The following is a 280556-nucleotide window of genomic DNA, read 5'->3' as shown; positions in this document are numbered from 1 at the left end:
ATAAAGAAAAACGACTGAGTCTGGACTCTCTTTTTCCCCGTGCAGACATTTGTCCAAACTGTTTCCCATTTATGCTCTGTTATCCTTTAGACATCTGGCCTTTCACAAGCAAAGAAGAATATTTGGAAGGCGAATGGTTTTCATTACGTTGTTTATAATAGTTTCTGGGTTTATGCCTGTGTCGATTAACTTATAATCAGCAGTCACTCGGGAGACTGAGATGTCTCGGTGACCAGGTTAAATGCAAAAAACATTCACATCAAATGATCTGCGGCCAAAGCACATCAAAGAGCAAGCCAACATTTTAAGGCCACGTCTATTCATATCTGCACAAAACGGCCTCTGACTTTCTGACTTTTTAGTTCCTCGTCTGATTGTATTGTCAGCGAAGGCACTTTTGGCAAACCGTGTATGGCATCTGGATTGACGCTGTGATTTTCTTACTTCCATCACCTTGCCGCTCTTACAAAGCTCGGTAAACTGTCTGGGTGCCTTGTGCTCAGATTGACCCAAATATGTTTCTCTCAGAAGTAACTTTCTGTTTTCTAACAACAATTTCAATTTTTTTCCCCCCATTTTTTTAGGTGGCAGGTCATCTGCACTGGTGGTTAGTTGTCATTTAAGCAAATCTTCCCCCATACTAATCTCCTTGCTGTCAAATAGCACCTTTTATGTGTCTGCTCATACCTCCCATCTGTGGAAGTGGCTGAACTTTCCTTTGACAAGCTTTAGAGGATTTTTTTTAAAGGGGAAATGAGCGTGGATAAATCTAATAATATATGATTTTTACCAAATCTCACAGCATATGTGCCATTTGGGAACTATTGTCCGCCTCTATTCAAACAATAACCATGTAACTGCTTTCTGTGATCTGCCTTTGATGATTTTAAGAGAGCGGTGACACAAAAGCTGGACCCAGAGTGAGGTGGTCTGGTTCATAATTTTCCACAGAACAGTTTTTAACACATCATTAAAGCCTTGGAGGCTGCCCTGACCTTTTCCCTGTTCTTGAGGATGGAAGAGATCAACTTGATGTCAGTGGCTTGGCAAAGAAAAATCAATTTACAATTCAAATGGAAAATTTCACAGCTGCAAAGTAAAGCTGTGACTATGTGCTGTGATTACAAGATCTGCTTTGTACACGGTGGTGAACGTGACCCGCACCTTGTCCTCAAGCATTAACCCTGTCCTGAATGGTGGAATTCTCCATATAAAAAAATAGTAGAAAAACACATCTGGATGCTGTGATTAATGTGAATAACAGAATGTGAATAACATACATTTACATTACAGAGCAGCACTGGTAGAACTGAGTGCTCTGGCTGCAGGTGTGAGTTTTGAAAGTTATTGCTCCTCTGGGGCTTGTTACGCTAAGATTTGATACTCGCATGGAAACATGCGATCAAACCTGGCGCTATTCTTCAGTCCGACTGGCCTCTAACCTGAACACCCCCACCCTCAACAGGAATGGGAGAACTGAATGATGGAGAAAGAAAGAAAGAAAGAAAGCTAACTGACTATCTAACTGTCTACCCAGATTTTGTCTTTCATCTCTTTATTTTACAGATGTGAGGAGCTGAATCTGTCACAGGGACAAAACAGATAGAAAAGCAGATCAAAAATCACACTGAGCGAAAAGAGGCTATGTAAATGCAGATGGAACACATCAAATAGAAAACCAAAACAAATAAATTACATTCTTTGTTTGTGCTCAATCATACACGATCAAAGATGAAAAGCTGTTTGGTTTGAATGTGACTTTTCCACCTCATCTCGGATGTCCAGATCCTTGGGACAAATGTGGAACATGTTAATGATGCTGAAAGGTAGTCTGAAATTACGATTTTCTTTTCCTCTATCGCAGTAACTTAAACGCTCAAACGTTTTACCGTTATTTCCACTGCTGCCCTGTCTGCTAGGCATTTTTGGATTTTGGGATCAGCACGTGCCTTTGTGATTCACATGTTTTTGGTGCTCACTTTTGTAAAATAGAGCCAATCAAAATGTGGGCTGTCATCTCAATATGTGGCACTGGTCACTGGTCTGTAACAGGCTTTCTTGGTCTTGTTTTGAGTTGATATAAAATGTAAATAATTGTTGTTTCTCAGAGATAAAGGCCACGTAAAAATGCTGCCGTTAGACCTTGAGCCACATTTTTAACAATGTCGGGAAAAAATGACTCACAGAAAAATGTCTAGTGATGAAACGTGTACCTGCTATATTTGATGGCACCACTAGATGGCAGTTAGACACTATAAAATACTGACGGTTAAACTCTGTGGTGGACAAGAAATATTGGGGTCCTCTAGTAAGGTGAAAATACCACTAAAAATAATAACACCACAATAATTCTGTAGTGTTAAAAGTTTTACACTGAGCCATATATACTTAAAGAATATATCAACACACTGACATATTTTACAGCCTTGGGTAATACATACATTGCAGTGTAAACATCAACATTGCAGTGTTATAGCTGGTTGAGTTGCAGCTATAGATGCTTTGCATTTAATCTTTCAACGTGTTAATGTGTCAGCTTGCAATTAGAAGCAGTGAATAACAGTCCAGCGTTTGCCTCTGAGTTCTTATGGATATAGAGTGAAGTCATTAAGCAGTCATTGAATTATTACTATACTTGAACAGGGGGCTTACAGTGCATTCACTGCAGTGCTGAATGCAGAATGATAAATAATCTTCTCACTTACGGGGATCTCCTCAGTTAACATGAGCTTCCTAATTGCACCAGTGGGATAAACACGTTCCAGCTCATCTCCTCTGATATAGACATTCTTGTCTGCTTGGGGCCTCTGAAGTAACACAAGTCTGTGTGGTGTCCAGGACCTCCTCACCCCCCATATTCCCTACTGTGTTCTCCATGGTCGGTCACAGAGAAAGAGCAGCAAGATGGGAAAAATAGAAGAGAAACAAATACTAATATTTGCTTGGCTACAAACACAATCCGCTCTTTGTTACCGGTCTGCCACCGACATTTGCTTGTCCTAGATTAAACCTGCAAAACATACTCTCAGACAATGTGACGTGAAACGCTTCTATTTGTGTCCTTGTGCGTCTGAACCCGAGACTTCTGCCTTGTTTATTTTGTGTTGTGCGCTTTATATTTGTGGCCTCATTTCTACTAAATTATCTTAATGACCTTGAATGGACTGTAGCCATATTTGAGCTCTTCTGGCGGCATTTCAATGGTTGAGAAAAAAAAGGAAAATAAATGATAAAAATTCATAACTGAAAGGCTTGAAACCCCTCTGCTTTGAAAATGTTGGAATGAAAATTATTCACATTTTAACAGTCTCAATGCCACTCTGCACGTGCTTGAGAAGCTTTTTCCCTTGAACAAGCTGTCGCTCATCATTTGTCTGTATAAACAAAAATGCGCTGCAAATCAGGACAAAAATGCCACGTGACAAAAAATAGCAACAGGACAATAACATAGAAATGCAATTTTAGGTTTGAGGGTTTTTTTCTCCCACTTTACATTTCAAAAAGCCCTTTCATGGACAGTAACCTTGTTTTGTTTGACTGCACTGTTTTCAAAACCCCGTTTGCACATCATTCTTTGCGGTATTTCTCTGTGGCACAGGGAGCAGATTTCACAGAAATGAGCTGTAACGTTTATATCCTTGAATAGTGTAACTATTGTCCCGGTGTACTAGCTATTTATGGCTCCAATGCAACACAGTTAGGTCCATAAGTGTTTAGCCAATGATAGATTTAAGTGCAGCTTTAATTCAAGAGGTTTAACAAATGCATTGCATTAACATTTTAGGAATTACATAAATTTCTATACAGGCTCAAACGTAATAACACAAAAAAACAATTTGAAATATGAAGAGTGTTTTTGATACTTAAGATGTCTGGAAGAGACAAATATATGCACCATATATTATATATTATATTACTCTTTTTATTATTGTATATTGTATATATCTCAAGTTCAAGCAGACCTTGGCAATAAATAAAAGTGTTGTCTGCATGAAAATGACATCAACACTAAGGATTGTGGAGGTTTGCGAAATGATGGAGGCAGTAAAAGAAAATAAAGTGGAGTTTGAAAGTTTAACTTTTATCTCCCCTTTTCCTTCGCAGCAGTACGGTAGATTGGTGTGCCGTATCTACAGCACACATTAATCTGGCTACAGCTAAGAAAAAGAATCAAAATAGTGGGAAAAAATAAGAAAAATATTGAGGCAATCTACCGCACAAAGATGACAATCCAAAACAAAACATAAAAGCTGAGGGAGAAATGCAGGGATAAAACCTGCAGTATTTTCTTTGGGATCCTGGAAGTACAACCAGGATACATAGCTCACATAGCGCAGACATAGCTCCTCCCATTCCAGGAATTTAAAAAAGTATTGAATGATTGATTGATCTATTATTCAAAGACAAATAAAATAAATTAAAAGCAAATACATATATCTAGTCATATTAAGTGAAGGAATCTGATGCCAGGGTTTCCTTTTCCTTGGCACATTCTCTCAGGCATTTGGCCATAAAAGGAGCACAAAAGTGTCCAGACAGGATTGGCAGTTTCCAGGAAACTGTGACATGGTGCATGACAAATAAATAAATCAAATAGAAATAGTCAGACAGTAACATTTTTATTCAGACTTTCCTTAGAATTGCATCTAGCACAAACACATCTTGGTTAAAAGCATAGCGTGTTGCATGTTTAGGTCACTGGGCTTTCCCATGACAAGGGTGTTAAAGTAAATAGGAGAAGTGGAACCAGGATTGTACCCTGGGGGGCGAGTATTCAGGTTATTCGGGCTACTGAAGCCTTCAGTGCTCTCATTTACAAGCAGAGAGACATGAAGTGCAAAATGTAACTGTTGGGTATTTGGGTCAAAGAATGATTCATGCACTGATCTGTATTAAGTAGTGTGTCAACACACCTACAATGCTGATAAAAATAACAAAACTGCTTTCCCAGAGATCACTTAAAACTAAACCCACACAAACTATTTACGGTTTGTGTTCAGCATTATATGTAGAATCTCTTGTGTTGTTTGTGTTTCCAGAAATGACTCAAAGACTATTTTTCATCATTTTCCATGAAATAGGGAACGTTTTTCTTCTCTTGATTTCTTCAGCAAAAGCGGTCCATCACAGTTCCAGCTAATATGACTAGTGGCATCATTCATCAGTGACAACCAGTGTTGGTCAAGTTACTTGAAAAAAGTAATCAGTAACTAATTACTGATTACTTCCCCCAAAAAGTAATCCAGTTACTTTACTGATTACTTATTGTCAAAAGTAATTAATTACTTAGTTACTTGGTTACTTTTTAAAAACACGATTTACAACCTGAATAGGTAATAAAGCGATAGATCTTTTAGCCCAATTCTACTTTTTCTGCATAATCCATCATACAAAATGTAATCAAATGGAAAAGTATCTTTTTTTTTTAACTTGTTTTATCAGTTTTAATCTTTTAACTTTATGCATCAAGCAAAAAATTTAATGCCTTGAATAAATTAGTTTAACATTTAAACATATTTTCTGCACATTCTAGGACATAAAATAAATATATATTTTTTGTGTTTACACTCAGTCTTTCAAATAGATGCAAGTAAAACACAGCAGAAAATAAATAACGTCAAAGACTAGCGGCCCTTTTGCTCTACTTGAAAAAAGTAATCAGATTACATTAATAACGCGTTACTGCCCATCTCTGGTGACAACTGACCAAAATTCTGGGTAAGATCCTATCTGTTTACTCTAACTACTTCAAGTTCCTTAAAATGGCATGAAGGAAATTGTTTATGGATGTTTGTCATGCTCTTAAAAAATGCGTGCTTTGCCATCAGATAAGGGTTTGCTACAAGTAAAAGACTGTTACTCCACCCAGATGCTTGGAGTTTAACTAGGCAGCTCTAATTTTCTTACATACTGCACAATGAGCATTTTGAATTCAAGAAAATTAACAAATTTCAAACAAAACAACCAAACAAATAAACAACCCCCCTCTAAAAAGAACATATCAGATGTTGGTATACACTATGGGGACAAAAGCACTGGGAAACCTTGGACATTGAAACCCATGCCATGAAGCTCCATGCATGCAGTTATGTGTCTATCAGGCTCTGCTGAATACCTGTGACTCTGATTTCTATAGTTAAAACTTGCAACACTTATGCAACTGTGTCAACTTAGTTTTTAAGGTTGCGCAGATAAGGAGGCAGCTTGGATCTGATCAGACTGCCGGTAATGCTCTCACATCAGTGAAGTTTTGTCGTCTTCTTCACAAATCTGATTTAGAAATGATCTGATCTCAAACCGTTCCATAACTGCTCCCACTGCCTGCAGACCTTCGGTGATGCGCTGAAGATTTCTCCTCTGTTCACCTCTTCTTCTCTCCCCCTTGTTTATTCTCTCTGTTAGTTTCAGCCATGTCCTGTTTATCGTCTCCTTAAGCAGTTTTCTGGGGGGGGGGGGGGGGGGGGTGTTATTCGCAGCACAGCAGATGGATGACCTCACTAAAAGTGGATTCATGTTTCTGATCTACACTGTAGGTACACTGCAATCTGACTTGCACCTTCCTGGAAATGCAACAGCATATCATGTAGATGCAGTCCACAACCACTGTGATTTCAAGTTTGGTAGTGTCATTTTCTCCTGTGAATTCTTCCTCTCCATCCCCACATTGTGCTTGAAAATACTGTGGTTCTCTTTATAAGATTATAAGTCCTTAAACTTACAGTTTAAAGCACTTGGAGGTGGCTCTTGTGGTGAACTGGTCCTGTATAAACAAAACAGAATTGAAAGCAAGTTGAAAACTAGGTCAGGGGACAACAGAGGCAAGAGTTTATGGGTGAATGATGAAGTGAGTGTGTGCTGATGAGGGCAGCTCTGGCACCCATTAAAAGTTTGTGTACAAATGAATCAAGACTCTAAGAAATCTCAAAGTTACGCGTAAACTGTTGTGAAGAGCGGAAAGCTCTTTTTTTCATTATTGTTGCACATCAGTTCAGTTAGTGCTGGGCGACTACTTCAGCTTGGTATACTGATCAATTTAAATGTAGATTTTTAGTCCTTAATGTCTTCTGTGAGGTATATAAGGGAACGTGGACAGAAAAGGGTTCATAGTGACAGCGGTACAAGTTGTCTAGTTGGCAGATGGAAGGCCAGAAGGGTGGCAACTGGAAGTTGCTGAGGCCTGTTTTGGGAATTTTCATCAAACTACTATTATTAGAGTACTCCACCAATGAGGTTATTTTAGTCGTTTTTTTGATATAGTTGCTACCTAAAACAGCCGTGACTAAGGACTTAAAATTGCGCTGCATGGTTGCTTTCCAGTTAAGTGTAAATCAGGGTGTGCACTGCTATTTTCTGGTATTTAAGGGAAGTTGTGATATTCATTACAAAAAAGGTGTATACACAGGAAGACGGTTTGGATGAATGACGATTAAGATACAATAAAAACATGTAAGTGTAAAAGTAAAAGTAAAAGTTTGAAAGTTAAATTTAGTGTGAACAGGAAGGCCGAAAACATGATGTGATGTAAACTAGACCAAATGCTGAACAAAATACCACGAATCCCATAAAACAAACCTGTCAAAAAGCAACTTTCAAAGCGATGTTTTATCACGTCTTCTGGGAAACACAGTAATAAAAAGCTTGTGTAACAACTGCTGATCCTTTATAAAATTGCAAATTGTATCCTTGTTGTTCACAGACAGTGAAAAGAAATCTGTTGCCGCTTGCTTCCGTTACACCAACAAGCTCATTTCTTCCATTTCTGGGAAGACGTTGAAGGTCTCTCAAAATGTGCTGATAATCAAGACGCTGTCATTTGTGTGTGTGTGTGTGTGTGTGTGTGTGTGTGTCCATGTGGGTGTGTGCATCCTTTTGTTCAGCTCTCTGTAGGAGGTGAAGTGTTTCCCAGAAGTGGCCGGGATCTTTTCGTAGAATCTGTGAGAGGTATCACGTCGGAGACCTCATGCGGGGTTTCACCGGATCTTCTCTTCTAAATCTTACATCAAATTACAGGAAAAGACAAACACCCTCAGTCACCCCTTATTTTTATTTTGCCTCATAAAAAAGCCAGTCGTTTCATAACAGGAAAGTCCACAGGCAGGCTGTACGATAACACTAAAGTTTTCTTATTTATAATAGTAAAATGATGGTCACTGATGCCACAAGTTCTACAGGTTTGTTAGGAACAGGGTCACTTTGGGTGCTTATACTATCCCATTAGATCATCTATGAGTTTTCCTATTGACAGCCTTTGTGTAGTCCTAAACTGGATGTCACATAACATCTTTGCTGATGCATCCCATCTAATGGCTAAACTGATTCTGCCATCAGGTGGTTCCCTACTGAACAATATTCTTTCTTTTATTTCAAAATTTAAACAAAGAACTGTTACTTCTATTGGGCTGAAAATGCTGAATAACCAGGCCCCATCATATCTTAAAGACCTCATGGTATCACATTGTCCCAATAGAGCACTTAGCTCTCAGACTGCAGGTTTACCTGTGGTTAAAACTTTTTCTAAAAGTTACAGGGAAGACAGAATCTTTAGCTGTCAGGCTGGAACAGCTCCCAGTGAGACAGACACTTACTGTACTTTCAAATTTCAAACTTTCTTTTATAGGCCTGGATCACTGACTCTGAACTATCCCTTACTTATCCTGTTATAGGCTCAGACTGCAGGAGAACTTTATGCACTCATGTGCATGTCATGCAGCTTCTTCAGCCAGTAGGCGTGAACCATGCCTGGTGCTGTCCAACTCTTCATATTGGAGACCCTTTCTTGGATTGGATGTCTACCACTGTGATGGCTACTGGTCCCTGTTCAGGGAGGTTGCTGTGGTCTGCCCTCAGATCCATACATACATACATATATACACATACATACATACATACACACACACATCATATATATATATATATATATATATATATATATATATATATATATATATATATATATATATATATATATATATATATATATATATATATATATATATATATTTTAAGTTCATTTAGTATTTTTAGTTCATATATATATATATATATATATATATATATATATATATATATTAAACTAAAAATACTAAATGAACTTAAAAAAAAAAAAAAAATATATATATATATATATATATATATATATATATATGTGTGTGTGTGTATATATATATATATATATATATATATATATATATATATATATATATATATACACACACACACATATATATATGCATACATATACACACTTGTTTTTAGTTGTTGTTCAATTGAGAACTGTACAGAATTCAGCTTCAGGTTCTAGGTAGAGGACTAATACATCAAACTTCACGTATTTATATACAGCTTTATGTTTTTAAAATGAAATATAGCTATACAAAATGTGTATGCGTGATTCTTTTTTGCTTATCAGAGGGAACATAATCTTCTTTGGAACAGGAAGGGATTATTTCCCTCTACAAATTACATATATATCTTTGTACTATCTACATGTGACTGCTATTATATAATGAGGATTATGGACACAGGCTGCCCACAAACAAAATTATTCTAAATCATTAATCATTTCTCTTGCATGAGTAGTTCGTGTAATTTATCTGTTAGTCTGATATGCAGCGGGCTCTTCCTATGAGCATATTATATAATTATGCATAATTAAATAATTTGTGATTCACCTGTGTCCTTTGAAGCTCCGCAAAGGAGAAATGATGACGCACATACAACACAGAACAAAGGCTGCAAGAAACAATGATCAGCTTGAGTAGGTTTCAGCGTGAAAAAATAAATACTGTATCTATTTATTTAGTTTTGTTAAAGTGGATGCTTTTTAAAAGTTTTCTCTCCCTCTGTTCTGCATATTTTTGCACTGCTTCAAACAAAAAAAATCTTTGGATGAGAGCAGGTTAATAAGAAGAGGACAACATCAATCTTCAGTCTGTTTAAGCAGTAATTTTTAAAATAGCCTCACTACATGTTGGTACATCTGCTCAGTTGTTCCCTAACAAAGTATGTAATCAGCCAGTCACAACAATTCAGCACATTTAGGCATGGTCAAGACAACCTGCTGAAGTGCTGAAACTTGCTGAAACTGAGCATCAGAATGGGGAAGAAAGGGCATTTAAGTGAGTTTAAGTGAATGTGGCATGGTTGTTGGTGTTCTGAGCATTTCACAAACTGTTGATCTGTTGATTTTCCCACAAAAACATCTCTACGATTTACAGAGAATGTCCTGAAAAAGAGAAACTGACCAGTAAGTGGTAGTGAGTGGGTGAAAATGTTTTGTCTTGTTGATGGTCAGAGGAGATATTGCCAGACGGCTTCGAGCTTATAGGAAGTTAAGGGTAACTAAAATAACTGTTTGTTACAAGCAAAGTTTGCAGGAAAGTTTTAAAGAACATGTTAAACCTTGATGCAGGGCTACAGTAGCATATCACTTGGAGTGTCACAGGAAGGTGAGGCTAAAGTTCACACCAAAACTGGAGAACAGAAGATTGGAAAGATTCTGCATTATTTGGATAGAATGGTTAAAATCTGTCATGAATGGATAGAGGTGGTGTTGCAACTGTGTGGGGAATATTTTCTTGTCACACTTTTGGCTGACCATTGTTTAAATAGCACAGCCTGGCTGAATATGGTTGCTGATCACGTCCGTACCTTTATGAGCACAGTGTTCAATGCCTGACTGCAGTGGGATAACGAGTCGTGTGTCACAAACCTCAAATCATCTCCAACTGGTTTTCTACAATCAGTTCACTGTACTCAAGTGTCCTCAGCAGTCTCCAGATCTCAATCCAGAAGATCAGCTTTGGGATGTGGTGAAACGGGAATGTTTTCAGGACCTTGTTCAGTCTTTGCCACGAAGTATTAAAGCAGTTCTGAAGGTAAAAGCTCTGTACATAAAAGTGGACTGAGTATTACTCTCTGAGACGGCTTTTAAGCCCTGAAAATAACAATTTCTTACCGTGTCTCTATTTTTAAAAATAATCTTTGCTTTTTACCATCGAAATTGCTTCTTTTCAAAAGATTTCATGGTTTTAAAGGTTTTATGCTTCCACAGACAAAACCGAGAAGAAATGAAACCAGGATTGAACAGGACACATCTATGTGATTTTTTTAAAAATGGAGAAATCAATTCCTTAACATTAATCCTATGATTAATTTAAAGAATATAGATGGATAGATGGGTTCGAACATGAGTGATACTGGCTCAAAGACACTCGCTTTAAGTGCTAATTGTGCTGTTTATCACAGAGCATGCAGTGACTTTCAGTGTAAAGAGTGAGACGGCTGAAAATGTGATTTTCTGCAGTTCTCCTGTTGCTGATTTCTGTCACCTGTCAGATTTGTTTAACACATTTGCTGAGAGCTGTGACAACAAAGTAAACAGTACTGAAGCAGAGGAGGATTTTGATCACCACCTGTGAGAAGACCCTGCAGGTAATAATAGCAGGACTGCAATCTCTCCCAAAGTGTTGCAGTTTAACTTTCACTGTTTACTAAGCTTCTAGCTTTTGGCTGCTGGAGCAGAGCTGTTGAGCAACACATCAACCTCCAGACAGGAAGAGAGGGTCAACACGGTAGTCCCAGAAAGTCTGGAAAGGCTGGTTTGTTGAAGGTACGGTGGGTGGCAGGAACTACCATTAGTTTCTTAATGTCTTTTTTGGCCAGTAGATGATAGTTTCTCAGCAAATAACAACTATTAGACAGTCTTAAAAACAGAAGGCATCACTACCAAGGCAGCAGCGTGTTCTTTTATGGCTTTTGCCACCGCTTTGGAGCAACGTGGACTGTTTCAGCATTACAGGAGGAATGGTGTGGATGTGTTTGCTGTGGTGCGAGCAGGAAATCTCATTTGTCTTGCACAGATTGAGCAGCACTTTTCACTGCTTTGTCTCAGGCCATGCAGTAGGAAAGAAGCTGCAGAAAGGTGTTTGCATGGCTCCTCAGTTTCATACCCCCTTTAGTTTCTCGCGGAAAAGTCATGCAGTTACTTTGACACAAATATGAAAAGTTTCCACTTTCTGAGACAGTGTGCTAATTTGCTTTACGCCTCATTTTAAAGTCATTTACTCTCTTTCTCACTAATGCTTTCTGCGTCCAGGCTGCGTTTGTTATAAAAACACAACTGATGCCATTTTTGAAGGTTGCCAGCACATTCTGAAAAGGCCACCTACCACGCATATGACTAAAACTGATGTACGATTTGTTGAACTTCATTTCTACTGAACAAAATTTAGTAGTTTTAGAAAAGGTTCAGTGTCACCGGCTCATTATTTCCTGGCTGTTATCAACTCTCATATTTAGACTTTCAAATAGTATGTTACTAAAATTATCAGTATTTTCTGGAGATTTTCATAGCAACCTCTGGACTGGTGTAATGTATAGTGCTTCTCTGATCTAGTCTCTGATCGGGATGTCGACGCCAGAGTAGGGAAGGCAGTTGGTGTCCTGCGATGTCTCCAACCTATTTGGAACTCGACCTCCCTGAATGTTAGGGTCAAGATCAGACTACTGAACTCTATCGTCTTCCCTACTGCACTTTACGCTAGTGAAACCTGGCGCTCAACAATTGCAATTATGCAACACCTGAACGTGCTTCAACAACGTGGCCTGCGGCGAATCCTGAGAATTTCCTACCGGGACCGAATAACAAATGAGGAGGTCCTACGAAGAGCAGGCACCCGCCCATTAGCCGATGTTGTTGCAGAAAGGCGCTTCCGCTTTGCGGGCCATATTTTACGCCTACCCCCTCATCGCCCAGCTAAGATTGCCATGACATGGCGTCCACGCACTGGCAAGCGAAAGCAAGCCCGACCAAAGACCACATGGCGTCGAACATTCATGGACGATCTGAGAACTGTCGACATTGCCTGGGACGAAGCTAAAGCAGTCGCTGCTGACCGACATCGATGGAGATCACTAGCTGCCCGATGCGCCGCCCGGCGTAGGGGGAACTAAGTCAAAGTCTAAGTAAGGCCACCAAAACAGCTTTCCACAAGGTTTAAGAGGGTGTCTATGGGAATTTTTGACCATTCTTCCGGAATTCCATTTTTTAAGTCAGACACTGATGTTGGACGAGAAGGCCTGGCTAGCATTCTCCGATGTTCAATCTCCAATGTTCTCTTGGGCCAGTCAGCTTCTTCCACACTCACCTTTATGGACCTTGCTTTGTGCACTGATGTGCAGTCATGTTTGAACAGGAAAGAGACATCCCAAAAACTGTTCCCACAAAGTTGGGAGGATGAAATTGTCCAAAATGCCTTGGTATGCTAAATCATAAGAATTCCTTTCACTGGAACCGAGAGGCTGAGTTAAACTCCTGAAAAACAACCCCACACCTTAATCTTCCGTCCACAAAACTTTATACTTAGCACAATGAAATCAGACAAGTACCGTTCTCCTGGCAACCACCAAACCCAGACTCGCCACACGGAGAAGCGTGATTTAATGACTGGACTTGGTGCATCCTGAAAACAACCCATTCTTTGAAAAATGTTTGTAGAAGCCGTCTGCATGCCTAGGTGCTTTATTTTATATACCTGTGGCCATAAAAGTGATTTGGATGAGTGAGTGAATACTTTTGACAATATAGTGTAGTTTGTCTTTTAGTTCCATTCAGTTTAAGCAAACTTGTATCGATTGGTCAACCTTAACAAACTGAAGACTAGAACAGCAGGTGGGTGGAGGTGTGATGCTTGCAACCAGAGCTGTATGCATAAGATTATTGAAAAATTGTGCAAAACTGAGCATTTAAATCAGTCTGAACCCTGAGCTTTGAAGGAATACCCGTCTCTCTGTTTATCTGTCGCATTAAATGTCTGAGAACCTCAAGTCCACACCAATTCAACAGAGGTGAATACACAGTTAGCTTATTGATATCAGTGTGTCATATCAAATAAAATACAAATGTCAAACATTTTATATAAAAGTTAGGCAATTGTGACACATTAGGCTGAACAATTTAAACACAGGTAAATGCTGCAGCTGTCTCCTGTGTTTCCTCGTTGGATGCAGACTCACTGAAAGCAGGTAGGGAGGCAGAAGGAAACAAGTGGAAATATAAACAGAGAGAAGACTGTGCCAGACTGCTGACAGCAGCTGTACTTTGCCTCCCGAGGGATTAGCTGAGATTTCAGGGTGACTGAGAGGACACTGAGCTGATAGCTGGTTAGACAAGCGCACTGTCTAATTTTCAAAGAAAACCAAAACAAACAGGAAGTTTCTTTCAGACTAAGATATGATGTGGACAGAGCCGGCTACTGTAGAGGTGATGAGTGATCTACCCAGTTAGTTTTTTCTTCTGATAAATATGTGGTATACAGGCCCATTGATCTCCGGGCTTATCTCATTGTTCATACAAACTGTTATCAGTTCTGTGGTCTGATATTAAATTATCATGTAGTAACAAATTTAAAGATGATCCTAATATCTTGCTACTGATGGGTGCTCTCACTGTGAAGATAAAAAAAAAAAGATGGATAATGGCTAAATGGATTTGTAAAAACAGAAAAACATAGAAAAACATTGTTCTTTTTAAAAAAAAATAAATGCAAAAACATTGTTGAAAGTGTTATTGAAACTGTCTGCAAAAATAACACAATAATAGGTATTGTATTGCTTGTATGAATGGGTGAAGATTCAGATTCAGCTGAGCCAAATCCATGACACTATACCTTTGTTCTGGGGTAATCATAGATTTACAAGTGTGTACAGAAGTATGATATTGCTGACTGTTTTTATTTGTCCATCTTTGCAACAATACTATTGCTCTGGTGTTATATTTATCCAGTTCAAATGACCTGAACTCTTATGAAATCCATGACACTTGTAATACAATACTGTAATATTGTATAATAACTTAGTGCTCTTTTTATTTATGTTAATTCCAGACATATTTTTTTCCTGAAACAACCCACCTGAAGTGGGACTGGTGCATGGGAAATGAGAGTGGGATGTTTACTGAGATGTGACTCAGAGTGTTTATTTTGTTATCTTGGCAAACGGGGTTAAGGTTTTTGATATCGTTAGCGTGCGTAAGTGTCATTCAATGTTTTGAATCAATTCTGATAAAACTTTGTAGGAGTGTAGAGTGGGGTCATGTTAACAGTCCATTAGAAATTGCCTTACATCCAACAAGGTCTTCAAGTTTAATGTGATGATTTATTGGTCAAAGATTGTAGATTTTTGTCATAGTTTGACAAAGATCAAACTATGATCCTTACAAGTGTGGTGTGTGTTGTCAACATATAGAAATTACCATGTAAAGATTTGATTTTACATTTGACCTATCTTTAAGGGTTGATTGATTGAACTGAGTGTGAAAATGCTAGTAATGATATTTAGAAAAAAAATTAAAACTTGTTTTCTTACTTACTGCTTGTATTTATATTAAGAACATATAGGCCTACAGGGAGTGATATATGGGGATTCTAAATACAGTATTACGCAGGACCTCTGACCTCTTCTTCAAGGTCAGATAAGGTCAAACTTTTTTTAGTTCAAAATTTTATAAAATATCTTATCTTTTCTAGTGCCGTTGTCTTGTCAACATGGAAGAAATATATGTATGTGGGAACCCTAAATATCATGTCACACTGGACCTCTAATCTCAGTTTTACATTTCATATGCCTCTCTTTCAAGTTGATGAGCTGCCTATTTAGAAATATATTGTAGTGTGTTATATAATAGGCTCAAGTTATGTATGTCAAGTTATGTAAGAATTTATATTAATCATCCATTACCCAACCCTACATACTGTTAGTGTAATGAAAGTAAAGATTTTACTGCACTACAAACTTATTAAAGTACATTTTAAAAAGAACTAAGAGGACATAAATAAATACAAAATTAAATACTATTACCTTTAAAGTAAATACTGACCAAAGAGCGAGCCATCTTACAGGAAGTGTGTGCTCTCTGAGTGCTTCTTGTTATAGCCTTTATGAATGCCTTATTTCTGCCTCTGACAAATCATACAATTTAAGCATTTTCTAAAAGAAAAACCAAACCTAAATAAGCAAACATACTCAGGAAATCCAAGTAAACTTAAAAATGGAATAAAAACTGGTCAGCTGACACGTATAGTGATGATGAAAGGAGGAAGCAACAGAGGAATAAAACCAAACAATTCATAAACATTGTTGATAGCAATTTTTATTGAACAGAAGAAACTAACTCAAAGTGAGTGTGTTAGACTGTGGTTCATCATGTTAAAGCATTGAAGCTCATCATCGTCTAATAAAGTGCACTTTCAGTTAACTGCCAAACGGAGAGTCATCTCCTTCCCTCACACAAGTTCAGTCAGGTCCCACACGGTGCAGGACTCTCTGCACCTCAGCTCTTCTTGGTAGAACACCATCACAGTAAGATACATGAGACCAAGTGCAACGACTGAAAATCTCAGTAAGGGCGAGTGCATAAGTGTTAATGGAAGATCAGCACGTGAAAGAGTCTCTCTCTCATCACACCCGGGTCTGAAAAGTCTGCTATTCCAGCCACCGTTTTCTGCCCTGGCTCAGTTTAACCCAGTCGTTATCATAAAGCAGCAGATGGTGGCTTCTGCTCAGTACTCTGATTATGTAATCATGATTGTAAAACAGCACAGTATTTCTTTATTAACGCTAAGCTAAAATCTTTGCCATGAGCGTCTCTACGTTATCAGATCTCAACTTTAAAAAAATATTTAGCTATTCCCAGAAGTGTTTCTCTACATAATATATATGTACAGCTGCATCTTTACAAAGAAAATAATGTTCTGTTAAAGACTGTTGCAAGGTCAGACTCCAGTTTTGGCACGTGTTCGTCATGACTTCACCCAGAAAACAGACTACGTGGATGAGACAGCAGAAACGAGTGCATTCAACACGCCTCTCATGTACAAACACAGACACTAACCTAACATAAGTCCTATTCCTACGTCTTATTTATAACGAGATGTATTTGCAATGGTAATTCCCTCGGATGTGGAGCAAACAGGAATGTTGTTCACATGAAAACAAAGTGTTTGATGTTGCGCTAGAGAAAAAAAGCGCCAGAGAGATCATTTACAGTACTGGGGAAATCGTATCAATCACCATTAAATTTGAAGAGATTTTCAGGATTGCAGTGTGCTACATAGGACACGCACACATCATCAAAGTCAGAGACAGATTAAAAGAAAATGCCTAAGCCATAATTCACCATAGAAATGGAAAAGAAAGGACAATGCAGTCCAAGGTTGCAAAGGGACACATAACAGAGGGGTAAAAACCAAACCAAACAGCACATCTACTACTCACAATTAAATGTGCTGTATTTTAATCTCACCGGGAAACATCACACTGGATACTTTCACCTCATATTGCATCGCTTTAGATTTTTCAGTCAAAAGATTAGGCAGTAATGGGTCGTGTCTCTCTTGCGTCAAGTTAATCTCTTATTCCACATGTAAAATACAAAATTAAACCTAGCTTCTTTTTTTCTTTTTAACCTGTCCTATCAACTTGTGCGTTTCATGCACTTTATCCTTAACAGCCAGAGCTTAAACATACAGTATGAGCTCTCAAAAGAGCCTTTCACTTAATTACATTACTACTTTGTTACCAGCATTTCATATAAAAGTAATAAATATACCGAGTTCAATAAATAGGGGCGTTCCATGTGAATAACGTATAAAGATTCAGTGGATTTAAGTGAAAACAGCAGGAATTTTTTTTCCAATGTGTAGTGTTATGCGTGTAGTGTTTAAGTACTGATTGCTTCTGGTCAGACTAACAGGACAAAATAAAATCTACTACTGTCAACAGCTGACAGCTTTACATTTAGGTAGTTTAAAGCTTGTGAGTTCTCTCCAATTAGTGTTCAGATATTGCTTGAGAAATTAGAAATGCGTGAAATCTCTCAATGCGTATTATACAGTGTTTGTCTCCATCTTCATACATTTCTCATGCACCCACTAAAGACATAAATACACCAAAGCTCAGTTAAGGAAGGAGAATAGCCCTAATGGAAGGAAGTATGATTGGGTGGCACATCATGGAAGTAGATCTTATATATATATACATAAAAATGATAAAGTACAATTTCTGAAACTATCTATATGTGTACCAAATCCTTCCTGGTTGAGAACACCAAGTGGCTGCTTGATGCAATGCCTTTTCCTCCCCGATCATGCTGTTGAGCATTTTTGCTTTTCATATTAAAGTGCAGTCCAAATGCAGGTGGCTAAAAGACAAGAATCAAAATAAAGAGAGTGACAGAGAAAAGAAACAGACGAGGTAAAACCCAGAGGGTGAAACTGGGGCAGAGGATTGGCACATATTTCAGAGAGGTCTGACTTGAGGAGAGGGAGCAGGATGGGATGGAGATGAAGAGTCTGTTAGGCTGAAGGTTAAAAAAACAAAAAAATAAAGTCCTTCCTATCCTTCTCTAGCATCACTCCCTGGATTGGTAGAAGAGGATGTATCCCGACTCAGAGTTCTTCGAGATATCTGAGGTAAGACCGTAAAACTCCTCAATGGCCTGGGCATCAATTTTCTGCACAACAGAGGTAAGATGAGGTTAAATGGCAATGCAAACAGAGGAGTCAAGGAACATTGAACAAATAGGCCAACACTAACAGTCACGCACCTCCACAATGTCATCATCAAACAGCAGCCAGAAGCCATGACTCTTCACTATAGTGATGTAATGACCTCGATTTGGGCCGCTGAGGAGACAAAAGACAAACATTGAAATCGTTAACTCTGCCCACGCGTACTTCCTCCTGTCGTTTGCACAAAATTAACCCACAATTGGCCACACGTGCACTCACTGCCATTTAATAGTGATTTCTTTTGCATGTTAATCATCTTTAAATTCAGTCTAGTGAGAAAAAACAAAAACAAACACTTGAGGCACTTGGGAAATTCTGAGCAGCAACTTTATGTGGTTTGAGAGCTAATACCTTAAATCTGTGAAGATCCTGTAATAATATGAAGGAAGTGACTGCTCTTGGCCAGGTGCAACCACCACTTTTCAATTCATTTTTATTTATATAGTGCAAAATCACAACAACAGTCGCCTCAAGGCGCTTTATATTGTAAGGTAGACCCTACAATAATACATGCAGAGAAAAACCCAGCAATCATATGGCCCCCTATGAGCAAGCACTTTGGCGACAGTGGGAAGGAAAAACTCCCTTTTAACAGGAAGAAACCTCCAGCAGAACCAGGCTCAGGGAGGGGCTGGGCCATCTGCTGCGACCGGTTGGGGTGAGAGAAGGAAGACAGAATAAAAGGCATGCTAATCTTTTAGGACACATTCACGCCAAGTTTTAAAGTGTTACACTGTCCAGTTTGATCGGAGTATCAGGAATAAATTCAGTCTTTACAGACGCAACAAATTTTAAATGCACTCGACAAAGTGTGCACTTCTGCAAAGAGGAAGGAGAGAGCTGGCGACGCAAAGATTATAAAAGATGAACATAGGCACTGTGATGTGGCGATCGTGGCTCAAGAGTTGGGAGTTTGCCTTGTAATCGGAAGGTTGCCGGTTCGAGCCCCAGCTTGGACAGTCTCGGTCATTGTGTCCTTGGGCAAGACACTTCACCCATTGCCTACTGGTGGTGGTCAGAGGGCCCGGTGGCGCCAGTGTCCGGCAGCCTCGCCTCTGTCAGTGCGCCCCAGGGTGGCTGTGGCTACAATATAGCTTGCCATCACCAGTGTGTGAATGTGTGCGTGAATGGGTGGATGACTGGTTGTGTAAAGCGCTTTGGGGTCCTTAGGGACTAGTAAAGCACTATACAAATACAGGCCATTTACCATTTACCATGTAAGGAAGTCAGGTTTTATTGCCTTAGAGTTAACATTTTGGCCATCACTTAGTTTTCTGGAAAAAGAAGTGGTTCAGTTACCAGACAATCTGAACTTGGTGCGCCACAATCTGGTGGTGAAGCCCAGCAGAGAGCTCTCATTTACAGCTGCCTTCGTGGACACCCACGTGCCAGTTAAAGTAGCTACACCCACAATATTGCAAACAAGAAGACTTTACAGATTTTAAATTCGTAAATTATGTAAGGTCCTTAACAGCTGCTGAAGAGCAAATTCGTTGCAGGGTGCAAAACTGTTTCTGTACAAGACTGTAAACATGTTTACATCTGCTGTTCACTCCGGTCAGCTGAGCAGCTGTTGCTCTCGGTCCCTAAACTAGCCGAGCTTTCTCTATTGTGGTCCTGAAGCTTTGGAATGATCCTCCTCTTCACATTAGGCAATCTACTTCAGTGGTGGTCTTTAAATCCAGGTTAAAAACTCGTTTTATTTGCTGGCTTTGGACTCAGTGGATAACTGACACTGCTAATGCTTTGTTATTTTATTTATTAGTCTTATTTTACTTTTTTTTTTATTTCTCATGTACAGTTCTTTGGTTGGCCATATGTTGTTTTTAAAGTGCTATATAAATAAAATTATAGTATGTTGTGAAACTGAGGATTTGGAATGGGAGCCTATGGGACTGACTCAGTTTTAGTTTTTACTTCATATTTCACTTCTCAGCTTGTGCTGGTTGAAAATTATGGCTGGGCCATATCATACCGTTCACGGTAATACTGATATAATGTTGTACAACGATGAGAAAATGAAATATCGCGATAGAATATGGTAAAACGCGCATGCGCAGTGCCTTTGTTTTCATACGCATATGGCAGAAAAAGCATGGCGGAGAATGAGAAGGGTGAAAGCGGATCGTTGAATGAAACGGATGAACCAAAATTGCTTTGTAAAAATGCTGCAACTTCAGTGGTGTGGAACTGGTTTAGCTTTCGTCTGTCAGATACACAAAGCACTATTTTTGGTAGAGCATGCTAGCGGGCCGTCGTTATTACCGTGTTTTTTGGAAAATACCTCACACCTTAAATCAATCCTTCGACAGTGCCCCTTATAATCCCGTGTGCCTTATGTATGAATTCTGGTTGTGTTTACTGACCTCAAAACGATTTTATGTCGTACACGGTGCTCGAAAATCTGTCATATGTTTTAACACAACTTTGCTAAGCTACGAAGCTGCACCGCTTGATGGACTGTCGGAGCATTACGGCTATCGTAGGCAGGAGCCTCGCGGAGTGATACGTACTGTGCTTCAACATAATATTAACGTATTGTCTGTATAACCTCTTTAAGTTTTGTGGATATTATACATGGTTATCCTGAGGATATGTTCGCCAATTTCCACTGGAAATGCCTTTTGGTTAAACTGTCAGCAAGGAATTTGCATTTGCACTGTTAAATTTTATATAACTTTAATGCACGTAAAAAACAGCTGCTTGTTTAAATGAAAATACATTGATTTTTTTTTTTTTTTGCACTAATAAAGTTGTGGAGTTGTAAAGTATTTTGTCTAGTGTCAATTATATCGTCAGCAGACTTTTTTTTTTTTTTATAAATAAATACTTTATCTTAGAAGTATTTTATTTTAAAATGCAAAGTATGCTTTTTAAAATAAAAACCTATTAGTCTGGATTTACCCAGAGACCTGAAGCCTGAACTATAAAACAGGATGTGGGACTTAGCGAGGTAACTGCAGGTTTAACCCCTGATTTTCAGGAAGATGGTTCACTTTTTACTGAGGTACATCTCTGTGGTCATTTGTGTTGCAGATGTAACCAGCTCTGTAGCAGGTTACGCTGGCAATAAGAGATCAACAGGCATGAAATCACCTCCTACTGACCAATTGATTCACCAGAAAATAACATTATGATTCCTGGAAGATCCCTCAAACCTCTGAGCAAGAATATCAGCAGGGTCTAAAGTTTTTCAGCAGTTTCTAAAGTCTCTGTCTTTCTCTGATGACGCAGATTGGGAAAGCCTAGGTTGACTTACGAAGCTCTTTGAGTAACTGCTTAGCCTGATTGCTAACGTTGGGGCAGGTGAAGCCAGATAAGGAAAAATATCCTGGCAATGTTGAATTTGTTTCATAGTGCGGGGTTCTCGTTCCACTGCCTTTATGGGTCAGCTGAAAAACGTAAAGTCTGATCAGTGAGTTGGTAGAGGCTTAAAAAAAATTAACAGTTATTTTTTTAAATTCCAAAACATGACACAATAACAGCCTTACATATCTACTTTTACCAGATGTGACAAGATCCATCACACATACTTTTGCTATATGTATAATAATCAGTATACTATACCTTCCACAGTGCACCACCACAGCTACTAGATCATACATGCGATCCAGGTTGACTGCATCCCCAGACGTGTTAAAGAGACGGAGTTCTAATGGGAAAACCACCCGATAGGACAGCTTGGTGTAGCGGTGCAGCTGCTCCATGTACTTAAACCTCTTGAGGTGTAGCGCCAGGATCATAGGAAGTTTCTTCACACGCATCCTGCAGTGAAGAATACATGCTTAGGAAGGAGCCTTTCTGCAGGAACATAAAACTGGTGGTCAAACGGAGTGCTTTACTGACCGTTTCTGTGCTTCCTGCTTGCTGCAGCATGTCTCACAGTAGTATTTGTATTCACTGCACAAAGTCTCTGTGTTACTAAAGTCCCTGGAGGAACAAGCAGACCACAGGAGGCTCAATTACTGAGTCTCACTCACACCAAAGGGAATATGTCAGCTCTGTCTGAATGTATAATAAATCAATACTACCTGAGACAGTGTGTTATTGATGTGTTCTGCTCTACATCCACAGAAAGATCCAGAAAATCCTCATCTTTGCTGCTCACCTGTCAGACAGCAAGAGACACCGATGTAACTCATCTGTCGTTACACTGACAGAGTCACTGAGACTAAGCCTGCTGTTCTGTGACAGAACAGCCACCCACCCACACCTACACACACTCGGCCAGTCTTTGAAATGCTTATTTGACTGAATGGCTTTTGTCTCTGCACCCTGCATCGCCTTGGTGTTTTGCAGGGGTTGTTCTGGGCAACCTGTCCCACTCCTTGCCCTCAAAAAAGGTGAGGACAAAACCTCAGACGGCCCTGACGTAAACCGGGTGGTCAGAGCTCCTCAGAAGCTCTCACTGATTCTCTTTTTTTTTCTTCCCCATGTCTCTCAGCACCTTTGCAAAGAGCTAATCCCCTTTTCAGACTTATTCAGGTGAGATCTCTTGTTCGCGCACCAGCAAATCCATTACCAGATAGCACAAACTACCTCTCTAATAAACTCACGGTGTAGAAAAACCAGGAGCATACATACTGTTTCACAGTTGAGGCAGCGCGTCTCATTGGTCAGTGTGCCTTGAAAGATATCGTGGACCCACGTGGGCTCCGTCTTGTTCTCCGTCTCAGCCTCGGTGGTGACGGCGGTGCCATTGTTCTTGAGGCGCCCGTTCTGCTTTTCCTGCTTTTTCTCCTCTTGCAGAATATCAGCCACGGTGTTCAGCAGGTAGTTGAGGAATTCGTGTGCATCTTGTTGCATGTAGTTGTCAAACAGATCTGGAAGGAGACAGAGATAAATGCATACAACTTCAACTTCCTGTGGAAATAAATAGAAATACATAATATTTCTACCACGCTGGGCCTACAGGAGGCTGTTATTTAAACCCATGCATCAATTTAAACATCTGAAAGCTTAATAGATCAGTGCTACAGATAAAGGACTGGACCACAGTTATTCAATGAGCCCTCCAAAAAAGGACCAATAAGGTTGTAACTGTTACCATAAAGCAGGCGCTTGGGAGAAGCAGCCCTAATCCATCTCAAAATTTGCCCTAATCCATCTCTAAAGCTAGCTTTTTAGCAAATTAAACCTTATTTTAAAGAATAAGTTTCTGGAGCCCGTTGCTGCTAGGCTCCTAACTCCTCAAAATATATATATTTTTCTATAGAATACAGTAAAAACTAAATGAAAAGTTTTCAACAATAACAAGTGCACCAGTATAGATAAAGCAACGGTAGACCAGTATTGACTGGTTCTTTCTATGTTACATCAGGGGAAGTAGCAGCCGTTGTAGTTCTGAAAACTACAGGTGTGATTAATAACAGTAATAACTGCTGGTTCATTGGCACAAGCAGAAAACAGCTGTCATTACAGTGATTTGTTACACCTGCATTACTCCCACTGCGATGCTGCACTTTGAAAATGTCTTGACATGTTGTAAGTAAAATCAGCAGGGTTTATTTATAATAAAAACACCCATACACATTCTTTGTTTTAACAGATCTGTATATAAGGGGGGAAAATGAGAAGGGAATAGTGGCGGCTGCTGAGGGGGAAGAAAAAAAACGTCCAGAGATGAGCCAGCTGACCAAAGCTGGGTCTCAACAGAGATTGCATTGTTCATGCACATAAAGAGCTTCCTCAATATGGACAGCAGTGAACAGTCAGCCTTTCTGTCAGCTCTACTCTGAATGACCTTACCACCAACACGCACCTGCCTTTCACTTCAAATATTCAGACTGTAATGTAGCTCAAAAAGCACACAAAACTAAACCACAGCACTCAGCTCTCCATTTATGGACACGTGTGTGAAAGGATCCACATGACGGACACTTACGTCATTCTTCAACACACTGTTTTAATGTTTTGAGCATATACATTTTGACAAGAAAAATTACTCTTCGGAGAAATTATTAATGCGAGACTTTTCTTCCAGTAATCCAGCACATAACACCAGAACACTAAAACTGGGACACCTCAATGGGATTAACCCCTTTTTACTTTTGTTTTTTTAAACAGCACCAGTGGCAGGCCCATTTTACGAGCGCTCTTTAAATGACCGTAACTCAGTTACCATTTGTGCTAGAGACACAATTCAAACGGTTTCAGCAAGAAGAAAAGGTGACCTTTAAGGAGATATTTGGTGTTTCATGGCAGCACAAAGCATTCACAAGGCACTGCTGTCTGAACACAGGAAGAAAAATCAGCTATGCACAGAGATTTCTATGTGCCTTTCATATTACTGTAGCTCCTCAACCATTTTGAACTAAAGAGAAAATTTGAATGGTTCCTGAAAGAACTGAGATGAGATCCAAGTGCCCTTAACCCTTTAAGACCTACCATAGAACCAAGTCTGCTCTTTACATGTTGTAGAGCCATTTTTGGGAGCATTTCAAGTTGCTATATATCAATACAACCATTATAGCCCAAATTTTAATAATATGTATGCATTACGTGCATAGTAATTACATAAATTGCAAGAAAGTGCAATAAACTACAAAAAAATTGAAAATCGTTTTTGTTTTTTTAACATATATTTCTAGTTAGAGAAATTGAAGAGGCTTATCCCTCAAAACTGTAAATACAAAAAAGTTGCACAAACTAGTTTCCCACCACAGGAAATTTATTTTGAGTATCTTCATAGTTTTATTTTTGAAATACACCAATTTTTATATACTGCAGGAAAAACAAAAATAAATATTATAGTGCAAATTTGCAAAAAAGCAGCATATGCATCAAAAGAAACTATTTCCAGCAGTGCAATTTGAGTCCTAAGCATCCCAGAAATGACACAGAAAGTCATAAAGTCAAACATAACTTTTAAAAAAAAACAAACAGTATAGGCTCATGAGGCCCTGATGGTAAAAAACTACATTTCCGCGAAAATGACATCACTTCCGGTTTCGGGCAGGTAATGGCGGACATGCGATAGTTCACGCTGATGTCTATTCTAACGTAGGAAGTGGTATGAAAAGCTGATGGCATAAGATGTAAGTACAACTCCTCCAGTTTCATATGCAAAAAAAAAAAAAATATTGTGCTAGCTTACGTGGTTGCAGTTCTACAAGGATTCAAAAGTAGTTGCGCAAAACGGAGCGTGCCCGCTCCGACCGGTTTTAAAGGGTTAAACTCCATGTTATCAGAATATGGGGGTACTTGTTGCTTTGGGAAAGTGACAAATTACTTAGCAAATATTTAAAAGGTGCTTCTATGCAAAGTGGCCAAGTACTTTGTGACAAATAACTAAAAACCTCCAGTGAGGTTTTCATCCCAGGAACAAACTCCAACTAGGCTGACGATAGTCCTTGTTTGGGCAGGAAGGGTTGGCGAACTTTGAAAATAAGATCTTGAGCACTGTCCAATACTTGACCAACATTACTTCTGGACACGCATGTAGAAGAATAAAGTGTTCATGCAATTCTTGGCAATTGGGAAAAAAACAAAAACAAACACACACACACAAAAAACAATGTTTACATTTTTTACCACAAGGTCCATTATCCAAAATATAAGGTTCGTGTAACTTCCTGCCACTGTAGATGGAGTAGACCTCACAGTTCTTATTCTTTTTCTGTGTTCATACAATTCCAGCACATGATATAACAAAGGCCGACTGTGAAACTTTCATTATGATGTATGCTCACCATTCTCCTTCCGTAGGCGGGAGATGAATTTCTTGGGCGGTATGACGCCAACTTTTTTCTTCTGCGTGGCAATGGAGTGGAAGAGGTCAGCCAGGCACGTGAGCAGGTTCTCCTTCTTCTTCTGCTGGGCTTTGTACGCCAGCACATTCTCCCGGAAAGGCCGGCAGAAGTACAGAGCCTGGAGCACTGAGTTACAGTAACATGTGTTTCCAAACTGAGGGAGAAAACCACAGGGAGACACCGACACAAAACCGTGATGAGGAAGCGATTTAAAACAAGGATTCGAATATTTCTTTTAGTTTGTCTGTTAATAGCTCGTGGAAAAACGCCAGTGTGTTCTATTGTTGTTATCCATTCGGCAGACACAGTGTCTAGAGCGTTGAGAAACTTGTGTGTTTACATAAACGTCTCATTAAGGAAACAGAACATCCCCGTTTGGCCACGAGTCTCACAAACAATATTGTTACCTCGAATACCCGCTGACCAGCCGAGGACATGACTCACTGCGGTCCCGTGGCATTTTGTTTTGAAAAATGACACCACTGTTGTTTGGCAATGGCTTTTGTTAATGCAAGCCAGGATTTAGTGATACTCACATTGACCAATCCGAAGTAGTGTTCGTTGATTGGGAATTGCTCCGGGCCGATGTCTTTCTCCAGAGCAGAGGCATTGGTGCCCTGAGAGGACAAAACACGAGACGCTCTGTCATCGTAATCATCTCATATTCCATTTGAATCATTTCAGTAGATTTCAGTGACAGACTTATTTGCTTAGTCCGGTGTGTGAATATACAGGCAAATGAATATGGAAATGATGCATAGTCAAGGGCCAGGAGCAGCTATACATCTGCAGCCATGAGGCAAAACAAAACTGACTTTTTCTGTAATTAATAAAATGATTCTTTCTGGAAAATTTAAAGATCTCAATTTCCTGCAGAAAGCACACACTTCCGCACATCTTGCTTCCTTTCGTCAGAACAACAAGTCATGTCAATGTAGAAAACGGATATAGTCTAAATAGGTAGACCCGTATCAAAAGTCGGGACTCTTGCTGCACCCAATTGCTGAGACAGAGCACTTATCTCTTGTCAGAGCTCAAAGCTTTTTCAAATGAATCACAGCTTTGTTGAGTGAACACAGCAGACAATTTAGGTTGGGGAAGGCTTTGACTTCTAATGACTGTCATTTCTCATCTGTCAAAGCAAACAATGGATACCCGTCTGTCCGGCTTACCACTTCCAGTCTCCAATGTTTTGGGAAACATGCAGGTCCCAGGAGAGATGAATTACCAAGGAGAATCCACACATGAAATATCCATCCAACCTTTACTGACATCTGAAACCACACTTTGAAATTTGAGCTCCTCCTGATAACAGGAAGCGGGCAGTGGTATTGTTAATTTAGAAAGGAATAAATTCTTAAAGGAGACATATTATGCTCCTTTCTACATATTTTTTGATTAAGGCAGAAGCTTGAAATAACAATTATTCATCTAACACTGAAGGTGCACTGTTGCTTCACAGCAAGAAGGTTCCTAATTTGAACTTGTTGCCCTGCATGTGTGCAGTCTACATGTTCTCCTTACTCCTGCACAAGTTTTCTCCAGGTACTTCGGCTTCCTTCCACAGTCCAAAGACGTGCAATTTAGGTTAGTTGGTGTTAAGAAAAATCCATGGATACTAGTAATAATAATGATAATATAATGACTGGTGCAATACACTGCAGCATTTTATCTGCCCATATCCATCAGTGCGTCCTTAACTTGTAACATCTCGATTAGATTACTTAGTTAAGATTATTTAATAAATAGGGTTAGGGACCTACTGACTGGGGGATGTGCCGATCTGATATTTCGATCAGGATAAATTAAAAAAAAAAAAAATTCACATGATGATGGCTTCCCTGTGAACTGTTTGGTGAAACACACATGGGAGGCTTCCCATGAGTCTTTCTTCTTCACTCACCTCTTTTCACTCAGTGTATTTATACAGCACTATTTAGGCTGTGCAATATGACCAAAATCTCATATCACGATATAAATCACAAAAATGTAACATTTTCTGTAAATTCTGTGAATCTCAGGCAGCTCGACTTGCGGGAAGTGTTTCCAGCTGCGCGTCATGTAGCTGGAGTCGAGTGTTTTAACCGATGCATGAAACGATACATTTTTAGACATAAGTTGTAACGGCCGCCGTTTTCTTTGTGAGCATTTATTACACGGCGTGCTGCGGGGAAAAGCCTGTTCTAATGTTTGAGTCTAAGGTTTATTTTTTAGCATCTGGCGGCTTTTTTTACTTCTCATCTGTAAATAATCTGCTCTTTCACATGATTCAGTTTATTTTGAAAAGTCTAAACAGGATCTTGAGCTTTATTGTGAAAGGTTTGTGTGGAACATAAACAAGCGGACACACGATGCTGTTACCGTCGCTGTTGCTAACCACAACGCATAAAAACAGGCGCTTGTCCGTCTGTAGTGTGGTTATATAAAATATAAGAGAAAGAGAGAACTTTAAGAAATTAATATAGCCACTACAGTGACCTTCAAAACGATGAAAAAATATTGCCGTAAACAGTTTATTTTGCGACACCACGAAACAAACGATAGCGTAAAATGAAACGATAGATGTTTTTATATCGTCATCAGATATATATTGTTATATCGAACAGACCTAGCACTATTCATTTACCCATGTCTTATTATTAATCTCAGCTCTCTCTTTCACAATGTGCCTTTTGTCTTGTCTTCCTCCCTGAACCCCACAACAAGTTGTGGCAGAAGGCTGCCCTTCCATGAGCCTGCTCCTGCTAGAGGGTTTTTTTTCCTGTTAAAGGGGAGTTTTTCCTTCCCATTGTCACCAAGTGCTCATACTGTCTTTGCCTTACAATATAAAGTGCCTTGAGGTGTCTGTTATTGTGATTTGGTGCTCTATAAATAATACTGAACTATATATATATATAACATGTAACATGAACAACTTTTACATGCCCTCATGACTTTGAAAGTGTGAAGATTCAGTTTTGTATGGATTGCAGTGACTGATTTCCCGTTCTTCACATATGGCAGATGTGTTTTGGATTTGATCGCTTACATTATTCACCTATACATCAGCATGCTTTAAGTGTCCTATCTGCATGCTAAAATACCAGTAAAGTTATATATGTGTATGTATATGGATAGATAGATAGATACAAAATATATATAGAAACAAAAGAAAAACACCACACATCCTGATGAGATATGGATTAATATATCAGCCTGTACAATCTAAGAACTCCAGCAGCTCTGACTGACACTGCAGGCTTTTCACATTAGCATCTAGTCTAAATAAAGCAAAGGCCACTGGCATTAGGCAGAGCCGTTTAAGTCTGTTCTTACCCACTCTTCACTGCCCCTGAACACACCAGGAGCACAGATTAGTGCAGATTCCTGCTCTATGCTACCAGGATGTAACCGGTCCTTTGCTGCAGCACCACATTATGCAATCACACCAAGCTGTCAAAGGCAGCACGCTCCCCCCATCCCTCTTGTCAATCACCGGTGACAACTATACAAACTGTACATTGTGTTGTCTTGCCAGGATGCAACACACAATGCAAACACTCCAGGTGTTCTGGGAATCCATCCTACCTGACAAACCATCCTACCCATTGTTTTTGCGTATGGGCACAACACGAATTTAAGTGGCAAACCGTCCTACCTTTGTGAATGTGACCTACAAGCATACTTTAACAGCTAAAATTAAGTGGCAAATCATCCTACCTTTGTTAATAAGATCTAGAAACATACTCTGATGGGTAAAATGAAGTGCCAAACCATGCTACCTTTGTGAATGTGACCTACAAACATACTTTAATGGGTAAAATGAAGTGGCAAACCGTCCTGGCTTTATGAATATAAGCTACAAGCATACTGTGATAGGCAAAGTTAAGTGGCAAACCGTCATACCTAGTTAAATTTGTGGTGGAATTACTCTGTGACAGCAGAAATGTGCATAAACTACTTACGGTAGGACGTTTTGCCAAAGGAGGATGGTTTGTCAGAACACTGGCAAGCTTCAGCGTGCAAAGGCGCACAAAAGGGGGCCTGTCTGAGCGACAACTAACTAAAGTATGGGGCCACGATTTAAACTACTGTGTATACTCGTTTTAAAAAAAAAAAAAACCCTGCAGTGTGCACATTCTCTGGGTGCAGGTGGGAGGCGACTCATCACACATACACACACAGGTTCAGCACAGTGCCTGCAAGCGGATCGATATCAACACGGAAAAGCAGCGAGTTACTCACCATATTACAAATGGAGGCGATGTTTCTGACAGTCATTTAGTTTACAGTGTCCCCTTCACCGCCATCTTTATAAAATAAACATAGCAAGGCGACGCTGAGCAATGAAGTTAATTCGCAGTCGCGGCTGGAGGCCAGACTGCAACCTCAAGCGTCAGAAAGCAGGCAGAGAGACACGGTGCACCATGCAGCCGGCACGGAGCTGAGGGGGACTCTCAGTGTGGACACGGCTGCATCCTCGCGCACATATCGAACACCCCTCAGCTTGAAAACGACAGTGCACGAGGAGACAGTCGAAAGTTGCAGGCAGCAGGTTGTTAGCAACGTCTAGGAAACGAGCCTGCTGTGTGAGGAAGCACTACAGTCCCGCCCACCAAGGGAAACCCCCGGACCTGATTGGTCCGGATTTAACCGAATTGATTGACGTGATTGAAGAGCCATATGCAGACATGCACAGTGGAGTTTAACTGAGCCGCAACCAATCATCTGCGATGATTTTGAGCAGGGATTTGTAGTTCGTTTTGTGATTTATGAAATTTAAAAGGACTGAAGGGTTTATGCAAAAAGCCTTCTGGTGACATAAAAACATATATTAGGCTTTATAACACGTACAAGTAATTCCCCCATAGAGAAGTGGTGTGAGGCAAAAATGATGTTTTCAGGTCTAACAACACAAACAGCACAGTCTTAAACCAGCAGTTTTTTTGCTATATGACACCTTTTGCTGCTGTCAGTACTAGGGGTGCAACGATACACAAATTTCACGGTTCGGTTCGATACTTTAGTGTCACGGTTAGATATTTTTTCGATACAAAAAAATGTTCATGCCTTTTTAATTTGTCATTTATTAAAATTATAAATATATATGTTAACTCAGAAGTACAACATTAAATGTAATGTTGCTGAAACAACATAATAATAAAATGATAAATCTATCTGATCGAGAAATCACTCATCTTTGGAAAAGAGTTTATTACAGAGAAATGGCTCTTTCCAAAATAAAAACTATACTATACGCTTCTTCTGGGCTATATTCTCAGCAGCATATTAAACATATCAGGTCCCCATAAGGAGAATCATGTGCTAACGGCTGTCTAAATGACTCGGGTAAAGTTTGTAGCATGCGTGCTTGTTGTTTTTGTCTGCTTCCACTTGTCTTTGCACTAGGATGATGTCGGCGTAAATGTACAGTCATATTCGTTGTGTTCCCACTAGTGCTGTCAGCGTTAAAGCCGCCATAAAGCGGCAAATCTCCATTAACAAGTTACCGCAGATCGCCCCGTGCGTGGGGCTGGACGGCGTCAACACGTTAACGAGCTAACCCGAGCTCAGTGGATCTGCACAGTGCAACCTAGGCGGAGTAGTCGAACGCAGATCCACTGAGCGCTCAACACAGACAGCATCGTCAGAAGAAAGGTTGATAAAATAAATAAAAAAATGTTGTATTGTTCGATACATATGCGTACTGAACCGAAAGCACTGTATCGAACGGTTCAATATCGATACGAGTATTGTTGCACCCCTAGTCAGTACATATGTTTTAAGAGTAGTTGCTGTAGCTCAGAAGCTAGAGTGGTTCGCAAAAGGTGGTTTGATTCCTGCCTCATCTGGTCTGCAAGTCCAAGTATCCTTGGGCAAGATACTGAACCCTGAGTTGTCCCAGATGCATCCACCAGTGTGTGAGTTAGTTAAAAGTACTTAAGCATAGAAAGAAAATTATGAATGGGTAAAGACATTTGATTCCATTTCAATGCAATTTGACATTATAATATTAGAGAGAAAACCCAAACAATCAGATATGTATCTATAATCAAGCAACGGTGAGAAGGAAAAAGTCAGTTTTAACAGGAAGAAACCTGCAGCAGGACCAGTGTCAGGGTGGAGCAGCCATCTGCTGTGTCCTGTGGAAAGGAGCCAGAGTTCATGAATTACTAATGATTACATACAGTACTGGTGTATAAACACACGGGGAGTAAAAAATAGATGAGTAAAGAAGACATCCTCATTGCATCAAGAAAAGTACCTTAGCAGGCTAAACCTATTGCAGCGTAACTTAGTGATGGTTCTGGGTCACCTGATCTAGCCTTTACTATATACTTTATCAAAAAGGAAAGTTTTAAGTTTAATCTTAAAAGTAGACGGCATGTTTGTCATTTCCAAAGAAGAGGGACCTGATAGCTGAAGTTAGTGCAGCCTAGAAGCATGCATAAATGCATGGACAAGCTTTTCAGCATCAATTTGAGACAGGCTGTTTCTAAATATTAGAGATATTGTGCAAATGAATACGGGGAGTTCTTCATATTTGTGTAATGTAGAAGCCGTAAGAAGATCATTATGTACAACATTCACTAGTACTGTTTCTGTGCTATGATGTATTTTAAATCCTGATTAAAATGCTTCATATAAACTATTCCTTTGGAAATGATCAGTTAAAAGCAGTGTTGGGACTAACGCGTTATTAAGTAACGCGTTACAGTAACTACGTTATTATTGTGGTAACGAGCACGGTAACTAGTTATTATGCCAAAATCAGGAACGCGTTAGTCGTTACTGGGATTTAGATAGGGTCGTTACTCGTTACTTCGTGTGGTGGCTATCGCGGAGCTTCCACAGATTCTGTAACATTAGCAAGTGGTGGAGGCAGCAGGTGGATGAGGGAAAGGGGAGGCAGGAGGAAAAGAGACCCGAGGCGGCCGCCGGTCCGAGTGTGAACTGAACTTCAGGTAAGAAGTTATGACCTGCAGTCTATCTGGGTCAGATATAAACCAGGTTTAGGTGGAGTTATTTTTCGTTATTCTGACTTTTTCCGTACTGTGTACTAGCTAGCATGACGGAGTTTCTATACAGCTGGGTGGATGCTATGAAGTTAATGTTGAACTTTATTTTGTTCATAAGTTATTAGAGTTGCCAATCGTCCCGTCTGGTATTCAGAGAAAATATTACGCGTTTCTTATTGAGGTGAAAAGGAACAGTTTGTCCCGTAATTCAGCTACAATGAAAAAGGCACAAAGCTGGAGTTATTCTGTGTCTTTGCTGCACAGCTGCCTCTTCTTCTTTCATTCTCTCCCCTCCCTCTCCCGTTTCTACTTCAATCATGAAACTGATCAATGATCAGCTGATCGGCTCTCTTGTTTGTTTATCGCCCACTTTGCGCCAGAAAGAGGAAACCAGCCGATGTCGCGTTAAACAACAGCAGCACGTTTAAGCTTGATCAGCTGTTGTTAGAATTTATTTAATATTAATTTCTAGTATCAGCTGATGTTTGCTGGAGCCACAGCTGCAAAAAAGCTGCTGGTCATGATGTCGGTTTGAATATGTGGTGAGAGGGAAACATGAAAATGAAACCAGGAGATGTCCTTACTGAATCATCAGAGCTGAACAGGTGATGGAGAAACAGGTTTACCTTTTAGGTGACATGAATGAGTTAAAGTTATGAACTGTTTCTGAGAGACAGATAACACCAGGATCCTTTTTAGGTAGCTGACAGCTGGTAACTATGCAGGTCCGGATCTAGCAAAGTTTTGCCAGGGGGGCCAGGTAGGGCATTGACAGGGAGAGGTGGGCACAAAGAAATACTTTTCTTTCTTATTCTCATTTAAAATGTCTAGATTTTAAAAAATAATTATCTGAATCTTACAACAAAGGATTGATAGATTGATGCATATATACCATCAAAACAGTGAACATCACTGTCACAACAGCGTTTGTTTTCATTCAAAGACTTTATGATTTTTCCTATAATGGTGGGCCGTCTCTAGTCAAAATGCCCGGGAAGATTTTTTGTCCCCATCCAGCCCTGTATGCAGCTCATCTGCAGTCTGGTGTTACCTACATCTTCCTATTCAGAAGGCAGAATTTCCGAGTTCTGAGTACAATCAAAGCACCACGACTGCAGTTTTGGTGTTGGATGTAAAAGGCGCACATGACACTGTGACGTAGGCTAGAATCATGGTAGCAGTCAATGACGGTCCGGGCGTGGGATTTCTCTCGTGGAAATATGTATTATCTTTTCCTTTCTATTGGTAGGTGGCACAGTGCACTTGTGGCAAGTAAGCAAGCTAGAAGACTGGCAAAGTTATGGAAGCAACACATGAACAAGAGAATTCTGAGTAAAACCAAAGTTACTTTCCATAGTAACTAGTTACTTTGAAAGTAACGAGTAACTTGAAGTAACTGAGTTACTTTTGATAGAAGTAACTAGTAATGTAACTAAGTTACTATTTTAAAGTAACTTACCCAACACTGGTTAAAAGTCACAGTGATGGTCTAGAGGAAGACATTAAGTTAACTCAGAAAGATCAATTGGACAGAAAGCGTCTAAATAAAGAGTCCAATATCAGTAATTTTGAAAGTTGCTGTACTTAATGGCACATCCTTTTTCTTAAAAATTTAATTTTTAATCAAAACATTTATTGAAGTCGTTTTCCAGGCCAAATGAAGATCTTTTAAATAAGTACAGTCCTGTCACAACAACAAGAAACGCACGGTTGTGAGTTGTGCCATGGAGTCAAGGACTTCTGATTTGAGGCTTTCTTTTTAGCGAAGCCACAGTATTCAGAAACATACATACTGAGAATGTAACACTATGAATGATATGATGATCTCTGTGGAAGCAGAATTTATGTATTGAACATGATAATGAATGAATCACCTCCTTAAACTTAGAAAAAGCACTTTCAGAAAGAAACATCAGACAAAAGACAATTTTCAGAAAATATTGCGAAGTTGCACGATCATTTAAATTTTGAGAGAAGTAAATTAAGTCTAATAAAAAATAACATTTATGTCGAGACTTTCATTTTCACCATCTATATGTGTGTTAAAATCATCCAATTTCCAATCCAATTTTATTTATAAAGCACTTTAAAATACCCAGCACAGGAACAAAGTGCTGTACAGAAAATAAATTAAACAATAGAATAACAGAAAACAGCAAAATAAATAAATAAAACACATAAAACATAAAATTAAAACAGCCCTATATTAAAACAAAAACAAGATAAAACAGCATCGAATCACCTAAAAACAACTAAAATAAAAAATAAAAAACCAACATCTCACATGGTGTCAAAGGCCAGGGTAAAGAGGTGGGTTTTCAAGAGTGACTTAAAAACAGATAAAGAACTGTATAAACTGTATAAATCATGTATAATAATGATTTTATCAAAACGGAGCACTAACTCAGATAAAAAAAAAAAAAAAGGTCTGAGAAATCAGATAGAAACTATGAGGTGAATGATAGATAACAAATAAAGCTGTTTTTTTTAGTTTTCCGGGTCTTTGGTTGATTAATAACAGGGAGTGAAAGATTGCAGCCACTCCTCCTCCTTAGCCTTAGCTTTGAGGATTCTGACAGTCAGTATGACTCATTTAAGCTAACGTATTCATCCTACATCCTCTGCTTCCTGGTTCCCTTTGACTATGAAGCCCACATCATGTTTTGGACACCCAGCATTTTAAGGAGAACATGTAGCTATTAGCTAACCATGTCACTCCTGGCATGAGGCTCAATATTAATTTTAGTGACCTCCGATTGATGCAAATGGGTGTCATTACTTTCATTGTGATTTGCAATCTCACTGAATATATGCTTACTTTTAGACAGCAGTATCAAATTGTCTCCAGTGTTGTCTGCTCTGGCCCTGGGATACAATTAACTATGGTTACTGGAGTCTCTAGCTTCACATTTCTAAAAGTGCTTTGACTGCTCAAATGGAGCAGAAAAGTCAATATAAGTATGAGTTCAGTTACTAGAATTGCTGTTTTGCAATTTTTCCAGTATTGTGATTTACTGTCTGTCCTGTCTCTTATATAGAGATCTGCCAGCAGAGATTATTGTCACCAGTTCAGTATCCAAAATAAAATATGATCACAGTCTCCCTTATTTCAAGGCTGTGAAAAAGTGTTTTTGCGTAATATTACAATGCAACAATTTTGACCTCTTGGTCAAAATTGCAAATTTCTTCATCATTTTATCCTGTTTTACATTTCTGGAAAATGTTGCCATTGTCATTAATTTAGGAATTCTTGAGTTATGGTCAAAAAGACAAGGTCACAGGTCCTTACATGCAAAGCTGTTTTCACATATGCACTGCACATTCCCGGGCAGAGTTACCCATAGGAATCCAAATGTGTGACTCACTTAGTTCAGCCAGTAAATGGATTTTAACCTGCCAACTCTCTAGCATAAAGACTGTGTGATATCAAATTAAGTCCATGTGTGAACAAAGCAGGTCATTGTCTTGTAAACTTACAGTAAGCGTATGGGTGTCATGTATTCTACCTCCTGCATGTGCTGCTCAACTATTCAGCTTAAATTAGATGAAATACTTCCAGTAGTGAAAATGCATCTGAAGCAACGTGAGTGTCTTTTTCTGCGCCAAATGTCATAACATTAACAACTTGAAAACAAGTAAAAACAGCCTGGGTGAATGTGATCATATTTAAAGAATTTCTATCCAACAGATATTTGTTCAACTTGAAAACATACGAAAAAACCATCGAACAAGGTATACAAGAAAATTAATATTCAAATTTCATAAATACATGGCATTCACATTGAGTTTGTTTTATTTGTCCAGGAAGTGAAACTCTTAATAAGATTAATAACCTTATTGTAGGATCCTTCTGGGGCCAAGATATTAGCGGTGCAACAATACTCGTATCGATATTGAACCGTTCGATACAGTGCTTTCGGTTCGGTACGCATATGTATCGAACAATACAACATTTTTTATTTATTTTATCAACTTTTCTTCTGACGATGCTGTCTGTGTTGAGCGCTCAGTGGATCTGCGTTTGACTGCTCCGCCTAGGCTGCACTGTGCAGATCCACTGAGTGCAGCGCAAGCTAGCAAGACAGAAGCTAAGCTCGGTGCAACATGGCAACTGCCTCAACGCTACTCGAAATTGAACCTTCCCCACCCTCATTCAGATCTGGCGTTTGGAATTATTTTGGTTATCGTGTGAAGCATGACCCTGATGGACAAAAGTAAAACAGTATGTCGGATGTGCCACGCAATGCTCAATTACATTGGTGGGAACTAGTGCGTTAGCGCAGTTTGCTCGTTAACGTGTTGACACTGTCCAGCCCCACGCACGGGGCGATCCGCGGTAACTCGTTAACGGAGATTTGCCGCTTTATGGCGTTAATCTCATTTTAATGAGATTAACGCTCATTAATCTCTCGTTAATCTCATTTTAATGAGATTAACGAGATTAATGAGATTAATCTCATTAATCTCATTTTAATGAGATTAACGCTGACAGCACTAGTGGGAACACAATGAATATGACTGCACATTTACGCTGACATCATCCTAGTGCAAAGACAAGTGGAAGCAGACAAAAACAACAAGCACGCATGCTACAAACTTTACCCGAGTCATTTAGACAGCCGTTAGCACATGATTCTCCTTATGGGGACCTGATATGTTTAATATGCTGCTGAGAATATAGCCCAGAAGAAGCGTATAATATAGCTTTTATTTTGGAAAGAGCCATTTCTCTGTAATAAACTCTCTTTTCCAAAGATGAGTGATTTCTCGATCAGATAGATTTATTTTAATTATTTTGTTGTTTCAGCAACATTACATTTAAAAACTGTACTTCTGAGTTAAAATATATATTTATAATTTTAATAAATGACAAATTAAAAAGGCATGAACATTTTTTTGTATCGAAAAAATATCAAACCATGACACCAAAGTATCGAACCGAACCGAACCGTGAATTTTGTGTATCGTTGCACCCCTACAAGATAGATATATTCCAAGTTGGCAATACCCATTCATTTGTTTTTTTATTTAAAAAAAAGAAGAAAGCACTCCTGAATAAAGCCCAGACAAACACATATGGAACATGTAAACTCCGCATAGAAGGACCCTGCCTGAGTTTGAACAAGAATCCATGTACTGTGAGACACCAGAGCTAACCAAATTCACCAATCCAAAATCAGTTTGGAAATAGTAACATAATATATCCTGTTCTCATGATGCATCCCCTTGGGATCTTTCCTGGAACGCTGCTTGCCTTTTAAATCTCTGCTTCTTTTAAATTTCAAATGTCTTGTTTGCAATCCAGGCCAAAAAGTAGTCCTCAACCCTTGATAATATCATAAACAGATTTCTTTAGACTTCAGAGGAATCCTTTCTCAAACTGAGAGGCCTCAGAGATAATCCTTTACACTTTGAAAACGTATGTTGTGCATTCTTTTGCAAGGTGACATTCTGTAAATTATCATTTAATTTCCAGTTATTTGGTTCTCTATCTGCCAATTAGTTGACAATGAGGAAAAGAGAGAGGGCATTATGAGGTAAGGGCACCTCAGGAGTCCTGGGCCCTCGGGACTCTCTCATTTATCAGCAGCTTTGTTTGTGCTTTCAAAACATTCCCTCAGCAATTATTCCCTTAGCATTTCAATATGAACAAAAAGAAAGGAAAACAACGAATAATTACGACAGACATACTTCAAAAGGGATGGGAAAAGGAGAAAGGAATAAAAGTGTCAACAGAACAACAAATAACAGAATAACAGGGGGGCAGTTTGAGCTGTGGAGGATGGGAGGGCCACATTGTTGATCAGATGTTTTGTATGCACCATGTACTTACTCAGAATCTTGCTGACTGATGTTCTCATGGTTTATCTGTGAAAAACGTTTGATGGATGGGGAAACAATTATATGTGGTTGAAGCTCCTGGCTCTTGACACAAAACATTCCCAGACCTGCTTTCTATTTCGGTCCAGTCAGTATTAATAGGACAGAGACCACAGCGGATGCAGATGCCATGACTCATACTGCTTTTATTGTAATTTTTCCTGCTCTTTATGTTCTCAGTAAGTAACCATAAGAGCAAGAAAAATTTGGTTATTGTAAAAGCATTTACAATGAAACCCAGCTCCTGTTCTGCATCTCTGATGATCTATTCCCGGCCTTGCTGATGAGATCAAATCAGTTTTATCTCCTATCTCTGTAAGCTTTGCAGGACAGCTCATGTATCGTCAGAAGGCCTCAGGTGAACTGAAAAGGGGGGGGGGGGGGGTCAATCGGTCTGCGTTTATCTGGAGTTTTAATCTCTCTCATCTAGTGTTTTCCTCTTCATGTTTAGGTGAAGCTGACAGGACGTCTGTATTCACAACATGTGAAAATGAACCTCAAAGAACCTTCCCTGCTTGCCTCATTTGAGACCAGAAGTGGGGCTAAATGTTTGGGCAAGCGAACACACCAAAAAAAAAATTTTAATCTTGGGTTTCAGAAAAAAAAAAAAGTTTCCAGTAAAAGAGGCTGGCTCCGCCGCTAAAAGTACCGATGACCTTCCTGTTGTTTAGCTGCTACAAAGAGAGGCAAAATGAATTATGCAGCACGAGGAAATAATCCTTCCAGTTTAGGCACATTGGCATTGGCATAGGCTTCTGAAACATCAAGGTTAGGAACAGTTTATTAGGATTGTTGTAGAAAAGTTTAATCCCCTCCTCCAACCACTGTATGTGAGACACAGTGTATGTCTGTTCCTGGGGACTGACTATGTTATGATGACTGCTAATACCAGATGAATCATAAGTCAAGTTTTACAAACAAATTTTGCGTGTTCAGAATGATTCAGTTGGTGTGACATTTCTTTATTCACTTGTAGTATTTGAAGTGAAAATAAAAGTGTTTTGTGACAAACTTTTGCTCTGATCTTAACTTGTCTCATGTTTTTAGCCACAATTTCCACTTGCATCACCAAAAACTAGTAATTAAAAAAACTATCCGTGTGCATACAAACAGTTTAGATATACATGTCAAGTAAATGTTGCTCGAACAAATAAGGAGCTAGACCTTCAGCTTGTGTGACAGTGATAGTGCCACGTCATATCGATGACTATTTTATTTTGTGATGGTTTCATGTTCAGAATTGGGAGCAGAAACAAAGCAGGTTTTAGTATCTTTCTGCAGCTGCAGGGCATCTGAAATGGAGAGGCAGGTTATAGTGTTTGCTCTATTGTATGTCAGAGCTCTGGATCTTATGTCCTGTCTCAAAAAGCATGAGGAAGCCTTTTTCTTGTTAGGCTTCTCAGCACAAAGATTTCAAAGTTGGCAAATAGGAAGAAGATGTATTAGGTGGCACCGCCTTTTTATAGTAATACAAAACATGGTGGGAAAGATTATGATGTATTCAAAACATGTGCAGCAGTATTAACACTTTGACTTTAAGGTAACTGATGTTCTTCATACTGTATCCAGCAAGCAAATCCTCTGCGTGATTGAATTCTATTATGATTAATTTTTGTCCAATCAGACGTTAGAGTTTGTATCCCGGTCAAGTTACGTTCCCCGTTCCCCGTTCGGAACACTTGAACCTAACAAAATAAACCCTGCGTGTGTTATATTATGGGAGATAGGGAGAAAAAAACATTAACAACTTGGCCACGACAGAGAGAAGAGCAAAAACAAAGGGGGGTGAATTGGTAGTCGTGCACGAAAGCTTTGGCACGTTCATTGGCTTTTCATACACACTGTTCCTAACAATCTCTCGTTTATATGTACTACCCCCTCCACTATAAACAGAAGAGAAGGGCATGCTCATGCGCTCTCTGAACCACAACAGACTCGCCACTGTATTATCACACAGGCGTGTAATATATTTTCTGTGTAATGAATGTGTAGAAATACTATGAAAAAGCTGTGTAGTGGTGTAAAAGTACACTAGAGCTAATATCCTCATTATTGATTAATCTATAGTCTCTATAAAGGCTAGATCAAAAGTACTTTTACACACCTCAAACTGCATACACTCCAAAAAATATAATTTTAATTGGTTGATTATTGCCTTAAAATCACCCTGTTGACACTTTAATATTAGAGGTTGTCGGATTATGATATTATTTTATGCCATGTTAGACCCCTAATTAAAGATTGTGAATTATTATGTAGTTTTAGTTTGCATTATGCTCCTGAATTAGAAGAAGGTGATAACTATTACATTTGGTAAACTGATTTGCATTATATTAGACTGTTGATTTATTGTGAATGAATGATATTGTTTTATGATGCATTATACTGCTGAGTTATAAGAAAATATTGTTCACAGAAAGTCATCGTCTCATTTGTCTGATTAGAAGAGAACAGAGCATTCTGCCCCATCATCAGGAGCAGATAAACAGGGAGCCAAGGTTGTAGCTTAGGCGCTGTGTGAGAGAAAGAATGTGAATGTTTAGGCTTTTATGATTAGGTGGGGGCCACTAGAGGCTATAAGAGTTTGATCAAGGCTCCACCATTTCGAGATCTGATGCTGTCTGTTGTATGGTGTCCATCTCCCACGCGTGTGTTCATTAAATCATCGTTTGACTTGACCCGGCCGGACCAGTGTGGTTATTTTGGTTTTCCTCCTGTATCCATTCCCAATATTTGAATCCGTAACAGTTTTGGGGGCTCGTCCTGTGGTATTGGGATGGAAGTTTTGGAGGCTTGGACGGTCCGAGGTGGTCAGACGGGCAGACATTATCCGGCAATCGAACTGAGTGGACAGGCGCCTTTATAAAAGAGGTAGGCACAGGCCTGTTGATTTTATCCGAAGTGTGCTGAATTGGACGATGAAATTAAATGTCTATTCAGTAAAAGTTGCCGGTGAGTGTCTGTTTTGATTTTGATGAAAAATCTCATGAGTTTTGAAACTTGAAGTAAGGTTACAAGTAATAATACTGGGTTAGAGTCCCAAGATAAAGTAATAATACTGAGTTAGAGTCTCAGGTAAAGGTAATAATACTGGGTTAGAGTCCCAAGGTAAAGGAAAATAATACTGAGTTAGAGTCTCAGGTAGTTGGATAGGGAATTGGTCATTTTGTGAGTTAGAGTCTCCATTGGTTTAAAGGATTGCATCTGTGTTGGCCATGTTGAGAGTTAGAGGCTCCATTGTCCATAACGTTGCATCTGCGTCGGTCATACTCTTGTTTTAGAGGGTTGACGGCGGTTTAAAAGTATTATAAATTTTGTTAGAACGGTGGTTAGAGTCCACTAAGAGGCGCATAGCCCGGAGGTTACGCTCCCTCCTGGCCGCGGACGCGCGACCTTGACCTGTCGGCGAACAGGGTTAGTTCAGTTGGTCACTGTGGAGCTTGGGGCACTCCAGAATAACTAGGAGTTCGAGTCTCCTTATCTGCGCTTTTTTGGGCACTTTAAATTGAGGTAGGGACTTTAGAGATGAGGCCAGATACAGTTCGAGTCTGATACTGGTTAATTGATTACAAAAAAGTTGGACTTTCTTCGGTTGGACCCGTTATCTTAAATTTGTCAAAATTGTGTAGGCGCTAAAACTTTCAGGCCTGAGAGTGATTGTAAATATAAGACGTCTTTGTAATATAATAGAGAGTTGAGTGTGAAACGAGGCTGTGTGTGACGGTAGCGCGCTGCAGCGCTGCAAGCTATTTTTAGATAGTGTGTGAACATGCAAATGAGGTGGCTGCTGTGAAGCCCACAGAGGACTTCCTGTTTAGCGTGTTATTGAGTTTTATAAGTATGATTTGCAAACAATGATACATGCCTGTAATTAAAACGCTGATTTTGCTGATTACAATATTACAAATAAAGTTTTAAATCACTACGGTGAATGGTTAATGTTTGGCTGAGTTTTGATATGGGAGAGACGGCTTCGCAGCTGCTGGGGGTAAGTGACCGGAAACTTGCATGCCCATAAAAGGCAACTGCCTGACTGTGTGAACTATGCACCAAGAGAGAGAGTAAAATCTAGGTGGATGAATTAAATGGATGTTGTAAGAAAAATAGTAAATGAATGTTTTAGTCTCTTAATACAGGTGGATTTCTCTCAACCAGGAGACCTGAGTACAGCAGCAAAAGGATAGATTAACAAAATTGGGACGACAGACAGGCCAAGCTCTGGCTCAAAATTTTACAGCTTGACCTCTCACTTTGTCCCCACCCGAAAAAGAAGCTTAAAGGACATCTTCTCCTCCAGTTATCGGTTACCATCACTGGAAATTTTCAGGCAAGTTTTTCACTGAATTGTCTTTGGCACCATGTGTCCCTGAATCTCACAAGCAAGCTCTAATTCCTGGCTGAAGACATGGAATGCTGTTATTTAAGGTGGGAAATCAAAATTTGGGAAACAAAATTAAAAACACATACAATTGGAGAAATGCCTTGTTTGAAAAAAAAAGTTAAAATAACCCACCCACAAATGCACATACACGCAATGAAGAAACAGCTTACATTCATGAACACGTGAAGATTTTCCAGCAAGTTTAAAGCAGCAAAACTTAACATACACCTGATGTTAAATGATAAAGTCTATCCACTACTAACAAATAAACTCTCTGGGTTGCAGGACAACAACTTGACTTCAAAAAGACAGACACTGGTAAATCACAAACCAGTGATGAAACAACAAATTTAGTGGTTAAAAGAGTCAAATTGTGACATGTGTTCCGGTGATTGATTAATACAAGAGATTACTGAATAAAATAAAATTCCTTTTTTGAATTATTAAACATGATCTTAAGAATTTTAACGTGTACCTGTGTTGTCCTGTCAACTTGGTGGGTTATGAGTTGATTATATAGTGAGAAAAAACAAAAAAAAGGGGGGGGAGAAGGCTGACACAGGGCCTGGCCCCTCTCTGAATAACACAGCCAAAACAACATTATTTTCAAACAACATCATTTTCCTGTTCGTCTGTTTTTGTTTTGTTTTTGTTTTTTCTCTTTATGCTTAATTACAGGCTGCTTTGTCGGCCCGGAAAGCCGAGGCTGACCTGGACTCCTGCTCTCCCCTCTACCATCTTTGCTCTCCCTTCTACCATCTTTGATGTGACCCTGACCAAATGCTACAGCAGCTGGACTCACAACAACAGCCTGAGAATGTCAACAGTGCTGCAGGAAAGATCTCATGCAGCAGAGACGGAGAACGTTAAATCCAAGGCCCGTTTCACTACACGGGGGAGATTTCCAGACAGCTTCAGCTGACAGAGCTGTGACGAGACGCCTATTAAGCCCGGATGAAAGGTGAGGCCGAGCAAAAGAATGCTGACCTTAACAACTCTGCATTAAAACTGTGCAGGACAGTGATGGACCAACACGGATGATCGGGCAGCAAAAAGGGCGTGCCAGAGACACGAGGAGTAACTGAGGTCAGGAGGCACCTCAGATTGGACAAAACCAGCAGAAGAACATATGCTGAAGGCACAGGTGTCGGGGTTCAGCCAGGAGCTGACCTCTGAGAAGAGCCGAACAGCAGAGCTGCAGAAGGCCGTGGAGCAAAGCAAGGAAAACATCAATAAACTTCAATCTGACGTGTACGGAAAAGACTGAGGTTTCTGTCCTCAGTAAGAGCTCAAGACATCAGAGCAGAAACTGAGCATGGCTCAGGAGGAGCTGGCTGCTAATCGAACCCATCAGTCAGGCTTGGAGTCCCAGATACAAGACTTAAAATCAGGCCGGAGCTTGCTGGAGCAGGAGGTTGTCAAACCTGACGAGAAGCTCCAACACCAGGAGCAAACCCTGAAGGACCTACAGAAGCAAAAAGGGTCAAGTTAAGGAGGAGCTGGACAAGGAGAAGATGCAGGAAACTGGAGAAAAGGACTGCCTCAATTGGGGCCAGAACCAGTATGGAGAGAACTTTGGGCAGCAGCACCAATGGACCCAAACGGACTGAAAAGGAGGAGAGCAGGACCCCAGAGCACGCTTCAGGCCCTGGTTTACCCAGAACACCAGAACAGGAAAGTGATGAACACAAACACACACATCTACATACACTGACTCAGAATCAAGAGAAACACACATATGAACACATATGCACTCGTTGATTGACTGAGAAATGACACACACACACGCACACAAATCGAAATGCTGATTCAATTCACTGAGAAGTGATCCACACACACACACACACACACACACACACATGTTTGTGCAATGAAGAGTGATACACACATGCTGCTGCAATGAAGAATGCTTTACTAACAAATGCTATGCTGATACGCAAAATGCTGCACACAAACGTCCAAATACAGAATTTGTTACAACAACAAGAAGCCATTGATTGTTAATTGGTTAAATGCATTTCATGTCACCCAGAGGGCATTTGTGTAGATTTAGGGGACAGGGTCTGGAGCAGTTTGGTTATGAAAACAATGTCTGTGAGTGATGTCTGTTTATGGCTCAAGGCCTCGACTGAATTGTTTACTGTGCTTCACACAGCCTGATAAGGAGCAGTGGTACAGAGTGAAAATGATGAATTAACGGTGTGAGCCTTATTTTGGAGCACCACATTTTTGTGATTGAGATTTAATTGAAGGAGGAACACACTGAAAAAATAAATAAATAAATAAATAACAAAATATAAAAGAAAAAAGAAAAGGGGGCCAGCCCTTGGATTTACGTAACCATTCCACGTGTATTTAACACAATTGCCTCAGGCTTTAAAGATTTGTACAAAATTCAACAGGAAATCATAGCTTCCCTGTATTTCCTACATTGTTGGCATGCTGGTGAGTGCTGTTGCTCCACAGTAAGAAGGTCCTGGGTGCAAGTCCACAGTCTGGTTAGTTTGCAGTGGTTTCTCTCTGGGTATTCTGGTTTCCTGCCACAGTGAAAAGTCATGCAGCTGGTAGAGCTAGGTTAATTGATGATTCTAAATTATCCGTGAATGTAAGTGTAAATGGTTGTTTGTTTCTAGGTGATAGACTGGTGACCGGTTCGGGGTGCACCCTGCCTCGTAGCCTATCACTTTAGAGTTATTTCCCAGCCCTCGTGCAATCAGGATAAAGATAGGAGGATGGTAGTTGTTGTAGACCCATTCAATTTTTATGGTAATCAGAATTTAGACTTTGTTGAACCGTAGGCAATATGAAGACAACATGTAGTATTTAAGGGACCAAGTAGAATTTGGATAAAAGTTATTGAATAGTGTTGAAATAAAATGACAGAATTGTGAAGGATTAAAATATTCCAGGAGCTCAACTTACTCCATCTGAACATGTCTTAATCGTGTAATATGAACTCAAAATGCACAGGTTTACTGAATATGAAAAGGTTGTGTTGATTTAACTCAGTTGTTTAAGTTTCTACCAAAGCAAAACATTTGTGTGCAACTAGTGTCCACTATTGAATCAAATAAGTCCAACACGTTTTTGTCAGTGCAAAAAGAAGTTACGGTACCTGTATGCTTACACAATATTGTCCCGGGACGGAGAAAAACTTTCTGGTGAAGTTTTGGTTGATTTTGGGTTTTGCTTAACACTAGGTTGATTTTATCAGTGAGGTTTGGATTGTTTTCTTCCTCTAAGAGAGAGAAAGATGGTTTTATGCTTGGACATGTTTCCAACGGGCCCCAGTATTTGTTATTATATGAGTATTTTATTGGTTACGTTTGTCTTTGCTTTTGTTACAGTGCACTGAAATAAGAACATCTGAGAGGAGTGATCCACCGGTGGTAATAATTTGGTATTTTGTGAGTTCCTGATTTAACAAATCAGCTCTTTAATCCAGGCCTGAGAGATTGAACTTTAAAGCGCTATAAAACATGATTACTAGAAACAGTCGCAAAGTATTTTTCTCCATAATTATAATGGGCTCTGGAGAAATTCACTTATATGGGACATTGATCACATGAGAAGTCCTGAACCTAAAAGGATTGCAGCGAGTCAATCCAGTCCAAAAAAAAAAAAAACAAGGAACTGTTTTCCTTTAAAATGATGACGTCATCTTGCTGGTGATGGAGGCTTGATTAGGTTGCGCGTGAGACTCCATTATCAGCAATATCTGGTATGAATGTGTGTGAATGTGTGCATGTGACTGGACTGTGATGGACTGACGACTAAAAGTTTAAACTGACCTGACACTGAGACAAAAACGATACCGACTTTAGGATTAGTACATGTCTACAAACAATTCACCCAGCTTGTAAAAGAAGGGTGGATGTTTTGTCTCGCTTTGTTTTGTTTTTGCAGGAGTAGGAGGACAGAGACTAGGGGGGGAGGCTGTAGCTTCACATGAGTGTGAACTGCAGACTTTACCCTTTGGTTGCTAATTTTGAGCTACTGATGTTTCCATTAAGAAAATTGGGTTTTATTAGCTGTGTTTCGATTAATGCAGCACATTATATTGTTGGGAATGTTAAATGCTAAAGTGAAGAGAAGCTTTGATTTCACTCAAGACTGAACATGTTATTATTAACCATAGCAGGCCACTGTAAAAAGCCAATCAATTTTGATAGAAAAAGCAAGAAAAAACTCTATTGATACCTATAACAGGGGAATGATAGACTTGTCACATTCAAAATAGAGATATGTAATGACAAACCTTGGTCCACGTCATTTAGGTTCTCCATTGAAATAGTCAATAATTTAGAAAAGTAACATAGAACCGACAGGGGCATGTGGTGCTGCACAAGAACAAGAGCAAAATAAAGAAAATTATTGTGTTTAGCTTTGATAAATTAAAATTAAAATGTACCATTACACTCAGAGGATCAATATGAAATTCAATATATGCTAATTTTGTATGAAGTACGTGACTGATAACTGTTCTGTCCTGAGCTTTTGTTTTTACAGCGCCCACTTGACCACACCAACAGTTTCTCGCCACCAAAAGCGGGTACTTGCAAAGAATAGGGAGGAATATCATCAAAAGTGGGAAAGGTAAGCCCAGATGGGGGTGATAATGTAACACACCCAAAGAAAGATTTTAGGTCTGACCAACCGTCTCAGTTGTGGGCAAAACGATGACAGTCAATAAAATTCTAAAAGATAATTTAGTGACAAAAATATCAAGAGATAAAAGATAAAACAGTCCAGTGTCCCATTCAGGAATCAAATAAAAACACACAGTCCCAAGGCTAGAGTCAGCTATGCCACACGGCTAGTTGCACTCCACATGTTGCCTTTAACAGGGGTAGAAGTTGTCCTTGGAGACCCACTACCCTGAAAGCATATAGCCAGTGATCACTCCAACCTGTGCAACTATGCTGCCTTTAGGCTGTGGCATATAATAGGCCCTGGCCCGCACAGAGAGACAAAATGACACCTTCAGTATAAAATTCATAGCGCAAAACCCATACATCCCAAACATATCAGATTATCACATTACATACATGCACAGAGAGACAAAATGACACAGCAGTGTTTGTAGTGTGGGCTATAAGTAGACCAGTGTATCAGTGCAATCAAGTACACCTGCCTCTAATTAGTCCAACCCCATTCCAGCCATTGGCTAACCAAAAATGTGACACACGTACAAAAAACCACTCCCAACCCAGTGCAACTTGACACAATAATATGGAGCTGAATTAACACAGGCACACTAGTCTACCATGTTACAATAACACCATTAATTTCACGTATGGTCAAATTCTTAAAACTTGACCCCAAACATGAAAAATTCTTCAAACATTTAGAGACAGAGTGGAGTTCTAGATAAACATAATGCAGCAAACCACATAAGGATGGAGCGTTGGAATCAATAAGATGGTGAAATAACACGCAGGAAAAATGTTGATCATGTTGATTATGTTTATTCCAGTGTGCAGAGATTGGCTAATCTGACCAGGAAATGTTATAAATGGATTGTCGGAACAATCAGCGTTAAAATCACCTTTGACAGTCCAGACTAAGATGGCGTTGGACATCTTCAGGGCGGAAAAGGGTTGGTGTGACCAAGGTGTGGTTTGGCTTGTTGTATGTATATTTGATAATGATATAGCTCTGGATGGACCAGTTACCAGGGCATGGAAGGAGGACAGACTCATTAAATGAGGAGAAGGAATTTTCTGGGATTGGAGATCCTGTGGGTGAGTGGTTGACTAAAAGCATGCATAAAATAAAAGCTATTTTTTGTTATTGATTGGTAATAGATTGATAATTGGCCACATTCACAGTTGTATTAACTTGTGGTGGACGTAGTCTACTTCATGTTTAAGCACTCTAATTAACAGATTGAAAATAGTGACATTAAAGGAAGAATATGCAGCACCACCCTGTCAGATGCCAGTGCCGGTGGGGCTCAGTGATGAATCAGGTGAGCTTCATGGCTGAATTAAAACATAGAGGCCCCTGCGGTGGTCAGTAAGGGATAAAAAGGGTGTGTTTTACTGTTATTTTAGCATCAGCATTATCGCTACATCAGAATCATATAACGAGCATTGCATTGAACATTTATTGAAGCTATTGACATATTAACATTTGTATTACAGTGATTGTTATAACCTCATGTTAATCTTCTATTTACAGGTGTCAAAAGTAGTCAACAAGTTCATATTGAAGTGAAGTTCATATTAATACCGGTTTTGTTTGTAGACGATTGTGAAGACACAGGCTCTGGGCGGAGCCCGGAGTTGAACAGATCTAACATGACAATTAAATTGATTTCAGTCCCTAACACAGAATAACAAGACTGGAGCAACGACACTGGACAGGAGAAAGTCTGATACTTTCTAAGATATGAGGTCACTAACCTGTTCTTTTAATTTTCTAGCTTCATTGAATGGACACATGTTAGAATTAGAAATGGCTAATTTGTTTTTGATGTCTTTTATTAGAATGAGTGGTTTTAATCATTTATATATATATCTTGCAAATGTGCTTATAATGAGTTGGCACTCGGTCTTTTGAAGGTCATAAGCTTCGTTCGGCGATAGTCCGGACTGATAAAGTGTAAGAAATGCCTTGAGTGCAGCGGGCTAAATGCAAACACGCTTACACACACATACACTAAATTAGGATAAGTCCTTGGGACATTCTGAATATTTTAAACAAATTCTGAATCACCAAAAAATCAGTAGACAGCAACATTAGATTGTTAGAGCTAGGAAGAGAGGTGTTTTGGTTTTCTGTCTCTTACAGAGAAAGGAACAGACACCAGACGAGGTCACAGATATACGAGGATCCTTGGCAGCAGAGACAGACACGGTGACTGCGGAAACATCAACTGGGTTCAAGTGTCATGGCATTTTGGGCTCCAGTTAGTCACCTCAAAAGGATGGATCCCATAAACACAGCAATAATCATGAAGGGGTTGACGGAAATCCAGGAACACCAGACCAACGACGTTCGAGAGGCTGTTGGTCATAAGGGGGACACCTTTCTGTTCCTTTTCCTGGGGAACACAGCTGTGATCCCAGAATACACAGATCATTGTTTGAAATCGGGGCAGAATAATCCCCTGATCTGTGCAACGACTGAAGGGTTGTCTAACCCCTGATGTTGAAGGAAACAAGAGCCGAGGATCACCCGACTGGAAGACACTGGTGCCTACAGCAATAAAATAAAGGTTAAAAGCTCCTCGGACAGAGGTTCTAGTCTGAGTACGTTTGGAGGGTATAAGGTAGCACCGAAATAAAGCTGTGGGAGAACTGGGGAGTGATGGGAGTATCATCTGTATCTACTGTTGTTGTTGTAATAAAAGTTTTTCTTGCATCTGAACTGCGCAAACATAGAGGTCATCTCACATAGGGTTCACCCAACTGGGGGACAAAGGGCCTGAGGAGTAAGGAGAAATGAACCCGGCAACACTGGATTGCAGGGTGTAAGTGAGCTCTTTATGTCTAAAGAGCTCATCAGGGGGAATTGTCGGATTATGATATTATTTTATGCCATGTTAGACCCCTAATTAAAGATTGTGAATTATTATGTAGTTTTAGTTTGCATTATGCTCCTGAATTAGAAGAAGGTGATAACTATTACATTTGGTAAACTGATTTGCATTATATTAGACTGTTGATTTATTGTGAATGAATGATATTGTTTTATGATGCATTATACTGCTGAGTTATAAGAAAATATTGTTCACAGAAAGTCATCGTCTCATTTGTCTGATTAGAAGAGAACAGAGCATTCTGCCCCATCATCAGGAGCAGATAAACAGGGAGCCAAGGTTGTAGCTTAGGCGCTGTGTGAGAGAAAGAATGTGAATGTTTAGGCTTTTATGATTAGGTGGGGGCCACTAGAGGCTATAAGAGTTTGATCAAGGCTCCACCATTTCGAGATCTGATGCTGTCTGTTGTATGGTGTCCATCTCCCACGCGTGTGTTCATTAAATCATCGTTTGACTTGACCCGGCCGGACCAGTGTGGTTATTTTGGTTTTCCTCCTGTATCCATTCCCAATATTTGAATCCGTAACAAGGTGAAAAGACCTCAAATGTAAAACAAACATGTGAGCCTAATTTGATATCTGCACAATGTTCATCTCATTTAACCATCAATGAAAACCTAAATGTTTACGTGAGTTTTAACCAGTTAATTAACTTCTTGTAAAAGAAGATCATTAGATAACATGCTAGCTCATCTGTTTCATCTTATAACTGTTCTGGTTGTACTGCTGCTCTTCGTCCTGCGTTCCTTCTACATGTTTGTGGGGATTCAAACTATAATCAAATTCCTTGTGTTTCCAGGCATCGTTAACTAATAAAAAATGTTGTGCATTAAGCAGAACAGAAACTAAAACAACACATTTCATTTACGAGAATCCTGAAAATGCAAATAACAATAATGTTCTTTTAGATTATCACAAAAACATCCACAGCCTTTTACTGCTGTCACCATCAGCGAACCTAAAAATTCACCTGTTCTACTCTGCAACACTTTCTGCCAGATACAGCAAAGCGATAGCTGCACTGTTTTCATTACAAAAGGCAGGAAGCAGTTAATAGTTAACTGTAACCATGTAATTCAGGCAGCCCTGGATATGGTCTGCTTCTATACTTGTGTTTGCGCATGAGTGACTGCACATTAATGTACGGGTGAGTCATAATACAATCCAATTGATGTAGAGTTTAGAGTGGGCAAATGGAAAGGATCGCAAATATTGTTTAGGTAATATTCACTTGGCAGTTCATTTAAACACTCAGGTTTATGGCAGAAGGTCATAGTGCTAGTGGATGATTGTGGTAGTCTGACTATATAAAGGGCTGACCTAATTCTTATGGACTTTTCATCTTCTCCCACAAGGACAGTGGCATTTACAAACTTGTGTGATATCATGTGACGGGTAATCCTGGATGATCATAAAATATGTGTGACTGTCGTTTATTTGGACATTAAAAGGAAAGTGAACTAAAAGAAGGAAACACAGGGAAGACAGATCATGCCCATATAGAGCCCTAAAATGGGTAATATATCAGAAGTATCATTTGGAAGATAGCACATGCGGTCATATACCATATCGCCTGCATTTTCCCCCTACATCTCTCTGAGTGGCTCCAGATTCCTGGGCTGCCTTCCTTCTCATATGAAAGGTTAGGAGCACATTGTCCTGATCATGGTCAATAACAATAGATCTGTTTGTATAACTGGATGTCTACAGTGAGCTGAGCATGCTGCAGAAAGCACTGGAGCTTGACCCACTTTCCAGTCCTGTGAACCGCATTAAATCATTCTGCCAGGTGCTCTGAAAGCTGCAGGTCCGCTTAGTGAAAGTACTGTAGCCTTCTTCTCCATTTTCCTTATCTTTTTTTCCCCTTAAACATAAGTTTTGGATTTTGATGTAACAAGGCATAATAACACAATGAGTTTACGCATGTACAGATGTTTGGGACTTCCAGATCCCCTCCCAGGACGTTCGAAAATGTAAAAACGAAAACAAAACACACAAAAAATACAGTCAGTTAAAAGTACAGCATGTGCTATTTTTTCATGTATTTACAAGCAATGTTTGAAGGGACGGTAATACAACTTAAGAAATCAGACTTTCCTAGTCTCTCGGTTGTCTTGTGACCGATTTCTATATGAAATTCTTGAAATCTAAGCATCATTGCCTCTCTTCCATTTCCCTACAGTGCAAATGTCAACAATGAGCAAGTCCCAGTGCAACACAGACTAAATATCACAAGGAAAACTAAACAAAAACGGATCTGGCTTCAGATAACATTTTGATAGCTACTCCATTAGTGAGAGAGTAATGGTTAGCCAGATAGCTGTATTGTATTTAGCTGAGTGAACAATATGTTTTTTTCCAGTGGCCCATTATGGACCTATAAAGTCTATAGGTCTATCACAGGCTACAGAGGATGCTGCATGTGCTGTGTTCAGGTCACTGTTCGAGAGAGACACGATGCAAAACTTCCTGTGGGACATCAGTCTTTTTTGATAATATCTCAAAAGCTTTAATAGATCTGTAAAAAACACTTTTCCTACCCTGACATTGATACAAACTCACACACGTATTCTGCAATTCAGCTAATTTAGACATCAAATATCGACCTTTCCTCTATTTTGCCTCCTCTGCTTAGAGTACTGCAACCTGGATGCTTCTTTTCAGTTCACTGAGTCAGCAGGTGTCATTGCTTGGAGCATGAAGATGCCTGCAAGAGCTCTTTAGCTGTGCTTGTGTTTTTCCATTCATGTGGTGTTAAAAAATAAAAAATGATGTGTTTCAGTGTACACTTTGTGCCATGTCCTGTGTGAAAGCACCTTTGGGAGGTTGAAGGGGCGGTGATAAGCATAGATTGTAGCTTTGTCAAACAGGAAACCGTGTTTTGCACTTGTTTAGCTTTTCATTTCCATTTTCCTTTAGTTTCTTCGCTTGATTTATACTTTTACTGACTGGCATAGGCAAAAAAAATCGACATAATTGGTTTTAAGGACTATGAAATGCTCTGTTTGGGAAAATATTGTTTTTTTGGGAAAAAACACAGAAACAGTAAGCCAACAATGGCCAACCAGATATTGATGCCAAGGGACCCAACCTACCACAATGATTATCTGTTTTATTCTACTTGCAGCATGTTTTAAGACACCCCTGACTACAAAAATTCAAATCAAACCTTAGCAACTATTGATGCTCCAACAGCTGTGATGAAAGGGAAAGGAGGGATTTGACATTTTTGTGGCCTCTTTGAAAAATTGGAGAGACCCTTTAACACACATGTATATTTTTTGCAAACACATTCCTTCTCTGAGGTTTGCAGGATGTGAACACCACTCAGTTCCAGTGAATCGATTTAAGTGCGCAGGAATCTCCTTTTCTGCAGAATGCTGAGCTCCTCTCTGACGCAGCTGCAGAAAAACATCTTTTTTTTCATGCGTTGGAATGAAAACTTTCCTTAGAAAGAAATAACCGCATTCACCTTGATTTTCTCTTAAGCCTCAAACCAGAAGAAAATCTGCCACAGAAATGAGCTGCACTGCATCCACTACCCATCAGTCTGTAACATCAGGCAAGTTATTTTTTTCAAGCATGTTTATAGGAAGGCACAGCTTTTTGTGTATGAAGGCCTATTCAGTAGTTTAATAATGGGACATGATGCTGTAGTACTCCTTCCTTCAGGAAGTATCTGACGCACATCTTTTTCTTTTTTCGTTAGGCTTAGTGCCAATTTTCACGCTGAGTACAGTGTGTACCCTTCAAGAACACTGACACGTATCCTCCATTATTGCCCAGGGCTGTTTGGTCTAACTGTTTTTCCTCTTCCCATTCTGTGGCCTCCTAATGGCCCAGCTACACCACTCCTTCTATCTGAAGCAGTCACAGTGTGTTTCTAGAAGTCAGGCTGGGGTTGAAGACAGAGCGTACTAACCAGCATCCATGCAGTGTTTGTGGTGAGAGAAGCAGAAGACTCGTGGAGCCTTCATGATTAGCTGCTTGTTAGAGAGAAAATTGGTTCATCGCATGGAGGAAAACAGAATGCGATGCTAAAAATCAAAGCACGCTTGAAAACGTGTGCAGGATTTTACTGAAAGTGAAACGCAGTGCTACTATAAAAGAATCATCTTTACTCTTTACATCTGTATGATGACAAGAAGAAAGGATGTCTGAATACAGTCATCGCTAGCTGTGAGCAGAACGCTTCACCCACCATACCTTCTGTTTATGGTGGACAAGAGCTCAGAGGAAAATGTTTTCAAAAGGAAGGTGGTCTTAAAAGGAGAGAGTATATAAAATGACCTGTTTCAGAAAGAGGTTGAACTAAGGGGCCCGATATAAGATGAATAAGGATTATTGTGAACTGTGAGTCACGCAAAACAACCCAAGAACAAAATATAGAGGTGGAAAAAAGCACGCTGGATCACCTTTGAAACATAGATACCAACAAACACTTATGAAAAGTGTCCTGCCTTCATATATTTTTCATCCCATCAGTTTACTGTATACACGTGAGATGACAAAACGTGGAGAGATTCTCATGCACGTCCGAACATCAATATGCTTCCGCTAACGCACACACTAAAAACACCAGCAGCTGTTGTTTTACATGCTCCTACCGGTACATGCCCACACAAAGGAGAGCTGCTTCACACAGAGGGACCTTGAGATTCCAGGAGACCCATCTCCGCCAGCCTCTGAATCACACACGCATATTCAATTGGAAGTGTTTTCATTTTTTTGTCTACGACATCTGCGAGCGGGCTGCATAATTTCCGAGGATGCGCCGAAGCATTGGTTTCAGAGTGGGTGTGTTTGTGCTTATGAATGAGAGCGGGGCGTTGAGTCATGAGTGTATATTGTGTGAATGAACGTGCCGGAAGGTCTGTCTGCATGTGCGCGGGCTGACGGGGTTTTCCGGCAGACAGTGAAGGTAAGAAGATCAACTCATCCGGTAAACTTCACCATGAAGAAACACCATGACCTGAACACGAATGTCAAGCTTAAAATGATACAAAAGCAGCAGGTAAACCACAAACATTAGCAATTAAACGCAAATCCTAACAACAACACAAAGACACTTGTTCCCATAAGTGAGGCCAAATGCACAACTACCTCACTGACTCTATAAAGGTCTTCTGAGCACACACACTTAAGGAACAGAGACTAGATTTATTTCACTGGGGAATAATTAAGCGTGCTAAGGAAGCACCTTAGAGTTTACCTAATGAAAAAAAAAGAAACCTTTACCATGTTTATTTTGTCAACTTTCAAACTGGATAAATGACTAATAGCTTCCAGCTTAGCATGCCATCATAAAAGGCCTGCCTGCTTTAGTTTCTGTGATCATATTTAACCTAAATGAAAACAGGATAAGACTGAATTTAAAGCAAGCTGATTACCATCCAGTATTTTCCTTTGCTTTTAAGAAAGCACCGATGCTATCAGATTTGTGTTCACAGGTGTCTAATCTACCTGCATTCAAGTCCATTCTTCCTCCAAGAGTTAGGTTCAGCACATAATGTTATCAGTATTGAGTCAGTACTGATGCTGACAGAAGTTGGACACAGGTCTGCGTGACTGAGAACATAATCAAAGTAAATATTTGGGCGCTTATTTTCAACATGCAAATGGTGCATCTCTCTTGTTCGTGTTTACATTCATATAACCTACACCCGATTCAGGCTGCACGTGCAGAGTGACATCTTCTTTTCCCTATTCATCACTGAGCTCTTGTTACCTGCGAGCTGATGAGCTGAACAGGTCACTGTGTCCCACTGTGAGGAAGAGAGACGAACTGTAATAAGAGTCACATCAGAGAAGGCAGATTTTCGAGCCAGAATCACACCTGAAACACATATTTCAGTCCTTTTTGTAGCACGCGCACACACACACGCACACTCACAAATCAAGTCCACCCCTGATACATTATGAGACGGAACACACAGTACTATGCATGGACTTCTCATTGCGTTTGTGTAATTACCAGTATGTGAAGCAGAACTGGAGGCCTGGCCCTGACTCAGCCCCCAGAGAAGCTGCTTGTCTTTATTAAACCACCGCAGAGACCGATCCTCACTGCCTGGGCAGTAAACCAGGCTAGACTAGAAACAAGGCCCAGGGGGGAAGTCTGAATTTCTAACGGAGGCTCCAAACCATAAATCTCAACTAGTGAACGCTGTGTCCCGACATGATCTGTCCAGTGCTGTGTCCCCATCCCTTTGTGTGTCATACTCCTGAATAGAAAGATGAGTTTCATTTCATTGCCATTTCCCAGTTTCTACAGAAACTTACATTGTAAATAAATGAATATTTGTTCCCACGAACACTCATGATTCATGAAAAAGAGGCAAATAAATAAACCCACCTTCTCTCCTACTCTCCTCTCTGTTTATCTACAAATGTGGTCTGATTACACCATTATTTACTGTATACTTTAAATAATGGTGGAGAGGATGATGCATTAAATCTAATTACTGTGGTAAATTGTGATTTTATGGATTTATTGGTTTCCTTAAAATCCTTATTTTGGCACTGACAGCACTTTTTATTGTACAGTTGGTGTTTAAGGCCATTTGTATGTGATTAAGCCATGCACAGGTAAATCTACATCAAAACAAGCAAACACTAAACCAAACCTGCCTTTCTCAGATCAAAACTTTCCTGATGTCTTTACCTAAAATAGCAAAGAGAAACAAGACCATGTAATTTTTCTTATTTGTATTTCCTTTACAGGTTATGCAAGAATAAAATGACTTTTAACAGCTTCTAAATCAGGAGAAGCAGGATAATTCCTGAGATTAAAGTCTTTTACCTTATATACCAATATCTAACAGTCACATGCATGTCGAACTAAAACACCCCTATGCTCTGTTATTGCTGCAGCACTTACTGTTTTTTCCTCTCTCTTCTCTTCAAAACATGTTGGCACACACACCCCGTTGGTGACTGACATATGCATGAGAATCCAACCGGTGAAAGCCAGAGATGAGGCGCGGCATGAATGAGAGATGGCCACTCGAGATTTAAATATTTTACATTGTGCTTTCCAAAAGGTTGGCAATGGGCAAACTGCTAACTTCTTTTTCACAGCTAAGCGCTGTCGTTCCCTGAGTGGGAGGAGGTGCCATGTGCGTGTGCGGCGGTAGTGATGGTGCTGTTGAGGAGCTATTGTCATTTAAAGCCAATGCCATTGCAAACACAACTGCAAAAAAACCACTGCTGCCATCGCCCTACGACTGCTACCATTCAGAGGAATGCAAATGCTGAAACACGTCGGAAGGTTTACATTTCAATGAGAGAAAAACAACCTTTTTGCCACTGAGCAGCTCAGAGCTGCTTGTGCTGGCAGGCCATTTCAATTTCCATACATCAGTGGAAATGGAAATGTGTTGCTGATAAACTGAAGAGTGAAAAGATGTGTGCTTTTCAGAGATAACTCTGTTTCTGAGTTTAAATTTGAAGTAGTGAGTATTTTTTTTGTATTACACAGCTTTGAACGTATTTCTGAAACTTGTGGCACTAAATTAAATAAAGTTAATAATTACTAACCAAGCAAACAGTAGGCCAATGGACGATTTGAGTGATGAAAGTCAAATATTTTTGCAACACTTTTGGTGCTGCAAACGCAGTTCTTTTTATTGTTTGAGAGCCGCCTTAGCAGAAGCATCTTGAGGTATTTTTAACAGATGAATAACAGAAGGATTGTCTATGTGATGCATTAATTTAAGCTTTGCACATTAGTACACTGCAGCTAACAGCGCCTTCAGTTGATGATGTTTTTAACGGTTTTTAGCGTGCGAAGTGTGTTTTTTTTTTAGGGTTGTTGTCTTTTTCTAGTCTTGGAGTTACTATCCGTTCTGAATTTTATGTTTTTAGTTATTAATGAATAGTCTGTTATAGCACACAGCCCAACTTTGACCCATTTTTATGGGGCACCTAAACATGCAAAAGACTCTTTGTTCTATATGTGTTTTATATGTTTTGTACATCCACAGTTCGGGTTATGACATGACATCATAACACAGAACAAGATTAAAAGGAATTTTTTCCCTTTAGTTTACAGTCTTCTAACGGTCATAGAAGACTAAACCTTCACGATACCGATCGATACAGCTAGTGTCAAGAAATGTGCCATCAACCTCACTGTTTCAAAGACTATAACTTGACACACAATTGATAGCTGACAGAATAAACCACCATCCTCTAAACAGACATTCATTATTGTTTTATGAAATGCATTTCCCCCCTGTCTAGCCTTCAGGTATAAGCTTGCTCCCTAAGCTGTCATTCATTTAATAAAATTTGAAGAATCCCAGTTTTAAACCCTGTGTTTCAATTCACTGACATTAAAAAATGACTGTCTTATAAGATTTGGCTCTGGAAAGCCTCTTAATCTGGCCTGTGCTTCTCTAATATCCCAAATGACCCTCTTTTGTGGGCTCGTGCCCCGGGCAAAGTGAAGGCTGCCTCTTGTCAGCTTTACTGCAAAAGGCGAGGCCACCTTGGGAAATCAGTCCACGCTTCTGTGTCAACAAGGACATCCTTCTGTGAACACCACCCTCCTCCCCTCCAGATTTTGACTGCCCTCCCCTCCCAATTAACTCCACATTCCTCCGTTTGCAATGAATACCCCAAATCCTCTCTGACAATTGCCCACACCACAACTAAAGGATTAGCCCCATTCTACCCTTTATAACCATCTATTGTCACCTCTATGTGAGTGACACCCTGATCCCTATGACAGGCCCTCCACTGCTTTGCTGTAGTTATAAATATCTTTCACTTAAAGGCATTAATTTGCCTCTAAGACGCAGAAAGGAACAACAACACAGAGAGTGCACTTTACTGGAGTCACTGTGCTTTCGCGTCGGGATAAATGCTTTTCATACAGACTGAGTTATGGCACAATGTATCACTCACAAAACAGTTTAAAGTCATTGTGTTAACAACCTGCTTTGCCTACCGATGTGAGTCACTCATCATTTTTGATTGTGTCAAAAGAGTGAACCCTGGCTATCCATTAGGCTAACAAATAAAAACACCCCCACAAGCATCCTCGTTTTATTATCTGTCATCATTAGACGTCTCCCCTGATGTCGAGGAGAGAGCAACAGTGATGCTTTTAATTGTTCTGCGCTACAAATGTGCTCGTGTGTGGGCTAAAATTATGAAATTGCACCTCACTCAAAACATTCACTTAAAAAGGTCGAACCTTGGGCTTTATGTTTAACTAAAGCCCTGCACTGAGTCGTGGGGGTGAACTCCAGAAAATCCTGCATACATGCCATCAAATGTAAATACAGTATTTATGCACTATTAGCACGAAAACATGCACTTGCGTCACAGCCAGGGTGGAGTTCACCACATCGGCTGTGATGTGGTTAAAATGAACAGCTGTGTGTGTGTGTGTGTGTGTACACCTTGCAACGATGTCTGCTTGTGAATCATGGGCACTAATTTCATATTTCAGTGCAGCTGCCTGTCATCAGCACTCTTATCAAAAATACATACCAGACCGTAATCACGGCGCAGGAGAACTGGATGCCAAAATACCTCAGAGCACATGAGCATAAATGAAAGATGGGAGAAGGAGGGAGGGAGGGGTGTATGAAAGGAGGCAAAAGAAAAATGAGACAAAAAAAAGCTAAAATGGATTAAATCACGATGGAGAGCAGCTTCAAATTGAACTTGTCATGTAACTTGTGCACAAATGTGTACATTTAGTGGCACAGCTGGTACTAAAATGACTGAGATGAAGCGCATACGCTTGCATGAGTTTCTGTAAGGTATGCGTGAATGTGTATGATGTCTGGGAGGGGGTGTATTGATGCAACATCAACAGCCATTAACCCCCTGTGTGGACAAGTTTAGGGGCATGTCTTAACAAGTCACCAGCTGCAACGCAACACAACACAGGCTGGGAGGTTGAACAGCAACCGTGTGCATTCAAAAGAATAGGAAATAAAATATTATATAAAAATCGTATTTAAGACATAAATAAAAGTAGTGGTTGAATTTCAAGGATTTCTGGTAACGATGGCTCTGATACAGGCGGGGTATTTGTTGTTTATTTAGGGGAAACCTGTCACGATATTTCACCACACAGCTAAAGCTTTGTTTATGTCCTTTTCTTTCCCAAATCTGTGTAATTCATAGTGACATACCTGCAGAGGACAGACAACCTTTCCCAGTTCAAAAACAAAGGCTATTTGATCAGAACACCCAGACAGAGGTCTCACCTGTTGCAGAAGCTTTCCTGCTTGAGGATAGCTTGAACATCCACGTGTAGGCGGGGACGCACGAGGAGAGGAGAGGAGGAGGAGGAGGGATCACCGACACCCAATCAGATGTGGCCGCTTCTGGAGCGCTATAAAAACTCTGTGGTCTCCTCTGCGCCAGCGTCTACTCGCAGCTTCTCCTTCTAAAGACTGTTTTGACTTTTCCATCCGGGTTTTTACAAGAAGAAAATAATTGACCACCGAACCACTTTGCGAGGAAAACGGAATTTACTAAACTCGCTTTATTTAAAAGCTCGCTATATACTCGAAAATAGTTTCGTCTCTGCTTTGGATTGTTTTTTCGTTTTTTGACTGACCTGACGGGCAAAAACAATGCGCCTCATCCAGAACATGACGACCATAGCGGAGTATCCAGCTTCTGAATACTCGGCCCCCAACCGGGCCATTAAAATAGCCGTTATAGGAGGAAGCGGTGTGGGGAAGACAGGTAAGAGGAAACGGAAAAAAAATACGCAAGCATTGTAGGTAACGTATACCCTGGCGTATATGTTTAACGTTGTTTTCTCGCTTCTCCTCAGCACTCGTGGTGAGATTCCTAACAAAACGCTTCATCGGAGACTACGAGAGAAATGCTGGTAAGTTGAATATCTGTATTTTTATGAATGGAAAACGCTAAAATTTAGCTAATTATTTTTTGGGTGTACTAAAGGTTTTGTTGCTCCTGTGTGCAGGTAATCTCTACTCCAGAGAAGTCCAGGTGGATGGAGAGCAAGTGACCATCCAAGTACAGGACACTCCTGGTGCCGAGGTGAGCAGAAAGGGACATATTATAATCTGTCTGGGCTGACTGGAGGGTAACAGAGTGGACAAAATAACCGTCTGGTTAAAAAATATCTAAGCGTCTGCAGGCACTGCTCCAAAACCGAACATGTCTGTTTTCCTCCTGAAGTAGAGCCCTTTGTTTTGCCTGTCTAATCTTCCATTTAAGCTAATGGATGTCTGGGGCCAGAGTAAATGATACCCTGATCCACATCCAGACTTCTCAATCACCCACACCTCTCTCTTCTGGAGGAGTAATCCTATAGCTTTTGTCTGCCTCAGCTGGCATTCCAGACTTTACAAAAGCTCAGTTTCATAAAATGAGGAACATTTAATCTTTCCTGAAATTCGATTGATTTCGTGCATCAGAACAAGAATGCTGGAAATGTTTTTCAGAGGAAGTTGTGTTTTAATCATTGTCTTTTTCTTCTTCTTCTTTCTTTCCCCCCAGATGACAGATAATGGCATCAGTCTACCTGACCATGTGACCTGCTCCATTCAGTGGGCTGATGCTGTGGTGCTGGTGTACTCTGTGACTGACCGCAGCAGCTTTGATTTGATCGATCAGTTGCACCAGCTGGTTGTCCGCAGCAGCGGTGCCACTATGCCCCCGGTAATCCTGCTGGCCAATAAGGCAGACCTGTTGCACCTGAGGCGAGTCGACTCCGAGCAGGGTCCCATTCTGGCTGGAAACCTGGGCTGCTCCTTCTATGAAGTATCTGCCAGTGAGGATTACAACCAGGTACACGGGGCTTTCCACAGGCTGTGCTGCCAGCTAGCCAAGCAGCCACCCCCTGCCTCTAGCTCCCCACCCACCTCTGCTAGTGGTGTCACAGAGAAGCGGCGCTCTCTCCTCATCCCCAGACCAAAGTCTCCCAATATGCAGGATCTGAAGAGGCGCTTCAAGCAGGCGCTGTCTGCCAAAGTCCGGACTGTCACCTCAGTGTGAGGAGCGCTACAAGCTGAAAGTGGTTGAGAGTGGCCACAGAAAGTACTAAACGTTGGAAAAGAGGACAGAAGATTCACGCTTCTCCACTGAAGTCCTGCTCCAGTCCAGCTGGTGTGATACGAACAGTATAGCAGGAGACAGATGAATCTTTGCAGAGATAAATGGCGTCTTGGTGAGATGGAGTCTGTCCTGTCAGATGATGCAAAGAGCAACGGTGAAGCAGTTCAGGGGGAGAAAATTTCCCTTTGAGGACACAGAAACAGCCAATTGAAGCTGAAAGAACTAAAAACTGCATATAAAAATTTATATAAAGCCCTCCTGGCAGCAACAGCTCTGAAGGACTGCTTATTTTTAGCTGTGCTGTGCTGTGCCTGTTGTGGCTGTTCTTTATTCAGACTGCCACTTCATCAAGGCTAAACGCCGGCATTATTATACCCGCCACTTAAGCTGGGTCTCAGTGCAGCTCTCGGTGTGTTCACTCTCATATTTGAATATCTGCAGTTTATTTTTTGCAACTTACAAAAGTGTCATTGTGCATGATTGATGAGTGAGGGAAGGGTAGGGGTTGAAGTATCCTTGTGGGGTAGCAGCCACTATGTAGCATGTGTTGGTGATTATCACTGATGCACTTTATTAAAAAGAGTCCAAAGGGCCTATTGTTATTTATTTGTTACAAGTTCTTTTTCATAATAAAAAGATTATGAACTTCCAATAAAATGTTTCTGGAGCGTTATTCATTTTGCATGTGTGCATTTCACTGGGTGGGGAATAAAAAGTTTGCAAACAATAGATTATAGAACTTCTGAGTCACTGATGTCCTTGGGACTGTAACACTAATAAACCGCATTCATACTGGGAGCAGATGACGCACACAGAACAAGGTAGTCTGACCCATGAATACAGCAATTCTTAAAAAGGGCTTGGATATCAGACTAGTGATGAAAAGCATGGACACAATGGAAGCATGACTGTACAGCCACTTCACAGATCTTGTGAGCTGTATAAAACTAAAAGCCCTGTGCAGTCCTTGACCTCCCAAACAGTATTTTGACTAAAAAATAAAGCTGATGATGCGACTGCAGCCAAATCCTCATGGTTTTTTTTTCCCCCTCTTTCAGAGCTGACCTTGTTTTCATTAGCGACCCCAAAGAACTGCACCGGTCCCAAAGATGAGATGAAAATTCTATTAAAACAGTTTGCCATTAAAACATGCAATTGCATCAGTTTACTGGCAATTCAGAACCTAATCAGGGAATTCTGTTCAAGCCTGCCAGACGAGGATTTGCTGAATTACACCTGTGTTTGACAAAATGAGGGAGATTCGAGAACGGCCCCAGTTGTGGGTGAATTTCTGAGCTTTAGCTGTGATGATTCATGTTGGAGAGAACAAAGAGAGACGGGATAGTGGGAGGGATGGAAGGTGGAGGTGAGGTCTAAGTGTGAGCAATTTATCGGCCTTGGCAGGCAGCGTGAAAGGCTTTGTTAATTATCCTGGTCTTATTTGTCACCATATGATGTTTGCGAGGGGATGATGTTAACAGAGAGTGTGTATTCTTCCGGCCACAACAGCATGCTGTCCATTGTTAACACTTCTAATGGGTTCACACACAGAGACCTGCTTTAAACAGCTAACTTGACCTCTTGTGTCCTGTGTATATATGCAAATAAAAGACATCACACATGGGTGTCTGAAAAGTGACTTTATTGCTTTATATTAACATTTGATGGAATTTTACGCGTCACGCTTAGAGAGGTGGCTTTTTACAGAACAGGAATGTTGCTTCATTTGCATGTCGTCTGTTTACACGCCATTTTAATTTCTCATGCCCTTTTCACACCTCAGTGTTTAGATGTTCGAGGTGCATGTGTTCATCCGCGTGTTAACACCTGCGTTTCCGTTTTTACACACCAATATCAGGTACCAGTCTCTGGGTGCCGAAGAGCAGCTCGGGGATGTCCGTCGGTCTTAGTAACCTGGTGGAGAGAACGAGCACCTGGAGTGGGGAACAACACACTCGTCAGAGTCAAAGGATGTCAACATGTGCAAGCCGACACTTATAAATGAAGCACATGTTGAGAAATTCACAAGGTGGAAATCCAAGAGCTGCGTGAATCAGTTTCTGTTGTAGGTGGGTTATTTTGTTAAGTAGTAGTACTCAGAAGGTTGTGGTGTTTGAGGTGTCAAACAAATTATGTTTTGGTTGGTGACTCGCAAACCAAAGTTGATCTTTTCATTTTAAAGTCTTTGTAAGGGTGATGTTGAATCAAAGACAGCAGTTATCCATATATTTAGTTTGGAGAATAAATATGACTGGAATAATTCAGTAAGTTCATTCAGACATGGGGAACGAATACAATCCTGCCATAACTTTTACTTTATAAGTACGTTACTGAAAAAAAAGCTTTATAAAATCATTTTGCAGGTTTTTGTATGTAAAGAATAAAAGCACTGAAAGTTAAGCAACAGCTGAATGAGCACAGGATAGAGTTACAGCGTCGATCCAGAAACGTTATTTATTTATTTGCACGTAAACTTCGGCACAGGTTTGGATGCGAAAGATGGAAATAGAAAATGCAGGAATTATGTCAAGTGCATCCAGCTGCTGTGCAGCACGTGTGAGGCTTTACTTAAAAATCTCTCCCTGCTTTTGGGTGAATTTGGATGGATTGCCACTTGGCTGCCTGTCACATTTTTCAGTCAATAAGATTGTAAAATATGCTCAGGAAAATTGCACTTCAACAACAACACAGTATCACACTGCTTTGTGAGCCTGTGTGTTTTGTGATCTTTGATACTTTGCAGCATATCTGTTAAAAATGCAGTTGATATGAGGTGTGTGTGTGATGACTAAGATGCCTGTTGTTGTGGTTGTTGTTGTGGAGAAGCTGTTTTACAGCAGTTGAACCATGAAACACAATCTCCTCCCAGAGGCTGATAAGACGCAAATACCACTCACATGCTGGAAAGCATTGATGCGTCATTGATACGTAATCTTTAGGGGTGCAACGATACACAAAATTCACGGTTCGGTTCGGTTCGATACTTTGGTGTCACGGTTCGATATTTTTTCGATACAAAAAAAATGTTCATGCCTTTTTATTAATTTGTCATTTATTAAATTTTCACGGCACATTCTGCACCACATCTCTGTGCGTTCATCATTTGTTTGAAGCCAGCTCACCTCCTGCAACCACTTTTCAGAGAATACGCGCTTCTTTTGTGGTTCGAACTCCTTCTGACATTTCTTTGGAGGTGGAGGAACATCACAGTAACTGCTTAAAGGAGCTTCTTCGACATCTTTAAGAGTTCTAAACAAATGTCTGTCCTCCTGAAAATCTTATGTACGCAAACACGCGTTGCAACTTCTTATCTTGTGCGGGTTTTTATTTTGACAGCGAATGCGCACCTGCGGACCACTTATGTGCAGCCCTGGTTATTTAGCTCGTCATATTGCAGCCACAGAAATTCTTTTGTCCATGAAACCATAAAGCTGCACTTTCTTTTTTCCTTATAGTCTGATTTGTCATAACCTTTCCGTTTTGTGGTAAGCTTTTCTTTGGCTGTCACTTCTTCACGCTGACCTGTCTTATTTGGCTCAGCAGAACTAAAATATATATCCTGCTGCTTTTACACACGCACTAACATAACGCTCAGCGATTCTCTGCGCGATCAACCTCTCACATGTTTAAGCTGCGGGAGATTTCACTTGTCATGTTTGCATAGTAAGCTAACGATTGATAAGACGATGTCAGAGGAATTGGTGCGCAAATTATCATCACTCACCAATCAGTACTGTCGCTCTCTATACACAGTTCACGCGATTGCAAAGTGAAAGCAAAAAACAAGCGCAAATTCAAACGCGATTTCAGTATGTCACATATTGACAGTGGCCGATGCCAATGACATAATTACCCAGCTACATTTCCAAAAGAATGCAAAAGCATTGACATATATTTTTCCTTCCTAGGATAGGCCGACGGGCAGGGCAGAGATAGATTTTGGTAGCCCGACTGGAAAAAAGCCCCGTCGGGCTAGCGATTTTGCGAGCCCTGTATCTGATTGAGGAATCACTCATCTTTGGAAAAGAGAGTTTATTATGGAGAAATGTCTCTTTCCAAAATAAAAGCTATACTATACGCTTCTTCTGGGCTATATTCTCAGCAGCATATTAAACATATCAGGTCCCCATAAGGAGAATCGTGTGCTAACGGCTGTCTAAATGACTCGGGTAAAGTTTGTAGCATGCTGCTTGTTGTTTTTCTCTGCTTCCACTTGTCTTTGCACTAGGATGATGTCGGAGTAAATGTGCAGTCATATTGGTTGTGTTCCCACTAGTGCTGTCAGCGTAAATCTGAAATGACATTAACGTCACAACACGGCAAATCTCCGTTAACGAGCTACCGCGGATCACCTCATGAGTGGGGCTGGAAGACGTCAACACATTAACGAGCTAACTGCGCTAACACACTAGTTCCCACCAATTGAGCATTGCTGGCACATCCAACATACTGTTTTACTTTTGTCCATGACAGGCTTACCTTCAGGGTCATACATCACATGAAAACCAAAATAGTTCCAAACGCCAGATCTGAATGAGGGTGGGGGAGGTTCAATTTGCCATGTTGCAACTAGCCTAGCTTCTGTCTCGCTAGCTTGCCCTGCGCTCAGTGAATCTGTGTTCGACTACTCCGCCTAGGCTGCACTGTCGAGCGCAGATCCACTGAGCGCTCAACACAGACAGCATCATCAGAAGGAAAGTTGATAAAATAAATTAAAAATGTTGTATCGTTCGATACATATGCGTACCGAACCGAAAGCACTGTATCGAACGGTTCGATATCGATACGAGTATCGTTGCACCCCTAGTAATCTTGGGTGTCATTAGTTGTTGATCTTTAAAGATGATAAGAAATAAACTCGGCCTCCTGGTCTTCTTTCCTTGGGCGTTTCTCATGATAACTGCTTTAACTGAGTTTTCTATGACTGACAGCAGAACAGCTGAATACAGTTAGAGTGTGGCATCTATGCTCAGACACACATAGAAGTTAGGAATTGATGAAGCAACCCCCATCTGGGAGGATACAAGTAGATGCTAGGATGGTGGAGCAACAGGTTCTCATCCCAACACGTTAAGGGGCATGAGAGCGGGTTTGCATGAATCTATAAATGTGTTAAGGTTAGGTTTAGGGCTGGAATAGAAAGCCGCAAGCGTTTCATAAGGATGTAGAAGGTAGGGGTGCAACGATACACAAAATTCATGTTTCAGTTCGGTTCGATACTTTGGTGTCACGGTTCGACGTTTTTTCGATACAAAAAAATGTTAATGCTTTTTTAATTTGTCATTTATTAAAATTATAAATATATATTTTAACTCAAAAGTACAGTTTTTAAATTTAATGTTGCTGAAACAACAAAGTAATAAAAAATAAATCTATCTGATCAAGAAATCACTCATCTTTGGAAAAGAGAGTTTATTACAACGAAATGGCTCTTTCCAAAATAAAAACTATACTATACGCTTCTTCTGGGCTATATTCTCAGCAGCATATTAAACATATCAGGTCACCATAAGGAGAATCATGTGCTAACGGCTGTTTAAATGACTCGGGTAAAGTTTGTAGCATGCCTGCTTGTTGTTTTTGTCTGCTTCCACTTGTCTTTGCACTAGGATGATGTCGGCGTAAATGTGCAGTCATATTCGTTGTGTTCCCACTAGTGCTGTCAGCGTTAATCTGAAATGACGTTAACGCCACAACACGGCAAATCTCCGTTAATGAGCTACCGCGGATCGCCCCGTGCGTGGGGCTTGACGGCATCAACACGTTAACGAGCTAACTGCGCTAACGCACTAGTTTCCACCCATGTAATTGAGCATTGCCTGGCACATCCGACATAATGTTTTACTTTTGTCCATGACGCGCTTACCTTCAGGGTCATACTTCACATGAAGACCAAAATAGTTCCAAAGGCCAGATCTGAATGAGGGTGGGGGAGGTTCAATTTGCCATGTTGCAACGAGCTTAGCTTCTGTCTTGCTAGCTTGCGCTGCGCTCAGTGGATCTGCGCTCGACAGTGCAGCCTAGGCGGAATAGTCGAACGCAGATCCACTGAGCTCTCAACACAGACAGCATTGTCAGAAGAAAAGTTGATAAAATAAATTAAAAATTTTGTATTGTTCGATACATATGCGTACCAAACCGAAAGCACTGTATCGAACGGTTCAATATTGATATGAGTATCGTTGCACCTCTAGTAGAAGGGTCCTTTAGCGTTACTATGAGATACCTAGGGGTATGACAAATCGTTGATATGTTACGCATTGGGAATGATAATGCTCTGGCTGGACAGGTTTAAACAGGAGGTAGTGATGTAGGGCACTGAAACGTCAGAGGAAGAGGTGGGACATTTTGCAGCTTACATAGATTGCCAAATTGGGAGAGCTTATTGTGTATGACCTAATTTCTGATAAGGCTCATTGTTAAATGAAATCCATTACGGGTGACAACCCCATGAAGCGATTGCCAGTAGTGTGCAATATAAGGCATTTTAAGGTCTGTCTTTTTGCTTACTGCACTAACCCATATCTGCTTTTTGATAATTTTTACCTTGCGCCTGTCCAAATTCTTGTTTGGTAGTGTAATGGATATTGGATCAGTGGTTGTTTTCTCTTACGCAGCTCTGGATTCAGATGCCGCTTTCAAAAACGTAACTTTAAAATGACAGAAGTACATAGCTGAACGGCTTTAGCTGAAGTATGCACTCCTATAGTTCTGCAGACCTCTTCTGGTGTTGTATAACAGAGAAGCCCTGTTTCTTTGCAGCAGTGTTGACTTAACTCTGCGCCCTTAACTGCCTAGAACAGCAGTGGCTGTTTGTGGTGGCAGAGTGACTGTATTTCAGAAGAATTACATCCAAGTGCAAAAGCAAAACTTCGCAGTTTGTTTTCAGTGTAAATACTCATAAATGTCTGGTCCAAACACATCACATAAAGTGTGAGCACATCTCTGTGTAAGGGTTAGAGTGCGTGTGGCCCTGCAGGTTATTATATAAGCTGGTCTTTATTCAGTTCTTCTGATTACAGATGGGGGGCTTTGATCTTTGCCAAGCCTTTCATTGCCGCTGGCCTCCTTCTCGAAGCCTTTTATTAAGACAAGCCTCATGTACCTCACGTATTTCTTGCACTCCTCTCATCCAGAGTAAATGCATTATCTGCATGTTTTGTGTGTTAGTGTTGATTGCATATGCAATAAGCACTCAAACCACCCAAACACACAGACAGGCAGACAGACTCAACATCTTGTGTATGCAATTAGTGTATTAAAAGGTGTAAAGATCAGATGACATGCTCACCTTTATGCCTGATCAGAACCACCTGTTTATGTAGGTCAGTACTTATGTTTGCTCATGCAGTCAGTCTTTGCTTGAAAGTCAGCAGATACTACTGAGTATGGAACTTAAGGATTGCTTGATACTGTTAATGTTAATGTTAAATTTCTAATCTTTTATATCACCAGTGGCTTTTGTCACAGGAGAGGGTAACAAAGCTTGGATAATATAATATAATATAATATAATATAATATAATATAATATAATATAATATAATATATACTCACTAGCTCCTTTAACAGGCCCACCTGTTCAACTCTATGTTAACACAAATATCTAAACAGTCAATTGCATGGCAGCAACTCAAAGCATTTAGGCAAATAGAGATGGGCAAGATAACCTACTGAAGTTCAAACTAAGCATCACAATGGGGAAGAAAGGTGATTATACGGTTGCTGGTGCCAGACAGGCTGGCCTGAGTATTTCAGAAACTGCTTATCTGCTGCGATTTTCCCATACAACCATCTCTAGGGTTTACAGAGAATTATCTGGCAGGGAGAAAATATCCAGTGAACAAAAGTTCTCTTCATAAAAATGGCTGGTTGATGCCTAAAGTCAGAGGAAAATAGCCAGAGTGCAGAAGAGGATCTCTAAACGTATGACACGTCGAATGCTGAAGCAGATACGCCACAGCAGCAGAAGAACACGCCGGGTGGCACTTCTGTCAGTTAAAAACATGAAACTAGGGTTCAACATTTGGATTGTACAGTCAGAATTTTGAATAAACAACATGAAAGCATGGATCCAATGGTGTAGTGGTGTAGGGGATGTTTTCTTGGTATACTCTGTGCCCCTTAGTGCCAACTGAGAATTATTTAAATCCCGCAGACTATCTTGTTGCTGACCATGTCTATCCCTTTATAGCCACAGTGTATCCATATTCTGATGTATTTTGTTAGCTTTTCAAGTTAAAACATCTCAAACCCGTCCACTAATAAAGTGTCCATTCAGTGTATATTACTATAAACAGTTCAACATAAAGCAAAATATGGAGCTCAGGTATTGGGTTTCTGAATTAAATGAAACTATATTTTTAGTTGTAAGTTTAATCACTTTGTATGGCATCACTTTAAGTGATATGACTGCAATAAAAACAGAAAACGGTAAAAGTTATTTCAGTGCTCATTCTTGAGGTTAAAGCATGCAGGTAAAGCTTGCTAGCATGGATCTCAATTCTGCTTTAAAACATAATGTGTTTCATTTAATTTTACCAGTGAAGCCATTCGTAGTTTGAACAAAACTTTTCCCCAATTATTGAACAACATCATGTCCACACTAGCTCAATGAGACTGGAAGCAGAACTGGGAAAGAGCAACGTCACCTGACAGCAAAAGGCCACAGACTCACCTGGGTCCCCGGTCTGTGTGTGGCAACAGTCTCTTTGATGAGACGAAGTTCTGATGGTGTGACTCCACCAACCATGAAGAGGAAGAGCAGAGGGTTGTCGCCAGGATGTGGACGGCTCACCTGGAGTTAAGACGAGACATTTTGACAGGTATTTTTAGGCCACTGGAGTTGTTTATGCTACTTCCTTCCTTTCTTTAATAAACATATATTTTTGTCCACTGAACACTTTATATCAGCGGTCCCCAACCCCCGGGCCTCGGACCGGTACCGGTCCGTGAGTCGTTTGGTACCGGGCCGCGAGAGTTGAGGCTCAGGTGTGAAATGTATGGTTTTCAGGGTTTTTATCGGTTTTCAGCGTTATTTTGTTATCGTTTTTATCGTTAACTCGGTTTTCCTGGGTCTTTATGAATAAATCTTTTTTCGGTACCGGTACTAGTTTTATTTTGTTGTATTTATCCGCGACACCTTAAAGGCCGGTCCGTGAAAATATTGTCGGGCATAAACCGGTCCGTGGTGCCAAAAAGGTTGGGGACCGCTGTTTTATATCATCTCTTTTCTATATAACACCTCTGCCATCTCTTATGTATTATTGCTGAGTCACCTCTCAGCTGGATTCCTGTGATATTGTGGTGCCACTGATCACAGTGCACCTGCTAACAACACTCGGACTGAGACGTCTCCTCACACTGGTGTCATGATGGCTAACACGTGGACATGTAAGCTCTACACACACACTTACACAACACACAGACACCTAAATATCCCACATCACCTGTGTCAGGGCGCATCTCACAGACTGATATAAAAAAAATTGTGCTAGCACATTATTAACTGTCATTTAAAATGCTGTTTTAACAGCAGGTAATGTCTGGTGCTTATGGTGGTGAGCAATGGCTTTGTACTATTGGTCAGCGGGCAGCGGTCAGGACAAGCCTGTGAATGCTAACCAAGCAATCAGAGCTGCAGGGGGTGGACCTAAGGAGAGAGTGGCTATCCACGTGAAGCAGCAGCAGGCTGGGATAAAGCATGTCAGGGATGATTCAACATGTGTTCATGGCAAATTTTGGGAACTTGCTCAGCTCAAGCTGTATGTTGTACATCTAGGCAGATCTGGTGGGACTTCTAAACAATGCAGACGTGGCATCCCCATGTGTAAGTAAATCCCCACTAGTGTGTTCCCTGGATCTGAACCTCACATGGGTAGTGAGGGGCTGTGAGCTGAAATGTGGTGCAGAGTGTGTCTGAGGAAAAGAAAACATACTTTTAGACATCATCTGTGGACTTTTTCTACAATGCCACTCACCAAACTGTTTAATGTGAATTCTCAAAAAAAAAAAAAAAAAAAAAAAAAAGAAATCTCAACACAAAGATGAGCACAAAACACAGAATCATGGCAAATATCAACTGAATAATTAGAAAAAAAAATCTATAAATATATATAAAATTATTAAGCAAAAATAAAACTTTTTGGGATTATGGATATAAACTAGTGCTTTCAGCGTTAATCTCGTTAAAACGACGTTAGCGCCATAACTGCATTAATGCGCCAAATCTCCGTTAGTGAGTTAGCGCATGTGTGTCCAAGAGTGTGGGGCTGCACGGTACTAACGTGTTAGCATGGTTAGCTCGCTAACGTGGCATTAATGTCATTTTGAGAGATTAACGCTGACAGCGCTAATATAAACCCATTTTAGGTTTACATTTCTCAAGTTTCACTACTGCTTGGTTAGTAATATGTTAGCATCAAGATGGTATCATCCATCCAAACTACATGTGACTGCAGCAGTCTGCTAGCAAACAGAGAAATCACAAAGAGGTTTTTGGTGAAGCATCCTGTTTGCACCCAGTTTCATTCAGCTGCAGCGGGCAAACTCCAGCAACCACTCGGTTAATGCACATTTTTGTCTAGCAACCAGATGTTAATAAGTGGTTGCTGAGTGGTCTCCAAGCCTTTGTGACTGATGCCTTAGCTTGACTTGTCCTGCTAACTAACTAATCAACACTATGCTTAATTAGTGTAGATGGACCCTCTGGGCTAAGATTTCCCCTTTGACATCTGGTAACCATTAATAGGTAAACCAAAACAAAATAGGATCAGTTACTTTATCTATTCTACTTGTCAGAGAATTCAAGTAAAGAAGCAATCTGATGTACAGAAATAGTGGAAACCCTTTACAAACGAGCCCTGAACTTAACTGCAGAAAATCAAACGTTTACTATGTGCTTTGGATTTTCTGTTCTGATGAGTTTATTTAAATGCTTCTAATAAAGGAAAAAAAAAAAATAGTTCCCCTGCAGGGATCAATAAAGATGTCCTTATCTTTATCACAAAACATTCAGATTTCTGATAAAATGTAGCTGCAGGGTGCTCACAAACAGCAGATTTCAATCTACACAAAGTGAAGAAGTAAAGTCTTCACTACACTTGTAGCACACAGAACAACTTTATGGCTTGACCAACACGATAAGGTCATCAGGGTTATCAGATGACGACCATGATGAGGCTACAAGCTGAAACGCGCCAGTCAAGCAACAACGTTGTTCTATAAAATACAAGTGTTGTTGTTTTGACCACTCCAGACCTTCTCGTCTCCTCCATGCACTATTTGCATTTGTAAATTGTGCAAGATAAATTACTCTGTGATTCTCTGGTGTCAGTCATAGGCAAGAACTATGGTTGCATTAACATTACAAGATCGCTTGTACAACTGGGATTCTGCTTAAACAAAGACTAAATATGGTACACCAGACACACAAATAATTTGGTTACAGACAGTTTAAGATGACAGTTTGAAACAACACTGCACAGGCTTTCAGCGGGTCGTGGTCCAGACAGCAGGGTCCACTGTGTTTTAATAATATAAACTGTGTTCACAGTAAGCTCTTTAGCTGAAAATAGAAGTTTTATAGGAGGTGTTTTATGGCATAAAGGGTGTGCACTGGGCTCCTATAGACTACAAGGTCAGTTTTATAGGTTTAGGCTGTCTGACTTGGTGGTTCTTGAGCCAAGTTTCTTAATTTGAGTGAAACCGGGCCACAGTTACACAACTTGTCTAATTCCTTCCCCTCTGGGTAATCATCAGTTTAAGTGGGCCCAGATGTGGGACTCAGACTGTGGAGAGTGATCCACTCTGCAGGAAATGTACATTATGCATAGTATTAGAAAAAAAAACTCAAGTGCTAAAATAATGAAAGAATAATGAACGAATAAGCCAATTATCAATGACTTTTAACAATTAAACTTTGCAAATCCAACTGCATTACTTCTTTCTTTTCTGTTTCGGTTCCCATTAAGGTCTTGCTCTTTAAGAGCCTCAATATCATACTGTGCTGCTGTCATCTGAGGATTCTTTTCTACCTTAAAATAAATGTGATTCTTTGAAGCAGTGACCTGGCATAGCTTCTACTGTGAGCTGGATATCCATTTTGAAGGCTTTATGACCAGATCCAGGCAAAAACGTTGGGGTACGGCAGACAACAGTTTCAGTTCTCATATGTTTTTTTTCTGCAAATCTTTCTGCAAAAGTTGCAAATCCATTGCTATCCTAGATATCCTAGAAATATTACAGATATTAAAAAATAAATAAATCATATAATACATATTATGCATTTATCTTAAGGGTGGCTGTAGCTCAGGAGGTAGAGCAGGTCACCTACTGATCGGAAGGTTGGTGGTTTGATCCCTGACTCCTCTAGTCTGCATGTCAAGTATCCTTGGGCAAGATACTAACCCCACGTTGCTCTCTGATGTGCTCATTGGATTATGAAAGATGTGTGAATGTAGTTAGAAAGCACTAAGTATAGTGAAAGTGCTTGTGAGAATGGGTGTGATTGGGTGAATGTGGCATGTTGTATAGAGCGCTTTGAGTACTCCAGAAGGGTAGAAAAGCGCTAAATAAGAATCAGTTCATTTACCATCACAGTAGCATGAGTTTTTATTTGACACATCATGTTTGTTGAGTGAATAGGCATTACTTAGACTAGATTTTTTTATATTACCCATTACTGTAATCACATTACATTTTCTATATAAAGCAGTGATATTATTTGTGGTTCTTTAATTACCTGTATATTGGACTGAATTAGATAGGAAATAGTAATAATAATAATACATTTTATTTATAAAGCGCCTTTTAAGGCTCCCAATGACACTGGGAGCAGAGCAGCTAAAAGTTCTGCTTCCCATGGTGGTGAGGCAGAAAGAAGGCACAGCAAGCTGGATAGAAGAAGAGGATCGAAGTGAGTGGGGTAGTGCTTAACACATCAGAACGGTAAGAAGGAGGAAGGTTATGAAGGGCCTTGAAGGTGAGCAGAAGAAGTTTGTATATTATTTCAATGAAATCTGACCGTGCAATGAAAACTCTGTTTGCTAGCAACCAAGCTGCTCTCAGCGTCAAAAGACTTCACCTTCAACCTAAAGAAACGTCTGGAACTAAGTTCTGGAACTAAGAACTAATGTTAGCCTGATGCAGCTAACTTGTTTTAGCTGTGGTAGCTACCTGGGTTATGGGTCACTTCAGTATCTACGATGTACTGTGTGATTTATTACTATTACTGAAGGCTACTTGCCACCGAGCTAACATTATTAGCTGGCGTTAGCTGAGGTTAGTTCATAAACTGCAGAGTGTTGGACTTGATGGATAGCATTAACAACCTGCTAGCTGCAAATAATCATGTTCAGTTCAGTAGTTGTAATGAATCACACAGCAATAGTACATTCATGATACATTCAAGTTATGAAAAGCATGATAACATGTTAAGTAATCTAAAATATTCAGAATACATTACTCACACTGAGTAACTTAACGGAATACGTTACAAACTACATTTTGGGGCATGTATTCTGTAATCTGTAGTGGTATATATTTTAAAAGTAACCTTCCCAACACAGTTAAAGCGTATGAGTATGAGTTTCTGCCAACCCGATTAAACAAGTCTGATCTTCAATAGGTACAAAAGCACCGATGAGCAGCCAGGCTTGTAGCATTGTAGCATCAATTTCTACCAGTACAACTTTCTACAACGAAATCACTTAAGTGTTCTTTGGGTTGGTTTATGCCAGTGTGTTGCACTGTAGCATAACATTTATATTGTTAAGTAGTTATTACATAACAGTACATCTCGTAGAGTTAAAGAGTAACAGAAAAGCAGTAAGGAATTAAAGAAACTAATTAAGTACCCCAACACTGTCGACAAATGTAATGCTATTAGGCTGGAAACATTGTGGAGATGAGGCTAATACACATATAGATCCCAGAGATCAAAAATCACCCATAGGTGACAGGCACTGGAATATCATGAAGATATCCATCTCCACAAACTATAAGTCTTCATGCTTTTTCATCAGTAATCTCTGATTTTCTTCAAATGAGCTGCCAAAAGTGACTCATTTTTACCAGTTATACAATAAAGATGTCTTATTCTTGGGAATCAAGAAAAATAGTCAGCAAACCCTTTCTAGTGATATCTCTGGTTGATATGTATAACAGACTTGAGGTACAGCACAAACACTTTTGAAAATGTGTAAAAAAGTATTAGTTTGGCAGTTTATCCTCTAAAGGGTGGATTTTTGTCCAAAAAGTATAGTCATTTCATTCAGCTTCTATTTGTAGAAGCAGTTCATGTTTTGTGTGGGATTTCTGAAATCTGCCATATCCAAAAAATTGCGATGCAATATAAGATTTAAATGAAAATTTGTTTAAAACTATATTTGACTATAAACAAAGTACAAAACATCGTAATAAAAAGCGGAAGCTGAAAAACTGATAGTTTATTTGGAACATGATGCTAGCAACATGTTGGTAAAAACTGGCACAGGAATATGGTACGACATGTTTATCACTGTGAAGACTGACTTTTCTTTTTTATAACTGCAGTCATTTAGCAAACAAAGAAATCAATTGCTTTAGTGTGAAAGTGAATGGTAAAGGGTTGACATCAGCTTTCAGTGGCTTGACAGTTTGGCTCTACATTGGGATTTTCTGTTTCATAGTATACCAAATGTCTGGAATCCAGGTGCCGCATGCACATTTCAATATAAATGGTGCCTTCAGAGATGTGCATGTTACCAGAGCCATGTGTACTAATGTAACCCAGTTGTAAAGTTTCCATATTTAATCTTTTATGTATTCGTCCATTCATACATTTTCTTAACAGTTTATCCAATTTAAGTCTAAATAACTCAAATCGGGTAATTTCCTCTGTGACAGAGCTGACTCTGTTGCATATAAGTGTTTGTGAGGAATGTCTAACCTTCATGAACATGCTGAAGCCGGTCTTCAACAGGTCTGTAAGACCTCCAGACATGTGCTCGATGTCAGGACATTCACGTCGATCAGGGTGAAAGACTTCCTCTAGAATCTGCCGCAGGAAAGGTCGATAGGTCGCCTGTAAAGCACAAATATCAAACCACACAAATAAGCATGCTTAACATCTCCAATGACAGTGGAGGTTTTTCTTTATAACAGCCTCTATGCAAATATACAGATTGCTACAGGTGTTTAAATTGGTGGTTGAAGAACTGTTGGTGTATTTGTGGAGCCCATATTGTTCTGGGCTTTTAGCCCCTGCGTGATTATGTGAATGGCTCTGGGTGTTAGACAGTGAAGTTATAAACAGGCCTGTTCAAGCTCTGCACAGGCTGCTGACTTATGAGTCAATTCAGGAAGAGCTTTTAAAACAGCGCAGTAAAGAATTCCACATGGTTATAGGTGGCTAAAAAAAGCACTCTGGCCAACCATGTGGGTGATAAAGGGATGAATCAAATGAAGAATGTGATATTCCATTAACATGATTTCCAACTAAGATTATTCAGACAGGGATATTTAAGTTCATGCTGACTAGTTTAACTATTCTATGTCCAGTCTGAATTATTATTAGCAGCAAATGGTTGTGAATGGTTTACTGTGAACTTTGGTGAACACATCAATCCCCCCTTTCGCCTTAGACAGCATAGTGTGTGATGTAACTTGCTTCTTCAAAGTATACACTGGCCCACTTTTCCAAAGTTTCAGCAGCCTTGCTTTTATAATAACAGCAGCTTATGTTTTGTCCCACTTCACAGAAAAAAGAAGGCGTTTCAATAAAGTGTGTGTCCTTGTTGGAGGAGCTGAATTGCACAACCTCAACTAAAGCTTCATAAATGTCTTCGAGTATTTACAGTGATCCATGGAGGGAAAAAAAAAAAACTCTAACAGAGGACTTTTTCTGCCCAGTGACCCAGGACAAAATGAACCATTTATAGCCCTCAAAGCTAGCGGATCAAGAATTCAAGGCGGATTTTTTTTTTTCCAAGGGACCGAAGCTTGCTCTCTCAGAGAATAATAAAGACCCAGATAAGACTTGGCAAAGCCTTATTTGAGTACTGTGAATAGCATAAGTGTCTAAATAAACATTGTGAACATGCTCCAGAACTGGACCCACTTTTTTACATGAGGTTATATTTGGTGGGAAGGAGCGGATTATCCTTTAGATCATTGGTACATAATTAAATTTCCCTAGAGAAAAAAATTATATTGAGCAGAACAGTTCCAGTTTCTCATGTGGACCCTTGAAAAAATTACTTGCCCACCCCCGATTTAGATCTTGCAAAGAAACAAGCACTAAAAACACACACCTACACATACAATACTGTCTAAATGTTAATGCATCCAGGTGTTTCTGCCCACAGACATCCTCTCAATATGCATCATTCTTAACAGACACCTCAGAGCCTCCCACTCCTCAACAACCTGCAGGAGAATCCAGATTAGTCTTGGGGAAATCCTGCTGTCCAAATGATATAAACTAACATACACCTTCACCAAAATGACTGTGCAGCTTGGGTCACTCTGCACAAACCAACCTTGGAGTAAACACAATAATGATTCACCTCTGGCTCAAACATGATCGTGCATGCGCATACGCAACATCAAGGCATAAACAGGCATAAACAACAAATCCAACCGGCAGTCACGCACTCTCCATTATCATCTGAATTTGAAAAACCTAAAACCAATACCATTAAACCAACACCCACACGTTAAAAACAATATTAGAATTAGTCATATGATAATGTCAGTGCTTAAATATTCCCTTGCAAACACAAACATGTGAGGGCACATACACACCCCCGTCAAATGTGAGTATCAGGTTTCCCCACGGGTTTTATTGGCTTTGAGGTAGATGAACTAATTAATGTTCCAAAACAACAGGTGATAAAATGAAAAACACAAATGAAGCATGGAAAACAACAGTCTGGCATGTCCCTGGAAACAACCCAGTCCGAAAATATGATAAAGTTGTACTATGCATATCATTTAAATGCCTAAAAATGGTGTTGTTTAATTCATCAGCCTGTGGACTCTTTTCTTTTTGATCATTCCTGTCAAAATATGAAACCTTTTAGCGAGTCATGGTAAATGTTAAGTATGTAAAGGAATACACTCTCTATAGCAGGATGTAGGTAGTAGGAAAACTGATGCTGCTATAGAATATATGCGGTAATTTTTTTTATATTTACCGCCAATTGATGGCAAAACATTCTCAGACGTGGCTCTCCCCAAACCTGGGCAACACACAACCACGAGGCCATCTCCTCCCATTAATATATCAATATACTGACTAAAAATAATTAGAAAAAAATTGAATAGTAATAATTTTGAAGCAACAAGGAGTTTGCTTGACCTGTTTCCTGGCAGGAAACAGTAGCTTCCTGAACCAGAAGTCACTTATAAGGGAAGAGCTGATCAAGAAACAGAAACTGTATGTTAGCAACTTTACTTATCACCAGTGTTGGGACTAACGCGATATTAAGTAACGCGTTACAGTAACTACGTTATTATTGTGGTAACGAGCACGGTAACTAGTTATTATGCCAAAATCAGGAACGCGTTAGTCGTTACTGGGATTTAGATAGGGTCGTTACTCGTTACTTCGTGTGGTGGCTATCGCGGAGCTTCCACAGATTCTGTAACATTAGCAAGTGGTGGAGGCAGCAGGTGGAGGAGGGAAAGGGGACGCAGAAGGAAAAGAGACCCGAGGCGGCCGCCGGTCCAAGTGTGAACTGAACTTCGGGTAAGAAGTTATGACCTGCAGTCTATCTGGGTCAGATATAAACCAAGTTTAGGTGGAGTTTATTTTCGTTATTCTGACTTTTTCCGTACTGCGTACTAGCTAGCATGATGGAGTTTCTATACAGCTGGGTGGGTGCTATAAAGTTAATGATGTTGAACTTTATTTTGTTCATAAGTTATTAGAGTTGCCAACCGTCCCGTCTGGTATTCAGAGAAAATATTACGCATTTCTTATTGAGGTGAAAAGGAACAGTTTGTCCCGTAATTCAGCTACAATGAAAAAGGCACAAAGCTGGAGTTATTCTGTGTCTTTGCTGCACAGCTGCCTCTTCTTCTTTCATTCCCCTCCCTCTCCTGTTTCTACTTCAATCATGAAACTGATCAATGATCAGCTGATCGGCTCTCTTGTTTGTTTATCGCCCACTTCGCGCCAGAAAGAGGAAACCAGCCGATGTCGCGTTAAACAACAGAAGCACGTTTAAGCTTGATCAGCTGTTGTTAGAATTTATTTAATATTAATTTCTAGTATCAGCTGATGTTTGCTGGAGCCACAGCTGCAAAAAAGCTGCTGGTCATAATATCGGTTTGTTTATCTGGTGAGAGGGAAACATGAAGATGAAACCAGGAGACGTCCTTACTGAATCATCAGAGCTGAACAGGTGATGGAGAAACAGGTTTACCTTTTAGGTGACATGAATGAGTTGAAGGGAAGTTATGAACTGTTTCTGAGAGACAACTAACACCAGGATCCTTTTTAGGTAGCTGACAGCTGGTAACTGTGCAGGTGCGGATCTAGCAAAGTTTTGCCAGGGGGGCCAGGTAGGGCATTAACAGGGAGAGGTGGGCACAAAGAAATACTTTTCTTTCTTATTCTCATTTAAAATGTCTAGCTTTTAAAAAATAATTATCTGAATCTTACAACAAACGATTGATAGATTGATGCATATATACCATCAAAACAGTGAACATCACTGTCACAACAGCGTTTGTTTTCATTCAAAGGTTTTATGATTTTTCCTATAATGGCGGGCCGGTCTCTAGTCAAAATGCCCGGGCCGATTTTTTTGTCCCCGTCCAGCCCTGTATGCAGCTCATCTGCAGTCTGGTGTTACCTACATCTTCCTATTCAGAAGGCAGAATTTCCGAGTTCTGAGTACAATCAAAGCACCATGACTGCAGTTTTTGTGTTGGATGTATAAGGCGCACATGACGCTGTGACGTAGGCTAGAATCATGGCAGCAGTCAATGACGGTCCAGGCGTGGGATTTCTCTCGTGGAAATATGCACATTATCTTTTCCTTTCTATTGGTAGGTGGCACAGTGCACTTGTGGCAAGTAAGCAAGCTAGAAGACTGGCAAAGTTATGGAAGCAACACATTAACAAGAGAATTCTGAGTAAAACCAAAGTTACTTTCCCTAGTAACTAGTTACTTTGAAAGTAACGAGTAACTTAAAGTAACTGAGTTACTTTTGATAGAAGTAACTAGTAATGTAACTAAGTTACTATTCTAAAGTAACTTACCCAACACTGCTTATCACAAAGTAGGGCAGCCTTAAATAATACCCTAATTTATTATTTTTTCTATGTAATGTCTAAAATGAATATATTTGTATATTAAATAATAATTGAAATTAATGTTTAGGGTCATAGAATCAATAAGAGTCATTTTCAGTCACTGCCCTCGCTGGACATTCATTTTCGTTTTCTGAATTTCATTTTTATTTTGGATGCACTTATGCTTTAGACTGCTTCACATCTCACGTAGGTGGTAATAGATTATATCTTATTACCATGTCAATGCAATGACTGGTCATAATAGAAAGAGAAAAGATATTATATAAGACATAAAAACCTGAGTAAATACCTCCGAAAGCCTGTGCTCAAAAACCCACGCAAGAGGGAGGACAGTCTATCTAGTCATAGGTGTGTATGCTCACCCATGTGTCACAATCTGTTCAATGTAGACGCAAATGATTCATTTTCTTGTTGCTATGGTTTTTGGTTGGTTATACTACTCTCCCACCTTGTTGCTAGTCTCTGAAAGTCTTAAAACTTTTCATTATGATGCAGATGCTTGCTACTAAGAACATTTTCCACCCAATTTCAAGTGGTTCCCAGAAAAGCAATAAAATCAAGCCCTTTGTTGAACACGAATTCAGTTTTTTTTTAGCGTCTCGCTGTTACAGCTTGATCACTTATAGCCCACTGTTTTCTTTTCTCGGAATTTCAATAGTGCTCAGTTACTCACACCATGACATGCGCCTGGAAATGTGCGAGTTTTGTGTGCCTCTACAACGAGAATACACGTGACTATTCAAGGCTGTAAGTGTAGCTGTCTGCTGGTCAGAATAATTATGGTTGGAACAAAGAAAGCCTAACTGAAGCAAACAAAGGAGCTGCGGTATTTGATTTTAATTTGAAATATTTTTATGTTTAGTGTTATAATCACACAGATGTAGTTACAACACAACACAAATGACAACATGCAGCGACAGAGCTCAACCCCAAAACAACCCTACTTAAGCCACAACTTAATTCATTTGCTCTTGTTCACCGCTTTGATGAACCCCAAAACACTTGATTACTGAAGCTGATGGCACACAACACTCATTCCCTCACACTAGGATAAAAACATATGATTCCCATGAGTCCCATCACAGAGTCAGAGCAAGAGATTCTGACCCATGTCAAGCCAAAGCCACAATCATGTCTTTCCACATATTCTTTTGTTAAGGGTGGGTTATATAACATCATTACACTGGATTTACAGGTACCACACGCACACAACACACCCACAAGAAAAGGAGTAGATAACACAGAACAACTTGACTCCTCTTCAGTGGCCTTAAACATTAGAGTGAGGACCTCTTCATATTAGGCCGTAGCCTAATAAGAAAACGTCAGGTGTCGGCTTCACTGGAGGCAGGGGTGCAGCCTCAGAGAGGCTGGATGATTTCTGATGTTTCTCAAGAACAGGCAGTAGCTGGCAGATATCATACTGTCCTACTTTCAAATTAAATCATTTTTATAATAGTCCTGGAACAAGGACAGCCAGGTCTGGCCTAACACAATGCTTCTCACATGCATCCAAAATGCTTGCTCAGTCAAGAGGCTACTGGCACATTTTCACAGACACTGCGTGATTATTATTATTTTTTACAGTGTTATTCAGATGCAGAAATGAGAGACTAAGTCATAAAATGTACTCAAACTTCTGTGTTAATCAAGAACATAAGCCTGAACTGGAACAGTTACTAGATATTTAAGTTGTCTGAGAAAGAATTAGACTCCATTCTTGGGGCACACCTACGAATCTGAATTGCACATCGGCACAAAATTTGAGCACTGGGAACTTCATTGCACAGGCCACTAGGGCTGTTTGATATAACGATATATATCGGATGACGATATAAAAACGTCTATCGTTTCATTTTACGCTATAGTTTGTTTCGTGGTGTCGCAAAAATAAACTGTTTACGGCAATATTTTTTCATCGTTTTGATGGTCACTGTAGTGGCTATATTAATTTCTTAAAGTTCTCTCTTTCTCTTATGTTTTCTATAACCACACTACGGACGGACAAGCTCCTGTTTTTATGCGTTGTGGTTAGCAACAACGATGGTAACAGCATCCGCTTGTTTATGTTCCACATAAACCTTTCACAATAAAGCTCAAGATCCTGTTGAGACTTTTCAAAATAAACTGAATCACGTGAAAGAGCAGATTATTTACGGATGAGAAGTAAAAAAAGAGCCGCCAGGTGCTAAAAAATAAACCTTAGACTCAAACGTTAGAACAGGCAACCCGCAGCACACTGTGTAATAATTACTCACAAAGAAAACGGCGGCCGTTACAACTTATGTCTAAAAATGTGTAGTTTCATGCATCGGTTAAAACACTCGACTCCAGCTGCATGACACGCAGCTGGAAACACTTCCCGCAAGTTGAGCTGGATTCACAGAATTTACAGAAAATGTTACATTTTTGTGATTTATATCGTTATCGGGACGATAGAATTGTTACATCGGGATATGAGATTTTGGTCATATCGCACAGCCTTACAGGCCACCTACAGTAACATATAGATGGCCCAGTCCAAGGCTCGCAAAATTTCAAAATCTCTGGTAGCCCTTCGGGCAGGCATTCTTCAGTTTTTGGTAGCCCAAAATAAATTTAAGTAGCCCGAATAAAAAAGAAAGCTATTTTTTTATGTTTTGTTTCCGTTACAATATTATACATTAAAGTATAATATTGTAACGGAAACAAAAGTTAATCAAAAAAATTGTTAAAATACAAATCACAGCAACTGTATAAAAATTACAACCATCAACTCAAATACTTGGTTCAAATAGAATGGAAATTTCTATGAACTTGTAAGAACTGTGTAGAACATGAATCAGTCTGTGTCAGATCCTGAATCTGAAATTTCCACTGAAGTCACGGGTAAGAAGTAAGTGGAACCAAGATCTAGGCCATTTGCTTTTTGAAGTTTGCAAAGACTGATAAATTTTGCCAATGGTAGTTCACTCTTTGCAATATAGCACGCTGTTCTAAACAGCTTTTTCAGGAGTTCTTGTTGTGCTTGGTTTATTTTTAGTATGTTTTTTCCCCCCAATTGCTGTTTGTTCTGGGAAAGATACTGCAGACTGGGCAATAATGCATTTCTCATGAGTTCTGATGGGGTCTTTCTTAAACTTACTGGTCCCAGTAACAAAGGCGCTTGTTGACTCAGAAATCAAATGAAACTCACAACACACCTGGCAGAACATCATGTTATTTAGCTTGTCATATTCCAGCCACAGAAATTCTTTTGTCCATGAAACCAAAAAAGCTGCGCTTTCTTTTTGCCTCATAGTCTGATTTGTCATAACTTTTCCGTTTTGCGGAAGGCTTTTCTTTGGCTGCCCCTTCTTCACCCTGACCTGTCTTATTTGGCTGAGCAGAACTAAAATACCAGCTTAAATCCTCCTGCTTTTACACACACACTCACATAAAGCTCAGCGATTCTTTGCGCACTCAACCTCTCACATGTTTAAGCTTGCTGCCAGAGATTTCACTTGTCGTGTTTGAATAGTAAGCTAATCAGTGATAAGGCGATGTCAGAGGAATTGGTGCGCAATTAATCGTCACTCACCAATCAGTACTGCTGCTCTCTACACACCGTTTGCGCGATCGCAAAATGAAAGTGAAAGCAAAAAGCAAGCGCAAATTCAAACGCGATTTCAATATGTCACATATTGACAGTGGCTCATCGATGCCAATGACATAATTACTCAGCTACATTGGCGAAAGAATGCAAAAGCATAGACATATATTTTCCTTCCTACGATAGCCCGACGGGCAGGGCTGAGTTAGATTTTGGTAGCCCGACTGGAAAAATTGCTAGCCCGGGGACGTCGGGCTAGCGATTTTGCGAGCCCTGCAGTCCATACAGACAATTTATATAAGGTAATTCTTGTCTAGTTGGGAGGACAGAAGAGAAGAGAAGAGAGCTGCAGAAGCACAGCTGTCTGTTTTCTACTTATGGTGAAGCTTTTTATTCTTTTCTCAATTTCTATGCACTGAAGAGTGAATACAAGAAACATTGTGTAAAAATGACACATTACATTTTTTGTAGTTGTTATGTCTAGATGTAAATTGGTTGAAGATGTTTAGACTGCAAACAGGCAAGACTTCACGTCACTGATCCCAGTCTTTGAAGTTAGCTAGCTGTGGTTTGACTTTCTGTGAATATATGCAAGCCAGAGAGAAAGAGAGCTCTCATTCATGTCAAGAAACTAAAGTAAGTTATTTCACAAAGTAATTACATTTTCCTATGACTCTATAGTAACTACTTTATATTAAATGTAATATACTTTATACTGTGGCTAAAATGTTTGAAAAAGCATGTACAATGGATAAAAGATTGCAACATTCAAATGCATTTCAACCATATTATCTCATTATTCTGACGAACTTCATCTCCAAGGTTTTCTACATCATGGCTAGAAAGACTGGTTAAATTATTGATGTAAAATTTGAGAGAATCACTCAGGAAATAAACCTCAGAGGGTAGAAGGAGGAGAAGTAGACAAGAAAAGGGGCACAGAAGTATTGTTAAATGAAACTTCAGCAAAAGCTTAAGTTCCAAGAATATTTCTTTTACTTTCAATCGACTGACCTTAAAGCTCCTGGCCTATAATTCTCTGAAAAACTGCCCAATGAGAATGAATGACAACAGCAGTGAAGCCGCCACTCTAGAATGTCACTGTTTATACCAAAAGGACAAAGCTTTCAGATGCACTGAGAGGGCCTTTGGAGTTACATAAGCTCCAAGGCGAGTGTGACGAGGCTCTCGCAGTGAAGTCCCCTGTGCCTGCATGCTTGCATGACGCAAAAGGGAGAGCAACAAAAGCAGGAGAGGTCAGAGGTCCTCTGGTAAGTCTGGGCTTGCGCTACAACTAGGGCTGGGTATCGTCACTGATTTCTAGAATCGATTCGATTCGATTCAATTCGATTTGAATCTGGGAAATTTTGCCTCAGACAGTCAGAAATATTATAATTCAGATCAGTACATTTACATATTTTTGTATCTATAAAAAGGAAGCTGACACTTGTAAGTCTTTATCAAAGGTGTGAGCATCACAGCAGATGCCTTTGTGTCAAAGCAGCTGAAGATAAAACACAGAAAAACATGAAGGTGATTTTCCTGGCCTGGGATTTTATAAAAAATATTCTGCAGTACATCAAAAACGAAAGAAAACCATTAATCAACATATGAACATTACCTCTGAAGTTACAGCGGTTTTATTAGAGACACGGCGTTTTGCATTTTGCACAATTTTAAAAAGTTTAAATTTGTTCAGAATCCTATTGAACAGCAGAAATTAGGTTTTCTTTTCGGAAGTAAGTAAAAGGAAAAAAAAACGGCTGACAGCGCTGTAAATAACGGTAGACTTGTGCATAACAAGCAAGCAAATAATGCAGAAAACTGATTTTGGGGATAGACGGGAAACTGTTCTTGAAGTACAGAGAGAGAGCAAGCTGTGCATGAAGTGTGATTTTATCGTGTTGGAAGCAAAACAGCAAAAGTAAGAGGGAGTCCATGACTATGTTTATGTGAAGTTTAGTTTGGATCTTCTTTTGCTGCTGGTTCGGTCAATATTGTTTGGAGAAAGATAAAACTAACAGCTCTAGAATCAGCACAAAAAGGGCGTAAACACAAAGTGCAGACCCGCCTAAACATCGGAATCAGCGAGCTGTCGGCTTTCAGCCCCGACCGTGTCCGTGCCATCGGGTGAGAAAGGCGACATCTCACTGATTCTGATCCGCGGGTCCCGCTGTGTGTTTACGTCTTTGTGCAGAAGCCGTGTACCTGCTCTCATTTACTGTTTTAAATGTTTGGTGGTTGTTGAAATTTTGTGGCGTTTCACCTGAGATTCTGGAATTTTTGGCAAAATACATTTCTATAAAAAAAAAATCGATTCAGGATTTTAATGAATCGATATCATGTTATCCAAGCCAGAATCGATTTTAATGGATGAATCTATTATTAAAACCCACTCCTAGCTACAACCACAGCAAGAATGAAAATTACATGGAGTAGTTAAATAAAGCACAAAGTAAAAAGTTGCATGTACAGCGCAGTGAAAAAGTGTTTGCACAATCTTGATTTCTAAAAGATATTTGTAATATTTACGTTCATGATCATCAAGAAAATTTTAATATTAGACAAAGTTAACGAGAGTAAACGTGAAACCCAGTTTTTAATTAATTATTTCATTTTTTAAGGTGGAAAAAAAGCTTTCCAAACCTACCTTGGCTTATGTGAAAAAGTAAAATGTCCCCCTTGTTAAATCATGAATTAAGTGTGATTCACCACAGTTTTCAGAAAGCTGAGTTCAATTACACAGGCCAAAGCCGGGCCTCATTAATTCCTGGCCTGTTGAATCAAGAAATCGCTTAAATGGAAAGTATCTGACAAACTGAAGTAAGCTAAAAGATGTCAAAAAGCAATACATCACACCTTGATCTACAGAAACAGTTCAGAAACAGTGTCACTGATATCTATCAGGCTGGAAACGATTAGAAAGTAAACTAGTGAGCTACGGTGAGAGCCATTATCCACAAATGGAGAAAACTTGGAACAGTGGTGAATCTTCCCAGGAGTGGCCGGCCTACCAGAATTACTTCAAGAGCGCATTAATGGATCATCCAGGAGGTCAAAAAACAATCCAGAATATCATCTATAGAACTGCAGGTGTCAGTCAGAGAGTAACAACAATATGAAATAGACTGGGCAAAAAAATTCTATCCATGGGAGAGTTCCAAGGAGAAAACCACTGCTGACCAAAGGCTCATCCCACATGTGTCTAAAAACATCTTGATGATCCCAGAGACGGACAAGACACAAGTGGAACTTGTTACAGTTGGTGAAAAACTAACACAACATTTTATAAAAAGAACATCATACCAACAGTCAAACATGGTGGTGCTGGTGTGATAGTCCAGGGCTGCTTTGCTGCTTCAGGACTTGGAAAACTTGCCATAATTGATGGAACCATGAATTCTGATCTCTACCAGAAAATCCTAAAAGACAATGTCTGGCCATCAGTATATACCCTGATGCTTAAGAGCACTTGGATTAAGCAGCACAGCAATGATCCAAAACACACAAGCAGGCCCATCTCTGGCTCAAAAAACAAACAAACACAAAATGACGATTCTGGAGCGGCTTAATCAAAGTCCAGACTTAAATCTGATTGAAATGCTTTGACATGACCTTAAACACGCCGTTCATGCTGGAAAACGCTCCTAATTAAAACAATTCTGCAAAAAAGAATGGGCCAAAAATCCTCCACAGCAACGTGAAAGACTCATTACCACTAACACAAATACTTGACTGCGGTTCTTCCTGCCAAGGATGGCACAACCAATTATTAGGTTTAGAGCATAATTATATTTTCACATCAAGCCAGGTAGGTTTGGATATCTTTTATCCCTTAATAAATGAAATCATCATTTAAAAACTGCATTCTGTATTAACTTGGGATATGTTGAAGCTGTGGTAGTGTTCATACTTGATACGGGTAAAGCAAACCACCCTGTAACAGAAGGCGTGTATGTGTTTTGAGGCTGGCAGTCAGAGTTTGTGTGCCTCCAACCTGGTGAACTCCATCGCTGGCAGTGTAGATGGAGCGTAGCTGCTTGAGGTGGTTTCTGGTGCTGCTCAAACCTCGGAGGGTCTTGAACATCTTCTCCACTGCAGAATGAACTCGCTCTGCGGTCAGCTCCTCAGGATTTGTACAACCTAATAAAAAACAAGCACACAGTCTCATTAACAGAACATTAAAAACCACAGATTCATCTAAAAGTAGACACATTACATTTTGCTTCAAAACTTTGCCAGAGAGGAAAGCTAAATAGGCAAAAACAACCCATTTGATTCTGCAAAAACAATTGGCCATAAGATGTGGCATGTTCATTTTTGTGGGTAATTTTCTCAGCTGGGTGTGTACTGAAACCAATTATCAAGGTAAACGCAAGGGAGCGAGAGGACAAGAGCTCCTTTATTCCAGCGGAAAGCACTGCAGCCTAATCAAAATCTAATGTTCCCTTCTTTCTAAAGAAGTGCCTAGGGAAGCAAAGACTTGCTGTGAAATAAACCCGAAATGACAGCGTTTAAGAAGAAAGAGAAATGGCAGTGAGAAAAGGAGAGTGGGGCTTAAAAATATCAAAGACAAGTAAACCGAGTGAGAAGATAGTGGAGAAGGCTAAACGATGGCGCCTAAGACATCCGTTTAGAGCGCTTCTGGCATAGTGGGTTGAGTGGCACCTGCAGTTCCACAGCGCACAGCTCGGGGATTTGCCTGCCTTTAATTAACAAGGAGGTCAGCTGTGTTACAGAACACAGACCTGAAAACTGAATCAGCACTACAGACTCTGAGAGGCTCGTAACAAAAAGAACAATGATGACTCCACCATTTGTACAAGTAGTTTACACATAAAAGTGCTTTTCACGCAGCGGCTTGACTCCAACATTAAGCTACGGTTTCCTTACAGTCAGGAACTGGCTCATGTTTTGCTTGGACATGTTGGTCCACTCAGTGATAAAAATGCACAACCTATATCATTTAAACCTGACGTACATTTTAACCGGAATTACAACAAGATCTTATTGCACATATTAAAGCACGTATTAATGCCGTGAACATCACTTCAGAGAAAGGACAAACTAGTGCTACCACAAATTACACCAAAGTGCAGTAAAGACTAATTGAACTCAACTGAACTGAGTGCAAATAAGATAAACACATTTTAGTAATTTTCATTTTGTTTATCTCAGTTCTGTTCTGTTTTGTTATTATCTACTATATAACCAATAAATGCCAAATCATTGTGTTTATATACTCATAATATGTATTTATAAGTTACACTTTGTTTCACAGTGTTAGGAAAGCAAAGTTTAAACTGAGTTTGGTAGGAAAATGTGTATTCCTCAATCCCAGCTGCTTAGCCTTTAAAAATGTTGATTTTAATTATTAAACTGTTGCTGGAAGTCACAAGAAGGTTGCCAGCCAGGTTACAGGCTTGTGTCACTGGGGACATATTCCATGCCTCTCACTTTATTCACAGCTAGGATAGACTCTAGCATCCCTCTACCACTCCTGAATAGGATAAGTAGTTCAGAAACTGGAATGATGAATCGGTGAATCCTAAAAACAACAATAACGCAACAAGACAGTTATTCTGTTGGCTCGGTAACACTTAGCCACAATAAGGGCCAAGTCACAGTTTCTGCATGCAAATGTGCATTTCATAAATATTTTATCTGCTTAAGTATGTTCGGGTTCATGTAGCGCCCCAGGCTACGTCCACACGTACACGGGTATTTTTGAAAATGGAGATTTTCTGTTTTTCGTTTTAAAAAATAATCCCGTCCACACGTAAAGGCAGAAATGAAGGAAAACGCTGCTAGGAACATGCCAAAGCAACAGGTGGCGATATATTCCTAACCGTGTAGAAATGTTGGCCAATCAGAAGTCTAGAAGCCTCGGTGGGAAAAAGTAAACAAAGCTGGGGCATAGAAGCAGAACCGAGTCGTATGTGTGGAAGGACAGTAACTGTGTGTGTATATGTAAGCATTTAAACACTGCAGAGAGTACAATTAACAGTAACAGTATTGTAGAAATTCATTTCACCGAAACAATAACGTGGCGCACAGTGTGACGTCAAAAAAGGCGCACACCTTTGACGCTGCGTTTTCTGCGTTTTTCTCGTCCACACGTAAATGCAAAAACGGAGTTTTAGAAAATATCCACCCTGGCCGGAGTTTTTAGAAATCTCAGTTTTCAGTGACCGAAAACGCCATTTACATGTGGACGAAAGGTGCAAACGCATAGAAAAATCTGCGTTTTCAAAAATACCCGGGTACGTGTGGACGTAGCCCCAGATTTAATACTGCATGGACTGTCAAATAACAAACAGGCAGCTTCCATTCCTGCAGGTACGAGGTTTTCATCATGGTTTCTAACCCACACTCGTGGTCTATGACAGCATATGCATACTTCTGGCTACATATATTTACCACACTTACATCCTGAAGTATGACAAATGTTTACATGATTTCATAATAACAATGGAAACATTCTGATGTTTAGCAGGTATGACCCATAAGAGCAATGCTGCTGCACAGTAAAAAAAATCCCATCCATCGATCCATTCATCAGTAAAACCGGCTTGTTTTTTAATCCCTCAGTGATAGGATGATTCTTCTGGTGTATATTGTAGTCACCTGGCAAAACGTCAACATTTACACCCTTTTAACTCCATTTTTGGTATCTCCCAACTCCTGCGGGACATAAGAGGGTGTCTGCCGTTTTGGTTCTAGACATGAAGTCTACAATGAAATGAAACAAATGAAAACAGATGTCTGCTACAGACAAAAATATTGTTCCGAGCCATGTGAGTGAATCAAAACAGTTAAGTTGCACAGTGAATACAAAACACTGAGCTGAAATTAGAAGGGTTTATAAAGCTGAGAGATGAGGGAGTTTCAGGCAATTCTTTGTGGACCCTTCACTACAGAGCCTGTCACGTTGTTCTGACACAGGCATTGCCAAATGATACACAGTTATTACAAAGATATTAATCGTGGCTGCTTAACAGAACGGTTTACACCCAACTCTTGTTTAAATAATTTTTCTCTGGCCTAAAGTAGTATTTATTCATCGAGAGTTGTGCAGTTTTAGAGACATGAGCAATAGAAACAGGTGTTTTCGCTTGAACTAACGTAGCATCCGTTTGTTCTTTCACTCGTTATTTCCCGGCACACTTTACAGATATCCACTAATCGTGTTACACGCAGGCAAAAGCGGACAGCTTTAAGGATACACTCACTGAATGAGTGTGTGCATGTGACCGTGCACAGTGCACAGATTGTGGGATACAGCTTTATCAAGAACCACTCATCCAAAAAGACGAGTAAGTGATTTTAGCCATCTTTCACAGGAAATGCAAAAACAATAAAACCAAATAAATAAAAAAAAAACTAAACAAAAAAAATCATGACCAGATATCTTTTGAGCTAGATTGAGTTCTGGGCCATCAGAATGATTAAATCTTTGCAAATGTTAGAAGTTTTTTGGCCTGTTTTCGTTTTTTTTTAATCCACATCCTGTTTTGGGGTTGAATTAGGTTTAAATTGCACATTAATTTGAAAGGATAAACCTTACGGGTAAGAGGTTCAGGAATGTCAATGAATGCCCTCACAAAGATAACCAGAAAAACTCACAGGGAGGCCCAAACAGCAATCACTGTAGGAAACCGAAGAACACAAGAATCCTGGGAATTGAGAGCAATTTTAGCCAAAATACACGAACCACGCGTCCCAACTCGGGTCCGTAACAATAAACCCACCGAGTATGAATTGTTCAGATGAGCAGCTGTCAATATAAAAAATAAAAACAGCTGCATAATATATACATTTGATTTTGTGGACATCACTTTAAAGCAAAAATGATATTGTTGAATGCAGAAGATACTAAAAAACAAGATATCTCTATTTCTCTGAAACACTCACTACTGCTCTCAGCTAAACCCAACATCGGTCTAATTAAGCAGACTCAAAGGGCCATGCATGACTTCTACCACCACAGGGTTACCATTGAATCCTGCAAACTCTCTTAAAGCTCTTACCTAAATATTACACAACAAACCATGAGCTCATGTCTTACACAGACCTACTTCTGGAATGAAAGCAAAGCCAGATGTATACATTGTGTGTTAGGAACATGTGAGTTTTGAAGATAAAATCTAACATTCGCAGAACATGTGGTAAAAATCGCCCTTTATGCACAGCAAGCTAAATTGATGGAGTGTAAGAGCACCTACGCCACCTCAAATCTTATATCTTCAGGAGGATTTTCACAACACTAAAAACAGACCTGCAGAAATAGTTTGCTTTATGGTATTTGGCATGCTACATATGTAGAGCTATACATCACTTTCACCAGTTAGAGTGAACAGCTTGACTTTTTCAGCATGCTAGCTTTGGTTTTTTGATCTCTGTTAGTTCCTTTCCCCGTCCCATATAGATGATATCAAATTAAGCAAAGCGTATCTTTGTTTTGATTTGCTGTCTTCAGGAATATAAAAGTGTCTGGTCCGCTGAATTTGCTCTCCCGCGTTGCCCAGGCTGAGTGGTAAACTCCTACAAAAAACACAGCGGGTCTATTCAATTGAGCTGAGCGTGAAGCCTCAGACAGATGTGGGTCTTATCTTTCCAGACACCCGCAGAGAGGGAAAGCGTCCTAAAAACACCCTACTACAAATGTTAGTCACTGAGCATTTCTACAGTGAGAAGCAAAAGAAGAGGGGGATCGGGCAAACACGCAGTAAATTTTACTGATTTACTGAAAGCAATTAACTAAAATACTGTCTGTGCATAGTGGGTGTGTTAGTGATGGTAGTCCACTCCAATATGAGGGTGAGGTAGAGGGAGACGTGTAAATCTCTTTGAGCGCTTGCGTGTCTGCCATGAGGGAGCTGGTCGACTTGTTGCCAAAGCATACAGTACACGCCCAGAGCTAGGAGTTGGATGCAGGTCCCACCCCGAGCAGCCTGTGCTTTGGATGTTGATCTGCAGACACTGAGCAGGAGCAGGACCAGGTGCTGACCCGGGAACATCCAGTTTGGCGGCGAGACTGAACACCTGCGTCTCACGCGGCACAGTCACACCACCCACCATATCAGCAGCACACGTGTCTCACATGCAAATATGCAAGCTGAATTATCTTTATCCCCCCCCCCCCCCCCCCCCCGTTTCTTTCTCTTTTTTAAAATTAAGTGAACAACATCTGACTGCATTATGGCATTTTGCTTTTGTTGATATATATTTTTAGCTTTTGTGAATATAAGGCATGTGATGGGAAACGAGGATGGAAAATAAATGAGAGCTGTCATATGAACAGCTCTGCCATGTCCATGTATGCATGTATATCCAGAAACAACCCAGCTTAACAGACACCAACTTGTTTAGTAGATAAGAAAATATTATTCAAGTCTGACTCATCGCTACACTACACTGCTTAGAGACAAAGAGATTAGGTAAAGAGTCCAGTAAGAGTCCAGGCAGGAAACAGCTGACTGAGTGTTTCCTTAATTTGATCTAACAGAGCCGGAGGTGAGCAATAAATTACTAAGAGAGGTGCGAACATAACCTGTGACACTCACAAGGTGAAAAGAACCAACCAGAGGAGGACGTTAGATAATGCGTAGAGCTGGAAGATGATGCTGAAGACTTAAGAAACATTAAAATATTCACTGTTGAAGTAAAACTACTATCAGGTTGAAAAGATGGGATTTGATGAGTTCTCATAAAAGTAGGTCAAGCTATTTTTTTGAATGCGTAACACATTGATTCACATAAAAGCTTGAATGATTCAGATGACAAGCTTTTATACCACAGCTGTGTGGGATTGTACATAAAGAAAAGACAGGCCTTCTTTTTACCACTTTATACGACAACCTCAGAGGCTGAAAACCTAAGAAACAGGCTATGTGCCAACGACTGAAGTTTCCTCAGTGGGTAGTTGAGTCCCTTTAGATTCCTGTGTGTCAAAGCCAAACTTTAGTGCACAAAGAAACATGTTTGCAAACTGTTATGAAAAAACCCCCCCACTGTTTTGGTCTCAATAGCTAATCTCTTTGTCATTATAACTGTACAGGAAATTGATTTTATAGGATATCTCAGTAGTTTTATATGTTATTAAAGTTGTCTATTGTTGCATGATGACACAAAGGGCTGTAGCTTGTTTGATGTGTGAATTGGTATTTTCTTTACATGTTTCTGAGCACTAATTATCAGATGAGTAGATTTGTTTTTACAGATTCATCTTGGGCTAACAACGTTAGCAAGAGTTAGCTGATAATTAAACACTCGCCTATCCAAAATAAAGAGGGGGAGTGGTGACGTATGTGTATTATACAGTTAAGATCACACATTTACATGAACTCATCATTGCTGTACAGTACATTGTACATCTTTAATGACTTTAAACAACAAGAATTGGGTGCACAAGTTTGAAATGATCATATAATTTAAAATTTGTGAACCCAATTACAGATTAAAGATGTAAGCTGTACAGTCCTGGAAAAAGAACAAAAAAAAAAGAAATCATTAAAAGTACCATGATAATTCATGTCCACGATAAGTGCATATAAACCTCTGACCACAACTGTATTTAGTAGAGACTGTGATTACATAATCTCATAAAAAGAAAAACAAACTTTTAATCTAATAAAATAAAAAAGAAAAGTTCCCATTACCATTACTGAAACAGGAGGTGTATTTGCTGGGGACTCTTTTCAGCCATGATTTACCCTCTACTGAGTTATTATGGCAACAAGATAGTGTATGCAGGATTGAGTCAAAATACAGGAGAGTGCCAATTCTCATGCTAGCAAAGAAAGATGTCGCCTAGTGCAGGCAGATCGGACATATCAGGCTTTGCTTATACAGGAAATAATTGTTACAAGGATCAGCGCATTAATTACCGGAGCCTTTTTGTGTGTTTTCTCCACATTATGAAAAATTCCAAATGTACAGTTACAACTGCGGTTCAAGAAAAATCTTCTCTCGAGCATATAACAGAGCAGCTGCACCAACAAAGACTGAATGCACTGTGCACATAAACAATCAAGAAAAAAACTCATCAAACAAGAGGAAGTAAAAAATGTGGAAGCATTTGTGTTCATTACCATTGCCACACTATACATCTCACAAGAAATGCACTCTCTGCTAAAGAACACAGGGAACATTAAATTAGAAAAACACAGTCTGTTTCCTCAACAACCCTCAAAACACTGAAACTGCACTGCAACAGCTCACTGTCTATGGCTGACCCCACAATCAAACTAATCACTCTGTACTTATCAGTGGAATGTAGACAACCCGACTACTTATAAATATCACAGCTTATTTTGAAACGTGATCAAAAATTCTATTCTGGTCTGAGAAAAGAATGAGAGTACGTGATTTTGGAGCGAGGGGGAGAAGGATTCATGCTGCCGAGCACAACTTTCTAAAAAGAGTTTATATCAGACGTGGTAATCCCGTGTGGAATGCTGAGGAAGAAAATCTTTCCTGCAGAACGCCGGGATGAAAAAGGAGAGACGGAAGTAGTGGGCTTTGTGAGCTACATGCTTGTCGTGCCTCTTTTACCTTACATGATGATGCTTCCTGAAGCCAAACGACGTAATGGAAAATGAAAAACAAACACTGTATGCGGCTCGGTCAAGGTTAACCTCAGACAGATTTGCAGGTTAAAATTAACCATAACATCTTTGATCACTGAGGAGGATCTTTTGATGTACAGCGATTTGTGTACTTTCATATGCTAACACAATAATAAATATAGGAAAATCATAATGGACTTTTATGCAAATGAACAGCAAATCAAAGTTATGAGGAAGATGAAGATGATGCAAGCATGTGCATGTTCATAAAATCTGATAAAAACAGCAAATTACATACACTGTTAAGAAGAATTTCAAACATTTATAAATTAATTTTCCAAAAGCTATTTCTCTATTTCCCCTGGAGGCCAACCAAAGTCTGGCCACAGCACCACTGACTAAAGACCAACACCAGTGGAAGGACATTAAGGGAGGGTAACTGCAGCGTTTCTCAATGGGAGTTGTTCCCACACAGACAAACTTTTTAAACAATTTCATGTGAATATTTGCAATTTATTGAGTTTAAATTAATTAAAATTTAATAGGCTGATAAACTTTTGTTTTTTTTAACACAAACAAAATGTAAAAAAAATGCCAGCGGCTGCCAGCTCTACCCTTCACTCTACTAGTAGATGCACCAATTTGAAATCCCTAGGCGATCTTCTGAAAAGTTCACCTTTGGCCTTGACCTTGAGATCAGACTGAGAGTCGAACCCGACCACAATTTTTAGTTAATGCACCTATGATATGAATTTGAAAATCCGAAGTTACATCTTTCCCGAGTTACTGCGTTCACAAGATTTTCAGAAAACTTGATCTCTGGTCAAGATCACTGGGCTTCGGAGTCGCCTGAGAAATGGTAGCCCATAAATCAATAGAGGGGTGTTATGGAGGCTTTATCCACCAATTTTTCTTAACAGTTTAGCTTTTTCTTCACTTTACACTTTTAAATACCTGAATGATGTGTGTCGAACTAGTCAAAAGGACCACTATTTATTATAACTTAATGCAAAAATGGCAGATCTAAAAGGACATAAAAAAAACCCAAAATAGGACGTCCACCTTTAATCAGTGATAAACTAATTAAAGCTGAGAGCTGGTTTGCTGTGTCAGCACCCAAGTTGGAAAAAGTTGGGCATATACTTGTGTGAATTCCACTGTGAGAACATAATCCTTCTCAGAGTGGCCCACTTGACAAAAAACACAAGACCTGTTAATCTGAGCTGCTTCACTGACTCTTTAGGACAGAACAATGCTACACACCACACACACACACAACCCTTAGGCCATCAAGCACTCACTTTTAACTCCCACCTCCCTCACTGTTATAAGACCTTGCAAAACACAACTCTTAGTGTGGATCTGAGTTTCTATATTTATTTCCTCTTCTTGTCATGTTCAAAAAGGACACACACCTCCGCTACAAGAGATAGTGCGAGGCAGCTAATGTAATTAATTACACGCTGGGGAAGGTGTGGTCTCCACTCTGCCACTTATGGAGAAAACTATCATGGTTAAGCAGCCCGCAGACAGCATAACTGTGGAGAGCAAAAGGATCTGCCTTAATAACACAGAGCACTTTCATGTCGGCTTGGTGGCTATGTTAGATGACAGGAATGTGGGATGCAGTGGCGTGGCAACCCTCAGATGTTATGCTGTTTGCTAACAGGTGTGATCAAACAGTGAGCACGCAGGACTCACCCTCTGATGGAGAAAACACCCTGTCACCACTAAAGGGAGTTTCTGCCAGTATGCATGAGTATAATAAATGACTAACAAGAATAAGGGTACATGCGTCTAATGCTATCTCTGAGCTGAATGTGAGGACACCATAAATCATAGGGTAATATACCAATCTGCTAATTCAGAGAATGGCAGGCCCTAATTTCCCCATCTAACTTGAGGTCTTTAAAAGCAGATCAGTTGGGTAGGCGCGCAAACACACACGCACACTTTCACTGTGTGAACAAAGCTGCACAAACACTACAGCTTTACCATACTTTGTGAATGGCACATTACGTCTTTTCATATTAAAGTCAGTACTCAAAATCTTTTCCTTTTTTAATTTAAAACTCTTCGATTGTGCCAGACATCAGCTGACTCATGACTGCAGTGTTAAATAAGACGTAAAAACTTCACTGTAAAAAAACAGTGTTGAAACTTCTCTTTGATATTGCTCCTTATGAGTTGTGCTTTAGCGTGCCGTCATGTGCTATTAGCTGAGATGTCAGGCATGCTAAATTTGTCTTTGATCCTTTGTAATTACAGTGCTGTGTGTTTGCAAGTGTGTTTGAATGGCGGAGTGTGTTATAATCACAGCGGTTACAGTGTTTCACGGTTTTGGGGTAGAAATCTTGGAAATCTGGAGGAGAGGTACACAGAAATTACACCAATTCCAGACAAAGTCAAAATTACAACTCTGCACGCAATGCAACCCGAGTCCTCTCTTTCATATAGAGGGACGAGGGGGAGCAGGGGAAAGCAGTGTGTGTTGTATAAAGTGTTATGGTGAAGATGTTGAACAAACTTCCCATATCCACATCAGCTTAACTGTGGCTGTCTGACTGAATGCATATGCAGCATGTTAGCTCTCCTGTCTCATGGATTTCTCAGTAGTTACATAACTGCATCTGAGCGAGACTTAAGCACATGCAAAATATTCTTCTCGGAAAGAATTATTACATGCACACAAGTCTGCTGAGTAGTTGTTGAATATTTCATGAGTTTTGTAATCAGATCGAATATGTATTATGCAGTCATTTTTGTCAAAACTACATTTATCATTGTTCACCGCAATCCAGTCCAAACAGGACAAGTCAAATTTGTTAGATGTTACAGCAGGAAAATGTAAAAGCCCTGAGCTCCACATCTTTATTTTATAAAGTGCAGCAAAATGTAAAGAACAAGTTCTGTAATTAAATCCAAATCAATCGCAATCAGACTGGAGCGATCATACCAGTTTAATTCAATTCAATTTTATTTGTATAGCGCTAAATCACAACAACAGTCGCCTTCAGGCGCTTTATATTGTAAGGTAGACCCTACAATAATCAGTGTTGGGACTAACGCGTTATTAAGTAACGCGTTACAGTAACTACGTTATTATTGTGGTAACGAGCACGGTAACTAGTTATTATGCCAAAATCAGGAACGCGTTAGTCGTTACTGGGATTTAGATAGGGTCGTTACTCGTTACTTCGTGTGGTGGCTATCGCGGAGCTTCCACCACAGATTCTGTAACATTGGCAAGTGGTGGAGGCCAGCAGGTGGATGAGGGAAAGGGGACGCAGAAGGAAAAGAGACCCGAGGCGGCCGCCAGTCCAAGTGTGAACTGAACTTCAGGTAAGAAGTTGTGACCTGCAGTCTATCTGGGTCAGATATAAAAGTTTAGGTGCAGTTTATTTTCGTTATTCTGACTTTTTCCGTACTGCGTACTAGCTAGCATGACGGAGTTTCTATACAGCTGGGTGGGTGCTATGAAGTTAATGATGTTGAACTTTATTTTGTTCATAAGTTATTAGAGTTGCCAACCGTCCCGTCTGGTATTCAGAGAAAATATTACGCGTTTCTTATTGAGGCGAAAAGGAACAGTTTGTCCCGTAATTCAGCTACAATGAAAAAGACACAAAGCTGGAGTTATTCTGTCTTTACGCTGCACAGCTGCCTCTTCTTCTTTCATTCTCCCCCCTCCCTCTCCCGTTTCTACTTCAATCATAAAAACTGATCAATGATCAGCTGATCGGCTCTCTTGTTTGTTTATCGCCCACTTTGCGCCAGAAAGAGGAAACCAGCCGATGTCACGCTAAACAACAGCAGCACTTTTAAGCTTGATCAGCCGTTGTTAGAATTGATTTAATATTAATTTCTAGTATCAGCTGATGTTTGTTGGAGCCACAGCTGCAAAAAAGCTGCTGGTCATGATATCGGTTTGGTTATCTGGTGAGAGAGAAACATGAAGATGAAACCAGGAGATGTCCTTACTGAATCATCAGAGCTGAACAGGTGATGGAGAAACAGGTTTACCTTTTAGGTGACATAAATGAGTTGAAGGGAAGTTATGAACTGTTTCTGAGAGACAGATAACACCAGGATCCTTTTTAGGTAGTTGACAGCTGGTAACTGTGCAGGTGCGGATCTAGCAAAGTTTTGCCAGGGGGGCCAGGTAGGGCATTAACAGGGAGAGGGGGGCACAAAGAAATACTTTTCTTTCTTATTCTCATTTAAAATGTCTAGCTTTTAAAAAATAATTATCTCAATCTTACAACAAACGATTGATGCATATATACCATCAAAACAGTGAACATCACTGTCACAACAGCGTTTGTTTTCATTCAAAGGCTTTATGATTTTTCCTATAATGGTGGCCAGTCTCTAGTCAAAATGCCCGGGCCGATTTTTTGTCCCCGTCCAGCCCTGTATGCAGCTCATCTGCAGTCTGGTGTTACCTACATCTTCCTATTCAGAAGGCAGAATTTCCGAGTTACAGTACAGTAGGTTGAGTACAATCAAAGCATCACGACTGCAGTTTTTGTGTTGGATGTAAAAGGCGCACATGACGCTGTGACGTAGGCTAGAATCATGGCAGCAGTCAATGACGGTCCAGGCGTGGGATTTCTCTCGTGGAAATATGCACATTATCTTTTCCTTTCTATTGGTAGGTGGCACAGTGCACTTGTGGCAAGTAAGCAAGCTAGAAGACTGGCAAAGTTATGGAAGCAACACATTAACAAGAGAATTCTGAGTAAAACCAAAGTTACTTTCCCTAGTAACTAGTTACTTTGAAAGTAACGAGTAACTTGAAGTAACTGAGTTACTTTTGATAGAAGTAACTAGTAATGTAACTAAGTTACTATTTTAAAGTAACTTACCCAACACTGACAATAATACACAACGAAACCCAAAACCCAACGATCATATGCCCCCCTATGAGCAAGCACTTTGGTGACAGTGGGAAGGAAAAACTTTAACAGGAAGAAACCTACGACAGAACCAGGCTCAGGCTAAAAACATGCTGTGGAAGAGAGCCAGAGATAAGTCTCGTCTAATTACCTCGTACAGTGGAACCCCGACTTACGAATACCCCGTTTCACGAAAAATTCAAGTTACGAAGGCACTGAACGGCAATATTTTTGCCCGTGTTACGGCACGGGCTCTGACTGGCTGAGCCTACAATGCCCACAATGCCTTCCGAATCATGTGACAACCCTTTGGCTTCCGTACTTGCGCTTCGCTGTTCCACTTGAACGTTGTTCTAGTTAGCAATTAGCCCATAGCCTATCGTTCAGCATCGGCGCAGTCAAAACGCGCGATGGGCGCTTCGACTTATGAAAGACCCTCGGGAACGAATTAATTTCGTCGTGGTTCCACCGTATATGTTTTAATTTAATCTAATTGTCAATGTGCCATTAGCTTTGCCTTCATTGAATCAGCTTCCTGTGTGTGACAATGATGCTAGGAGAGCACTGGTATTGAAAAAAATAGGATAAAACATGTCCGAAAGCTGAATTATGAGAGTTTGTTTTTAGTTATGCAAGATGGAATAGAATACCTTTAAAAGCTCATATCATATTCTTTCTGAATTTAGCCTATTAATTTTAAGTTTCATAAACTTCACCTCCATATTTTTGCATAATTCTAGAAAATTTCAGGAATGTAAACTTTTTGCTACTATATCTCCACTGGTTTTAACTAAAAAATTTTACAACTATACATGGAACATGACCCATACTTATAAAATGCAACCAGTAATGTACCAAATCATAACGGATACAATGCTGTGTAGTTAAGTAGCAGGCACTTGCAAACACACTGGGAGCAAAGTTACTTACGTAATGCTATGAAAACTGTATTCACTCAATTTGGGTGTCTTGAGTTCATAAAGTGTGTCAATAGGTGCTTGCTTATCTGGCCAGTTTGCAGGATCTGAGTTTCTGCGGGTAAGTGGGAAGTTGACATAAGAAGCCCTTCAGAAATGCTTAAAAGGCTCCTTGCAATGAATAGGCACAGTATATCTCATAAAGGCTCAGGGTCTCTTTCATTTGTGCATTTGTGTGCACTAAAGCGTGTAAGTATGTGGGGTACCTGTGCATATGCAAGCATGCATGTGTGCATGAGAATGGCTTCTCTTGCCATTTGAAACAACTGAACTTTAATTAACAGTGAGCACGAGGGATTTGATTACAGGAGCCAAAGGTACATCATCATGCAGTTGGCTGGCCATTAAAGCGTTATGTAATACAGAAAAAAACAAAACACTCAACACCTCATTTAAAAAAACAAAAAACCTAATTATAAAATATTTATTTGACAATCCTAAATCTAGTTTTGACTGTAAAATGTGCACATTTGGAATCTGTAACATTACAGTCACAAAGTCACAGTGCAATCCCCTCTTGTCGGTCACATACTGAACCCAACTGAACCTGCTGTGCAATCATAGCTGCATGTGTGTGAAAGAATGTCATTAGCACTGTGATGACTGAGTGTGTGCATGTGCCAAACCTGGACAGAGAGGTTTTTTAAAAAAAAAAATTGTATTAAAATATGTTGTGGTTGTGTGCACGTACTTGGATAAGCACCGTGCACACGTCAGCAGATGGTAAGGTGCAGTTTTCATCACTCCTCAATTCCAGATCATTCTAGAGGCCGATCATCAACGGCTGCAGACATGAGGCCATTCCACAGTAAAAGTGCTCACAGTGTTTCCTTTTCTAATCCTCCAAATTGCTGACAAAGACTTTGACTGTAGGATGGGCAGTGAGATTACATATCTTGTTTAAGAAAACAAGAAACACAGACACACCATGACACAACAGCTCCCTCTTCCACAGGCAGCAGTGAGGGCAGTGAGGGCCAACCTAAACTAAGGCGTGCTGTGAGCAAAAGTTGGTTTAGTCTGTCCCCTAGAGGACGACAGCAGCAATGCAGAGAATAAATTACATGCATCTTGTTTGGGAGCCAAAAGAAAAAAAAAAAAAAGCTGAATGCATTGTGTCTATAAGGCTGCAGGGCTAAAGTTCCTTGAGGAGTCTAATCAGTATAAAACTTTATGACACTTAATGTGTAATAGGCAAAACATTTATAAAGTCAAAGGGTATTCCTATGAGGGTTGTAAACATCTTTTTCCATGAACAGAAAGCCTGTTTTTAGTCAAAACAAACATAACCGCTGTCTGATGTGCAGCTCTTAAATGAGTCTAAGTCATGAAACTGTAGTTTAGATGTCATGGCCATTAATCATACGGGCACACTCTAAAATAAGGGTAAAGATGTTTTGGAAAACAAGTTCTGCTTAATTAACATTGTGGAAAATCTTCTAATGAAGCGCAACTAAGTTTTCATAAACCTCAATTCTTTTTTTTTACTCAGCAAACATTTGCTCATTTACACATCCTGCAGTTAGGGAGCAATATTAACATTAATTTGGCATAAAATCTTTGACCAACTGGCCTGACTTGAATGTTTGTCTGATATTCACCATTTTTTTAATAATGCTTTTGGTCTCCTAATAACATGTTAGAGACAATATTTGGTAGAATATCTCCTCCCTGTTAATGTTTTTTTGCAGTCAAGAACAATTCTAGCCTTGACCTTATTGCCAAATTCACTGCAACGCTCCATTAAAATAGGAGGAGGTACAGAGTTGGGTAATAAGAAAACATCTACTACCAAACACTGCCATGTTATTTTCACATTTTATACATTATCATTAGACAAAGATTAATTAGAAAAACTTGTCTGGGAGGCAGGTAGTGCTGTTTTCTTTTTACTACAAATTTTATTTCAACTGTCACAAGTTTGAGATAAAGTTCTGTTAATAATAACAAAGTTTACTGGTGTTGTCAGGTTATACTTAAGGGAATAAAGCAAATAAAGTCAGGTCTATAAAAGTGGCATGATTTTAATTTTGAACAGTCGTGAACATTTTACTGTAGCCAGTACATGATGATATTTAGAGATAAAAGTGCACAACAGTGTAGAACACTGTATCTACACTAGCGGGATTTAAATCCGTGTTAACCTCTGATTTATAGAGATATTATGCAATCTTTAAAAAAAACTGCTGCTGAGACACCTGCGCTGATGTCATCACTTTGTGTTTCAGCGTTGGCCTGTGACTGTAGCTGTGGTTTTGGTTTGTAACAAGTAAAATTTTGTTTTAACATATCTGAGTATATAATATCAAAGTCCACCGGTTGAGTATCATTAACATGTTGTGGAGCAGTTCGGCTACCATAGCAGAACGTCCGTGGGGTCAGAATGCCTTAAAAAAAAGGGGGTGGGTGGGTCAGAAACAAGGTTAAATATGAGTAAACAAGGACTTCCTCCCCAAGGGTAAAATCTGCACCTGGACTTCTCATTACTGCTGTGCTCTGAGTCTGCTCAGCACCGCAGAGCACATGTGGCTCAGAGGAAACAAGCTCATAGCACTGCGAGTCTCCAGCATTGCATCAAACACAAACACAGAGTTCTGGGAAAGCGTGCTGGCCAATAAGGGTTCAATGGACCACCTCCTCAGTCTTGATGAGCAACCTCAGCAGCGTTACCATCTCTTAAAGCACTGACGGTGTTAAGAGTTTGCACATGCAGTTATAAAGATTAGAGTGTGTTTCCTGATGCTCGCAGAATCACTGCAATGCAACAGCCTGTCCATCTACCCACAGGGAGGGACCAGGATTTATTTACGACTCACTGACACGTTGATCCTCTTCAATTTCACAGCTCACACAGCTTGTTTTCTTCTTTCCCCTCTGCTCTGACTTTATCACACCAATCTTCTACTACTGGCACTGGCACAAAACGCAGGTCTTTTCAGTAAAAGTATATGCTCTCATTTTGTGTCTCATCATCATCATCAGTGTGAGACTGATGCATGTGTCAGGTAAAACAAAAAAAACAATGATATCATCTTTATAAAGCTGAAAGACAAATGGCTGGCCTATGACATGCAAAAAAAGAAAACAGCTAGCCCACCGTCTCATGTTTTTTCTATTTTTTTCTTTCCCTTCCATTTCTGTCTCCCCAAGGTCCTCACCTGGGGCCCTGTAAGGCCCCGGTGGAGCCTTGCCATACACTGTAGAGAGCGAGACATCAATCAAATGTGGAGGAGAAAGAGGAAGGCAGAAGGAGGAGAGGGCGCCCTGCTCTCCCACCATGACTTCTCTAATCCCCCTCCCTGGACTTTAAATCTCTCTCAGTCTGAACCATCTTCACCTTCAAAGCTTCTCCCCTGTGCGCCACAAGAAAGATGTGCAGTCCAGAAGCATGTGCAAACAAATATTTATAAAATTCAAATGTAGAAGAAACTCTTACCTAAAACTAACACATGCAAATGCAGGTCAGAGCGAGTAAGGAACCTATGAATAAGAGAGTCTCTGTTTCAGGGGAGATCCAAGGGGGGGGGAGGCTCTTATTTTGACAGTCACTCTGTCCAGGGAGAAAATGGCCTCTCTGTTTGTTTACCAAGGAGAAACATCTGAACATCTGTGGTGTTCCTCTGTGCAACATGCTGGGCTAGAGTTACAAGCTGCACTGGTGGACAAGAACGCATAAACACATGTGCGCTGTTGGACACATTAAGACGCACATACACACTGGAGAGCAACACACGAAAGTGTAAGGGCATTTTGAAGTTGATGGATTTTATCTCAGTTGTAGTATATAACTATTATATATTATATAAACTACAGTGAAGTTGTGCACAATTTAAATCTTTTTAATTAGATGAAAAGTAAATACGACAAACTTCAAAGGCAGGCTGAGGAATGCAGTCCTAATGTCCTGGCTATCGGGGCACTGTGAACGTGGCAGATACGACTCTCCAGTGAAAGCTGCACCGAAGAGCTTATTGTCTTCTGGCTGTGTCTGACGTTTTTATTGCATTACTACATATTGAACCAAGAAATCCAAGGCTAAAAAAAACAGCTCTTAAGCAAACATTGTGTAAGCGCGAACATATTTCACTTGGCAAGAATATCTGGCCTTTGTGACAGGCCTCCCTTTTTCAATAAAAAAAGGTTATGTCTCCAGGCCCATTTTACTCTGGGAAATGCTGCAGAGCTGAAGATACTCTAAAGAATTTTTGCATAAACCATGCGGGATCTTAGAGCAATACTTTGTTTTTAATCTTTTCAGTTTCTCACAATCTTGTAATGCTGCAGCTCTCAATATGGTCAAAAGGGTGCACTATTACACCACTGAACCCTGAACTCCAACACACACAGCCACACAGACAGACACACACGTTTCCAACTCTCACTGCTGCCACGAATGAACTGTTTTCTCTCGTTCTCCTGGGGGAGCTCAACGTCATTTCTTCTTTTTCTGTGACTCGAACCTCTCAGATAATACACGGACGTTGTAGCCCAGACGTGGGTGCAGTGTCTTCAAACCTGCGAAAAAAACAGAACCACTTTCCCTCCTTCTCTGGTCTCTCTGCCTCTTTCTGGTCGTTCTTTTTTGCTGTATTTTGAAGCACATTGCATATTACTAGAACCACAAAAACATTAAATTAAATTTTTGCTTTTGTGGTTCCTGCTGAGTAAAGAACAGTTAACGTGTATGATGTGGAAGAGTAGAAAAACATCCAAAAATACAATTCAAAAGTTCAAATTTTAACTGTTTTAACAGTGCATATTACAGCATGCATTTAAATTAGTTGTTTACTCTGTTTGTATGATGACCCTCACACTAAAATGCATGAAGCTGTATTTACACCCACACCTGACTTTTCTTTTAAATCACAGCCTTAAGGGACAGTTTAAGGAGCTCCAGTAGTTGGGCGTGACAGGCAGGTTGGCTACAGTACATTTCTCAAACCACATTCTAGGATGTGCAGGACCTCACACAGAAATTGTGACCTGTAACATGGTAATGATGGTTAAAATAGAGGTTTGATCTGCTTTCAAATAGCATACATAGTAGTAATACACTATCATCAACATGGACAGTTTGGTATTTCAGAGAGACACTGAGGTGAAACAGCAGTACCCAGCCCTTTGAAAATAAGATAAGGTAAATGAATTCCTAGAAAACCAAACCAATTCCAGGCTGCCATAGACATCCAAACCTAGTATTTAGGTAAAAATAAAACAACCTCTGCAATAAGACCTCCATGAGAACAACTGAGTAAAGAAAATGGGCTTTTCAATAGTGCAGAGCCCACTAAGAGGCTGGTGAAGAGTGCTGAAGTGCCAGTGAGCTAAAATTAAGCAAAAAAGATAAGGATGGTTAATCTCACACTTTACTTTTTACCACTAGTAGCTATTTGGGGTCATATTTTTATGAATGAATAGCTTATTTGGGTCTACATACTAATTTGTGGATTTGTAGTTTATGCAAAGAAGCAGCAATGCAGTGACAAGGAATATTATATTTTAATTTGTGGAAAAGATGTTTAATGATATTTTGCACTAGATTATAACAGAGAATTAGATGGAATAGTTCCTGTATTGATTCAAGGGAGCAGTTTAGTTTTGCATCAAGACAGAAAATAGGTGGAAACTGCTGGCACAGCTGCCACTTTTTAATAGGCCAGCGGAAACTTAAGTTACTGGATTGATCCCTCCAAAAAATAGCCCTTATACAGAATCCCACCTAAACCACTTTGTTTTTGTAAGAATGAATTAAAGAAATATAATGTGCCTGTCGGTAAGCCTTAAACATGCTGGTAGGTGGGTTTTGCAAACCTTGAAAGAAGCAGTATAACTAGTTTGTTCCAGTGTTTTTGCTAAGCTAAACTAAGATGTCAGTTGTAGCAAGCAAATTTTCCAAAATGAGTGTGCCAAGTGCCTCTGCATTTGGAAATGGCCAAATAAACCCCCAAGCCGACCCAGTTCTGTTTAGCACACGAATCATCAGGAGACGTCATTAAATCCTTTCTGCAAAAATCGAAAAAATTCGACATATGGTTGAGCCAGAGGAGCTGTTGTTATGGTACAGAAAAGTACACTGCATCAGTTCTAGCAGAGAAAATCAGCAGCCATCCACAGGAGAGTAGGACATGTAGCAGCCTCCAGGAGCAGCAAATGAGGGAAAACACAATTATTAACTTCTATATATAACTTTTGTCTAACTTTGTCGCGGCACTGGAGGCAGTTATATAAGCACAGCACATAAGGGCCTGTTAATGTGGAGTCGAAAATCCTAAAATAAATAATCTATTAGCTCACTAGATGTTAAAAGCTTATAGAGGTTATGAAACCATCTTTAATCTTAAAGTATAAATTTAACCCTGAAGAGTCTGGGGCGATCGTGGCTCAAGAGTTGGGAGGTTGCCTTGTAATCGGAAGGTTGCCGGTTCGAGACAGTCTTGGTCGTTGTGTCCTTGGGCAAGACACTTCACCCGTTGCCTACTGGTGGTGGTCAGAGGACCTGGTGGCGCCAGTGTCCGCAGCCTCTGTCAGTGCGCCCCTGGGTGGCTGTGGCTACAATATAGCTTGCCATCACCAGTGTGTGAATGGGTGGATGACTGGATGTGTAAAGCGCTTTGGGGTCCTTAGGGACTAGTAAAAGCGCTATACAAATACAGGCCATTTACCATTTATTAGCTGAAGAACGTATTCTGCTACTCCGTCTGCTGATTTAAAAATAATCTACATTTACATGTAGGTCGCAAAGACATCAAAAACTCTACAAGTGTGTGGCGGATCAGCGGGTAAAAGTGCTTAGAAGCCTTACGGCAAATGTTCAATCCCACACACTAGGAAGCATAATAATGTGATAATATGCATGGCAGCCTGGATTGCCCAGAGTGCAGCCTGGCTGCTCTGAAGCTCAAACCGACAACACCATGCTAATGAAGAGCTGGAGGAAAGGGACGGCTTGTGGCCAACCTCACTGATGGGGTTATCATTAATGAACTATGGAGCAAGGCTGCTTGACTTCCCAATGAAAGTCAGCCAGATGCAACAAGAAACAACAGTGATAACCGCTAGAACGCAATGTGATTTACATATGAAGTCTTAAAGGGAGACTGCACAGACACACACAGGTCTACTTTCTTCAGCTAAATAAAGAACTGTAGTTAGAAAAATAAGAAAGAAATTGGTTTGAATAATAATTGCAAACCACTTTGGACAAATTCATACAGCGCTAGGAGGAAACTGTTAACATACCAGGTTTCATAGTCTGAACGTGTTCCCAGACTCTGCATAATTTATTTCTATTTACTTTACACGCACACTGCCTTAAGTGTTGATGTTGAAACACACTCTCACAAGAATATTTCTAAATACCAGAGATAATTATGAAGTTCAAAATTATTGCCACAAGAAAAGCTTAGAAAAAAAACAACACAAAAATATCCACTTGCCAAACTCATACTCGAGCACTTATTTTGGAAGGAGGAGGAGTTCTCAAGGTTTACTGTGAATAGTGTTAAGACGTGTTGTTTTCCAAAAAAGAGAAAAGACTTGAATAAAACTTGAAGACCTCATGTCTTGAACGTTACAGTACTTTGCAGCCGTATTGAACCCCTGACCCACAAAAATTTGAGGGTGCAGAGAAAGAGGTTCTGTAAACGTACACCTCGAGAATAAGTGCACGCTTTCTGCTTTAGCCAGGACTGGGGTTCACACGGGGGGGTTAAGTGGTGAAGTACCCCACTCTCTCTCTCACTTTTTTATTTTTAACCCTGAAAGAGTTGAGAGCAGGATTTTCAGTTCACTTGCAAACTCCTAGGCATGCACTTTAAAATCTCACATACTTATCAAATTATAGAAAGGCTCTGTTACAGACTTTATTGGAGCATACGTCAAATTAATAGCCAATTTTATAACTACAAAAGAAACACCAAGTCTCCCATTAATCGCTTAATGCAAACAAAACTGTAGTTTCATAGGGGGGGAAAAAACATCCAGGAGATGGAGAAAGATAGAGGAAAACAATGGAGGAGGACAGGACTGTTCATTTACTGTGTACAAGGAAAAAAAGCCTCTCCAAAACGTCGCCTGGTGAGGACAGAAATGCTCCCACGACCACAGACAAACGTCTGCTCGTACTCATGTACACATAGCTTCACACACAAACACACAACCATTAGACAGGAGGAGGACAGATAGAGGAGAGGGTGGCGCAGCTGATGAAAAGTGATGTTTAACCTTTGATCTTCACTCTGTAGCGTGTGTTTGTGTGTGCGTGTGTGCATGCAAGCATGTTAGAGTGTGCTGGACGAAAGGGACCGAGAGTGAGTGCTGCATGATATGCGTGCAATGTGCTCGGCTGCTCCCATGGGAGACAGCCGATAGATAACGCTGACGTTGTTCAGATCCTTTGATAATGGCTGCAGGGATGGAGCAGGAAGGAGGCGGGGGGAACGAAGGCTTGTGGTGTATGTTTGTGTGCTTGTTTGATGAGTGGGTGACAGTTTGGTCAGGTGGTTGTGTAGCCTCTACCCCATGGTGGTCACTGGGTGCTGCTGGTCTGAATTACATACTGCAGATGAGGGGATGGAGGGTTGGACAGCAGATCTGTGTGACCTTTAAAAGCCAAGTGTGCCTAAGGACAAAGTATGGGAATGCTGAATACTTCTATATGTGTGTATGTTAAAACGAGTGCCGGAAAAAGTGAGCAGTAGGGTCAAAGAAGGGAGAAAATGTGTTTTTGTCTGTGGGAAAGCAGAAAAGAGAGATTAGTTTCTATATGCGCTGGAGACAGACTTGTGTATTTGTGCGAACAAGTTCTTGCATGACTGTTTATTGATTCTACAAAGCCATTACTGCATGGTCAAACTGAGGGGATACACATGCGATTGTGAGAGAGAGTTGCGGGTTTCACTGGCTTCATACCTGGAAGCCAAATAAACAACTCGGAACTGACCGATCTAAACGCAGAGCAATAAACTCACTGATATCTGAGACGCAGGGTCTGTTTACCGGCTCATCAGTCAACACAGCACAACGGTCGTACTATACCTGTTTGTATGGACTACTGCTGCGCAAAACTGGATTTTTTGCTGTGACATATTCCGAGTCATAATGAAAGAAAAAAAAGGGACAAATCCGATGTAAATTTCAATATGAAATGACTTGTTTTGAACCACAAAGACGTCTTCGGTGGTCACAAGTTTCTGTGAAGGGTACAGGAGGGGTGGGACGGAATAGAGAGCAGAGATTGAAGCCACATGTGGAGGAGTAGCACACATCACACGCGCGCACACAGACTGATTGATTAATCTGGATTTTTTTTCTTCTCTCTGAAAATTTCCACTGCAAAGCCAAAACAGACAATACTGCAGTGCACATTCAGACTAACATTTCAAGGGATTTTTTTCCAGTCAGCCACTTGCTTTACTTTAGTGTGACTTAGTCATATGATTATCTAGGTGACTCTCAGGATTTTTCTCAACATGGGAGACTGAAGAGCTGCTGCACTGGGCTTTGCTCACAAACTGGAGCTGTAGAGAACAAAGAGACTGAGGTACTCTTCATCTTTAAGTCTCAGTTCTACAAGAGCACTGTAGCATGACAGAGGAAGTAGTTGTGTTCTCCCCACAGACAACTCTTCTATGAAGAAGTTTCTGATCCTTCTCTAACTGTAGGAACAGTAGCACACAGTAGGAGGGATAGATTTAGTCTCTGTGTAAGCCTGTGGTGATGAAGAAGGTGGAGGCTACAGAGGGATCAGAAGTTCAACATGGGACCTAAAAACAAAAAAATGGGAAACTTGTGAAAATACATAGTTTTCAGATTTCTCTCATAGGAATTTTCTGCCACTTAAAACTGTTTACATGGGTGTGAGGATTTCCAAGGGTAGCTGGCATGTTGATTTTGGAATGATAGGCATTTAAACTTCAATTTCAGTTCTACTTTTCAGTGCCAGGTAACCAAAAAAAACCCAAAACAAGGAACATGTCCTTGTAAAAAATACAGATAACACACTGGAAATGTTGCATGTAGTTCAAAGTTTCAAAGTAATGGGGACTTTTAAAGCATTGAAAAGTGTTAATCAGCTTTCTGCAACATGAACATTATGGATAAAAGAAAGTCATTTTCTGGGCTAACGGATTACAGGAATCTCCTTTCTGCAGCAAGATTTCTCCTAGAGCGATTTGTTGTGTAACTGAGTTTATTAAATGCACGAAACAGGACAAAAACTTTGTTGTTGTGACAGCAGAGCTGTGGGGATGATGTAAAGTGATGCCAGCACTTTTTCACAATAATTCAAAGAATTTATAAAAGGCTAAAAGTGAGACTAAGTCATTTGTTACAGAGTTAACAGAGAATAAATACCCAGTAAGCAACCACTCGTTGGGGAAAATGCCTTGTTGATGCCAGAGGTCAGAGGAGAATCGCCAGACTGCTTTAAGTTGACAGGAAGGCAACATTAGCACTCATTGCAACCAAGGTATGCAGAAGACCATTACATGACATGCACAACATGTCAACCTCGAAGCAGATGGGCTACAGCAGCAGAAGATTACATCAGGTCGTATTCTTGTCAGCTAAAAACAGGAAACTGACACTTTAATTCACACAGACCAACCAAGATTGGAAAATAGAAGACTGGAAAGTGATGCCTGATCTGAACATTCAAAAGATTTGGTTAAAATTGGGTCTGAATTAGGTCTGCCTTGTTTCAACGACCCCATTATCCCTCCCTAAGTCTATCCCTCTTTTGATGGTTAACAAAGCTTAAATGATCTCAAACTAATTTCTTGAACATAACAATGAGTTCACTGTATTTATATGCCCCCCACAGTCACCAGATCTCAGTCCAGTCTTTTGGTTTGGTGGAAAGGAGCCTTGAATCATTGATGTGCAGCTTACAAATCTGCAGCAACTATGTGATGCTGAAGACACCCAAAACTGGTATCCAGGAAACGTAAATAGCAGCAAATCTGCTGGTGTGGCCAAAAACACCACAGCCCAGGTCATTTGGGCTGACTATCCTCTGTATGCTCCTTGTCCGGCTCCTCACCTTATGTGCCTCCACTGCTGGCCACTCCACTGAAAAGTGCTGTTCTGTTTCTGAGTCATGTCTGGAACAAGTGACGATCCTTGACATGAAAGTTGGGTCAGCTTCACACAGAAGTTAATGTTTGCTTTGTGAGCAAGTTTGGTGAAATCTCAAATGAGATTCTGCAAATGATCAGAATGGGACTTTTGTAAGGCGATCCAAACTTAGCAGGAGCACTTGAAATGGTGAAGAGGTGCATTTGACCCTAAAGAACACTGGGCCAAATTTTAATCAATTACAGTTTTTTTTTTCTTTTTATGGGAAAACATGCAACTTGTATACTGTCCAACTTCCTCCCTATCATCCTCCCCATCTTCTTTTTTATTCATATTTATGTATTCGAGGTTGTTGTTAGTGCTTTTTTAAAAACAGCATTTCTCAATGTTGTGAGTTACACATACTATATATCTTTGCACTCATTATCACTGGCTGGCTGAAACAAATTTAAATACAACTAAGATTAAGTGAAAAAAATGTTGTTGTTTTTTTAAAAAAAATTGTAAATGATGCAAATTGAACTTCATTTATAAATAAAATATGAGGCTTTAACAGGAAACATGTTTGCACAACAGTGAGCAAGAAAGGAATGAATTTCAAGAGAGTAGTCAACGCCAGATAGAGAACGGGGGGGCGAGATAAGAAGGTGAGTCCCACAGACACAGAGGAAACCTCGTATCACAGGAAGCTTCTCTTGCAAATGTCAGATCCTCCTAATCGGGGCTTCGCTTCCCTTTTCAGTCCCTGGAGCTCGACATCATATGAGCACTTACAGCGATACCCACAAACCAAAGGGAATCACATGTATACTTACCCATACAGGCAGGCATCCTACATAAACATCACATCCTGCTGGGTTTTAGGTCCACATCAAAGTGGATTATAGGGTGGACGAGCGCTACAGTGACCGCTAGCAGACATAGCACTTATTATTACTGACCTTGATATGTTGACGTCACCCTTGTTTTAAGGAAATGTTGCAATGCTTCATCTTCACAAAAAAGTGCACAAATATGTAGTCTTTTTATATACCTGTCATTTTCCATTATTTTAAGGTTCATTTTACTTTTAATCGTATACCGTGCATGCATTTTTACCCGCGTCTGAGGGCTGACAGTCTTACTTCTGCTGAAGACATGCATTATACCTCTTATAAAAGTGAGTCAGCAAAACCTAAACAACTCTGTGCACCAGTTTTATATGAACCAGTCCTGCATAAACACTCAAAAGAGAAAAACCAAACCCCCCCCCCAGCTAATCTGTACTTCCATGCTGCAACATAGAGCTGTCACGGATTAACTAAGAGTAACAGCATCACAGTCAAGTTCAAGTGAGAGAGTGAAGTGGGTGTTGTGTGTGTTGAACCACTTGACTACTGCAGCGATGCAGAGGCCTAGCAGAGGCTGGCTGCTCCCACCTGAGAGTTTGTGTATGCGTCCAAGTGCCTACGCGGGTAAAGAGACCTGCCAATGCAATGCTATTAAATGCACATTAGTGTGTCTATGACAGAGTCTCTCAAACATTTTGTGCCCAAGGCACACCTAAGGAAAAGCCAAAATTTCAAGGCACACTTATATGCACATGTGCACAAAACCACTTCTATATGATCTGACACATAATCCGTTTGTTTGATTGTACTGTAAGCCAAAGGCACTTTAAACAGCTTGTTTGCGGCCATCTGAGGTTTCTTTGTCTCTGTAATAAGCTCCACTGCAGCACTGATCTCCGCTGCCTTATCAGACACTTTCACACAGTCCAAAAAAAAGTCTTACTGCCTCTTGTTGAGATCATGACCTCTTTTGTGGTTTCTTTGAGGGGGAATGTTTGGTTTCCAAGTGTCTATTGAGCTTGGAACCATGTTAGCATTAACCACCTTGTCCCAACAGATTACACACTTGATCTGAGTAATGCAGACATCCCAGGTGCACTCATAGTCACACACAGGGAGCTTCTGCATACTCTTTAATGAGTAAGATTGTTGATTAACTGAAGTGGTAGTTAGTTTTTGGTTGCATCACCCAAAAAAGTTTATCTTCCTCTCTGTCAGTTAGGACCTCTGATAAGTCATGCTCTCATAATTCGTACCATTTGCAACAAAGTGAACAGACTGGGGTTCCTTTTCAGGAAGAACTTGTCCAGGGCATAGAGCTGAATCCAAATGCAGATTCAGTGAATTAGCAGTTCATTGCAGTTGTATGTTGCAATAACAACTGAAGTATTTGTGCTTTGAGGCAGAAATGAGCCGGCCAGTAGTGGCAAATACTGGTCTAATAGTACTTCACACACTTAGCACACATATATTTTCATTTTAAGACTATCTGAAAAGAATTCTTTTGCTATTGTGCTTTATTTCAGTCGTAATTCTGAGTCTGTTTAATACACCAACATGCTGCATTAATATCACTTTGTCAACACGTGTAGCTAAGTGAATGAGCGTTTCATTGGAGAGGAGAGGTTGCGTACAACTGTGAAACCCTGGAGAGATGCTACTAAAAGTTGTGTACGCTTCCAGCAGCAATGCAAGGAGAAAGTCTAAAGAGGGAGGAGGTGTGGAGAAGAAAACAGGAAAAGGAGAAAATTAAAACCATACTCTATATCCCTTCCCGGAAATATTACACCCCTTTCAGAGGATTTTCTTAGAATTTGCTTTTGCTACTGTATGGAGAGGAAAATTAAAGCACAGTCAGAAATAGTGAGTTCTTTCAAAGTGGAAGCAGTAGTTTGTATGTTCTGGGTCAGGGATGAGAAAGAGCTGTATTGCAGGAATAGTGTAAAATAGGAGTAGGTGGGCTGTCTTGGCTTTAACTCAAGAGTGCGACAGTTATAAAGAAGGTCAGTGTGTATATGTGTGTGTTCTAATGTGTTTATTCTGGGGGGGCGCTGAGTTTATACTGGCCTTACTGCAGCAATACTGGCTGCAGAAGGTCCTTATCGCTGTCTATACGCCTACATGACGTGGATGACCATGATTAATGGCGGTGGCAGTGCTCTCTGCCAAAACGGTACTCGCTTTGTGAAGAGACTACACAGAAAATGCTAAAAGAACCAGTTCATTTCTCCTTCCATCTCTGCCAGTAAGAATGAGACGTTTACCTGGACAGAGAGTCGGATGTGATAGCGCTGGGCTCGCAGACACAGTGCAGATGCCAAAAGGCTGTCGGCAACAGAGAAGTTAACACAAGTCCAATGTGTGTGTATGTTTAAATGTCTGCAAGCAAAACAGAATAAGAATCAGAAAGAGGGGACCAAGAAGCAGACTGAACTAAGAGAAGATTAGATTCAATGATGAAGAGGCAGACATAAGATGTGATGAAGGAATAACGCTCTACTGACAATAGGATTTAAAAGACATAAGATATCTTCCCCCAATGCCATTTACTTTACCAGACTCTGTCCCACAACAGGGACACTCATCTACCAAAGGCAAACAACTGGAACACTTCACATTTTCTGATTTGTTTTAAAACATTAAGTATGTATTGAAATGAAGTGTGAATATGAAGCAAGTGTCCAAATAAACACTCTCGATTTCAAATGGTGCTTGAATTTGTTACTGCCACCAATTGCTTGGTTTCCTAGCAACTTGCTGGCTCTTGTGTTTTTAACTACAAGTCTGAACTGGTCATGAGAACTGAATCACTTATCTGATAATACAGCTTTTTCCTAGTTTAAAAGTATACAATTTAAGCTAACTGATGCCTCTAATTTGGCTGTAGGTGAGGTACCTGCTTAAGTTGTGCTATATGAAAAACTAAATTGCTTTGAGTGATCCTTAAGGGCCGTCAGTTCTATCCCAATGATAAGGAAAAAGTAAGCGATTATTATGTGTCTAGCAAATTTAAAATTTAATTTGTTTTTCATATTTAGCTTAACTGAATTTTCTTTTACTGGATTATGTTTTTTATCTTGAATCAAAACTAGGATATGTGAGCCACACACGAGAACCATGTATCTAGGCACTTAGCGCATGTACTGTTAAATAATTTCCATGAAAAATAATCACATCTTAGATGTGTCACAAGACAAGGCACGTAGACCATTAAGCAATTGAGGAAAACATAGCAGGAATATAAGGAGAGACGGAGTTCAAATGTTCCCTAAAACTGAGGCCCCCTCTCATTTCTAAGGCCTGTGTCTGCTCAGTCGAGAGGTCAGCTGAGTAGGTGGAGCAGGAGATAAGCCTATCTGTGACTGTGTCCATCACACTCCTGAAGACACCAACAGACACAACAGAAAATGACCAGACACCAGATGGCAAGTAAAGAAAGACTCCTTTTTACTCATTCCTTACTATCTTCTTCTATCTATTGGCTGGACCTGCAGTTCTCAGTAGGGACACTTTGATAACATGGACCATGATTGAAGACCAACTAAATACACCCCGATTGTAGTATGTCATAAACTAAACAAAGCTGGGGCATAGCATGGAAGACAAAAGAACAGAAACTAAAGGGGAAAAATGGGGGAGGAGAGAGAAAAAAGTGTATTTTCAAGTCTCTCTGCGTGATGAGGGGGTGTAAGAGGAGAGGGGCTGTAAAAAAAGAAAAGGAGGAGGCGGTGGGGGCGTTCCTGTTGGCTCAGCGCTTGATTAACACCAGGCCTGACAGGAAATAACCCGGCCAGTTCAGCGCCAGGAGAGCTTCCATCTGGTATCGAGGCTGAGTCCTCCACCCAGGAGAGCCCCGAACTGAGCAAAAGTGAATGAAACCGTTTCACATCCAGGACTGCTGAGAATAATTCCACTGCTTGTACAGGACACTGCTGCAAACACTGTCATTCTGTTCCTGTTGTTTGAGGTCAAATGAGGCAAAAGCAGTGCAAGGCTGTGGTCTTTCAGTCTAGACCTCGATAATCAAGATCACCTTCTTTTATTTTATCAGTACTCGATGTGGCTATTCGGTTACTTGAACATTCAGTGACATGAATGAGGTGAAAGTTAGACTCCACTGATTCAAAAAGTTACTTAGGATGGTTGTGGAAGGGAGGAAAGGGGACAGTTTAGGGAGGAAAGCGGGTACATTAGGAGAGGTCATCTTTCACTGCTGACTGGAATTCTAAATGTAAACAAGTTCTTCCGCACCAACAGATAAAACGCAGATATGCTGTAAAACCGAGTGGGTCTGGTGAAAAACTGGTGACTCACATGCAGGCATCGTGAACCACACTTCTACACTTATTCATGAATGCTTTTTGAGCTATGACCATGAAACTGCAGAAAAATCGCACAGAGACCTCCGCAGACTCAAACAAAAACATCCTCCGAGGCCTTATTTAAATTCTTCTGCAGGCTGTAAAGCAGAAGCCCTACGTACACAAGTACAGACCCAAAGATGTGTTTGTGCAGAGAGGCATGCAGGTTTCGATCAGCCTCCTCAGCCGGCTCGCTGTCCAGGGGTCAAAGCGCAACCCACGCCTGCACTGACGCGTGCGTAGAGGCCATGGGCCACGGTCTCATTTAGAGTCCCTCAGGAGCCAGCCTCTATGCACCTCTGGTATGTATTTCTTCCTTTGCTTTATTTAGCAAGCATGTGTGTATGTATTTGCAAGTCTGTGTGGGATCTCGATAGTCTCCTTTTCATCAAGCCAAACTCCCAGCAGAGAGATAAGTGCTTACAAGCCTTTTATGATGTGCATTTCCTGTCATAAATAAGAAGCAGAGGGATTCTCTGACGAGCGCTAACACACTCCATAAACCAAACAGAGGTGTAAACTCCACACTGGGCCAGTTCTGTGAAATCCACCCAACAAACAGCAACTACTGCTGACTAAAATGATTTGCTGCCGAGTGATCAGATCATAGGTATCATTTATAGCTCATGCAGTCTCAGAAAAAAGTCTTAAAACTGTGATGCAAATATGCCTCCTCCCAAAGGACTTTTTATTGAGTCTTCTAATGTGATTAAAATAGTGGATCTTTGAGTATAATAAGTACAATAATAACAAAAAGTATAATATGCAGCAATATGCAACTGAATGTGGATCCATCCATCCGTCCATAGATAGCAGCAGCAAGTGAAACACCAAAAACAGGATTAAATACTTAATAGCTTTGAAAAGAAGGTTCACTAGTTTTGAACATAGAGACCAAAAAATCCAAGAAAAGAAAATCAAAGTAATAAATAGTTTATATGAACAGGAAAGCAGCTGATTAACCCTGAATGAAAGTTGCATGATTGTAGAAACTTTAAACATACCACAAACAAATTCTATAAAAATCCATGAAAAGGTCTACTTTTAAAATATTTCTTCTTTTTCCCATTAACAAGTATAATCACTTTCAGCTTCCTAGACTTTATGTCATCAATACGTTGTTATTTGAAACACAACATATCCTTTCCATTCAATGGACGACACGCCAAGAAAATGTTGTGAGAAACTGAAGCGAAGAAGTGCTGGGCTGATTTGATTATGAGTATTATAAGTATGTGATTCATCATCATCTACACATTTTCCCTTTAGCCCTGTCAAATGGCAGGTATATTACATAGCTAGCAGGAAATAAGAAAAGGTATAGTATCTGGAGGCAGTGCTGAGAAGCAACCGCAGTGTTGACTTGGGAACAGATTTCTTGGGTGCGAGACTCTGAGGCTCATCAAGCTCTGTGTGTGGCCCAGCCTGCTAACCAGGGCTGCCTGGCCCGGCAGTGAGGACTCTGATGAGCTTTTGCTAATTAAAGCCTGAACTCCAAATCTTGAGCTTATCTGATGAAGTGAACTAGAGAGAACAACGCCACAGGCTGCTTTGTTCACCCTGGGGCGTACGGTTTTCACCTCATATATGTATGCATATGTGTTTGTATAACAGTAGCGGAAGTTAAGAGAGACCACCAATTAAAAATAATTGGGACTAATTTCATAAACATAGCGCAACAGGGGGAATATATTTAATCAGGCGTAATCATTAGACTAACTTATGCTTTGCTTCCCCCCTGCAACCAGCTAGGTGCTTAAGGGAGGAGAAGAGAGAAAGGAGAGATGCAAGGAGGCAGAAAAGAGAGAAAAGGGGGAGAAATGGAAAAAGGAAATATAAAAACAAAGAGAAGTAAAGTTTAAAAAGTAGGCAGAGCGTGTTGGTGGCCAGAGTTATGTGAGATCCCTTTCATGTCCCTTGACTGGCCCATGCTGCTGTGCCAACCCAAACAGCAGCATTGGGGAGGTCCGAGTCTCCGACTGCTCCCCTCTTCCTTACCCTGTGCACACCCCACTGACAGGATGAATAACAAACAAAATGTGCGACTGAGAAACAGAGTGAGAGAGAAGAACATGTCGTGTAACCATTTCAGTTAAGATTTTCCCAAGAAGTTCCCTAGAATACTGTGACTTTCTTTCCTTCTTCTGTCATCGCAGTGAGTAAGTCATAAGCATCAGCACAAATTGTGGACTGCCCGCCCTGTACGCCCCCACACTGACATAAGTATAGACAAACTACGATCCATCATCCGTAGCCAGCCAGATGTCATACAAAAGGGAATTAAGAACATTTGAATCTGCCCGATTTCTTTTTTTGTCTTCTGCACCCCAATGCTGAGAGAAAAGAGGGGAAAAACAGAGGGAGTAGGTTTGATTCTGAACCAAAGAAAACCAAAATTTACCAGGGCTGACAGGAAACAAATCCATAAAGCACAAAGTAATGCAAATTTTTTGCTCTCTTACCACCATAAATGTAGTTTGTGCCACAACTGAACGAGGGATTAACAGTAAATGCTCAGAGCTATTTACAACCTACACACATCACACACACCACATCCACATACAGTACAGTCTGCCAGCAGCCAATCACATTCTAGACTTCAGGACAAACTGGGCTGCTTCTCCAATCCCATCATTTGCTCTCTGTGTGCTGCGTTGCCTACAACCAATCCAGATCGTTCCAGATGTGGTGTTGGCTGCGGAGCATTTGGTTTAAGAGCTCATTTCCCAGTCTGGAATAAGTGGAACAATTTTCTTGGATGAATACTGTTCAGCTCTTTAATCAAATCCATACCCTAATACAACAATACATGCTGCACACACACTGCAATATGTCTATAGTATATAGACACATGCTAACAATGAAAACAAAGCATCGCTCTTTGCACAAATCCAAATTCACAACTTAAAGAAGCGCTGCTACAACAAATTACTGGTGATATTCTAGCCATTATATTAATTTATATATATTAAAAGGTCTTCAAGGGCTTTAAATCATCCCCTTGCACTGGCCAACATGTTCTCTCACTACCACAAACATTAACACTGCAGTTTATTTTGAGCCAGCCCCATATTCATGGTCCAGCTGCCATAAATATTTAGTAGTGTGCCAAATCTTTTGCTTAAAATAGCTCCTCAAAATTATAGTATTTACTCTAATTTGAGTAGTTTTACTAAAAACAACACTGGCAAAATGAAATTATTATTTTCATAACCAATTATTTTTAAAGGGTTGGGACATATGAACTTGGGTCTCAGTGTCACAGACTAAATGGAAAAGTGAAAAATGATTACACATTGTTTGTAATCATTTTCTGGGATTTTTGATGTGGTAACCACAATTAAAATAATTTAAAAAAAAAATAATGTTTTTAATTTCTTTAATTTTTGGTTCGTAAGTCTTTGTGAATCCGTGACACCTTAATGGGCGTCTTGGTCAACTGTTGCAGCTGCAGTGCTCATTATTAAAATGACACATTAAAATGTGAGCATAAATAAATTTTGGGTCTGACAAGTGAAGCCAATAAGGTAACCTGCAATTCCTCAATCAAGAAAACTGTTTATACACAAGGCTTCTTTGCTCTATAACCATATTAAGCACTTCCCACAATGAGTTTATGGTTAGTACTTTTAAGACCTACTGAAGATATTCTGTTCATTTTATATGGCACCCACTAAACGATGTCCACAAATAAAGTAATTTGCTCATTGTGCATCAATTATAACTCAGAGCTGGCTGCTAAAGGACATTCCTGACTCCAGTTATGCAAGAACCCCTTGAATGTGTTGACAAACTGCTACAGTATGTCAGTAAACTGTAGTCTTGACTCCCACTGCAAGTTCGTTTGATTTCTGGCCTTAAAGTTGAGTTTAACCCATGACCTCACCTTACTGTGTCACTAACATTAAAAAAAAAAAAAAAAGATTATGTTTTGTTGACAGGACTGAAATGTTAGGGTGGTTCCTGAATAGCATTCAAACATTACTACTATGGTATAATTTAGCTTAAGCATTTACATAACATTATTAAACGTTTTAGCCAATGGAAAACAGCTGATCTCACAAGTTGAAATGCTCATCTAACTCTTACTGCCTTTCTAATCAATGAGTGTGGGGGTGGGAGCTAACGTAGCAGTACTGCCTATCACTAGCGCTGTCAGTTCACAAATAATTTTGGTACGCATAAAGAACAAGTACTGTCGTTTTTAGCATTATGGTTCTGGTTAATTGCCTATGGCCAGCTAGCTGCTTATCTGCTTAGATGACAAAAATAAGATAAACCACCTTTTTTGGAGTGCATCATTCTCAAACATATGAAGCTAAATAAAACTGATGAAACAGCCTTTTCACAGCTAGCGTGTTCTAGTTTAAAAAAATCAGTGGAAAAAAAACAAAACAAAACAAAAAAAATGTATTTCATATCCAGAAATGGGAAAAAAAGTATATTTATGCTTTTTCATGTCAAGAATGAACCTCACCTTGCAGAATCAGATGTAACATATAAACATGCCAAATCTATCATTGACAGTTTATCTATAAAATCATTGAGTATTTATCCAAGGACTAAATAAATGAGTGTGGCAAATGATAATGTATGCTGACTAATATGAGAAGATTTAACTGCAAGCTTAGAATTCCCTTTTGTTTGAAAGACGCCGAGTTTTCTCAAGGTACACATATATATGCTACTGTAGAACAGTCTCTCGCTGCCCTGCCCCCCCAAAAAAGACAAGAATAAAGTCTGGAAGCTTGTTTACTACACCGTGGACTCTCGAGCCCTCAATTTCTTCAAATGTTAACACTGTCTACAAGGCTTGATATTTGTCCCTGATGCAAATTTGTGAGTTGAAATTCACTCAAGTCATGGGGGTAAAGGTTTTACCACCCCCATTAGCATTAATAAAAAAAACCCCCCACACACCAAACATCCACCTTATCCTAACAGAAACATTACTCAAATGGGCCTTTACTAACCCTTGCCACACACATGCTGTCTGAATATATTTAAAAGTTAACAAGAGTTTCATGAAAAGTCCACGGGGGCTGGCAGCAAACATCGAACAGAAAACAATTCCACTCGAGGAACACCATTTCCTGAAGATGCTCTTTAATTAAGTTCCCAGAAGGAGGTAGTTAGAAGGGTTAGGGTGTGTTGCTGCTTACTATCACAAACTTATTTGTCCTTATTTCTTACTCCCTTTTACTGGCATTCTGGCTTGTGTATATTATTCTTGTGTTTCTGCACTATGTTTGTGCATGCACTGTGTGTTTCTGTGTATCTGCATCGTGTTAGCTAAGCTCTGGCTGTGTACTGTAGCCAAGGGGAACAAAATAAAAGAATTTGTAAAAACATTGTTCTCATGGCGACCAGGTTTCTTTGAATGTCTGGTTTTCATTTGAGTCCTTTAATTGGGGAGAATGTCACAATCAATGTTTTGCTCTGGATGCTGAAAGAGACGACCTCCCGACTCATGTTACCCCGGCCAAGCACTTCATCGACTGCCATAAAGCCTTTCTCGCAGACATTCGTGCACGCACGCACGCACGCACACACACAGACTCAAATTTAAAAGCGTGCACACACTGCCAAATTACACTGAATGGGTGAGACGTGCGCAATGTGAGCGCATACACACATTGTTTTTTTTCTGTCTAAAGCACACCTGGCACACCATGACAGGCTAATTTGCAATGAAGTGTTTATAACAGAGAGTCAGGTTTTTAACATGAGCCACATCTCACAGCCTGTGCCTGCCAAGAGGCCCCTCGCCTCTAAACTGCATTGGCCAAGTAGAACAGGAAGAGAGAGAGACCGAGCATAAAAAGGGAAAGAGAGAGAGAAAGAGTAAAAATACAAAAGACGCGTCACTAATCTTTATTACTGCTTTACATAGATTTACCAACCCTATATGTACACCATATGACCCCATGTGCCATATAAGATGAAAACCCCAATCCCAGTGTAATATTTCAGGGCGTGTGCTAAGGTACAGCCAAAACTAAAAGCAGCGCTAATTATGAACTATGTGGTAGGGGAGGAGAGGCTCAAGGTTAAAGACGCCATTACTCTGGGAGGTACAGTCGGCTGTGGTGTGGAGGAAGACTGTTAATTCATCTTATTAGCTGGCCTTGATCTTCTCTGTCACATGGTTACATGCTCAGCTAAACCAGTGAAATGTCTGGTAAAGTACAGAGAAACTCAGAAATCAATATACTCTCACGGACTCCCATAGATGCACACATTACAGGTAAATCTTAATATTGTGGAAAAGGAAGCTGTAGGAGTTAAAGGTAGAAGTAATTTCTCTCTCACACCTATCCAAATATACAAAGTTCCCACAGCCACTTGGCCAACTGACTAGAAAATGCGTGTAGGTGTGTGCGCACTATAGTGTGTGACACGAGAAAAGGATGAAGTGTCAAGACAATGATAGAATTACCCCCATTCCAAGAACTGGGGCGGCACTAAACAAACCATTTGCTCTCATTTTCCTACAGCGTGTCTGCAAAACTGAACAACCGCGATGGCAATAACTTTCTCTCACCAGTCAGTTTCTGAAGCAATGGGCTGAGTTCTGTTTCTCGACTGATGACTAGGGTGAGCGCTCCTATCAGGTCCCTCTCCAGCTTCTCCAGCTCCTCCTCCTCCTCTGTATCATGATCTGCAGGCTGGGTCTCATCAGCCAGGGAGTAGAGATAGACCAGCAGGAGGATCAGCTCATCGGGACCTAACTCGTCCTCCCTGAGCCTCGACCCTGAGGCCGAGGTGTCCTCGACTCCACGGGGCTTCATCAAAGGCAGCAGCTGCCTCAGCACAGCAGGGAAGTCGGCGTCTCCGAGAGCCTGTGACACGGCACACAAACACATAAAAAAAAGTGCTTAGTCGGTGGAATGCAGTTTTTTGAACCTTGTTGGTTTTATTATTTTTAATGACCATACCAAGAAATGACCACTGGCTTATTAAGGATGTTCGTCATAGGAATCATTGGACATGTTTGGAAAACATATTTTCTTGCTGGAAGTGAAATTAAAATATCAATACCATTTTGCATGCCATATATGAAGCCACCAATTAATCTGTTAGTTTAGCTTAGCCAAAAATCCAAGACTTCATTAAATGCTGTTTAACTCTTTAGCAGAGGCTTATATTTCCAGAATAAATAACTTCCAAACACCAAACAATTACTTCACACTTTTCAAGAAGTAGTCATTTTCTTTGTTTTAAATGAAACTAAGAAATTTTAATGTGTGGTGAACATAAAATGGCTAATGATAGGACATATAGAGTGCTTTGAAAAAGTATAATAATCAAATTTAAACATTACACAAAGAGTAAATACTAAACTAAACTCAACTAAATTCTATATCTAACTGGCAACTATAAAGCTAATAAACTTTAGCAAGAGCATAGCTGTTGCCTTCAAGGCAAGGGTCATATGCAGGGTAGCTGAGTTAGCATTACAACACCCACGCTAATCTGTAATCGTGATTACTGCAAGATGTGCTGGTTCTTACGTTTTCTTTTCTAATGAGCATTTGTGTAAACAGGAGATTTACAAAAAAGTTTAAGATATGACAGGTAACATACAGTTCAACTGTTACATTAGAATCGTTTAGTTAACTCTAAATTTCATATTATTTAAATGCATAGAAAACAAAGTCTGCTCTTTGATAAGAAACTTGCTAATATGGACAATATAATCAATATATCTATATAAATTACACAGAAATGAACATTGTAGAGCACATCATCTTAGAAATGTATTTTATTTAGAGAATAATAGAAATTTGTACTTCAAGGAGAATATTGTTTATAATAAAGTACAGATCACACTGACTATATGTTTGACAGTATTGTTTTAAGGGTAATTTTTTCCAATGGTACAATGGGAAGTAATGGATACCCCATCCCTATAATATAATATAATATTGTATAATATTTACAGTCTGTCTTACCTTTGGATTTTTTTGTTTATTTACTGCAGATTTTTATGTGGTTTTTACTAATATTTGTTTTTAGTATTTTTATCATTTTAATATAGATATGAGACAAAACTCAACAAGTTCAGGACCCCTTATGTTTATGTTGGTTATTCAGTCACCGTCACAAAGGCATCCAAGTCGTAATAAACTGCACTGAATCCTCCTTACTCTTTTAACTAAACTGGAAAATATCCAAAAGAAATACATTTCCAGAATAAAGTCTAAATTTTATTTTTGTTTCAGTTTATTACTTCCACATACAATACTATGCAAAAGTCTCGAGCCACCCACACACGAAGAAGAGGATAAAGAGGTGGTCCAGCGTGTTCCTCCTGAATCTAAGATTCGACTAACAGATGAGCGCTCCTTTCCAGGACTTTGGCACAGACCTTTTTAGGGAGGCTGAACAGTATGACCCCCCTGTAGCTGGAGCACACAATTTAAGTTTCTCCCTCTCTCAGAGTGAAAAAGCTGCCAATGTCAAAAGAAAAACTTTGAAATACGTTCAGAAAACTTGAAGAACGTTTGCTCAAAACCACTATAAAACTACAAGTCTGGCACCTTGGAAGCAAAATATAAAAGTCACTATTTTGACAGGCCCCCATTGTTCTGATGTCCCAGTTACTCATTTCTACTCCCAGTGGACATTTTACATAAACAAAAATCAAGAATAAACTGCAATGGGAGATAAACTATTTCGATCATTTGATTTAATTAAACCACAAGTATACATTCTTGATGACTGACATAAGCGTAAAAATACTGTGTTGCGTTGTAAGTGTTTAAAAATCACAGGGACAGTGTGAGTGAGCTCATCGTTCCATTTGCTAATTTTACAACTCTGGGTGGCTGATGTAACGCTTAATTTTGTTTTATTCTTTTTTTGGATTTGCTCGGGTACCGAACTACTTTTCCCCCCCTCTCTTTCTATCACAAATGCACACATACAAAGACACACACTCACAAAGCCAACATTTGGAGCAATGTTCAGGTGCAGTGACCTGTTTTTGTGAGCCTGTCTGAGCAGGTCTGAATAGTCGGGCCCTCACGATGGTTGGATGGCATTCTGATCCAACGTGCTGCAGATCACGGGACCGTTTACAGAACACTGGCTACTCTCACAACAAGGGTGAGCTCACAGACCTATAAAACAAGGGTGTGGATCTAATCTGTCCGATGAACAGCTTGAAATTCAAATGGGGAAAAAAGGGCTGAAGGCCCAAAAAGACAAAAACAGAGACAGGAAAGACTCACAACAGAGGGAAAAGTCAAAAAAGCAATGCAGAAAAAGGGCTAAGAAAGATACTAAGGTAATAAATGAGTAATTAACCTTCAGATGATAGCATAAAAGGGGGGCTGAATGTTAACAGAGGATATTATGTTTGTGTTGGCTGTAGCTACAAATGCCCACATGGATATATTTCATTTTGACAAGAGATTCTTTTGTAAAGACATTTGTGTTTCTTTCACCAAGACAAACAGGCCTTCAGAATGAGCAGCTCTCGATGTTGTGGTGGGCCCAGTGGGGGGATCCTGTATCTGACCCAGAAGATCTCCTCACTGAGCCAAAGATGCAATACAGTCCAGAAATGGTAAGCCAAAGCCACAGAGCTGACTGACTGTCCCTTGTCACACCAAACAATTATCTCAGCATAAGGTCACCTACGATGACGCCAGTGAAGTCTTTGATTTCATGCATCATAAATAAATTAATATGAATGAAAGTGGCAGGAAAAGACGTTGAAGGTGAATTAATCAGCATCGTTCACGTCCTTTAAACATGCAGGTATCACAGAAACACTCTTGTTAAGTCTCTTCACTCCAATGAAGCCCCCTTCCTGCATCAGACCCCGGCCAACCACTCGGCCCTGGGGACCGTTCAAACACAATCCCACCACACATTTTTCTTCTTACACATTGTGAAATCAAATACCTCTCCAAGCTGCTCTCATTTGAACTGCCAAACAATGCTTGGGATCTTTCCCTCGCTCGTTTCACTTGCGGACAGCAGTGAGGAAAGACAGACAAAGAACATTATGGCTTTCTTGTTGAAATGCAAACTGCTGAGCACTTTCACCCTCCTCTCTAACTTTAGAACAAATATTGATTTCTAACACTTCTGTCTATACCACGACGCTCAACCTGATCTTTTAGGTTTGAAAAGAAGCGTGTCACTGTCAGCAAATTACATTTTCATTTTGACCACAGTTGGCTTGAAAAGGTACCTGTTGTCATGTAACTTTGGCATCAGAAGCTTTCAGCATATGGTACTGCAGAGAAAGCTGAAAGGGGAGCTCTGGAGTGTTTCTGGGGCCCTACAAAAACTACCTCACTCAAACAGTGTACTACAAGTGTAGAAGATTCAGTGTTTTTAGTGTTTGCTCTTGCAGTTAAAGTTTCAATTTGACAAACTAAACAGTCTTATAATCATTACAAATGCCTGACTTATGGTATTTATAGGGATGGGTATCGTTTAGGTTTTATCCGATACCAGTACCAAACCGGTACTTTTGAAACGATGCCGGTGCTTAAACGGTGCTCGAACCGGTGCTTAAAGAATGGACAACACAAAATTGGTCCAAAAACCTCTCATGTTCAGCTGTTTTTTTGTAAAAAGATAATAATGTTAGCCTGTTCTGCAGCTATATGGGATTTATGGCATCACTCTTGGCTGGAAGCAGTGCTTAATCAATGGAAAAAACAAACGTTGTCCAAAAACCTCTCATGTTTAACTGTTTTCCACTTTTTCTTTGGTCATTTTAGCCTTTTTGGCCAGGGTGAAGGGAGTATCTGCCATCAAACAAGAAGACAGCTGCATGTAGCTATGATGATGTTTGCTAGTTCACCTTACATGCATTAATGTAATAAAGTGGTTAGCCTACTCAACGTAAATTACACACAAACAACATTAAGCTACTCATGCAGAGAAGAACGGCTGCTGCTGCTGCCATAATCATCCGTCATCATTTCTGCTACATTGGCAGGGCTAGGGGCCAGGACTCTACTCTTCGGGTTTTTGGGGGATGTTGCTAACTCCAGGTCCGATAACAGGCAACCCACCCGCAGTAGATGTGCATGGTGTGAGGTCTCGCAGCAAGCTATCAAATACAGCGCATTTCTCGGCTTTTAACAAAATGCTATACCAGGTGTTTCATCAGATTGGAGGAGTTACCGCCTTTGCACAGTATCACCTTAAAGTACTTGTTGCAGGCTGCTGAGTTTGCATCTTTTGCTGTGAAGTACAGCCAGACTTTGACCGCTTTGCCTTGGGCATTTTTAATCTGTAGCTCTGCTCTAAAAGAACGTACGTACCTGGGCCCGCCTTCTACGCTCGCAAAGGTAAAATGATTGGCTGGAATCCAAAGTGTATGACATCTCAGGGGGAAAAAAAGCACCGAAATATGCGCTGCTTTTCGGTCTGGTTACTACAGTTTATGTCAGAACCGGATACCGGTACCCATCCCTAGGTATTTACACTACAACAGAGGATGAAAGCATTTGATAATATTATATTTAGTTTTTTAAATGTATATATGGTTCCCATGTCGCACTCTTGCTTCATTTTAAATAGACTTTCTGGCTAAGGTATTTCTGTTTGGAGTTTGCGTGTCCTCCCATCTGGCTTCTTCCCACAGTCCATGAATGTCAAAGATATGAATGTTAGGTTGACTGGTGATTATGAATTTTCCATAGGTGTGAAATTGAGCAAAAATAGTTATTTGTCTCTCTGGTTTAGTCCTGTAATAGAGTGGTGACCAGGGTGTATCCTGCCTCTCATGCCATGACAGTTGGGATAGGGGCCAGAACCACCATGAGATGGAAAAGCTGAGAAAAATGGATAGACAGATGAACATGCGGTTACCAACCTTTATGGCTTGTGGCCTTTTCAAATGGAGCAATGGCCACTGTGATAGATCGTCATACGTTTTGGCCACAATGTGGGTTTGAGTTAAGAGCATTTGAAGTTAAGAATAAGGTTTTGTTTCTTACATTGATATATTTGGATGAAAAAAAATTGAAAACCCCATCCATCTTCTTCTGCTTATCCAATTTGGAGCTGTGGGTGAGGGATGTGGGAGCCTATCCCAGCTGGCATGGAGTAAGAGGCAGGGTATACCCAGGACAGATCGCCAGTCTGTCTGGGCTAACAGAGAGAGAAAGAGAGAACCATTCATACTCATACGTGAGCTTTCCCTAGAGAAAGGGCAAGGACCTCAGTCATTCAGGAGTGACTCAAAGTAAACCCGCTGGGCATCAAATGAGTCAGTTGGGGTGGTGTTACAGGTGTTTCTGGCATGTGCAACCCGGAAGTAGCTCGAATGATTGTAGCTTTTAACTGGCTTGGGAACACCTTGGTATTTCTACAGAAGTGCTGAAGGCAGGTAGGGAGGGCCGGACATTTTTACTTAGACTGCTGCCCCCTGCTGTAGAAAATGAAAGGATGTCCTGATTCCCTATTTGGATCTCTATTAGCTCACAATAATTACACATGATGATTTAGAAAGTCAAATGAAATGCACACTGTGTATTCATCCAATGAGCTTCTGATTTTTAAATACCCATTGATATCATGGACTTTTGACACATCTTATTGGCATAGATCACCTATGGACAGTAAGGGACAAAACATGTTTTGCTACATAAGCAGAACAGCAACTACGAGACATCAAAACTTGTGCCGTCTAAACCTGCCCCAATTTTCAAATTTGTACGAATCAACCAAGTATTCCTTCCCTAACCATATGTATAAACTGTGTACTGCTATGTGCATGTGTTTTCACATGCAAGACAAGTGTGCACTTCAACTGAGTCCTTTCAAGCGCTCTATAAAAGCTGCTGTCAGCTGCATACCATGGCGCCAGATAGGAAATAGAAGTCTTGGTACAGAATTGGGACTGAGCTGAGTGAAGCTGAGTGGGACCTCTGAGTAAAACTTTCTCCAAGTTAAATTCAACAATGGCCGACTCACAGCTCTGGCACACGGGATAAGTGGAAATGTGGTGGTGAACTGTACACCCCTGTGAACATGATGGAGTGGAGTAAACCATGGTTTCAGTAGAAGTTTGGGTCAGACAGAAGTGTTTCCCTCAGATTATTCCAGAAGATAATTTAACCACAAAGGTAGATTAAAATGCAAAGTAGGACTTTACAAAAAAAAAACAAGACGGTGAGCAGTGCAAGCTCCAAGTTCTGGATCTCATAATCACAGCATCAGCAATCTAACGCTCTAAAAATGACCACCTAAGCTCATTTTATGCAAAGGTGTATTTAATTTAAGTGCAATTATCCAGCATATGGGTCATGAGAGCCACTCTAAACTCAGTTAGAAAAAACCCCCAGCACCTTCCCAGGAAATCCTGCAAGATATACACCCAATGACAGAAAGATGGCTAAATCTGTGACACGCATGTCTGTGAAAGAGTGTAGATTTAGGTGCAGTCTTACTACCGTAATAGCAGGAAACTAGCATTATTATTATTATTATTATTATTATTATTAAAGACAATTACTGAATCCACGGCCTCTGCTGCCATGGTCTAATGCGACCATTATACACAATTATAGAATAACAATGGCATTACTCTGTCAAAACAAAGCTAATTTTAGGTTTTGCAATTACTCAGAGAAAGCCATTACTTTGAATTGCTCTAGTTTCTTATCATGACATAGTATTTCCCTAAGAAAAGCTGACTTTGGATAAAAATATAGAAATGGTCTTTGTTCTCCAAATGGACTCAGGACATTGGCTAATGCAAAGTTTGCCAGTGAGGCTATTGGTAGAAAGCTGAAACATCACTGGCATCTTGCTCAGACCTTTGCACCAATCATTAGCTCGCTCTTGCTTATGTTCTGGTTTAAATATGTCTGCCAGTGATTGACAGATTACTGTTTGGCAACTCCAACAATCCTGGAGTCCATAAAGGCTCAATCTCGTCCAATCACAGAGTCGGGCCAAACTCCGCCCAAGCCTAGTGCTGCCTGCACAGGAAACCAGCTCCAGATGCAGCCCCTGGAGGAAGGTGAGTGTTTCAGATGCAGTGCAGTGCACTAACCAGAACCAGGCCTCACTTGCATTGCTCCCTGCCTGCACAATGAACCTTTTTCTGGGCCTGAGGGCAGGGGGAGGGGGTGGGTGTTGGAGGTGTGGGTCCTTGTGGGAGCATGAACCAAGTTGGCTATAGGTCAGTTGTTCTAGTCGACCAAAGACTCTCTGGCCAGAACTCACCTCAAAGGGTTTTCAGACAGTTTATCATTACCATAGGAACCAGAAAAAAAAACTAATTTGAATTCTTTTGGAAAAGCACACATGTGCTTCATTTGCAAATATATAATCACAACCAATTTGCATTCACAAATAACACGCAAAGCTGGAAGGGATACAAGCAAACTTCTAAAAACAAAACACATAAATCCTCGGGGAAAGAAGACAGCAACTAAAGTTTGCCTCTAAATTATGTAATGCAAGCTTACCATTGATTTGTAATAGAACAGCTGGAAGACAAACAAAGGCTTTACCCTGGATTCTGCACATGTAAACAACACCAAAAATGAATGCAAACTCACATTCTGTTAATGAGCATGCCTTATCCAAGCCTGCTGGCACGAGTGCACGTGTGCAGTATCTCAGCAGAGACACCTGGTCATTGTAACCTGCTGTGATGACAATGACGGATCCGAGAATGGGTTTACCGTTAAAGCGGAAATTTGCCTCAAGTTAAGGAGGAATGGAAAAATATAGTTTATCTCTGGATCTCTTAACAGCCATTATTCTGTCTTGTGTGAAAGGTTGTGGACATTGTATCCGATTTTTAACCAGAACAACGGAAACAGGACTTTAAACACAAAGAAGAGCAAGTGTGCACATAAGATCATAGACATACTGAACAGTGGAAGATCAACTTAAATCACTCAGTTTTCTGCAAAATGAGGTTGAATTTTATTTATTCATCCCATCCTTGTCTTCCTAATCAGGAAACAAGCTATAAATTAGCCATAGAAATTAAGTCTGTGTTTGTTTATATACAAGACATTTAAAACCGCTTTTTACAGTAAGATTTTTATCAGCAAATATTTGCAGAGTTTATTTGTCTTTGTCCATTTTTTGTTTTCACAAAACATCATTCAGTTTGGCAAATTTTTCAGAGGTTGAGACAGGCCAAAGATGTGGATTGTGCCAACTACAACATCCGAAAGCCTGAGCGGTTCCCTACCTTCTAAAGTGTGAGGCTTCAGCTGTTCAGAAGCTGTACGAAATTACAAATACATCTTACTTTTGCTGCTGGCTGACTTTGATGCAAGTCATGACTCTGATGTACAAATGTAAATTGAAAAACAAGTAGCTTCTGAACGTTTTGTGTACTCAGGTACTACATACAACTACAGGTATTGCCACATACACCAGGGCTGAAATTTTAAGGATTACAATTATCACTTCTCTCTTCTCTAGACGTAGCATCATCATCCAGGTGACCTGGTAATGTAACAAAAATGTTTGAGGGGAAAGCAGACCGAGATTTTCTTTCGTGCAACTCCCCCTGTACAGGGTGGATTATGGAACGTACACCCTGATCGCATGCACGTTGTCTATCAGTGGGCCAACTCATGCATGTCTCTGACTGAGGGGAAAATAAATAGAAAAAAGGAGTGAAGGAGAAAGACATGAGTACTTTATTGATTGCCTGATGGGATAAATGTACAGCTGCCTGGCAGCTCAAGACGCTGGAAATTGTTTTTTGTATTACAGTTCATTCCTGTATTAGTTTAAATTTTTTCCTGAATGCTGCACCTGCAATATCAAATTGGTGCAAATGTTTTCTTAACATTTCTTGGATTCGTATGCATTTCATCAAGTTGTATGTACTGAGTTCTTAGGCCGCTGTACAGAAAGTGAGCTTAATAAGCTCTTATTTGTAAGGTCACCCCCCCAGTCTAGATCCAGCAGCTTGCCTGTAATGCTTGCTGGATGACAGACACATAAAACATTTGTTTTAAATGAGGTCTGAATTACCACAGTGTTTGAGATGTGTGTGATTCTGTTCTGCCCAGCCAAGTAGCCCGGATGCTGAAGTGCACGCTACACTGTTGGGGGAGAAATCAATGAACATCTGCACAGAGAGGGATGGATGGTCAGCTGCCTCTCTGTCTGTGCAAGTAAAAACTTTCAGTAGTTTTTACATCAGTTTTCGTCTCTTTCACCTTTTCATCCCCTTTAATCGTCTGTCTCCCCATGCAACTCTCGGTCTTTTATCTTTTCCTCTTTCGCTCCCTGTGTGTCAAAAGTTGGTTTGGCACAGAGCTTGAGGACTATAATTTAGAGGAGACATGAGACCCAATCACAGAAACAAACACAGTCCCCGCACTCCACCCTGTCACCGCCAGTCAGCCACATGCTGGTCAATGTGGCTGGATTCTGTCTGCCCGGCACACGACACCATGCCTGCTTATCTCACTTAGGCTAAGACCTGCAGTTCGTTTGCGGTGCTGGAAAAATACGGAAGACAGAAGTCGCGCAAGCTTTTAAGGTAGTATACTCTCTTATGGTTGGAAACATAAGGAAATTAACAAGGCTTCTTTTTTTTTTGCTGCACGGGCTGCAACAGATTATGGCGCAATTCTCCAGATGAGAGAACTGCAGCCACAAACCCCAGGGCCATGTAAAACCTCCCGCACTTTTCTCACACTGAGGAAAACCAAATCATACAAAGACACATGCACATGCACACAGAAACACACAAACATCCCCCTAATACTGCCAAGGATAGTACATTACATCCACTACTAATTGACTCAGGAGGCTCCAGCAGGGAGAAAACATCCTGAGGTAAACACACGGTTTCTACACGAAGCAGAATGAAACGGCCACAATTCGTCCGATGGGATTCAAAGCAAAACAACTGTGTTTGACATTTTACTGTTGCTCAGTTTCACTTTTCCGTGCATCCATTCAGAACGGACACAATATACATATTCACTTTTCTTTTCATGCATCTCCTTTTCTTTTCTTTTTTAAATCAAAGAAACATGATTAAAACAGCCCCTCTGAATCCAGAGTCTGTCTCACACATGGATGAGAAGTTGCATAGTTGGTGGGGGCAGAATAGTTGGGGGTTTGAGTATAGTTAACCAGGAGGTTATTTCAAAATAAGAGCTTGGCTTATACTAATATGGGAGGAGTAGGCAAAATTCAAATGCGTAAATTCTTACTTGCAATTAAGAATGATCCTTCAATATGTTTAAGCTTGATTTATGATAAGAAAAATACATTTTTAAGTTAATGAGTCTGTTTGTATAAGGGGAGGCTAAAGTTGCTGCCTCTGAGAGATGTTGCACTTTGATTCAGATCCAGGGCTTGAGGAAAATCACAAACATTAGGGGGCACTGCTGCACCATGACAAATCCCATCCATGAATGCACCCTGCATGGACTGAACTGTGTCTGTCTGTTTTCTTTCCCTCCAAAACTCCATTCTGGAAAAGGCTTCAAAAGACAGGAAATGTGTGACAGTTGAAATGAATATTTTTAAACTATATGCTGCATACTGCCGGTCAGAGCTGTGTGACTGTGAATACTCCATATCTGACCTTAAGTCTGTCCGTGCAGTAACTTCTAAATTCAGCAGCGTGTCATCACTAGCTTTGGCAGAACTCTGTCATCAATTAGTTTGTAGTAACATTTGAATAAAACATGGAATTCATTATGAATAAACTAAGAGCTGCATCACACACTGGTGTACTATGACGTGAGTCATTACTCTGAGGAGCAGCTAGTGTGCTCTCAGTCTCTCAATGGACGGAGCTAATGTGTGTGTGTGTGTGTGTGTTGAGGAACTATATTGTGAGCCGCATATTGGCAGTAGGCAGGGCTTCTTTTCTGACCTCACATTAACACAGAGGTCAGAGGCAACACTGTACTTACTAGAGAGGACTTCAAAATGAGAAAAAAAATGGTTATGCACACATCTGTTTTAAAGCAATGGGTTTCAAGGCTTGCCGAGGAAATGTGAGTGATGCGTGTGGGTTTTTGTGTGTGTGTGTGTAAATAAGGTCTACATCATAATCTGGACTGTCTAGCCAACCTGTGCATATCTCAGATAGACACAGACAAACACGCCTACGCGTGGCAGCTCTTCCCCAAACATTTATAGAACACTCATTACTGCAACGGGAAATGGAAAACAACTAATCTCCCTTCATCCCACTGTAAAATCACTCTCATACACACACCTGGCTGGATGTTGATGTGTACTGGAAGACTTTAACAACAAACAAAACAATCTGGAAAGAATATACAATAAGCATAAATATAGATCCAAAGACAGACAGAGGAAAAGTTTGGAATTATGGGAAGTGACTGAAGAAAGACCTCCTCTAAGAGATGCTATTAGTGAGTGAGCTAGATCCCATGATGCTCTCTGATGATCTATTTGGTGATGAGTCAATTATGATTAACCAGGCCATTTTACTGTATGAGCTGAGGCTAACTTTAGATGTCTGAGTATTTGAGTAAAAATCAGCCGATTGTGAAAGAAGACCTGAATTTCAGTGTGTGCATACAAACACTTCAATTAAAAATTTGAATGACCGCATAATAAAGAGCTACAGGCAGATTCTTCTATCCGTTTTTTATTGGAAAGCCATGGTTCACACATAAAGGAGAAGAGAAAATTGAGTTAGGAAACTGGAGCCACAGTGAGGGCTAGTGATGAAAGGAACTTTCAAAATAAAAGCTGAGAAGAGATAAAATGTTTATTTCGAACTTCCAAAATTTGAAAGCGTTACTGACAAACACATCTTTGCAAGATGTTTTTTTAAACACAGTAACTTGTCTCTCTGTGCTCAGCATGTCAGAGCAGTGGACCATAAAAAGAAAGCTTTTTCTGTGAGTAACCCAAGTCCTGTGTCCGGGTTGCATTCTGCACACACAACAGTCCTCTGTCACACACACAGACTAGCATGTCACCACTAATACAAGTTTAACTTTGTCTTACTAATGCAAACATACACCAAATTAGAGCAACAGAAGCATTTTGTGCCATGCTTATGTTAACTGACGTGTCACAGGAGAAGCTATACACAACATAACATGCAGGCAAGAGCGTGAGCACAGGCATACAGCGATTTGTTTGCAGACTACATGTCTGCACATTAACACCCATCACCCTCCATGAATTCCATCTGTTATAACACTCTGAGTATCAGAGGGCTTAACAGGATCTCTTTTTGGCAATTCATTTGAACCTGACCCACATTTCATGAAAAGTGGCAAAGACTGATAGCCACAAACAAGTACAGGGGCTGAAGGAGACAGAAGTTGGGGTCAGGATGGAGACAGGCAGGGTGATGAGTGCATGGCTGACTTCTCTTTATGTATGAATATATGTGTGCGTCTGTGTGTTTGTGTGAAAACGAAACAGTCCTGGTCTGCTGACTCTGGTTCAAAACACATTCTGAAATGGAACAATACAAACAAAATCAGCCAGGATTTCTACTGCGCAAACATTCCCAGAGCTTTAAGCTCATGGCTCAGCTAAAAACACTAACAGGAGAAGTACTGAAGCAAGCTTAAACCATTAATACTGGCTAACACCTTTTTTCCCCCCCCAAACCTGGTTTTAGACACAACACATCCTCAACCCCATTATTCTCTCCCCATTCCAACATTTATGAATCCATCACATAGTGTATCAGGGATTTTTTAAAAACAGGAACAGTCAGTAGCGCAATGAATCTGAGAATTCCCATGCCCTAATACATACTGCATAGTTAGATATTTACATTGTTCCAAATAGCATTTTTATTTTACCATTTAATCAGACAAAAATTCTCTAAAGCAATTCTTTGAGGTTCTTTTAGAAGACCTCATTAAGTGTATAAAGAAGTGTATGAATAACTCCACAACTGTGTGAAGCCTGCTGGAAATTAATTGTGTTTGTTGTGATTAATTAATAATATATTCGTATGTAGAAATTATAAATTGAGTAATTTTTAATTTACTTCCAAATGCATATAAAAAAAAATGACATGGCAACTATGCTGAGAGAAAATGAATGTACTTTAAAACTAATGAAAATAGAAATTTAATCTACAAAAGAAGTATCAAAGCTCACATTCCAATTTAACCAAACATCAAGTATTATATAAACACATCCTGCATTGGCTAGAAACCTGTGAAAAACTGGTTGAAAATTCAGCGAGTTATGATGATTTGTGGATAGATCTCGTACTTCCATAAATATGCAACTGCCAACACAAACAAGTATTATAGCATTAATCAAGTAACAGCTCCAGAGGGCTTTGGCATGAAAGTTTCGAATGACTAAGGATCAAGATGGTGTTGGACAAATGAGTCCAAGTGATTCACTAAACTTGAACACTGAACTCCCCTTCATACATTATACCCAAATCCTTATCATACTCCTCCTAGGGTTCTTATGGCTCTTCTTCACTTCCCAGAATTCTTGGGTCACGTGCTGCGCTCCCCTCACGCGTCACACATCCCTCACAACAACTTAAAGACAACAGCTTGCTGGTGTTTCTCACACATTCTATTTGGGTGGATAATTTCTCAACTAAGGAAAAGGCTTAAAATGTTTTCAGCTGTTTCAAATTCGACTACATCCCTTGCACCTCTTGGGCCCACAATCACTGACCATCTCTGGCCTTTATTCCAAGTTAAAGTTGACAATGTGTCACAGGGTGCACGACGTTTGCCTGACCTCTGTGATAACTGATAACAGTAGATGTCTGGCAGTAAATCCTCAGACACCATTCATCTCTTCATACGCTGTGAAAATAAATGTCTCTCTTTTTCATCCCTTCCCATCATCTCTGTCCTTCCTGAACAGATGGTAAACACATCACTAATGTCTTGTCTGTCTGTTTGTCTATCCTGTGACGCTGCGCAGAGCCTCGCTGTTAAACAAGAACTAAACACATCACACTGGCAAAGAGGTACATCTTCTCCAAACAACACTAAGACTGTGAGAACTATAGTGTCACTTTGTGCTTGATGACTTAAGTACTAAAGTGCACCCAAGTATACCACTCGGCTAATATTATCCAATTTGTACCATAACGACTGTATTCAGTAGTCTGTAGACTTGCGCTCACCACACACTTTTTGATATACTTTGTTAACAAATTTCCACTTCAGGACTTCATAAATCTGTAGATCAAAATATTATAAAGTTTGACTCCATTCTAATAAAATGCTGTTATACTTAGGTAATTATTTGATTTAATCTCCTAAAAAAGTTCTGCAACAATTAATAGACTGATAAAAATGTCTGATTAATGAGTATCAAAGCAATTAAAGTTAAACAATTAAACTCACACTTTTGTGCCAGTGCTACATGGCACAGTTATCTTTAGACATAAAGGACAAAAGCTAGCTGAAAGAGGACACATTGTAAAAGCCTAACTGTCCAGAAACCAAACTGCAGTTTGCTGCATTTGTATCCATGTGGTACAAACCTTAACTACTTAGGTCACAACAGTCGAGGGATTTTATTGTTGTCATTCAGATGTCTTTGGTCTCACATGATATTGGACAAAAGAGTTAATGTCGATTTCTGTGCCACTGGAGAACAAGAGTAATTATTTTTTCCTTTTTCTTTATAACACTTGCAAAACATAATATACTATGTAAATTTAATGTCAATCGGATGATTCTGACACATTAGGTTGACTTCCTGCTCCCCCCAACTAAATGCACTTCTACAGTGATTTAATACTAAAACAATGATCTGGATCTGAAATACATAAAAGTATTGCTTGACTGACCCGAAACTTTGGAGTGCCACCGAGCCATTTTGGCGCTCCAATGTCCATGAGCCATAACAAAAAAATAGTCTTTTTTCTCCTCCTTTTGAGTCAGCTTCCATCTAATTGGTTGTTCGTTGCAAATGAAAGGTTTAACCAGCAGGTCGGTTGCTTCTATGCTCATAGCCAGAGCTAAATCATACAGATCCAAGAGTAGAAAAAACCCCAGTACTTGTTTCATATGAGCATCGCGATAGCAGTATATGTATGACAGAATATCCACTTTTTTCTGGTATTCATAGTATACAACGGGTAAAATATTTAACATGTCACCAATTTTGTGAGCGCTACTGACATGACCCAGATGTCGGTAACAACCAATCCAGTCCACACATGAAAAGAAATCAAACCACAGATGTCCATAAATTTGGTGTAATAATAACACATGAAGCAAGGGAGGCGCAAAAAGGCATGGAAAGTCATGACGCCCGCTCAAATCCATCCAGTGATTAGAAAGAAATCCTGCCACTTAGTGCAAATTAATATCAGCTGGTTGAGTCCCAACTGATGGACTATAAGAAGGTGTCTCATTACCAAGGTGTCACACAAAAAAATGTCATGATGGGTAAAACAAACGAGCTCTCTCAAGACCTTTGCAACTTATTGTTGCAAAACATACTGAGGGCATTGGTTACAGAAGAAACTTTCTAAACTACTAAAGATTCCAGTGAGCATTGTTGGGGTCATAATGTAGAAGTGGAAAGAACATCATTTCACCATAAACATACCATGAATCGACTATGACCAGGTGCTCCCTGCAAAATTTCAGACAGAGGAGTAAAAAGAATTATCAGTCGAGTTGTCCAAGAGTTACAGAAAGACCTGGAAACAGCAGGTGTAATTGTTTTCAAGAAAACTATAAGTAACACACTCAACCGCCATGGCCTGTATGCACGATCGCCACGCAAGACTCCATTCCTGAAGAAAAAGCATGTTGAAGTGTGTTTAAAGTTTTCCGAACAACATTTCAGCAAGACAATGATCCCAAACACACAGCCAAGAACCTCTCGATTGGTTTCAGGGAAAGAAAATAAAGATGCTAGGATGGCACAGCCAATCATCTGACCTGAATCCAACTCAAAATCTACTCGGACTAAACTAAACTAAACTAAAGCTCAGAGTAGATAGAAAGGGCCCACAGAACTTGGGTACAGGAGGTGCCTTGAAGCCATGGTTATCATCACCAACAGGCTTTTGTAAGAAGTGTTAAATAAATTTCAGTGAGCGTGTTCATTAAGTTAACTCGCTAACGGAGATTTGCGGTTATGTGGTTATGGCATTAACGTCATTTTAACGAGATTAACGCTGACAGCACTAATATATATTTATATCTGCATTTTATACATTTTACCTCCACCTCCAACACTGGTTGAAAAAGAGTACGACACACACACACACACACACACACACACACACACACACACACACACACACACACACACACACACACACACACACACACACACACACACACACACACACACACACACACACACACACACACACACACTGCATTTTTGGTTTTCATAGTTGATGTCAAATTATTTTAAACTCACTGGGATAATATTTTGTCCACCACTGCTGACATTAATGGCAGTGGAAAAACTTCTGCAACCAACTTTACTATAATTTAATGGAGTGTCTCTCACAATAGCGTCCAATATGACCAAAGAGCTGAGTCAGAACCTCTCTGGCACAGTCTTAAGACAAACTGAATATGATAAGCTTTATAAATGAGATTTATTGCAGAGCTTCTGTGTTGGAAAAGATTATAGTTCGATAGGTGTATCTAACTGGCAACACAGCCCGGCTTAAGGACTTTGTGTTTTTCTAAACTCAGTCATGTACAAAATTGCTTTATTTCATGAATGCATTATGACATATTTCACCAAATGTGTCTAGCAAAAGTTTTGCCTGCTCAACAAAGTAAGGGAAAAAACAGAGACAGCCAACTGCAGACTGGAGTCATGCAAACTTGCAAAAATAAAAATTGGATTCTGCAGTTTAACCTCTGTACTGTTATGCTTTAGACAGGATGTGGAGAAGTGGTTAGTGCAGTGTGAACGAGGACATCTGAACTTCAGATCCTCACAGCCAGATGTGCAGTATGTGCTTAATGTGTCATTTGACTAAATGCTTTATTTTTTTTCTATGATCGTATCCTCACACTCAGAATCAGCAACTAAAAAGACAGATGCTTTTGACAATTTTAACACCAACATGACCACCTAAACAGAACACAAAATCATCAAATCATTAAAAGGTATGATTTATTATGCCGCACAAGCACAGAACATAAAACTTGTTGCTGTCAGTGGCACCCGTCGTGCAGACATCTCTGCTGTGTTACGACCCGCGGTGCTAAAAGCTCAGAGAGATCACAACTGCACACATGAAAGACACGGCATCTTAAATAACTCAGAACAAAAGCAAAACAACAAAACAGTAGGGTGGAGAAGATGGAGACTTATAGCTGGAGATTGTGAGAAGGGGGAATGTATATAAGCAGTCCTCTCCTCCTCCTCGGGCCCCTTCATCCCTCCCCCCCGCTCATAATTAGCGGTTCGGCGTCGCTGCTCGTTTTGGGTTACTTTTATTCCTTACCCCATTTCCATGAAAACAGCAGTGGGACAAACAGACCCACATGTGTCTTTAAATGCAGCGAGAACAATAGTAGACAAAAAGTGGGGTGTACGAGTTCACTCGAGATGAAAGCTAGAGTGGGAAAACACAGGAATTAGTGAGGTTTTCGCTCACATGTTTTCAAATTGAGTTCTCGTATTGGATAAAATGCAGCGTGGAGGGCTGGAACAGCTTAATTTTGGCCTTGGTTGGTATACACCATGACAGTTAGTGGAAACTTTTCAAGAACGCTCTGCAGGCATTGTGAAATGCACTGTTGTCCAATAGCCAACATGTTTTAGTTATTTCTGCAAATTCAATGTATTTATGTAATATGTAGCTCATTTAAAATACTTATACTTACCTTTGTGTCACTTGTATCTAGCAGCTATTTGGGCAGTGGTTTCTATTTGTCATAATTTTACTAAACATATCCAGTGTTTTGGCAAATGTTCTAAGGCATTTCAAACAAATTCATTTACAAATATTTCATCAGCGTGTACTTCTTCAAGTTGGCCATTCTGGTTCCAGTGTCTTACAGGCTGTTTCAGCACATGGCTACAGTTCTTTTTACTGCAGAACCAGATATCGTCAGATACATTTGTACGAATGAAGTCCAATTGTATAAAAAATTGAAAAATAAAGGGTTAGAGGTGGAAAAAGTTGGACACTTGGATGAAACAGAATATCTAAACTAAGAAAGAAAACACTAATGATATGGAATGAGGGGAAAGGAGGACATTTGACCATCACCAGATTCCACTCCAGCAGAGAGCCTGGGGGGTATTTCCCTATTCTTTGCACCCCTATGTCAATCATGTTACAAGGCAAGCAGAGAGATTGTTTCCCTCCACAGATGAGTTTCATTTCTAGCTCATACAAGATCAGTCCAAGAACAACAAAAGGCAACTTTCCTAAACACACACACACACACACACACACACACACACACACACACACACACACACAGAAGGGAAGCTGTGCAGCATGCAGTTTTTCATCTTCATAGCGCCTAACAAATGCAAATACCAGCTCAATTTGAAAGCTGAGCTCTAAACCAGATACAGCAAGTGTTGTCACAACCTATAAACACTGAACCATTTAAAGTTGGAGAGGACTGGATTCTGTACGCTCTGGTTGCTCGAATCAAACTAAATGCCCACTTCTAAAGAACAGGCTCGCACAACACTGAGATGATGCTGGACTTAATCAAATCAACAAATAAAGCCTTCCTCTAGAGTCAGAGGTCTCTGTAACATCACACAGGTCATTTGTGCTCTTATTGCTAACATGACATATCTATTTGACACACTCGTTTCCAAACACAGTCAGAGGTGGAAACCCTCTCTTGGTTCATAATAAAGACAAGTCTGACCCTGTCACAGATACACATATGAAATGAATCGGTGAACTTCACCTGACCATCCACTCAAACCATTTGGATCCAAACCTTTCAGCTTTGCATTACACATGGAGCAGTGCCTGGGGAGGTATAAGTAATTAATGACAGAGCAGGGATGGCAACAGTCTGTCTCTGATTGACCTGGTTTGACCCTCACTGCTTAGTTGCCATAGTGATTGGTCAATCTTGTTCCCTATGGGTGACTGGGCAATTCCCTGGGGCCACAAGGTAGTCCACAGAACGGGCATGAGATAACAAAGTGTTGGGGACAGAGGAAAGAAAATTGTGCAGATTGGCGTCTCAGATGGGTACAATTACACTCTGAAACAAAGAGAGGTTCTAGTCGAGAAGGTGGGCAACATCATTTCAAGGGCCACACTGGCTAAGAAAAAGTGAAGGACCACATAATGGAAATGTGAACTGAAACATGACAACCATAATGCTGAGTACTGTTAAGCTACATGAATTTCAATGCATGTTAATTTAGTGCTTTACAATGAACCCGGGTGCCTGTTTCAAAAACCAAAAACTTTAATTTTGAAAATGTTCTTTAGGTCAGGCTGGTTTATTCTTAAATAAAACAATCTGCTTAAAGGCTGAATATATATTATATATTATAATATAATAGGGCAGCAGCACTATAATAAGTTGGTGTGGTGGTTAGCACATAAATAGAAGGTCCTAAATTTGACTCCATCATCTGACGGGGGCCTTTCAGTATGGAGTCTGCATCTCCCAGTATTTGTGTGGGTTCTCTCTGGATATTCTAGCTTCCTCCTACAGTCCAAAGACACGCACTTAGTTGGATTAGGTTGTCGGTCCTTCTGTGTTAGCCCTATGTCAGATTGGCAATCTGTCCAGAGTGTGCAGGTATCAGATTTAATTGTTAAGCTAACTTAAACTCTAATATAACTGCAGTAACAGACTTGGATATGCAACAAATCTGACAAGTTCATTTTTATGCATTTATTTACAGTTTGTTATCAATAATCCCTTTAATAGAGTGAATGACATCATAGTCTTTCAATCGTGTGATACTATACAACCTGAAACATCCTAAAACTACATCACATTTGTTATTTGACTTAAGTTAATGTATCTACAGCTGATTTGTGGCTTATTAAGACATTGACATGGTTTGCAACTACAGAGCACATTAATTTGCCTTCATTCCTTTTTGCTTGTTTGAAAATTAATGTAGCCAGGGTAACATTAACCCCTGGCTAATATCCTATAATAAAGTCTCAAGATGAGTATTTATGCTGTGGCCATCTTGGTGCATTAAACACGACGTGATGGGATGATCTACACTCTTTGGTTGATGACTTGTGATTGATGAGTTATTAGCTAATGATCATATCCTGGATGATCCTCCATTATGTCTCTAATAATTACTATAATTGTTTGCTATCATACATCCTTTATACTGTCTTAATACAGTCTTTGATTCTAATAAGATATTTATTAAGCAATCTCACAAACTTGTGTCATTAAGCCTTTTGGGAGCAACTGGTCACATCTCTTTGCAAATTCATCATAATCTGGCTTAATGTCAATGTTAAAATACACAGCACAGAGCAGGCATGTTTACCCATTACCTGTGATCTGTAACACAGCATTACAGAAGAAGAATGCCAGACACTTAAGTAGATTCAGATTCAGTTATTCACCTTGAGTTTTATTAATGTCTCTGGCTTTTATTGATTTTGTTTCATGTTGTTTTCGTTTCCTTTAATGATACTGAGGGTGCGATTGAGACGCTAATGTGTAATTTACCCATGTTTGTCCTGGGCCTTGATTTTTATCACGACCAAAGTGGGAAGATTGTGTTTGTTTAATGGCTCACAAGTCAGAGCATTCACCTTTAGTGAACTTATGCACAAGCCTGCATGATTAAAGACAAGCTGAGAATGCAAGAACTAGCAGTGAGGTTTATCGTCTGATTGTTGATATGATTTTTACCATTAACTGACCAATAACAATAAATCTTCAATCTGATGAAACTCTTTCATCTACTTGTAGTTAAACAGTATCCAAAGAGGACAGTCAAAGGTCCTGGAATGTTCTTCTGTCTCTATTTCAAATAAGAGAAATTAACACAAAGACGTATGTCCTGTGGGCTCTGACCTTCCCTGGCCTGTGCTCAGCAGGTAGTGACAAATGACCTGATAGTAAATCTGTCCTGAGGTGGAGCTTTTCTACAGCGAACACAGAGCCTGTTTGTGACAACAGGAAGTTGAGACAATCTCACCAGAATAAGCACATTAAGGGATGCACACGCATGAATGGTTGCACGCACACATAGCTGTGCACACACGCACCTGCTTACGAGAACATCTGGATATAGTTTCAGATGCACAAAACCATGGGAAAAAAAATGGAATACCAACAATGAGCAGTGACACGTAAAACTGAAGGCAGAGTCTGTGTGCCAGTCTCAGGAATATAAAGGTACGATGCGGTTCGTTGCTCGGATCCATCTGGGACAGTGGGTCATTGTTGGGCCTCTTGCAAACCCCCGCCATCTTCCCTAACGGTCAGCTTTTTCTACGGTCTTCCCTGTTAACAATCCAAGGATGAATGCTGTGTATTGTGGGATTTTTCCCAGTCTGTGGTGTCTTTTTGGAGCATGCTCAAATGAAGTCTGACGCCAGAAGGCCAAGTCAGCAGACCACACTAACCTGATTCACCACGGATGGAGAGTGTTAGTGGAAGCTTTATGAGCGCCCCCCCCCCCCTTACCTTCTGATCATGTTCCCTAGACCACCTCGCCTAAACACTGCAAGATGACAGTGCACCTCAGCACAACAGATTTCGGGAATATCAAAAGTGTGCCTAAGTGGAGAGAGCAGTGCAAATGATCTTCAAGAAAGATCAACGATTTCAGTGCGATGAAAGTTGGGTCTGAGCAAGGGTGAGAAAAACGAGTTTCCTTTGGCAAACGCTGTGAAAAACATTCTGCAGAAACCTCAAAACACACACACTCGTGGGGGGAAAAAAACTCAAGGCCACATGAAAAATCCTCCTGACATGAAGGGCTTTGAGTCTGCAGTTTAACAGGCGCAGTAAACAATAGAAAACAGAACAAAAAATATCCGCAGATGTACATGTGTGACAGTGCAACTCTGCCTCGATACAGAGCGAGGGGCGCTTTAAGTAGAAGAGAAAATGTTCAGTGTATCAAAACCTTATGAGGCCATCGTATTCCCCACCTTTAAATTTTAGAGAGCTGCAGCTTTGTAATTCTACAGCTATTAACATCAAAGCAATAAAATTTCAGTTCAGTGGGCTGAGATATAGATTTAGTAGAAAGACGTAGAGCACTTAAAACGCAGCACATGCAAATGACTATTGAGCTGTGAAGTGAATGCAGCAAGGCCTAATATGAGGCAACTAGATTGAGCCTTCCTGTGTTACTTGATTTTCCAGGGGAGGCACAAACTGAACACAATTATAGCCAGCAGGATGGCGAGGCGATTAAGGATAAGTAATGCAGAAAGCCGGGTGAGTCGAGCACCTATCTGTCTGAAAGAAGAGAGGTAATGATAACAGGAAGTGAGATGAGTTGATTTTGCCCTCTGGCCTACCAACCCATCACCTCTGCTAAAAAGCCCCCCCCCCCCCCCCCCCCCCCTCTATAAACAGACCTCTCTCTGCCTATTAAACAGATAGTACATTAAGGCTGAGCTGTGCAGAACAATGTAAACACAGCCGTCTCAGGATACTGGTGCTGGGAAGGGGGGGAGGGGGTGTTGGCTTGACATGGGGGCTATTCCTGGGTCTTCCTGGGAGTGATCATCATTGCTCTTCCCCCTTACTATAATCCTTTCCAACTAAACACAGGAAGGAAGAGATAGGTAAATAACTTGATCTTCCGATAAACTAATTTCTTTCCCACTCTACATTTTTATAAAGCTTGTTATGCTTGAAAATACAGAAAAAAAAATACAGAGGCGTGGACTTTAGTGGAGTACAGGAGTTCACATGGGCCATGTGAGCTTATGCTGCAGTGAGCCATATGTTTGTGGAACGCATCACAGAGAAACAGTAATCCTGCTCAAGACATATTTAAAAGGAAGCCTGATGAAGTTATAGAAAAAATGGGTAAGGAAACAGGAGCTGAGAGACAAAGAGGCCACTTTGTAGAGAAACAGACAGGAGTTGATCCTGAACCTCCTGTGGTTTCTTCTGTGAGCAAATCTGCATTGCTCCAGGGCTAACAAACTCACAGAGAGGATAATACACGGGCTGGATGAGGGAGAATGTGGTACAAAAAGTGGATGGATGGGGAGACGGTCAGTCCAGGTCAGTACAGATGTGAGGCTGTTAAACAGTAGGGAACTAGAGGAGGTCAATGGTGGACATCTCAGGGCAGCACCCCGAAGTCATTCACACCCCTTTGTTACAATCTGGAGGAAAATAGAGCAAACAGCAGGGACACAGTGGTGACGGAACATAAGGGGGAATGTCTGGGATGTGGGGATAGTCTCCATACCCTGGGGAAAGGCCAATTACAGGCTTAAAGCCTCCTGCCTGTCTCTGGCATGCAGCTCAGATAAGATGAAAGTTACTTGGGACCAATATCAACATTTTTCCCCTCTGTCACCATAAGAAATGATGCAATCCAGATGTTGCATATGTAACTGCATGAGCATACGTATTGTGGGTGCACTTTCTTACAGCTTTATGTAAAAGGAGATGACATGGGTTTTTATTGTCAAACTACTAACATACTGCAGACCTGCAGGTTTGATTCTCTGCAGATCATTGTACATCCAAGAGTGTCAAGGGATAAAGGTTGAGGGTCACGAGTCTTTAGGGCAGAGCCCACTGACACTGTCCTGGGGGTTATTAATGGAGCGTTAGGGTCACCAGGCTCCACCCTGGCTGTATAATAATTTATAACACAGACGTCACCAAATGCATAAACAAATAATAAAAAAAACCAAAACAATTCTGGACTTATCTTGATGAATTAACCATGCTTCATGGTGAACTGTTGGTTTTCAGTCTGCTTGCAGAATAATTTGTGGACGATTATGAAAGAGGGTCTCACAGGTTGAGCATTTTTAACTAAATAGTTTCTGTGGAAATATTGCACAAAAGCCCCATTTAAACAGATTTTAGGATAAGACTGATTCAACACTCTGTCAGCTCAAAAGACCCAACTAGGGAGCAGCTGCAATCAAAAAGTAGCATTTCATGTAATTTTTCCTGAAATTTGCAGGTCAAACTCTGTCTAATCTTGATGACAGAAAAAAATTACACTTCATCCTGGTGGTTAGCACTGTTGCCTCACACCTAGACGGTCCTGAGTTCAATTCCACCATCAGGCCAGCGTCTTTCTGTGTGGAGTTTGCATGTTCTCCCCGTGTTTGCGTGGGTTCTCCCCAGGTACTCCGGCTTCCTCCCACAGTCCAAAGACATGCAGTTAGTGGGGTTAGGTTAATTGGAAACACTAAATTGCCCATAGGTGTGAATGTGGGAGTGAATGTGAGTGCGACTGGTTGTCTCCTGTCTGTGTGTTAGCCCTGTGACAGACTGGCGACCTGTCCAGGGTGGTACCCTGCCTCTTGCCCTATGGCAGCTGGGATAGGCTCCAGCGGCCCCCCACGACCCTGAAAAAGGACAAGTGGAAGCGAATGGATGGATGGATTTTTTCCAAATGATTATGATAAAGAAAATGAAGGCTGACTGAGGCACATACACTGACACTCACACCTGAGACTGAAGTCAGTATGGTGGGAATGGTGCAACTTGTGAGGGATATCTAGTATTAAGTCGGACCAATTCAGTTCATATTTGTAGTTACTCAGATCCTGCCAACAAAAACCAACAGATACTTACATTTTATCTGAACTAATGAAATAATAGGGTTTTTTTTTTTCTCATATCCTGTATATAGAAGAGGTTTTACAATGTTATCTATCTGCCATAAAGTAATGTTAAGGGTACTGGTTTTGGATTCATAGCTCAGTTTTAGTCATATAAACACCATTTCAGACTACAACACAAACATGCAGCTAAAGCAGAGACAGCGATAAGAACCAGGCGACCAGTTTGAGTTACCCTTGGGAGATGGGGACATACAGCCGAGTGCAGCTTTCTGTCTGAGCAGCGCTGTGACCAGCAATAACTCTGAGTTTGAATGTTTGCAGAGGCATGCCCTGGTAATCCCAGCAGAGTAAAGCAACAGGCCGGGGTGAAAGAGGTTAGCTCCTCTCTGTTGCACTGCTGTCATCACTTCCAAGTTCAGTGATGTGACAGACTAATCAACAGTAGGCTGGACAGCACGCTGTATAGAGACACTACGCACCTTAATAAAAATCTGTCTTTTAAAATACTGAACTTGCAAAGTCTACTCTCCGTGGGAGGGATGTACAGTAGAAGTGTGCATGTTTAGTTTGGGAAGGCTGAGGTCCAGGCTGGGATGGTGATGGGAAGGTAAAGCAGTGAGTGTTCCTGGAAGTGGTGAAAGAGTGAGTCTGTTGAGTTTTGCCTTAGCTGCCCCACCCCTTCTAGCTTGCCTAGTATTACACATTCTGTGGACTGGAGAGCAACCAAGCCTGTTCAATCTGGACCATTCAGATGAAACCCCAGTCTTATGTCAGACAGCCAGGGCCAAGAAAAGTGAGGGAGGTATAAGAGCAGGCAGGGTGGCACTGCCAGCCAAGACGATATCTGGCTCACACACGTAACAACTCTATTAAGGAAGTAATAAATCTGGTGGCAGTATAAATACTAAGTATCACACTAACCACATTTATTTCACAGTCCCACTAACATGCTGACCTCCAAAACCACATCTGTCCCCTTTTCTGATTAACCTCCAAGCAGCAAGACCCTCACAAGTACTCAAGCATGACCAGACCAGAACACTATTCTACAGCAGCTCAGGTCACATAGTGGATATTACGCGGCATTTTACACGACGTGTGTTTTTGAACCTTCATTTCACCAGAAATTGATATATTTGAGATATTAGAATCTCTTTTGTGTGCTTCTGTGTTTGTAGCCAACATTTGGGAAAGGCATGAACTAGGCTAGGCCTTGAACTCATTGGTCCTTTGCCTCAGTTCGGTCACTGCCCATCCAAAGCCCCAGTGAACCACAGAGGTGTTGGCCTGAATGAAGTCACACTGTCCACCAGCAATGGAGCGTCCAGCTCTGGTCGGTCATACCCACAGCAGCCCTCACACACTCAGGCAGAGCAAACACATCCAGACTGCCAGGCAGAGCTGAAAGGCATTTCATCCCGCCATTTTATAGAGTAATTAACTTCTCTCTGTCCATGTTGAGCAGAGGGGGGGAAAAAAAAAACGGACTCATATGGAGATTAAATAAACAGAGGGGGCACAGAGGACACACAACTCATTTCCCTTAATTCCTCAATAAAACTCAAGCCAGTTTTGATTGAAAACAACCCTCAAATCGCGCTCAAGGCCTGCTTGTGAGATTTGATTCTTGAAGAATGCAATTTTGAACTTGGGGCAAGTGCCACGTATCCTACACTGTTATTAACATAGTCACCATCAGCTTAATGAGACACAGTCACTTTAATGAAGTTAGTTCTCTACAACTAAAACTAAAAAGAAGTGTGGTGAGAAAGTCGTTTAGAATTATCCAGGTATAGCAGACAACCATGGGGCAGTGGATCAAAGTGGGTTCATGAAGTAAATGGATATTGGAACAGTAAGCCCTAAAGTCTTCTTCCTTTATTAAGTAAAACAGGGATGGCCCCAGCTGAGGATGAAGGTTTATGAGGTTGTTTTCAAATTCTAATTTGGCATGGGGCATGGCTAAGAGCTTGTTTTGTTTTTCCGTGCTTTAGTTTAATAAGTTCCTAAATACTCGGCCGTCTTACTGCTTGCTTTACAGCTTCAGGAGTATAGAGCGACTCAATGAAAATACCAAGGTAAGAGAAGCAGGAAATGGCTTTGTATTAGTGAGCTCATAGCTTGGCGCCATTAAGATTGTGTGTTAGAAAGTACAGAACGTGTACTAATCACTGCTGTGGAGGTGAATGAGTGATGACTGACTGCGCTCTCATTTTTTGATTTATTCGTTATACTCCGCCTCCTCCCCCCGACTTATCCTGCGACCTTTAAAAGCTCAAAGACACATGTACATGTGCCTCCACCATCCCCCATAAAAGACCTCCTGTAGATTCAAAGGCTCTACACGAAATCATGGCAATCTAGCGTTTTCTCCGTGTTTACTTGATCGGAATGTTTTCCCTACAAGCAAAACTAACCTTGTTTATGACAGAGAGGAATCTGTTTTTTCCTGTCGCTGTCAGTTTAACACAACATTCTTGCCGCCATCTTGCGAATCACAAACACACACCTACCTCCTGTGCGCTGGTAATAACATATTTACTAACAGGAGCGATGTTAATTAAAAATGCCAGAGAATATGCAGTTTTCCAGTTTAGTTAAAAGTATCAGTGTCGCTTTATTTCAAGTTATTATCTAACATCGATATGTGTTGTTGAAGTTATTTCAGTCACACTTCTGAAAATTACTTTCATCTGAAATAGGCTTCTGTGTTGCAGTTGAAGAGCTCAAAAATGTGTCAATCTGTCATAGGTGGTATCGCATTTTTAAGATGTTCACGTCCCATTTAAAAAGGAAAACATCAAGTTTTCATCAGCTCTAGCACATATGGATAATAGGGCCGTGTAAGATGAGCGCCCACCTGCAGCAGCAGCCTCTCAAAGGCCAGACAGGAATCCCAGCGAGGCAGGCTTGGGTGTCGGAGAGTCTGGGCCGTGGCCAGGCCCAGCTGGAGCACCCCACAGTGACTCTCTAGCGCCCCTCGACTGCTCCGGAACAGCTGGATGTAGGAGCGCAGCTGTTCGGGGGTCACACGGCCTGAAAGGAGGGAAGATGATACAGTTATCATCTAGCGAGCGATTTGGAGCCGTAAGAAATGAATCAATCAAAATCTGGCAAAGATCGTTGTATACAGTGCAATCAGAAGGTTTACAGACGCCTTGACTTTTCCCACACATTTTACAGCCTTAGGATGAAATTGTTCAAAATTAATTTCATCCAAACATAATGACAAAGTGAAAACAGAATTGTTGAAAGTTTTGCCAATTCATTAAAAAGAAAAATCTGAAATATTACATTGACATAAGTATTGAGAGCGCTTGCTGTATTTAGCTCAGGAGCCTCAGAACATGAAGTGATCAACTTTGATCGAATTCCCTCCTTCCTGATGTTTTAGGTGGAAGGAAGGAGACCTAAAGCTGGTGGTTACTCACACTGAGCTACAAAGATTTGGGTGAAGATGGGAGAAACTTTCGAAAGGGCAACCACCTTTGAAGCACTAAACTTTATGGCAGAGTGGACCCTCTACTCAGTAAAAGATGTGTCAAAGCTGGATTGTATTTTACAATAAAAAGGAATGAAAGGAATCCCACACTCTAAGCAACAAAACTTTGGAGCCCCGTGGTTATCAATTTTTAGGGCGTAAAAACCCCCAACATTCCACCATTTATAAAATCTCCTTGTCTTTATCGTGAATCTCAAACTGAGACTTTGAATTCTAGCATTAGCCCACTTTCTTCTGAGTCACAACTACTATAAATCTTTCTGATGATGATTGATGAGGATGACGATGAATTGGAGACACAATTTGTCATAAAATCATCCAAATCATTAAATACTGAGTTGAACTAAAGTTATGTCAACTAATTCCCATGAAAACATGAATGAAAACTTTAAGTTCTAGTTAAATTTAAAAAAAAAAAAAAGTAATTACTAAACATTTTACTTTTATTTTAGTCAAAAGATACATACCAAATGTAACTGAAATACTGGAGTACTGATAAGCTTCAATTTTGAAATTCATCAACTTCTAAAAACTTAAGGCAGTTGGTTACCTTAATTTGTTTAAGTTCTGCAAACTTTTTCGGGTTTGCAAACATATTCTATACATACAGCATTTTAAGAATTATATTAAGGGAAAATGATTAGACTATACAGTGGTCCCTCGCTATAACGTGGTTCACCTTTCGCGGCCTCGCCGTTTCGCTGATTTTTTTAGTGCATTTTTTGCATGCTTTTGTGTGTGTGTGTGTTCATTGTGTTCTGTGTCCTGATCGGCTGTAGACCATTGTCAATCAATCTGTTCTGTGCCATGTCTCCTGTCCAGTACAGAATGCGCTGGCCTTGTCGAATTTACATAAATCTTCGATTGCTAGCACTGTGACTCTGAAGTTGGTTTCATTCTATAATACTGGAGTTATTTTTCTACGAAGGTTTGAACTTTGAGAGTGTTTAAACAAGAGAGAAAAGTGTGAAAATGTTCATGCCTGTCTGAGAAAAGTGTATAAAGTGTATAGTGAGAAGTTTTACAGCCTTAAAACATCTATAACAATTGTAAAAAATAACGCTGACTACTTTGCAGATTTCGCCTATTGCGGGTTATTTTTAGAACGCAACTCCCACACGATTAACAAGGGAACACTGCACACACATAGAAGGGAAGAGCCAAAAGCAGAAACAACAATAGATAACCTTTTACCAAGCATAACAGCATTAAAAAAAAAAAAAAAAAAATCATACACTTATCTTGGGGCAGAGGGGAATGACTGAGACTGAAGTAGAGCATAACTTTATCTTAGGCAAAAACTCCACAGGGTGAGAGAAAGCAGGCTGCACGGCTTGCATGAGTGTTGCTGTGTGACAGTCACAAAGGAATATTCTCTATATGTGCTTGTTCCTGCGTAGAGCTTCTGTGATTGTTGTTAGTCAGTGACTCATAAATGTTGCACTATGTAAGCATGTGTGTAGGTGCTTAAGCATGTCTACATATAGCTGAAGTGCAGCAACACTGACAAGAGGCACTGAACCCGTGTTGAGTATGACTAATAACTGTAAATCAGAAGTTTTCACTGATTATTTATAGAGGTAGCAGAAAGAGTCCAGACTCCTTTTACTGTTTAGGAACCTCTGAATCTCCCCCAACTTCTCCCATTTAAAGAGACACAGGAAAAGCAGTGCAAAGGGTGTAAAGTCCAGGGGTGGTATGAAGCGCGGCTTAGAGGTATGAGAGGTTGTGTCAGGGGCTGGGATAGACAAAGGGCACACATTAACTCGCCATAAAGCCTACTTCTTTATGTTGATGTTCTGAACCAGCACCAGATGTGGGAGTATTTCCTGTTGGACTACATGGCCAGTGTTTTCTTTAGTGAAGCAAAACATATGACCAGAAGAGAAACAGACAGGCAGGATACAAACGAAACAGAAATCTAAAAGACATTAGAACTAGAAATGCAAAAAGGCACATGTTAAATGGACGATAAAATGTGTAGCTTTGTACTATTTTCAGGAGGGATACTTGGGAGAGCCGCACAAAGCTGCTACCAAAGTTATATTCACAACAGCTAATCAGTAAACACGACAGGAACATATATTTCCATATGTATGTGTTGGGAAACACCTACTGAAATGAACTGAAGGACTGAATGCACTGGGTGACATTTAAAGACAAAACAGAGCAAGCGCCTCCGAAGGCGAATCAAGTTTCTTGTTGAATTTAAAGTATTTTTAAAGAATAAGCTCCAGTCCAGACAGAATACTGAAAAGCTCTTTTGTGAGCATATCCAGCCATAAAAATCCTGGCAGTATAACTAAAGTTCACAAAGCTTCATGTGCCAACCATAATTCAGCACAGAACCAGGGAATAATTTCACCCAGAATGGTATCCTGTAGGCTAAAGGTAATCGGAATTTACAGCTACAGCACACCAGATGAGAATGAGAAAACGTAAAACATCGGAAAGAAACACGGAGAAAGTACTTTAGCCAAGAAAGCCTCACAAAAGCCTCCACTCCATTACACAATCAAACAGTCCTGGTTCAGCCTTAGCTCTTATCTGTGTCTCTAAACTTCCTTCAAAACAGTGCTATGATTCTTCAGGCATCCTGTTGCCAGATGCAAAATGAATCTGTTTTACGTTTTCTCATTGTCATCTGATCTGTCAGCTGAGCTCTCGTTTTAACTACCATAGCTGCAGCAAAACAGAAGAACTGTTTTAAAACGAAATGTTTGCATCTGTAAATTTGAACGCATTTCAAGAACCGTGCATTCCTTTCTGGTGGTGACAAGCGCCAAGTACAGAAATATTTCCATTCAGTCTTCAGTGCATTGGGTGTGCATGGAATAAGAAGCTATTCAAAATAAATATAAATAACATCAGTACTTCAGAATGTCAGTTTTGTTAAGAAGAACCCTACATACATATAAATCAGCAGTACTGCAGTTTCTGTAGCTTTTCCACACAAGATGGTAGAGAAACGTGAACCTTTTGGGCATTGCAAGAATCTTTTGGGTGCATTTATTGCAAAGTCAGCCATAAAGCAAATCACATTTTTAGTCTCTTGCTATAAACATCTGGATCTTCTGCGCATTTCAGCCTGATGTGCAGAAGTGGCGATTGAGACTTGGCTATGATCAAAGTCTTCAACAATGTAAGAAGGGGCAAGGGCCAACAATGATTTAGTCCGGTTACTGGAAGATGACTTGAGTTCTAGGTGCACAGGGTTACTCAGAGGGTAAGTGATGTCTGATGTTGGAGTGAAGCTGAGTGGTAGCCTGCCTCAGCAGCTGGACAGCCTCATAAGTAACTCTGTGTGGATGAGGACACAGGAAGGCTCAGAGATTTTTATTTATGCACTCCAAGAGGAGAAACATGTTGGAGCCTTTATCTGAGGATGTATATTAGGGACCCTTTCAAGATTTTACTGTACATTAGAGCAGAGGCTACAAGTAGGCAGCTACACTGTCGCAGCACTTAGGTGTCTTCAGTGTCTCTCCAAAAAAGCTTTTATCTCTGGCTTTTCTTTAGTTCAAACTTAAAGTCAATTTCAAACTGAATCTGTTGGGGTGGGAGACTTCATTTATTCAAATTCAAGACTGATGTTTGAAGTGCATCACTGAAAATTTTGATTGTATCGTTTCTGTGGTTAACACGACTAATAGGACAAATCTATGTTTACAAATGAAATGAGATGCTTTGAAATTTTAAAAGATCTGAGTGTCACAATATGGCTCAAGGGCCATGACAAATAATGGGAAGAAATCACTTGAAACAAAATCTACTAATTTATTAACTTAATTAAGTATAAAACTATAGTACTCAATGAGGGGTTCTAATTAGTGTGTCAGTAGTTGGATGATTGAATGTTAAGTATACATAGTGTTGTGCATTTTAAAAACCTAAAATGACAAACCCAAAACCAACCATACAAATAACATGGTGCTGGGTAAATGGAGTAAAGGGATGCAAGAGCTAAGAAAGCCAGCTCTTAAATGCCACAGGTAGACTGGCCCCGTCTATCATGAAGCTGCAAGACAACACAGCAGGCTCTGGCCAAGGGACACAAGTTAAACAGTTTGTGTGGATGTGACTGGTAGTAACATAATGCAGACCTACAAGAGCAGAAAAGAGATGATATACAGAAATTAGAGGGGCATTTCCTAGGACGAGTCATTCACAAAGGTGCAAATGTGCAATCTTGTAATTTTGAAGAAAGAGATTTCTATCTATATTTTGGCTTGTATCTGCCATGGTCCACCTCTTCACAAGATTTCACAAATACATTCAATATAAAATTCAACAATTTTTCATAGAAACAGAAGCAAATACGACTAAAAAAATGCTACGATTAGGTCTTCATTTCATTTGCTTTAAAAGGTAACATGCAATTTAAAAGGTTCCTTGTTCTGCGTGTTTAACTCTTTAAAATTCCCTTCTTAAGGTTAATTTATGAACTATGCTACGTGAGCTGGTGACACTGTTGGGATACAGACAAATCGATCAAACCAATCAAAAGCATCTACATTGGTATGGGAACCCTGGTATAAATGCAGAAAAGCAGAAAAATAAACACTGGAGAGAATCCCAAATCACTTCAAACGTTTGAAGTGATTTAACACTTGACAATTCACCTGCCAAGTCTTAAATATATCTGACGAACATTTGTTAAACAGACAAAAAAATAAATAAATTGCTCCTTTATGGTGACAGAGAATCCAATTCAACAAAAACAAAACAAGAAATGAATAGGCCTGCCTTAATTACTAGATAAAATATAAAATTTTTCCTCTTACTCACATGTATACATGTGAGTATATAAATTTAGTTTTCAAAAGGGAGAAATTACACTGCTAAACATAAACACATCTTTGCTGTTACAAAAATTTATTTTTCCCCAAATCAACTGTCCGCTTGACTCACGCTCTGTCGTTAAAAGGCCGGACTGTGCCACAGGAAGAAAGGTCCTGTCAACACATCCCATTTACCGCGCGGTGTCCGTGCACGCGGCACATACACAGAGGGTATAAACTTGTGACGCACGCACATCCACGCATATATACAAACACAAGCAGATGGATGAGATGAACGCACGTTTATGGAAGATGAAACCGAAGCTGTCCAGCTAATTCCCTGCAAAGAGCAAAAACACCAAAGATAAACACTGGACTCTGCGAAACCACATACTGTACATATCCCTACACAGATTAGGGGAATTTCATCATTCTATTGTGCTGTGAGAAACCTGATGGGTTATATCAGGCGCTGAGAAATTTATTATTTTCTCTGTTTCTCACAGGATGATCTTATCCTGCTGAGATGAAAAGAAGCCAAGTTGGGTCAGTATGTATGTGAAAATTTAGGGCCTGGAATACAGCGATATCCTCTTTTCTCCTCTGATCTGCATAACCCCACCAGAGTGAGAACACTCTTGGGTGCAGGGGGAAAATTTTCCTCTCCTTTTTTTTTTTTTTAATTTTTTTTTTTTTTTTTTTTTTTTTTTTGCCTGTCCCGTTTGGCTCTTTTGCCATCAGAATTATTGTCTAAAGGCGAAGAGAGATGCCCAACGGATTTTCTTTACCAAATTGACCATCCCAGCTTTGCCGTAATGGTCCATTTGATTCACCTTTTATTCTTTATTTTATTTTCACTTGCTGAATACGGGACAGACTTGACTGGGGGAAAGAAAAGGGAGAAAGAAAGAGGGAAAGAAAAACAGTTGAGAAGAGGGACGGGGGAGAAGGGCAAAAAACAAAAACCAACAGAATAAGCAGAAAAAAAAAAAAAAAAAAAAAATACATATATCGATCACCTGGATCACCTGTTGAGAAAGAAAAAAGAAAACAAGCAGAAGAAAACGAGAGTAATACAATAAACCACATCACAATGATATATGGGAATATGACAGTAAATACTAAATATTAAACATTATTGTGCAGCACGTAAGATCGACAGCACAGTGTGCATTGAGGTAGGAGCCAAAAAGGGTGTAGTTTGTGTGTGTGATCACCCGTGTGTACACCTGTGAGCATGGACGCGCTTGTTTTCTTAAAAGGTTCCCTCATGTAATGATCTGCTAGAGGGTGTGGGGGGCCACTGCCCTGTCCTCCAGGGCATGAAGCAGGTATGGAGGAGATCAAAACTCCAGACATCCAGAGGCCCCCAGAATACAAGAGACCAAGGAAGACCAACAGAGGGGCAGCCGTGCCACCGTCCCAGAAAGAGCTGAGGAGAGTCCCAGATGAGGGGTCACCCAGCAGCCACGGAGCAGAAGCCAGGGGGGGCTGCAGTGACGTGCCCGTGAGCTCCGCCGGCAGCCAGCTGTGCCTGAGTGACCGAGCCCCAGGCCGAGAGGCCGGGGGCACCCCACCTCCGAAGTGGCCCAAGCGAGCCCCAGGCTCCAGGCCCCGATAAGCAGCCGCCAAGGAGTGAGCCGGTGTGTACCCGGACGCCCACCCCCGGACACAAAGAACCACCAACGCACCGATGTCTGAGGGAGTCCGCCCCCGGCAGGGGAAGTGGTGGGGGGAGATAGGCCTCCAAACCTTGGAGGGCCTGAGCTGTCCTCAGAGAGGTGGCATCTGATACCCAACCTGACATATAGACACAGACATACAGGCACACACAGATACAAACATCCATTCCCACCCTCATGCTCTCATATGCACTTACTCCACACTCAACCAACGTGGAGACAGACATAAAGAGACGCTGTACACACAATCACACTCCCCAAGCGTACTCTACGAACCGGGTCTAGGTACCCTTGCCCCTGGAGGGGGGAACTGCACCCAGACCCAGGTTGTGTTACCCTTTTCCCTGCGGTGGGGAGAAGCAGACCGCCCCGACTCCGCAGCAGCAGGGGGGCCCCACATTCCGGATCCCAGTCGGACGGCCAACTCCTCCTCCTAGCCCCCCTGCTCCAGCAGAAAGCAGAGAACGAGGGTGAGAGAAGACTCCTAACCTCCCTCCACCCGCTCATTGTAGTGTTGATGTATGTGTGTTCTAAGGTGCATTTAAAACCCAGGAGGGCATGGAGCTACCTGCCAGAGAGCAGCAGGTAAGCGCATAGTCCCTCCTGCTAGCCCTCAATGTCTACGTGTATTTAAAATTGAGAGGTGGGCAACGACGCCGGGGGTGAGGTGTACACCCTGATGGTAATTGGGATTCCGTGTAGCGTGCCCACCCCCAAGATCCTATATGTATGTGTAATGAGAGTGTGAGTAATGTGAATGTCTAAGTTGCGGGATAAAATTGAGGCAGAGGCAGCCAGAAGGGGACAGAGGGGGGGGTTACCTCCTCTGCACCCTGGTGACACACCCCTATTCCAAGGCCCTGCATGTGTGGGTGGTTGTGGTGGAGCGGGAAGAGGGAGGCAGCTGGAGATGGGGAGGGAAGGAAGGGAGGGGCAAGTGACCCCTCCCTGGGGCCAGCTCCCCCGCTGACCCCAGTAGGCACCCCCATACTCCGCGACCCGCCAGGGAAGGGGGGCCCAGGCCCATTCGAACCGGGGCCCAGTGCAGCGGCGCCGCCCGGCCCCACAGAGCCCGGGGCAGTCCACCCAACCCCACAACAGAGAAAACTGCACCCACCCCATCATCCACTCATCTTCCAGACTACATAAGACAATAGACGCCCAGGCTGAGATCTTCCTCCACCTCTCCTGTATCTCCCCCTCTTGCAGAGAGAGTTCCTGAGAGAGGAAAGCTCCTGCAAGATGTGACAACCCCCCCCCCCCCACCCCCACCCCCACCAGTTGAAGAGCCCCCCAGGTGGCTCGGCGCACCGGCGGCACCCCGCGCCAGTGGCGGGCCCCCATATACCCACCGGCCCACAACCCCGGCAACACACCAACCAGGACCCAGGCCCCCGAGGCCCGGCCAGGGCCCCGAGGCCCGGCCAGGGCCCCAGGCCAGAGCCGGAGCGCCCCCAGAACCTCACGCCCGTCCCGGACCCACCCAGGGGCAGCCAGGCTACCAGGTCAGTAACCCCCGTCCGTCAGCACAGACCCTCCCCTAGCCCCGCTGCACGTAGCCACGAGGAAGTCGTCACCTAAGAGCCAACAGAGCCCCTAATTGGCCATGACCGCTACCCCGGGTTGAGCCCCCCAAGGAAGATGCTCCCGGGGAACCCCCCGACGCCCTAAGCCCGACCCTACCCCCACACCAATCACAACAGTGAAGGCGAGACCAAAATATGACCCCCCACCCCCACTAGGTGATGGAGCTGATCAGAGGAGCCCAGAGCGATTGATCTGATGTGGTGGCAGAGGCTGTATCAAGACTAATGTAATCTAATAGATAATTTCTATATTGGTTAGAATTAAGATTGTTTTTATTTTTCCAGTTCATGAGGACTGTTTTCTTGGCTATGCATAGGGCAGTGAAAACCATATGGGCTATATTCTTTTCTGAAGTGACATTATCTAAGCTGCCCAACAAACACACTAAGGGGGAAGTTGGAATGTTACATTTCAGACACTTTGATAAGTCTTCACATATCTCGCGCCAAAACTTCTGAACTGGTGGACAGAACCAAAGAGCGTGGATATAATTGTCCGGTGAATTGGTTTGGCAGTGTGAGCAGTTGTTGGTAGATGCAAAGCCCATCTTGAACATCCGATGACCTGTATAGTGCACTCTATGTAGTATTTTGTATTGAATTAATTGAAGACTGGGATTTCTGATTAGATGAAAGGTTTTTAAGCAAATCTGAGACCAGAAGTTTTGGTCTAAGTTAACTGATAAATCCGCTTCCCATTTTGCAATAGGAAGTGATATTGATTCATCTGCTTTAGAAAGCATTCTGTATATTTTGGATAGTAATTTGGGGGTTTTAAGAGTAAAAAATTGAACCACACTTGGTGGTGTTTGTAGTTCAACTTGACCCAGTTTAAATTTCTTTTTTATTATGGATTTAATTTGTTGATATTCTAAAAATCTTTTCTTGTTGATCCCATATTGTGTAACTAGTCTGTCAAATGAAATAAATTCTGTTCCTTCTAGTATATGTTCTACATATTTGATTCCTTTACCATTCCAATCTGAAAAGTTTATCATATTATTGTTTTGTAATATGTCAGGGTTGTTCCAGATAGGTGTACGTTTGCATGGGATTAATGAAGACTCTGTCAACTTCAGAAACTCCCACCATGCTGTCAGAGAAGAGCTGATGTTGATGCTTTTGAAGCATTCATGTCGTTGGATGTTTGAGCTGATAAATGGTAGATCTGAAATCTCTAGATTATTGCAAAGAGGGTATGTTTTAGCCATCCTGAGATAAACTGAAGCCTGTTGGCTAAGAAGTAGTGCTGAAAGTTAGGTAGTTCTAATCCTCCTTTATCCTTGGTCTTTTGTAGTGTTTTTAAGCTTATACGTGGGGGCTTATTTTTCCAAAGGAATTTGGACATATATGAATCTAGAGATCTGAACCAATCTTGCGGCGGTTTAGTTGGGATCATTGAGAATAAATAATTTATTTTTGGTAATACCATCATTTTTATAGCAGCAACCCTTCCCATGAGTGATATGGGTAGACATTTCCATCTAGCCAGATCACCTTCTACTTTCTTTAAAAGTGGGGTATGGTTTAATTTAGTTAGATCTGCAAGCTTGGGAGAAATATTAATACCTAAATATTTTATATTTCCCGATTGCAGTGGAGTAGAAGAGGAATTATGGAAGCAACAATTAATAGGAAGGACTGTAGATTTTGACCAGTTAATTGAGTAATCTGATATTCTTGCAAAAGAGTTTATCAATTCAATCACCCCAGAGATATTGGTTTGTGAATTTTGGAGAAAGAGTAACACATCATCAGCATAAAGGCTGATTTTATGTTCTACGTTCTTGCATTTTATGCCCTTAATTGCTGAATTCTGTCTAATTGCTGCTGCTAGTGGTTCGATAAAAATTGCAAACAGTGAAGGGGAGAGTGGGCATCCCTGCCTGGTGCCCCTCAGGAGACATAAGCTGGAGGATGTCTGGTCATTTGTTCTGATGTCTGGTCATTTGTTCTGAGAAAATTTTCCTCTCCTAGCGAGCGAGTGGGCACTGAGAGAGCAGATAGGTATTAATGCTAAGTGTTTTGTGTTACTCGGTTTAGCTTGGTCTCAGGAGCAGAGCATGATGGATTGAAAACTCTGCTGGTGGGCAGGATGGGAACTGTGGGGGGTGCTATGGGAGCTCAGGGGGTTTTGTGAATTCTGGTCCTCTGCCAGCGGGGTATAAAGGTTCAGTGTTAAGGATATTACAGTACCCCCTTCTCTCACTGCTTCTCTCGTTTTCTCTCTCTCAGCAAAAACATTAAGTCAACAGGCTGTCAGTGAACCAGCGGGAGAAGCTTCAGTGCTATACCTTCTTTATACATTTTGCTTTTAGCGTCACTTGATGTTGCGTATTTCTCTCAATAAAATCTAAAAGCCTGCACACATCTGGAATTAGAGGGACTGCCGTGCGTGAAAGGAAACAGCCATGTGTAGATTTGGACGCCAGACAGAGTGCCTTGGGTGTGAGCATATGTGTGCGACCTCCAGCACATTACAACCTGCCTGTTACGAGAGACAAGACCTTCTTTACCTTGTAGATTATAGGAGCTAAGGGACCACAGTGCCCCTCCCTTTTACACCCCCTTTTTTGCCAGATGCTAATCTGCATATTAGCCATGAACGGGAGTGTGTGCGTATGTGTGTTTGTGGGAGTGTAGTGCATCCATTACCTCTTTAAGTCAGAGGGTAGCATAAAGGTGAACGTGCACAAGGACACTCTGCACTCGTGCACGTAATGACTTTATTTTTGCGTGCCTACGCATATTTTTATCCCTCGATTCAGTCCCTTTGCTTCATTAACAAACAACAAAAGTTTTCGAAAGCAGCATGTGTGCAAGCAGCATGTGTGTGTAAGTGTGTGTCATAGAGCCAACATGTGGTTCACATTTCCTTCTGTGGCCACATGGGCAAATATACAGCAAGGCAAAGAAGCTTGATTTCAATAGGAGGCGCTTTTGTAATGTTTTTGAGAGTGCTGAAAAACAATACAGAAGTAGCACATGATTCTCTTTAAGCAAGAAAAATTCTACATACTTTATATGATACGACTGTTCTGTGTTTTGTATAAGTTAGTCTTTAATTAATGTGAAACATGATATGGGCTCTGCTCCTTCCACGGCATAGCGGTTCTTACCCATGCTCATCTTGATTGGCAGATTCTCTTTACTGGCTGCTTCCACTAGTTGCCGGCGGACCTCTATCACCCCCTCTTTGTGTTTAGTGGTCAGCATGACGTCCCACAGTGACCTTGCAGATGACCTGATAGGTAGAGCAATCAAAACAGGCAAGTTTAGTCATGAGGAAAACATAACACTGCAATAGAAAGTGAACTGTGTTTTTTAGCACTAACAAGCTGAGCAATGGTTACTTTTCTTGCTTGTTTGTTCAGAGTACACAGAACAAGATGAGCATGATTGAGCTCAACCCTCAGTGATAGAGAGCCTACTGGTTGGGGACTGGTGACTCCCTGATGGGAGCCCTCACAGGAAAAAACTGAAATCAACAGAGGGAACATTAGGAATGTTTTGCATCCACCTTAAAGATCTGTGTGCCAACATTCCTCTGGACTGATAACCACCGTCCTTACAAAAGTAAATCTGGAGACTGAGACTCGTCTTTGTGCCATCTCAGGCCCTAGTGTTTTTTTAAAATACGCTATTACGAAACACACTCTAATGGGAGACTGGCGGCAAGGCATGCGTTTAAGACCATTACCATCTGCTTGCAAGCAGAAATGGATTCAAATCTTTCCCCAAAATAATCTAAGTGTGTCACTGAGGAGCCTCATCATCATTAAATGAATAGAAAGTGACATTTTTCTTACAAAACATCCTCTATATAAGAATTTCAGACCTTGGTCTAGTTTCTTTTCTTTTTTCCCCCCCTCATGATAAGAAGACGTAAGCTTTGCTGGTTGAATAAAAGGACATAAAAAGCTTACATCATTGTCTGTGCTTTTGACAGCTATTCAGACAAGCGGTCATGATCTTCCACATACTCAGGAGTGCCCAGAAACAAAGTAGAGAAAGAGACTACACTGAGAAAATGAACAGAGGACAGAGAGAAGGTAGGAGGGACCTAGTTGACAAATCCACTCTGTTTTTCTTTTCTTTCGTCTTTTTTAAGAACTTTTTTCTTCGCTCGCTTTTTCTCCTTTCTAACTGCTGCCATGTGTTTAATATCAGATGTAATCTGTTCCAGACCTTGGGCAGGGGCTAGATGGGGAGAAGAGGGGCTCACAACGGGACAGCCGCCATCTTCACACTAGAGCTAGACACAAAGACCAGCAAGTACGACTCAGCCGACGACAAGTGTTAAATACAAAAAGACTGATACAGTAAAAACTTTGGGAAAATAAGGAAAGATGAATCAGATAGAATCATAATAATTACCTGATTTTCTGAATTCTTTGCAGATTTTTCTGGTTAATGAAGAGTCATGGCAGGGGCCCATTCCCTGAAAACTCGATGATGCATTAAAACTGCTAAGACTAATCAAATCATGTCCCACATGCTTGTCATAGCTGAAATACCAATATTGTGACTTGACCGGGCCATATGTAAGTAACCACAAGTTTGTTTGAGGGTGTGTGCATGTATATGTCTGTGCACAACCTTGCACATCTGCATGTGTTCTTGTAAGTTGGAGGGCCTCGGCAGAGTACGAATGAAATATGGTTCTCATTTGGCTTATTGCCCACCCAACCCCCCAAAAACCACAGACGTCCCACTCCCCTGATGCTTTCCTCAGGCCATTTGGTCAGACGAAGGTGGGGGTTTGAGCTAGAATAATCCCCCCGGGGGTGAAGTTTATATTGGCAGGGTGCGAGACAGAATCAGCCAGAAACCTTATTGAGTAACTAGTCTACTATGGAAAGGGGTAGGAGGTGGGGTGCTGGGAAACTGGGGTTCGCGTGTTTGGTCATCTGTTTTTTTTTTTCTGAGTGCGAAGTGCAGAGTGAAGGCTCTCTTAGTTGAAAGGCTGCTCACACAGAGACTGAAGGGGGCACTCTCGCACCTGACTTGTGTACATCACGTTGAACGCCCTGTCTAGCTTGCTTGGATATGTTGAGTGGGGGTTTAAAGTGTATGGGTGTTTGTACCCAAAGTAAATTCCATTAGTAATGAGTTTTATAACATTTAAAAATAGCTAAACATCAAATACTTGCTTGAAGAAAAATCTGTGTACTATTTTAAATAATGGCCATGTAAATGTCTGTTAATGTTCTTCCTACCACATCGAACCCATTAAAGAAAGTGGGGTGGGTGTGCGTGTGGTTGGGGGGGTTGGGTAACATTCCTGGAAGTATGATGCAGCATAATAGGACAGTTTAAACCATAGTGACTCAGGATTTCATGAGCCCCCCCCCAGCTCATTATTTTGTCAAACATGTATGTGCATGTTTGCCACAAAATTCAGTGTTTATGATTCAGAAAGGAGTCATACTACTGATACACGTGACTGATAAAGCCTGAAGGAAAAATATTAGATGGTCATTTCATTCGCCACCTGGAAAATCCCCCCACATCAAAACCAAAACACCCTTATTTCCTCACTTACCTTCACTGGTATCTAACAGTTACAGGATTACATGTAGTGAGTATGTAGTGACTTAAAACTAACGACTGACACAATAAACTCATTACGTAAGGTTTTACTGAGGTTTTAGCTAAGTGAGCAATGAGATTTTATAATCACAGACTTCTACTGAACTGGACCCCTCAGTAGCCATTAACAGAGTGCAAGTTAGGCCTCCTTCACACAGGCTTAGACCCGTTAGTGTCCATCTGGCAACTACCAAGCATACTGTGAAAAGTGTGTATTCTGGAACTGGTTGTTTTCTGGAGGTTGCTGCAGTTGCTAGTCTAAAATTGACCACAATGCATTATACATTTCTGCACCAAAATCCTTTCCGGAATTGTTGTGATTGCTAGCAGTTTCCCACAGTCACCCACAGTTTGCATGGAAGCCATCAACTTCACAATAAATACTTGCAAACTACTTGCCATGCGGTAGAAATGTTTTGCATTTGTATTTTGAAATGCTGGTTGCAGTGGTGAGGCATAATTTTTACTTTGAAAGCAACAGTTTCCACTTCTGACTCCATCTTTCATACAAAATACAGGCAACCAAAGCAATCACAACAAGAGTTCTGGTGCAGCACTCTCTTAGAGACTGATTTTAACCAAACACCAGCCAGTAAGCTCTATAGACCACTCATCAACCGCTGGAATATAGATTTTTCTCTAGTTCCCAGAGATTGTCAGGCGGGTATTAGGCCAGTCTCCAGGCTTGTGTGACTGAAGACTAAGGCAACCAAACACAGACTTCCCTCAGTCCTAAAGGGTACGCCGATCTTTTATATAAGATAAGATGAAACTACTCCATAGAGTACGCTGGCATCTCTGCAAAAAGTGACATTAACAAACTACATTACGCTCTAGTGCAAACCAACATTACTAATCCCAATGTGTTAAAGAGTATTGAAGTTTCACACTCAGCAGACTTCAAACCCAGAGAGTAATCCATTTCTCATCACACCTGATTTAGATGATCTGTGTATTTTCCAGTAGAACTGCACGTAATACACATGGACTAACAGAATTGTGCAAGGTCATACCCATTCCTTGTTGAGTTAATTTATGGAGTGTGTTTAATGGGGTAAAAAACACTGTTGGTTTTCTGTAAACATCCCCATCTAGCACAGGACATGACATGAGAGAGAAAGAGGGCGGGGAAGTAAAACCAGACCTGGCCTTGAGTGTCTGTGTGTTCTGGCGAGAGGGACAAATGACCCAGTGAATTTATGGGGAGAAAAAGAGGCAGAGGAGTTTTGCAGGAAGCGAGGAAATGATGGGAGAGGCACACCACAAACAGATAAATAAATAATAATAAAAAAAATAGTAAAATAAAACAAAACTGATGTGAATTTGAGGGTCAGTTCTATGTGTCTTAAAACTGCACTTCTTTAATAATGAGTAAAAGGTTTTTCCTTTTACTACTCCAAATAAAACAGTAAAATACGCAATCGTTAAAGGAAAGAAAGCTTAAGAAATTTTGCACAAAAGTCATCTCCCTATAGGTGTTGGCTGCACGTGAAGTCAAATAGAATGAAATGTCCTCAAGTGATGTTGCTTAAATCTGTCCTGATTGGAGCTAAAAACTAAAATGTTAATATAACCTATAGATCCTGGTCCTTGTGTTTACATAAGCCACTGCTAGTGTAAAATTTCTGAATCTGAATTGAATCAGTCATTGTGGATAATGTAGGTTCGAGGCTTTGACATAAAATAAAATGCACGGAGTAAAGAAATGTCTGAGTAATTTCATTCACAGAAATAATGTACATTCAATTTAACACGTCAAAGACAACTATAAACTGCTACAGCAAATAAATAACATGATAATAAATAAATGGGCGCTTCTGTGGCAGAGGTGTGGTCCTGGGCTCAGCTTCAGGGGAGGTGTGGTGTAGTGAACACAAAGGGGGATGCCAGGGAGGTTGGTGGGATGTGGGGGTGATTTTTAGCTAACAAGCTCATAATCATTTTCTGTGATTTGTAATTTGTGAGGCCGGAGAGTAGAGAGTGTGTGTCAGAGGTAGAAATCTGCATGCGTAGGTGGAGAGGCAAAAGTGAAAAAGAAACTATCAGTGTGTCACTGAAATAAAGGAAAATCAACATAGACAGCGTGTCCATTTGTTGTCCGTTTCACACTGTTTTATTTACTTTTGTACTGATACTTCTATTTATCTACTTTCACGTGTAATTTTTATTTGTATTCATGATTTCATTCATTTTTCGTGGTTAGTTTCCATATTTACATCTCTATTTGGTATTGCTGCTTCCTCCATTTATTTCTTTTGCAAGAAGAGAAATGCATTTATCGTATTATTTATGAATTAATTATTTAATGATGCTACAAAAGCCAAATAGAGTGGCAGTTTGAGCTTTTCATTTAACAAAAAAATAAATAAATAATCACATTAACATTAAAACATGCATAAAAGATGTCGATTAAATCTTTATGCCTAAGTGAAAGAAAGTCAAGTCTTCTGAGCAGAGTTATAGTAAAGACATGTTAAAAAGTGTCTTTTTTGCAGCACTGGCAGAATGGTAAAATGTGGGAGAAGGTGAAAAATTAAAGGATCTTGATGGGGGGAAATGGAAACGCAGGAGTCTTCCTCTCCTCCTCTGTCTTGGCTACGTTCACATTTCAAATAAAAGCCAGCAGTAGGGGCTCTTTGAAGGAATGGGCCTGGAGGAAGTAAAGTACCATTTTAGGGAGATGTTTTATCAACTCAGTTAACAAATACACACAAAGTTTCCTGAACAGCTCTTGTGTTCTGCAGCGAAAATTAAACCACAGAGTAGAAGACAGCATACAGGACTGAAAAGGTTATGTTATCTTAGTCTTGATGGGAACACAGAGTACATGTTGTTCAGGTGCACGTAATCTATTTGATTGATGTACTCTGAGTTTCAGCTTGAGATACCTTCTTCAGAAGAGTAAGCAGAATTAGGGAGTGAATGAAACAGAAACAACTTAAGAGGAGAACCACAAGACACATCAGCTTACTCCATCCTTAAATGTATTATTATGGCTAAAACTTTGCATCTCTGACACTGATATAAACTTTAGTTTCCAAATCAGCTTTACCTGTCATTAACCTTTAGGAAAAGTGAAAGTGAATAAAATCAGATTGAAAACGGGCTCAATTTTATTAAAGGATAAGAAATTATTTTAATGCAATAATCAAAAGATACAAAGCAAAACTGGTTCTCACTTTGGATTGACTATTATTTTTAAGAAATGAAAAAGTCATTTTCCCTTTTTGTGTCTTTTCCTTTGGGCACACTTTCTGTATACGAAACATTTATCATTAGTTGTAAAATCAGCCAACACTGAAACCAGTTACTATAAATGTTCATTCAAATACAAAGGCAAAAACCTCACATTTGACCAGAAGCCACATCCTATGCAGCATAGTTCAACTATGCTTGAACCTTCTTCTTGTGCGTCTACCTTATGTAGGACTGTATAGGAATTCATACTATACTGTTGGCAAGGAGCAGAATGGTTGCTAAGCTTATAAATCACTGAAAGACTCATTCAGCTGTTCATGCCGCTATTCACTGTCTAAGTATAGAATAACAAAACAATCTCAAACCTTTAAGGAGAAACCGTAGAAGAAACGTGGCGACTTTTCATACTCTACTCTTATTCTTGGTAGAGTAAAAACAGGCTTGGCTATCCTCAACTGCCTGTCATTTGCTTTATCCTCTCCACCCTTTACTATCTAGGCTGTTTTTGTTACTTTTCTCATACTGTTCGAAATCAGTGTTCATGGCTTTTATTCGTGCTCATATTTCCCAGCTGGGACAGAAATAGGTGTTTTCCCTCTTTTCTGGTGGTATGCATGAGGGATCTGCAGGCCAGATTTGTGGAGATGGCAGCCATGTAGTGTTTTCTCATGGCAGGGTGCGGTCAGTAACACTGCTTGGCTCAATCTCTACAGCTCCCAAGGCAGGCCCAGTTCACCTTGGCCACCCATACTTGCTTCTGCCCACACTGCACACACTCCCGCCACAGCATCAAGGTCCAAGGCGGCCAGATGACGGGGGTGCAGGGTTCAGTCTGAGACTGAGGAAAACTCTGTGCCTTCTGCCAATGGGGTTCAAATGTCCTACTCAGGATCAAAAGGGCTGTGAATCCAAGCACAGCAAATTATATAGACGGGACTGGTACTTGACCACAAACACACACACGCGCATATAAAACAACACTTTGACTGCCACTTTCACTCATCATATTTCTATATACACGAAGTGGCGCACCCTGGTGCCGTTTAATGGCTGAAAAAAAGGACAGTAGTAGCATAGCAATAGCAAATATACAAAAACACTGCACGAAGAGCCTAGGTTTGCATGTGCACTCACCCACACGCTGTATGCTTTCTTTCTGGCATGATTACTACAACCACAGAGTCAGGCTGTAGGATATGGAAATTCACACCAGGTTATGAAAGACAATACTAGAGTAATTGCACAGTAAGTGTGGGGTCTTGCCTGTAGAGCTAGAATCAACAGCCACCCACAGAATGTTTAAGACATAGTAATCTATAAAAATATCCTGGAATTACAGAGGGAAATATCATACAAAAGGTCTAAATTAAATCCACACCTAATATTTAAAGGGTTGAGATGGCATACATAACAAAACCAATAAAAACACTATGTTACCCATGCTAAAAATAGCTAAAAAAATCATGTGTTAATAAACATCCAGTAGGAGGGAAGAACAGTAGACCTCTAAAAACATGCATTTAGGGAACTCTGTCTTGAACATATTAGAATGATTGACATAAACACTTCCTGCAGCGAGCTGTGCATTGAGGCCAGTTAAAGAAAGTGGGAATTCTAGGCATCTCCCTTGCTCTGCTTCAGCAGCATTTCAATCTCCTACACATCTGTGATAAGGCTCAGCTGGATCATCTGCTTAGAGATAGTGTAGGGAATAACTCTCCTGCTGATCCAACTGGCCCTGATCACAGATATTCTCCACCGACACTGTCGTCATTTACTTATTACTTTCAGCAATACTTATCTGCATTTTTTAAAAAAATAAATAAAAAAATCTGAGCTCTTGGCAGAGCTTGTTCACAATATCTGAATGGATCATCTAAATGTTTTAAGATCTGGTGTTAGGCTGGGAGTCTGGTCATATTTGGTGAAAAGCTCAGGAACAGTGATTGTGGTTGGTACCTTCGTTTCTGTTACCAGTTTTCCTTGGGGTGGCCCATTTATACCATCATAAAATTAACAATGAGAGGGCAACCTTGTTGATGCTGTACTTGTAATTATCCAGATTTAATTCTGATGTGCAACCAAGCTATTCAGAGCAACTACGGTAATTTGTGGGTATACCGTAGTTATTTGGTAGATAGGAATTCAAACTTGAACCGTACATCCAACCACATGTTGGGGTAACCTTGCCTAGTTGTCCTTAAATAATTACAAGGGGAACACCAACTAGAAAGACGGGTTCTCTTACAAAAGAATCTTTACCATAGCTCAAAACAGCCCTTGCTGCATTCAGTATATGTGTGAGTCCATTCATGAAATCACCGCAGTCAGACATGCTGCATGACAGCTCAGTCCACTAAACTCTTCTTCTCAGTCAAAGTCTTTTCCTCCAGCAACCACATAAAGGGGCAAATCCAGAATGGAACACTTGATGTAGGACTAATCCTTGCCATGGATAACAGCACCACCGCAGGCGCCTAGCATGTGCATCTGCAGAGCTAAGACCAGAGGCAGGTTTCACTCAACTATTGGCACTAATGTTGATCATGTGCTACTTAGGCCACTTGATGGAGTGGGTAGCTCTGCTGGTAAGTGTGCATTTGTCCATAAGTATGCCTGGCTTGAGGAGAAATCTATTTTTAGGTTGTGTTAAAGGATGCCTTTGTACTCATTGCCAATTTATAGAAGACAGTAATGTAAAAAGAAACAATTATAATTGATCTAATCCAATTAATCTAGCCTGCATGTCTAAATTGCGGTAGGAAGCTGGAGCACCAAGAGGAAAACCACATTAGGACAGCAAGATCATGGAAACTGGAAACACAGAAAGGCCCTAAATGGTGTAGAGTTCAAATCCAAACATAGCTGTTACTCTATTTCAATTTAACTTACTCGTGGGATATCAGCTTAATTTATTTTCTTAAAAAAATGCTCTCTTAAATGAACAGTCATGCTTTCACTGTAAGAAACAGGGCCCTTTCTGTACATAGAGAAAGTACATTTTTCCCATAACATATAAAGTTAGGAAAGGAAAGCTGGCTTTGTGCGGCAAGAGAGCTGACCTGTCTAAACTCTGTTTAGACAAAAGGATTTTATCCATCCAACCATCTTCTTTCTTTTCTTTTTTTTTTTAACCACTTATCAGGGTCTGGGTTGTAGGGCTAGCAAATTCCCTCTCCCTGGCCACCAAGGTGTTCCAAAGCCAGCGGACAGACGTAATCTAGCATGTCGTGAGCCTGCACTGGGATCTCATCCCAGTTTGACATGCCTGAAACACATCACCTAGGAGGCATTCTGGTTATATCCCCAAACCACCTCAGTGGAACAACCTCTACATAAAAAGGATGTAGCAGCTCTACTGTCAACCTCTCCTCAATGACTGAGCTCCACACCCTACTACCGAGGTTGAGCACACACAGACATCAGAGGAAGCACATTTCTGCCACTTCTATCTGCCTCCTTATTTCTTTGGTCACTATACCACTGCATGTACAGAAACCAGTAAACTGACAGCTTTACCTTTGTGTACCAGTTTATTGATTTGGACTGGTACAGCAGCAGCTGTAAGTCTCCAACTCCACTTGCGAACAAAAACTTTAGATACTTAAACTCATTAACTCGGGGCAGCAACTCATTGCCAGCAAAGATTGAATAAACCACCGTCTTACGCCAGAGAACCGTGGACTCGGAATTTAAAGTGCAAACACATTGTATGAAATGCCAAAATAAAATATTTCAGATCTTCACTTGAGAAATATTGTTGCAGGTAGGTTATGGCTATGAGGGTACAGCACACGGCAATACTGCACCAATACTGACATTTATTGTTTTAACAATTGGCTGAAATTAGGTGAAATGAATGATCAAATGGTTATAATAAATCAGATAGCAAAAACAATATCAAAGTGCTACGTATATCTTCAATATGTACTAAGATGTATGTAATGTATACAAGTGATATGTGGTACTTCTGCAAGTATTGTAAATAATGGGGTCAGAGTAGCCCTGTGGCAAAAACTAACACCCCAAGCTGGTCATTGCTGTAGCAACACTTGGATGTTGCCTTTATGATGTGACGAGCTATTGCCAAGTCACCCTTATTAGATTCTACATGACGGGGAATGCTCTAAATTAATAGAGAAATTAAATACACTCACTGAATCTGTGCAAGACAGCCAGGGGCCAGGATATTCTTGGAGTGAGGGGTTTTATGCAGACTTGTGAGCTCCAGCATGTCCACCTGCACGTCTGTCACATGACCCGGTAAGAGTTTTAGCACAGTCAAAACTTTCTCTACTAGGTTGTCACCATGATGACCAACAGCCCCTGTAAATGAATAAATTGGGGATTTAAAACAAGAACAAATATGTGTTGAGTATGTAGCAACAGTCGTTGGTAACGCAACAAAAATATGTGCCTTCTATACAAGATAAAAGGTAAGCAATTAATTTTCCCAAGGAGCCACAAAGAAAACTGGGACTGTTGTGGAAGGCCAAATCAATAAGCTGAACATTCCCTGGCTACTTGGGTTACTTGGTGTAATAGGTAGCTCTGGCTGGTGAGCGTACGGTTGTACATATGTATGTTGGTCTTGGGGAGAAAAGTATGGAAAAATATATGTGCATCAGAGGACAACTTGATATAAATATTCGTTGGGAGGTGGCTAAGGTAATATCTGCAGTGCTCTGCAATAACTAATCTCATCGTGGGTGGTATTTAATTTTAATGATTGCCGAATTACAGAAGACAGGAATGTAAAAAGAGGCAACAATATAAATGTATACTCAGAAAGACAGAAAGATCATAGAAACTCGACACAGAAAGTTCCTAATTGGTGGGGATGCCCAAACCCAAGCATATCTGTTATTCGTCTTTAATTTCAGTTTATTTATAGGATATCAACCTAATTTTTGAGGCATTTTTTTTTCCCTTTTTACATTTTTAAATTACATTTTCTCTTTTACATGAAGAATCATATGCTTTCACAGTAAGAAAAAGACTGCTTCCAGTAAACAAAAGTATACCCACCAATCAGGCATAACATTATGACCACCTGTCTAATATTGTGTTGGTTCCCCTTTTCTTGCCAAAATGGCCCTGACCCATCAAGGCGTGGTCTCCACTAGACCCCAAGATATTAGCAACCGACCGTTTAAATTCTGTAAGTTTTGAGGTGGGCCTACATAAATCAAACTTGTTTGTCCAGCAGATCCAACAGATGTTTTAGTGGACTGAGCTCTGGGGAAGCCAAGTCAACATCTCAAACCTGTTGTTGTGCTCCTCAAACCATTCCTAAACCATTTTTGCTTTGTGGCAGGGCTCAATATCCTGCTGAAAGAGTCCACAGCCATCAGAGAATACAGTTTCCTTGAAAAGATGTACATGGTCTGCAACAATGCTTATTAGTGGTGCGCATCAAACTAACATCTAAATGGACGGCAGGACCCAAGGTTTCCCAGCCAAGTAAAGCATCACATTGCCTCCATTGGCTTTCCTTATTCCCAATGTGCATTCTGGTTCCAGGTGTCCTCCAGCTAAATGACTCCCACACACCAAGCCAGGCAAGTGAAGGTAAAGGTGATTCATTAGACCCATCTAAACTTTCTTTAGATGAAACCCTCTTGGGAAAATGAACTGCTTATCTTTGTGCTAGACATTTACTTGACTCTTACCACTGTCATTGTTATGATTCTGGTGTGATTGGGCTTATGCAGCATGCAGAATGATCAAACACAACATGGTCACAAATATTACCTGTAAGATCCATCGTTCGGTCTACAAAGATGATCGATGCTTTATTAGGGGCTGTCTTCCTTCGGTTTTTTGCTTGAGGAAGATTGACAAGTTCCCCTGCTATGATGCGGCTCATTGGACCCAGAGCAAAGCTCTCCTCTCTCGTACCTGTAGCCTCAAACATTGAATTTAACGCTGAAGCTAAGGATTTGACTTCAATTTGCAGTTCAGCAGGGAGACAGTGCATGTCTATATCATTCAGGCTTGCAAATCTTCTCTTCTCTGGTCGTTTTTCATTGATGGCCTCCAGGTCTGGCGAGAGAAGAGGGAACAGGTGCGCAAACGGGGGTGCAACTATCAACTGCTGTGACACAGGGGCGAAGACAACTGGAACATGCATGACCTCCGCCGTGTAGTTCATATTTCCCATCCACTCGCACAATTTCTCTTCAAACTGCTCAAACACAGGGCTTCCTTCCATTTCTGTCGTAACTTTGTTGGCGAGCAGGTGCACGGAGTGAGCAACGGTGGTAAAGACAACGCAGTACTGAAAATGACTGAGGGATATGATGTCTTTAATAATGTCAACTGTCCTCCCTTTCAACAGTGTGCTCACTACAAACACGGCTTTAGGCTCATTGACGCCGCACGCTTCGAAACTCGAAAACTGCTTTAAATTCCTGGCTCCAGCTTCCAATAAGGTGGCAGCTCCTCCACTCCAGTGGAGAGCCTCTGCACATTTGTCATCCATGAAAACAACCGATTTCTTTACCTTCGACAGCACCTTCTCCCACATCAAGAGGGGGAATCGCGTAAACTCCTCAGTCGCCAACATTTTCCTAGTTACGTGTATCAGCTAAATTCACCGAAATCAAAGACACATCAGCAATTTCAGCTAGTAGCTCCAACAAAACAAACACACGTCCCTTAAAGGTGACGTGGCGCTAGCCCGTCGCTTCATTAAAACGTCACCCAAACGTCGTTGCTATGACAATAAGCAGTATCCCGAGAACAATCGTTACAGAGTTAATAACGAAAAACTTTTTATGCAGTATTCTCACGAAGTATCTAGACTTTCACTACCATAACCAAGAACGACGAGAGCTAAAAGGGGGAGGACCCAGCGGGTAAATTTAATCTCAAAAATTCTGTTAAACATGTGAAGTTTAATTAGTCTTGGTGGATTTTAAGCTAATTGAAATTAGTTATGGCGATTTTTTGACACGAGCTTCCTTCATTAAAAAACGAATTTAAATATCAGTTGGCACAAACAATTAAACCCCTAAAAAGGTTTAATGCTTAGAGTTATGAGTTCTTCTTTATATTTGTTTAAATCACTTCCTCCAGCGTTTAACGGAAAAATACCTTAGCTAAGTTTAAAGAGGCCAGCTGTTTCTTCTGTTTCCAATAGAGCCACTTTGACTTTAATGTGCCTTTAAGTTCCTTGTTTTAGGAGTATATGACGTGAACGCCACAGATGACCGACACGAGATACAAAGGACTGGACTCTCACCCAGGTGTGTAGCCAGTGCCTTAAATAAATAAGTGTACAAATTTACAGTTGTGTACAGCCATTGTTCTGGCATTGCGCGTGTATGTATATATGCATATATGTATATAAGGCTGATATAATTACTCGACACTGGACCAGTAAGGGTCCCCACGCTAACCAAGCCGGGCACCCTTTATTATTTGGAATATGTCAAGACAATTTTCTAAATAATAAAACCACTAAAAACTAAAGAAAACAATTCAATACTAAAGAATACAAAAGTATTGAAAGTTACAAAGCAATATTAATTTTGTTGTGATGAATTAGAAGGAGTTAGATACTGGTCTCACAGGCCGTAAATTGCAGTGAGCAGTAGACAAATTGAAAATAAATTGTAATGGCATGCTTATTCCAACAGTATTATACTAATGAAGCGTTCAGGTATAATACAGTTTTCACAGTACGATAATGACATTATAGTTGCACAATGCATGTGACGGCACCTTGTGTGCTGCCCGAAATGTGCAGTCAGTCATGTCGAGCATTAAAAAGAATTTGATGCTCATTAACTCGCTGTCAGGCGAGAAGTATTTGTTTGTGAGCTGGGAAATGGGGATGTTAGCAATCATACAACTGGAGCCCTGATTTTTCTTTTTTTTTGTATGTTTACGCCAGCCTTTATGCCTCTGAATAAATGTAGCATAACATGCCAATTACAGTTAGTTACTGTAAAGGATACTAAGGCTTAAACAATGTTGTTTTTTGGGCGGGATAGTTTAGTTGTTTTTGCATTTGGGAATTTGTGATTGAAATCATGCAAGCAATTTAAAGAACAACAGTCTCAATGACGTTGATCAGTGCCTAATGGAAAAAAAAATACCCACATTAAAAAACCTGAACGTGAATAGACATGGTTAAATGCCATTTTTCACTTGTACCCATCATGTTTAGTGTTCTTGCAGTAATGTAAAATCATTCTCAAAATTATCTGTGTGAGTGGAAATTCTTTTCTATTTTGATAATTTGATATTATTTTCATCCCTTTCTTTTGTTTATGGGACAATTTGAAAGCTGTCCAAGATGATAATGCCGGTGACAATGATGCTGCTGCATCCATCTTGTGACATATTATTTTGAATTTTTCCAGCTTTTTATTGTGTTTTTGTAGCTGTTAGGTATGTTATGAATGGGCCTTATTTGTCAAAAAAAACCCTTCTGTCAAAAATTTGCTTTGAGATATTTTCATAGTGTTTAAGTTAACGCGTTGTGTCATCAGCACTCAACCCAGACAGAAGTGTTTCTTTCTGTTATTTAAAGTTACTAATGATGATGATAGAGATAACAGTGGTGATGATGTGAGGGCTTCCTTATTTCTTGCAGTACATATATGCATCTTAGGAGGACACAACATGTAGGTGGTGAGTAGTGACAACACAAATGGCAGTGACACATTAAACAAAACAGCCACACAAAGACCAGGCTTTATTGTAAACTTGGTTTAAGAAATAAGAAGACTATAAGACATAAGATATAAGAAATGTCTTATATCAGTTAACTGATATGCATTCAGCTTCCAAAGACACACAGTGACTATATTTCTCCTCAGAGTCAGCCAAGAATTTAAATATAGAATTTTACAGTGAAAACTATCAGCCTATTAGAGAACCCAGTGACCATTTGACATTTAAAAAAGTACACTTTCAGTCATTTTACATATATTCATAATTAGTTCACATATACATTGAGAATGTCAGCTTCATTACTGCAAATCAGCTAACTTAACTCAGATCTTTATGATTTAAAATATTCCTTATTGAAAATAAATGAGAAATGACGATATATGTGACAAATATATGTGACATCATTATGTCTGCATTGGGATGATTTACAGGTACTACAAATGACCTATTGTTAGAAAAAGTCCAAGGAAATGAAGAAATTAAGCAGAGAGTTTTTAGAGAAAAAGCCATGGAGAAAAGCTGGTAAGTACTGTTGTTTGACCTGACACATCAATGAGATTCTTGTATGCATTCAGTAATTACATTCAGACCTATTCATTACCATTTAGTGTTTTTATTTTAGGTGCTAACATCTCAGATTACTTTAACTATGGTTTTGATGAAGAAAGCTGGAATGCTTACTGTAGGAAACAAGCAGAACTTCATGGCATGATAAGAAAGGTAAATGCTAAAGACAGGGTAAGATAATGCTATCACTAATGTGATTTAGTCAGCCTTCTTTTTAAAGAGACCCTTCACTTAAACAGGAGGACATAGTTAGGAATAATAAATCAGACTGAAACTTGAGAAATTGTTATTCTGCTCAGGCCCAGAAGAGGCACACTGGATATGAAGAAGAGGAGGTGTTTTGTGCTTATTCTTCCCCAGGCAGACCATCTATTGTAGCTTTCAGGTCAGTAATATGTCTTCTCCATACTGTTATATTTTGTGTCTTCAGTCCTACACCCTCTATCCCATTCTATCCTACTGCTCTGAGCTCAGAGCCAGAAGAAGCTGGCAGCTGGTTTTTTCTGTTTGTTTGTGACACGGCAACTATCTGCCTGATGCCATCTGTTTTCTGTGATCCTAAGATGTGCTCAGCATATTAGGGTTGTTTTGGCAAGGGATTGCAAAATGTTGAGGTAAACACAGACTTATGTTCATCTGTTAAAGCCCAAGGCAAAATTTCATCGAAGGTTAAAGCTTTTTTTTTTCTTTTAATTTTTTAGGCTTTGTGCCTTTTCATTTTCCCCATATTTATATTTCATACATTTATGATTTATCTGCTAACAACAGTGACACCACTTTCAGCAGAGACTATTTAAACCACTTTTGTTCATTTGAAGATAAGAAGACTTATCTGAACACAAAATAACTGTGGTAACATTCATAGGCCAATTGGAGTCAGGAAAAACCCTGATTAGTATTTCCATATTAGGTTTTTTAATGTAACCCTATGCCAGCAGAAATTAATGCAGATTTTTACTCCAACTTTAGCAGCCGCTGTAGTTTTAGTTAAAAATTGTGGTAATTCATTAGAATTTAGTGTAATAGATATATAATTGTAGAACTGATTAGGCGAATAGCGTCTCTGTTTACTGTATACTGTTCTTTTGATACATTAGATGATTTAGGCACTGCTGGTACATTTACAAAATGGATGAGCTGGAGGTGCCATCCATCAGTGTGGGAGCATTGGACTTCTAGATGACACTGAATTTGTGGATCGAGACAATAGAAAAAAAATGAGATTTTCAGCTTTCTGTAAATGACCTTCTCTGTTGCTATTCCAGGAGTGTAGCGATGTGTTTTTCCAAGCCATGACTCACTAATGAAAAATGCTGCAGACAAGTGCAAATATAAAAGGTTTGGCATTTTGACGTCACAGTTTGCAATTGCAGTGACCAATTCATCAAACATAACTAGATTGGGCTTTAGAACCCAGTTAGTGCCAAATCTTTATGTGTAGACAAGTGTGTTTTTCCTGCAAAGAGATATTTTTGGTGCATCGCTAAACAGATTTCAATTAAAAAATTTTAACAAATCCTGTTAATTTGGTTTTGATTTTTTTGAGGTCATAAATAACACTGTGAACAGACCTCTGTCAAATAGGGTAACACAGTTGCAGGGATTTTGCTTTATGGATGGATTGTGCTTAGATGCATAGTAACTCATCAACGAATCAAAAAAAAGTGTGTACACACTCATGAGGGGCCTGTTTTTTTTTTTTTAATGCTAGGAAAAAACATTCACTCTCAGCAAGCACTTTGCAGCTATTTATAAAACCATGCTTTCAGCCATTGAGTGAAGCTGTCCCATGCAAAACAGGTTCTTTACCACTGCTTCTATTCATTTACTTTAATGGTGATTAAGATGTCTGTAGGATGCCTTGACCATCATCTGAGACTGACTGACAAAGATCTGTCCTATTTGATGTCATTGTTCTCTATCGGCAAGTTTACCCTTAGGAGCAGGACACAGATCTGAGTCATGTGTGTGCCATGTCTCTCTCCCTATGTGATAGCGATTGACCAAAGGGGAACAAGGAAGTCATACTGTAGCATACTGGAGACTAGTACACGTACTGAATCATCTAATAGATGATGTGCTAAGTGTGGATTTTATATACTTTATTCAAAGAGGGTCTACTGTTTGGTTAAGGAATTTACTAGTGTGTTACATGATAATGTACTAAAGATTTTGGTTTGTTTTTGTGCAGCTCAGGTCAAAAGTGTTTGTGTTCTCAGATCTGGAGCAAAGAGACATTAAAGAGCTGCAGGCACTTCCCTATTGAGTTGCCATTAGATGTAGGCGTTTTTACTTTTTTATGTATGCTTTTCTCTACTGTTGATAAAGTCCTTGTGACAGAAGCGGGTTAACATTCCACTTGTGTGCGTATGTGTGTGTATGAGCTCACTCGGGGTGAGTGTAGCAGGGTTTAGGGCTGTAAAGGGCTGTTTTGTGAAGATGGCAAGTTGACCCAGATAAGGAGGTTTAGTGCGTTAATGGACCTGCAGGGGGTTTAAGTAAGGACATTGAAGTGACATTAGGATAAATGAATGTCCTGTTCTTAAAAATGTTATATAAGTGCACATCAGCACCACATTAAAAAGAAGTATTTATGTATGAGAACCCCCACTTGCCTTTTTTGGGACATTATCAAAACATTGTATGTATTTGTACAGTCTTTATCATATTACCTGATCAACAGAGATTCAGATCCTATCACTAATTTGGCTGGAGGACAACCTGAATCCAGCAGAGAGGATGGGCACCAATGTCATAATGATGGAGGCAGCAACACTCAGGTATTATGTTAGTATGGGTTTAATAAGGATGGGCACCAATGCAGAAGGACCTGAAATGATCAGTCTCTGAAGCTATAATTAAACCTTTTGGCATGAACCAACCAGCAGACAATTGATTGAACAATGGGAATTTAAATTAACATAGCATTTTTATTGTGTTCCGCACAGAATTTTTGTAAAAAAAAAAACTATATGTGTATTAAGCTACTGGTTCAGCCTACAACTTTATTGTTGATAGTTTGTTCGCTGTCATTTTTTAAATGAGATTTCTTTTTATTGTTGTCATAAATAACAGTAACTATCTTTATTTTTCAGGCTGTTTGTGAGACGTGCCATTATGAGGACAGCAGTAATGCTAATCAGCTGCCACCTCCACTCAGCAAGAACTCTTTCTTTAAATTTATTAAAAAGAGAATTCCACCACGTAAGTCACTCTGCTATTGGAATGCAACACACTTACTTATATTAATGCTTATTTACTATATTTACAAAACTATTTGAGAAAGGTTCTTGTATGTTCTTTTTCATGTGACATGATGATTATGAACATGTGAGTTATATGGGGGAGAATATTTAGATTTAATACTAAGATTTTCAGGTGTTAAGGCCCCAAAGAGAACCCTCTGTTGGACACATCATGCATCATGCAGCTGCACAAATGACTAATAGCAATCAGACCATGTGTTTGTGAAGCTGCAACACGTGTCATAATAAATTATCCTGTGGAGTTGAAGGACAGAGGTGAACTTAGCTGTGTGTATACGTGTGTATCTCTGCGCCTGCCTGCATGTGTTTGAAGGCATTGTATGGATATATGTCTTCCTGCAGTCAGGTATCTAGTGCTGTCCAGGTGGGAGTCCATCAGTCTTTGGACTTCCTCTTAGTCTTTGTAGTGATTCATATTGAAATCCAGGAAGGCTCCCTGGCGCAAGCACACAGCTGAGCATATGCCATATCTTCATCTTCAAAGGCTCTGAAATAGAAATGCCGGCTTAGGCCTGCTTGCCCCTTACCCTCCGAGCCCCATACTGCACAGCAAAACCCGTGCCAGAGCCGCTAATACAACCAAAATATCAAACATCCTGCCGGCACCAGCTTTGAAGTTATATGCATAGCTTTAATGCCGACCACTCCCCTTTCTTTAAGTTATAGGCCCTGCCTCCTTGTGTGAGGCAAATGTGTAGCATGATAAAAATAGCCCCTGGTAAAAAAAAAAAAAAGAAAAAGAAAAAAGTTGCTGGGTCTGCAGATTGAGGCACGAGAAAAGTGCTGAACAGACCCAACTGTGGGGAATAGGGCAGAGGAAAAGAAGGGGCTGTTTTAATTTTTGGTTTGTTTTTCAGTAAGGTCACATTAGATGCCAAGTGTTTTTCATAGGTGCACATTTTGGAGTGGAGCTGTGTCATTACAGGGTTGTACTTGTGTCATCTATCAGTGCAGCACAGTGAAGGTGATGCTGCCTGCTGCTGTGCACTGCAGCTAATCTTCCATACAACTGGTTACTGGGTCACTATAATCACTGTAGCAACAGAGCTTGTATGTGAATGTCCTCGCTGACTGAACTGAGCAGAACTGAACTCTTTTAAAAAACTGACTATGCAAGTAAATGCCCCATGATGAGCAATCAGAGCAACATTAGGACTATTACCAATAAGATTTTTTTTAAAAATGCTTTTTTAACCTTAGAATTTTTTTGTTTTGTTTTGATTCATAACATAAAAAAATCTGTGCCTTGTATTGATTTTCAGGTTTAGAGTGGAGAATGCTAGTTTTCTTGTAAAGAGCTGATGGCTGTGCTTTTAACAGGTGACAGTGTAATGACAGGATGCTGTCACTGCAAGAAGATTTATGCACATCTGTCCTTGCAGATTGCTGCATCTGAGAGTATGGGAGACAGTAGCCTTTACACTAACAAAGATCACTTGGGCCTGTGCTGCAGTGGAGAACAGCAGCCAGTTGTCCCATGTGAAATATCAGCTTCATCTAAAACACTGCAGCCTGTAGCTCTGTAAAGCATTAGCACGAGACTCAAAACCACGCAAAAACAATCAGATGCAATTAGCCCTCAGCCATTTGCTCTCTCATATGCTGCCAAGCATGCAACTCTAGCCTCCATCAAACACTCACTTGAGATCACCACAGGTAAAAACAATTACTCACTCACGCTAACCTTGATGGCATGTTTATGGACAAGCTGCTGTGTACTTTGTGCATCTGCTTGTGTATACAGTATGCATTGCATAGCATTCCATTAGCAAAGTTACTAATACTGCCAATCACATTTTACAATCCACTTAGATTTTCTGTAGTATAATTCATTCTACAAACTCTTTGCGATGTCTCATGCAGTGACTTCATCTATTTTCAGTAATGAGAGCTTGTCACAGATGTTTGTTTATATGCTGCACTCTTCATGTTCCTGATTATTCACATCATGGAATCACATTAAAGAGAATTACCTGAAGACCCTCCAGACTACACTCTCAGACTTCATTTGTACGTGTATGTTAAATTCTGCTCTTTTCTTTGGGTGTCCAGGTGTTTCAGGTATCAAAAACCGCACTCCTCCATGAGCACTTCAGGCCATCTCAACTCTGTGGAACTTGTATTTGAAAGGGAAAAAACAGTGGTTTAGATTTATTCACAGGACGGCGTCTTGATGTTCTTTTCAAATTCAGGCAGCTCATATGTACAGCACACATAGCAGCTCATATTATTCTTCCTTCTGCTTCAACAAAGCTGTTTCTAGCCACTCTCACGTTAGGGGTCTTTAAAAAAAAAGTAGGAGATGGTATCCAGATGTGAATGTGTGCTTGTGCCTTGATTCTTCAAAGGAATCTCTCTATATATGTGTGCTTGTATGTGTGTATTTATGTGTACACACATTGGCTCCATACAGCAAGTGTGAGAGCTGATTTTGTAGCTTGGTCACGTAAAATTTGAGCATTATAACAAGTGGGTCCATTAAGTGTGCACTCAAGCATTTGACTTGTTCTGTTTTATTGATGGAGGAAAAGGCAAGTAGCAGGCTGATTTTGAGGCTGATCTAATTTCTTAAGATTAAAAGATGCAGCACTATAAATTATAAATGCACGTTCCTGGTAATGGGTTATATTTTTTTCATATTCTTTTATATTGTTTCTGTTATTTGTCTTGTGTTTCTGTTATTTGTTGCTACATTAATAATAACAAATCATCTTCTCATGTTTAATGTGTGATTTTAGAGTATTTCTGTTTCCATTTGATTAAAATATTTGGCCTGTGTTGGACAAAATTTACATTCGGAATATGTATAATATTCTAAACCTTCTAAACTGTTAAGGGGTACAACCTTTAATATGCAGCTTTTTCGTGAATTTTCATGGATAATTAAATAATTCTTTTCTTTGCTCTAATTAAAGCAGCAAATTATTGTGGGTATATTATTATTTCCCTTTTCAGGTTGAATGTAGTTACGTTATTCTTTTTTTTCTTTTTTTTTGGAATTTCAGTATTACTGAAGAGAACAATAGATAAATTTGCTGTCTTCTTTTCCTGCTCAGGTCCCCAACCTCCCTCCGCTACTGCTACTTCGGTCAGGTGAGCCCTATAATGTGTCTGTCTTTATGCATCAGTTGTAGGTCAGCTCTATATGTAATGACCGTTATGAGGAGAAACTGAAGGTCACTGTGTCAGTGAAAAAGTGAAAACCGGACCCCCTCACAAATTCAGTAAATGTGCAGGGAGGGAAAGAAAAATGTTACTCAGAGACTGGACTAGAAATCATTAGTCAAGCAATTATTACATTAGTGTGAAAGGAAGTAACTCAAAAGTTTGATAAAACAACTTCTGAAACAGACCAGGTGTCTCTAGTTAGACTCTAAAGATCAACTTGGATTGGGGTTTCTTTTCTGTACACCATGCACTGTTGCTCATCTTCCAACTGAATCAATGGCCATATAAGGTAGAAAGCAAGATAGCAACCTTGTTTGTTCCTCCAGTCTCCTGTTTATCAGTATTCCAGGCACCCCCTCCACTCTGCTTTTCCGATCTATGTCACAACCTGTCTGCAAACTCCCACATTTCAGCAGTAATTTACACAACTTAGATCACAAGTGGGCCACGTTGTACCCAAGGCTCTCTTGCATTTTCTTACACGGTAATGAAGGCAGCCCTACTCCATTTGTGTTTGCTGCTGTGCTTGTTTCACTTGGATGCTGTCTGTATCCAGCCTTCCTGAGTCCAGCTCTGTTTGTCTGTCTCACTAGCTTCCTGTTCCTTCATCTTTTCTCTCTTTTCTCATTCCTATTTTTTTCCCTTCTCCTAATTTGCTGTGTCTGATGTGTGCCTAAATGTGCTCAGTACTTTGTCCATAAAGATGGTTTTTCCTCACATCTCAGTCCATCTGCCAAATCCTCACATCCTTCAGGGACTTACTGTTCCTATGAACTCTGCCAGCCATCTCCTGTGTGCTTTATGAATAATTTCCTTTTAAACTTTTTTTTTAAAAAGTATACACATGTGCAGTGTCTACCCTGATAGTCCTGGTTTCACTGTTGCCTTTCCCTTGGGGCTATTAGGAACAGCAGGTATTTCTGGCATCATCTTGGCCTTGACATACCATGCTGCAATGAGGACCAAGGGTCCTAAGGGCTTCAAAAATACTTAAGATCTGATTAGACTGTGGCAATTCTACAACATTGTTCCCTTATAGTGACAGGATGTAACAATTAATCTCAAAATGAAAATGTCCCTTTATAGGAAAATTAACTAGCAAACAAAAATCACTGGAAAAATTATTCAAAATGAGCTAAATTTTAATGTGGTAAAGTTAATTGTTCAGGCAGTGGTAGTGTAAAATCATGTTCATCTATGTTTTATACATATCTCACAATAATATTCCTTTAGTCATCCTAGAGGGAGGCCCAATCAGTATAAAAACTGTGATCTATTAATAAAGGAACATTAGAGCATGATAATGACTTGCATGTTTGCCATATCTTCCATAGAGTTTTATCACACATCTATAACTTTATTTTGGTGTGTATTCAATCAGGCTCCTTGACCAAAGCTGTTGATTCTGAGCATTATCAACCTTCAAGTGTATATTACATTACCAATCTTTTTGGGCTTTGCTACCTGTTACATGCTTAGAGAACCAGACTCCCTCTTCCATTCATTGATTCTTCTCCATTCATAAGTAAGTCTTTTAACTTCTCTTGCGTCTGTTGAGCCAAAAATAAAATTCCTCTGTGATGGAACTGTTTACTTTTGGATTTATGGAGCAACATAACTGGGCTCACACCTGTTGGAAAGGCGTTCATTTGGATGAGCTTCAAACAAAAGGCAAGTTCACATTCAGCTCATTCGGAAGTTTTCAGTTGGAGGCAAGTGTGCCTTGGCCACGTGGACGGACAGAAGACCCAGATTTTATCAATAATATGCCCTCCATCCGTTCCTCATGCGTTGGCGAGCACACGCTACGCCTTGACAATGAGCCAGTCACTTCAAACACTTGGAGAACACAGCTGTGCATTTGTAAAAGTGCTTTGATCCTTTTGCAGACCCGCTTCTTTTATTTTTTCCTTCACTGATTCATCTGTAAATTTGTTTGCTCATGCGGTTTCCTTTTTTAGAATGCACATTAACATTCCTTAAACATTAAAGAAAGTAAACAGACAATTACAAATACAATCTGCCAGAAGCAGATAAAAAGAGACTGTCGAGGGTCATCTTGTAGCTGGTTCCAAATTGAGGATGCAGGAAACAGGAAATAAGCTCAAAACTCAGCTTCTATGCTGTAGGGAATACAGAAATCCAAAAACATTACAGAACAGAACCAAAGAATCCAAATACCAGAAACTTTCTGGGAACACATGGCAAGGAGATACACAGCAATCAGGGACAACATAATAAAGGACAAAGGGAGACGTAGACGATAGACACAAGAAAATGAGAGCGTGGTAACAGGTGTGAAAACAGCTGAGGACCTTTAACATAATGACAAAACTTGACACAAGACACAGAGAACAATGGTCACCAAAATAAAGCAAAGTGACCCACAACAGAACAGGGCGACAAGAATAAAGTGACACAACTAACAGGAGAACAAGAACGAGAAAAAGACAAATTCCAAGACAAGACTGAGAGAACCAAATGGCATGTCAAAAGGGAATTATCTAATAAATGGCACAATAAAACACATAGTATACATAATAACTATAAATAATACAGAACTGGAATATAAATCACATTTCAAAACTAAAAGAATAATTTGTACAGTTCTCAGAACTCTGGGCCTCAGACACATACGGTTGGTGTAAATCTATGTGTAATGTATGTTGTCCTTTTGTTAGATCTGCTAACACTACTAATTGTATGTTTTAATAAATTCTGCTCAGTAACAGTAATTTGTCTTTTTAAAAAATTCAAAAATGCTATCATGAAAGCCTTCTTAATGCCATTTATGGAAACTGAAGTTTAAAAAAAGAATGCAAACTTGGATCATCTGTAAAGGTCTGAATTTTCACATATTTCTTTATTTTCTATTTTCAGTGGGAACTCTACAAGTTTTAACAGCCCATCAGCTTCATTATACCCATATTCATCAAGTATGTACATTTGTCCATAAGAGATAGTGTTTCATATTTATTAACTGTTTCAAGATAGATCTGTACTGTATTACACTGTCTTAGTGAACTTGTAAGGTATGGTCTCAAAACACTCAACCATTTTGAAAATTGCCTTAGGCCGTGCTCTCTCATTCATATTTCTCAGCTGTCTTGAGTATTGGAAAACTGAATCATAATCCTTATTATTCAACTTCCCTACATATTCAGTTTGAACTTCCAGTATGTGAATATATATACTAGATCTTTTTCAGTGTTAACCGTTAGAGAAAAAGAAATAGGTGAGAATAGGTGAGACGAATTGCTTCAAAGCTCAGAGCTAATTGCTAAACAAATGGTAATGCATGTGGTTGTTAGTTGCTCAACCCAATTTTCTGACCTGGTTGGGTTCTGTTCTTTAATGGGTGTATCATTTTTAATCCCAGGAAGAATCACCATCAGCCCTGGAGTGATTGATGCCACCAAGGCTCGGGAATGCTACATATCGCAGGAAAAGCATGACAAGGATAGAGACAGATCCAGAGCGCATGGTCAAGATAAAGAGAACAAAAGAAGCAGATACAGTGAGAAGGAGGGCTGCTCCTCTTCTTATTATAGGTTGGTCTATGTGAACTGATGATGATTTTATTTAATGTATGTGCTTCAGTTTGCGCTTTGCATTTAGCATAGTGTGCTCTCTCCTTTTATTCTTCCTTTCTCCACTGTTGGGTGCCTCTGCAGTAGTTGAATTTGAATGTCTGCTGTGCAGCTGTGGCCTTCTGGATTAGGCAACATATAATATATTGGAAGTAATCCAGATATTCATTCTCTCCTGGCCTTGTTCAGTATGTGTGCATTTGCAGCCTGCCTGCACACACACACACTGAGGGAGAGAGAGAGCGAGAGAGAGAATTTTGCTGTAGAGCAATTGACAATTTTAGATGAAAGACAAAAACAGAACCAAAAAATGATCATGAGGTGCAGTGTAAAACTCTGTAGCTCTGTTTTTTCAGGTTAGACAAGACAGGGACAAGATATTAGTGCGATATATGGTTGTGAAGCCGCTTCTGTGTTATGTTTGCTGTCTTAGATGGCAGAGAACCACTTGCTCAAGACAAGTCTTAATAAAAAAATACACTTTAAAAAAGAGTTGCTTTTTATAGATGAATTAGTTCTCTAAATAATTAAGTTTGTGCTTGAAAATACAGACATAAACTACATTATTTTAGTGTTTGAACTTACCCAAAAATGTTTCTATTAACACAGCTAAAGGCATTGTATTTGTGAGTAGTTACCCTCTTGGCTCTCCAGCTGATCGCTATAAAATAAACACACTGTTGTGAGAAATGGCCCTAGTGAAGAAATGCATACTATTGCAAAAGAGCATAAGGCCATTGTGACAGAAATCAAGACTATTGCAAGACAAGGAAAAATTATTGCCAGCACAGGCATAACTATTTCAGTTTTTCTGGTGCAGTGAGATGAGGGAATAGCTTGCTATATTTGCCAGTTATTGCCAGAGAAAGATTGAGTTTGCACTCCTCAGCATGGAAATTGTTTTTTTTCTCTCTCTCTCTGAGGCTCACAGCTGATCGGAGCCAGTATAATTTCCTCTCCAATTTTCACATAGTGCCCTACTACCCTACAGTGTGACAGCCTGAGCGCCTGCTGTACAAGTACTCATACATGCTAACATGAGAACAAGCCAAATCATGCCCTACATTTCTCAGTGTTGACCATTAGCCAAATTTCTATTTAATTATTATTAACTTAGACAGCTGTCAACTGTAATACACACAAGCACATCTTTTCACACAGTCCCCAGCTGACCTAAAGCTCATACTGTAGGAAAATGCAGGCTTATAGTATTGTTAGGTTGCATGGGGTTTTACCTTCTGGAATAGGAATAGGTTCATGTACAGTTCTTTTCTAGTCTACCAGACATACAAGCACTCTTTTGTATATTATCCACGTAAGTGTTTTCTATCTAACATACACACACATTCATTGGAGAACATCCTGGGCTTAGTAACTTGTCCAAGGATATTTGGCATGACTGGGACAGTCAGGGGTCAAACCACCATCTTCCGATTAGTAGATGACCTGCTATTGCTCCTGAGCTACAGCCAACCCCTTTTGCCTCTAAATACTTGAAACTACAAATATATGCAATGCAGGTGAAATTCTTCTGTTTCTTTGGCTTCAAAAGCTGTAATGTTGTTGATAACAACAAATCCCTGCATCAGCTACTGTAAAAGTGTTGCTGGTAATTAACTTGCAATTACAACAAGTGCAAAATAGCAAAAATGACAAGCTGAAGTATTTCTTACTGTACTGGGCTCTGTTAAAATATCCTTACATGCTGTTCTGTGCTGTTCAGCACTTTTCCTTACTTGAAGTGGTGAGCATTTCCTTGAGTGTTTATGCCCTAGATGTTTGAATTCAGGTTTATACATATAGCTCAAAGCAACATGTCAAATAAGGGAAGTGGGACATGGGACAGATGGGAAGTTATAGGCTAAATGTAGAAGATCTGAAGAATGGGAATCACATGTGCATGACAGACACACAAGAGATTTAGACTCATTCTACAGATTTGGTCCCAGCTGACAGGACTATTCCTTTGGCCCAGTGTGTGCTCCTCACACGTTAGTGGCTCTGCTGACATTTTTGTCCTACATTCTGGTCAGATGATCAGAATTCAGATACACACACACACGCATATGTACAAGTTCTATGTTTTTGTTACGCTGATTTATTACTGGGCTCTAGATTATTTTTAGAGTAGGCCCAGGGGGATTTATTGTTAGTGTGTGTGTGGGCAGGACAGAGAAGCAGATGGAGACCTCCATAGCTTTGCTAGCCATCCTTATTGTTCACTGACTAAGTCAGTGGGAGTGTTACATGTATGTGTTATTCATTTAGAAACTAGCTAGCCTATTTGTCCTTTGCTTACTCATGCACACAGGCAAAGTGTGGCAAGAGGTTTTATAAGTATCAGCTACTGGTTATTAGCTGTGACTGTGACATCATGCCCCCACTACTAATAGATTCCACATGGCTAATGTTCACCAGTACATTTATTTAGACCGAGTGATATATTGTACTTTTCAGGCACACTTTGTCTTTTCTAGTGGTTCAGACTGAGTAACTGATTGGCCATTTGGTCAACACTTGCCCCCTAACTGTAAATTTTAGCTTTGGATGATAAACGTAACTTTTTCCAGCTGGCAGTACCTCAGATATTCTTCATTTCCTTCATGCACACATATGCCCGACCTTGCACAACACAGTGACGAATTGCAATATCCTCTTTTTCTTAAATGTGGCATCAGTTCACACAAGGCATAGATCTAATACCTCTTGGATAATTCGATCAAACCTGGATAATAACGGAATTAAGAAATTCTAGTGTGATAAGGAAATTAAAATGATAATTATCTTCCATTAGGTTGGATTAAAAGCATCATTATGCTTCAAGACTCGTTTCAGCGTTAACAGAGGGTATGGCTCACACTTTATTTAAAAGGATCTAATAGCTGAAAAAAAAGAGGTTTGCTGCTATGTTGTGCAACCAAATCGGGCTATTGCTAATTCGGAACAAAACTCCTGAAAACTAAGCACGTTATTACCTTTGCACTTAATTTATTAGTTGAATTATTTAAAGAATAACATTTCAAAATTTCTAAAGTTTTGCTTGTGTTAGGGGGAAACAGTTTTTTCATGTAACTTCATTTTCATCACTTTTGAAACATCAGATTTGGATTTAGAGGTTAGAGCATAGTCTAAATTCCCACGTATTTCTTGATTTTCCTCGGCTATTCTTGTGCCTGATGCCACACTTATCCTGGCCTCAGGGTCTGTCTTGGGGCCTGGACATTCTTTCACCTACATCTGTTTTTAATTTCCTTTCACCAAAGTTTTTTTTATTATCTCTTAGTGTGACATGTTTTTATTTTTCTCTTTCAGTATCATTCAAGAAACTCATTTCTTTCCCAGAGCCAGTGCCTGTGCCGGATAAATTTTAAAATTACTTCTACATTGTTTGCCTGTCAAGTTTCAAGTTTCAAGTTTTATTGTCTTGTACAGATAACAGTGTAGCCACATTTATCCATAATGAAATTCTTTGCCTCGTGCTCCTCAGCTTTACATGAGCATATAGAGAGTGTGCAGTTATATTGAGAACAAAATAACAGAAAATAGCAGTGGTAGTAATAAAATAATAATAATAATAACAACAATAAAAAAGAGAGGAAAAAGTATTAAATATTAGAGAATTTAGTTGGTATTTACATTTAAGACAAGTTGGTATTTACAAGTTTGTGCAAGAGTATCTGCAGGTTGTACAAAGTGATGCAGTGAGCATTTAAGTAGCATTTGTTGAAGTGACAGTGTGCAGAGTCCTGTAATTGTAGTGAGTGTGTAGTGGTGTGTATAGAATGTCAGCAGTTTAAAAGTCTGATGGCTTGTGGGTTAAAACTGTCCCTGTGTCTGGTAGTGCGGGTCTGGATGCTCCTGAACCACCTGCCGGACGGCAGGAGTGTGAAAAGTCTGTGGCTGGGGTGGCTGGGATCAGAGAGGATCTGCTGTGTCTTCCTCATGCAGCACTGTGTGTAAAGATCCAGCATGGCTGGCAGTTCAGTCCTGGTGATGCGCTGTGCTGATCTCACCACCCTCTGCAGAGCTTTGCGGTCCAGAGCATTACAGCTGCCGTACCAAGTGGTGATGCAGCCAGTCAGAATACTTTCAATGGTGCATCGATAGAAGTTTGTAAGTATTCTGGGTTTCATGCCGAATCAATGTCTTGCTGCTTTTGTGATCACACCAACATGGTGTGACCAGCTCAGATCCTCGCTGATGTTGATGCCCAGGAATCTGAAGCAGCTGACTCTCTCCACCTCTGCTCCTTCGATGTGGATGGGGTGTGTGGGCTCCTCTCTGCAGTCTCCTGTAATCCACGATGAGCTCCTTGGTTTTGCTGACGTTAAGCAGCAGGTTGTTGTCGCGGCACCATGATCTCAGGGCTCTCACCTCTGCCCTGTATGCTGTCTCGTCTCCATCAGAAATGCAGCTGATGATGGTGGTGTCATCTGCAAATTTGATGATGGTGTTGGAGCTATGTGTTGCTGTACAGTCGTGGGTGAACAGGGTGTACAGGGGGCTGAGCACACATCCCTGCGGGGCACCTGTGCTGAGTGGGAGTGTGGATGAGGTGTTGCTGCCGATCCGAACCACCTGAGGTCTGTCTGTCAGGAGGTCCAGGATCCAGCTGCAAAGGGAGGAGTTGATGTTCAGGTCACGGAGTTTCACGATGAGTCTGGATGGTATGATAGTGTTGAAGGCGGAGCTATAGCCGATGAACAGCATCCGCACATATGTGTTTTTCTGGTCCAGGTGAGAAAGGGCAGTGTGTAGTGCAACTGCTATTGCATCATCTGTAGATCTGTTGGGCCTGTAGGCAAACTGGAGCGGATCAAGTGAAGGATGTGATATGAGCTTTGACTATGCGCTCAAAGCACTGTCCCTGCAACACTACTTCATGTTTATTCTTAAACACACAGCTCAATTCAGTATCAATTGCAAAGTAAAAATTTCTGTCACTCTGACCTAAGCTGACCCTTGCATTGCTTCAGGGTCCATCTTTAAAAAGCAAAATATATCCTTTGATTATGATCTACCAATATATCCACCTATATCCTTGCTTGTATTCAGGCTCTTTGGTGAGTTAGAGATGTGCAGTCATGAATGGTGATAAATTTCAACCTCAACCTGGATAAAAATAGAACAGAAATTATTTTATTTGGGCAACTCAACACTTTCGATGAGTATGACAGCACCATTGGTCTTTTAGCTTCTTACTGTCACCCAGTTCAAAGAACCTTGATGTGATTTTTGACTTTGCTTTTAAGATAAACAGATTAGCTCTGTTGTTACCTGTGTATTCAAATGAGGCTCCACAGTAAGGTGAAGGCCTACGTCCCTCCACATGACATTGAGAGAGTAATCACACCTTCATTACCTCTCAATTTGACTATTAATAATTCTTTGCCTTTATCAGTTGCTCCTAGCTTCTTCTGCAGGCTGTACAAAATGCAGCAGCTCGCCTTTTGACAGAAAAGAATGGTCTAATCACATTACACCTGTACTGGCCTCTGTACTGGCTTCCAGTCCATTTCAGGGTCTGTTTTAAATTTGTATTACTTGTTTATAAGAGTATCAGTGGTTGTTTTTACAGCCCTACATTCTTACTAGAGCCCTGAGGTCTATGAAACTATTGCTCTTGGATATTTGTCAATCCAGGCTCAAAAACAGAGGTAACACAGCATTTTTGGTGGTGATCCCTAATCTTTTTGTCACAGTCTGTGTCGGCAGACCGTGGGGAGGTGGGGAAACAGGACCCAAACGCCGGACTCTTTAGTGCAAACAGTGTTTATTTACAAGGTGGTGAAGTAAGCAACAATAAATCCCCTAGTGTCCCAGACTCCCATGTCGTGTCTTCTTCCCAAAAAGTCCCAGTGTAGTGCTTTCTGCTCCAGTGTCTCTGCAGTCCCCGTGCTCACTGCTCTCTCTCGTCCCACATTCCTCCTGAGGGAAAACAATAGAGGCAGCCGTTAACACACTTGATCCCAGCAGGCATACACTCACAGACTTTCCGACTACGCTAGAAGACTGACGTGAAGTCAAATGCAATAATCCAGCGTCGGTGGAAGCTCCATCACTCTTCTAAATAGCTCCCCCGACGAGTCCTCAAGCCAGGCCACGCCCCTCGGGCCTGAAGGTGTCTGTAACTTCGCCACAGAAAACCGCAACACACACACACACACACACACACACACCTGCCTACATACAGATGTGGACAGAGACCAGAGGCAGAGCAGGCAACACACCAAATGATGGTGATAATAATAATAATAATAACAATAATAATAATAATAATAATAATAATAATAATAATAATAATCACAACAACAACAATCATAGTCCCCACTGCTCACGGACCCCGAGTCCCCAGAGCCGGGTCCGTGACACTTTTAAACAACCTAATCTTTGACAAAACAAAAACTGAATAAGGTGAGATTAGAAAGGGTTAGAAGAACATAGCGTTTTACTATTTAAATGAGTCTGATCTGATTTGTGCCTTTTACATGAACCTGTGCAGAAGTAGAGCATAAAACCCAGAGTTAGTCAGCTAATTACTCATTTTATACCACCGGTTATCTAGCAGAGAACATTGAACATTGAACCAATCCTACATGTCAGTTAATCCAAAACAATGTAATTTACCATAATGAACATATGTTCAGAAAATTAAAAATAAGGACAACTCTTTCTACCTAAATATCAAATTTCTAAAAAGTGTGTGAGCTTAACACTATGTATAAATTCTGCTATGTGACCTTGATACAAAGAATCTACATGTTAATCAGCTCTAATATGCAAAAGTCCTGCATGTTTATCACAAATTCAAATAGAAGACGTGAGCTTGACAACCCCAATAAAGACTGCATTATTTGGCCATAATTGTGTTTTAAATGATAATTACTACAAAAGAAATTATTTTTATTTTCACTGCAAAGCAGTCACCCCTTGCTATACAGGTTGTGTTAATTGCAAAATTGTACGTTGTGTCCACAACACCACTCTCTGAAGAATCAGGGTTTCTCAGTCAGGTTGTGAATTCTACGGTAGTGCTCATCCGGTCAAGCTTGAGCACTAATTTTGAATAAAATAATATTAAAAAATATGTGAAAGGAGGCTTTTATGCTATAATTTACTCTTACCAACACTGTTTCCTCTGGAGTCATTTGAGTGTGTTATTATATTATTATCTGTGGTGAGATGTTTCTGTGTTAAAACTAATGGCTTTGAGCAAGAACAAATGTGGGCCTAGAGTCCTAGTCCCTGCTGCTAACACAAGAGCTGTCTACAAATATTGAATATATTTAGCTTTTTACTTGCAACAGTTGCCCCTTAAGGCTCTCTCTCTTTCTCTGTGTTGTTCAAGTGAATGATAATAATTACCCCAGCTATGTGTGAGCACACTGTCTGCATAAGCAGTGCATCATCTGTACTTTTCTATAGACTTTTTGGAAAAACGGGACGTGAACAGTGCCTTTAGTGTGATGATTCTTAAAGGTAAGGCAAGATGAGCAAGTTAGATAGAGAGGGAAAAAATTCTTTTAATACACTACTCATTCACTCTTAGCAGTGGGTAAGATTTTCGCTGTATTAAAACTAATGGTGCTGGCAGATTGAAAGATGTAGAACACTGAAGCAGAATGAAAAGATTTTATTTACAGAATTCTAAAATAGGAAACAATGTTTCTTTGAAGGCAGAGAACTAGTTGGTCTCTGTCTGAAAACATAGTGGCCATTAAGGTGGGGATGTAATTGGTGAGGATCCACAGACTTGATGCGTAGAATGCTTGCTGGTAAATATGGAAAACCAAGAGCAGGCAGAAAACCCAAATATAATTACCATAAATCAGTCCAGATATTCGGTAAACTGGTGACTGGGAGAGGAAAAAATGTATGAATATGAGTATATATCAGAGACCATGTAAAATAAAAATACAGTAATGAAGAATATTTCAACATTGCTGAGTTAATTCATGTGGTGGAATATAGAAAAAGAAGAAGAAGAGGCAATGAAAGCACAAGATAATATTCAAACAATCAAACAAAATCATACAAATTTAATTTAAATATAGGTTAACTGAATAGTGTATATTTTTTTAATTTAAAGAAGGAGAGAAAAAAAATGTATCCACATAAATGTAAAAACATAATGTTTAACAAACTATGTTGGAGCTAACCCACGTTGGATATAATGTGTTAGAAAGTAACATTTTCAGAAATGGAGTAATGTAACAAGTTACTGCAATTCAGTAATCACATTACAGTTCCAATTATGTTGTTACTTGCATTATAAAGTTATAAAGTTATCTGCATTCAGGACCGATAGAAAGACAGAAAACATCAAACGTCTATATTTCTATGTACTTGTGTTACAGTCAGCCAATATTGGTTCATGTGCAGGGAGGCAGAAAATGGTGCATGGGTCTACAAATTTTGATGAATGGAGATATGGACACTACATTTATTTTTATTGCATGAAAAGACAAGAGCATAAAGGTAAAGTGGAAACTGCATCCAGGACAGAAACAGCTGCATTTTACTTCTAACTCAACATCGGCACTTTGGAAATATCTGCACAGATAGCATGCTAACACAAAGCCAAGAGCCCACATTGATGTTAAAGCTGAGTGTATGCCACCCTGAGTGCAGCGGCATTTTTTTGAGCACCAATACCTTCACTGGTGTGGATGATTTCACAGCTGTATTTAAATGAATTATAACTACTCCATAACTTCGCCTCAGTGGCCGTCTTTGCTACCACAGTAGTACTGCACCCAAACGAACTTTTCTTGCCACTCAGTCCGCATTCTTTCATGATGCTTTCAGGTATCTGAATAATTTATCACTCAATGTTCTTCCAAACACTTCATTGCAGTAGGCAAAATCCTCCAGTGTTTTCCTTTCTTATAAGTGGCAAGATGATGAGTTGAGGTACATTTGCTACTTCTGTTGATTTGTTCTAATAGAAAATACGTTTTCTCGCAAGAACACTATCTGAGACTAATATCATCTGAACGTTATTCATGTCCCTCCATACTAAAACAACAATTTTTAGCATGGTTTCTTGCATTTTTACAAAATGAGAAACTATGCTAGCAGCTTAACCCTTTGATATTTACAACCAAGTCAAGTTACTTAAATATAGTAATTAGTTACTAATTACTGATTACTTCTCCAAGAAAGTAATCCTGGTACTATACTAATTACTTATTTTCAAAAGTAATTAGCTACTTTATTACTTAGTTACTTTTTAAAAACATAATCCATCATATAATATTGAACCAAATGAAAAAGCCTCTTTTTTTGTATTATTGGTTTTATTCTTTTAACTATATGCACATTGCATCAAGCAAAAAAATTAATTAAATGCAACAGTCTCTAAGTGGAGGAAATTTGTTTAACATTTAAACCTATTCTCTGCATATTTCAGCATATAAAATAAAAAAAAAAATATTTTTTTGTGTTTACACTCACTCTTTCAAATAGATGCAAGTAAAACACAGCAAAAATGTGCCGCAGCGGTCATGTCACTGGGGGGATCTGGGTGTTTCTCTGTGAATTTCACATTGCTGTGGCAGCGTGATAGGTGCTTGCTCAGATTTGAAGTTTAATTTTTCGCTGTAGAAAGAAATTTTCTTACCACGCAGAATGTACAGGAGATGCTAATGTTCTTGTCACTTTTTACAGAATTAAACTTAAAGTAATGTCAGTACGTCCAAGCTTTAAACCCTGCATGGTTGTACTCTCTCCCGCACTCCATATTATCCATTGTTAATCTACACACGTCTGTTGCACACGTCGCATGTTCGTACATCATTGTCAGGAAACACTGTCACAAACAAACTCACGGTTTAGTAACGCAGCATGTTTATGGGAACGTAACAGTAATCGAATTACTTTTTTGCAATAGCAATCCCTTACTTTACTCGTTACTTGAAAAAGGTAATTGGATTGCACTGAGGTGTTACTGACCATCCCTGATAACAACAGAGGAATTTCTCATCATTTTTCAGTTGTAAGCAGTGTTCTAGGTGGTTTGACCGACAGTTTAACAAGCTGCCAGCATAATGGGATAAAATCCATGACATCAAATATTACAAAACAGAGCCATTACATTGGTCCAATGTAATAAGTACCACAATAAAAATAGGTTTACTGGCCAAAAAAAGCAGTGTGTAAAACATGTTTAAACATCCTGTTTTCAGGCATTTTTAGCTATTTTTAATAGGATATTTAGTACCTAGAGAGAAAATCAGGCAGAGAATTGGGGAGTGACACGCCTGGATCAGCTTTTTCCTGGTCTTTAAGGTACCTCAGGGTGCTCGATGTAGACACAGAAAAGACCATCTCACTCACTTATAGAACCATTGGACTATAAATTTTAAACCATACATGTTTGCAGCTGCTTTGTCCAATATGTCTCCACTGCTGATTTACACTGTTCACCATGTTCTTGCATGTGTGTTTCCAGAGGTCATATGAACACTAGAATTTAAAACTTATAGGTAACTGCAGTGTGGATGCGTGGCTTTTATGTACAAGGCATGCTGTGACACTTGTGTTGGGCTCTTTGTTACTCAAAGTGGAAGCCAGGGGGAGGTTATAAAAGCTAACACAGTGGTTACAGTTTTAATCCCTTGAGTCATGACTTATCTCTCTTTCACTGGAGCAAGAGAGCAGCAGTCTTCCTGTGGGTCAACAGGCCTTTTTTCCCCCCCTTTTGTGTTATGTCCCAATGAGAAACCCTCAAGTTTTATCAGTAAGTAATGTAAGAATAAAATAAAAACCATTTTGTTTTCTGCAACAGGGAAGCACAAATGAAGCACAGGGCGCCTAGGAACCAAGGGCACAAGTATCGCTGTGACAGAGGCAGTGGAAAAAAGAGAAAGAGCAACAAAGATGATGGATCACGAAAAAGATCAGAAAGGTCTAATGAGAAACAAGCGCACTAACAGATATGTAAAAGGATGAAAATACTAGAACTATCCTTAAGGATCATTATCTTGTGTCTTCAACAGCAGCAGTGTCAGGAGCAGCAGAAGTAGCAGAGATGTTGGTGGGAATGGGGACAGGAGACACAAACAGAAAAGAAACAGAAAAGCCAAGACATGTAGGAAGAACAAGGAAACCAGCAAGTAGTTCTCTCCTAACAAAAAAATTAATTAAAATCTGACTGACTTTCAGTCTCCCAGCCCGATTAACAGAGAACTGCCCTATGGCCTCTTACATTATATTGTTTCGCAAAATTAATTAATAGATAACATCGTTCACAAATTAATATTTTCAGTACTTATAATTCATTTAAATTAATAATTTTATTTGAAAAACTAAGGATAATTTCATGAATGTTTAGTACAGTATGCTTTCAATGTTTCTTTTTCTGTTGATTTTCTTCATATGAAGGGAATGTATACATGTAGCTTTGTGAATCCCAGGGTGATATGCTTTTAATCATCTTTGTCACAGCAACCAATTTTTCAAATGATTTTATTGATCAGTTAACCAAATGTACCATCAGATATACTACACAGGCCGAAGCGTGACAGATAGAACTGCAGTAGATGGGCCTCAGCCCTTCCACTGATACACAGAAGTCTTTTTTTTTTTCTTAAATGTAAGAAAATTAGTAAGGCCTCCACACTGTTATCTAATTAAATATCTTTTAACATGTTATGAACACATTAATCCTTTATTTTTTTCATATATTTTCTTTGCCAGTGGTTTGATAGTTTAGCCATAGCTTCTGACATAACATAAAAAACCTCACAGACTACTACTTGGCAACGTGTCTTCAGATCAACAGATGAAGATGACAACCACTGTCAGTACAAACAGAATAAAGCCTACATTAAAAGGCCATACAACAAACAAACAAAATAAACATATTACAAGTGCTTGGATCTTTTTTAGACACCCAACAGTTACAGTAGAGAAATGTGAGTCCAACTTAACGCATATCCTAACATATAACTACTGGAATTGGCAACATGTTGTGTCTCCTGTCGGTACTCCCACTCGATGCCAGAGAATGATCATGTCCTCTAAACTGATAACACCCAACATCTTAGTTAAAAGTGTCTCAAGCCTGGATCCTCCCAGTTCAGCATTTTCTGAGGGGCACGTTAACCTCTGGTAACAATCCAGTCTTATGTCCTTCCCCCTCCAAACTCCTGCCGAAGTCACGGCTGTCCATCAGACGTGAGGTATCCAAACAGCTACACGACTATTCTAAGCTCCTCCCTCACAGCCAAATTAGGTAGTCAGCCAGACTAAAGCTCTGCCTTTGACATTCCTTGGTCACTGCCACCGAAACAGTGCTGGATAGCTTAAAGCACTGCTACAGCAGGCTACCAGGCCAGGACACTATGGTCAGGGTGATTCTGCCACGGAGCTCCTTCAGAAGGCGAACCAGTGCTGTGTGCGTCATCCCCCAAGTACTCTTTCCATTCACCTCAAGCAGGATGTCCCCACACCTACACAGACAGAGAAATGGGACTTGAAAATGATCTTCTTTGACTTCTAAAACATTTTGCTCATGGGCAGTTGTGGAAAAAAAGTGATATGCAACGAGCAGATACCTTATCCTGCCATCATTGTAAGCTGGTGTCCCCTCCACAATCGAGCGGATGAAAAAGGATTGATTGCAGTTGACCTCTTCCTGACCTCCAACAATACTGAAGCCCAGGCTGCCCGAAGTGCTCCGCCGCAGGACGATGTCTTTGCAGCAGTAGAGATGCCTGCATGAGCCAAGAGGGAGATTAATCACACTAATCTCTCAACGGCATCTTTAGATTACACATACTGTGCATCTATACTGAGCATGTGTGCTGTAGATAGTGCTGAAATGAGCCCCACTCTAAAGAGAAAGGCCTGGCTAACCTTTGAATGCAGGTGTGATTTGGACTTTGGACTGTGATTTGGTGCACTACTGATACAAAGCTAAATTTTCACTGTGACTTAGTGCTTGGTTTCTTTGCATCTGTTTCATCATACTTTATAAAACTAGGAGCAGCAGTTGTTTGTTGTTATCAGTACACAGCTGTCTTCCTAACACACCTTCTAAATCCATATGCTAGGAACATAGAGAAAGTTTAACTGATATCTTAGTGGTAAATATTTAAGCTGAAAGGTTAGTTTTAAAAGTATAATGAGCATTCCTTTCCCAGCTGGCTTTGTCAAAATTTCAGTTGGCACCAGCTGGCAGAGGTCACAAGGACCGGTGTGAGGGGTTTAATTTATACTGGCCTCAGAAAAAGCATACAATTGTAAATGGAGATGATGCAAAGGCAGCAGTGGGCACTCTACCTGGGTAGCTGCAGCCATGACACCCACAGTGGGGAGTAATCGTCATTAGGCACCGGGCTCTTCATGCTGTCTGTAGGTGATGGCGTAAGACAAGGTGGCAATGTGCAATCTTGCACAAAGTCCTCTGGAGGACGCATCTCCAAAACCTTGAGCACAACAGGAGAGGAGGTGTTCTTCAAATTCGCCACGGCCTCACCTCGTGTTACCCCCGTCAAATCCATGCCATTCACATTTAACAAAATGTCACCTGCAGGGGAAGATATAGACAGCACAACTCAAGCTCTGCCTGGGGCTGATGATACCCTCATAACAGCTTCAAACAAGACGTGGGACACATCATCTGCCTATTTAATATTCATCAACCTCCACGCTAGAAGACAAAGAGATGGAAACTAAGCACCACCTGTGCTTTAAAAAGCCTCCTAGTGATGAAAGTGGTGCAAAGATAAATTGATAATCGCAGAGTCCATCTTGCTAGTAAGCAGCTCAAAGGACACATTTGCCCTGTGAGGATATGCAAATACAAATTAACACTCCATTACAAAACGCAAACATGTTTCATAACCGTACAAAAGGAGACAGCTGCTGCTGCTCTGTCCCTTATGAATACAATAATGTGCACCTTGAACCATGAATAGGACAACCGACTCAATTTACTTCTATTTTTATTAAACCTTCATACTGTACTTCTTATCACCCATCCCATCTCAGCATTTCTCTCAATCCTCTCATAACCAGAGTTTAAGGCATTGAGATTGAGAGTAATGAAAGGCCTAATATGGTTCTATTTTAAGGTGAATATGCAGGAATCAGCATTTGGGGCTAAAAATCTTCCACTCTCCCTGCCTTCAGTAGCATTATGGGATTTTAAGGCTGCTGCCCTTCCATACAGCTATTGTGTGTCTCTTCATGTTTTGCTGGTTCGGTCTTGACGAATTTCATGTAGCAAAATAATTAGATACTTGACAAATTCTCTTCTGCATTGCAATTGGAGTACAAGTCTCGAGCACTGCTATGCTAATGTTTGTTTGTGTTTTTGTTTAAATCTCTTAGAGCCAATTTGCGGAGCACTGAACCACAGCAGCACCGGAGTTTTCTGTTGCATGAATAACCTTCATAATGAAACATGAGCCTGAAATGTGCATCAATCACCCCGTCTGTTCTTTACAAGTATTCATCACCAAACCCACATAAATACTGACAGAATTTTTATGCAATGAAACTCATGCTTAATCCACTATATGAGTAATTATTTGCACAGATTACAGACTGGTTCAACATCACATTTCTTCTGAAATACATGAGTAATATTCTAATGATTACATAATTAGATGACAACTCATTTTACCTTTGCGTATGGAGCCCTCTTGTCCCACCACTCCATCAGGGTCCACATTTGTAACGTAGATGGGGAGGTCCCACCCTCGGCTGGACATGCCGCCCGCCACTGTCATACCCAGAGAGTCATGCGGCTCCTTATTTAGACTTACTGTCTTCTCATAACATGCAGGCTTTTGACAAGAGTCCTTTACAGGAGACAGAAAGCAGACAGACAAATAGTTGAAGTAAAGAGTTTTTTGTAAAGTGACTGATTTTAAAAACAACCAAGGTTGTTTTTTATTCCTTCCCCTAATATCCCGTTTTCTTTTCCAATTGTGATGTTAATGGACATACCACACATTCAGAACTGATGCTGTCACTGTGGTGTTTTGAGTGTCCGCATGCACAGTCACTCCAAACATAATAATGACTTACACCAAGGGCATCTTAAATAAATTATATAATGTAATTAGATTTAGATGTAGTGCATTTGCATAATAATGAGGAGCGTTTTCTGTGAGACTTGCAATAATGGTAGAAGTCACATGAATGCCACCCATGCTGGGTTATGGGAACAAGAGCCCAATAACATAGACACAGTTAAAAGGTGATTGATGAATGTCCTCATCAGCATAATTGGTTAATGTATAATATATGGTGGTTATTATGGTAGGACATTAGGCAGCTCAAGTGCCTCCTCAGTCTTTGTCCATTTTGAATACAGAGATTCATACACAGAGTCGTGATGTGTTATTTGATGTTTTGAACGAGGCATTGCATGGGATAAAGTGAATGAGGTTTTATTCATAGCAAGTGTGTGAGTCATATGAGGCAGAGTTGAATACTAATGAATAACACATGGACACACTGAGGTTGGTGGGATGTAGCTTGTCCTGCTTTGCTAATGTGCCACATTCACACGTTTTAGCTGCAGTCACAACACGAGATCACTTGACTGACCTTATGGCATGACAGTGCGAAAACTGAGCACATTACCTGGCTTTCATATGAAAGCACTGTCAATTCTGGTTGTTTTTTCCCAGATTATTTGATGGCTTTTGATGAACAATAATGCTGTGTAGTGAGCAGAGTTTGTTACTTCCCAGCACAGCGAGCTCACATAAGATATTTTGTCATCTCTGTTCTTTATGCTTAGCCAAGCAGCTAGCTATTTCGTGTGGTGATTAAAGAACAACCACCTGGAGTTCAAAAGAAGGATTTCTTCTGTGGCGTGCCAGTTATTTTTACCAGATTTGTTTTAGGCAAAATGCTGGATAGTTGTTAAATAGACTGGCCTCTTAGTATGTACACAACTTAAAGACTGAATTTAGAAGCTGGTGCAGTCAGTGTGACATGACCCACTGGTTAGTGGGTAATGTGCAATCTTGAAGCTTCTGGTTGAGCATTTTGCTCAATCCCATCTTGGTGTTTTTAAACCTGGTGTGACAAGTAAAGGCTGAATAAGTAGCTTACAGACACGGCATTCATACAGTGTTAACCTAAAGCACATCCTGATTTATCAATATGTTTTACACTACTGGAGTAATAAAACAAAAAGATGTGAAACTAGCACTTAACATGTTAAACTTACCAGGAATGTATTTAGTGAAGTCATAGAACAAATGAGGTCATTTTCCTGTAAACTTCTATGCATTTGGATGAAAGTCAGGATATGGCCCCTGATGGCTGCATAATGAAGCAGAGTATTGTACTTCTCATGTCTTGGAATATGTCTTGGCCAAACCACACGAATCCCTACTATTATAAATTAAATCACTCAGGTATAACATATAAGCTGACACTGGCAAAAATATTATGATTCAGTTAATATTGTGCTGTCCTAACTGGACTATTACTGGTTTGTCAACACTGCCCTAGACCACTGAACAATGTCCCCAAAACTAAAGATTCATGAAGCAGCATTATCTCTATAGATGTCACCTTTGGTTTGACAATGAATAATTTCTTATCAGTCACTTCTCAAGCAGCCGCGTTAAAGATATAATCAAAGATATATAAAAATATATGCATTTACATGTTTTGATCCCGGTGACATTGAAAGAGGAGGAACTCTCCACAAGATAGTCAAAGGAGCTTGCAAAGAAAAGCGTCTGGACTTCTTTAAGTTACTTGAAGACGTTTCACCTCTCATCCGAGAAGCTTCTTCAGTTCTAAGGTCAAATGGTGGAGAGTCCCAGATATAACCCTAGTGGGAGTGTCCCCCCACAGAGGGACAAAAGGACCCCCTGATGATCCTCTAATCGCCTGAGCCAAGGTGTGGAACTGGGTGTGGGTCCCAATCAGCCAGAGAAGGCGAAAGAAGCCATCTATGTCCACTGTGAGCGACCATCTTTGAACAGAGGCGGTGGTTTACGACACCAACTCTCTGCCATCTATAATCCAGTTTTGAGATCCCTTCCCAGACGCCTTAAGGCCCACTCACACCCTGGGCCATCTGACCTCAGGAATTCGCATGATAAGGTGGGGCCAGGTTTCACAATGAAATCACCCGAAACTCTGGCTGATTGGGACCCACACCCAGTTCCACACCTTGGCTCAGGCGATTAGAGGATCATCAGGGGGTCCTTTTGTCCCTCTGTGGGGGGACACTCCCACTAGGGTTATATCTGGGACTCTCCACCATTTGACCTTAGAACTGAAGAAGCTTCTCGGATGAGAGGTGAAACGTCTTCAAGTAACTTAAAGAAGTCCAGACGCTTTTCTTTGCAAGCTCCTTTGACTACGATGACCTGGATGACTGAGAACCTTCACAGACTCTCCACAAGATACTGTACTGTATATGCAAAATATCCCCTAAGTAGAGATCTGTAAGGAAGTTTGTGTTTATAGTGATAAAATATTGTGGCAAAGACAAAAAGTATCGCAAACTTTCTTTTTTGTGCCAATTACATTCAAATTTGAAATCAGACAAATTCTACTTATAGCAGGAAGCCAAAACAATTGCCTCTTAAAAATCAAAACAAGAGGGAATCGATCAACCTGAAATTATACCACGAATTTTCACCTTGGCTCTGTCGTAGAGCAAGATAAACCCTTACTGTTCAAAAAACAGTAAGGGTTGGGATGTCTTCTTTGTGGTGAAAAAAATAGGAGACCGATGGGGGTGCAACACACAACAGCTTTCCTGCTGTACTGCTTGAATGACATACTCAGCTTTGACTGGAGAATAATACCTCCATGGATCATTTGCACCTGAAAGCGAATATTTATCACGGGAAGGGGAGTCGGGGGAACAAAGCTCCTCTGTGTATCAGTACCGTCCTTGTCTCTTGTGTGTGTATATATATGTGTCTGTATGAGCTTCTCACCAGCAGTGTTTGCTCTAGATCCACAGGGGAATATGGTGGGGGACCATCCATGCCCCACGGATCTTCTTGTATGAGGTCTGGAGTGGGCAGGCAGATCTGACGAGACACTATGAAATGGACGCGCTCTTCACTTGCCTAAAGAACAACCACAGAAAAATTTGACATGTGTTGCAGTTAAATGGGGAAATTTATTTTATTCTGAGCGAAAATTTCCGGATAGCTAATCTTCACTGCCACTTTGTCGTAACTCTTAGAACTATACTCCAGGCTGACCTACTCGCATTGACACATCTGCAAGCATACAGCCACACAGACTGGCTGGATACATCCCTCTCCCCGCGCTCTCATTCCTTGGAGAGTTCCACGGGTCTTTCTAGCAAAGAGCTGAGTCCTGAATTAGCCAGTCCAGCTCATTATTGCCTTAATTGGACTAATTTAATTTCTATCCTGGCAGTTCTTAATCTTCGACAGAAAGTGCCTGCTCTGAGAGGCCATCTTGGCTCCACAGAGACTCAGTAGAGCCAGTCAAACAACTCAGACAGGAACTTGGAGCCGAGAGACCCTGCACAGTCAGCCGCAGACACACTGCAATTAACCACTATTAACCAAAAACACACCATCGTTGACTGGCATCAACCAGGATACAGAGGCAGCCACATGGCCCAGTCCATCAGGGAGTAACCACAATTAAATACCATTAACTGCACTGAATGCAGACACAACAGCACAGCACAACACAATTAGCCTGAATCACCACAATTATCTTTAATACCTCAGGGACTCACATTAAGATCACAACACAGTTGTTTATGGTCTGTAACAACATGAAGGGGAATTTGTCACAACTGTGAACTTTCAATGTAATGCTAATGCATGCAGTATTTCCTTGACTTGCTAACAGACCTGAATGAGTAGAGCAGCGTGCTCTGGTGCGCCATAACGTAGATCGTGCCCGTTGATGGCAAGCACGCGGTCACCAATGCACAGTTGCCCATCACGTGCAGCTAGTCCACCCTCCAGCAGGTGAAAGATATACACTCCATGCTCCTCTGGCCGCCTCACGAGCTTAATGCCCAGCTGTTCCTCTGGAGCACTTTTGTTCAGGACCACATGGATGCTATCATCTCTCAAGGGATGATGGGGTAGGCCATGTGATGGGTGGCCCCCAGTGATGTGGCCATGTGGGTGGCCATGCGAATGCGAGCGGTAGCGATGCCGCTGTTCTCTGAGCACGGTTAGCCGGAGGAGTTGGCACGGCTGTTTGAGGGTGGTCACAGCAAAGCAGTGGGGTACGTTGCTAATGTCAATGCCGTTTACCTGAAGGACAAGCGGAAATGTAATTTCACAGAGGACTTTTTATCACTTCCAGCTGCTTTGTTAAACTCACTATACCTTGAGGATCATGTCCCCGGGAAGCAAGCGTCCATCCCGAGCAATGACACCTTCTCTGTAGATATCCTGGATTAGAATGCGAACTAAAGGGGTTTCATTGCCACCGACGATGCTAATGGCCAGTGGCTCTGAGGGATCCACCCGCGTGATCTTAATACTGGTAACTTCACCATCAGGGATCAGGTGATGGAGCTGAGGAAGAGCCACCACTGGGGAAGAAGGAAAAGGCTGTGTTAAGTTCTATTGTACAAAGATCAACAGCCAAAAAGACCCAGCCAAATAAAACAAGAGAGGAAATGGGAGAAAAGGAGAGCGCTGAGAAGGAAAGGACAAACACATCTAGGGAGATAGAGGTATATCGTAGTGTAGAGGTTCAGCAGTGGAGCCAGCTGTCTCTACTCCCTAAGGTTACTAAAACAAACTTGTAGAAGTCAAGAGGGAAAATTTGCTTGGCTGATTATCCTCTGTGATGTTTGTATCATTAGTCACATACATCTGTAGCAAGTATGCTTGGGAAAACCCTCAATTTCACATTTCCACAAAGTTATTACTAGGGTGGGGATGTAAGAAAAGTTGTAATACACGCTAAATTTTTACACAGTACAACTACTTTGATTCACAACAGATTTGTTCCCCTTGTTTTCACCTCAGTACTTGATCATCTGCAAAAAATAAAGGATTCGAGTATAATGCAGACCTCATTATGAGCCTCAGCATTTTTAATGAAAGAGTATGTCTCTTCTAGTTTTATGTCATTCTTTTGTGCAATCCTCCCACATACCCACTGTTGAATTTATTGAATTTTACTAAATGGCAGAATGATTCATTCTGAACAGGACCATGTGGAAATGGGTGGGGGACATTATCTTGGCTGACAGCCTTGGCCAAAGTCTTTAAGAAGTTGAGTTTTTCATTTCATTTCTTATTCCTAAATGCACTGTTTCCCCTTGTATCCCCTTGTAGCCTCAGACACTTGTTCCACACTTCACTGCACTTTTTCCAATACAAAGTCAATATTTTGTCTTTATTGCAGCAGATTGCTTCAAGGGTGGAGAGCACATTAACAGAGACTCACAGCCGTTATGTAATCCTCCTTTCTCTCCATCATTCACCTTTCAACCTCTGTCTTGCTTCATCCTGTCACTTACTTTTTTTACCCACCCCAATGGGACTGCATGATGTGTTTGCTTATTTATTTGTTTTCATTTTATTTTACTCTGCATCCACTCTTCCTTACATTTCTCCAGTACGGAACTACGTCTACTTCACTTTTGCATCCTTCCCGTCTATCTTTGTCTCTCAGTGGCAGGCAATGAATATTTAATCTTTTCTCTCAGCCCCGTCAGTGATGGCCTCTGAGAATAATCTACTCCCAGATCATTCGTCATCCTTCATTCTTACGCAATCCCACGTTCCTTCGTCCAATCACACTGCAATTCCGCTTTAACGTTATACTCTATGGTTGGCTATATTTCCACCACAAGTGCCAGTCTGTAGAGATTACATTAAATATCACTACGGCACATTTTCTTTACTGCATACATACATCTTATGGTTCTACCACGTCTAGAACACTGCTTCCCAGGTGAATATATCATCAAGTTGGTAAGGAATGACAGGATATGGTAGAGTTGAATAGAAGGATGAGATAAAAAAGAAGAACAGGTAGTGGAGACAGAAGGAAGAACATCATCTGCTTTATCTTCAGCGACCTCTGGCCATCCCATCCCTCAGGCTACCATTCTCCCCTGATCTGTCTGCACAAGCTTATGCAATCTACAGCTGAATTATTAAAGAAGCATATGCTACTGTTACACTGTGGGACCCAGTTGTGTCGCCCTCCACATAAAGCTGAGGAAACAAGTATACACATTCGGGGAAACACAAAAACACAGATATAAAGATTTTAATCCATACCTTCCTGTGGCACACTGGAATTCCTGGCATTGTCTCTTTCCTCAGATGTCTCATTGCTAACAGCGTTGCCACTCTTAGTCCTCCTCAAGACGCTGAAGGCCCTGTTCAACCTCCTGAAGGAGCGACTCCTCACTGAAGAGCGATCAAAATTTCTGACTGCAGGGGTGAAAGAGAGGCACTTTAAAGATGACCTCACCCTCAACATGCCCAGACATGTCTGAATCTCACTCACAGCCAATGGAAAGCTTTCTCAGAGCTGCACCAAAGACATTAAGCAATCTGTGATCCTGTTGCAATTACCTGTATAATGCAGGAAGACCTGTTTGAATAATACCCATAACCCTTAAATCTCTAAAGGATCTAAACAGTGCAAAGTGATATTACTAAATAAGAGTGTCCAGTTGTGTTAGGTTTTTGGATTAGCTTCCCTTTTTTTTGTGAAATGAACATAAGAATTACATTGTTCAAAGGTACTCTATTGATCAGCACAGTGCTTTTCTGTGTTGTATCACTAGTTGTGTTTTTGACTTTCTAAAGTGAGCTTAACACTCCACCTTGCATACAAATGGTGGGTTAGCTTTGGAAGCCTCATTCCCTAACTCTGATTCAACTCTGGATTAGGGGGACTGTGCTTGATATTTAGGGAACTTTTTGAAGCTTCCACTCGCACTTCAAACTTGCAGCATGGAGGTTAGCAGCCAGAAACTGAAATTTCTTTTTGTAGTACAAACAATTAATGGAATTTCTTATATGAACAACCAAGTGGAATGTCATGGTTGTCCTGTAAAAGAGACTGTCTCTTCCCTCCACATTTGAGTGTGTCCATTTGGTATTTTTATTTCTGCTGTGGTCATAGTGCATGCCTTATCAATGAGTTTTGAGAGACCACAAACTGCCTCTCAGGCTGAACAATGCTTTTATTTTTTTTGCACTGTTAAAATAGAGAGCTCAAAAAGAAAAACCGCATTCCAGCTACAAATTTCACCATATTCAGGTAATGTGTGAGTCGAGGCTGTAAGAAAATACTTCTACTCCCCCAAAGAAACAATGATATTAGCAAATAAAATAATGATACTCAAGTCAAGGTACCTCTTGTTATGAATCCAAGTGTAGCATATTAGAAACTGGAAGCAATACATTAAATAATCGTGCTTATATTTGTTTACAAGTAAAATTTTGGAGAAAACACTGGGGCCCACTTAATTTTTTTTTACTTTTTCTGATATAACAGAAAACTTTTCTTCCCCCTTTGGGCTATGTTTATGTTTGTTTTGGCAAGTTTTAAAAAATTCAAATCTTTTGAAATGCGTTCAGCTGATAGTCCTTTAATTAATAAACCAAATCCGTGCACAGTAAAGTTATATGGTTGATGATGGTTACAACCACAGTAGTGGACTCTAGCGACTGGTACCAAAAGGGACCCTCCCAGAGAGGCTCTTGTCTGTACTTGTACTTTGCCTTTTAGGCTACAGGAGCTTCCATTGAAGACAGAAGCCCCAGACCGGCTGCTCGGAGCACGGGACAGCAAGCTTCTGCAATGCCCCCCCCTCCCTCTGCAGGCCCATGGAGATGTGAAGGCTCCTGACAGCCACATTATTCTTTAAAAGCGCGAGCCGCTTCTGGAGCTGACAGCTTGTTCAGCAGTAGTGGAGCTTGTGGTGGTGGCGGAGGGTGCTCAGTTGATCAGACCTAAAGTGCTGGTGCAGCGTCATTTGGTTTCCCCACTGCCTATGCGCTTACTTTAGCAGAGCAATGGACGGGCAGATAGGAACACTCGTGACTGCTTCCTGGTTTCACAGGTGGGAGAAATGAGGGAAGAGCTGCGATCACGTCATTGGGCATTAACACACACTTGCACAGGCTATATTTAACCTACCTCTCCTTCCATTTCTCCTTGACTGCATAATGTGCCTGCATCTCGGTGACTTTGTCTCTATGTGTTTCTCTGCTTTTTTCCACAGAGAGATTTTATAGATTGGTGAAACTGGTGTTATGTGTCATGTCATCTGCGGGTGTAAATGTATGTATGAATACAGATCTTTGGTGCTTGGTTTTGACTGCAGACCGTGTAACTGTGACTGGAGATCTCTGTACTCGGTTTTCAGTTGTCACTATGGCAAACAGACACCTTTTTAGCTCTTTCTCTTGCCAGATAACGTCATATGGCATTGAACATGAGCACACACAAACATCTATTCGCCCACTCACACTCACTCTTCTTTGTGCTACTCCGAGCAGCCAGGCTAGTCGTGCTGCCTGACTGACTATTATCCTCCATGCTGGGGTCAAAGGCAGGGTTGACCAGACCCGGTTCATCTGACAGGAGGGCCACAGCAGCAGAAGTGGGGCCATCATTGGGCAGGGTGGCAATGGTGAGTTCTGAAGTGCTGTCAGTGCATTCGCCCTCCTGCGAGCGTCGCTTTCTGTCTGCTGAGAGCCCATAGTGAGATGCTCCTTTACACCTACACACACGAAAAACAAAATGTCAGTAGCAAACTCAAGTTACAAAGTGGCTGCAATTATTACTAGACGTGTTGATAAATTGATGACATTGATGATGTTTTAAAACATGCTCCAACTCCCTAATAAACTGAATTCTGAAGCAGTCAGAGTGAAAGTCAACACATTTACGTTAGCAGCCAATGAAAAGGTCAGACTCTCAAGACAAATGCAAGCAGATTTCAGCATGTCCTCCACCCTCAGGCTTTATTCATGCCGACCTATATCTTCTGCTCGGGGATGGCCTCACACAAAGGCTGCTTATCTGACCTTAACACTCAGACAGCACCTCTCTGAGATACCACACAGCCTGCACAATAAACCACAACAACATATGGTAAGGGAAGATACATTTTCTAGCTCTCGCATTTAGAATTCATCTGTCACGCCATCTGAGGATGCTCTAAAAATTTCATACTTACTCTCACAAAGAGAAAAAAATATCTAAAAAGAGTTTTTGTAGCGTCTTTGTGACAGTATGTGCAATCACATGTAGGTTGGGTTTTCTGCTTTGAGTGTGAGCGTCCCTGACAGATGATTGAATACAAATGCAAGAAAGAGAGCGGGTAACTGACACAACATGTGAATATAAAACAGAAGTTGTTTGATAGTTGTTTTTCTCCAAAACAAATCTAATTCCTAAGTTCCAGCTGTCAAGAACACAGATGCAACACATTTCCACAGTGTGTCATACATAGATACACATACAATTATACACACATAGTGCTACAAGCCATGAAAGGCTTTTCACACTGACAATATTAAATTGGGAATGTTTGTGTGCGAATTAAAGATATCCCTACAGAGCATGGTATTCTATTGCTGCAGAGTTTTCTTCCATCTGAAAGTCATAAAGGCTTTGAGCTGATGCTTCGTCAGACGCAGGAATAACTCTGGCTTGTCTCTCCGGCTGTCTCTGTGGAGCCATCAGCACAAACATTAACTGGGTTTTAATGAGCTGGATCAAACCCAGGCTTTGCTTCAACAGTAGCTCAGAAAAACAAGAGAAGCAGCACCCATTCTCCTGTGCTGTGGTCTGACAGGTAGGATATTAAACCAAAAAGGAGATGTAAATGAAAGCAAGGTACAATCGTGGCCATCATAGCAGTTACAAAAAGAAACTAGATTACTCACTGAGCCAGGTAAGCCATTAGCCCCTTAAGGGCACCACATCACTGGAAGTGGTATTTTGTCTCTATAATAAATATGTCTCAGTGGGGCATGCTGCTTTCTGCTCATATTTGGCAAGGAAAATAACCGAATCCTGAAGTAGATTCTACTTCCAAGCTGTAGTCAGGTACAACAATACACAAAGCTGAAATGCCCATTGATCTTCCTCTGACCTCAGAAACGTACTACTGCGTTACGTCGCATGTGTCTGCCTGCGTGTGGGCTGTGCCACGGTGTGTTATTCTTGTTCATTCAGTTAGTAAATTGAACGCTATCAAGCATGTCCATGCAGCAACATACCACTTAACTGAGTGAAGTGGCTGAATAGAGTAATATTGCAATCAAGAGGAGAGGAGAGGGCAGCTCTGCAGTCTTGAGGGGCAGAAGCTTTCCTCACGTCACTCACTGTCAATTAGAAAGCTTAAATCTAAATTCAGCTTGTGCACACTGCTCTGAAAGCAGAAACTCCCCACCTGTGCACAAATATACATGGAAACAATACATATATGCACATGGTACAAAGTGAACTTTTCTCTTAAATGCAACACAGAAACTGAAAATTGCAAAACAACTTGTGAACATAAGTGACGATTTTAGATGTCCTATCATCGTCACCTGATTATATAAACAGATTAGTATTTTTAAGACTCCAGAGTCCAGAAGCTCTTGTGAGATATTATGTGTTGCAAATAACCACGGAAAACCTTTTGGCCTTTATATTTTTACTGGCACCATTGAAGGGCAAAGCCATGCAGCACTAATCAGAGTGAGGAGAGCATTAGTCATCCTCCTGTATGTTAGTAGTGCTTTAAAGACGGCATTGCTGGATTGACAGTTGATGGCTTGGTTGGTGGCTAATTTATTATTCAGATGGTGCTGGTTGAAATATCCCTTACCATAAGAAAACATTGCGAGGATCAGTGGTGAACTGACCAGTGTAACCATTTACATACTGTACTGAAGTACAACTTTTATGTATTTGTACTTTATGTATTTCTATCCTATGATATTGGTAGTTTCTTATTCGATTCCACTGTATTCTGGAGGCAAAGCTTGTACTTTAAACTCCGCTAGATGAATTTCATGGCTATAGTTATCATTAAATGCAAATTTAGATTAGAAATATAAAATATAATCACACTTGCAAATGATGATTATTATAGATTAAACTACTCAGCAATATAAAAAGTAATTACGGTTACTTCCAGCTGAAGTATTAACCTTACATGAATTAATGAATGAGTGATCCAGGAATTTAATGTACCCTATATAACAGTGAAACTGGACATTTTGCATTATCAATAACTATGCTTTGATATTAATTAAATGGTATTTTGACGTTTCCTTTGAACGTTTTTATACTGTAGCATTACTGCTTTTTGTTGTGAGAGATCTCAGATATTCTTTTCAACAGTGTACAAAACAGCTTAATCAAAAATGTTTTTAGATTTTAACGCAGTACAACTTTTCCTGTAATGCTATTTGTATTAAGGCACTGGGCACTGGACAACAGCCTGAAAATCGTGCTCGATATTTTCTAAGCCAATTTGCAACGCTGGATTTATTCCTGATAGAATTTTCTGGCTTCCCATGGTTCCCTCTTAACTACTTCTTGGCCCCCTGTCTGCCATCACACAGAAAAAATAAATACATCCTGGAATCACTCAGCCTGCAAAAAAGGCGGGGTTGTTTGGATGCAAGAATCAGAATCATGGCGTTAGATTCTCAGTTAACATCGATGCATCATGCATTCGTCATACAGAAAACTACTTAAAAGGATGAAAGAAGAAGACTTTTAGTTAGGCCTTAATTTTCTTAATATTATAGTAGGTTATGTTAATGCAGCTCTGGCTATTTCTGTAAAACAATGTCCTTTTTTATTTCAAGTGTTTCTGACTTACATGTGTGACTGCTTTTCTCCACACATTGATTTCACAGGTATTGTACTGTGTATAAGTAGTGGTCATGGCGAATATATGGAGTTCAATACTTAGACAACATTCTCCTGTTTTTTGCATGAGTAGTGGAAAACGGAAAACCAAAGTCAGCCTGTGGAAACGTGCAAATACTATTGAATACGGGTTCATTCAGTTTTTACAGACCACCCAAATCTAGGAAAAAATGTCAGAAAAAAATTAACGAATGCCGTCTACACACCAGCTTTGAATGTGTGCGTTACCAACAGATCACCTAAGATCTTGAAGGCTTCATTTCTTGCGCTGTGATGGGTCTCAGATAAAGACATGACAGAAATATATCGAGACCCCTTACACTTTGAAACGTATAGGCGTCATAAAACAAAGTCTGTGAGATAGCAGCATAGCGCTATTGTTTAGTTTGGGACCAGTTTATTAAAGGCTTTGTCTTCTGTTAATTAAAATCTCCTCTCTTTTCTTTAGGGAATAGGAGTTGCCTTAAAACCATAGCCGTATCTCTGCTGCTTAGAGTTTTAATGTCTGTCTTTTAATGCTAAGTCCAGAATCTGCACTACATGAGGTTGAAGGCAGGGAAGCATGATAGAAAGCCCTTGTCTCTCTCACCAGGGTGGTCCTGCAACCTTAGAGCCAAAGAAAATGAGCCAATTAAGTCTGTACACCGGAGAGGTGAAGTGCATATCCACAGAGAAATACACAAACAGCATACACTTCTCTTTATTTCCATTTTTTTTTTTTTTTTTACATAATATCATGAAACATATCCTTTTATTTTAAAAATGGGACTTTGAGTGCCTATGCAAAGCTGTTTTTCGGCATCATGTTTCAGGAGATGATCACTCAGCTTAGAGGATGCTCATTAGCACTGCAGTATACTTGTCCTGGTCAGCCTCAGTTATCACATCATCTCTCTAAACCCCAGGATCTGTGACAAGATAAAGAGCGAAGACACCAAAATACCTTAGCACTCAGCCCCTCCTGCTCCCTTTTACGCAAGTACCCTCCCCTCCTTTTCCCCGCACTCTTTCCAGAGCAATAACAATTACCCATGATGCTTTCGGAGACACGCTGATCGTGCCCAAGCGCCCTGGCTCTTGTGATGTGAAATAAACACCAGCTCACAACTCATCAAAGCCCTTGAGATTCTCCAATCCTCTTTAGGGGTGAGTGGATTATCCTTTCTAACCCAAATACTCTCTCCGCTCCCTGACTGCCACGGACAGTCATGTTGGGCCACAGTCCGCATACAACGCAAATTACCTCTGATAAGGTGACAATTCCAGGTCAGACAGTCAGCTACAGCAACTGGGCTCAGCGCATACTTTCAAATGTGGGTAACAGATAATAATGATACATACAGTTTGGAATCTAAAGCACTGTTTAAACTCACACTTTAAGTCTGTGGTGACACAGCTTCTGTTGACCTGCCTGTGAACTACAGTTTGACTGGCGTTGCACGACTAATGTGCCTTTCTTCTAATTCTTTTATTAATGTTAAGTGCAGCGGCAGGTAGTTGTTCTTGATGAGTGCTGACTCCTATCGCCAACTTTCAGATGGGTTTGAAAATATAACGAAGACATATAATGTGTGAGAACCCAGGAGAAATAAGCAGACGCTACACTGTGAGCCCGGAAGTAGACTGCACATGTGTGCGTATGTATATGTGTGTACAGAAGGTTTTACTGTGATATGTAAACAGTATATATACATATTCATAGTCATTTTATGGCTTAAAATGCTCCTGTCTGCCACACTGTAAACACAAAAATAACCAAATGATTGCACAAAAAGGCAAAAACAATATTTGTTTTTGCTGTTTTGCGCCATTGGTATGTAAGGTATGTGCTCAAGAATGTTTGGCCACCCTCCTTATTGCGCTGGTCAAGTGGATCTATTAGGCTCTTTTCCCACTCCCTAATTTTAGTCTTGGACTTCACTGCGTAGCTTTGCATGAGTCACAAAATAATCCTTACTTACTTCCATTCATCCACTGTCTGAAACAAGCCATATTAGCTCCTTTCTCCCTCAATTCTAATTGGCTGCTTCTAGTAAAGAGGAGGTTTGAGGCTGAAAAGGTAGGTGGGGCTTCTGTATTTGAAAACAGAATTGTGGATGTGGATGGGATGATGTTAGTTTTATCTGTTCTCTTTGACATTACGCAGGTATATATATATATATATATATATATATATATATATATATATATATATATATATATATATATATATATATATATACCTGCGTAATGTCAAAGAGAGCAGATAAAACAGAGCATTTAGGGCAGTCCAAAACCTGAGCCATGTTCAGTAAGAACATTCATCACTCTAACAGTATGTATGTGCCAAAAAATAAGGATTGAAAATTATAATCAGAAAATCAATCATGGAAATCCAGCAATTATGCATAGACTCTGGGCTTGGTGTACATCCAATCTAGCTGATAGAGGGAGTGAAAGCTGTCTATCTCTAACAGCTCTTGGCTGAGTCCCAAGCATAACTTGTTTTAGAACAGTCTGAGCTGAAATAAAAACACAAGGCTCTGGGGAAGCACCTGTGGTCACAACACACAAATATAGACACACAAAAAAACCCGGCCGCACAAGAATGCTAGCGCAGTATCAGTAGGAGTGGCCGCCAGTAATTGAATTTGTGTTGATAAAACCTTGATGCAGAGTTGCTTCCTTGATTAGTGTAGTGAATCAATCACACATAAGGTGTGCATGCCAGATACATAAAGTTTGATTTGGGGGGAATGGACAGAGTGATGCATAGATGCATAGATCAAGTGAAGAGAGAGTGACATAAAGACAGAGTAATCCAGTTAATGATGAACTAGAAGAGTATTAATCAGAGGATGTGCTGGTGTGTTGATTGGATCCGCCTGCTGTGAGGGGTAATCCCATCTGCCGCATGAAGAGGGGATGAGGCCAAACCTAGAAGGGGCAGCGTCTCCTGTGTGAGGACAGTTGGGATAAGCTTGTTTCTAAAGACGGATCTGCTAAATTGAAGTAGGAGCTGAGCTTCTGTTGGGCGTGACTTCTTACCGCATTTGAAGATAAGTGGGTGTTGAAAACAAAAGGGAACGCATACAGTAACCCATAAATCCCATCTTTCTGTTTGAACTGTCTATTGTGCTCCTGTGCAGTGAGCAGTGGCTCCGCAGGTTTGGCAAGCTTAATGCATCTGAGCGTTCACAAGCGCAGATGAGAAGCCAGCACAGTGTCAGTCGAGTCAGCCTGTTACAACAGCCCGAACTCTGAGTCATGGTTTTTGACCAAATCAATATGTGTGATTATCAGTCGAGCCACGACCCCATGATCAGGCTCGAAGAATATTTATGCAGCATTTACTGTGTCAGTGTCTGGTTTCAACCAGGAGAGCAATCACATACTCTTTTTGTCAACACAGAAGAAGAGTTAAGGAAGTACTAAAACTGATTTATTTTCTGCTGTGTGGCTGAGCTGGATCTCAGCTTACTAATACACCTTACGTATGTCCAGCTCAACTGTGGCTGTTTTCCAGTGCTGCAGTCAAGCACGATGTGTACGTTGATGTGTCGACAACTCTAACTGTAATCCCCTCCACGCTACACTGAACTGCATAATCATAGAGAATCCCCACCAGGCTGCTGTCCCACATTGCCTTTGGCACCTTTTAGCCTATATTTTTCACTCTATGCCATCCTAGCCCTTGGCAGTGTCCTGGTTTCTCTATCTCCACGTGCCATGGTACAACAGCCTGAAACACGGCCAGCACTGGTCAGCCCAACCAAAAGCCCTGACACTTAGTAGGCGACGTTCACGTGAGAGATTAACTCTACGCTGCTCTCCTCTCTGCTGTCAGTTACACTCTGTTAGATGCGTGCTCTGCAGTCTGCTCATATGGAACGCCTCCTGCAGATAAGCTGCTGCAGACAGCACGATGCAGAAAGCATTTCATGTCATACACGTCATGCATCAAAACCCATCAACAGCAGCAAAACTTTGAGTCAGTCATAAGCAAAGGTTAACTTATACTAATCTTTGTAATACACCTACCTTCTATCATGTAGCTAAGAAAGAAGGGCATCTGAATTAAAAAAATATTACACATTTAAATTTACTTAAAGTCTGTCCTAATGAAACACCACTGTAAGACTCATCTTCAAACCTTTCTGCATGCTGACAGTACCAGACACACCTGAGAGGAAAGCTCTGCTGAAGTAAACACACTGATCTGCTACTCGCTGCTGTTCATGAATAAATGAATACACACACCTGTTCTTTTGTGACTGTGTATTTACACATGCATGGCGTGTACTTCAATTATACAACATCAAATGCGTCTTTGGTGTGTTGATTAGTCCATATTTGTTTTATGTGAACAGTAATGTGCAATTTTAGATTAATGCATTAGTCTGAATTGCTTCAGTGTGTCCTCTGCATGTGTCCTTGCCCCATGTCTCCTTGCATGTTTAATTGTGTTGCTTCTGTAGACTTTGCCCACCTTTGCATATAAATGCTTCCATGGTTGATTCACTGAATTTGCTTCATAAACTAGAATCCCACGCAAAGAAATAATTAAACTGATTTAATTTTCGGAAAGCTGTGCAAGTACTTCAGGAGGTGGTAAGCATGACTTTTATCTTTCGGCTTCGCTCCCACTGTATCTGCCTTGCTAGATACAATGAGACAGGGGGAGCTGCATGACTACAGAACAAGGATTAATATTTAATCCAAACAAAATTCTAATTAGTGAAGCCTGCCCCACACTAGGTTCACACATGTGGCCAAAGGGGGCATGGAATGGCATGGCGCGCTGCCTCTGACTCGAGGTGGACCTGGTACAAACAAATGACTGGTATTGTTCAGATCCAACGAGTGAGCGGCGGCTGGGTGTCTGAGCCTGTTAGGATGCGTTCATGCTGAAGTCGTCTGGAGCAATAGGAGTGCGTATTGCTCGTTGTGATCAAACACCTCCGAGATGAGGTCTGAAAGGACGGAAGCTAAGCTAATCATAGTGTTTAAGACATCTCAGCTCAAGCCCAGAAATGAACACAGATTAATCATTAATGCTCTGTGATGATCAGGGGATGCCATGTGTGCTGGGGTTAGGGAATACGCAAGATCCAATGGCTGGTGTGTGTGTGTGTGTGTGTGTATGTGTGCACTGTTATGATGTGGGCAGTAAATATCACACCCAGTTGCTGTGTTGCGTGTACCAGCGTGGTGTTTGTATTGGCTGTTGATGACATAATACAATGGCAGTAAACCTATTAAGAGTTTCATCACAGAGACATTAACTCTCCACTTGCAATGTTGGTTACACTTACTCCCTGTGTATAGCAAGTATAGTGTGTAAACAAGCCTGTACAAGCATACTGATGTGTAAACAAGACAGATTATAACCATTCTCGCTTTTCTCACACCGTACAAACTCACTGAAGCAATCACGCACACACACAGAATGACATCTGTAAGCGAAAGAACAGACTGAGAAAGACGAGTGGAGAGACGGTGTAGGCTGAGGCGGCAGTCGCACAACGGGAGCTGGAGGCTGCTGCTGTCAACAGTATGGATAAAGACAAATGGTGTGCCACTGCTCACTAGCCAGGCAGAAAAACACCACGTCCGCGATTGTCTGCTTCTAGTTTCTCTCTCTGTCATGTCATAATCAGCAAAAGCTCTACTGTCACCGGTACAGAGACACACTCCAACACATGCTGTCAATATTTCTCACTTAGTGAGTGTCAGAGAGAAATCAAATGATTTTATTTACAAACAAGCACTCACTGAAAGGACCTGCATACTGTGTCTGCTGGGTACCATCACCATGGCAGCCGTATGTATAGCCAGATGGAAGGCAGGCACAGGAAGTGACCTTATACCCTGCTGTCTCCTCTCATCTCCCCTCTCCTCTTTTCTGTGCACTGCATGGTTCATCCACTCTATTCTTCTTACATCCTCAACCACTTCTTTCTGTGTGTAATTAAATCAGTTTGACCTATCTAATATAATAAATCTGTTTTACTTGATTTGCAGTGTTTACAGTGTATCACCCTTCTTTCCTCTCCTCTTTGGCATCCATTGCTGCCCAACACGGGCTCTTGCTGTCTGCAGGAACTAAGCCCCACTCAGTGCAGAGAGCGCATACAATGAAATGAGGGGATTTGCGAGGCGGCCCATTGTTCCATGTGTTCATGCAGTATAATGGGACATTTCCGACAGACTGGAGAGAAGAGCAATTGCTGAGCTCCGGGATCACAGAGCTTTGAGTTCACACGGAGCTAGTGAATGTAGTCAACGCTTACTCCCACACAAAGAGAGACCGAGGAGCCAAGAAGGAAGACGGTGTGACGTACAGTATGGAGTACTGTAAAAATACGACTGAATTTAAATGTTAGATTATCCATCAATGTCAATTTGCAAGCAAAAAATAAAAGTATTTGCAACTTTGCTCTGGTCTAAATGACTTAGATCAAACTATTGGCCAGACAAAACAAGCACTACTAGGACGTTACATCATATGACTAATATTAACTAGAAGTGTATTTTACAGATCAGGTTACAATGAACACAGAAATGTTGACACAGATGTTTCCATGTGCATTAGTTCTGATATAATGTTTGATGCAGAATTAATTAGAAGGAAATGTGCAGCAACAGGTGCATTATTATGTTATGCTGTTTCCAACACAGACGGATTTCTCATTTTGTTCAGTATAACAAAATGTATGTGTGTATAAGTGAATGTGTAGTTTATTTTCAGTAGATGCAAACTGAGAGTAGCCAGATATGAATTTTTAATGCGGTGAAAGTCTATTCCACAAATAAACACAGAGTAGTTACAACCGTCCGAGAGCCCATACAGGCTGTGCACACACAGTGTTTGGGTGTGTAAAAAATACTCGCTTGTGTGTCCAAATACTGTATTGCTCCAGTCAATACAGTAGTGACACACTAACACACATGCTACTAAAGAGAACGAGATAAAGGCAGAGATGCCATGCTGCAGTGCCGCTCTGTAGCATCCCAACCGTCCTGGACAGCATAAAGCACAACCTGCTGGCTCTGCTGCGTTTTAGCGCCACAGCAACCAGTGACCAAAGCATCAGGAAGCAACTGACTGGTTGTTTTCACAACAAAGAAGAACACCCTGACTCTTCAAGCGATGATCCAAATGTCAACATTGGAAGTAATATACAAATATGCATTAACGCTCTGAATGCAGACACAAACAAATGGGTTATAAAAGTAAACAAAATGCACGAATACACATAACAGCTGCGCTGTTCACTGATGGAGGGATAGGATGGGTAGATGTTGATGAAGAGGATGCAGGAGGAGGCTGAGTGTTGTACTCACAGTTCTGAATAGAGGATGTGCAGGTTGCCCAAATTGTCTGTGTAGTTGGCCGGACTGAGCCAGGGCAAAACTAGCAGCAACAGAGCCTTCATGATCAATGCTCTGCTCCTTTTCCTCTCTTTTATTCCCTGTTTCCTCCTTTCTGAACTACAGCTCTCTCCTCTCCTGTTCCCCCCTCCTCCCCCTCCTCCTCCTCCACCTCCAATTCTCCGAACCTGGCCGTGCTGACCTACCCCTCCTCGCCTGTCTTTCTTCTCAAGGGGCGCTCTCAGATTTGAATTAATCCTCGACTTCCTTCCTTCTAGCCTCTCTTTCCCCCTTTTGTTTTCCTTTCTCTACTTATGTCTGTGTGAGTTTCTTCCTCTGCCTCAGGCTGGTTGCCTGGTCATCTCAGCTGCAGAGGCAAACGGGCCAGTTGCCAGAGGTTGAAGACGTAGTGGAGGAAGAAGAAGCAGCAGAAGCAGGTGCAGAGAAGTCCCGTTGGTGCACAAGAGGAAGATGTAAAAGTGCAAGAAGAACAGGAAGAAGACCCTTGCAAAGGTGGCACATTTGGAATACAATTTGAGATGTACGGCCCCTTAATCTGCTCTGGGCACTGGCGAGTTGTAAGAGGATTTGTGCTCGTATGCGTGTGTGTGCATGTCAGTCTCCCTCTGTGTGTGCGTATGTGTGCGCGTGTGTGTATGTCAGAGAGAACAGCGCAGGCTGTGACTTATACTGCAGCAGAAACCACTGAGGTGGGGGGGGGATGGAGCAGACCAAAAAAGAGACAGCAGGGGGGGAGAGGTACCAGGTGCGCTGTGATTGGCTCTACCCTCTTCACATGCGTACTCTCACGTACACTCCCATACATACATACACACAAGTACAATCTCTGCATTCACCTCCCCCCTGCCTGCACATACATTCACCCGTGAAGGGGAGGATAGAGAGTATGTTGCCTTCCAAAACCCTCGCCCCTCCTCTCTAACGATGGACTAATCCCAGTGCAGCAGATTGGTCTGATCGCTCAAAAGAATCTGCCTACATGTGTGGAAAAAAAAAAAGACAGAGCATGACCAAAACACACCGGCAAATCAATATTCTCTGCACGGGTGGAGCCTTGTTATCCTGAGTGACATGAATGAGAAATATGGGCGAAAAAGGAGAAGATTTAGAATAAGTCTTTACTGACACACTGTCCATTTTCATTCATTCCATATTAATTCAATTTTGTAATGTACAAGAGCTGGTAAATGGAAGGGGAAAGGTAATTCATAAGAACAAAGGATGAACCCATTCACCAAGACATCTCCACCTGTTTAGATTGATTGTGGAGAAGCTGTGGGAAACATGACTGGAGCTGTGTGCTGACAAACTGTATTAGGCGTTGGTGACATTAACTATTAACTATTGTGATTTGATTTAAAATATGAGCAAGATATATATATATATATATAACTGCACTGATGGTGTTTGGGGTATGCATGGGGCTTCTTTCATCCTCTTCTATCTTTTCATTCATTTGTAGTAAACAGAGTGCAATGGGGAGAAGCGTTGGCTAAACAACTTTGAATATGAAATGCAGGAGGACAATAGATACTGATCTATTTTTATTCTATCAAATCTCACCCTCAGTCCCGTTTCCGTCAGTTTATAATTCATTTAGGCATTTTATTCAAAGTAGAGCCATCAAGCCAGATTCTATTCATGTAGTCCAAAATTACAAGTCTGCCTTTGCTTTCTGTTTTCTATTTTGCTCTTATATTTTCCACCCTTATCTGATTTTCATAGCGCTGAGCTACACTCAAGAAACACACTTGTAAATTGTGGTGTAAATACCCTGTCTGGATGAATTTCTCATGGATGGAGGTAGTATAGTTACCGGCTGAATTTTTTCCTCTATGCGTTTGTGCATCTCTGTGTTAATGCATGCATGCATGCAAACTCAGGCATAAGTTGTCCTGCAGTATTTGAACAGTACGCACAGCAACAAGACCACAGGGCACGGAGGAAATGGAAAAGTAATTGGATTGTGACAGGATGCAGTTTGTGAACAGAAGCCAGTCTGCCCCACAGGACTCATTTCATTCTCTTGCACATTAACTTGGAGTCACAAAAGAGGCATCATAACATACACATAAACACATACTCCAACCACATTATTACTTTTCATTTCCCACTCACAGCAGCCAATTCATCATACTGACACAAAGTCATAATCTTTAAAAGTTATTACAGAATACTTTTGTATTCTTGACATTCTGCTTTAAAGTCAGCTTACAAACCGAGGCTGTTTAAGCGCTAATAAGTAACACGTAAAGGAAACAAAGAGATGGTATGACAGTGTTATAGCGTTTATCTGTGTTGCATCTTTTTCCCAGCTTCGTGATATTCTCTATTGCAGGAGCTTGCAATACAGTAGAAGTGCCTACTCTCTTTTCCTAGAGCTCTTTTTTAAAAATAAATTATGCAGTAACACTTTATGTATTTCTTCTCTCTGCTACTATGGTAGTACTAACAAGAAACCGTGTCCTGAAAAAGTACATTTATCTAGCTCCTTCAGTGGTTCACTCTCTGCAGATGGTGAAGCAATTGAATTAAAAATCTATGCAATAAAGACTTTGGTTGCTTGGTTATTTAGTTAGGTTTCCAAATAAGTCAGTTTCTTTTTTTAATCTTAGCAGTTTTACAAAGTGCTTTCTAATTCATCCACTCAACCAGACACATTAAAAACTCGTGTCTGCCATTGGTAGCAGCTTGGGCACCTCCACTGAGACACCTGTCACATGGAGGTATCAAAGACTGAACCATTCACTCTGCAATTAGGGGCTTAGTGCCATTTTGAAAAAGAGACCAAAACCCAATAATAACACATCAATCCAGATAAGAACCACCAATGTATTAAACAAAGAATCAGAATCAGAGACATTATTTCAGAATAAATGTCTCAGATATTAAGGCTACCCATAACACCCTTCTCTTCAGAGTGTGTTATGTCCTCTAATATCAAATAGGTATATGTAAATAACTATAAATCTGCTATAAGAATTACATAGACAGGTAAAACACTTTTCCGCTTCCCTCACTGGGTGGCTTTTCTCCCTCTATGAGTGTCTATCTGGTGAAACACTGATTCGAACATGTTCACCAAAACCATAAACAGAACAGTACAGAATGAAATAAAATAAAAATAAGCACATAATAAAATAGAAAATGTCTGCATGCATCACATGTATTTACATAAGCTTTGAACTACTCCTCAGTGGGCATTGGAGGCATACTTGAAAAACAAGGTAGTTTTCATAAAAGGAAAAAGAAGATGAACAAAATGCTGTCATGCTCAAGGCAAAATATCATCAAAACAGAACTCTGGGTAAATTGGCTAATATGAAAAACATGAGAATGAGAGACCTTCAAAGCAGAAAAAAATGATTTTGTGCATTATAGATAGACACATAGCTACATAAAACTAGCGAATGAAAAGAAAGAGAAGAAAATACCTGGGGGATCACATAAGGAGGCTATTTTTTTTTTGCCATATCGTATATATCCATACAGGGAAAAGTAATAGAAAACTGAAAAGATACTGAAGATTACATAGTTGAGATGTTATTCTTGATTGCAGAGATGTGTCCAGGATGGCATTTTCTCTATCCAAAGGCCAATAAAGGTCACAAATGATTAGATTAGTATGAAATCAGCTCTGAACAGATGGCATGGCTGTCTAAGTCATTAGAACTCCTGACACATTGCCAGATTTTGGGGTAGCAACAGCCAGAAACAGTCCACCCATCATTAGAACATAAAATACAGGCAGAGGGAGGAGCAGCGTTACACACATGAAACGGGTACTGAAAGCACATCTTGACTGGCTTAATTTCCCCAAATTCCATTTTGAGTTTTTATAAAATTTTAGGAAATTTGTTCCAATCCTAAAGCATAGTTAAGTTTTGTCTTATTGCTATATACTTGGAGGGGCATAAAACAAACTGCCATGGCACTAATTCTACAGCAGAAAGCATTTTTAGGTTTCTATCCCATGCAAAACAACGTGGATTTACTCTCACATTTTAAAGTGCTATTCTTGCATTAGCTATTTAACCATCTGAAGGACAAAAGGATATAAATGAAGAGTGGGAGCAAAATTAATAAAGGTGCTTACACATGGAATGCACAGGAACAGCTTGACAGGCAAGAAAATATATCTTTGCAAATGAAATGATAAAATGATAAAATTCACTGTTTGGAACTCCTCTCCAACTCACCGCTGAGTGAGTTGGTGAAAAGAATTTACAGTATTTGCATATAATTTCCTCCTGTGTCACTTGTGTCCTGTTAAAATGACACGAAGGCGTTGATTATACTTGCTTGCGGACATGGAAACAGACAGCTGGAGATAGTTTCTGTTAAACTTCTTTAAATCTGCTACCCGGAGCGCTTGTGTACTTGATACATTGTACACATGTAAGTGCAAGTTCATAAAAAACAAGCAGGCTCATAGACATTTGCACAGATGCTTGCAGTCAGTGTCTAAAGATGACATGTGTCATGTTACCTGGGTGAGTGAACCAGGGTTTTGAGTTTCCGTTCTGGACTTATTTTCAAAAGTTTGAAGGAATGACGTTGGGTTTTCCAGGTTATCATAAGTTTTGGGTTATCTAGTTTCTGAACATGTCTCTTTCCAGTGTATTTGTAATTCTTGACTTCTGGTCAGTTCATGTCTTTCCTATTCTGATGTCCATGTCTGTTTCTCCCCTGTCCCAGTGTCTAGCCCATGAATCTCAGTGTTTGTTACTTCCTGTCTTATTTTGATAGTCTCTCATCCTGTGTGTGTTGTGTTCTGCCTCGTCGGTCAGATTAGTTTCAGCTGTGTTCCCACCTGTGGTCTGTTCCCTCGTTATCCCTTGTGTATTCATGTCCTCAGTCTCCCTTTGCTTGCTGTCATGTTTTCTGCTCATGCTGTGTGGTTTTGTTTTTTCTGTGAGGTCTATGGTTCCTTAGTAGTTTCCTAGTTTCCTATTCCTAGTTTCTTCTTGTGAGTTTAGTTAATTCTCATTGTTTCCAAGTGCTGCACCTGCCTAACCTGCCACAAGGCCGAATTGTGACAGAATGACAGCCATTATGGACCCAGCAGCTCTCAACCCCTTAGATGAGTTGAAGGAGGGCATGATTTATAGGATAAGGATATCAGGGAGCAGTTAGTTATAGGCTACAAAGACTGGTATCCACCATTTCTTGGTTACTGGACTTACTACATGAGGGTCATTGAAACTGACTTTCTCTGTCTGGATCAAATAAAGCCAGCGAAACAAGACTGTTTTCAATACAACGGGACCTAAGACTGATCAGTGTGCCACAAAACAGGCTAAATCAAAAGACTGTTAATTCTGTTTGTTTAGTTTCTGAGCATGCCTATGAAAAAGTAAAAGATAATTTAACTTCAGTTTTGAGCCACTGCATTGCACAAGTGAATTGTGTATATCTAAGCCAGTCGCTATCAAGTATGAGTTTGTTGCTCCTGAACTGACTAATAATGAACTCTCTGTTCAAAGTCCTCTGTTTCTGAGCTGGCACGTAATAAATCTGTTAATTTTGATTATGTGTCTCCGGGTCTGCTCCGTCTTCGTCTTCAGCATCGCGGTTGACCTCCAGATCCTCTTTGTCTCCACCGCTAGAAAAAGCCCCTGAGTTTTGCCCCGAGGCATTGTCGACCTCCTGAACTATGTGTGTTTTTTTTTTTTTTTTTGGACTCTGTTTGTCTCATGCACCCTGTGTCTTGGTATGGACTCATTAATTATCTCTGTCTTTGAGTGGTGCACCTGGGTCCTTACAGACTTACGGAGATGAAAAGTATAATCCCAACCCAAGACCACTAGTTTCCTATAGTTTATAATTTAAATATACTTGATAGATTCAATATATAGAGAATATTAACCAACATCTTTCAATAAAAACTCAAAGACGCCATGTACCCACTGGACCCTGATGGAAATGTTTAAATCGGCATTTCACTGAAACTATTCTACATTCCTGCAAACAGTATGGAGAGTCATCTCTCTGAAAGCAGTCTCTCACCTCTACAGCTGAATCCTTCTGGGAACTGGCCTCAGAGAGCCACACCTCATTATAACATTCACATTACATGAAGGAAAAGACTTGGGAAGAAATGACAGGCGAAAAGATGAGCGAGAAAAGAAGGTATAAAAAGAGCATAAACAGATGAAACGAGTCTATGTTTTGGAAATGGGAAATAAGATTCAGGGAGGGACAAAATTTTTAGAGTTTAAGGAGTTTTAGGCAACTTGATTTTTCTAAGTTTTAAGTGCAAATGAATAGGAAATACTCCTGGTGCTTATGTGTGGTGTGGGGCAAGATTCACTAATTATCCCAGCGGCCTTTGGGCTAAGGAAGTGTTAATGAGCATTAATGAAAACAGACCCAGACTGAGAAAAAAGGAAGTGCTTTCTTTTATAAACAGAGGATCTGGGCCTAGTTTAGATGAAAGTCTCGTTGGAAGAACTCTACCCTTTGGGACTGGAGCTGTGGGCTAATGACGATGGGCAGAGGAGGGTGGGAGACTTGGAGTGTGTGCTTACTTCAGGTCATTGTAGAGTTTAGTAGACACATCAAAACCAAATAGAAAAAAAGGAAAAACGAGAAGCTAAAGTACTTGCCTACTTGTTTAATAGCAATACTAATAATATAATTTTTAAACAGGGAATTTAATGGTGCAAACTGTTTCTACCAGCCTACCTGAACTTGATGTGGTCTTCCAGTTGACCACGGGGCATTGTTTCAGTGCAATGGTCAGTGAAGGGACAAGCCACGGACAGCTTCTCCAGCAGCTTGTGGACCAGAAGACTGGGCTTCCTGCAGGTCTGCAGCATGAGGGGTTCACGGCACACAGGACAGAAGTCACTCTCCAGCAGGAAGCTGGTGAGACACTCTCGGCAATAAGTATGTCCGCAGGGCGTGTCCAGAGGCTTGATGAGTGGCTGCAGACAGATGTGACAGATGAGGTCATCGTCCACTTCATCCTTGTAAAGGTACTCATGGTTCTCTTCCAACTGATGACTGTGGCCACATGATGCGCACAGTTCAGGAGTCGGAGACAATGATCCATAGTCTGAAGGGGAAAGAGGTGGAGCTGATGCTTCGGCCATTGCCGTGGCAACTTCAGGGTATGTACTCTGCTCCTGGATACTCATTTGGAGAACACTTGGGATGCCATGTTAGAGCTGGTAAGGAGGTTAGCAAAGGAGAGCTGTGGGGAAGATAAATATAATGCAAACAGACAAAAATGTAAAAAAAAATATAGTCTGTATTCAAAAATCAAGTGCAAAAGTGTTACCAGCAATGCTTGTAGGGTATTTTCACATTTTTGTAGAGTATTTACCTAACAACAAGTAACTGTTGTTGTGATTTGGCATTATATAAATACAACTGAACTGAATTAAATGACTGCAATTATATGAAACTGCTTCATGAGTAATACTGATGCATCACTATATAAGCCACATTTACCTGTTTTAGTTGCTCAAAATTGAATCACTTTGAAGTAAATTTCAGGGTCACTATTTGGGTCCAAAGAGTGATATATATCTAAAAGGGCGATTTGCTCATTCTTTTTTTTGCTATGAAAATACTCATGATGTCTTGGAGGAGCCGAGCAGGGACACTTTTATTTTTTTTATTTTTCAAACACAACTACAGAACATGTTGTGTGCAGCAGTCCTCCAAACCTGTCTTTTCTCCTCAGTTTGATTTTCTGCACTGACACAGAGAAGAGAGATCGAACAAGTGCGATTTCTTCTGTGGATGCAGCAACATCAATACTACTCATGTCAGCAGAAAGTGCAGAGACAGATAGAATCAGATAAGTCTTCAGCCTCCTGCTCAGTGTACAGCCTGACAAACATACATCACTGTTAATCCACAGCAATGTGACATGATTTTAGACGTGCCAAGTCTTTTTTTTGTCTTTACTGATACACAGGTTTACATTGTGAGTGTGCCAATGCACGCGTCATATCCAAAACCCAAAACAGGCATGCTATTTGGGCACATGGACACAAACAGATGGGCTCAGTGAGGCACACGTCACCTTGGCATAAGCCATCTTGTTGACTCTCCACATGCTTTGTTTCTGGACCCACTGCTGGGTGTTGGCTGCTTAATGAGACACTAGATCAAGTTAGAAAAACAAAACCAAACAACAACAACAACAACAAAACTTGTGTTTGGAGCCTACAAAATATTTATGTAATCCAAGCCCTAGTTCTGTTTTAATTGGACAGATTCCCATGCTCTTCTGCTAAATAATTTATTTCTAAAAAATTATAACTAACAATAGACTTTGATGTGGATTCCAATATGGTAATACATACAAATCTGTCCTACCTCTTTGTGAATACATGCAAATGTCCAGATTAACCACCAAGCTGCAGAATTAATCAATATAATTTCTTTTTACAGTATGAAATTGTTGGGTGGCAAGTTGTGAGAGCCATAAGCTTACAGTCTTTTGGTATGCCGGGTAGCAGAAGGCTAATAAGTAGAGGCTTAACAGTCTTAACAAAGATGAACTTTCCCTCTGAGAACTTGTGGTGGCACAGCTGATTCACCACACACTGTGGCAACGTCTGACTTTGTCTATGAAGCAGAGCACTTTCATCACTACACAGGAAAAGCTACAGACAGAAAAGGGGAGGGAAAGAGATCAAGTACCTGTCAGTAGGTGATGAGAACAAGAAAATGGTGATTCATAGTCAATGTAAATAAAAAATAAAGGTTGTCTAATATTCTCTTTAGCTTACGTCTGTTCTTTTCTCGCACTTGACGCAAAGCTGTTAAAAAACGATTCAAACTAACAATAGTATTAAACAGTGATGTGAAAAAGCAAGAGCACCGGGAAATAAAAATGAAATCTGGCATGCACACCCTAGAGTTCGGTAGCACGGGGGGTGCTGGATCAAAAAGACAATTCTAATATATTAGACCACTACAGAGCTCGTGTATAAGGATTTTATAACATTCCAAACAAGAAGAAGAGCTCCAACTTCTGGTTCATCAAATGAACATTGATGGGTTTTTTTCTCATACATACTAACAAACAAATATTTCAGCCTTGCTGAAGTGCTGAAACTGAGAATCTCAAATGACACCACAAGGAAATGTAGTTTTTTGGCTTTAGAAGCCAATATTGACCCATTAATAAACTTAAAATGTAATTATGTATATATGTCTGCTTGTATTCTATCTTTTCCTTAATGTGAATCTAAGAGGGTACAAGCTCTATTACAACTGGGATTGAATTATTGAACTTAAATTATTGACCAAAGAAATCAATACATGCACTTTGTCACTTTGTATAAAATATAAAAAGTGTTTAAAATTTCACAAATTGTAATGTCCAGAAGAAATTTATGAAGAGATTAAATTGATGTTGAGTAGAAATGAGTTAAGGCAATTGATGCAGCCCTTAACAACAGGCCAAGTTTCACATGTGGCCCCCTGGGAAACTTAATTGCACAAGAGAAACAGGTAGCACTAGGAGCTACCTGCGGCTCCTGGGACAACACTGGTGGTTCTCAGGAAGGAGTTCTTTTTGTGTCAAATGCATCACTGATCTTGGCATGATCTTGACTTGGCTCAGTCCTGTGCATAAGAACATCTCCCAACATACGCAAGATATTCCAGAGAGAAGAAAGACAACTTTCACCCAAAGACTAATGGCAAAATGCAACTAATGGGAGGCCCTTCCTTTCTCTGGAAATCCGTTCTGTTCAGTCAAGTCAAATCACAACAGCTGCCTTAAGGAACTTTACATTGTAAAGTAAAAATACTACAGTAATAGTTACAAAACCCCCGACAATCAGACGACCACCTATGATCAAACATGGGGTGAGAGTGGGAAGGAAAAATTACATTTTAACAGAAAGAAATCTCCAGAAGCAACAGGCTCAGGGAGGGGCAGCCATCTGCCGTGACCGGGTGGGGGTGAGGGGAGGGAGACAGGACAAAAGAGACACTGTCAATGAAGATATATAACTCCTGTTTGTGCTGTTTGTCATTGTGCTGGTAATTTTTGAACTTTTAAAAACAATTTCTCACAGGGATCCATTTGTTCTAACTTACAATCAAAGATTATCTTATGTTCGGTTATTCCAACAGATCGATGATGTCTTCCATTGGGTGTAGTTCTTTTTTCTCAAGAATTTTACAGTGGAGCCTGACATGCATAAATAACATCTATACAACATGGCACAATAGCAGGGATATTCCCAGTGCTGCTACATGTATCTACATGCAGACATTTCATGCTTTTGCACACCTTTTTTTTTTCATGCAGGCATATTCAGTGGACACACCCGTGCCTGAGGAGCATTGGCTCATACTGGATCATTCCTAATCTCTGAAGTGATAAGTTCACTTTGTCACAACAGTCCTGTGGGACTGCTGCTCTTTCCTCACAACAAAATCATTCAGGACAGCTAATTGACTGAACCTTGACTACATATTGTTGACGTTTAATTATTGACTACACTGGCCATCTAGTATCCAAAGAGAATGAGAAAGGTGGGGCTGTCAGGCTCAAGGCTTTCAGTTTGGACTACAAAGTAAAAAAAATGTTTACATAAATACAACACTCGGGGTAGTCTTTATTTTCATCTTTGAAGTATAGTTATGCCAGTTGTTGGCTGTCTAGGCCTTATGCAACTGAGTGCAAAGAGAGGTGTTTATTTAGCATAGCGTGAGCCTTCTTTCATACAGTTTGCACATTGTCTTTAACTACCATTGTTTATTGACTCTCAGGTTTCTCTCCTGTGATCTGAAATAACTTGATGAGTTAATAAAGAGACACGGCCATGCCAAGTCAGCTTCTTAACAAATGATTGTGAAGAATAAGCCATTAATAAGGTGATTTCTGTATCAGCATTCTCATTGTCCACACTGAGCTAGCTTGTTGCTATGTACAAATCCACTCCTCATTTTTAGTCACAGACATCAAACCATATTTGTATCGACCAAACAAAACACACCCTCAGAGTCAAAGTCAAAGCCTGACAAATCAGACAAAGTATGAGTGTCTGCAAAGCAGGTTCATGCTGCAACATAATGATCTCTCTGTCAAATCAAAGCACCGTGTCACTGTAATTGACAACGAAGACACCTGTTACAGGTGAAGATAATAAACTGATCTGTGACTCGTGTTAGGAGAAATCTCACTTGGAGAGTGGAAACAATAAGTTCCTCATCGACAAATGGGTTAGTCATCATATCATAAAAATATTTAAATAGTACCAGATAACCTGCTGACAGGTCAATAATCTAAGTGTAACATAGCACAAGGCAGGCTGGACTCAGGCACAAAAGTTATGTGTTGTAGAGCATAGACCAAACATAGGCAGTTTTGTTCAGACATGTCCATGAGACAGAAAAATTCCAACAAGCCATTTTTTCTTTTCATACAATCACAATCACACACCGATAAACATTGGAAAAAAACAGCAACAATCAGCCATCTATCTATCTATAAATTATTTAACTGCACACCAAATGTAACACAGCATAATATTTTTGATGTCTTCAGCACATTTTGTTCCTTTTAGAATAAACAGGGGATGTGCAAATAAAATATTAGTATAATTTCTGCCCTTTTACTAATCTCTGCATTAGGCTCGTGTGTATGTTTGTGTATTCTGGCCTCTCTCTGAGTTCATAGCAATCTGAACATTGAGTCTGAGCCAGACCTGACACCTCAATCTGGGAAAACAGCTGAAGCCAGATGTGAAACCCCATGAAGCGTCACATGTATCTGAATGGCTGAGTGGGTCAGCACAGACTGTACTTAACACCAGTGCACATAGGTAAGAGAAAATCGACATACGCTACACTCACATATAAAATACAAATTTAATGCAAATTCTTTCCATGCAACACCGGAGCAGCAATAACTGCTGGCACGACGTTTTGTGTAACTTAGTGAAGCATTTAAGATAAATAACAGACATGCTTCTAATAAAATGTAAAATAGGAAACTATACTTACATGGCTTCATTAGCAACATTCCCTTTCGGCAGTGCAGTTCACCTGAACAGGTAAAGTCTGGCAGGCAGTGTAACTTTAAACCATTCAGAGAGGAGGTGGAGGGGAAGGACAGGAGAGTTAAATGACGTAAAGAGGACTTTGTCCAACTCAAGCAAACCGGAGACCGGCTGACAGTCTTCATGTAGAAAGAGAGAAATTTTATCCTGCTGCTGGACTTTATAAAATACGGAGAGTCCAAAGCGGAGAGGATTTCTCCTGTGTGAGCCCAGAACCTGCTCACCTCTAAACAGGCAAAGGTGATCAGGAAGTGGGCAGAGAATAGAGGCGTGGTTAGAGAAAAGGTAAATAAGAGAACTGCCCAAACCTGTACTGGGAGTTCAGCAGAAGCTGGGTTTTCTTCTAAAACAGTGTGGGCAGAGGAAATGAAACCTTGAACTTTGTGTAAAAGGCAACTGAAACACTTCAAAAGTGACTAGTACTAATAACAAAAATATTTTTAATGAACTAAAATGTCATGCAAAATGCCACCAGTGGCTTAAACTACAAGTTCAGATAGGACCTTTCTGTAACATGGCAAAGATTTAATAACCCACTAAGCATTTTAAACACCTACATGATTGATTTTCTGTAGACCACTCACTGAAACAGAAACACTGTGCTCTGTAGTTTAGCAGAAAGCCCATAATCTGAGTAAATGACAACATGTCTCAGATTTTTATAATGTTGCCAGGTACTGTAGAGTAAGCATTTAAACCTTTCTACAAGACAGGAATCGGAATACTTGATAGTTGTATGTGACTTTCTTTCTTATCATTATCTAAGCTTTCCTTTAGAAAAGCTGCTTTTAAATCCATGCGTGTGATTCCAGCTTTGCACAAAACAGTTGTTATCCTTTGTGTTTTCACGTGTGGCTTCCTTCTTTGCTTTTCCTACCTCAGGCTGCTCTTTAAACACAGATACTGTGAGCCACAGGTGCTCCAGACTCACTGCAGACATGAAATGACAATTCTTCATGAGTCACTCAGTGACGCAGACAGAGCTGAATCATTTAGCTTGTTTATTAAGAATATTCTCAAACAGTACACACTTGTAACATATTATTATGCAGTACCTGTCAGAGGGTTTTTTCCCCGTCATCTGAAGCTTATTTTGAGTGCATGAAGAGAACAAACAGACGGGTTACTTAAAAGAAAATAAATGACTGAAGTGTAGCAAAACAGTTGCAGTTGAGTCAACCAAACAGGTAAGTAAAATTAAGGTACAATGTAGGCTGTGTCTCTGTGTATAATATTTGGTATTTATGAGGCTAGAAATCTTTTATTTCAGTACTACAATAAAGGCAAATTCCCAGGTGACAAATGAACAGGAGTAAATCTATTTAACGATTTTAAGATTGTGATAAGTAAAGTTCAATCCTTTCTCATGTTCACAGTATCAGCAGCATTTGTTTAGTCCATTTTTACCTCCAAGCATAATTTATTCCAGTTGCAGTTCACATGGAGCTCTCCTGCAAATGTGTTGTTATTGTTGTTGACATGAACTTAAATGTTCTTGGATTCGTTAGATATTTGCCAGTCTTATATTTTCACAATCACTGTAAAATTACAGGATGAATAATAGTTTCTCAACTAAATAAGTGCAGTCTTCTCTTCTCTTCTCTTCTCTTCTCTTCTCTTCTCTTCTCTTCTCTTCTCTTCTCTTCTCTTCTCTTCTCTTCTCAGCAGGACTCTGGCAAACAGTATGATATGGCAGGATGTACTAAGAGTCAGGAATGCTCATGAAATTCACCTTATGCTAAATTATACAGTGTGCATTGCTGCAGTGAATCAAAGATTTTAAGTTTCTTGAACTCTTAAGTTCTCTTTGAAGTGCTGAGTTGAACCTGCATCCTGTTTCATTTCTGCTGATTCCTCAGCTCCCTGCTGCTGGAGCTTATCTAAACACTGTAGTGCAGGTGCAACCAATCTCCACCTTCTTCCTAGCAAACTTCCCTGCCTTTCTCTTGTTTCTCCATCTCTCAGAAACACACACACCAAACAGTTTTACTGTTTTCTCCATTTTTTTCACAGCTTAACTGTTTCACATTCCTCTGACATATTTCCTCTAAGTACCGTGCAATGATTTGAATTCAGATGGCAGATGCGAATGGAGAAAAAAAAAAAACAACACAAAAAAATCTGGGACTAGGGACTATTTCTCTTTTAACTCAGTATTTGAAACAGCCTTTATTAAGTTCTTTTTTTATCCATTCTCATGTGGCAGTGAAAGGTCGGTTGTCTCTCTTTTCCTTCCACAGAGCATCCATATTTCATGGTATCAATGCAAATGTCTTGCCTACCATGAATAATGAAGACAGGAAAGAACAGAATGAAAGTAATCAAATAGATGCAACCGAGCCAGCTCCAACATCACCAAGGAGATGGCATCCTTCTTGTCTTTCTATTGTGGTTATTCAACGCAGACGTTGTAGGAGTGCAGGTGTGAGTCAGTGGCGTTGCAAGCATTTTAGTGTCATGAGCATACCACTGGGTATCAGGCCAAGAAAAAAGAGCCTGTGTGGCTTTTTAAGGTCATGCGTTTTGTCTGTTCCAAAAAAAACAAACACTTAACATTTACACTAAAGCACCAACTCAATGTATTTTAAGTTTATATTTATATTACAATAAAGATGTTACCTTTAGCTATTACTGCACTTGGTATCTTCTGTTATTCTGTGGCCAAAATACCATTTTTGTTGTAGCAATATGAGACATGCAGGCTTTGGCTGGACAAAATAGGGGGAAGAACTGCAAACCTCTCAAGAAAAACAAATCAAAGTTCAAGTCAACTTCATTGTCAGTTCTGCAATATGCACAGGGCATACACAGGATTGAAACGAGCCATGATGTGCAATTAAAATAAATATAAAAGATGTAGATATAATAAATAAAAAAGGTAGAGAGCTATGAGATTATAATATGCAGTTATGAAAGATAAATAGTATCTAGTACAAGATATATTAAAACCCATCTGCTGTTACTACTATATATAAAAACATGAGGGACATTTTTAATACAAAGTTTTAAGCACAAATAAAGTTCAAAATCAGAAGTGAAATCAAAACTAAAATCCCAGTGACATCCCTGTAGCTACTGCAAAAACAAGGTGAAGTCATGTGAAATGGATTTACACTTCCCAGTGAAACTGCAGGATGACCTCCCAGCGGCATTCACGAATACAGATTTGTTTACGGGTGTGGTCAGGTTGTGAATTGTGACTGAAGTGAAGCTTCAGATGTGGTACAGCAGGAAAAAATGACTCACCAAACCTCCCAAATATACTGTGAGCTCCACTAATCTTCTCTGGGAATGTGCCATGTGATAAGCTAACCAGGGATCATTTGTTAGCTGTATTTGCTAGTATATAAATATAAAATAGGGGGAGTAATAAAATTGGGGAGTAATAGAATACATGTACCGCTGTTACATATTTAAAATACAAAATATGAGTAACTGTATTCCATTACAGTTACCGTTTAAAAAGGTGGTATTCAGAATACAGTTACTTTGTTGAAATGAATGGATTACTCAGCGGTATTTCCCTGTTTCAAAGGCTATGTCCTCTCACAAAACACACATTAAGAGGCTCTAATGCCTGTGTCTCAATCTTGCTGCCCATGAGAATGGACTGCCATACCCGTTATTATGTGTCTGTGAGCACGAGAGAGGGAGAAAAAGGAAAGTGGATTTGTACGAGTTGTCACCGAGCAGAAACGGGAGATGGAAGCATGTAAATATAATAATAACCACTGCAGCCAAGAAGAGTGCCTAACGAGCCCAGTTGTAAGTAAGCTATTAAGACTGGACTGTACACTGTGTTCATGTTTTCCTCCGAAACAATAAGTCCCACCGGAGCACCCTTTCACTAGCAAAGTTGACCCAGACAACAAAGTAAAGCTAGTTTTCAGCTATGAGCCCGACACGGAACCCAACGTATTAGCCAGAAGTCCCTTTTTTTTTTTTTTTTTTTCAGTTTTACGCCTTTATGGTTCGGAGCCGCGGACCATTTTATATAAGCGCGGAATAGTTTTCTGTACGAGATCGCTGCAAAAAGTGCAGCCTTACCTAATGTCCACCCTACTGTTACTCATTTATATTAAGATTTTAAAATCTAGTTGGTATGGCGAGTAGCCTTCAGTAATAGTAATAAATCACACAGCAACAGTACACTCAGGTAGATGTAAAAAGCATGATAATATATCAAGTAATCCAAAGTATTCAGAATACGTTATTCTCATTCAGTAACAGTGAAAGGAATGAATACTTTTAGATGCCATACTCCTTCAGGGCTTTAGGCAACAAAAGCTGTAGGTGAAATTCAGAAAAAGGTCATGATTTGGGTTGAAAAATTAATCCTTTCAAAATCATTAAGCACACCTTACAAAGCTAGTCTGGCAGAGAGTGTCATAGAAAAAAATTGTGTTTGTTTTATTCTTTAACGAAAAACAGTTGCAGCGATGCAGGCACACACGCACATTCAAATATTGCAGAAAAAAAGGAAAGTGTCACTGTTCATGCAATTCCAATTTGCCATCTACCTGATGGTTTACCCTCAGACTGCTTCCGTGCCCGCTGTTTTGCTCTCTTCGGTATGTCTACTCATTTTATTCAGTCTCAGAAAAATAGTGCTGCCATTGTGTTTTTCACTCATGAATTCATTTTCTGAGGCAAATGCTTTCAATTTCACCACGTAATCTTCAACCACCTAATTCAAGGTGGCATCTGAAATACGCAAGTGTTCCTGTCTGATATTGTTTCTCTCATCTTTCACTCACAGCGGTAATAGATTGTGACTTTTCACTGCTCCTGTACTCAAACACACCTACAAACAAATGCCCGTTAACATATACTTGCTTTAACATGTCACACATCAGAGAGGAGTCTGTTATAGTCGCTGCCTTGACACTGCTGGTTCCCTGCCACCTTTCTAAATCCCACCCACCTCTGACACACTTCAATCCTGAGCTGAGGAATCTGAAAGGATGGGTTTTGGAGCATTTTCAGTTCTCTTCTATTACTGCTACACTCGTTTGCACAAAAAGGCACACTGATAAAGTAGGGCAGTCGATTTTAATTTTCCCAACCCTGATGATATAATATGGGGAAATAATGACGTATTCAATAAGTCATTAGTTTAGTGTCACAAGAGGCTCGTTTTTACACAGGAAAAGGAAACAACTGCGGTTGCAGATCATGCATGTGTATGTGTGCATTTCTGACAGCTGCTCTATAAAAAGTGATCGCTGATGTGAATATCATCATTCAAAGTGCAAAGGACAGAAACTGCAGATTGTTATGCTATTTGTCAAATGTCACAGTGAGACTCAGCCAGGCATTTGAACATGTGGGACAGTCAGGCAGGGTGCTAAACAGAATACAGAATCAGAACACAAGGAAAGAGAGAGAGAGGAGAAAGAAAATGAGATATGAAATGAGCGGTATGTCTGCTTCAGTTTTCAGAATCACATCGGTGGTCTGAGTCTCAGGGGGAAGTAGAGCATTGCTGTTCCAGCAGGTAACGCAGCAAACGCCAGCCAACAAATGAAGATGAATGCAGTTAATCTCTCAGCTGCCAAAACTACACATTCACATTGAGACACATACACGCAGACCAAGGCCTCTCAGCCCCTCCAGTTTACTCTCTCACACACACACACTACTCTACTGAAGTTCTTCCATTTTTAAAAAAAAATTCATTTTAATGTTTCTGACTCATAATGAATAAAATGTTCTATGTGACCGTGTAAATGAGCCTGAATGTGTGTGTGTATGTGTTTGTTTGTGTGGCTTGAAGTGTGTGTTGAAGGAAACTAGAGCAGGGCCACAGATGCTTGACAGCGGGACAGTCTCATTATCCTGGTCCAGTGTGAGAGGCTACCGGCGACCCCCGCCAACCTCATATGTCACTCAGAAGTTGCCTTCGCTAACGGCACATTAGCCTGATTGGTTTCACGTTCCGTAACAGGAGACGGCTGATGAACATGTCCTCTAGTGTGAGACAAAATAAAGAGAATACACTACAAAAAAATGGAGAAGGTTGCAGGAAAGAGTGAATGATCAATTTTGGGTACTAGCAGGTTTTAACAGCTGCAGGTACTGTAAGCTGCAAGGATAAATCACACCAGTTGTTAAATCCCTGCATACCTGGCCATAACCCAACCCCTGACAAGCCTTCAGGCTCTCAGCAGGACCTCCTTGCTTCTGAAGAGATGTGTAAAGACACATTTCAGCCAACTGAGAATAGATGGCAAGTAGTGACGAACCACAGTCTAACTTTGCGTGACATTTATGTTGTGGTTTGTGTAGAAAGGCTTTTGCTGCTTTAACTCAACATCTTGTCCTATCAGGAAAACCCTCTTCTTAAAATTGTTATTTGAGTCCCTCCAATTCTCATTTCAGATATCTTTCATAATGTTAGTAATGGTTATGTAAAAGTTGTGTCAGTTGCTGCATATTATTAACAGGGGCCCGTTAGGACAGTGTTGGTCTTCCTCCAATCGTTTCGTAGTATTTTGGAGTGATTAAATTGGGCTTATGATGCAACAGTCCAGATGACCAGGACTTACAAGAATATGAACAGACGGGAGTCATTCATCATGACTGTAATGTAATCCTCTCATCCTTTTATTAGACAGTCACTTTACTCAGCTGCCATGTAACCCTGTATCCACATACATGAGCATGATACCAGCACACAGTCAGTGAAGATAAAGGATGATGCAGAAATCCAGGTGCAAAAGCTTATGTGAGATGATGGCGGCTTAGGGCCTGTTTTTGTTCAGTGTTTCTGAAAGCAAACACTCCTTTTGGGAAGAAGTGTTGAACGCGGAATGAATTAGGTTTTATAAATATTCAGAAATCTCTCCTCCTCTCTCTCTCTACCCTACTGTGATCACTTAGCTGAACTGCCAAAAAGCCTCAGATCTTTGCAGGCGCTAACTTCCATAGGGGCTCTAAAATCTTATTAGTACAGTGAAACTCAACATGTTTATTTGTTGATAAAAGTGTTTATGTATTCCAAACGAGATGTGTAATCTTGGCAGGAAAATACTGCACCAAATCCTATTAGCACAAAGTTATATTCTTACCAGTGTATTTGTTCTTTTTGGCAGTCCTACCACCCATTTATGACTTTATGATATTTCTTTTTCTTTCATCCTTCTTATTACAATCTCCCAAGATGCAGATCAGTTCTTTGGATTCTTTTGTTGTTTACTGACTAGTTGCCATGTCCATGACTCTCGCTATGCAGTATTTCAGGCTTGTATTGATTTTCACAGCACACCGCCTTGTCTCCTGTGATGTCTATCCGAGTCTTATATATTTCTCTGGCCATTGTCCTTCGTGTGCCAGTCACAGCAGCTGCTCTGCTCTTAAGCCAGCTACCAGTGGGAAACTGAGTCATTGATGTGAAGCATCTTGATGGCTCTCATTCAGCCTCAGGGCATAACTATACTGCTCTGCACAGACCCTGACAAAGCACATGTTGAAGAAACACTGTATAAAAATACATAAAAGACAGCTTGTATACAGTAGCATCTGTATTCTTACAGTAGAAATACTAATATAGGAAAACTAAATTTGATACTGAATGAGTACTAAACTTGATTTTGCAGTGATTTCCCAGATTTAGGCTCTACTTCAGTTTGGACCACAATAAAAGTGTATCAGTTTAAAATGCAGTAATTTATGCCTGATGGTTTGTCTCTGTTGTGTGAGAAAACACCTCCGTGCCCTTCTGTTTGCATACGGGAAAAGCTAACAGTAGGGTGAGCAGTGCCAAGACCTCCGTTTAGAAGAGAATAAGCATCAATGACAACACATTTGACACTGATTTTGTCAGATAGAGTGTGAAAAGGTGGAGCTGAGGTGAGGGTGGATTCAGAGCGCCCTGCAAGTGCACAGCAAATCTGGACAGGCAAAAGCAATTTAAACTGTGCATGAGCTTTTTCAAATGAATTACTAGAAGGCAACTGGCTGATTCATCAGCTGGCTGTGTCATGGTGTGCTGTGTGGCAGGCAGAATGTAGGCAGAACCCAAACGCAGGACTCAGAGACTGAAGGATTAACTTAAAGCGGCAGCCTGTATTGCTAGGAGAACTTTCCATGAAATTAACTCACAAAAACAAACCAAAAACCTCGAGCATGGAAACTAGAAATAAACTGGATTCAAGAAACTAAGTGACATGAACTAGGGAAATGTACCAGGAACAATGAACTAGACTAAATCAGGAACAGGAAGGGGAGAAAACACAGCATGGAGAGGCTACAGCGTGACAACAAACAGGGGAAGACTGAGGACTAAAATACACAGGTAGGATCACGAGATGATGGGGAACAGGAGGAAACACAGCTGGGACTAATCTGACATGATGAGACGAGGAAACGCAAAACTAGATACACTGACGAAGGACAAGGACTATCAAAATAAAACAGGAAGCACACAGACCGAAACTCAGACTCAGGACACCCAAGGTTAACAGAGTAACTGGGGAGACATAGGAAACATAGCGACAAGGGTGACTAGACATAAAACATGGGATAAAGGAAAAGCATAGAGTAGACATGGGAACAAACACTAAAGACAGGCTAAGATAACTACCTGTACCAGGACAGACTGATCTGCTAAGCTTGCGACTAAGCTTGATGTCTTGGCCTGACTTTAGCACCTTGAGGCGACTGTTGTTGTAATCCTATATAAATATAATTGAACTCAAATAACTAAATTAAAGCCATGTTCCAGTTATACTGAGTTATTTCTATTATAAAATATATATAACTGAGGCAGAAGTCAGCTGTATTAAAGTGCTCCTTATGCAACAATTGCTGAAGATATTTAATTTAATAAAACAATCCATTAGATATAACTAAATTTCTAAAAACATATTGCTGAATCTGAGTATTATTCACTTTCATTCAAGAAAAGATTTATATAATGAATGAAGCTACAATTCTTAGCATGGCTGACTGCATATAACTAAAATTAACATACCAGCTCCTCTTGAGATCACAAATGAACAAATTAAACACATTATTATTTTAATATTCCACTGAAAACCGTAGCAATAAATTGTGTCACAGTACACCACTATAAGCAAGAAACTTCCAAAAATATTCTTCTCTAATGATCTGCTCTGTTCAGATCCCTCCTACGTAGGGATGGGAATTGATAAGAATTTAGCGATTCCAATTCCATTATCAACATCACCTATCGATTCAGTTCCTTATTGATTCTCCTATCGATTCCCATAGGATTCTCATTGGCTCCATTTTGAAAGTCACTACTATTTATTACTGCTAAGCAGCAATAAATAAACATTACGTACATGCTAATGAATTACATGCTGTGGGTCAAATGCTTGTGCATACCTTTGTTGAGGTATTTCCCTCTTTGTTGAGATCAGTTGGAGTCGTTACTCAAAAAAGTCATTATAACACATTTCACACAGAACACTTGAAAGTAATGGATTACATTACTTAATTACTTCTGGGGAAAGGAATTTTTTTATACTACTCGTTACAGAGTAGTAAACGGATGAAACTCACTGTCTCATAATCACCATTTAACAATATAACCTGAGGTACAACCCCGCACACATACACAAAACCCTGATGTGGACACAAATCTCTAAGATCGTTCTAAGTAGAACGCAAAGCTGACTGCACAAAGCAAAGATGAAAACCAGCACAAAAAAGCGATCACTACATTGATTCTGCTTTACAAACGTGAACAGGTAGAAAGGGAGGCTGCAGGCTGCTTGTTACCTGTTGAAGTTCAGGGTCTGGCTGCTGGGTTCTTAGCGTTGTTTCAGCAGCATAATGCGGTTGTTTCTGTCCTGGATGCAGTTTTCTACTTTACCACGTATCTCGTCCTTTTTGTGCAATCAAAGTAAATGTCCATATTCACACTATAGACTGCGTGGCTATTTTCCTCCTCTGACAAGTGAGCTGAAATCAGCTGATTGTAGCGCAAGAACCAATACGCAGGATTGATAGGCAGAGAGACCAACAATTCCAAGGATCTGTACTACTAGCTTCCCGATTCCTACTCCTAGGGAAATATCTGGATCTTCAGCTGCTAAATTTTCCACCTTTTTCAGTAGCTATTATCTTATTGTCACTGCTATTTGGTGCTGGGTAATTGCGATAAAGTTTTTAGAATTAAGTCAGTCAAATCTTAAAAACCTTATTATACATATACTTATTGATGTGAGGGGAGAATGATTAGACTGCTTTGAGTCGATAGGAGGCAACAGCAGTAGCAGTATCAAATAACCATTCATTGACACCGAGGTATGCAGAAAAGCATCTCTGAATACACGACACGTTAAATCTTGAAGCAGATGGGCTCTAGCAGAAGGAGACCAGGTAAGAACAAGAAACTGAGGCTACAGTTTACATGGCCTCACAAAAATTGGACAATAGAAGTTTGAAAAAATGTTGCCTGATCGTAGGAGTCTTGATTTTTGCTGCAACATTTAGTTGGTAGGCTCAGAATCTGGTATAAACAACAACATGACTTTCTTGCCACACTTAAGGCCCCTTAGTACCAACTGAGGGTCATTTAAAGGCCACATCCTGCCTAAGCATTGTTGCTCACAATTGTCCATCCTTTTACGACCACAGTTTACCAATCTTCTGATGGATGCTTCCAGAAGGATGACACGCGATGCCACAAAACTTAAATCAATTCAAACTGGTTTCTTGGATATAACAGTGTTCAGTGTACTGAAATGGCCTCCGCAGTCACCAGATCTCAATCCAATAGAGCCTTTTATGATGCGGTGGAACTGGAGATTAACATGATGGATATGCAGCACTAAATCTGCGGCAACTGTGTGATGCTATCGTGTCACTTTGGACCAAAATCTCTGAGAAATGTTTCCAGCACATTGTTGAATCTATGTCACAAAGGATTAAAGTGATTCTCAAAGCAACAGAGCTCCAACCCAGTATTTGCAAGGTGTACTTAATAAAGTAACTGGCAAATGTATGTTCTTTATTGTTTTTTAGGTTTTAGTTTCTTACAGAAACTGAAGTACATATAAGTATATATTGAGGACATTTTCGCAAAACCCCTATAAAGCAATAAGCAATATTTGAAACCCATGACAATGATCTACAAATTATGTTAATCCAGCTGTTTAGCAAAAATCTTGCTGTATTTTTCTTTATTGTTTATTGTAAGCCTGTTTCACATGTGTCTTCTTGTGTGTCCCAGACGGAGCTCTGTTTCCAATTTTCCCAGTATCTGCAAGACAGACTTGGCTGATACAGTTTTCATTACCCTGAGGGTGATGTAAGATGTTCAGGCAGTACTGTTGAAACTCTTGAGAGAAGCTTAGTAGAAAAAGGGTCAGTGTCAGATAAAGAATAACAGTATTTGAATCACAAGTTATTATGGTGCTTGGGAGACTGCGGAGGAGAGTTGCTGTGTAGAAGTGAAAGAGAGCTTTCACATCACAGAGCAGAGAGAAAGCCGACATGGGAAATAAAATGAGGTGAGGAGGATGAGGAGTGCAGCGAGAAACTGAAGGCTTTTAAGCCAAATAGCTGGTTCGCGGTGTAAAAGAGGGAGGGAGGAGATGTCAAATGGATGAGAAGAAAACAGAGCCAGGGATTAATGGATGTGTGTAAAATGAAACTAGATTGTCACAACAGTAGGAGTCAACCAGGGGAACTGCTTAGGTCACACTTGGAACTGTGCCCCCTTTTTTGTCCCTTCCCCTCTCTCCTTGTTTTCCTGTGCTCTTTCCAACACCAGCTCCTTTTTTCTCTCCTCATCCCTTCCCTTTCATCCCCTTTCCCTCCCTCCCTCGCCCAACCTCCCCTGTGGCTGTCCTGTGACGTTGAACAGACGTGGAGGTTAACATCACTGAGAGGATAAAGGGGAAGGCGCGAAGCAGAGCTGAGTGTGGGTGCGGGCTCAGACATAAATAGAAAGTGACCTACCGTGAACACGCGCTGCTGCACAACATTAATAGACAGACTTAGGTAACATAAGTGCGCACACATCTGTATTTTCTAAGGTTACGTGTTGCATTAACATAAGCTGTTTTCTGTGCATTTTGTCAAAGGATTAAAGTAAAATGCCAACAACTGCAGCTTAACTGTCTATGATGTCCCTGATGAGTCAGTTAAGCAATACGCTCTCCTCTGCTGTCTACTCCCTTGCCTGTCTTTCCCCTCTCTTAACAAGTGGACGTGTAATCAGACATCGCAGGTTTGCTCTGCATGGCTGTACTCTGCTTTATCCACTCGCAGGTGCACAGCTAGGGACAGATCAAGGTTAGGGGTGTAATGATAGACAGGATTCATGGTGTGGTACCTAGCTTGCACATGTGCAAGTTATCAGAGGAAGACCACCTCCAGGTGAAGTACGAGTATGTAACATCAACTAGCTTTGACACATGTACGGAAGATAACCTATGTTTTTTGACCAGAGCAATCACAGGTTCAGGCAACGGAGAGAATGATTAAAACGTGCAGCATGACTTGACCTATGTCTTAAAGAAATTTTCACAGAGTCTGCAGAGTTCTTAAGGCTAAAATGTTGACTGTTAAAACATTCCAGGTGGAGCGTGAGCTCTGCTGTTGATCTGGAAATGCAAGAGTATCAACTTCTTAATCTGTCTCACAGTGCGTATTGAGCTGAGGTACAGTTAAAGCCTGTACAGTTAAAACCCTTAAACAAGGTTAACATGGAACAACACTATTATGCAAACCCATATTAAGGAGCACAAAGCATACAAATAGATGCAAGGTATAGTAAACAATGGATAAATAAGGTAAAGAATGTGATTTTCAGCTATTTTTTTGCGTTTAAAGAGACAAAACACTAATGTGGAACTTAAATTATTGATCTCAGAGAGACTGAAAGAGTGAACAGCAAAGGGGTCCTTGAACTGCTGTTAATCCCATTCAGCTGCCCCCTAATACTGTGGTATAGATGTCCCGAGCTGGGTAGACTATAATGACAAAATGCACTGACTGTGGCGAAGGTCTATTTTTAAACTGAAATTGTTACATAATTAAGAGTGCATCAATAAGTCAATTGAAGGAGAAAGAAGAATAGTGACATGGGTCGGATGTAAACATGTTAACAACTCCCAAGAGGGCGGTGTGCATGCACTCTCATCACCATAAACACTTCCCTCTTTCTTTCCCTCTCTCTCACGTGCACATGCAGACGCACATGATAACAAACACAGCTTCCTACTTATTAACAAGAATGAAGTGAACATTAATTCCAGCATCTAATATTCACTTGGAGCAGCACACAGTAAGAATGGCCTTGAACCAATGTAAACAAAGCAGTGAACTGGTGAGGTAGGAAATTATGTGCATATTCAACTCATTTCAATCTCTTTTGTCATTTTATTTTCAAGAAGAAAAAAAAGAAACATCTGTGTTTATTAATTATTCCCATTATGCAAAGTTATTCAAATGAAAGCAATGAACAGCTCCAGTTGGTGTTGTGTAATCTGTTTCGGTCTTTTGAAAATGGACTGTCATTGACACCATTATTCGAGACAAACTGACAACAAAATGATTAGGCAAGAGTGGATGTGGTGAAAACATAACACATTAACAGACAGCTGTAACACAGCGCCTGGTTTGTTAGAGGTGCAGTTTCATTGCTTGCCATTGATCTGTGTTGCAAGTGCTGCTGTAAGTAAAGCGTTGGTGAGGTTTTTGTTGAGTGCACGTTTCTTTATGAATGCAGTAAAAATGCATTGTTGCCACGAGCCTAATGACGCACCGTCTTAGGGAAACCATACATTTAGCTAGTACACTGTATGGTCTGCTGTATTTAACTTTGGCGTTCAGTTTCAAGAATTTCCATTTCAATTGTCTTTTTTTAAGCTAGGCTTGAAGATAAATGACTGTTGTTTTTAGTGAACAGACATGTGAGGGGTATTGATCTTCTTATTCAATAAAGCTCCAATAACTGAATAAGGACTCCCTAAAATGTCAAACTAACCCTTTAGAAAAAAAGAATCAGAAAATGCCAGACAATGAAAAAAGGAGTTAGGTTACCTTTTGTAATGTTACATTTTTCACATTTCTAACGCAGTAAACACTGACAGAAGAAAAGGTTATCAAACAAAACTTGTCAAAGTTAACAGAATAAAAACACAAATTTAAAAAATGCATGCTTATGTTAAAATAAAGACTTTTTTTTACTTTTAGTGAATCAGTTTTAATTTTCTTTTTCTTTTTATTGCATGAAAACAACGGACGGTCAAGTTTAATTTGGCCAGAAACAAGTATGTATTGCTGTTAACATCAAAGCTTGTTGTAGGGATCAGCAAAGTCAAAATGCTAATGCAAAACTGCAGTAATATTAAAACTTACTGTATGCCAAGTCCAACCAAACAACCAAAACTTAGTTTTCAAAAGTTAACAAAAGAAGTGACTCGCAAGCTGTAGCACTGGAGCATCTATTTCTATCCGTATCTGTTTGTACACTAGAATTGCTGTGGCAACAATGTCTTTCTGTGAAGTGCTCTTTAAGTTTGTTTTCAGCTTTGCTGTTGGCTTTATGTTCACACTTAAACACTAAAAATAATTGTCATTATAATAGGGATTTGTGTTGGTATTTGGGACTGTAGCCTCAGGTTTATATCCTTAACAGGTAATGTGGCAATGACTTGCTGCCTACAGGTATCAAGTGAGTAACTTGATGCTTAATCTGACGAACAATAATCACAGCATCAATATAAGGACTCACAAATATCAGCAAATCTCCGCTGACACTATTGGAAAGAACAAGAAGGAATGCACAAAAAACAGGAAAATCTGTTACAGCACAATATCACCCAGAAAATCTGAAAAAAAAAAAAAAAATCTGGAAAATCTCAAATAAACAAAAATGTTTGTCCATGAAAACAACTGACAACAACAGAGAGCGGGGACCAGGAGGGATAAAAGTCCCAGCATTTTATTTCTTTCCATCAGCTGGCATTGGATATAAAACACCGGGACACGACCACAAGGTAATTAACACATAATGCTCCAACACAACAATAAATGCTAGCAATTATGTCGGCCACTAAAATAGCTTATGTCGAAGACACTACAAAGATTCGCTCCAGAAGTCTAAATCCTGTCTAGGTCTGTCATAAAATGACAACATCAAGAACAGCTGTGGCTAAAACTTAACCAAAAGAGCTACAGTTTGCTTGCAGCATTTTATATTTAATACTGCCTCCACCACATTCTTAAATCAAATTATATGTACATGTAAAATAAGCCGTAGTGCTTAATTTTGATAATAAATGCAAAATACATGCAGAATTTCTGATGAACCTCTTCGCAAGGGTTATCGATTCAAGTGCAATTTTGAGCATATGACTCTGTAAACAGACATATCAGTCAGGTAGCTGCCAATGCACAAAAATGATGGCATTACAACAGAGTGGTAGTGCATTGCTGTTTGAGTCATCAAGATGCAAGCAAAGCCAGCACACAGTATTTAGCTCTAATGAGCCTCTGACTTTGAGGCACATCAATGAGGCGCCTCATTCATAATAAAGAGCTTCAGTCCCGCGGGCAGCAGCTAAATGAACTGGGACCAAATGCAGGCAAACAGTTTAGTCTGCTCCCTCAGCTCTGTGAGCACTGGCTGTGATAATTAACCACACAACTAAATTCCAGAGTCGTATTGTAGGTAGCTTAGCAGACACCGGGGATACACATGGGGTGGCAGCATGTGAGCACATGACACAGGACATTTAGGTTTATAGATGACCATTCACTAATACAACCAGCTTATGAAGCAAACTGGGATAAAAAGAATTGAGATTAGAGAAACGAACAAACAAACAACAAAAAAAACCCTCTTTCCTTCTTGTCATGCTTGCAAAACCACTGATTAAATCTCACCTTCAGCTGAGGATTCAACCCAGAGAAATAAGAATCTAACACACAGCTTATGGGAGATAAATTTGGGAGTTAATCAAGACATAGCAATTAAAAAATTATCTTACACAACAGGCAACTTATATACAGTGCCATGTGGATCCCAAAATAAATTTAACATTTTGTAACATGCTCTCTCCAAATCCCCTGAGAAATGATCAATGGATCAGCTTTGCAAATCTAATACCCGGAACAAAGCACACGGGAGGATTAGCAATGTTTATCATTATTATCCTAACAGTCTCCATCCAAATGAAAGGAATTCTGGGAACTTGGCTGGCAGTGCCGGAATATGGGCACACAGCACTGAAGAGACCCTCACAAACACCTCTGAAGCCATAGTGATGGATGACATCCATGCAGGTCAGTGCTGATGGTGATTGATCAGTCTCTGAGGCCAATGATGTCAGTCACAGCCAATGTGACAGAGATGGGAGGAGACATACGTGGAAGAGTCAAAGAGGTACAAGTCAGAGCATTCATCATACAGGCGTCACATGGATGTGGATATTTAATGCCTTTATTCATAGTTTCTTGATTTCTAATCTAAATTTGTTAAAAAAAAATAGTATTGGAATCTGCTAGATACTTTAAACTAGTGATTTTGATTAAATAAAGGTAAAAAATTAATAAGTGAATACTAACTAAACTAAGTAAACATTTCTGATTATCTTTTCTTCGCAGCTTTACAGATTTCCATCAGTTTTCCTTGTACAGCACACAACAGTACAACAATATTGCTTACCTTTTTTGAATGTCAGCTTATTGTGGACATTTTTTACAGCTTCACTAGACCGGCTAGAGCAGATTGCTTTCCCACAGTGCTGTGCTGTTGCTGAATAAACTAGCCCTAAATGTTAATCTGACAATGTTGCATTAAAAAAATGTGAGTGCTCAGTGACTTTATGCAAAAACAAGACAGAACTGAAACTGTCAGTGGCCTTCATCTTAACAGTAGAGAAGCAGGATTTAGTGTTCAACTAAAATCATATATGGTTTTAGTTTATCATTACAATTCAAAATCAATATTTTTTTAATGTAATCAAACCTGAGGATTTAAAGCTGTTTCCCTGACTCAACTATTACAGACTGCCTTCACTTCTCTTTTATCCTCACCCACCTGAGCTCTTTACTGTGGTGACTAAGAGTGTGAAAATCTCAGCCTACCTTGACTCACTAATTGACCTCAATGTGGGGTTTGAGAAAATAAGGTGAAATTGCTCCATTAGCAGTTCTGGAAAAGGCAACCCTGCTGTGATTAGTGTTATTTTGTTCTGAAAAGTCCTTTTAGGGTTCTGTTTCTGGGAACATTTCGGCATGAGTAATCCATTAATCAGAGTTTACATAAGTTTAACTTCGCACCAACTGCAGAGGTGTTGTCATGTGAGGAAATGTGGACCTAAGATACCATGGCATCAATGTGGGAAAGGTTTTCACAAAGCCTGTATTTAACATAGTTTTTTTCTCTAATTTGGTATGTTTAGTCTGATAATAGTATTACTATAGCATATGATTAATTTGACAGAGCACCTCTTTTATTTCAATAAAACTTAAACTGACGTTAGATTTAACAAATGCTGTATGAGGAGCAATTGTTCAGTTTCAGAGCAATACTGTAAATATGGTTGTACTTTTAATGCTTCAGCTATTGGTTTTGTTTTTCTATGGATCAATTTAAAAGTTTTATTTAGCTACTTCTGTCTTCAAACACATTTGGTTGCCTTTGGCTAGAAACTAATTCCCAATGGTTACTGAAGTCCCTTCTTGAACTCCAGATGTCTCACAGTGGAACCAGATCTGACTGTGAAACTGAGGGACACTGCATGCTTATATAGTAGAATGACAGTAAAGCATAACCAGCTTTACTGTCCCGGGAACCATAATTTACAAAATTAACTTTATGTTGTATTCAGATTAAATTATTTCTTTTAATTCAATTCAGTTCAAGTCAATTCAGTAGTCACCTTGAGGCACTTATTATTGTAAGGTACAGACCCCCAGTGATACATTCAATGCAATCTAGCAACTCCTTACTACAAAGGGCTTTGGCAACAGTGGTAAGAATAAACTCCCTTTTAACAGGAAGAAACCTTTGGCAGAACCAAGCTCAGGGAGGGGCGGGGCCATCTGCTGTGACCGGTCGGGGATGCTGGGAGGAAGACAGGACAAAGACATGCTGTGGAAGAGAGCCAGAGATGAAGATTAACTAATGGTTAAATACAGAGTGGTGTACAAAGTAATAGAGAGTGAGAGTGAAAAAAGGGTGAGTGAAAAATAAGTACTCATCATGGGAAGCCCCCAGCAGTCAGGAACTATTGCAGTGTAACTGAGGGAAGGTGTAGAGTCACCTGATCCAGTCCGGACTATATGCTGCTCAAAAAGGAAAGTTTTAAATCTAGTCCTAAAAGTAGAGAGACTGTCTGTCTCCCAGATCCCAATTGGTAGCTAATTCCACTGAAAAGAAGCCTGGAAGCTGAAGGCTTTAACTCCCATTCTACCTTTAAATACCCTATGAACCACAAATAAGCCAGAAGTCTGAGAGCAAAGTGCTCTATTAGGGAAATGTGTTACGGTGAGATCTTTAAGATAAGATGGGGGCATGATTTCAAAGAATTCAAATACTCAATCAAATTCTATACACACTTTAACCTCCTGCATTTAAACTGCACACACATATGATCCTGCGGCTGTGACCCAGTACTCTTCTGTTCTGATATTGTAAACCTCCTCTGTCAAATTGAACAAAAACATTGGGGACACAACAGTTTAAAAAAAAAAAAAACTGCGCAGAGGCTGAAATATTCAAGTCAGGTTTGCAGACGGAACAAGGAGGTCTGAATCTGATATAAACTGGCTCAGCAGAGGAGAAAGATACGCTCAGGTTGTGCTCTCCTGAATAAAATTTGTCAAGTCATTCTCAACACAAAACTGTCACCATTTTAGCATTCATAAAATATTTTATATCATAGCATTTGTATGGTGAGTGTATGATATGTATATATATGAACTTTGTCTTATTAAATTTCCATAAACATATTAAATTTGCCATAATCTGCTTAATAACATAATCACAGTAATTACATTGTAATAATGGCTTATGCCTGCATGCTGTTGTTTTTCTCTTCAGTTCATCATACAAAACATCCCAGTACGTTATTCAGCTGATTATCTCTAAGAGGAGGAGAGTTTACCTTCAAAGGTAGTGTTTCAAATAAATAAAGATTTATACAAACAAGCTTCACAATTACACTTACGTCTATGTGGTCACTTAGACCTAAAACAGCATGAATAGGCAGAAGATTTATGAAGTACAGGGCCTTCACTTTCCTCTCAGAGCAAGTCCCAGTTGAAGGGCTCGATAATGGGAGGATGACCTTACCGACCTGAGAGAGACCTTTATATATTTTTATTATAAATCCTCATTTTGTTGATCAAATTCACAATTAAACCCTCACAAAATTGGTCGTGAACAGACTGCCTTTTTTTTGGTTAGTGTATGCAGATTTGATGTCTTTTCAAAAATAAAGCTTGTGCTAACTCTACCGATGGACCAGTATGAATAATTCCATTTCTATTTATTCGGCTAGCTTTTATCTCACCCAGACATATGAATCACCCTGGGCTCTGGTCCCCAAGTGAATGTGTTTTTATCTGCTCGTTGTTCTTCCTATTTTTGAAATTTCTTCCCCTCTCCAGTGGTCCCTAATCTCTCTCATCAGTGTTCCCGGTGCACTTTCTTCCTCCCAGTCATAACCATCTCCCTACTGTTGGTAGTAATAGGTGTTTTGGGGCAGACGATCCCCTCCACAAATGTCATCCTCTCATGTTGTCACGTGGCATTTGGAGCAAGTCCTCTGGAGCTGGGCTGTTTGAAGTATTGATTGAAGTGCCCTCGTCCCCGGAGTCCCATTATGTAACAGAGATGCAAAAATCCACAAAGTCACTGAGAGGGAGGGACAGAGAAGTGTGAAGGGAGATAGCTGGAGGAAAGCTCAGAGGAGAAAATGTACCGGAGCTAAAAAGCGATACAGGGAGAGAGGGAAAGCATTGGAGAGGGAAAGGGAGACAACTGTAGAGAAGATGAGAGCAATCTCTAAATCTGTGGCTCATCTATCATTAAATAGCAGAAACCTGGACAACTGCAAACGTGTGTCATAGATCATGAAGCTGAAAATAAGCCTGTGAAGGAAGCTATCTTCACTCCATTATTACTGTTGTGTCTCATCATAGGTTTGCAGAAATTCTTGTTGCAGAAACTGATGATAAAAAAAAGTGACTGATGCTCTCTGAGGAATAAGGTTTTTATTTAACAGACGTGCTGCAGAGTCAATAATCTGAAAGCTGTTTAATGATGGCTGAACAATGCAGACTCCTGGAAAGTTGCATGAGTGAAAGTGTACAGAGATTGCTGTATCTCCACTGTGGCAGAGGTGGCAACTATCCTCCTTAGCAACTTCATATGCGTAGTGCAGCTGGTTAGCCAAGCAACCAAGTCACATGACAATTACTCTGGGAATAAAAAAACTTTAAAATGAACAAATTAAAAAAACATTCCCTTTGTTCACATGTCAGACCTTAGCATTTTATCCTCTCACTGAGGTACACGAAAAATCACATATTGAGAAAATCTCTGACACAAACATGAACTGTTATAAGCTAAAGACCCTTACAGAAAGAAAAAATATAATAGCTGGTGAAATAATAAGATTTGGGACTATTTACTGGTGAATCATTCACCAAACATACATGCACACACAAAAGCACACATACTAAAAACAGGAAGGATCGCCCGTTCTACACAAGGGTTTCGTTTGACACGCAGGACTTCCCACCGCGCTGCACGACCCCTCTTCAAAGGTGTCAGAGATGAACGTCTGATGAGGACAGACTCAATATGTGACCTTTGATCCTAGACAGACCCTTGAGCAGCACATTATTCTCCTGGTGGATTGTGATGAACATGCATGTGTGTGAGAGTGTGAGAGTGTGAGCTGATGCCTCTGTCTGGCTCTGACCTTAGTTACCTGTGCATTTTTTCCTTTTTGTGGAAGAGAAAGTGCAGTTTATCTTGCAGAGACTCACATTCAGCTTGAATATGGATCAGATAGTTTCCAGACAGACAGTATTCAAGTGGTCAATCACACCGCAAAAAACAGTTGGTCCAACAAAGTTTGTTGTGAACTGTTGTTGTGAATATCTGCTAACCTTGTTGCTAACCTCCTGAGTCATGAACACAATGTTCTAATTAGTGATTAAGAAATTTGGGTTTTCTCATGTGGACACATTGTTTTGGAGGGAGGAATTTCCTGTATTGGAAATTTTCGCTTCTTCTGTTATTTTCCAATGTTGGGACATGTTGTACTACGTTTTGGCTTTTAAGTAAATAAACAGTGGTGCAGTGGTGAGTATTGTTACTTCACAGCAAGAAGGTCCTGGCTCAGCAGGGGCTTTTCTGTGCGGAGTTTGGATGTCTTTCCAGTGCCTGTGTAGGCTCACTCTGGGTATTTCAGGCTCCTTTCATAGTGCAAAGACATACTTGTTAGCTTAACTATCGTTTCTTGCATTGCTGGAGGGTTTGCTTCTGATGCTCACATGCCCAGGGGTTAGTTTGATGATGCTATGCAGCACCACAAGCACCAAGCTTTGACACATTTATAGTCATCATTAAGGTTTTTCAAAGATTTATGCTGGAATAGCTCAGGTCAGCCTCCCCCCCGCCTTTACTTTCTTTTTGTATAGGTTTTATGACATGATTAGGGATGGAAATCTTCAACAGTGAAGTTATACTCTCTTTATACACAGATAAAAATATGTAGACTTGTCAATTATTAGAACAAACTTTAATTCCTTAAAACAGGTGATCTTAGGTTTACCTTAAAATAGCAAATTGGAATTACCTTCCACAAAAGACCTCAAAAAGGTCTTTAACTTCTTGGTCCTCTCACTGCAGGTAGAAGAAAACTAAAAGTCTTTGTCCGCTTGTCTGTTTTTTGTTGCTTGGTCTGTCCCTCAGCTTTTATCTGAACAGTGTCTTGTTGGCCTGCTGTTTCTCCTCTAAAGAGAGAACAGACCTTTCTCATAATTAACTCCAGTGACTTTGGCCTACCCAGAACCACTCCACTGCCAGCCAGCACATGAAGACAAGGGAAACTCATCTTTGATTTTACGAGTCAGAATTTTCTCATTTATAAGATGAAATGCAAACAGAATGCCCAAAGTCCACTAGAGCTAACCTAGTTGTGGCTAAATATGCCTTTATAAAACTCCATCCTATATGATGGCTGCTTGACATGAAGCGATGAGAGTTTGCTGAAGGGCCTTGTAAAAGGCTTTCCACTCTAGTGCTAAAAACTATTCATCTGCCTCCATGTGTGAGGCAACTGTGTGACTTTGTCTCTAGGGGAAGAACAAAAGGACTCATTCCATTTATAGAGCTTTTAGAGCAGCCTACTGTCTGATTTTACCCCTGGAAATTTGAGCAATTACCTAAATGCACTTCATGGTAAAAGGTGGGCTCTTTTCTGTCCGTGCTAGTGCTGTATGTCAGACAGCTAGTGCCAATGATGGGGATGCTGCAAGTGATGAATTTTAAAAGGGAAAATTAAGTGATTTTGATGAGTTTTAATCAGAAGCATACATAATGCAAACATTGCTTGAGTGTGCCATTCGTGATCTGGATATCTCAGGGTGCAGAAGGAGCCGTCATCTAATTTCTCTACCTAGCTGCAGCTGTGAAATTATATATTAGATGTGTATCAGATAGTACCAACTTCCAATTTACAAATTGGTGTGCCTAATATTATAATTTTCAGTGATTATTCGTGCCTGAGCTTCTCTTTTTGAAGTCCTCATCATACACTTCTCAGTATAAACGTTTCTTTAAGCTATCTCCTTCTGATTTCAGAGATAGGATGAGCCAGTCTGCCAACTGGCTTTCCCGTCTATCACAGGATGCTTACGTAACATTCCCACCTTCAGCATGGATGGCGGAAGGCATCTGCATGCTTGTGACGGAGCAGGGACGTGCCTGGGCTGATGCCGAGGGACATTTTCATGAGTGTCAGGACTCACTTTGAAGATTAAAAGGGGAGATATCATTATCCTGCCATGCACATAGGAGACTTGAGCTGCTGCAGTGAGACACCGCAGGATAAATGCAAGACCATCAGCTGAATCCTCACTGCTTGTTCATAGCAGCGTTTTTCTTGTGAATTTTCAAATCAATTGCTTTTCAAACAGAACAAAAGCAATCTCTGCTTGTTGCTAAGCAATGATCACCAGACACCTGCAAGTTTTTTCTTCTTTATTCTATAAAATTGAGCTTTTTTTCCCCAATTCATCTAACCCAAACAAAATGCCAAGAAGCTTATTTAAACATATGGATTGTTGAATTAATCAATGCCACACACACGTAGATAAACACCAATCTGAGGTCAGGTAGCTGAATCTGTGTGGGGCTGACTTAGCTGACCTTGTGGCTCATGCGTTACCATCCATCACAGTCCATCATGCCCAAGGTGAGTGTTTGTGATCACGAAGCCACAGCCAATCAAAAGGAGCCTCAGCAGGGAGGTCAGAGGTCAGAGGTCCCGTCTGTTCCCACAGTAGCACAGAGAGCTTGTCTCTGTTCACTGTCACCTCGTCAACGTGGTTAAAATATTGATTAATCATTTTTTCAATTAAAAAAAATGAATGGAAGAAAACCTTGTAAACATAAGCTGATTAATTCTGATTGGAGAGCGTGTCATTGCATCAGACCCACTAGAGTCATCCAAAGTGCAAAGACTGTTATTTTTAGTAAGTGAATGACACTGTTTGAATCTCTGACACTATTCAATCTAATAAGTCACTGTAATGACTGAATGGCTAATTAGTTCCCTAATTAACTCTCTAAATTACCAAAACCCTGCATGGAGCTAAATTTTTACTGACTGCACACCAAAGAAGATATGTCACTCTGTCAAAGCTTCAGACTGCACGGTGGACCAGCTCCAGCTCTGGTCTGCCATATAAGAAATGGCGATGTGAGCATGATAGAGGCTGACACGTGGTTGCGAATAAGCTGGGACCCCAGTAAATGTTTTAAATACTCTAGGGTGGGGTAAGCTGTTGTTGACTGGGCAGAGCAGCAGTAGTCACAGCCCCATGGGAGCGCCAGGATTTTTAAGCTGTAAAAAGTGTCAGAGCCAATTTTGAAGAAAACCACTTGAAAAGACAGAGAAGGGACCTTCCTCTGAAAGTGTTGTTTATTTCTATCCTTTTATCCTCCTTCTTGTTCTTATTCATACCCCCTTAGAAAAAGTCACTTTTAAAAAACAAATTAAAGAGCTGCGTTATTTAGTATTTCTGTTTTATATTTTTATACTAAGCTTAGCTTCCTTTATTACTGAATGTTTGGACATGATATGAAATAAATTTTGGAGGTGGAAAAAGTTAATTCTAAGAAGTACGTTTACAAATACAAATCTTGCCTAAATGCATGAGGCATTTTATTTGAACTCATAGACTGTACATTGGCTTCATTTTTCAGAGCAGGGTGCAGCTTCCCAGTCTGAAAAATGAAGCCAGTGTGTAACTGTCATACACCTACATTCTTGCTAATGGCCATGCAAAAAGAAGTCAAATTGTATTGTACTATGGGGAAACTAATCTACTACTCCCTTGATATATGACCTTAGGAAACACTTCCTTGATTAGTTTTTGCTCTAAGTCACTTGTTGCGGGTCTGTCTGAATACAACATGATGCTCATTTTGTAAATTATGGTCCTCATTAGAAAAGAAAAAAGGAGGATAAAGTAGAGGATGCTTTGAGGTGGGCTGACTTTATGATGAACAAGTCCTAGTATGTGAACGTCAAGTCTTTTTGTACCAACAAAAAAGCGAGCTTGAACTGTATGACAAAGTCTTTGCTTCCTTCTGTGCAATCACTACACTAAAAGTAATTTTGTGGGGAATTGTTTTCCCAAATTAAACGCCATGATCGCCTTCTGTTATGAGTCTGTAGTCATCTTTATTGTATCACAGCAAAGTGACAGTGAAATCCTATTTCATATTATCAGGCTGTATTCCCTCGATTCCTTTGTTTGCTCCAAATTGGGTTTTTAATAGTATTTCTAGTCTCTTCGGTACTAATTTTCTCAGGATGCGTACATAAAGAGCTGGGTTGTGGCAATCAAAGCACAAAAATTAGAAATTGGTGTTGAAAGACACCATCTGCAGACATATGCAGATAGAACACTGAGTACAGGGATGTTGTCCGGTTCAGCCACGAGCCAGGCGCTATGTCAATGCGGGCAGCTCATCAAAATGAGTGGCATGTACTGGGGCGCAACCCAAACTACCTCAGAGAGTGAAGGCAGGCATAACAATACATTCCATGCCTCAAGAAAAGAAGCTCCCTTATGTTCTTTGAGGTGCATATTCTGTTCTTTCCTTGTCCTGACCTCTATGCCCCTGCTTTCACCCTCTCATCCACATACAGACTCTCTCTGGTTACAAACTCCAGGCTGAGGGAAGAGAATCTATCATTTCCATCAGTTGAGAGAACTCTGGGAGTGTTATTACTTTGAACCAAGCCATTAAGCTTTTACCCCGAAGCGATCGATGGCAGATGCTGGAGGGGTTGTTTATCTTTTGTCTTCTTATCAGAGCTGCAAGGAGAGGTGGGGCACCTGGAGGGGGAGAGGACTGGTGTGTGAGGGAGAGATACAAGGAGAAAGGGATGCAGACTGACAGAAAGAAGGAAAAGTAGAAAGGCTGAACACCTTGTTCCCAGAGAAGCAGCAACGTTTACTTGTAATTCAGCGTACAGTCCATGTGCCACCTTTTGATTTGCCGGAATTCATGTCAGGAGCTTGACACTTCTGATGTGGGAGATCAGTCATTAGACAAGGTTATGTGAAAGGCTCACAGCCTGCAGGGGAATAACTCAGTATGATAAGCAGATGATCTGAAAGCCCTGCTTCATATCATTAAGCACACCAGCTTAACAGGTTTGCTACATTCTGCAGCACTCAGAATCTATCTGTATGTTTTTAGGTTGATTTTTCATCTGATGCAAACCCTTCATTTGCTCTTCTTGGCACTGAATCATATTACCTGGCTTAAAGGCGGTGTGAATGACTGTTAGAAGGTGGCTTATAAAAGAGTGGAAGTCATACACAAGAGAAATACCTTTTCCAAACTCAGAGATGTGAGAATTTCTGATGAAAGCCGTGTGAGTAGCCCCTAACGAGGAAGATGGACGGAGCATGAAGCAGAACGATGAAAACCAGCTGTCTGGAGGAGGTTTTTCCCTCGCTTTCACTCTCCCTTTACTTCTCCCTGTCTTTTGTCGCTGTTTTATGAACACACAAACTGTGTTCATCACTGAACTTCAAAGCTAATTTCTCTCCACAAACAGAGTAACAAAAAGTCAATTAGTCTTTATGATTATGAGATTTTTACATTTTTACTTCACATATTCACCTTTGTCTTCTCCTTTCAGTCTAAGCCCTCAGTTAAACTGCTCTCCTTCATCCTCTGTCTCATACAAGCATTCATTTCCTCTTCTCTTTGCATCCCGAGTTAGCAATGCGTTCATTAAAATAAATATGATGTTTTATTTTTTACCAAGGCACTTCTGCCTACAGGTATGGACAAAATAAATAAAAATCAGCTCATTTCTAAGTCTGGCTTTGCTGAACTAAACAACAAAGTTTTTCTTTCAAAGTTTGGAAGCAGATGGTGCACTCAAATAAAATTACAATTATAGCTGCTTTTATTTTTTTTTAAGTCCGGTTAAATGAGGTATTAGACCATGCATGCAGGATATCATAGCATCAGTAAATGAATGTGCACTGAGACTGTACATTTTGAATTTACGTGGAAGGTGTGACTCGTGTTTTGTTTACCTGGCTTGAACACTGCTGGTGTGTGACTGTTGAAAGGGTCTATTGATAGTCCTGAAGCCTGGGCATTTCCTGCTGAGCAACTGCTGACAGCACTAACGGTGCTCTTGGGAGTTCCCTGTCAGCAGTTTCTACTCTCCATGAACCACCAGCTACAGGTAGCTAAAGTATCAACAGCTTTAGAAAATGCCTTTGAGTCAGTGTGAAGGTGACCAGTGTTGCTTGACCACAACACTCTTTTCTCCCCCATTCTGCTGTTTAACTCATAACTATCTCATACTGTGTAAATCAGTTATTTTTCATATCATGATTCATATCTATATCTCTATACATACATATATACACTTATACCCACACACACACACACACACACACACACACACACACACACACATATATATATATATATATATATATATATATATACACATATACATATATACACACACATACACACAAGTACCTGCAAATCCCACAGACAAATGGGAACCACAAAGAGGCTGCTAGGAAAGCTGCAATCACAAATTACCTGCAGTGGGTCAGGCAATCAACACCTACACCCTGACGGTGATCAGGTACCCTTATGGGATAATAAGCTGGCCAAAGGAGGCAATAGACGCCTCTGACATCAAGACATGGAGGGTTCCACCCCAAATCCAGCACCCTGAGACTGCACGCCAAACAGAAAGATCAGGTCGAGGACTGGTGAGTGTCAGAACTACTGTCCAGGATGAGACAACAAACATCCACGAGTACCTCAGGCAGATGGCTCCAATTGACCTTGTGCATTGTGAGTACCTCAGGCAGGAAGTACCAGAGAAAGAAGAGGAACAAGGAGAAGAACAATCATGGAAGGACAGTCCCCTGCAAGGTATGTGCACCAGTATATAGATGAAGTGGCTGACACCCAGAAATCTTAATAGTGGGCGGACAAAAATGGACTGAAAGACAGCACAGGAGCACTAATCGTGGTGGTACAGGAACAAGCACTAAGTACAAGATCTATAGAGGCTGGGCTCTATCACACCAGACAAGACCCCAGGTGCAGGCTGTGCAAAGATGCCCCTGAAACAATCAAGCACATAACAGCAGGGTGCAATGTCCAAGCAGGCAGGGCATACATGGAATGCCATAACCAAGTGGCCAGCATAGTCTACAGGAACGTCTGTACCAAGTATGGCCTGGAAGTTTCGAGGTCAAAATGGGACACACCCCCTATTGTGTCTGTCTGTATCTGGAAGTTCGGTGGGACTTTCAGATACAGGCAGAGTGGCTCTAGCAGATCCCAGGAATAACATCAGAGATCTCTGTCCAGAAGAGCGCAGTCCTAGGAACAGCTGTTTACTTTTATTGGCCTTGCTTTTGGTTAAACTGACTCACAGGTAATACAACCAATGTCCCAGAATCTTTAACTCTAACAATTAACAAGTTACTTGTTTATTTAAACTGCAGAAATAGCAGAAAGAAAAATGAAAGGTTAATGCTGTACAATGATTCATGTTTTAGATTATTTATTGTCCTGGAACAGTCCTTCCAGGACAATAAATAATTGTTAGGTATACTGTTAGGTATGCATAACAGTGAAAAAGCATATTTCCAAAAATGTCATACTATTACTAAACTCTTTACCAGATGTTCCAGATGTATTATTTTATGTGTATTTGGCAAACGCCTGAAGCAAATGAAAGATACTTTCTATGTGCATGTTCTAAATAACTACAAGCGAATGACAACCTGAACTCATGAATATAATACTAAAAATAAGATATGTTGTTTTTATTTGCATTGATTTATATATGGCAGTATGGCTCTCTTCTCAAAGGAACAAAAGCCAATAGAGTGAATAATAACCACAGAATGAGTCAGACATATGAAAAGAAGAGCTGCAAAGCAACTTGCAGCTGCACAGCTAGTGTTAGCTGGCAAGAAAGGTGGATTCACAGAAAGGATTTAGCACAGGGGTGTCGAGCTCCAGGCCTCAAGGGCCACTGTCCTGCAGGTTTAGATGTGTCCTTGATTCAACACAGCTGATTCAAATGGCTAAATGACCTTCTCAACATGTCTTGAAGTTCTCCAGAAGCCTGGTAATGAACTAATCATTTCATTCACGTGTGTTGACTCAGGGTGATATCTAAAACCTGCAGGACACCAGCCCTATTTTAGTCCACTATCAGTGGATTTCGACACCACTGATTAGCAGATCCATCATTATGGTCCAACCATGAAGTGGTGAAACTCCGGAGTCACTGTCTATGTAATATATTCATATATTCATATCAAAAGTGAATAAGAAAACTTGGGAAACATGTTGAGTCCTGGTTGCATGTGTTAAAGGAATTTTCAGCCTTGTCAAAGGTATGCAGTCTTGTTTAATATTTGCCAACTTCATTCGCTGAGAATCATGCAACCACTGTTCAGTGACACTAAGACCATGTCCTTTCAATTCAACAAACAAGCATAAAACAAACAAACAACAACAAAAAAACTCAGTTTTTTTTTTAAAATGGTGTAGCTACATGCTGATGCTTCCACTGAAGAACCTAGGAGGATTCAGCCCCATGACACACTTTGTACTTTATTTTTAAGACCCATTCATGCTATACCTGCCAGTAGGCATTCTCAAAGCTTCCCTGCCTCCTTTAAATCACCTGACTGCTCTTGTGATCAGCCACCTGCCTGCACAGCTGCTGCTCGCTTGCTCATTAGCTCCCCAGGATATATAGAGGGCATTTAGCTTTGCGGTTTGCCAGGTTGTTTATGCTTCCTTGCTGCTGCAGAATGGGACTTAGTCTTGCTTTGTTGTACCTGTTGCACTTTTACTGATAACTGCCTGTTGCTGATGTCAGGCATGATTTTTCAGTTGCTTGGCAGCTTGACCAAAAGTGATATATTATATATCCAGCCTTTACTGTTTTTCTGGATGGACAGGTACAAAATCACATACTCAGGAACATGGACAAAATATACTGTGACATTTGCATGACAAAAATAGGTAAAAAGGAGCAAATATTCTATTTATTCCTCATTAAAAGCAAGAATTAAATGTATGCCCGTGATTGCATGTACAGTAAATTGTATCGGTGGGGTGACTTGATTTTACAAGAAAAAGAAATATAGGTCCCAAACTAGGGTCAAGAATCAGGAGAGGAGTTGTTCTGATATTATGAGGCTATTACAACTGATGATAACATCAACATAACCTGCTGTTAAACTCTCTGTGTGTTTACATTAAGCGATTAAATCTAGTTTAAAGTGCTGAGGTTTTACATGCTTTTGGCTTATGAATTTCTTTTTAAGGATTTGTCTTTTTACAAGTCATTTTAAGCATAATATACATCACATTATTAAAGATAATACTGAATAATTTTTGCATTGCAATCTAATGTTTGATTCTTAATAATATTGCAAGGCATTATTTAAGATTTATTTTATTAAAATTCAGTTACAAAATATTATCTCTACTCCTATGAGTCAATATATGAGCCTCAGATGATTCTCATCACCACATCAGTTTCATCATAATCGCTTGAGTTTGCTCGATCTCTCGACTTAAAAGAATGGCTAGAATTGATTTTCTAGTCTCTGCACTTACGGTATATTTTTTCTTGAGTGTTGACAAAAACTTGCAACTTTTTTTCCCCTCGCTTTTCCCCCCCTTTACAATTCACACAGAAGTGCAAAGGTAATATACTTTAACTATTCCAGTTTTTAAGGTATGAGCTGATGCAATTTAATGCAACATAACGCAATACTTGTGTGAGGAGTAAGAAGGAATTCTGAAGATTATGCTTACCGCTGGATAGTGCATGAGGTAATGGTACTGCTTTAGGAGTAAATGACAACACAAATTTACGAGGGCTAAAGGGAAAACAATAAAGTCTACCAGGATCAAAAACTGAGGAAATATGTTGTTTTATACAGCTTTACATGCAGGATTACTTTTTCCCGTGGGATTTTTAAAATCCCTGTAGTCTAACACTGTAAAGCTCCAAAATGTTCTTTCTATATTTACTATGTCATGAAGAATTAGTACTGTAAAAAATCATGAATTTGTGAGATGTTTTGGTAGGCGATATTAATAGCAGATTCATTACATAACTAACTAGCTCCTGCCAGTGTCAGAAAATGAACAGAGATCTGAGAGTGGTATCAGTCTCAGAGAGAAGGAAAAAACAGGCTGCTATAGTTTTTGTGAAATGGCCACGGCCTACTACCTTGGATTTTTTTCCTTTAGTAGCAGCTGCATCCTGTGAGCAAGCTAAAATCCCTGTCAGATAACCCAGATTTCAACCTGTTGAGCACTGACACACTCCTGCCGGCTGTCCACCCCGTCACTCTCTATGACCCTTATCACTTATCAACAGTGTCGTCCAGGCATACACACACTGAAATGCATAAACACTTCAAATGCATACAGATGGCTTCTCACAAGACCACAGGCACACTTGTATAAACCTGCAGTCACACACATACACACACTAGTTCTTATACGTTCTCCTGCTTATAATACACACGGAGTGTCACTCTTTGATCACACTGGTGTTTACTGAAGCTTCCAGCATCCCTGCTCATTTTCATGGTATTAAATGGCATGAAAAAAAAGGCTGTAAATACATCCTGGTTTAATAATTCAGAATGTGCAGGTGAATACATTGAAGCGATTAGGATTAAAATGGGCTCGTGCTCTGCATCGTTTGGCTGTCCGATAATGAGAGACCTGCATTCAGAGCATCTCATCCCTAAAAGGATCAAGATTGTCTCTGATCTGTTTCACAACCTCGCCGGGCCTCTGGCTGCTTATATGCTCATTACACCATGCAGGGCAGTGTGGGTGGAGGATATTTGTGGTGTTCGGTGAGTGTGTGTTGTGTTTTCAGCTATTAATAATGAACTTCCACAGCTAGCAGGTGCTAAATTACAACATTAAAATTACACTAGCATTAAAAGTCAGTCAAGAACTCAATTTAAATTTAAAAAATTGTCATACTTTAAAAAAAAAGTATACATATTATTATTTTTTTAATTGTCCTGATCAGTTTGTGGTCTAACTCAAGTCTAATAAAATCTAACAAAATGTGCATTAAAAAAAAATTGGGCTTTTTTGTAATAGACAAATATGAAAATGCAAATCCAAATGCTAGAAATACTTAATTTTTATTTAGAGTGTAAATTTGCTCAATTAATTTAAATTAATGTTGTCCAAAGAGACTATCTGTTATCCTTATTTGTTTTTATTTATTTCATCTAATTGTATTAATTTATTTATTTTTTGGTTTTGATTTTGTCTATTCTATATATCTATATTAAAAACAATCCTAAAATATCTGGTAGTGTGTTCCTTCAAAGAAAGTGGTAGTTTTTTACAACAGCATCTATACTTAGTTGAATTTTGTTTTTCAGAATAAAAATGTGATTATATGGCTACAAGCTACAGTTCCTTGAAGCATGACAAGGAGACTTCCTCTTTGAAGGTGTCAATATACCCAAAACAAGAGCAGACGTGAGGCTGGTGCACTATTTTAGATGCCCAATGTACATGATATAACTTTATATGGGATAAAAGTTTTTTTTATTATTTATTTTTGTTACTGCTAATAATCCGATTTAAAACTTTCACATATGCATGTGTGGTGTGCACATGTAGATAACAGCGTGCGCAACACACTCCTGTGTTGGAGTAAGCGGGCTAATGCTGCCCATAGTGGTGGTGGGCTTTAGATAAGAATGTCTCTAATCTCAGTTCCTCTTATCATGCTGGTACAATGACATGACCCTAATCCTACACTGCAGTAAATACATTCTTTAAAACCTATATTTGTTCTGTAGCGAAACACCGAGTTCTCTTATAACATCGTGTGTGCCCCGGAGGACCCCAGTTTCTTGTCTCGTCTGTGTCAAGAACTAGTAGAAACATTGTCTCGGTGCCTCTGGGCGATGCTATAGGCATGGCAGTCTTATCTGATATTCCATCATCTTGTCAGCTTGTTCTGCTGCCTTTACCTGCTTTATTTATCCAGGGTACAAGAAAACATTTTTGACATCAAAAAACAGTTTGAAGATGTGCTCTACAGGTCAACCTTGTAGCTCTATTGATTCAAAGTCTTTGTGTGTGTGTCTTTAGGCACATATGTAGATGTGTGTGATGTTGAAGGAGTTGCTGGCTGGCATCAGGCTGAGTCCTCAGAGAATGCTACTCTGCATTTGGAAGATGGCTTTCTGTCTGGTCAGTTAAAGATTCAGCTCCATAAGGGTTTGAAAAAAGCCTCCTTATACTTAGACTTTGTCCCTGCACTTGTTCCCTTCCTGTCTGCTTCCTCCTTCTTTCCTCTTAGATGTGCGCTTCAAAGTGCGTCACAGATCCGGGTGTTTATTCCCAGCCTTCCTTCAGGCATGTCTCCTCCTGAGCATCGCTTTCATTTGCCACAGCTACTCTGATGGCCTGTCAGCTCTGCCGCACGTGTCCTGACGCATACTGTAAGTGCACACATGCACAGAAACCCAGGCAGAACATTAAAAGAAGAGATGTGCCAGTAAATGAAGTCGGTCTGTGGACTTAGCAGTTCACTCACATGCAAGTGGCAAGTGAGCAAGGCAGCAAAGGAGATTTTGACAAAGAAAAAGTGCACTCACATCTGCAGCTGTACTTTTAGCTTTAAAGCTGCCTTTGCATTTTGCTTGTTCTCCTCTGAGAAACACTCTGGGTATAGCTGAATGCATTAATTACATATGCACTGCCATAGATCCACTGTCTAACACTGCTGATTGCCTTCACCCTCCCCATGTCAAACCTAATTGCAACTGTTAACCTTAAAGTTGCTCTCATAAATGAAATTGACAATCTGCCAAGTTCTATTAACTTGGGTAATAGAATGGATTGTGTTATTTCCTTTACACCTTAGCACACCTTCCACATTTCACATGGCCCTTGTGAGACTGCTGTGTATAGGCAATCCATTTAACGGATTAATAATTTGGACTTTTTAAGTTTAGCTGAAAAGTGAAGCTAAAACAGTCTAAAGTCTAAAGGTCCTCATCTTAAATGCATGTCAAATATTCATCACTCTTCTTTTACTCTTTTTCCCAGGAGATGTCTTGTGACCAGAACTTCTGACAGACTGAATATAGCACCAGTGATCTTAGGATGCTGTATTGCATAATAAAGTGTGTAATCTCATTGATAATTTAAGAAGAAATGTTACACAACATGGAAGGAAAAAGTCAATGAGGGACAAGTCTATTGAGTGACAATAGACTGAATAGTGCATATGAGTTACACACGTACACTGTTTCTTCACTTAATGTAGAAAAAACACAGTGTAGCCTGAAATGCAGCTGGAAGCGTTGGATTGATGAAAGCCTTCATTCTGCAGCATTTTAAGCATCCCCACTCTTGACAATATATCAATAAAAATTTTTTTCTTTTTTTTTTTTGCCTGTCCTGTTTGGCTCTTTTGCCATCAGAATTATTGTCTAAAGGCGAAGAAAGATGCCCAACGGATTTTCTTTACCAAATTGACCATCCCAGCTTTGCCGTAATGGTCCATTTGATTCACCTTTTATTCTTTATTTTATTTTCACTTGCTGAATACGGGACAGACTTGACTGGGGGAAAGAAAAGGGAGAAAGAAAGAGGGAAAGAAAAACAGTTGAGAAGAGGGACGGGGGAGAAGGGCAAAAAACAAAAAACCAACAGAATAAGCAGAAAAAAAAAATACATATATCGATCACCTGGATCACCTGTTGAGAAAGAAAAAAGAAAACAAGCAGAAGAAAACGAGAGTAATACAATAAACAACATCACAATGATATATGGGAATATGACAGTAAATACTAAATATTAAACATTATTGTGCAGCACGTAAGATCGACAGCACAGTGTGCATTGAGGTAGGAGCCAAAAAGGGTGTAGTTTGTGTGTGTGATCACCCGTGTGTACACCTGTGAGCATGGACGCGCTTGTTTTCTTAAAAGGTTCCCTCATGTAATGATCTGCTAGAGGGTGTGGGGGGCCACTGCCCCGTCCTCCAGGGCATGAAGCAGGTATGAAGGAGATCAAAACTCCAGACATCCAGAGGCCCCCAGAACACAAGAGACCAAGGAAGACCAACAGAGGGGCAGCCGTGCCACTGTCCCAGAAAGAGCTGAGGAGAGTCCCAGATGAGGGGTCACCCAGCAGCCATGGAGCAGAAGCCAGGGGGGGTTGCAGTGACGTGCCCATGAGCTCCGCCGGCAGCCAGCTGTGCCTGAGTGACCGAGCCCCAGGCCGAGAGGCCGGGGGCACCCCACCTCCGAAGTGGCCCAAGCGAGCCCCAGGCTCCAGGCCCCGATAAGCAGCCGCCAAGGAGTGAGCCGGTGTGTACCTGGACGCCCACCCCCGGACACAAAGAACCACCAACGCACCGATGTCTGAAGGAGTCCGCCCCCGGCAGGGGAAGTGGTGGGGGGAGATAGGCCTCCAAACCTTGGAGGGCCTGAGCTGTCCTCAGAGAGGTGGCGTCTGATACCCAACCTGACATATGGACACAGACATACAGGCACACACAGATACAAACATCCATTCCCACCCTCATGCTCTCATATGCACTTACTCCACACTCAACCAACGTGGAGACAGACATAAAGAGACGCTGTACACACAATCACACTCCCCAAGCGTACTCTACGAACCGGGTCTAGGTACCCTTGCCCCTGGAGGGGGGAACTGCACCCAGACCCAGGTTGTGTTACCCTTTTCCCTGCGGTGGGGAGAAGCAGACCGCCCCGACTCCGCAGCAGCAGGGAGGCCCCACATTCCGGACCCCAGTCGGACGGCCAACTCCTCCTCCTAGCCCCCCTGCTCCAGCAGACCGCAGAGAACGAGGGTGAGAGAAGACTCCTAACCTCCCTCCACCCGCTCATTGTAGTGTTGATGTATGTGTGTTCTAAGGTGCATTTAAAACCCAGGAGGGCATGGAGCTACCTGCCAGAGAGCAGCAGGTAAGCGCATAGTCCCTCCTGCTAGCCCTCAATGTCTACGTGTATTTAAAATTGAGAGGTGGGCAACGACGCCAGGGGTGAGGTGTACACCCTGATGGTAATTGGGAATCCGTGTAGCGTGCCCACCCCCAAGATCCTATATGTATGTGTAATGAGAGTGTGAGTAATGTGAATGTCTAAGTTGCGGGATAAAATTGAGGCAGAGGCAGCCAGAAGGGGACAGAGGGGGGGGTTACCTCCTCTGCACCCTGGTGACACACCCCTACTCCAAGGCCCTGCATGTGTGGGTGGTTGTGGTGGAGCGGGAAGAGGGAGGCAGCTGGAGATGGGGAGGGAAGGAAGGGAGGGGCAAGTGACCCCTCCCTGGGGCCAGCTCCCCCGCTGACCCCTTGTAGGCACCCCCATACTCCGCGACCCGCCAGGGAAGGGGGGCCCAGGCCCATCCGAACCGGGGCCCAGTGCAGCGGCGCCGCCCGGCCCCACAGAGCCCGGGGCAGTCCACCCAACCCCACCACAGAGAAAACTGCACCCACCCCATCATCCACTCATCTTCCAGACTACATAAGACAATAGACGCCCAGGCTGAGATCTTCCTCCACCTCTCCTGTATCTCCCCCTCTTGCAGAGAGAGTTCCTGAGAGAGGAAAGCTCCTGCAAGATGTGACAACCCCCCACCCCCCCCCCCCCCCCACCAGTTGAAGAGCCCCCCAGGTGGCTCGGCGCACCGGCGGCACCCTGCGCCAGTGGTGGGCCCCCATATACCCACCGGCCCACAACCCCGGCAACACACCAACCAGGACCCAGGCCCCCGAGGCCCGGCCAGGGCCCCAGGCCAGAGCCGGAGCGCCCCCAGAACCTCACGCCCGTCCTGGACCCACCCAGGGGCAGCCAGGCTACCAGGTCAGTAACCCCCGTCCGTCAGCACAGACCCTCCCCTAGCCCTGCTGCACGTAGCCACGAGGAAACTGTCACCTAAGAGCCAACAGAGCCCCTAATTGGCCATGACCGCTACCCCGGGTTGAGCCCCCCAAGGAAGATGCTTCCGGGGAACCCCCACGACGCCCTAAGCCTGACCCTACCCCCACACCAATCACAACAGTGAAGGCGAGACCAAAATATGACCCCCCACCCCCACTAGGTGATGGAGCTGATCAGAGGAGCCCAGAGCGATTGATCTGATGTGGTGGCAGAGGCTGTATCAAGACTAATGTAATCTAATAGATAATTTCTATATTGGTTAGAATTAAGATTGTTTTTATTTTTCCAGTTCATGAGGACTGTTTTTTTGGCTATGCATAGGGCAGTGAAAACCATATGGGCTATATTCTTTTCTGAAGTGACATTATCTAAGCTGCCCAACAAACACACTAAGGGGGAAGTTGGAATGTTACATTTCAGACACTTTGATAAGTCTTCACATATCTCGCGCCAAAACTTCTGAACTGGTGGACAGAACCAAAGAGCATGGATATAATTGTCCGGTGAATTGGTTTGGCAGTGTGAGCAGTTGTTGGTAGATGCAAAGCCCATCTTGAACATCCGATGACCTGTATAGTGCACTCTATGTAGTATTTTGTATTGAATTAATTGAAGACTGGGATTTCTGATTAGATGAAAGGTTTTTAAGCAAATCTGAGACCAGAAGTTTTGGTCTAAGTTAACTGATAAATCCGCTTCCCATTTTGCAATAGGAAGTGATATTGATTCATCTGTTTTAGAAAGCATTCTGTATATTTTGGATAGTAATTTGGGGGTTTTAAGAGTAAAAAATTGAACCACACTTGGTGGTGTTTGTAGTTCAACTTGACCCGGTTTAAATTTCTTTTTTATTATGGATTTAATTTGTTGATATTCTAAAAATCTTTTCTTGTTGATCCCATATTGTGTAACTAGTCTGTCAAATGAAATAAATTCTGTTCCTTCTAGTATATGTTCTACATATTTGATTCCTTTACCATTCCAATCTGAAAAGTTTATCATATTATTGTTTTGTAATATGTCAGGGTTGTTCCAGATAGGTGTACGTTTGCATGGGATTAATGAAGACTCTGTCAACTTCAGAAACTCCCACCATGCTGTCAGAGAAGAGCTGATATTGATGCTTTTGAAGCATTCATGTCGTTGGATGTTTGAGCTGATAAATGGTAGATCTGAAATCTCTAGATTATTGCAAAGTGCTTGTTCTACATCTAGCCAAGGTTCATCTAAAAGGGTATGTTTTAGCCATCCTGAGATAAACTGAAGCCTGTTGGCTAAGAAGTAGTGCTGAAAGTTAGGTAGTTCTAATCCTACTTTATCCTTGGTCTTTTGTAGTGTTTTTAAGCTTATACGTGGGGGCTTATTTTTCCAAAGGAATTTGGACATATATGAATCTAGAGATCTGAACCAATCTTGCGGCGGTTTAGTTGGGATCATTGAGAATAAATAATTTATTTTTGGTAATACCATCATTTTTATAGCAGCAACCCTTCCCATGAGTGATATGGGTAGACATTTCCATCTAGCCAGATCACCTTCTACTTTCTTTAAAAGTGGTGTATGGTTTAATTTAGTTAGATCTGCAAGCTTGGGAGAAATATTAATACCTAAATATTTTATATTTCCCGATTGCAGTGGAGTAGAAGAGGAATTATGGAAGCAGCAATTAATAGGAAGGACTGTAGATTTTGACCAGTTAATTGAGTAATCTGATATTCTTGCAAAAGAGTTTATCAATTCAATCACCCCAGAGATATTGGTTTGTGAATTTTGGAGAAAGAGTAACACATCATCAGCATAAAGGCTGATTTTATGTTCCACGTTCTTGCATTTTATGCCCTTAATTGCTGAATTCTGTCTAATTGCTGCTGCTAGTGGTTCGATAAAAATTGCAAACAGTGAAGGGGAGAGTGGGCATCCCTGCCTGGTGCCCCTCAGGAGACATAAGCTGGAGGATGTCTGGTCATTTGTTCTGACACAAGCTGTTGGGGAATTATATAATATTTTTAACCAGTTGATGAAAGAAGATCCAAAACCAAATTTGTGTAAAGTTGCAAATAGAAATTTCCAGTTAACTCTGTCAAATGCTTTTTCTGCATCTAAGGAAAATATTGTAGTTTCAAGGTTTTTACTGTATGAGTAGTCTATCAAATTAAGTAATCTACGTGTATTTGTTGATGAGTGCCTACCTTTTATGAAACCAGTTTGGTCAGGATGAATTAAGAGGGGGGTTATTTTCTCTAGTCTCTTCGAGAGAGCTTTGCAGATTATTTTGAGGTCTACATTTATACAGGGTCTTTGCCTGGTTTATACAGGGTCTTTGCCTGGTTTAAATTTTCAAAAAGGATGCAACAGCACAGTTCAATGTGCAAATCAATTACACCATAACTTAGAGAACAGTTATTTCCATCAATGGAGGAAAAATCAGAGAACATAACTCTAATCATTTGTCACTAAAATTGGTCTCCCCTCTCTCTCTTTGCTTACTGACTAACACTCTATCCAACCCTACAATTCGCCCTGTCATTTCTCAGACAAACCATGTGTATAGTGAGGCTTTAATGTATAAAAAGGCTTAGTGTTAAAAATGTAAAAACAGGAAGGAACCCAAGGAACCCTCAGGGTGCTGGAGATGGATGCAGGCAGCCATCTTACTCATAGTCCTGGCCGGAGCTGACAGAATACTAAAACACTGCAATGTGATATACGGCACATGACAACGAGACAAGAAAGCTGACTGGTGACATGAAAAACAGGAGTGTGGATGGTGTGCCAAAAGTTACTGGTGCAGTTCCATGTGAAAAAATGGATGACGGTTTGTGTTTGAAGTTCTTTATGAACAATTGCTTGTGTCTTAAACCCACGGTAAAGGCATAAATAATACAAGTCGTGTTCTTTCATGAGAATAGAACAGAGAATACCAGCATTACTTAAAGTTACAGTCATTTTAAAGAGCCTCTGTCGACAGCTCAGCTTTACATGTCAAAGTAATTACATTTGTGGACACTGATGTAGGGTTTTTTTTTTTTTCACATTTTTAAGAAACATTTTTGGTGGCAAACCAAGCATGAAATCAACTATTTTTTTTCTGCATGCAAAAACCCTTCGAATTAAAAAATAAGACACAATAGTGACAATACAGTTTGCAAGAAGACATATTGTTGGAGGGATTATTCCTCAGCACAACTTTCATTTCTTCCCAAAGGTGTCAGATAACTGACAGTAACCAGGGTGCAATATAATGAGCAGACTGAGGTGAAAATACTCAAAGGAAAGAAACAGTGATTAAAGACACAAACTCTGACACGACCAAATTCATAACTTCATAGTCAATGTGACATATCATCTTGCTCAGGCTATTTCCAAGCTGTGAAATTTGATTTTCATTATGTGTGGCAGTAATGACAGAGAATTTCAGACAGAAATCCCACTTGGGTTGCCAAATTTAACTTAATGTCTTGTTGTGCTGGTTGCTTATACTTACCTTCAGGAATAAGGGACGAGGCAAGAACTTTTTTTATATGATAATATTATTAATAAATGGTAAATTAATAGTCATTTTAATGTAGTGAATTTCATTTTAAAAGACAGTGTTTACAATATCATTAATAATTACTTTAATTTATAAGCCATTGTTAAATATTAAGTGGACAATTATTGCAAGATTAAAACTAATCTTTAGGAAACTTTGTAAATGGTTAACAAACAATTTAGTGCATTAGCTGTTGTAGCTGATGGTTATAATACTTAACCCTTGTATGAAAAACTTGAGTGTGTCTCTGAGACACCAGGGACTTTGACCAGAGTATTTGTTGCCATCAGAACAAGGGTGGGTTCACCGATTAGGTAAAAACCTCTAAAACATTTGGTAATCAGTAACAACTGCATAATATACGACATATGATGTTATATGTGGGGTCATGGGGGGATATAATTAATATCTTCTCTTAGGAACAATAAAAGAAGATATATCATATATAATTTATAAAACTAGTAATTGTATTATACTATTATTCTCCGTTTTCAGCAATTGCTGCAACCATTTATTCATTACAGATTAATTACATGCCAGCAATATTAATAGCTAATTACAGTGACTTATTCCCAGTACTCACAGTAAATGAGGACCTTTACCCCCGGCCACACTCATATATTTCAGATCAGCTTGTCAGCTGAACAGAGTAACCATGCGTTTAAAACTTGCTCATGGCACAGCTCTAAGAGGAAATTCACAAAGATGTAATGTAACAGCAGTCATTACAATACTGAAAAAAGTTCTCTGCTGATGCACATGCAATGCAAACTGATGTGCATTGTATAGTCACAGAGAACAGAAACACTATCTACCTTTGCACTGAACTTTGCCTCAAACTCTGATAGATCTGTATCAAAGCATGATATGATCAAGGTGCCATCAGAAAGACAGAGCCTGCAGCTTCTCTCTCATTTGCCCGGCGATGTCTTTTGGAGCAATCTGTCAGCTGTGGGCTAAAATAGGGACTCTGGGGTTGATGTCAGGAGCATCATATTGTACCAATGAGAAAGGACCCCCATGTGATTCCTTCTATTTCACTCCTTATGTATGGGCAAAGCATATAAAATGTGATTTTTTTAATATTTCAGATTAGAATTTAATACCCATACAAGCTTACTGTATCAGTCAGATGAATACACAAATCCAGTGCTGATAAATAACCTTGGCGATAACCGCCAGATTAATGATTAGTAAGTCTTTCTGTTTCTGGAAACACATCTGAGACATATTAATGAGCAGCTATCCCCGTTAGCTCCCAACACGTATCACATGGACCATACTGCAGCATACTTCCAGCACTAATGGCTCACAGGGCTCTTTTATCTCATCTGTGGCGGTGATCCAGATGATGTAACAGCTCAATTGAAATATCATCATGGGAGAAAGGCAAGCATAAAAAAATGCAAGAAGCACCATCCCCAAAACAAACCTTAAATATTAATTCAGTGATGCCACTTATGTAAGCCTCAGCTCCACTGGGAAGGAGGCAGACATGTGTGCATGAAGAGTGTGAGAGACGTTACAAGTGCAGTTATATATTCTCTCCTGAGTGTCTGACTCATAGTGATCTCTCCCATGCATCTTTATTTCTCGTTTTACATTCTAATTCATATCCCTATGTTGTGTATTTTAAAAGTAGAGGCAAGACTTTTGTTGAGTTTTTTAAAGCATTTTTTTTTATTATAGGGCCAGGATGGGCCACCAGATGGACAAAGTGATAAAAAAAAGAGACAGTATTCATGGGAAAGATGAGGCAGGATCCATATCACAGGAAACATCTAATCTTTCAAGACAGGAAAGGTTACCCAGAATCTGCAGATGTCCTAAATATTTAGATAAGGTGTGCATAGGCTTTCAGTCTCCTTTTGCTCCACGCTTCCTCTCTTTCTTGAGCTGTGAAATAGTTTATGTCCTTCCTCTGAGGTGAAACACTAGGGAAATAGTCTAAACAGTTTTATTACATGTATCAGGGGAACCTAAATATTTGTCTAACGGGATGGGTGAGAGGTTGATGTATCATAGGTGGAAGCCTGTATAGGGCACGAAAATGAATCTGAATCTTTTGCTGCTACTCTTTCCTTGCTGATCTCTTATCCTACAGTTGAAACACTTGTGATAACAACATCTTTTGCCATGCTTGGAGCATGTCACTGAAAATTGCATTTTCAGCTTGATCTGCCAGTCTATTTCTTTCCGTTCAAACAAAAAACATCTCAGAAACGGCAGGGTGGATTGACATTTTATTTTTGTAAGGATATTAATGGTTCCCAGGGGGTCCATTGTTAGTGTTTTTAGATGATCGTTGTGGCACTGAGTGGAATTCATCAACAATTATTGGGCAGATTGGCACTGAGTGCAGTACAGATCTTGACCCCTCTCTGGGAATATTGTGTACTTTCTTTCATCCAAATTCAATATCAGGTATTGGACTTTTTTCACCTTTTCTTCTAGTTCAGTGATGAGGTCAGAATTTTGATTTGTCCAACTGTTTTTTCTTTTAAAAAAATGCACTGTTCTAAGGTACCTATAAAAATGTGTTTTGCTTTTTGCTCACTGTAAAAACATCCCCTGGAGAACCAGAAAGGTTTTATGATTCTTCTAGACGTTCAGTTTTGGCATCTGTGTCGCTTCAATAACATGTATGAACATTATGCTATAACAGGCAACTGTTTACACCAACTAACACTGACAACTTTTGAACAAAATTAACAACTAATCACATTTCAGTGTCTTGAATGTCTATTACCTCCACAGACATCCAAAATAAAGCCTCCTAGCCAGACTGTTAAATACTGGAATTGAAGTCTAGGAGAGGTATTCAGACATTCAGACAGTGAACCTGATTTGCATGAGATATAATCCTGGACCAGCACGATCTTCCTGTCTGGCAGACGTTTCCTGTTCCCTGAGATATTGGCTGGATGTCGGCTGCCGTTTGTCCCG

General features: G+C 40.3%; 5 protein-coding genes and 3 long non-coding RNA genes across 10 annotated transcripts; 4 read left to right on the top strand and 4 right to left on the bottom strand.

The window, feature by feature from the left end:
* Window positions 1-16132: 16132 nt before the first annotated feature.
* On the bottom strand, window positions 16133-30952 carry usp46 (ubiquitin specific peptidase 46). The gene is made up of 9 exons (XM_085151662.1): window positions 30545-30952; window positions 26857-26937; window positions 26261-26474; window positions 23154-23392; window positions 22601-22677; window positions 22416-22499; window positions 22137-22334; window positions 18605-18683; window positions 16133-18511 (listed from the first exon to the last, which is right to left on the bottom strand). The coding sequence occupies exons 1-9, from the start codon at window positions 30578-30580 to the stop codon at window positions 18410-18412; spliced, it is 1110 nt and encodes a 369-aa protein (XP_085007788.1). The 5' UTR covers window positions 30581-30952; the 3' UTR covers window positions 16133-18409.
* On the top strand, window positions 25018-26072 carry LOC146491005 (uncharacterized). Its single transcript, XR_014872415.1, has 2 exons — window positions 25018-25606; window positions 25713-26072. It is a non-coding gene; the product is annotated as an uncharacterized LOC146491005 (long non-coding RNA).
* A 30544-nt stretch (window positions 30953-61496) lies between the features above and the next one.
* On the top strand, window positions 61497-64211 carry rasl11b (RAS-like, family 11, member B). Its single transcript, XM_085152536.1, has 4 exons — window positions 61497-61840; window positions 61932-61988; window positions 62085-62161; window positions 62624-64211. Exons 1-4 carry the CDS (start codon window positions 61726-61728, stop codon window positions 63119-63121), a joined length of 747 nt encoding a protein of 248 aa, XP_085008662.1. The 5' UTR covers window positions 61497-61725; the 3' UTR covers window positions 63122-64211.
* On the bottom strand, window positions 63481-178456 carry scfd2 (sec1 family domain containing 2). Its single transcript, XM_085152533.1, has 9 exons — window positions 177527-178456; window positions 175930-176098; window positions 166102-166226; window positions 154292-154467; window positions 126313-126610; window positions 90054-90199; window positions 78109-78243; window positions 71857-71976; window positions 63481-65115 (listed from the first exon to the last, which is right to left on the bottom strand). Exons 1-9 carry the CDS (start codon window positions 178338-178340, stop codon window positions 65023-65025), a joined length of 2076 nt encoding a protein of 691 aa, XP_085008659.1. The 5' UTR covers window positions 178341-178456; the 3' UTR covers window positions 63481-65022.
* LOC146491002 (uncharacterized) lies at window positions 97436-126306 on the bottom strand. The gene is made up of 2 exons (XR_014872537.1): window positions 102502-126306; window positions 97436-100667 (listed from the first exon to the last, which is right to left on the bottom strand). It is a non-coding gene; the product is annotated as an uncharacterized LOC146491002 (long non-coding RNA).
* A 4-nt stretch (window positions 178457-178460) lies between the features above and the next one.
* fip1l1a (FIP1 like 1a (S. cerevisiae)) lies at window positions 178461-218637 on the top strand. Its single transcript, XM_085152535.1, is given in 13 exon segments — window positions 178461-178632; window positions 180378-180415; window positions 180889-180943; window positions 180945-180979; window positions 181080-181177; window positions 181324-181409; window positions 183708-183804; window positions 184120-184228; window positions 187347-187383; window positions 190339-190394; window positions 190838-191009; window positions 201838-201957; window positions 202049-218637. Coding segments are annotated over 13 exon segments (1164 nt in total). The 5' UTR covers window positions 178461-178492; the 3' UTR covers window positions 202170-218637.
* Window positions 191016-197286, top strand: LOC146491000 (uncharacterized). Its single transcript, XR_014872538.1, has 2 exons — window positions 191016-195082; window positions 195708-197286. It is a non-coding gene; the product is annotated as an uncharacterized LOC146491000 (long non-coding RNA).
* Window positions 202502-237582, bottom strand: lnx1 (ligand of numb-protein X 1). Of its 3 annotated transcripts, none has more exons than XM_085152530.1 (11): window positions 237273-237582; window positions 231975-232485; window positions 214502-214755; window positions 212294-212449; window positions 210377-210585; window positions 209888-210301; window positions 208985-209119; window positions 205684-205861; window positions 204336-204582; window positions 203609-203767; window positions 202502-203503 (listed from the first exon to the last, which is right to left on the bottom strand). In XM_085152530.1, exons 2-11 carry the CDS (start codon window positions 232427-232429, stop codon window positions 203368-203370), a joined length of 2343 nt encoding a protein of 780 aa, XP_085008656.1. In that variant the 5' UTR covers window positions 232430-232485; window positions 237273-237582; the 3' UTR covers window positions 202502-203367. The 3 variants fall into 3 exon arrangements, with proteins under 3 accessions (XP_085008656.1, XP_085008657.1, XP_085008658.1); XM_085152531.1 differs by having other exon boundaries at window positions 214508-214755; window positions 237273-237581; XM_085152532.1 differs by lacking the exons at window positions 231975-232485; window positions 237273-237582 and adding an exon at window positions 225240-231901.
* Window positions 237583-280556: the final 42974 nt, after the last annotated feature.

This window comes from Neolamprologus multifasciatus, chromosome 23 (assembly GCF_963576455.1).
Source record: "Neolamprologus multifasciatus chromosome 23, fNeoMul1.2, whole genome shotgun sequence".
Lineage (NCBI taxonomy): Eukaryota > Metazoa > Chordata > Actinopteri > Cichliformes > Cichlidae > Neolamprologus > Neolamprologus multifasciatus.
This window is presented reverse-complemented; position numbering and strand designations above follow the sequence as displayed.

What these genes read in the sequence shown, in the direction of transcription:
- scfd2 (XM_085152533.1), bottom strand. Translation starts at nt 178,340, where the DNA reads ATGTTGGCGACTGAGGAGTTTACGCGATTCCCCCTCTTGATGTGGGAG. An exon ending in GGCTGTCTTGCACAGATTCA is followed by an intron (nt 166,227 to 175,929) that starts GTGAGTGTATTT and finishes TCTACCTATCAG; the next exon opens with GTCATCTGCAAGGTCACTGT. An exon ending in TTGAGAGGCTGCTGCTGCAG is followed by an intron (nt 126,611 to 154,291) that starts GTGGGCGCTCAT and finishes GCCGTGTCACAG; the next exon opens with GCTCTCGGAGACGCCGACTT.
- rasl11b (XM_085152536.1), top strand. Translation starts at nt 61,726, where the DNA reads ATGCGCCTCATCCAGAACATGACGACCATAGCGGAGTATCCAGCTTCT. An exon ending in AGACTACGAGAGAAATGCTG is followed by an intron (nt 61,989 to 62,084) that starts GTAAGTTGAATA and finishes TCCTGTGTGCAG; the next exon opens with GTAATCTCTACTCCAGAGAA. An exon ending in AGGACACTCCTGGTGCCGAG is followed by an intron (nt 62,162 to 62,623) that starts GTGAGCAGAAAG and finishes CTTTCCCCCCAG; the next exon opens with ATGACAGATAATGGCATCAG.
- usp46 (XM_085151662.1), bottom strand. Translation starts at nt 30,580, where the DNA reads ATGACTGTCAGAAACATCGCCTCCATTTGTAATATG. An exon ending in TCGCCTCCATTTGTAATATG is followed by an intron (nt 26,938 to 30,544) that starts GTGAGTAACTCG and finishes TTGTCCTCTCAG; the next exon opens with GGCACCAATGCCTCTGCTCT. An exon ending in GCTGCCTCAACTGTGAAACA is followed by an intron (nt 22,678 to 23,153) that starts GTATGTATGCTC and finishes GCTGTCTGACAG; the next exon opens with GTGAGCAGCAAAGATGAGGA.
- lnx1 (XM_085152530.1), bottom strand. Translation starts at nt 232,429, where the DNA reads ATGAGTATCCAGGAGCAGAGTACATACCCTGAAGTTGCCACGGCAATG. An exon ending in TAGCACAAAGAAGAGTGAGT is followed by an intron (nt 212,450 to 214,501) that starts GTGAGTGGGCGA and finishes TCACCCCTGCAG; the next exon opens with TCAGAAATTTTGATCGCTCT. An exon ending in TACAATGATGGCAGGATAAG is followed by an intron (nt 203,504 to 203,608) that starts GTATCTGCTCGT and finishes CTGTCTGTGTAG; the next exon opens with GTGTGGGGACATCCTGCTTG.